Source organism: Lithobates pipiens, unplaced genomic scaffold, assembly GCF_037356315.1.
Source record: "Lithobates pipiens isolate NorthernLeopardFrog02 unplaced genomic scaffold, aLitPip1_a1.2 Scaffold_23, whole genome shotgun sequence".
NCBI classification, from domain to species: Eukaryota; Metazoa; Chordata; class Amphibia; order Anura; family Ranidae; genus Lithobates; species Lithobates pipiens.
Genome location: NW_027507785.1, coordinates 239,109,183 through 239,397,540, shown reverse-complemented (window position 1 = coordinate 239,397,540; position 288,358 = coordinate 239,109,183). Strand labels below are relative to the sequence as shown.

At 43.7% G+C, this 288,358-nt stretch overlaps 1 protein-coding gene across 2 annotated transcripts; it reads left to right on the top strand.

Annotated features, from left to right (window-relative positions):
* Positions 1-59,770: 59,770 nt before the first annotated feature.
* LRRC8C (leucine rich repeat containing 8 VRAC subunit C) lies at positions 59,771-171,704 on the top strand. Of its 2 annotated transcripts, none has more exons than XM_077452947.1 (3): positions 59,771-59,953; positions 156,222-156,363; positions 168,874-171,704. In XM_077452947.1, the coding sequence occupies exons 2-3, from the start codon at positions 156,226-156,228 to the stop codon at positions 171,136-171,138; spliced, it is 2,403 nt and encodes an 800-aa protein (XP_077309073.1). In that variant the 5' UTR covers positions 59,771-59,953; positions 156,222-156,225; the 3' UTR covers positions 171,139-171,704. The 2 variants fall into 2 exon arrangements, with proteins under 2 accessions (XP_077309073.1, XP_077309074.1); XM_077452948.1 differs by lacking the exon at positions 59,771-59,953 and adding an exon at positions 126,426-126,550.
* Positions 171,705-288,358: the final 116,654 nt, after the last annotated feature.

Genomic DNA, 288,358 nt, shown 5'->3' with positions numbered 1-288,358 from the left:
AATGATAGCTCATTTCATTAGAATTAAATGTTTTTTCCTTAAAGTGGGGTACCCCTTAAAAAAAAAAAATTTAAAGTCAGCAGCTACAAATACTGCAGCTGCTGGGTTTTAATAATCGGACACTTACCTGCCCCAGGATCCAGCGATGCAGGGGAACGAAGCCCCCCCCCTCGTTCCCCGCTCTGCTCGCGGCGCCGTCATGCATACTGTGGGCACCCGGCTGTGGCTTCACAGCCGGGCACCCACTGCGCATGCGCGAGCGGCGCAGGGCGCCGTGATACGCCGTACAGTCACCTGGGACACGTGACAGGTCCCAGGTGAATGTGCGGCGCAAGGGGAAGTGATGTCACCAGCCCGGGCAATGAAGAAGGCAGACTACGAGGGACCCCCTAGCAACCGGTATTTAGAGGTGAGTAAAAATTTTTTTTTTTGCCAATTATTATTTTTTATTTTTTTTTATGAATTTTAAGCAGCTTTTCATTTTTTGGTGGCAACACCACTTTAACTCTCCTTTTTGTGGATAAAACGTGTTGATTTAAGTTTATAAGTTGTCCTGATTGCAAGCTTCATTCACACAGGGGACACCATCAACGCCCTTGTCACGCAGAGCAGGATTGGGCTATGAAAGTGACAGCTGGGCCCCAGCATTTCAACTGCGCGTGTGGGCGAGGGAGCTGAGGAAGAAAGTTCTAGGAAATAAAAATGACACCTAGGGTATTAAGATGATTTTATAGTCACACTTTATCCAGTCTTTTACTGGTTAAATAGCTTGGAAATATAAGCCATTGTATAGCACCAGATGGAAGCTATGGTGCACACACTGTTCTCGATGTCAAAGAAGTTGAGAATCTCCCGATTCACATTTCAATTATTGAATCGCGTGAAAAGCAAATTCCTGTTCACTTTAACCACTTCAAGCCCAGACACTTTCACCTCCTTCCAGTCCTGGCCACTTTTCCGTTTTCAGCGCAGACACAGTGTTGCAGGACAATTACTCAGTACCTAAACAAATTTGTTGAGACAAATAGAGCGGTATTTAATCACCTCTGTTTTTTTTTTCCTTTTTTTTCTGCTATATAAACAGAAAAAGACCAAAACTTTTGAAAAAAAAGGTATTCTTTGTTTATGTTATAAAAAATTTGGCAAATAAATAATCTTTCTTCAAAAATGTAGTCCAAAAATAAAAAAATAACCCAAATCAGTGTATATTATTTAGTCTGTTTGAAAGTGTAGTCTACAAACTATGGTATATATTTTAGAAAAATGATCATTGCTAATGTTCTGAGTGACTGCCTATCTCATCATAGAATCATCTATGGGCAGCTTAAAGTGGATCTTAGGTCAGAATTAGGTCCTGTTAGATCACTTCAAGCTGACCCCTTGGCAGGTATAACGATGTAAAACATTAAAAACAAGTGCCTATACTTTTTAAAATTCAGTAATGTACTGTCTCACCCTGCTCTGCACATGTTCAGTTGCTCTCTATTTTTAGGCACTTCAGAATTTGTAGAGCCCAATAAACTGACAGCCTAAAGATTTACTGCTGTTCACGGGTTCTGGTCTTCAGCAAAATGGCAGCCTCCAGCAAGAAGAAACAGGAAGAATGCAGGAGGCAATTTACAGTACACACTAATTTTGGTAACATAATTATTAATCTGGAATGTACAGTGTATCTGCAAAGTATTCACAGCGCTTCATTCGTCCACATTTTGTTATGCTACAGCCTTATTCCAAAATGTGAAAGTGAAAGAAGTTTGTGTGAAATCTTTGCGATTTATTAAAAATAAAAAACAAAAAACAAGGTCCCACAGTTAACAGTGCATGTCAGAGCACAAACCAATCCATGAAGTCCAAGGAATTGTCTGTAGACCCCTGAGATAGGATTTTATCGAGGCACAGATCTTGGGAAGGGTACAGAAAGATTTCTGCAGCATTGAAGGTCCAAACAAGCACATTGGCCTCCATCATCTGCAAATGGAAGAAGTTTGAAACCACCAGGACACATCTTAGAGTGGGCCACCTGGCAAAACTGAGCGATCGGGGGAGACAGGTCATAGTCAGGGAGGTGACCAAGAACCCAATGACAGAGCTCCAGCTTTATTCTGTGTAAAGAGAGGAGAAAGTTTTAGAAGAACAACCATCTCTGCAGCACTCCACCATTTAGGCCTGTATGGTAGAGTGGCCAGATGGAAGCCACTCTTTAGTAAGAGGCACATGATAGCCCGTCATGGTCAAATGAAACAAAGAGGGAGAGACGGGCCATAGTCAAGGAGGTGACCAAGAACCCAATGACAGAGCTCCAGCTTTATTCTGTGTAAAGAGAGGCCCGTCATGGTCTAATGAAACAAAGATTGAACTCTTTGGCTTGAATGACAAGCATCATGTCTGGAGGAAACCAAGCACCACTCATTACCTGACCAATACTATCCCTACAGTTAAAGGGGTTGTAAAGGTTCGTTTTTTATTTTCTACATAGGTTCCTCTAAGCTAGTGCATTGCTGGTTCACTTACCTTTTCCTTCGATTTCCCTTCTAAATGTTTTTTTTCTTTGTCTGAATATCTCACTTCCTGTTTCTCCTCAGTAAACTTCTCACCATCATCCGAGCTGGTGGTTAGTCAGCCAGAACAGCTTACTGAACAGCTTACTGAGGAGGAACAGGAAGTGAGAAATTCAGACAAAGAAAACAAAGAAAAAAAAACATTTATAAGGGAAATCGAAGGAAAAGGTAAGTGAACCAACAATGCACTAGCTTAAAGGAACCTATTTAGAAAATAAAAAACAAACCTTTACAACCCCTTTAAGCATGATGGTGGCAGCATCATGCTGTGGAGATGTTTTTCAGCGGCAGGAACTGGGAAACTAGTCAGGATCGAGCAAAAGATGAATGCGGCAATGTATAGAGTCATTTTTGATGAAAACCTGCTCCAGGGCTCTCTGGACCTCAGACTGGGGTGAAGGTTCATCTTCCAACAGGACAACGACCCTTAGCATGCAGCCAGGATAACAAACGAGTGGTTACTGGACAACTCTGCGAATGTCCTTAAGTGGCCCAGCCAGAGCTCAGACTTGAGAATCTCTGGAGAGATCTGAAAATGGCTGTGCATAGACACTCCCCATCCAACCTGATGGAGCTTGAGAGGTCCTGCAAAGAAGAATGGGAGAAACTGCCCAAAAATAGGTGTGCCAAGCTTGTATCATCATACTCAAAAAGACTTGAGGCTGTAATTGGTGCCAAAGGTGCTTCAACAAAGTATTGAGCAAAGGCTGTAAATACTTATGTACATGTGATTTTTTTTTTTCAATAAATTTGCAAAAATTTCAAATTTCTTTCATGTTGTCATTATAAGTTATTGTTTGTACAATTCTGGGGAAAATAATGAATTTAATCAGTTTTGGAATAAGGCTGTAACTAACAAAATGTGGAAAAAGTGAAGCGCTGTGAATACTTTCCGGATGCCCAGTATGTTACTTTGCTAAAGAACATAATTTTTATCAAGTTGTTAAAGTGTCACTGTGGTGCTTGTGCACATACAAGCAGCCACTAGAGGGGGAAACTACAATCTGAAATGTCCTTATAAAATAATTACCAAGCATGTAAAAATGTGAAAGTCACAACAAAAATCACTTCACATTTACTCACTTCAAATAAATGACATTTTCCCTTTAAGGTACAATACTTATTTCCTGTCAGTGTGACGTTTATTTAATGTGTTTATCTGAAGAAATATGTTCAAGTGTTGTGAGAAAACAGCTGTAGCACAATACATGGATACAGAGAAGGATTGCACGTAAAATCAGATTCAGCTAAGGAAATTACATCACTCTTATGAGTAATAAGGGATTCTTATTCACGGATGAACGTTTTTAATCATTACAGTGACCGCTTATTGGAAAGCAGTTCTATGCTGACATAATCATTGCTTCTGATTATAATCCAATTTTTTTGAAGGGGCTACAAATAAGGACTGTGACCTTTAAAGTAACACTAAATGAATTCCTTATTTCCCAAAAATATTCCATTCACATCCACTATGTAGCGCTACCCCCCAAACGGCAGCTGGATTTGGAGCCCTCTTTGTCCTACACAGCCAGGCAACACGCATTTTTCCACAAACCTCTGTAGACAGTAAACCAGTCCAAGGGCTTTGTTTTTGTCATTTATTAGGGGTAAATATTTTGGATGGGGTTAGGGTGGTACTGTATGGGATGCCCAGAAGTTGGTAAATGTACAATTTTGAGGTCAAACTTGAGTATTGTCCACTTCTAGCAAAAAAAACAAACTCCAAACTCCAAACTGCATTCCCTCCAGAATAACACAGTCGCAACATGAATATCAGGAATTCCACTGTTCCCTGAAAAAATGCCAGCATCCCTGGCTCAGACTGGAGTTCCCAAAGCAAGGGTTGAGTTAACAGAAAATTGTCCTTCTGAGAACAACCTGAATATTGCACTCGCAGCTGTCTCCTTTGTAGGATTAGGGGGTGAAATGTGCAGAGGATACTCACACCGTAACATAGTTACATAGTAGGTGAGGTCGAAAAAAGACACAAGTCCATCAAGTCCAACCTATGTGTGTGATTATATGTCAGTATTACATTGTATATATCCCTGTATATCACAGTCATTCAGGTACTTGTCTTATGCCCTGTACACACGGTCGGAATTTCCGATGGAAAAAGTCAGATCGGATTATGTTGTCGGAAAATCCGATCGTGTGTGGGCTCTACAGTAGCTGACTTTTTCCGTCTGAAAAAGTTTGAGAGCAGGACCTAAAATTTTCCGACAACAAAATCCGATCAGACTTTTTCCGATCGTGTTTAGAGAATTCCAACGCACAAAGTACCCCGCATGCTCAGAAAAAATTGGAGACGAAAGCTATTGGCTACTGGCTTATACGTAGTCCCATCGTACGTGTATAACGTCACCTCGTTCCGAACAATTGGATTTTCCGACAACTTTGTGCCACCGTGTGTATGCAAGACAAGTTTCGGCCAAAATACATCAGAAAAAATCCAACGGATTTTGTGATCAGAATGTACGACCGTGTGTATGGGGCATAATAGTTTTTTGAAACTGTATAGATAGAAATAAAGATGCTAAGGGGGCACCTCATCCAAATACAGATATAGCAGAAATTGGACAAATTGAGCGGACTTTACCAATAACAGAAAAGGACCAACAATACATAATAATAATAAATCTCTTTATTACAAAAAATATTTTACAAAAAATTGCTTTATTAAAAACTTTTGTACATTATAAAAACAGAAAGAAAACCAAAGCTCCTATTGGTGTAGCTACTTGTATGATATCATAATAGAGCTCTGTAATTACTAGGTCAAAGAGGTTCGACGTTTTCGCTTTAGTGCTTCCTCGGCACATTATTCCCTTGAGTAGGCTTGAATTGCTCCCACCTGTTCATTAGGAATACACACTCTTTACAAATGAAACAATGAATCAGCATAGATATCTGTGCAGGGTAAACCTCAAAATAACAAATGTCCAAGGCTCTGGCCATGATCAATGATCCCAAAAATCTCCAAATAAAACTTGTATATTGCTGGTCATGTGGAGGATCTAAAACAGGAAATGACAACTTTGTGAGGGCTGCTTCGCACAAATTGGTGACAAAGCCCATTCGTCATTTATCATCAGCATACAACATTAAAATATGTGTGCAGGATCACACCAGACTTATAAATCCACATATGGGCCAAAGCACCCCAGTTCTAGATTTGGTGAAAACTCTCACTTGCTTGATTTATAATGTGATTTCTTGGGGTTCCATTATGTGAAACCCGTCAAAAATGTCATCACCAGTGAAAAAAGAAAACTTTTACAGCACAACAGAGGAAGAATATAGAAACCTCTAACCATGGAGCAGGATTGGGATTTGAACCAAGAACCTCAGTGCTGCTAGGCAGAAGTGCTAACATGTTAGCCACTGTACTGTCATGTTTGTAGGCTGCTTCTCTGTGGTGTCAAACTGTCCTAAGTCCCAGGGGTGCAAGAAGTTAATCAATGCAGATGTACTGTGGAAGGCCAGAGAGACACGGAACAACCTGTTTCTAGCATATGCCATCTGTTTTGAAGGCTGGTTATGGCTGATTACTGTCAGCATGCTGAGAGATAAACAGCTGTCATTTTGTGGGTTTTGGTTTGGTAAGAGTTTGCAGTTAGTACTGGTGGGGAAATGTTAAGGCTGATTATAGTACTTGCCCATGGAAAACATATGACATGATTTGCAGGGGGGGGTGGAACCCTCCTACACATAAATACTACATTTAGACCTAATTTATGTAAGGACCCAAGTCAGGAGTTATGTTGAACAACATAGGGAGAACAAACAACTTCTCTACATGAAGTGGTATGTTTGGGATTAGAACCAAGAACCTCAGCACTGCTAGGTAGGGATGGGCTGAACGGACCCCTGTTCGCACCAGAACTTTCGAACACAGCTAAATTTGGGACCTGAATAATGAACCCCATTAAATTCAAGGGGACCCGAACGTCAAAAATCAAAAGTGCCCATTTTGGAATCTCAAATGCAAGTAATTGGTCATACAATGGTTATAGGGGTCCGATGTCCTGCCCTGGGGGACATGTATCAATAAAAGAAAAGTTTGTGAAAAACATAATTTTTAACCCCGATTTTACCCCCTTCCTGACCAAAGCACCTTTTGTGATTTGGCACTGCGCCGCTTTAACTGATAATTGTGCAGCCCTGTGATGTTACACCAAAACAAAATTGACGTCCTTTTTTTTCCCACAAATAGAGCTTTCTTTTGATAGTGCTTCTTTTGATCACCTCTGCGGTTTTTATTTTTCTATAAACAAAAAAGAGCGTCAATTTTGACAAAAAAGCAATATTTTTTATTTTTTGTTTTTTTCTATAATAAATATCCCCAGAAATATATAAAAAAACTAATATTTTCCTCAGTTTAGGCTGATATGTATTCTTTTACATGTTTTTGGTATAAAAAAAAAATCGCAATAAGCGTATATTGATTGGTTTGCACAAAAGTTACAGCGGCTACAAACTAAGGGATAGATTTATGGCATATCATTTTTTTTCTTAGTAATGGCGGCAATCTGCGATTTTTATTGGGACTGCGACATTATGGCTGACACATCGGACACTTTTGACACTATTTTGGGACCATTATCATTTATACAGCGATCAATGGTATTAAAAGGCACTGATTACTGTGTAAATGACACTGGCAGGGAAGGTGTTAAACACTAGGGGGCAATCAAGAGGTTAAGTGTGTCCTAGAGAGTGATTCTAACTGTGGGAGGATGGGCTACCACTGACAGGACAGCGATCACTGCTCCCTAGATCCCTGTCATGTCACTAGGCAGAACGGGGAAATTAAGTGTGTCCTAGAGAGTGATTCTAACTGTGGGAGGATGGGCTACCACTGACAGAACAGCGATCACTGCTCCCTAGATCCCTGTCATGTCACTAGGCAGAACGGGGAAATGCTTTGTTTACCTCTCTGCCTCTCCATGACATGATCGCGGAACATGGACGGATATGAGTCCACAGGACCTGCGGGCATGGTCACGCTGTACGCAGCATGCGTGGCCCCACAAATTAAAGGGGACGTATAGGTACTCCCATTTGCCCACCACTGCCATTGTGCCGATGTATATCAGCGCGCAGCGGTCAGCAAGTGGTTACATGAGCAGTGATTTTTCGATTTTTAACATGAAAGCATAAAAATGAAAAATTACTTCCGATATAGTGCCTGGGGGTCCCCTTAGTCTACCTGTAAAGTAACAGATCTGTACCATGTCTAGAATTTGCTGCAGAAATAACTGCATTTATAAAGCCAAAAAAATGAAATTTTCCCTGCAAGCTGCCTTTATTTTGCTCTGCAACAGCTGGGGAGCCAGTGTTTATGATGAGGCCACAATGTAGTGCACTGGGAACAAGATTAGAGATTTTTTAGATACATTCTGGTGTCATGTTGACTTTGGATAGAAATAACGGGTGCGTAAAAATTAGTCTTTGGGTGCCGGTAGCGCCTTCCCACCGTAACCCTATAGAGGTAATCTTGATGAAAGCAAGAATTGGCCTTGCTGTAAAAAATTGCAATGTTATGCACCTCTCAAACAAGTGCAGAAAAATTGGTCTTTGGGTGTCTCGGCGGCTTCCCACCGTAACCCTATAGAGATATTCTTGATGAAAACAAGAATTGACCTTGCTGTAAACAATTGCAATGATATGCACCTGTCAAACAGGTGCAGAAAAATTGGTCTTTTGGTGTCGGTGGCGCCTTCCCACCATAACCCTATAAAGGTACTCTTGATGAAAGCAAGAATTGGTCTTGCTGTAAAAAATTGCAATAATATACACATGTCAAACAGGTGTAGAAAAATTGGTCTTTGGTTGTTAATTGTGCCCATGAAACCAATACCAAAAACATTCTTCCAGATGAAATGATTAAACACCCTCAAAGCTAGGCAGCCTCGAAGTCCTGCAGCGATTCCACATCCCAAAAAGATTTAATCAGTGACATCGGCATCAGGGGCTTCATAGCTGGTAATCCAGGACTGATTAATTTTTATAAAAGTGAAACAGTCTACGAAGTCTGTGGACAGAAGTGTTTTATGATCAATAACGAAACCTCCTACAGCACTGAATGCCCGTTCTGAAAGTACACTGGATGCAGGATAGCCAGACAACTCAGTAGAATACTGTGCAAGTTCTGGCCAGTGGTCTATTCTGATGATCCAGTAAGTCAGTCATCAGCTGGAAAGCTCACCATCTCTGTTTTGGCTCCGAGGTAATCGTCCACCATGTGATGCAGACGCTGCCGATGGGATGCGGAAGCTGACAGCCCTGGGCGGCGAGGACTAAAAAAATTCCAAAATGCCTCACTTGGGCAGACCCCTTCTCCAGTGCTCCTCTTGACCAACAGAAGACTCAAAACAACATTTCCCATGACACTTTAACCTACTGGAGTCAGGAAAAAGGTTCAATAAAATCCTCTTTAACGTGTCCTCAAGAGATTTTATCTTCTGCACTCTCTGTGGGGCCGAGATCAGTTCTGAGACCTTCACTTTATAATGGTGGTCAAGGAGGGTTGCCAACCAGTAATCATCCTTCTCCTTTATGCCACGTATTCTTGGGTCCTTTCGCAGGCCTTGAAGCATGAGGTTGCCAATGCGCCTCAAATTTGTGGAGGCTTGAGAAGCAGACTCCTTGGGGGGTCACTCAGGATGACTGCATCTGGAACTTCCTCCTCCCAGCCATGTATAAATCCCAAGGGTCCTGGGGTTGGAAAGCCATTGCTTACAGATTGAAGCATGTCTTTCTCTTCTTCAAAGTCTAAGAAAGTGCTAGAATCCTCCTCCTCTCTCTCCTCCTGTGTGTTCTGTGACATAGGAATGATGGTGTCTGGATAAAGTGGGCCTTGAGAGGAAAGGAAGTCCTCTTCTTCCTCCTGCTGCTCTGCCTCCAGTGCCCTGTCCATAATGCCATGCAGAGTTTGCTCCAGCAGGAACACAACAGGGATTGTGTCACTGATGCATGTACTGTCACGGCTCACCATCCTTGTGGCCTCCTCAAATGGTGATAATATAGTGCATGCATCCTTAATGATCAGCCATTGGCGTGTGGAAAACAACCTGAGGTGGCCTGAGCCTGTCATTGTGCTGTACTGGCACAGGTACTCATTGATGGCCCTCTGCTGCATGTATAGCTGCTGCAGCATTCCCAAAGTTGAGTTCCACCTGGTGGGCATGTCACAAATCAGCCGATTTATGGGCAGGTAGAATTCCCGCTGAATTTCAGCCAACCCGAACGCTGGACTACCAAATTGAGGACATGTGCCAGGCATGGCACATGTGTCAACTTTCCCTATCTAAGGGAGGTTGAACCATTATCGGACACCACCATTCCTGGCTCACCTACTTGGTACGTAACACAGAAGTTGGAGAGCCAACAGCTTTGACAAACGACAAAGAGGAGAGACAGGTTTTTGCCCCTTTTGTGTGGCTTTTAGGTTCTCTTGCCAACGTGCTGAGCGGTTGGATGTTAAATGCTTTGTTAAGCATGTGGTACCCAAATGGTTGGTGTTTTTTCCATGTTTGATGTGCCTGAGACACAGCAACAGTGTTATCTGCTGCAGATGTGCTGAAAAAGGCCCAGACAGCTGAGCTTTGGGGAGTGGGCCAGGAGATAGCAGCTGCAGAATGTGATGGAATAGAGTGGCTGCTCTTTACTCTTTCTTGATGTCGGTCTCCTTGGGGTTGTGCCGCCTGATCTTCAGTTTCCTCCTCTGCTCTATCTGGCACCCAAGTCGCATCAGTGACCTCATCATTATCATCTCTATTTCCTCCATGTTCATCATTACCACTGGAGACAACTTGGCAATAAGCTGCAGCTTGGGGAACATGAATGCCAATTTGTCTACCAGTGTTTCTCCCTCTCTCTAGGCTCATGTGCCTGTCATCCTCAACCTCAGAACCAACATCTCAATCCAGTAATGGCTGGGCATTGTCAAGAAGCAAGTGGCTGACACTGTGGTCAAAGAACTCAGCTGACTCCTCAATGGCTTATGTTGCGGCTATGGCAGGAATAGATGTGGACAGGGAGGTAGGGTTTATCCACTCTGGAAACTGCAGGGGACTGTACACCTGTCTCTAGTTGTGTGACAGAGAATGAGGAGAATGAGGAAGGTTTAGTAAGCCAGTCCACCACCTCCTGTGCATACTATGGATGGATAGCACGAGCAAACTCACTAAACTATTATTGGGAGGGAGTTTGAGTTCATTTGAGTACTCACACTACACAGACACACTCAAACTATATGGCGTTAAACTGGCAGTAATGCACACAAAACAATATGGCGTTAAACTGGCAGTAACGCACACACAAAACGATATGGCATTAAACTGCCAGTAACGCACAGAGAAATAAATGGCATTAAACTGGCAGTAATGCACACAGAAGTAAATAGCATTAACGCAATCAAAAACGCAATCAAAAAGACGTTTCAACCGTCACTGCACTGACGCTATCTGACACGGTCTCACTACACTACACTGAACCTATCTGAGCTGTCCCTACTCTACACTAATATAATAAAAAGAGAGCAGGTTAACCTTCCCTCACATAAGTACCCACCTCATCCGCTTACCCTTCATTCCTTCCCCTTTGGATTGTTTTCCTGGCTGTGCTTATTATTTCACGTCCCTTTTGAATTTGCCCAGTGTATTGTTACTCAGCTTGTCCTACCCACACACAACGCCAACACCTGTTTCCATGCACTCTCTGCTTTACACCTCATCATCACCCTGGTGATATGCACATTCACCCCTTTTCTTACTGTACTCACACCATTATTCATCACTACATTTTATTTTTCCACAGCCATTGTTCTTACCTACCCAACAGTTTATATATTCATCCATAGCCAGATGCCTGTGTATCCTGCATATGCCCTGTATGGGGTGCTTGCCGTTCGGGTCCCCCATCTCAGCCCCTGGGGGGGAGCGGTGCCCGCACTTGGTGGTGTGGGTGGCCCGGCTCCTAGGCCAGCAGAACATGGACCTCCTGTAAGTATCACCTGACACTCTGACCTTGTGCTCATTGCCCCCATAATATGTGAATGTCCTTGATCAATTTGTAATTCTACCTTTGTCATTTCAAAAACACAATACATGTTTGCTCCTGATGAGTAATAATAAGTTGTGAAAGCGTAGAGCCAACAGATATCGTGTGTTCAACTATGTGTAGCGGATGACATTTTGGACAAAATGTCATATGCATGTAAATTTAGTTTTTGCTTCAGAACAGTAGGGGTTCTGAGGGTTAATTACGTAGGTTGGCCTTGAAATCAGTCTGGCCGGGCTGTGTTGGATCTTCTGCCTGGTCATGTGAGCAGTGAGGTGTACATGACAGGCCAGAACCAGGCCTGGTTGGACGTTTTGAGTATCAACCTTCTCAGAACCAATCAGTGGGAGTGCCGGGCCCGCTGGGAAGAGGTACTTAAGATGTCTGGGTCACGTGTTTAGGGAGAGGAGTTTGTGAGGCGCGTGTGGTCTGTTCTGGTTCCAGGACCGGGGTAGCCCCATGAGGGGTCTCGGTCACGGGGTGTTCAACACCCCACAACATGTTCCTGTTAGAGGCCCCCAATAGACCTGCCTTGTCTGGGGTAGGGATCTGTCTGTTCCTGAGTCTCAGAACCTGCTGGTCCGAGGCGCAGTAACTGAGGGAGGATTCAAGGTGTCCGGGTGTGCTCTCGGCTTGGAGAGGCACCACAGCTCGTGGAAGTGACCGAGGGAGGACTCTTCGGAGGAGGGCCGGCAAGTGGCATCCTGGGAAGTGCCTGGTTACTGAGTTGGGGAGGATATTGACGAATTCGTGTTTTCCAGTACCATTGAGGAGACGGAAAATGTTCCAGGTACTGAAGAAAAGGTTCCTGTTCACCCTTAGAATCCGAGCTGCTGCCATAAGAACCCACATCAATATAAATAAATTTATAATTGGCATCTGCCACTGCCATTAATACCAATGAAAAAAAAATTCTTACAATTAAAATATTGGCTCCCACTAGCTGGAGGCTTGAGGATGCGGATGTGCTTCCCATCTATGGCTCCCAGACAGTTGGGGAAGTTGCAACGCTCCCAGAATAGTTCCACTATCTTCAACCATTCGTTTTTTCTTTGGCTTCTTCATAACCAAATCCATCAGTTCATCCCATATGACTAGGCAGGTTTCATTAACGATGCCACTAACAGTTGACTTCCCAACCTTAAATTCATAGTGCAAACTTCCAAAAGAATATCCTGTAGCTAGGTACCTAAAAGCAAACATAAATAAAATAAATTTTTATGTTTTTCAGTGCACTACTTACAGACAAGGTGGAGTAGCATGCGTGATGTGTATCGAAAATATATGCATCACGTCAAAGAAGCAAGGAGTGGCTCGGGGGCAGCGCCAAGGTTACCCTATATGTTTGCCAGGGATTTAGATTTTCTGCAACCCATTGTGGAGATGAGGGAGTAAGTTTTCATCTATTTCATCTATGTATCTGCTAACCTCTTAACTTTGATTATGCCTAGTTAAGTTCCCCTCTTTAATTTTGAAAAACAGGACAGAAGCTAGTTGGGAGGAACAAGATGTAATGGAGGACCAACCAGAGTCTCAACCGGAGGCCCAAGGCCACACTGAATTTCCAGAAGGCCCAGAGGATTTATCACAAATCCAAAGCTCGGTCAATCATTGGGAAACAAATCCAGATGAACAATCTGCAGTGGCAGAGGCTATCCCTGGGCCCTCCTCTGCTCCTGCAGACATTGTTCTGCCAGCCAAAGTGCCACGGAGGCGAGCAGCTCAAACCCAACCTGACATAATTGAGCGCCTACTTGAAATGTTGAAAACCATGTAAGAAAAGGCGGATACTTTTTTATGTCCGAATACTATACTGGCGCTCAGTTTTGTCCCTCTAATTAAAAAAGTACCACCAGAGCGCTACTTTGAAATGCAAAACACTATTGAAGAAGTGCTGCACTCCTTCTCACAGCCATTTGTGGAAGCTTCATTTAAAGTGCCATATGTGCCACCACCAAGACCTCCCGTTACCCCAGATACGTGTAATACCCTGAACAATAACACCAACCTTACCCCTATAATCCCCCATCCTATGCTTCATGTTTTGAAAAGGCAATCTCCAGATATGAAGTGCCACACAGTAACATTCCCTATCCCATCCCACCCCCAATTCCTTCAATCAGGCCCCCCCCCCCAAATCCTGGTATGTATGTGCCAAGTCAACATGGCGAGGCTAGGCTTGCTCCCAGCACTGCCAGTGATGACCCAGCTTCTGCCAGTCACTACTCCAATGAGCCCCCTTTCCAAAAATCCTATCACAATTTATGATTAATGATGTCTGTCCAAGGTTGAGGACCAAGAGGAAACCTTTTTGGTAAACTAAGTTGAAGAGGCCTACTTTTTTTTTCATTTTTCTATGTTAATTTATGATGGCTACATGAGCAAATGTTTTTTTTATTTTTTTATATATATATATTTTTAATATATCTTGGATAAGTCAAAAAACCTTATTACGCCAACTTTTGTCAGGTTATATATTTAGAATTACACATGTTTGAAGAGTTGTTAAAATGTTAATTACATGCTGCAAAATTCACATGACAAAGGACATCAGTGAAGAAAAGTACCTTAATGTGATCAGTAATCTTTCAGCAGGCTGGATACTAGTTCTGTAGCACGAGTACTGACGCTCCAAGCAAGGGAGATTAATCCAAGCAATTCATCACAACTAAATAAAAAAAAAAAACATTAGATTAGTTACATGTATGAAACACATTTTGCCATACAGTCTTCAAAACAGTAAGATAAGTGGTAGAGAACATTATTATTTCAAAGAAGGCCTGCACCCTTCATCTACATCAAAATGTAGGTTAAATAAGTGACATCAAAAATAAGATCCTACGCCATTTGCAGTTGTGACATAATTTGGACACAGATCTAGCCACTGGCATTTGAATTGAACAATAACAATTGTCTGGTCCCAAACTGCACAACAAAGCGGCGTCGGATCCTGCCCCCCCCCCCCCCCCCCCCCACACACAGCACCTTGTCCCCATCAACTTGGGGACAATGTGTTTGGGGGGGGGAACAACACTTATTTATCAAAATATAAGACTGACATAATCACACACAAAGGTTACACTTGATGGACTTGTGTCTTTTTCAAACATCCCCTACTATGGAAATATGCATGCAAAAAAATGAATGGTTTGGCAGGTAAATGACTCGCCTAGTTATTGACATGCGTGTGCAATTAAAAAATTTCTCATCATGCACACGGAGCTCTTCATACAGGATCATAAACTGGCCTCTCTCCTCCCGATTTACAATTATGGGATAAATCCAGTATCTTCTTCTCCTCCTCCTTCTCCTCTTCTCTACTTCCAGCAAGATTGCTGCTGTTGCACCAACTGTTGGCATTATCATGGGCAGAGCAGCACACATTTTGCTAACAAACAAAAACACACTACAGACTCCTGGACAACCAGGAAGTGTCCACAAAAATCAATCTTTTTATTGGCAGCCTCACAAATGGATAACAAGCGATTGGCCAGATCAAAATTCGCAGCTCTAATTAGACACTTCAGGGGTTACTTCTGAATTGCAGCTAAAGCGCAGAGGGACCACTGAACAACTGATTTTTATCTGCGCAGTGAAACCGCAGCTTCAATTCGCAATGCACAAGTGTGAACCCGGGCTTATAGTTAAAACGTAATCCCCTATACAGCATTGTGGGTTCCACTGTCCAAAATGATCCGCCTTTCCTACATAAAATCTATTCTAGGACAGAGATCAGAATCACACCATACTGTGAACTATAAAAACACAAGTACGTAAGACAAATGTTTTTTTTCCTCAGAACTCCTCATCGTATTTATTACTGGATATGTGTTCAACTTAGATATTGTTTTTTAATACTTTCGTTTTAGCTCTTTGCTCTGATATCTGGGAAGCTGTGTTAAGGCATTCCCAAGGCAAGTTTGTGCAATGCTTTCCCCTGAAATATATTAATCAACCATAATAAGGAACATATGGAGATACTTCTGTAAAACTGTATATCGGAATGAAAAGCCTTCCCTAATGACATCCTGTTCATATAGTTACAAACCATGGCTGGAAAAAGACAGATGTTATGAAGTTGAGAAAAGGGAAAAATGGTCTGGTGTCACCCGAAAAGCATCATCCCATCCCAATATATACAACAAAACACAAAATGTCACCCCGGGACTTTAAATGAGGTGAATGTGATTAGCCAGTCACATGACACAAGTAAATACAGTATCAAATTTTATTAAAAATTGTTATACATACATGAACAACAAAAAATTGCCAAGCCGGGCAGCTGATACATTCAGTGTAAAACAGTATCATTACACATATAGCAGTATAGATGTACATAGCAATATGCACAGGCATAGAAAGTGACCCTACGCATTTTGCAAGACCATGCTCACTTCATGAGGGGTAGATGCGTGTGTATTACATCTGTAAAAAAGTCTGAAAAACCAAACAGGTATCTGCTCAATGATGGTATTGTGACAAATTGTCAAGGCTCCATACTTAACAACTAGGGTTGCCACATCATCCCTTTAATCCAGGACTGTCAGGGCTGGCTTAGCCCTTCCTCCTCTGGGCTGGCTGCTCAGCTGTCAGCTATTTGCCAGCTCTCTTCTCTTTCCCCAGTTACCAGCTGTTCCCGATGATGCTCTTCTGACCTGCCTATTTAAAGCCTTCCTGCTCACTTTTTCATTTGCCTTTGCGTTGGTCACATCACAGGGAACCATCTCCTGCTGTTTGTTTCAAGACTGGCTTGCTGAAATCCCATCCTGCCTGTGGTTGCTCTCCTTGGATCCCTGACTTCCGGCCTGGCTGATTACCCAATCTGGTTAATGAACTTTGGACTGGCTGACTACCTGATCTGGCTACAGGACTCTGGCTATGCTTGACTATGCTTTTTTCTATTTACTTTTTTATTTTTATTAATAAACAAGTGTGATTGGATTGTACTTCTGTCTCAGTCTGTATCATGGTTTCTGACAGTACGCGAAGGCCATGAATTCAGAAGATACAGTCAATCCATTTGTTGGTAATATTTTTTCCAGATTGGATGAGCAAGGTCACCGCATGGATCAGTTTGCCTTGGCGTTACAAATGCTCCTGAATCGCACGGCTCACCTGGAATCCCCCACGGTGGCTGCTCTGGTACAAACTGAGTCACAGGCCGTCCCTGCTGCTGCGCCAGTCTCTGTGCAGGCACCCGCCTTGAGTATTACCTCTATAAGAGGTATGTCTGGTTCTGCTCCACTTCCCCAGTGATTTGGGGGCGATCCAGTTCAATGCAGAGGGTTTTTCAATCAGATTGAGATATACTTCGAAATGCTTCCCACGGACAGAAGCAAAGTAGGTTTTGTGATATCTTTGCTTTCTGAGAGAGCCTTGGCCTGGGCTAACCCTCTATGGGAGACGCAAAAACCTGTTGTCTTGAGTTACCCTCAGTTTGTGGCCTCCTTTAAAAGGGTTTTTGACATTCCCCCACGCTTCACTTCTGCTGCCAAGTGCCTCACGTCCATCAAACATTGATTACAGAGTTATTTGACCGCCTCAAGGGAGCAACGGTTTTCACAAAGCTTGACCTGAGAGGGGCATACAATCTCATGCGCATTAAGGAGGGCGACAAGTGGAAAACTGCGTTTAATACCAGAACAGGCCAATATGAATACCTGGTAATGCCTTTTGGCCTTTGTAACGCCCCGGCAGTTTTCCAGGAATTTATTAACGATGTCCTCCGAGATTTGTTGCAATTGTGTGTGGTAGTTTATCTCGATGATATCCTCATATTTTCCAAGTCCCTGGAGAGTCACCACCCAGATGTCTGACGTGTACTTCAGAAACTAAGAGAGAACAATCTCTATTGTGAACTAGAGAAGTGTGAGTTCTATCATGAACAGGTTACATTCCTGGGTTATGTCATTTGCACTGCTGGTTTTTCGATGGACCCAGAGCAGTCCTACAGTGGCCTCGACCCGTGGGCTTACATCCTCTGCAGCATTTCCTGGGCTTTGCCAACTACTATTGGAAGTTTATTCGTAACTTCTCGTCTCTGGTCAAGCCTCTGACTGATATGACCAGAAAGGACGGTAACCCACAGAGTTGGTCTCCGGAGTCCATTAAGGCCTTTGAGACTCTTAAGGCTGCCTTTGTTTCTGCTCCTGTGTTGGCACAACCTGATCCTACGTTGCCTTTTATCATAGAAGTTGATGCTTCTCAGATGGGAGTTGGCGCCCTTCTGTCTCAACGTCCTAACTCTGAGAGCACTATGCATCCGTGTGGCTACTTTTCCAAGAAATTGTCACCTGTTGAGTGCAATTATGAGATTGGTGACAGAGAGCTGTTGGCGATCATTTTAGCCCTGAAAGAATGGAGACATCTCCTTAAAGGTACCACTGTGCCCGTTCTTATTTTTACTGACCATAAGAATCTTACATTCTTGTCTGAGGCTAAGCGACTCTCTCTCAGAAGGGCGCGATGGGCTCTTTTCTTGTCGAGCTTTAATTACATTGTCTCATTCTTACCCGGTACTAAGAATGTAAGGGCTGATGCCTTGTCCCGACAATTTTCCTCCACTTCCAAGTCGGAGTCGGTTCTGGTTCCTATGATTCCTCTTGATCGCATCTTGGCTACGGTTTGCACCAGTTTTACTTCTCCTTTGGGTGACAAAATTCTTGCTGCTCATGTCCATGCTCCTCCTGATAAACCTTGTGACCGCTGCTTTGTCCCAGAGAGTCTCCATACTGCAGTGCTCCAGACTTACCATTCTCCCAAGGCAGCTGGCCATCCTGGGAAGAATCAAGTCATTTGGGCCATCTCCCAACAATTCTGGTGGCCTAGTCTATGGGCTGATGTTACTGCCTTCGTAGCTGCCTGTCCTGTGTGTGCTCAGAGTAAGACTCCACGACACCTTCCAGTGGGCCTCCTACAACCTATACCCAATGGAGAGAGGCCCTGGACTCACCTATCTATGGATTTCATTGTGGAATTGCCCAACTCCCAAGGCAACACTGTTATCCTTATGGCGGTTGACTGGTTCTCAAAGATGTGTCATTGTATTCCACTTAAGAAGTTGCCCACCTCTAAGAAGCTGGGTTCCACTTTTGCTCGGGAGATCTTTCGCTTACATGGGCTTACCAAGGTGATTGTCTCGGATAGGGGCAGTCAGTTTGTCTTCTGGCGAGCCTTTTGTGCACAGTTGGGAATCCAGCTTGCGTTCTCTTCTGCGTATCACCCGCAGTCTAATGGGGCCGCAGAACGAGCCAATCAGTCCTTGGAGCAATTCCTATGTTGCTATATTTCTGACCATCATAACAACTGGTCTGACCTATTACCTTGGGCAGAGTTTGCTCACAACAGTGCCTTGAATTCTGCCTCCCGATTGTCTCCATTTATGGCGAATTATGGTTTCCAACCTTCCATGTTGCCTGACTCGTTTGTTTCACAGAGTATTCCTGCGTTAGAGGAGCATCTCCGTGGTCTTAGTTCCACTTGGGTACAAGTCCAGGAGGCTTTGCGTCATGCTAATGATAGGTACAGACTCCATGCTGACCGCAGACACCTGCCTGCGCCTTCCTACCAGGTTGGGGACAGGGTCTGGCTGTCATCTCGCAATCTCCGGCTTCCTGTTCCCTCACTGAAGTTTGCACCTCGGTTTATTGGGCCGTTCCGTATCCTTCGCAGGATTAACCCAGTAGCTTACGCGTTGGACCTTCCTCCTAGTATGCACATCTCTAATGTGTTTCATGTCTGCTTATTGAAACCGTTGGTCTGTAACCGATTTACCACCTCGATTGCCACGTCCTCACCCTATTCTGGTTGAGAACCATGAGGAGTATGAGGTACAATCCATTGTTGACTCACGTAGGTTCCGTAGGCGCATACAGTACCTGGTGCATTGGAAGGGGTACGGTCCAGAGGAACGCTCCTGGGTTTCATCCTCTGACGTACATGCCCCTGTTCTCCTCCGCAAGTTCCATAGACAGTTTCCTCTCAAGCCCACTGGCCCTCCGAGGGAGAGGGGTCAGCTGTCAGCTAATTGCCAGCTCTCTTCTCTTTCCACAGTTACCAGCTGTTCCCGAGGATGCTCGTCTGACCTGCCTATTTAAAGCCTTCCTCCCATATAGCAGTATAGATGTACATAGCAATATGCACAGGCATAGAAAGTGACCCTACGCATTTTGCAAGACCATGCTTACTTCATGAGGTGTAGATGCATGTGTATTACATCTGTAAAAAAGTATGAAAAACCAAACAGGTATCTGCTCAATGATGGTATTGTGACAAATTGTCAAGGCTCCATACTTACCAACTAGGGTTGCCACATCATCCCTTTAATCCAGGACTGTCAGGGCTGGCTTAGCCCTTCCTCCTCTGGGCTGGCTGCTCAGCTGTCAGCTAATTGCCAGCTCTCTTCTCTTTCCACCGTTACCAGCTGTTCCCGATGATGCTCGTCTGACCTGCCTATTTAAAGCCTTCCTGCTCGCTTTTTCATTTGCCTTTGCGTTGGTCACATCACAGGGAACCATCTCCTGATGTTTGTTTCAAGACTGGCTTGCTGACATCCCACCTGGCTTCTTATCCTGCTTGTGGTTGCTCTCCTTGGATCCCTGACTTCCGGCCTGGCTGATTACCCGATCTGGTTAATGAACTTTGGACTGGCTGACTACCTTTTTTCTATTTACCTTTTTATTTTTATTGATAAACAAGTGTGATTGGATTGTACTTCTGTCTCAGTCTGTTTCATGGTTTCTGACAAGGACACACATTAATTACACGGGTTCTGTGGCTGATTAAGGTGGTAATTAAACTCACTTGGTGCCTTATCTGCATTAAATCAGCATCAGAACCCGTGTAATTAATATGTGTCCTGGATTAAAGGGATGATGTGGTAACCCTATTACCAATGGCTAGGTCAGACTAATTCCCAGAGGCGGCAGCAATAAGCGTCCAGCTAGGGAGCTGAGGAGGCAAGAAAAACCCAGACTCAACAGAGCGCAACTGGTGGGCAGGCATGGCTAGGATGTAAGTGTGTCTCCCCAAGGTTCTTATCATTCATATTCTCTGAAAAATGGTTCAAGAAATCATAAATTCTGCCAGGGTATGTAAACTTATGAGCACAACTGTATGTGTCTAGGTCAAATTTCATGAATGGGGTTTACAAACACTTTAAAGTAAGCTGGGGCCATATGTACTTTCTTTCTGAAACTACTACTTTCCTGCCTGTCATATAGATTCAATGGCTTCACTGCTTTCACACTGACATTCCTGATCTGCACACTTGTTCCGTGTCACTGTCTTAGCAGAGAGAATCAAGGGAACTAGCATATTCAGAAGAAAGTCAGCAATTACAATCTAATTTTTCTCAAAGCAATTTCCTTAAAGCAGTATTAAACTCTAAGGCCCCTTTCACACTGACGTCCCGTTCAGGCCCGCCTGTCAGTTTTTCAGGTGGACCTGAACGGGTGCTCCATAGAGCTCTATGGAGCGTCCGATGTCAGCGGTGACATGTCCGCTGACATCCGACCCGCTCCGATCCGAAAAAGTGTAACGGAGGAAAAAGCTATTTTTCCATCCGTCTGCGGATCGGATCGGGTGACGACGGGCACTGCGGACCGTCGTCATCCAATCTCCCATAGGGGAGAGCGGCGCTGTGACAGGTCTGTCCCTGCGCAGTGTGCAGAGACGGACCTGTCATCTCCCTGCTTAGCGGGGATCGACGGAGTGATCCCCGCTGAGCAAACGGATATCCACGGGGCAGATCAGAACTGATCCGCCCCGTGTGAAAGGACCCTAAATCAAACATTTACTATATTGCAGCCTGCTAATTCTAATGCCCCATACACACGGTCGGAAATTCAGATGGAAAAAGTCTGATCGGATTATGTTGTCGCAAAATCCAATCGTGTGTGGGCTGGATCTAAAATTTTCAGACTTTCGGACTTTTTCTGATCGTGTGTAGAGAATTCCGACGCACAAAGTGCCACGCATGCTCAGAAAACTTTTTGAGATGAAAGCTATTGTCTGGGGAGCAGACATCCTGTTGGGATCTGCTGGAACTGAGACATCTTTGCTGATACTGTTTCCATTGATTATATCTGTGCTGTGTAATCGCATGGTATCTGATGTTAATCTTCACACAGGTCTATTGTATATGCATTGGGTGTAAATGGAAATGTGGAGCATCATAAGGATCCTCAACAAATGGATCGTTTGTCCCTGATTTGCAAGGCATCTGGTGAGGCGAGGGGTTGTCATTGGCTTGATACCATAACGCTCCTTACGCTCTACCGTCTGGTAAGCGCATCTATTTGTCGGTGGCTGGGCACAGTAGTGATAAGGAAGTGTGGAACCACTGTGGTGCGATTGGCTTTTTCTTCAATATACTAATTTTTTCTCGCTATGGACTTTCATTTATTTATAGTATTGGTTGCTATTTAGTTTTTTATTGGCGCAGCTCTTTTTCTATTTGTTGAAAGCTATTGGCTACTGGCCTCTACGTAGTCCCGTTGTACGTTTTGTACGTCACCTCGTTCCGAATGATTGCTCTAAAAAAAGCTCTACCCCTAAAGAAAAAAAACTGTTTGCTGTAGCTGATTATAAAGTGTGAGCTGGAGTTTGGCTTTAATTTGTTACATAGCTTATTTAAAGCGGTATTAAACCCTTGTTTTTCTTTCAAGTAAAAAAAAATCATGCCTATACTTGCCTGCTATGTACAATGCTTTTGCACAGAGCAGCCCTGATCCTCTTCCTCCTCCGCTGTTGTGGGGACCGGCCATGGTGTAGAGGAGCTCAGAACGAGACCTGGAACGCTGGTGGTATGCAGGACAAGGACAAGGACGGATGATGTCACTGGCAAGCGAAACGTTTCCTGAGCATGCGCACTTCGAGTGACATGGCAGCCACGCTCCTTTATCAAGCTTACCACCTTCTTCTACTCCCCACTGTGCTGAGACAAACTATATGCCTGCTTTTTACCTCCAAAATGTGAGCTGTTCATCTTATGTGGTATTAAACTTGTAATACTTCTCCACCCAGAGGCGCCTCTCCCTTTGTTTATTTACAGTATACTGGGACATAGTTTCTGTTCCCATATGATGGCTGCCCTGAGCGGTGGATCTCTACACCCCCCTTATGGTCTGTGGACTTTTCTTCCATACCTGTTGGACATTTACATATATATCATTGCATTCCTTCCCCACTCCTTCCCCCTGCCCCCTTTTTCATTTATATGCCTCATTACCTATGAGATAAATTGTGTTCAGTTCTTTTTGAGCATATACTTGTCACGTTGATGTGGTTCCAATTTGAAATTAGCTCAGAAGCAGACATTAAATCCCGATTCCAAGCTTTTTTTTTTTTTTATAAATGTCAATCATACAGTGATTATAAAGAGCAGTTTTGGGTACAATACTCACCTTACATCAGGAGAAGTTCCCTGCAGTATCTCTTCTTTGTCACAAGATGTCCTCACTCTTTCGTGTTGAATGACGCCCAGCATTGTTCAAACCAGAAGACTGAAAATACAAGGCATCATGGCCTTATCCCCTGAGCATGGCTCCCAGTACTCACAGTGTATTGATGCATAGAGCATGAATCAGAAGTACCCAAGGAGGACGAAGGCCCAGTGATCCATTTGAATAGAACTTAAAAAGGATTAAAAAAAAAAAAAAGCAAATACTGCCAGCTTAGACCCCTAGTAGTGAGCAAAGGGTCACTGAGGGTAAGGGGGGGGGAGCATGGAGTATAAAGTTAGACTTTATATTAGGTCTTTAAGGCCCTAAAGAGAGGTGGAGGCAGAGTGGTGATATCTCACTCTTCGCCTCATCCAATCAGAGAATTCTTTGCAATCATTGAAAAAATCAGTCAACCTCCTTTGCTCACAATACAGCAAGGCAGCTGCTCGGCACAGTACCCAGAAGCTAGTGGAAAAAACTGGAGAAGTGGTGTCCACTGCAGTGATTTCCAGCTTCTCACGGGATACCGTAGGTACAGTATATACATAAATGCATTGGTCCAAGCCAGTGGCGGAATTACCAGGGTCGCAAAGGTCGCATTTGCGGCTGATCCCTAGCATTCCTCCACCATGGGAGAGGGGCCCAAGAGGGACAGATGCTGCTTGGGTTCGGGCAGGCTCAGGGGCCAGGGTAAACATGTGATGCTGTCTGTAGAAAGCAGGAGGGTAGGTCAGCACACAGCCACACTCCGCCAGGCCAGGCCGATGTCTCCATTGTAGCACCAATTTTTTAAAGTCTACCCATATATACAGAGTGGAGTTGATCTTCAACAATATGGCACCCAAAGCACCAAATATAGGACAAATGCTACTTGTCTTGCAGCATTCCACTAAATCGGGCGCTAGAGATGTGAAACTACACTGAATGGGCGGTTGATATGAAGAGGGGGAGTGGGAGCACTAGGAGGAAAAGACGATGATTGAGCAAAGCCAATGTCTGTCTGACTGAGCCTGCCCTGCCCCCAAGCAATGACCGAGGTGAGGTGAGTGTGACATCTTCAGCCAGGCCACACAGTCTATGGTGGGGTCACAATAGTCACCAGAGACCCCCCTCCACATCATCCCCTTTACAAGTCTACAGAATTCCCCCTTCCCTTACTCTGCAGACCCTTATGTAAAGGGTAATGCTGCAGACCCTGATACTTTATGGACTGTGATATAGAGGGGAACTCTGGAGTCTAATGTAAGGGGGATGTAAATGGGAATGCTGCAGACCGTGATGTGGGTGGGTCAGGGGGGCCATTCATGGTTTCTTGCTTTGGAGTTCTGAAAGTTCTAGTAACACCTGTAGTCCAAGCTGTACCAATGTAAATATGTAAAAAATACCATACCTAGAATTCATCTTTGAGTATGAAAAACTGTAGGGGAAACAAATATTCAAAGGCAGTTTACTAACATTTTGGAAACTATCAGTGGCGGCTGATGTTTTTTTTTCGTGGGGGGCGGTAAACAACCAACCCCCCCAGGGGTCTCGTGGTCGTCTGGTCGTCATCCAGCACTTACACCATCTAGGTTCCGGGTGGGCAGAGCTCCTACGGGCGGTGGGTGTGCATCTCCTCTACCTCATGACGGCTTACGCATGTGTCTCCTCCCTCCTCCTCCTATGCGTCCAATAGGATCGCCTGTCCTTTCAGCTAATTGGGTAACGGGTCTCATGACCCACTTCCTAACTGGTCGGGAGGAGGATCAGTGTAAGAATAGCGAAAATTAATTCGCTATTGTCAAACAACTGGGCGAGCTTGGAGCAGCAGTGCTCTGCTCCCCGATCCCACCCTTTTTTGAAGCTTATTAGAGCCTCTGGCTCTAATCATGTGTTCAACTCCCACCCCCCCATTGGAATTCATGTGTCTGGTGCCCTGCATGTAGATTAGGGGGCTAGACGCATGGATAGGGGGTGGCGCCCATGCGCTCCTAATGGATGGGCCGCCACTGGAAACTACCATCAGTAAGAATGTAGCAGAAAACAAGATCAGTAAGAGAAGAATAGGAAATGTAACAAAAAAGAAAGAAAGTGATGGGTTCTGCTTTATACAGTCTCAACAGCACAACTAACAATAAAGTATGGAATTGATTCAGGCCACATGCCCACCGTCTGGGGCAGATCACCGACCCACCCAACTAGAGACATCAAACAATATCAATCTCCATGTTGTGCAACTGTATCCAGAGTTCCCATATATGTATATATACATTTCTTATGCTTGTCTTCTAGGATACGCGAAGAAAGCTCATTTGCCAGTGTATTATATACTCTCTGCTTGAGCTCTGGAAACAGTATGAGCTGCTGCTTCCAATTTCTAGCTAAATTTAGTTGAACTGTGAAGAAAATGTTAATGTATTTTGTGATTCAAAGGTACAGTACTATGCAAGAGAGCCTGCCAATGATTCTTAGTAATATCTCTGAAATAACGATCTAAGCAGACAGAAAATGCAACAAATGAGCAGACCCAACAAATATGTAACATATCTCCAACTGCATCACATCCACAGAAACAACTACAGAAACAGAACAAATAGGGTTCAAATTAGATATTCGAGAGGTGCATGTATGTGTCTTTCAACTCTATATTTAGTGGTTTGCTTGGAACATGAAGTGATTATGAATTGAGAGACCTTGCCTGAGACAGACCCTGTCTAAGCTAGACAGTGGCAAGATGGTCATACGTGTGTGTGCTTTCAGCTGTGTGACTTCTGTATAGATCATCAAAGTGGTTCACATTAAGCAAAAAAAGGGTATCTTGTTTTTTAAAGGATCCGAAAAGGGTTAGGTACAGTGGTAGGGTCTCTTATATCCAGGTTAAATATAGCCATGGTCTAATCATAGGGCCATTGTTTATTTTTTTTGTGTCTAGTTCTGGATAAATGCATAGGGGTCTATGTCTAAAATATTACTTCCTATGATTGTTAGCTTGGTCTAGTCTCAACTCCAGGCCTCAAGGCACCCCAACAGGTCATGTTTTTAGGATTTACATTACTTTGCAGAGGTGATTTGATCAGTTTCACTGCCTTAGTAATTACCACAGCCATTTCATCTGAGGGAAATCCTGAAAACATGACCTATTGGGGCGCCTTGAGGACTGGTGTTGAGAAACACTGGTCTAGTGGACATAATGCAGTATTTTCTTGATAGGGGTATTTTAGGAAAACACTGCATTATGGCCACTAGATGTAGCTGCTGACCATAGGAAGTAAAAATATTAAACAGATTACAGGCATTTAACCTGAACCTCAAGGATAGAAACACGGCAACTGCTACATGCTTGTTCCTGGACTGTCATTCTAATTATATCTGACTAGGACAAGAATGCAGGACAGAAGTTCAGATTTTTCAGATTTCACTGTCTACACATTTGTCAGAGACTTACAAAGCAGTAATACCAAAATCAGAACGAGGGCCTTGAGCTTTTGCCTTTAAAAAACTCACCAAAGGCAGCTACCATATTTCACTTTCGGGAGAATATCAGTTGGTTGGTTCTATATTCATTATGTAGTGCTACCCCCAAAGGAGCAGATAAAAAATGCTGGTTACCTTTTTAAGTATATTTTACGTGCTTAAAAATTCTTACATGGCCTCCCTGCTTTGTGATGTTTAGGAGAGGGCTGTTGAGTAATATTTAACATACTTAACCCTGTCTAATCTGTGCTCACCATTCTTCCATATCAGCTGTCAACGAGATTGGAACACTGTCTGTCCTAACACAGGGTTAAAAATTTAGAAGGCCCCTCCTGCATTGTATGCTATTGAGGTATAGCTCACTCTATGGGGCACCATGAGAATATCCAGAAATTTGTAGAATCAAGCATAACACCTCCTCTTTAGAAACACCTAAAGAAAGGGTAAGAAGTATTTTTTTTTTTTTTTTTTTAAACGTTTTTTTTAGATTCTGTTTGAATGGGAATACATAACAAACATATAGTAGCTCTTTCTCAAATTTGACTGCAAAAGAGGAAATACCCTTTAAGACTAGAAAATAATGGGGTAGCACTTTTCCTTTTGCATGCATGATCATGTAAAATTCATGAACAGAAGTAACCTACCTGATGGTTACATTAGCTAGGCAGACCTGGTTGCCTAGAGATCTTGTTGCAATATTTTATTTCTTAGTTCCAAAGAAATAAAATAAGTTAGTGGGTAATGCAGCCCATCCAAAATGGAAAGATCAGTTTTGGATGTACTTTTAAATTCCATATTTCTTGTTGTATTGTTTTGATTCTGTAACCTTATAAGAAGGGTTTTCAATTCTGTTAAGCTGTACCTTGACCATATGAAATTGAATTTATCCTTAGAACATGATACAGCAGACAAATATATTGAATTTACCTGCCTAACAATTGAATTTTGTTTCCCATGATTGTTTTTAAGATCTGGCCTGCACTTACAAATTATTGTGGTGTGTTTTATAAAGGTCTACTCTTCCTTTGTTTTTGCTTTGTGGCTCTTTTAAAAATGGTAGTAAATTCTATACATTTTTAAAATTCCCCCCTGCAGATTTGTGACAGATTTACCTGCCCTCCAGCTCTGAGATCTCACCACTCTCGGTGCTTCCGTCTTCTCTCGGTCTTCTTTCCAGGTTCATGTTCTCTAAATGGCCAAGCCGCAATGACGTCACTCCCACCCATGGGCACGGGAGTCACTCTTGCAGTACGACACTCTCTGCATTCATGGCACACAAAGTTTGCTGTAAATGCTGAGTGTACTGCACATGTGCAGTATCGTCATTGGCTAGAGCTGATGTAAATATCTACCAAAATTCCAAGTTTAGTACTTATTCATGGAACCTACTGATAAGACTTAGTTATAGCAGGCAGCACTGATCGAGTGGCAAAAATCCAACAGAGTGGTTGTGCAGAAGTGAATCTGTAAATCCACTTCTGTACAACCATCCTTGGCTGTACATGGATCGAAATTTGGTCAGTCCTTGCTGAATTTCTATCCATGTATGGCAGGCTAATGAAATATTAGGAAAAAAGAGAAATATGCTAGAAGATAAGGTCTCTGCAGTACCGTCAGAACAGAGATGAGCTGCATCACTTAAGCTTATTACACAAGCATTAAGCACCTATCAAGATCACTAGGAAGATAGCATTCTATCCATGGGGATCAATCCTGCTCAAATTTGTGAGATTTATCACTACCATGGCATCCTTTGTTTCACCCGAGCAAGGACCACCATGCTCTCACCAAAATGTTTTTTACCATGGTAAATAAAATACCATATTTATCGGCGTATAACATGATACAGGCGTATAACACGCACCTTCATTTTAAGAGGGAAGTTTAAGATTTTGTCGTAGTTATAATTGAGAATGCAACTCTGTTTTTTTTTCCCTTTCCAGAAAGTTGCTCAGTTTTGAGTTGATTTGTGGAAAAAAATTGGAAGATACTGGGATAGGGAGAGATCTAAAGTAATATAAGGTCTTAGTAATGTTTGCATCTTGAATGCTGCTATTTTTCCGATCCAAGAAAGTTTAGTTTTTTGGATGGACTGGAGGTCTTTGTTAATTTGATCCTAAGAGATTGGGATAATTGACCTGATTTGTAGATTTGGGGTAGGTTAGTTGAATCCCCAAATATGAAATAGAGGGGTTGTCCCAGTTATAGATATGTTTTTGACACAAGTCATCAACTTGATCAGGCGTAATATTCATTGGCAAGGCATAACATTTGTTAGGGTTGATCTTATAATAGGAAACCGATCCAAAGGCTTCTAAAGTATTTCTAACCTCATTTAGAGAAGTATCAGGACTGGGGAGTGTTAAAATTATGTCATCTGCAAATAAACCTAGATTATGTTCTAATTGACCAATTTTAATGCCAGTGATATTGGGGCTATATCTAATGAATGCCTTAAGGGGCTCAATTACTAGTGAGAAAATAATGGGCATCCTTGTCTGGTTCCATTAGACAGTGTGAAGCTTTTAGAAATGTTGCCAGATGTAAATACCCTGGCCGATGGTGTCGGGTAGAGGGACATTATGGCTTTGTGAATGAAGCCAGAAAATCCAAGGGTCTCCGCAATGTATCCCCAGTGAACTCTGTCGAATGCGTTTTCTGCATTCAATCCAATGAGCAGAGAAGGGATTTGATTGTGCTCTATATGATTAATCAAGTTAATCATTCTCTTGGTACTGTCAGGGCCTTGACGTCCTTTAACGAATCCCACTTGAACTGGTTCAATATGATAAGGTGTTATTACTAGCAAGCGATTGGCTAGTACTTAGAAATAGATTTTTGGTCAGAATTTAATAATGAGAGCCTGTAATTAATAGGGAGAGAAAAGGTTGACTGGGAAAAGTAGTGCTATTTGATGTGCCACATCCAAAATTACAAAGTGAGAAAATAACGTTTTTTCGCCTAAGCGGACTTTTAGGCAACATCTATTAAACAATATCAACAAAGTATAATAATAAAAAAATATTTATTCAAATTTAACATGATAAAAATTATTGAGTGAACATGAAGCCATGAATTAGCTAAATACAGTCAAATAATATCACCCTGTACCCATGTAATTAATAGGTGACATTCGATTTTTTTCCCTGTTTTGGAATCGTAATAATGACAGCTTCAAGCATCTCTTTGGGAAATGACTGATTATTTACAGCATAGTTGAATAGTTTAGCTAGGTGGGATGGTAAAGTTTTGCTGAATGTCTTATAGTATTCACTGGACAGACAGTCTGCTCCTGGGGCTTTATTCATTGGTAGGGATTGGATAACCTTATTCATTTCTTCTCCCAAGATTAGCTCGTTTAAAGTTTTCAGAGTAGAAGAGTCTATAGTTGGGAGGTTGATCTTGCTTAGGATTTGGGTAATATGTGAGGGTTGAGGTTGGAGGGTGTCTTTGTCATTTTTTAAATAATCGAATTCTTTCAAATATTCTGCAAATGCATCTATTTCTTGCGGACTGTGTATGACTTTCCCAGAGTTATGATGAGTTAATTTCTATTTTTTTTTTGTTTCTATGGCTTAGTTGGGAAGCTAGATATTTACCCGCTTTGTTTCCTTGTGAGTAAAAATTAAATTTGAGAATATCTTTCGTGGTTGGAGACTAGTAATGCTCAGAGTTCATTCCTTGTGTCATTAATTTGTTGGAGAAGGGAAGATTGTTTTGGGTAAGTTTTGTGTTCTTTTTCTAGTATGGAAATAGTAGCTAGAATGTTACTTATTGCGTAAGTTGTTTTTTTTCCCTAGAATCCATTCAGATCAGTAATCCCCTGGCATATGCCTTATGAGCACACCATAAACTAGAAATGGAAACAGATTCATTATCATTAATTTTGAAAAACTCTTCTAGTCTTTCTTTCATGACCGACGTTAGTCTCTCCTGTGATAGAATGTATGTATTTTTTCTCCAAAGAAAGGAGTTAGAGGTTTGTTGCCCTAGATCAATGATCATTGAAATTGGGGCATGGTTTGACCGTGTTATGTTATGGATACAGGCATCTGTGATTTTTTTGTAGGAGAAGTCTGTTGAGAAGTCTGTCGGTGATGAAAAAAATTGATTCTAGTATATGACTTATGAATGTTAGAATAAAAGGTGTAGTCCTTTTCTGTTGTGTGAAGACATTTCCATGAATCATGAAGGTCTTCGTGCGCGAAGATGTTTTTCAGTCCCTTTATTTTAGAGTGACTTACTTTGGTGGTGTCCATAGTTTGATCAATTGGGGTGTTAAAATCTCCCTGATGAAGTCATTTGACGATACGCGTAGGAACACAATTGGCCAGTAAGGACACCGGAAGTGACGTCCGGAAGCGCGAACGTGACACGCGTTCGTTTAAGTTGTGCTTTTATTATTGTTTTAAATGTGAGTACCTTACCTTCGTTTTATACCCAATAAATTGTGAATACGTACTTCACTATTGGAGTGTTCCCCTTGCTTTCTCTGCATGTTACAACGTGCCCATGGTGAATGAGAGTCCAGGATTACATCACCTACTGAACCTACATTGGACAACAAGCGTCACTTTGGAAATGCTGTTTACCTTACAGCAGTAAGGTAAGGTAATTACTGCACCTAGTGTGAGGATATTATACGCATAGGAGCACTGGTGGAATCCACCCCCTGCTTTTGGAGCACGCAGGATACTGCCTTGTTGATCATCAAATGGACGCATTTTATCACTAAATGGATATGCTCTCCATATAACTATAGTTCACCTTATTTTTGTTTTTGGAATTTTTGCTCAAACACACATTTCACTGCTTATGGACTATTAGTATTTTGTTCAGACACGTGATACACTACACATGGATTATTAGTATTTTGTGTATTCTTTGATCTGTTTTGCACTTTTATAACGACACTCAGTTGTGTTTTTTTTTTTTTTTTTTTTTTTTTTTTTTCATATCATTTATATATTTGGATATATACTTAATATCATCTCACTGTCATCTATAGAGGATTTTTCATATCAAGTTTTTTGTCAAGCGCACAATGTGACCTGGTTTATTGCACTTTAATATTTATGCACATTGTCTGAGCTTATTTAAACATACAGTTTCACATTTTAGTTTATTTCTGTTTTGGTTGTCACTTGAGTACATGTTAATTTAATTAGATCTAAGTAGTCGGAGCGCAACACCATTTCTTAATCACTATCACTTAATCTGGGGAGGGTGTATACCCCTGCCGGTGTTTTGCTGCAACCCCACTAGTTTTAGGACACATTGGTAGGCGCGAGAATACTTTTACTCTCATTTAGAAATGGAAACAGATTCATTATCATTAATTTTGAAAAACTCTTCTAGTCTTTCTTTCATGACCGACGTTAGTCTCTCCTGTGATAGAATGTATGTATTTTTTCTCCAAAGAAAGGAGTTAGAGGTTTGTTGCCCTAGATCAATGATCATTGAAATTGGGGCATGGTTTGACCGTGTTATGTTATGGATACAGGCATCTGTGATTTTTTTGTAGGAGAAGTCTGTTGAGAAGTCTGTCGGTGATGAAAAAAATTGATTCTAGTATATGACTTATGAATGTTAGAATAAAAGGTGTAGTCCTTTTCTGTTGTGTGAAGACATTTCCATGAATCATGAAGGTCTTCGTGCGCGAAGATGTTTTTCAGTCCCTTTATTTTAGAGTGACTTACTTTGGTGGTGTCCATAGTTTGATCCATTGGGGTGTTAAAATCTCCACATATTACAACATTTACCTTTTGAATTTTCCTAATTAATTTAGGGACTTTCTGGAGGAATTGCTGGGGATTTTTGTTGGGAGCATATATATTAGCAATTGTCAGAACTGAGTTTTCAATATTAGTGACCAGTATGACATATCGCCCTTGAGAATCTATTTTGGAGTCTGAGTTGAAAAGAGACAGAGTCTTTAATAATTGTTGGAAATAATATATAAAAGGTGGCACTAAGCATATACAAGTGAATATACAGTGTATATCATGAACCAAAACCATGAACATATATCACTGCAAAATAACACATATATTGCTGAACATATAGCAAGCTAAAAAGTCCATTAGTGATAGTGTTCCCAACACCAAAAAAATGCTTTTAAATAAAGCTTCTAGTTCTTCCAACACAGGTGCTCAATGGAAGGTGCTCACCCCAGGTGTTTGAGCACTTTTTAAGGTAGGTCGAATTGCGCATTTGGAATGAAAAAATTTATTCCCACTGCCAACAGCACTCCACTCCAATGGAACCTCTGGATGAAGCTAGGGCATAAAAATTTACTCCACGGGAGATGAGAGAGAAAGTCTCATAGTATAGTATATTTAATAAAATTTAAAAGCAACAACAAAGTAGTAGGTTACACTCACATGTAAAAGTGCCTGCCTGGTACTAGGGAAAACAACGCGTGTGGATCTAGCTGGTTCCTAACGTAGTAACGTGCATTCCACATCTCACTCGTAGGGGTAAAGCCTGGTGTGGGGTGACAAATCAGGATCCGGAAGTGACGAATCTTCTGCTCTAACGTATGTTTCACCGTAAATTGTGTCTTCAGGAAGTGACCTCATGCCACTTCCAGCTTGCTTATATACGTATGGGATGGTTGCTATTGGCGAGACTCCTCCACAATTTTTTCTTTATGGATTCCAATCCGCACACTCTGTCAACAACATTATAAAATAGCCAACCATTTAGAATTTTCACAAATGTTAACAAACATAATTCCAATTTTAATGGAACAATGATCCTGTCACATATACTGTATATCTGAATAAACTAATTTGAATAAACAAATTTGACATACCACAGAGGGGAATTTCTCTGATCATCGCCATCTTGTGGATGCTAATCTAATAGTATTGGAAATAGCCTCATGTGAATATGAAGGTATATTTGTGGACAAATAAAAAAACAATTATGCAAAATATTATTAAAATTTTTATATTAAAGATTATATTAAACATCTAAGAAGCCATATATGTTAAAAATACCCCTGTAAGTAGTATATAGAAAAAGGGGGAAAACGAGTAATGAATGAGATATTCCTCATATGTAGTGAAGCCAATTACACAGAAAAAAATTAAAACATTAATAATCAGTTAGTAAAACTTTGGTTTGTGAGCATAATTTGTTCCAGAAACATGCTTGTATTCCAAAGCACTTGTATATCAAAGCGAATTTACGCATAAGAAATAATGGAAACTCAAATGATTTGTTCAACAATCATTTATTCATAAGTTCTTCAGTTTATAGTCCAGATAAAAGGATTATAGCACTGTGATAGGTTGTGTAACCATAAAATATCCATCCACAAATGGAAGCCTCCACAAGGGGATTAGAAGCAAAATCCAGCAGGAGCTACAGTGTATAAAAGAGAAGAGCGGCGCCTCTAAGTCCAGCAATATGGTTACATTTAACAAAGGTACAACAGTTAGCAACTCACATGATTGATTTTTAAAAGAGGCACATCTAAGTATGCAGGCATCCGAGGTAAAGCTGTCCACATAGACCATCCTCCTCACCGCTGGCTTTTACCGATGTCGGCCTGCAATCGTGACTGGGAAGACTACCCTGCAGTAGAGCAATCTGAAAGCGAGGCTTGAAGCACTCATTGATTGCAGCATGGAAGGGACAAAGTCGATGGCGGTGCAGAGGATGGTCTATTTGGACAGTTTTACCCTGAATGCCTGCATACTTAGATGTGCCTGTTTTAACCACTTTCAGACCGGACCATTTTGCTGGTAAATGACCAGAGGTCTTTTTACACTTTGGCACTGCGCTGCTTTAACTGGTAATTGCGCGGTCATGCAATGTTGTACCCAAACAAAATTTGCGTCCTTTTCTTCCCACAAATAGAGCTTTCTTTTGATGGTATTTGATTGCCTCTGCGATTTTTATTTTTTGCGATATAAACGTAAAAAGACCGCAAATTTTGAAAAAAAATGATATTTTCTACTTTTTGTTATTAGAAAAATCCAATAAACTCAATTTTAGTCATACATTTAGGCCAAAATGTATTCAGCCACATGTCTTTGGTAAAAAAAAAGTCAATAATTGTATATTTATTGGTTTGCGCAAAAGTTGTCACATCTACAAACTAAGGTACGTTTTCTGGAATTTACGCAGCTTTTAGTTTACGACTGCCTATCTCAATTCTTGAGGTGCTAAAATGGCAGGGCAGTACAAAACCCCCCCAAATGACCCCATTTTGGAAAGTAGACCCCCTAAGGAAATTGATAAGAGGCATGTTGAGCCCATTGAATATTTTATTTTTTTGCCTCAAGCGATTGAATAATGACAAAAAAAAAAATTTTTTTTTTTTTTTACACAAAGTTGTCACTAAATGATATATTGCTCACACATGCTATGGGCGTATGTGAAATGACACCCCAAAATAAATTCTGCTGCTTCTCCTGAGTATGGGGATACCACATATGTGGGACTTTTTGGGAGCCTAGCCGCGTACGGGGCCCCGAAACCAAGCACCGCCTTCAGGCTTTCTAAGGGCGTAAATTTTTGAGTTTACTTCTCACTACCTATTACAGTTTTGAAGGCCATAAAATGCCAAGATGGCACAAAACCCCCACAAATGACCCCATTTTAGAAAGTAGACACCCCAAGCTATTTGCTGAGAGGCATGTTGAGTTCATGGAATATTTTATATTTTGCCACAAGTTGCGGGAAAATTACAAACTTTTTTTTTTTTTTTTTTTTTTTAACAAAGTTGTCACTAAATGATATATTGCTCATGCATGCCATGGGCATATGTGAAATGACACCCCAAAATAAATTCTGCTGCTTCTCCTGAGTACGGGGATACCACATATGTGGGACTTTTTGGGAGCCTAGCCGCGTACGGGGCCCCGAAAACCAAGCACCGCCTTCAGGCTTTCTAAGGGCGTAAATTTTTGAGTTCACTTCTCACTACCTATTACAGTTTTGAAGGCCATAAAATGCCAAGATGGCACAAAACCCCCACAAATGACCCCATTTTAGAAAGTAGACACCCCAAGCTATTTGCTGAGAGGCATGTTGAGTCCATGGAATATTTTATATTTTGCCACAAGTTGCGGGAAAATTACAAACTTTTTTTTTTTTTTTTTTTTTTTCACAAAGTTGTCACTAAATGATATATTGCTCACGCATGCCATGGGCATATGTGAAATGACACCCCAAAATAAATTCTGCTGCTTCTCCTGAGTATGGGGATACCACATATGTGGGACTTTTTGGGAGCCTAGCCGCGTACGGGGCCCCGAAAACCAAGCACCGCCTTCAGGCTTTCTAAGGGCGTTACAGTTTTGAAGGCCATAAAATGCCAAGATGGCACAAACCCCCCCAAATGACCCCATTTTGGAAAGTAGACACCCCTAAATTTAGGGGTACACTAGTGAGACTAGGTAATAAATGGCGGGTGCCCTGAAACTATAAAAAAATAACTAACCAACCAGCGTCACCTGTAACAGTTATATGGTGATCACTGGTGAAAGGGTTAACTAGGGGGCAATTAGGGGGCTTTATGCGGTAGTATATGGGGGTCCCTGGCGCTATAAAAAGCTGCAGCGAACCTAAATACCTACCTGCCTAACTACCGTCACCTGTGACACTAATACAGCGATCAGAAAAACGATCGCTTATTAGGCTGGGTTCACACTGGAGCGATGCGGGAACGCCACGAATGCGCGGCGGGTTCCCGCATCGCATGCCTCCCGGCGGCAGTTCACACTGCCCTATGCGAACTGCTGGGAGTGTCAGTGAAATGTTACTGACACCCCCAGATCAGTTCGCATATCGCAGTGCGATCTGCAAACTCGGATCGCATGGTGTGAACACCCATGCGATCCGATTCTGCTGCGGGCCAAAAAAAGGGTCCCGTGCGAATTTGCGGCGGGTGCGGCGGGTGCGGCGAATGGCTGAACTCGAATCGCACAGAGATCGGATGTGATTTGCACTGCAGTGCGGTGCGAATCACATCCGTTCTCATAAACCGCTGCAATGTGAACCCAGCCTTAGTGACACTGGCGACGGGGGGTGATCACGGGGTTAAACCTTTATTGGGGGGGTTAGGGGGGTACCTTAGAACTAAAGGGGGCTAACCCTAACTGCCCTAACAGTTATTAGTCACAAATGACACCCGCCGGGTGATCAGGGGGTTAAACCTTTATTAGGTAATAAATGGCGGGTGCCCTGAAACTATAAAAAAATAACTAACCAACCAGCGTCACCTGTAACAGTTATATGGTGATCACTGGTGAAAGGGTTAACTAGGGGGCAATCAGGGGGCTTTATGCGGTAGTATATGGGGGTCCCTGGCGCTATAAAAAGCTGCGGCGAACCTAAATACCTACCTGCCTAACTAGCGTCACCTGTGACACTAATACGGCGATCAGAAAAATGATCGCTTATTAGGCTGGGTTCACACTGGAGCGATGCGGAAACGCCGCGAATCCGCGGCGGGTTCCCGCATCGCATGCCTCCCGGCGGCAGTTCACACTGCCCTATGCGAACTGCTGGGAGTGTCAGTGAAATGTTACTGACACCCCCAGATCAGTTCGCATATCGCAGTGCGATCTGCAAACTCGGATCGCATGGTGTGAACACCCATGCGATCCGATTCTGCTGCGGGCCAAAAAAAGGGTCCCGTGCGAATTTGCGGCGGGTGCGGCGGGGGTGGCGGGTGCGGCGGGTGCGGCGAATGGCTGAACTCGAATCGCACAGAGATCGGATGTGATTTGCACTGCAGTGCGGTGCGAATCACATTCGTTCTCATAAACCGCTGCAATGTGAACCCAGCCTTAGTGACACTGGCGACGGGGGGTGATCACGGGGTTAAACCTTTATTGGGGGGGTTAGGGGGGTACATTAGAACTAAAGGGGGCTAACTCTAACTGCCCTAACAGTTATTACAGTCACAAATGACACCAATGCAAAAAAAAAAAAAAAAAAATGACATTGGTGTCACTGTGACTGGGGGGCAGGGGTAATTGGGGGGGTGATCGGGGGGTAAAGGGGGGGTGTGAGTGTGCCTGGCATGTTCTACTGTGTGTGTAGAGTGTTGGTGCAACTTACTGATCCGCTCTCCTCCGTGTCGGAACGAAAAATACCGACACGGAGGAGAGAATACATCACTTCCTCTCCTGTGTTTACATTACAGGAGAGGAAGTGATGTCACCGGGGATTTCTATTCGTCGGGAGCGATCGCGAGGGGGTGGCCATGAATGAATGGCCGTCCCCTCGTCCGGGATCGCTCCCGAACGAATACCGACCGCCGCAGGCACCGGGCGGGGGCCCGATCGGGCCCCCGACCCGCGGGAGGCAAGGGACGTACATGTATGTCCTTATGCCTGCCCGTGCCATTGTACCGACGTACATCGGCGTGCGGCGGTCGGCAACTGGTTAATCATCAACCATGTGAGTTACTAAATGTTGTACCCTCAATAAATGTAACCATATTGCTACACTTAGATGTTCCTCTCTTCTCTTTTGTACTCAGTTGTGACATGATGCTACTTGTATATCAAGACATTACTTGTATATCAAGTCAAAATGTATTTAAGAATTTTGCTTGCTTTGCAAAATGCTCTTAAACCAAGTTACTCTCAGACCAAGGTTTTACTGCATTTCAAATCAATACTGATGTTGAGTCCCATCGGTTGAAGAGATTGCAGTCTTTATATCCACTGAGTCTCCATTTGGGACACTTTTTTGGTCATGTCTGTACCTCTCCAATAGGGGTGGACCTTATTAATACCCCAAAACCTAAGTAGGGAGGGATCCTTGTTGTGCCCCAGCCTGAAATGGTTGGACACACTGTGGTATTTGTACCCTTTCTTTATGTTTTCTATGTGTTCCCCCACCCGTTCGGACATGGTTCTGGTGTTCCTACCCACATATTGAAAATTACATGGACACATTAGCAAATACGTCACATATCTAGTGTAACAGGTGATCAGCTGTCTAATATTATATCATATTCATCCCCCGTCACCACTGAGGAAAAACTGAAGTTTTTCTAGTTTTGTCCCAAGTGATTTTGCATGCCTTACATCTTCTACATTTGTAAAATCCTGTTCTATATAAAAAGGTGTGCAGTCTTTTATGAGGCCAAATTACATTTTTTGCTATCATATTGCGCAACCTTGGGGCCTTCCTATAGATAAACTTAGGTTGGCTGGGAAGAATCTTTTTTTTTTTTTTTTTTTTTTTAAATCTTTATTTAAGGAATGCGGTACATATAATGCAGCGTCATAACACATTAAATCACCAACAGAAAATTCGGTGCCAGCCCAAAGAAACAGTATATCACCAATGACCGTAATTAGTATACATCAAAACCAATAGTCACATGACTAACACTATCTTATGATATTTTGGATGTCGAAGATTCTCATTTCCCCCGCCTTATAAGTTTGGTAGTCAATCCAGGCCTCAAACCAAGCCCCTCCCAACCCCCCCCCCCCCCCCCGAAAAAAAAAAAAGGGGGAGGGGGGGGGGGGGCGGAGGCCCCGCCAGACGGGAAGAATCTTTTTGAGTGTATGATCTTTCTGCAAAATTGCCCAGTGTGTTTTGAATATATTTTCTACTCCTTTATATTGAAGGCGAAAACTTGAGATGTACGCAAGGTTGTACTGGTCCCCCCCCCCCCTCAGGTTCTTTAATTTTGGGTTTTAAAAAAGTGGCACAGTCAATTTGCCTAACTTGTTCTCTCGTATATTCCAGTTGTCATTTGCTGTATCCTTTCTCCACAAATCTGCCTATAAGCATGTTAGTCTGGGCCATATAATCTTCCTCTTTTGCACAATTATGTTTGATTCTGAGAAATTGGCCCTTGGGAATTCCATTTAGGGTGGTGACAACTATGAGTGGAGATGTTCCCATTCCGATCAGTGTCTTTGAAATGGGTACGAGTCCCCAATCCAAATCCTTTCTTATAGATCTCTAAATCCAAAAATTGGACACAAGATGGTGCTGGTAAATTTTATACAATACTTATTACGATTCATATATTGTAGAAACACTTCTAGCTGTTGCATTTCTGCAATGTAATCCCCCCTTTTGAGGATTAAAATACCTCTTTCTAAGCTGATTGATAGAGGTTCCAAAATGGGAACAAAAAAGAAGCTAAAAATGTACTACCCAAAGTTCCGAAAATTCCAGTCATATACCAAATCCCTAAGATACATAAAAATAAAAACAACCTATATATTCTTGACTTGGGGAAAACATCAATGATTTTCTACAACCCATTGAAACAATGGGCAAAGCTTACCTTAAAGACAGTAGGGATCTCATTAATAAAATTAGGGAGATGAAGTTAAGGGAGAACACATTACCGGTTACAGTTGATGTGGAATCTCTTTATACTAACATTGGTCAACAAGATGCCCTTAGTGCCACTCTATGGGCATTACATAATTATTCCAATCTTAAGACCTCCCAAAGAAAATTTCTTGTTGAAGCTATGGATATGGCAATGACCAATAATTACTTTTGGCATGCCGGTGGCTTCTATAATCAGGTGAAAGGGATGGGGCAAGATATGCAGCGAGTGTTGCTAATATTTTTTTAAACAATTGGAAAGAAGAAAGCATCTTCACAAATCAGTGGCTCCAACTAAACATGTACCTACGATACATAGACAATGTATTTATTGTATGGGAGGGATCACAAAAACAACATATGAATCGCAATAAGTATTGTATAAAATTTACCAGCACATGCCATCCATCTTCTATTCAAGTTTTGGATTTAGAGATCTATAAGGAAGAATTTGGATTGGGGACTCATACCCATTTCAAAGACACCGATCGGAACGGGTACATCTCCACTCGTAGTTGTCATCACCTAAAGTGGGTGAGAGCAATTCTCAAGGGCCAATTTCTCAGAATCAATCGTAATTGTGCAAAAGAGGAAGATTATATGGCCAAGACTAACATGCTTATAGGCAGATTTGTGGAGAAAGGATACAGCAAACAACAACTGGAATATACGAGAGAACAAGTCAGGTAAATTGACTGTCCCACTCTTTTAAAACCCAAAATTAAAGAACCTGGGGGGGACCAGTACAATCTTGTGTACACCTCAGGTTTTCACCTTCAATATAAAGAAGTAGAAAATATATTCAAAACACACTGGCTAATTTTGCAGAAAGATCATACACTCAAAAAGATTCTTCCCAGCAAACCTAAGTTTATCTATAGGAGGGCCCCAGGGTTGCACAATATGATAGCAAAAAATTTAATTTGGCCTCCTACAAGACTGCCCACCTTTTTGGATAGAACAGGACTTCACAAATGTAGAAGATGTAAGGCATACAGAACCACTTGGGACAGGGGGATGAATATGAGACAGCTAGGTATGTCACGTATTTGCTAATGTGTCCATGTAATTTTCAATATGTGGGTAGGGCCACCAGAACCATGGCCAAACGGGTGAGAGAACACATAGACAACATAAAAAGGGTACAAATAACATCATTTCAGGCTGGTGCACAACAAGGATCCTTCCCTACTTAAAGTGGATGTAAACCCGAAATTTTTTATTTTTTTTATTTTTTGATGTCATAATGTAGAGTATAAGATTTCCTATCATTGGAGCCCAGTCTTGCCACAAAGAGTTAATCCAGCTCAGAGAAATCCTCTTTTATTGTTCAGTGAGATAAATCTTGACAAACGGAGAAAAACTTTGTCAAATCCTCCCCCTTGCTGTGAGTGACAGGTGATTTACATATCTCGTGGACTAGCCTAAGAGACATGCATTATTTTTTAACCACTTAACAACCGCCCATTGCCGATTAACGGCTTCAGGGCGGTTGTTTAACTCTGAGAGGCCGTTAATTAACGGCCTCCCAGAATTCTGACAGTGGACCCGGCGCATCACGAATCACGGTAAACGGCCGCTCATCGCGGCCGTTTACCACGTGATCGCTCCGTCAAATGACGGAGTGATCACTTGTAAACAAGCCGGCGTCATGTTATGACGCCGGTTCCTCCCTCCCCCTCTCTGTACCGATCGGTACAGCGGAGGGGGAAGAGATCGGTGTCAGCAGCGATGTGGGCTGCATCTGCAGTGCCCACATCGCTGCTCACCGAAAATTAACCCCTCGATTCCCTGCATTACTCTGCAATACCCTGCCATTACTCTGCATTACTCTGCAATACCCTGCCATTACTCTGCATTACTCTGCAATGCCCTGCAACACTCTGCAATGCCCTGCAACACTCCGCAATGCCCTGCAACACTCCACAATGCCCTGCAACACTCTGCAACACCCTGCAACAGCCTGCAACACTCTGCAACACCCTGCAACACTCTGCAACACCTTGCAACACTCTGCAACACCTTGCAACACTCTGCAACACTGCAACACTCCGCAATACCCTGCAATACCCTGCAATACTCTGCAACACTCTGCAATACTCTGCAACACCCTGCAACACTCTGCAACACTCTGCAACACCCTGCAACACGCCGCAACACTCCGCAACACTCTGCAACACTCTGCAACACCCGCCAATACCCTGCAACACTCTGCAATGCTCTGCAACACCCGCCAATACCCTGCAATGCTCTGCAACGCAGTACTCTGCAACGCCATACTCTGAGATACCCAGCCATACTCTGAGATACCCAGCCATAGTCGGTGATACCCTGCAATACCTAGCCATAGACATCCCCCCCCTCCCGCCACCCTCCGCCCTCTGGTGCTTCTACCGAATCGCTAATACGATCAAAGCCAGAATCTTTTTTTTTTTTCAGGTTTCCCAGCTTAGAGGTGAGATGCGGGGTCTTATTGACCCCACATCTCACTGTAAAGAGGACCTGTCATGCCATATTCCTATTACAAGGGATGTTTACATTCCTTGTAATAGGAATAAAAGTGATCAAAAAAATTATTTTTGGGGAAAAAAATGTCAAACTAAAATAAATAAAGTAAAATGAACAATAAAAAAAAATGTTTTTTTTAAAGCGCCCCTTTCCCCATGTGCTCGCATGCAGAAGCGAACGCATACGTAAGTCCCGCCCACATATGAAAACGGTGTTCAAACCACACATGTGAGGTATCGCTGCGAACGTTAGAGCGAGAGCAATAATTCTAGCCCTAGACCTCCTCTGTACCTCAAAACATGTAACCAGTAAAAAAAATTTAAATCGTCGCCTATGGGGATTTTTAAGTAGCGACGTTTGGCGCCATTCCACGAGCGTGTGCAATTTTGAAGAGTGACATATTAGGTATCTATTTACTCAGCGTAACTTCATCTTTCACATTATGAAAAAATTGGGCTAACTTTACTGTGTTTTTTTTTTTTTTTTAACCAAATCGAAAAATTACTGCGCAAATACCGTGCGAGATAAAAAGTTGCAAAGACCACCATTGTATTCTCCAGGGTGTTTGCGAAAAAAACATATATAATGTTTTGGAGTTCTATGTAATTTTCTAGCAAATAAATGATGATTTTTACATGTAGGAGAGAAATGTCAGAATTGTCCTGGGTGCTCCAGAACACCTGATGGCGCTCCATGCATGTTGGGCCTCTGTATGTGGCCACACTGTGTAAAAATCTCACACATGTGGTATCGCCATACTCGGGAGTAATAGCAGAATGTGTTTTGGGGTGTAATTTGTGGTATGCATATGCTGTGTGTGAGAAATAACCTGATAATATGACAATTTTGTGAAAAAAATAAATAAATAAAAAGAATCTTGATTTTGCAAAGGATTGTGGGAAAAAATTACAACTTCAAAAAACTCATCATGCCTCTTACTAAATACCTTGGAATGTCTTCTTTCCAAAAAGGGGTCATTTGGGGGGTATTTGTACTTTTCTGGCATGTTAGGGTCTCAAGAATTGAAATAGGCCGTCAGTACTTCAGGTGTGATCAATTTTCAGATATTGGCACCATAGCTTGTGGACTCTATAACTTTCACAAAGACCAAATAATATCCACCAATTTGTACTTATTTTTACCAAAGATATGTAGTGGTATACATTTTGGCCAAAATTTATGAAGAAAAAATTACCAATCTGCTAAATTTTCTAACAGAAACAAAGAAAAATTCATTTTTTTACAGAATTTTCGGTATTTTTTCTTTTATAGCACAAAAAATAAAAAACCCAGCGGTGATTAAATACCACCAAAAGAAAGCTCTATTTGTGTGAAAAAAAGGACAAAAATTTCATATAGGTCCAGTGTTGCATGACTGAGTAATTGTCATTCAAAATGCGAGAGCACCGAAAGCTGAAAATTGGTCTGGTTATTAAGGGTGTTTAAGTGCCCAGTGGTCAAGTGGTTAATTCCCTCCCAATCCTTTCTTCTGCTGCTCTGCCAGGATTGGATGTTCCACAACTCAGCATAATTGGGCATGCTGAAGTCATGTGGTTACTTCCCTGTCTTTTCACTGGATGTTAGTGATCATAGCAGAAGTTCAATGTAAGAAATACCTACAGAAAATGCATATTGACAAGGGGAGTGTAGAGGTGGGCAGGGAGTCTACTGACGTCACGACTCCACCCACCGAGCTCCAGACAACAGACCCACCCACAGAATCTGCAGTTTTTTGGGTCTCATAACAGACAGAGGGGAGACATTTGACAGGAAAAGATACATGCAGGATGCATGTATATCCTTATAGATAACCCCTATGGCAGTAGTTTAGAAAGGATGACATTGGGTTTACATCCACTTTAAGTTTTAGGGCATTGGAGAGGTACAGATATGACCAAAAAAGTGTCCCTGTCAGGTCACCTAGAGGCCAGGTGACAGATGCACACCGAAGGGATCAGGAGTGCACCGCAAGGTTGTGGGCCCTATGGCTGACTGCTGTGGATTGGAGTCAAGGTGATAAGGAAGGCAGGGCCGCCAGAACACCAAGACGGATCCCACCGGGGTTAGAGAGTAAGATTCCCTGGGGTGCGGAGTCTAAGAGCCAGCAGGTGTTCACCAGAGCCTCTAGTGGTGAGGATGGACTGTGCTGCAACTGGCTCCAGGTCGCGACCCCCAGAGTCCCCCAGCTCACACCCACAGTAGGCAACAGGAGGATAGGGATAGTGAGGGATAAAGCCAAGATCGAGGGCACAAGCAGACAGGGATAGTCAGGGACACGCCAAAAGGTCAGGATCACAGGCAAACAGGGATAGTCAGGGACATGCCAAAATCGGTAACAGAACAACAGAAGAGCACACAGCAGGTAACAGGAAGCCAAACACACAAAGGATGATCAGCAGGGTTGGCCTGCAGTGCACAGGTTAATATAGAGTTCTCTGATAGGAGCTAGGGTGGAGCCAGGCCAGAGGATGGATTACAAAAGCAGTCAGGTGAGAGTCGGCTTGTCTCTAGAGATGAACACATGGAGACAGGTAAGCAGACAAACTCTATTGCATAACCATGACAGTCCCAAATGGAGACTCCGTGGCTATACAGACTCCGATCTCTTCAACCGATGAGACTAAACATCAATATTGATTTGAAATGTTTCCTAACTGATCATTGTTTTAGTTTTTTTCTGTGTAATTGGCTTTACTACATATGGGGAATATTTCATTAATTACTTGTTTTCCCCCTTTTCCTATATAATAGCTACAGGGGGATTTTTACCATATATTGGCTTCTTACATTTTTCTTTTCCAATGCTTTTATTCAGAAAGTAATAACAAGTACAAAATTAACATTTATCATCTTAGTGCAAAGTAGTCGTACAGGTATTAGGTTGATTGTGAGTCGGTTACATCATACATTGCCTTGTATTTTTGTGAGGTTAAATGTATCCCTGTCCCCACTGTAGATTTATTCAGTGAGGATAGATCTCAACCGAATATTACATATGAATGAATCTCGAGATAGAAAACTGAAAGAAGGAGTCCCCTCTAAATGGTGCATGAGTGTGCTTCAACATGTCACTCTAAGAACTGTGAGGGGAGGCCCCTTCTCCCTCTGTCACCTCCATCAGGTGTGACCGACTAGAATAACTTATAAGTGGGTCCAGAGGCCCCGGATAGTCTGTGACCCCTGAAGGCCAGCTCCGATTGATAATAGAGAGAGAAGAAAAGGGTAGGAAGAAAAGTAGAGGATAGTGGGGGGGTGCACCCCGGACCCGGAGAGAAGAACCTCTGAGCCACTCCCATCTCACTATGTGGTCGAGAGGTAATTTTTCCAAGGGTCTCATATTTTATTGAACCTACCTTGTCGTTTAGGATCGCTGAGAGGCGTTCGTTCACCATTATCCATGATAGTTTTGATTTTATCAGATGAAAAGGGATCATTGGGGATTTCCAAAGATTTTGCAATCGCTATTCTTGCTGCAACAAATATGAAAGCAATGAGTCGCTTCATGTGCCTCAATGTCCCCTCCACTGGGCACCCCAACAGTGCCTGCAGGGGTGACTTAGTAAGGTTCGCTTGAGTCAATGAATATATGAAGTTATATGTGCATATCCAAAACCTTTGCACTTTTGGGTATGTCCACCATGTATGAAACAGGGTGCCATCTATATTGCAACCCCTGAAGCACTATGGGGAAGCCCCCGGGACAAAGTTAGCAACCCTCGCTGGGACCATATACCACCACATCAAGACTTTGTAGTTTGCCTCTATCAGCGAGGTGTTAGTAAATGATTTAGATGCAAATTGTGACATTTTGCACCATTGCTCGGCTCCTAACTTGATTTCTATATCTTTCTCCCATTTTTGCATGTAAAACAATTTTAGAAAAATCGAGGTTAAGATACTATAAATCTGCGAGATGTGGCCAGTGTGACTGTGGAGGGTCCTGCAAAAATTTTCCATTGAAGTGGATGTAGTTAGATCCGAGATGCGGTTTACTGTTTCTAGATAATGGGCTATCTGAGTGTAGCAGTAAAATTCAGAATTTGGGAGATGGTACTTTTCCTGGAGGACCTGTTTTGACAGAGCACCTCTATGGTCACACAAGTCTGCAATACGGAGCAGTCCCTTATTGGTCCATCACGAAAATCCTTGGGGGTGAAGACCCGGGTTGAATGAAGGATTATTAAGTAGAGGGGCTAATGGGGCATGTGGGGACTTAAATTTGTATGTAGCTACCAATTTGTCCCATAGATTTAAAGAGAAGGATAGAGTCGGGCACAAGATTGTTGGTCTATCTCTCCCTTTCATCCACATTAAGTGACTTATCTCTCTATTAGAGTACAAGGAGGATTCCATTTTCATCCAAAGTGGTTTGGGCTCTTGTGTGTGGAATCGAATCAATTGGGACAATTGTGCTGCATGATAGTATTTAAGCAGATCTGGTACCCCCATGCCCCCCCCCCCCCCCCTCGGTTTAGGTGTATATAATGTTCATCTATTCACCCTGGGTCTTTTGTTTCCCCATATAAATTCCACCTTTTTTTTTCAGAAACTTCCCCAGATCGGATCGCACAATGGGGAGAGTCCTGAACAAGGGTGGGTAGTTTCGTTTGTATAGTGTAGAGAGGGATGGGGTTAAAAAGATTCCCAAATATGTAAGGGCCTCGTTCTGCCATTTAAATGAGTAAGAGCTTTGTAAGGCTTGAATTATATGTGCTGGTAAGGATATATTAAGTGCTTGGGATTTTGAATGATTCAATTGCAGGCCTATGATTGATGTGAAATGTTTTAATATTATGTTTAGAGTGGATAGAGAGGTGACTGGGGAAGAGAGAAGTAACAGCAAGTCATCCGCGAATAATGCAAATTTATGTTCGCGATCTCCGCATTGAACTCCCTGTACGTCTGGGTGACCTTGTATTTTGATGGCTAGTGGTTCTAGTGCCATAATGAACAATATGGGGGACAGTGGGCATCCCTATATAGTTCCTCTGAGTATATCGATATTTAGTGAGCGATAGCCTTTGACTACTAGATGTGCTGTGGGGTTATATATAATTTTAAGTGTCGTCAAGAATTTCGACCCAAACCCATAACGTTCTAATATAAAGAACAGATAGTCCCAGGATAGGGAATCTAAAGCCTTGTGCAGGTCTAATGAAATCAGTAACACCCCCCTCTGGCCTCCTCCGTCCCAGCCCAAATTCAAGGCGGATATGATATCAATTATCCGTCTGGTCTGATCTGGGGCTTGTCTTTTGGGGACGAACCCTACCTGGTCAGGATGAATGTATTTTGATATGAATGAGTTCATACGGGTAGCTAAGATTTTTGTCATAATTTTGAGGTCTACATTTATCAGTGATACCGGGCGATAGTTGGCGCAGTCCCCATGGTCTTTGTTAGGTTTAGGTAAAATATGGATGAAAGCGCTGTTTTCGTGTAATGGCAAAGGGGAATCTTTTCTTAGGTCATTGTAAAATGAGCACAGGTGTGGGATTAGGATCTCTGAATATTTGCGATAATAGTGACCAGAGAAGCCATCTGGGCCTGGTGCCTTGAATGGGTTTAGATTTTTAATAGCTGCTGCTACTTCTCCTGCAATAAATTGTCTTCTTACATTTTTAATATAATCTTTTTAATATAATCCTTTTAATAATATTTTGCATACTTGTTTTTTATTTGTCCACAAATATACCTTCATATTCACATGAGGCTATTTCCAATACTATAAGATTAGCATCCACAAGATGGCGCTGATCAGAGAAATTTCCCTCTGTGGTATGTCAAATTAGTTTATTCAAATTCGTTTATTCACATATATATGTGACAGGATCATTGTTCCATTAAAATCAGAATTATGTTCGTTAACTTTTGTGTAAATTTTTAAATGGTTGGCTATTTTACAATGGTGTTGACAGAGTGTGCGGATTGGCATCCCTAGAGGAAAAATTTGCGCTATAGATTTGTTCTCTCCTCCATTTCGGAGGAGTCTCACCAATCACAACCATCCCATACGTATATAACCAAGCTGGAACTGGCATGAGGTCAGTTCCTGAAGATGCCATTTATGGCGAAACGTACATTGGAGCTGAGGATTCATCACTTCCCGGTCCTGATTTGTCATCCCACACCAGGTTTTACCCCTACGAGCGGGACGTGGAATGCATGATACTGTGTTAGGAACCAGCCAGATCCGCACATGCTGTTTTCCCTAGTGCCAGGCAGCTACTTTTACATGTGAGTGCAACCTACTACTTTGTCATTGCTTTTAAATTTTATTAAATATACTACACTATGAGACTTTCTCTCTCATCTTCTGTGGAGTTAATTTTTATGCCTTAGCTTCATCCGGAGGGTCCATTGGATCGGCGGGGTGTTGGCAGTTGGAATCAATTTTTTTATTCCAATTTGACCTACCTTAAAAAGTGGTCAAACACCTGTGGTGAGTTGCCACCTTTCCATTTAGCACCTGTGGTGGAAGAACTAAAAGCTTCATTTAAAAGCATTTTTTTGATGTTGGGAACACTATCACTAATGGATTTTTTAGCTTTCTATATATTCAACAATATATGTGTTTTTTTGCAGTGATATATGTTCATGATTTTAGTTCATGATATATACTGTATATTCACTTGTATATGCTTAGCGCCACCTTTTTTATATTTTTTCCAACTTTTTTGTGACTTGTTCACCTTCAAGGGGCAGCTTCATTTGAATATTCCTCATTCATAGGGCGCCAATTCAAGGCATCCAATCACTTTAATAATTGTAATAACTCCTTTTTTCTTCTTGCGGTTGTTAGACGCAAATATATAGGGAAATTTAATATGTGAAAATTTGGGAGGGAGGATTGTCTCTTGCAAAATAAGATTTTTTTTATAAAAAGAATAGTTTTGCCAAGTTTTAAAATGTCATTCCATTTCCATTTCCTTTTAACCACTTCACGTAAATTTCAAATACTTTGACGCTAAATACTGGGGTTATGGCAGCAGCTAGCTGCCACAACCCCAGTATTTTTGGAAACACAGTGAGTTTTTTTTTAACATAAAAGTGGTCTCTGCGGTGGATTCACCACAAGATCACTTTTATCAGTGGCGGGAGAGGTGCCCACTCCCCTCCCGCCACGCTTCGGTCGGACTCACCGGTAGCGGCGGAGACAATAGTGTCCTCTCCCATGAATGTCTCCCATCAACTGAGGGCAAGATGGCCCCTGCTCAGCTCTATGGCATGGGAGGGTGGAAGCGATGCCAAACGCCACTTCTGCCCATAGCTCTTAAAGGAGAAATGTATTTTATTTTTTTTTCTATTTTTTTTTATTATTGCATTTTACCCCAGATCTCATATTTAAGAGGTCCTGTTTTTTTCTATTACAAGGGATGTTTACATTCCTTGTAACAGGAATAAAAGTGACCCAATTTTTTTTTTAAACTGTGTCAAAATAAAAAAACCAAAATTAAAATAAATAAGGAAGAAAAAGTTTTTTAAAGCCCTCCCTTCCCGATGAGCTTGCCCACAGAACCGAGCGCATACGTGAGTAGTGTCCGCATTTGAAAACAGTGTTCAAACCACACGTATGAGGTATCGTTAGCCTGTAACTAAAAACTTGTAACCTGTAGACATTTTTAAACATCGTATATGGAGATTTTTAAGGGTAAAAGTTTGTTGCTATTCCACAAGCAGGCACAATTTTGAAGCTTGACATGTTAAGTATAAATTTACTCTGCGTAACATTATCTTTCACAATATAAAAAAAATTGGGCTAACTTTATTTTATTTTTTAATTTAAAAAAAGTGTATTTTTTCCAAAAAAAGCATGCTTGTAAGACCGCTGCGCAAATACGGTGGGACAGAAAGTATTGCAACGACCACCATTTTATTCTCTAGGGTGTTAGAAAAAAATATATAATATTTGGGGGGTTCTAAGCAATTTTCTAGCAAAAAAAAATATTTTAACTTGTAAACAACAAGTGTAAAAAAGAGGCTCCGGCTGAAGTGGTTAAAAGGCCTTTTGAGTCCTTTTACATTCAGTGATAAGTTCCTAAGTTTAGCCATGTTAAAGATTTCTATCCCATAAGCAGGGCCGTCTTTAAGGCAAGGCAAAAGGGGCAGCTGCCCTGGGCCCTGACATTGTTGAGGGGCCCAAAGCAGCTGCCTCATACTTGCCAACTATCCCAGTTTACATTCCCTTGTCCCTTGAAGTTTTAGTCCTGTGCTGCTACTAATGCTGCCCAGCTCTGCCCTATTGTTGTGTACAGATGACTCACCCGCAGACCTGTGTTTACATGTAAATACTGGCATTCATATGTAAATAGAAGTGACATGCATATGTAAATAGCTGAGGCCAACTGCATTGATATGTAAATAAAGGCAACATTCATAGGTATATCATGCCCCCCTGCAGTGAGGAGAAGATGAGCTGTAACCTATAGCAACCAGTGATCAGTATTAATGTACAGCAATCTCTAGCAGCCAATCAACAAGCAGAAATGTGCTGTAACCTCTAGCAACTAATCAGTGAGCCTTAAGGAGTGCTGTAACCTCTAGCAACCAGTCAGTAAGCAGTAATAATATGCTGTAACCTCTGGCAACCAAATCGCAATCGCTGCCTGATCTGATACAGTAAACAGATTTTAAGTCTAGCTGCTATTTATTGTATGTCTCAGAGAAGGTGGAGAGCGAAATTGCATGGGGGGAGGGGGGCCCTAAGAAAATTTTTGCCCAGGGTCCAATCAATATTAAAGACGGCCCTGCCCATAAGGGTTGTTTAAATCTTATAGGTAGTAGAACCGTTGAAATTGTAAGAGCTACAAGGATGGTGTAACTTCCATGAGAAGAAAAAAACAGCATAGGTCCTTTAACGAGGTAGATAGTAAGATGATTAGACTTCTGGTCTAAGACAAAACAGACCGTATAAAAACATCAAGTTGCCAAGCAACTCTCGTGTGCAACATATTTAGCACCTTAACTTGTGGGGCAGAAATTAGCATGAGGCAAGAGGGCACAAGGTATCCCTGAATACCGAAAACATGAGCTCAATAAAATGACAACATTGAAGGGATGATAAAGGAGGGGATCTGGAAGTGGACCATCCACGTCAAAGTACCAACGTATAACGACTGCGGCTGGCCCGTAGAAGCAAATACAGCAATAAAAGAATGCACATGGCACATTGTAAATGTTTTAGAGTAACTGCATGCCAAGTCAGTTCAAAATTCCTCAGGAAACGTACAGATATAAACAATAAACAGATAAAAAAAAAGCTGTGTGTGGCCAGATAGTGAGCTGCAATATAGCTGGGAATAGTGAGCTGCTGTTATGGGGATTTACTATCTGGACTAGGAAGACTGAGTCCTTTAGGAATAGACCATACAGCCATATATTAGCCTTATTGCTGCCTCCCAGACTTGAGTGCGACGATTCTTATGTGCACCAATGGTACACCTGGACCTCAACGCTAGCTGGCTGAAGCACTAGTATTAAAGACCACCGCTCTATAGCTGCTACACAGAGACCTTTACCTATTGCTTATGTTAAGAGGTACATTGCACCATATCTAGCCATTCTCCTTGGGTGCACGCTAGACTAGTTAATGTATTATTATTCACATTGCAAGTAAAATTTTTAGTATATGCACTGTTAATAAATGACTGTTGATTTATGTTTTGGTTCCAGTCTAGTAGTACAGAAATATAATGTAAGTTACCTTGGCATAGTGATTATACTGTCTAGCAGAGTATGGCTGAATCTACCTTCTGTGTGTTCATTTATGCTCAAACCACCATTTATTGTAACCTGTATCAATACATTGAGTTCATTTACCACTAATTGGTCTTGTGCCTATTTCCTGGTACTAATTCACAGCCGAGTTAAAGTTATCTATACTCATGTTCTTATAAGTGCTTGCAATGCCTTTATTCAAATGGGATGAGGATGTTCTTGGAATCGAGCTGCAGAACAGAGAACCCACATTTCTGAGTGTCTCCTTCAGGGGTAGTGCTACAGGTGTAAGACGTGATCATAGGTTACATCAGCATTTTCCCCCATGTGATCTTATATTCAGATTGATCAAAAGTACTATCAATTTCATGAGAAAAATATTAGTGCACCAATTGATTTAAACATGATTGATCATTTTCCACACAATAATTCAGTTTGATCAAATGTGATGTAAATTGAAGGAAATTGATCGGAAGGGAGATAATGCATTTTTGATGTTTACTGAATAAATAATTTTGATCAAATTTTACAATGATTGAATAATAAAATTGAAGTGTGTGTGGGCTACCATTATAATCCCTGTTTGTCCCACTGCCCATGCTGCCAGTCTTGACATGTCCCCTGCTATGCCCTGTGGTTTCTTCCACCCACTCTTATGTCTCTTTTGTGTCCTGTAGCTAAATAGGGGCTGGTGGATGGAACTACAAAGTGCAACCAACTCTTCCTGCACATGGGCTGACAGGGAAGATGCTGAGAGGGTGGCCAGATTTGATTACACAGGACTCGTGCACATGAGCTTCATGGGCTGTACAACCAGAATTCTGCTGTATTTCCTTGCCAGGAAGCTATAGGTACTGCGCACAGTCACCCACAGAGAGCTATGGCTGTATATGGGTATACATTGGTACTTGCATAAATACGTGCAAGTGTGGATGTACAAATCTGGATGCAGACTACCTGTGTACAGGGTTGTATGTCCATAAGCATACTATAGCTTCCAACTGTCCCTGACTTTGAGGGACTGTCCCTCATTGGGAACAAAGTCCCTCTGTCCCTCTTTCCTTGTCATTTGTTCCTCATTTTGGTCTGGTCTATATAGTTCTATATAAAATACACTACTAATCTATCAAAAAGTGTTTCCCAGTGCTAAACCATTCATTCAATTTCTAAATTGCTGCATTTGTAAATTCCAAAAGCCAATATAAAGGAACAGTAGTGGTTAAAAAAGAACCACTTGTGGGTTTAACCATTTCTTTTTAGTACAATTCTCTCTCTTTAAGGGGGCATGACAGGGAGCATGCCCTATGCCTACATACTTTCGCGCCTGAATCGCGGAGGAACACGCTCCTATGCGCCTCAGTCAGGGCCGTCTTTAATATTGATTGGACCCTGGGCAAAACTTTTCTTGGGGCCCCAGCTAGCAGCTAGACTCAAAATCAGTTTACTGAATCAGATCAGGCAGCTATTGCGATTGGTTGCCAGAGGTTACAGTGTATCATTACCGCTCACTGACTGGTTGCTAGAGGTTACAGCACACATTACAGCTCACTGATTAGTTGCTAGAGGTTACAGCACATGATTTCTGCTTGTTGATTGGTTGCTAGAGATTACTGTGGATAAGACTTCAGGGGGGCATGATATCCCCTATTTACATATGAATGCCGGTAATTTACATGTAAACACAGGGTCTGCAGGTGAGTCCTCCTTACACAACAATAAGGCAGAGCTGGGCAGCATTAGTCGCAGCACTTTACACTGAGATATTGGAACACAGCACCAGGACTAAAACCTCAGGGGATGAGGGAATTTAAACCAAGATAGAAGGCAAGTATGAGGCAGCTGCTTTGGGCCCCACAACAATGACAGGGCCCAGGGCAGCTGCCCTTTTTGCCCTGCCTTAAAAACGGCCCTGGCCTCAGTGCAGTGTAATTTTCAGCCTATTCATACGAATGGGCTGACATTGCACTAGATTGCACCAAAGTAAGGCATACACTACATAAAAAAAAAAAACACAGTACCATGTGATCCCTTGCAGACAAATGCACTGCATTTGTGATCTGCTTTTGAACAAGGTGTAGGAAACGCATGGGCTGGCATGTGAGCACTTTGACCAATTGGAATCGCTGTGATCCCTCCCGGAAGCCCTAGGGAAAGAAAAGGAAGAAGTGTGGGCTTTCAAATCCCCAGACCACAGCATTGACTGTTTTGGCAGTGACAGCTGATCACCCTTGGAGGTAAGTACAGCGGGGACCAGTGGGCGGTTGGGAGGTTGCAGAGTGTTAGTTCACATTTAAATTTTTTGTGAAAAGGTAAACTTAAGCCCCATACACACAGCAGATTTTCTGCTGATTTTTTTTTCAGATTTACCAAAACCATGTAGTGCAAGGGCCTGTCTGATTGCATACACATTGACACTCCTAAGGTTTGAACTCATATTGTATGTTTTTGGTAAATCTGAAGGAAATAATCAGCAGAAAATCTGATAGTGTGTATGGGGCTTTACACTTTAAGGCCCCTTTTACACAGGCTTTGTGATCAGATCTGTCTGCTTTTCAGGAAATTGGAAGCTCTATGCAAGTTTATGGGCAGGCGGATGTAAATGGACTTGTGTTCATTTACTGTATCCCTGCCTACCTACGATCATCCAGGTCTGAAAAAAAAAAACCCCCTGAAAATGACTGCATCTTTTTCTGTTTTTCAGGACCTAAACAAGACATATCAATGGTAGCTTTATGTAGATGGTCATAGATCCAAAATATCCAACGTGGGTCTACCACAATCTGCTGTCAAATCTCAGATGAAATACTGAGTGGGTACGTCATGACACATGCACACCATCAGGGGGCGGTCTGTCTCTTCCTGGGTCTTGCAGCTGGCCCCCTGAAAACACATTGTGGTGCATGAAGAATAACAGGGGGAGGCTGCAGGAACCCTGAAGAGACAGCCGCCCCTCTGATCATATAAGTAAAAAATGGCGATGTGAGACCAGGCATTCACTGACAGATGACAACAGGTCAGCACTGGATTCACTGTGTGAGTATGTATTTTTAGATTAACCCAATGTGATGTCAATGATCTGGTGTGAATGTTATGGGATCTAGTGTGGATGTCAATGATCGGGTGTGGGAATCAATAGATCTAGTGTAAATGACAGTGATCTGGTGTGGATGTCAGTGATCTGCTGTGAATGTTAAGGGATCTGGTGTGAATTTCAGTGATCTGGTGTGGATGTTAGAGGATCTATTATGAATGCCAATGATCTAGTGTGGATGTTATTGGATCTGGTGTGAATGTCAGTGATCTAGTGTGAATGTTAGTGATCTGGTGTGAATGTTAAGGATCTGGTGTGGATGTTAGGGGATCTGGTGTGCATGCCATTAATCTGGTGTGGTTGTCATTGGATCTTGTATGAATGTCAGTGATCTCATGTGGATGGTATTGGCTCTTGTCTGAATGTCAGTGATCTAGTGTGAATGTTAGGGGATCTAGTGTGAATTTTGGTGATCTGGAGTGAATGTCATGCCGCGTACACACGGGCGGACTGTATGGCGTACTTAGTCCGTCGAAACACATTTCAGTGGACAGTCCGCTCGTGTGTGGGCTTCAGCGGACTTTTTCAGCGTGCAGTCTGGCGTACTAAGTATTTCGGATTTTTCTAAATTCTGTCCGTCGCACTTTGGTTTCAGCGGACAATCCGCTCGTCAGTAGGCTAGTTCGACGGACTAAGAATGGCGCATGCCCAGAAAGGATTTACACGGCGGAAGGGTGCTTTGCTGTGTCTTGGACTTCCTATTTCTAGTCCCGTCGTACGTGCTGTACATGTCATCGCGCAAGCTTTCGTCGGACTGTTTGGGTATCCGTGTGTGGTTAAGTCCGTTCAGTGGAAAGTATGACGCGTCGGATTGTATGACGGACTAAGTACGCCATACAGTCCGCTCGTGTGTACGCGGCATTAGTGATCTGTTGTGAATGTTAGCGGATCTAATGTGAATGTCAGTGATCTGATGTGAATGTCATGGATCTGGTGTGGATGTTAGTGTCTCGTTTGAATGCCAGTGATCTGATATGAATGTTAGGGGATCCAACGTAAATATTAGTGATCTGGTGTGGCTACTAGGGGATCTAGTGTGAATGCCAGTGATCTGGTGTGGATGTTATTGGATCGTGTGTGAATGTTAGTGATCTAGTGTGAATGTTAGCGAGTGTGAAAGGCAGTGATCTGTTGTGATTGCCAGTGATTTGGTGTGGATGTTATTGGATATTGTGTGAATGTCAGTGATCTGTTGTCAATGTTAGGGGATCTAGTGTGCATGTCAGTGATTTGGTGTGTATGTTAGGGGATCTGGTGTGACTGTCCGTGATCTGGTGTGAATGTCAGTGATCAGGTGTTAATGCCAGTGATCTGGTGTGGATGTTATTGGATATTGTGTGAATGTCAGTGATCTGTTGTCAATATTAGGGGATCTTGTGTGGATGTTAGGGATCTAGTGTGAATGTTAGGGGATTTAGTGTGAATGGAAATGGATCTGGTGTGGATTTCAGGAGATCTAGTGTGGATGTCAGTTATCTGTTGTCAATGTTAGGGGATCTTGTGTGGATGTTAAGGAATCTAGTGTGAACGTTAGGGGATCTGGTGTTAGTGTCAGTGATCTGGTGTGGATTTTAGAGGATCTAGTGTGGATGTCAGTGATTTAATGTGGATGTAAAGTGATCTGGTGTGAAGGTCAGTGATCTGGTGTGAATGTCAGTGATCTGGTGGGAATATTACTGGATCTAGTATGAATGTTAGAGGATCTAATGTGAATTTCAGTGATCTGGTGTGCATGTTAAGGGATCTAGTGTGAATGTCAGTGATCTGGTGTAGAGGTCGACCGATATATCGGCCGGCCGATATATCGGCCGATATTTGCCGTTTTTTAAATAATCGGCATCGGCCGATTGTGTTGATAAAAAGCCGATTCTACAGCGGGACTTTCAAATGATTTCTGTAAGAAGTCAGTGTGAGTTGCTGAGTCGTCATAGCAACACTTTCCTCCTCTCTGGGCAGACTGCCAAGAAAAGAACTAAATGATACAATGTTTACACTTCTGAATGAATGAAATCATCTCAGTGTAGAAGTTCTCAGTTTAACCATTTAAAGACTAAATCTTTTCTGACACTTGTTGCTTACAAGTAAAAATCCTGTATTTTCTGCCAGAAAATCACTTAGACCCCCCAAAAATTATATATATTTTTTTAGCAGAGATCCTAGGGAATAAAATAGCGGTTGTTGCAATATTTTATGTCACACGGCATTTGCACAGAGGTCTTTCAAATGCATTATTTTGGGAAAAAAATACACCATTTAAAAAATAAAAATAAAATAAAAACAGTAAAGTTAGCCCATTTTTTTTTTTTTTTTTTTTTTTGTCCAAAAGTTTTGACTACCTGTTTTTATTTAATATATAGGTTTTTTTTTTTTTTTAATCTAGATCATACATACAAGTAAACTGATTGGAGGTTTGTTTTGTTTAATAAATGTTTAAAGCGGGAGTCCACCGGGACTCCGCGTTTTTTTTTTTTTTTTTTTTTTAAAGCCAGCAGCTACAAATACTGCAGCTGCTGACTTTTAAAATAGTGACACTTACCTGTCCAGCGCGCCCGCGATGTCGGCACCCGAAGCCGATCTCTAGATCGACACTCGAGTGCTGCCGCCGCCATCTTGGGTATGGGAATCAGGAAATGGAGCCTTTCGGCTTAATTTCCCGGTTCCCTACTGCGCATGCGCGAGCCGCGCTGCGCAATGAGGACGGTCCCCGCTGCCTCTGGGATCTGTGTGTTTCCCAGCAGGCAGCGGGGCACTTGCGGAAGGGGGCGGGCACTTGCGGAAAGGGGCGTAATGTACGCCCCTTTCCGCAGAGAGCTAGCCCGGAAGTGGGTGCAGTTACCTGGATTATCCAGGTAACTGCACCCCCCTCCCCCCTGAAAGGTGCCAATTGTGGCGCCGGAGGGGGGGAGGAATCCGATGAGCGGAAGGTCCATTTTAGGGTGGACCTCCGCTTTAAGTGTAAGAAATTTTCTGTATCACTTATGAAGGCTGCTTTCACACTGGAGCGGGCAGATGTTGATGGTAAAACGCAAGTTTTAGCGGCTCTTTACCATCATTTTAGCGGTGCTATTTGGCTGCTAGTGGGGCACATATAACCCAGCTAGCGGCCAAGGAAGAGGTTAAATGCGCCCATGAAGCACCGCTGCCAAATCGCATTGCATGCGCTTCGGCAGTGGTGCCCATTCATATCAATGGGCAGGAGTGGCGGAGGAGCGGTATACACCACTCCAAACGTGCTGCTTGCAGGACTTTTTTTTTTAAGATCCTGCCAGCGCATCCCCTCAGTGTGAAAGCACTCTGTCTTTCACACAGACTGCGGGGAGCCATTTTGCAGGCACTTTACAGGCGCTATTTTTAGCCCAAAAGCGCCTTAAAAAACGCCCCAGTGGGAAAGGTGTGTTAGATCAAGGGGGATTAAAAATAAATAAATAAAATAAAATCGGCCTAACATATCGGCCCAAAAAAATTGGCATCATATATCGGCTATCGGCCGCCATGATTTCTAAATATCGGCATCGGCATCGGCCAGAGAAAAACCCATATCGGTCGACCTCTAATCTGGTGGAAATATTATTGAGTCTAGTATGAATGTTAGGGGATTTAATGCGAATGTCATGGTATCTGGTATGGATGTCAGGAGATCTAGTGTGAATGTCAGTGATCTGGTGTGAATGTCAACATATCTAGTGTGAATGTCAGTGATCTGGTGTGGATGTGAGGAGATCTAGTGTGCATGTCAGTGGTGTGGATTTTAGGGCATCTGGTGTGAATTTTAGGGTATCTAGTGTGAATGTCAGTGATCTGTTGGGGATGCTATTGGATCTAGTATGAATGTTAGGGGATCTAATGGGAATGTCAGTGATCTGGTGCGGATGTCAGGAGATCTAGTGTGAATGTCAGTGATCTGGTGTGGATTTTAGAGGATCTAGTGTGGATGTCAGTGATTTAATGTAGATGTAAACTGATCTGGTGTGGATGTCAGTGATCTGATGGGGATATTACTGCATCTAGTATGAATGTTAGAGGATCTAATGTGAATGTCAGTGATCTGGTGTGCATCTTAAGGGATCTAGTGTGAATGTCAGTGACCGGGTGGAAATATTATTGGATCTAGTACGAATATTAGGGGATTTAATGTAAATGTCATGGAATTTTGTGTGAATGTCAGGAAATCTAGTTCCAGTGTAAATATCAGTGATCTGGTGGGATGTGTATATATATATATATATATATATATATATATATATATATATATATATATATATATATATATATATATATATATATATATATATATATATATATATATAAAATCGGATCTAGTACGAATTTTAGGGGATCCAATGTGGATGTCGGGAGATCTAGTGTGAATATCAGTGATCTGGTGTGGATTTTAGGGTATCTAATGTGAATATGAGTGATGTGGTGAGGATGTGCAGATCTCGCAGCATGTATAGATGACATTGAGGCAGAAATAGATGAGACTTCCTTTTCCTCATATTGTTATGTATTTTTACCCCCCTCACACTCAGGACACACTGATCCGATGACAGGGGGCAGAGCAGAGCCAGGACCCCCCTCCCCCTCCCCTCCTCTGTATTGGGGGAGGAGTGCGTCACCGCTGGGCAGAGCATCGGCCGCATCGTCCTGGAGGAGAGGAGAGGAGGCTGGAGGCGGCGGAGAGGAGATCGGAGGGGCGGCGGATCAGGCGATGGCACACCGGGCAGACATGAGGATCGGCTGAGATCACACGGATCACCATAGACGAGTCCTCCGGGATCGGGGTGAGTGATGGGAGCCCCGCCCGGGCTGTGCGGGGATGTCCCCTCCTCTATACACTTGTGTGTGGGGGGTCCCCGGATCGGGGGTGACAGTCCTCTCCTCAGACCCCGCAATACAACTTCCACTCACAGCCACAGGTTGTCTCCTTTATGTCACTGCTGTGTACACGGGTCCTTGTCACCCTCACATTGTATGGGGGGGACCACCCAGGTGGGTCATCCGATCAATGACGGCCTGACACTGTCCACAGATTTTCACCATTAAGTGGAACTAAAGTCACTTTACTCCCCTCACCCTCCAATGTCTGAAGTCTGGGAGATTTACCGCCCCCCATCCTCCCCAAGAGATGAGCTTCAGGGGTCATCAGTGGGCTGACACAGGGGACAGAACTCCTCTGCATGACTCTGATCATCAATGTAAATAGCATTCTATTTCTTCCCACTGACCATCAATGTAATGGGCATTCTTCCCACTGTCCCCCAGTATAAGGACTATTCTTCCCACTGTCCCCCAGTATAAGGACTATTCTTCCCACTGTCCCCCAGTATAAGGACTATTCTTCCCACTGTCCCCCAGTATAAGGACTATTCTTCCCACTGTCCTCCAGTATAAGGAGTATTCTTCCCACTGTCCCCCAGTATAAGGAGTATTCTTCCCACTGTCCCCCAGTATAAGGACTATTCTTCCCACTGTCCTCCAGTATAAGGACTATTCTTCCCACTGTCCTTCAGTATAAGGAGTATTCTTCCCACTGTCCTTCAGTATAAGGAGTATTCTTCCCACTGTCCTTCAGTATAAGGAGTATTCTTCCCACTGTCCTCCAGTATAAGGAGTATTCTTCCCACTGTCCCCCAGTATAAGGAGTATTCTTCCCACTGTCCTTCAGTATAAGGAGTATTCTTCCCACTGTCCTCCAGTATAAGGAGTATTCTTCCCACTGTCCCCCAGTATAAGGAGTATTCTTCCCACTGTCCCCCAGTATAAGGAGTATTCTTCCCACTGTCCTTCAGTATAAGGAGTATTCTTCCCACTGTCCCCCAGTATAAGGAGTATTCTTCCCACTGTCCCCCAGTATAAGGAGTATTCTTCCCACTGTCCTCCAGTATAAGGAGTATTCTTCCCACTGTCCCCCAGTATAAGGACTATTCTTCCCACTGTCCCCCAGTATAAGGACTATTCTTCCCACTGTCCCCCAGTATAAGGAGTATTCTTCCCACTGTCCCCCAGTATAAGGAGTATTCTTCCCACTGTCCCCCAGTATAAGGACTATTCTTCCCACTGTCCTCCAGTATAAGGAGTATTCTTCCCACTGTCCCCCAGTATAAGGAGTATTCTTCCCACTGTCCCCCAGTATAAGGAGTATTCTTCCCACTGTCCTTCAGTATAAGGAGTATTCTTCCCACTGTCCCCCAGTATAAGGAGTATTCTTCCCACTGTCCTTCAGTATAAGGACTATTCTTCCCACTGTCCTTCAGTATAAGGAGTATTCTTCCCACTGTCCTCCAGTATAAGGAGTATTCTTCCCACTGACCCCCAGTATAAGGAGTATTCTTCCCACTGTCCTCCAGTATAAGGAGTATTCTTCCCAATGTCCTCCAGTATAAGGAGTATTCTTCCCACTGTCCTCCAGTATAAGGAGTATTCTTCCCACTGTCCCCCAGTATAAGGAGTATTCTTCCCACTGTCCCCCAGTATAAGGACTATTCTTCCCACTGTCCTCCAGTATAAGGACTATTCTTCCCACTGTCCTTCAGTATAAGGAGTATTCTTCCCACTGTCCTTCAGTATAAGGAGTATTCTTCCCACTGTCCTTCAGTATAAGGAGTATTCTTCCCACTGTCCTCCAGTATAAGGAGTATTCTTCCCACTGTCCCCCAGTATAAGGAGTATTCTTCCCACTGTCCTTCAGTATAAGGAGTATTCTTCCCACTGTCCTCCAGTATAAGGAGTATTCTTCCCACTGTCCCCCAGTATAAGGAGTATTCTTCCCACTGTCCCCCAGTATAAGGAGTATTCTTCCCACTGTCCTTCAGTATAAGGAGTATTCTTCCCACTGTCCCCCAGTATAAGGAGTATTCTTCCCACTGTCCCCCAGTATAAGGAGTATTCTTCCCACTGTCCTCCAGTATAAGGAGTATTCTTCCCACTGTCCCCCAGTATAAGGACTATTCTTCCCACTGTCCCCCAGTATAAGGACTATTCTTCCCACTGTCCCCCAGTATAAGGAGTATTCTTCCCACTGTCCCCCAGTATAAGGAGTATTCTTCCCACTGTCCCCCAGTATAAGGACTATTCTTCCCACTGTCCTCCAGTATAAGGAGTATTCTTCCCACTGTCCCCCAGTATAAGGAGTATTCTTCCCACTGTCCCCCAGTATAAGGAGTATTCTTCCCACTGTCCTTCAGTATAAGGAGTATTCTTCCCACTGTCCCCCAGTATAAGGAGTATTCTTCCCACTGTCCTTCAGTATAAGGACTATTCTTCCCACTGTCCTTCAGTATAAGGAGTATTCTTCCCACTGTCCTCCAGTATAAGGAGTATTCTTCCCACTGACCCCCAGTATAAGGAGTATTCTTCCCACTGTCCTCCAGTATAAGGAGTATTCTTCCCAATGTCCTCCAGTATAAGGAGTATTCTTCCCACTGTCCTCCAGTATAAGGACTATTCTTCCCACTGTCTCCCAGTATAAGGAGTATTCTTCCCACTGACCCCCAGTATAAGGAGTATTCTTCCCACTGTCCCCCAGTATAAGGAGTATTCTTCCCACTGTCCCCCAGTATAAGGAGTATTCTTCCCACTGTCCTCCAGTATAAGGAGTATTCTTCCCACTGTCCCCCAGTATAAGGACTATTCTTCCCACTGTCCTCCAGTATAAGGAGTATTCTTCCCACTGTCCCCCAGTATAAGGAGTATTCTTCCCACTGTCCCCCAGTATAAGGAGTATTCTTCCCACTGTCCCCCAGTATAAGGAGTATTCTTCCCACTGTCCCCCAGTATAAGGAGTATTCTTCCCACTGTCCCCCATTATAAGGAGTATTCTTCCCACTGTCCCCCAGCATAAGGAGTATTCTTCCCACTGTCCCCCAGTATAAGGAGTATTCTTCCCACTGTCCTCCAGTATAAGGAGTATTCTTCCCACTGTCCTCCAGTATAAGGAGTATTCTTCCCACTGTCCCCCAGCATAAGGAGTATTCTTCCCACTGTCCTCCAGTATAAGGAGTATTTTTCCAACTGTCCTCCAGTATAAGGAGTATTCTTCCCACTGTCCTCCAGTATAAGGAGTATTCTTCCCACTGTCCCCCAGTATAAGGACTATTCTTCCCACTGTCCCCCAGTATAAGGACTATTCTTCCCACTGTCCTCCAGTATAAGGAGTATTCTTCCCACTGTCCCCCAGTATAAGGAGTATTCCTCCCACTGTCCCCCAGTATAAGGAGTATTCTTCCCGCTGACCCCCAGTATAAGGAGTATTCTTCCCACTGTCCCCCAGTATAAGGAGTATTCTTCCCACTGTCCCCCAGTATAAGGAGTATTCTTCCCACTGTCCCCCAGTATAAGGAGTATTCTTCCCACTGACCCCCAGTATAAGGAGTATTCTTCCCACTGACCCCCAATGTAAGGGGTATTCTTCCCACTGTCCCCCAATGTAAGGAATATTCTTCTCACTGACCACCAATGTAAGGAGTATTCTTCTCACTGACCACCAATGTAAGGAGCATTCTTCTCACTGACCCCCCCCCAATGTAAGGAGTATTCTTCTCACTGACCCCCCAGTATAAGGAGTATTCTTCCCACTGTCCCCCAATGTAAGGAATATTCTTCTCACTGACCACCAATGTAAGGAGTATTCTTCTCACTGACCACCAATGTAAGGAGCATTCTTCTCACTGACCCCCCAATGTAAGTAGTCTTCTCACTGACCCCCAATGTAAGGAGTATTCTTCTCACTGACCCCCAATGTAAGGAGTATTCTTCTCACTGACCCCCAATGTAAGGAATATTCTTCTCAATGACCCCCAATGTAAGGAGTATTATTCTCACTGACCCCCCAATGTAAGGAATATTATTCTCACTGACCAGCAATGTAAGGAGTATTCTTCTCACTGACCACCAATGTAAGGAGTATTCTTCTCACTGACCCCCAATGTAAGGAGTATTCTTCTCACTGACCCCCAATGTAAGGAGTATTCTTCCCACTGACCACCAATGTAAGGAGTATTCTTCTCACTGACCCCCCAATGTAAGGAGTATTCTTCTCACTGACCCCCCAATGTAAGGAGTATTCTCACTGACCCCCCAATGTAAGGAATATTCTTCCCACTGACCCCCCAATGTAAGGAGTATTCTTCCCACTGACCACCAATGTAAGGAGTATTCCTCTCACTGACCCCCAATGTAAGGAGTATTCTTCCCACTGACCACCAATGTAAGGAGTATTCCTCTCACTGACCCCCAATGTAAGGAGTATTCTTCCCACTGACCCCCCAATGTAAGGAATATTCTTCCCACTGACCCCCCAATGTAAGGAGTATTCTTCCCACTGACCACCAATGTAAGGAGTATTCTTCTCACTGACCCCCCAATGTAAGGAGTATCCTTCTCACTGACCCCGAATGTAAGGAGTATTCTTCTCACTGACCCCCAATGTAAGCAGTATTCTTCTCACTGACCCCCAATGTAAGGAGTATTCTTCCCACTGACCACCAATGTAAGGAGTATCCTTCTCACTGACCTCCAATGTAAGGAGCATTCTTCTCACTGATCCCCAATGTAAGGAGTATTCTTCTCACTGCCCCCCCAATGTAAGGAGTATTCTTCTCACTGACCACCAATGTAAGGAGTATTCTTCTCCCCGTCCCCCCCAATGTAAGGAGTATTCTTCTCACTGACCCCCAATGTAAGGAGTATTCTTCTCACTGACCCCCAATGTAAGGAGTATTCTTCTCACTGACCCCCAATGTAAGGAGTATTCTTCTCACTGACCACCAATGTAAGGAGCATTCTTCTCACTGCCCCCCCCCAATGTAAGGAGTAGTCTTCTCACTGACCCCCAATGTAAGGAGTATTCTTCTCACTGACCCCCAATGTAAGGGGTATTCTTCTCACTGACCCCCAATGTAAGGAGTATTCTTCTCACTGACCCCCCAATGTAAGGAGTATTCTCACTGACCCCCCAATGTAAGGAATATTCTTCTCAATGACCCCCATGTAAGGAGTATTATTCTCACTGACCCCCCAATGTAAGGAATATTCTTCTCACTGACCACCAATGTAAGGAGTATTCTTCTCACTGACCCCCAATGTAAGGAATATTCTTCTCACTGACCACCAATGTAAGGAGTATTCTTCTCACTGACCCCCAATGTAAGGAGTATTCTTCTCACTGACCCCCAATGTAAGGAGTATTCTTCTCACTGACCCCCCAATGTAAGGAGTATTCTTCCCACTGACCCCCAATGTAAGGAGTATTCTTCCCACTGACCACCAATGTAAGGAGTATTCTTCTCACTGACCCCCAATGTAAGCAGTATTCTTCTCACTGACCCCCCAATGTAAGGAGTATTCTTCTTACTGACCCCCAATGTAAGGAGTATTCTTCTCACTGACCACCAATGTAAGGAATATTCTTCCCACTGACCCCCCAATGTAAGGAGTATTCTTCTCACTGACCCCCAATGTAAGGAGTATTCTTCTTACTGACCCCCAATGTAAGGAGTATTCTTCTTACTGACCCCCAATGTAAGGAGTATTCTTCTCACTGACCCCCAATGTAAGGAGTATTCTTCTCACTGACCCCCCAATGTAAAGAGTATTCTTCTCACTGACCCCCCAATGTAAGGAGTATTCTCACTGACCCCCCAATGTAAGGAATATTCTTCCCACTGACCCCCCAATGTAAGGAGTATTCTTCTCACTGACCCCCCAATGTAAGGAGTATTCTTCTCACTGACCCCCAATGTAAGGAACATTCTTCTCACTGACCACCAATGTAAGGAGTATTCTTCTTACTGACCCCCAATGTAAGGAGTATTCTTCTCACTGACCACCAATGTAAGGAACATTCTTCTCACTGACCACCAATGTAAGGAGTATTCTTCTCACTGACCCCCAATGTAAGGAGTATTCTTCTCACTGACCCCCCAATGTAAGGAGTATTCTTCTTACTGACCCCCAATGTAAGGAGTATTCTTCTCACTGACCCCCAATGTAAGGAGTATTCTTATCACTGACCCCCCAATGTAAGGAGTATTCTTCCCACTGACCCCCCAATGTAAGGAGTATTCTTCTCACTGACCCCCCAATGTAAGGAGTATTCTTCTCACTGACCCCCAATGTAAGGAGTATTCTTATCACTGACCCCCCAATGTAAGGAGTATTCTTCCCACTGACCCCCCAATGTAAGGAGTATTCTTCTCACTGACCCCCCAATGTAAGGAGTATTCTTCTCACTGACCCCCCAATGTAAGGAGTATTCTCACTGACCCCCCAATGTAAGGAATATTCTTCCCACTGACCCCCCAATGTAAGGAGTATTCTTCTCACTGACCCCCCAATGTAAGGAGTATTCTTCTCACTGACCCCCAATGTAAGGAGTATTCTTCTCACTGACCCCCAATGTAAGGAACATTCTTCTCACTGCCCCCCCCCCCCCCAATGTAAGGAGCATTCTTCCCACTGACCCCCCAATGTAAGGAGTATCCTTCTCACTGACCCACTGAAAATAATGTTGTCATATGGAGCAGTCCTAGTGTCACATACTCCTGATATGTCACATTTCATAGAATGTTTTCTGTATATACAGCTTACTGTTGCTGCTAATGCCTCTTGGGCTGTGGATATATTTATAAGATAATTATTAGCAGGGTTCCCTGAGCCCGTGTATTGGTGGAAGAACTTCCCGTGTATTGGTGGAAGGACTTCCCATGAGGTTTTTGTAGAGAATACACGTCACAAGTATTGTATTGTCTTGGTACCTACCTTTTGCCTATCTGATAATGCTGTGATTGCTAATAAATTGTAGGTGGTATTGTTTAGGACCCATTCACACCCCACAGTGGGTACTATGTGCATTACTCCATTTGATTGGCTGACTTGGAGGGCAAAGGAAAGACCGGTGGTCTAATAGACTCCAGCTCTCTCCATAAAGAGGTCCTTTCACAGCCAAAACTATCACAAATAATGTTGTTCATTCCTTGGGATTGCAATAAAGTTGAATGAGGAAAATTGTGTAAAAAAATACATTAAAAAAAGTTGAAATCACCCCTGTGTGTTTTCCAGCTGCCCCTGAACTCATCCAATGTTATCTTATGTGTACATGTACACAGGTTCCTTTAATGTCATTTTTAGGCAGTTGAGTTTAGAGGCCTTTTTTTGGAAAGCAAAAAAATGAGTTCAGACGCTGAGTTTAGAGGCATTTCAAGCATTCTAAACGCAGCTAAACGGGGGAACTTGCATTTCATTTACAGGCATTTTTGGTTTTTAGCTATTTTGAAAACATATATATATATATATTTTTCAAATGCTTCTAAACGCAAACGTGGGATGTAAACGCGGCAAAACGTACGTTTTAAACATGGATTACTATCTGTCAAGTTAAATCGTTCAGGAGAGGTTGTAAAAACGTCCCGTGTACATTAAGCCTAAGGCCGCGTACACACGGGCGGACTGTCTGGCCAACGAAGTCCGTCAGACAATCCGACAGACAGTCCGTCCTACTTTTGAATGAACGGACTTGACCACACACGATGAACAGACAGTCCGCTGAAAGCGTGCGTGATGACGTGTACAGCACGTACGACGGGACTAGAAATACAACGTCCAATACACTGCAATGCAACCTTCGGCCGTGTAAATCCTTTCTGAGCATGCGCCATACTTAGTCCGTCCAACTTGCCTACTCACGAGCGGACTGTCCGCTGAAACCAAAGTTGGACGGACAATATTACGGAAATTCCGAAAGACTTAGTCCGCCAGACTGTCCGCTGAAAAAGTCCGCTGAAGCCCACACACGAGCGGACTGTCCGCTGAAACACGTTTCAGCGGACCAAGTCCGTCAGACAGTCCGCCCGTGTGTACGCGGCCTTAGTGTCGCCTACAGAGAGTTTGTTGCCATTTCATGAGCATGCAACATTTTTAATCTTGACATGTTTGGTATCTGTTTACTTGGTGCAACATCGTCTTTTATATTTTTATATTGTGTTTGTGTGTACTAAAATGCATTTAGTTGTATTTTTTCCTGAAAAATTGCATTTGAAAAAAAGGCTGTGCAAATATTGTGTGACATAAAGAATTACAATAACCACTATTTTATTCTCCAGGGCCTCTGCTTTCAGAAAGAATATAATATTTGAGGTTCCAAGTAATTTTTTATATATATATGTTTTATATATATATATATATATATATATATATATATATATATATATAGCTGCAGGATTCTGGCCAAAATGAGAATCACGGTTTTTTTACTTAGAATGAAAAGATCACAATTCTGTCACAATCCTCGCATCGTAAAATCTTTGACATTATACAAAAAAAATGGGTGAACTTTACTGGTTATTTTTTTTTTTAATTCATTAAAGTCATTTTTTCAAAAAAATTGCATTTGAAAGACCGCTGCGCAAATACAGTTTGACATAAAATATTGCAACAACCACCATTTTATTCTCTAGGGCAGGGGTGCTCAACCTGTGGCTCTCCAGCTGTTGCAAAACTACAAGCCCCATCATGCCTCTGCCTCTGGGTGTCATGCTTGTGGCTGTCGGAGTCTTGCCATGCCTCATGGGACTTGTAGTTCCGCAACAGCTGGAGAGCCTCAGGTTGAGCACCCCTGCTCTAGGGTGTCTACTAAAAATAAAAAATATATATAATGTTTGGGGGTTCTAAGTAATTTTCTAGCCAAAAAATAAAAGGATTTTAACTTGAAACCAACAAATGTCAGAAAAAGGTTTAGTGTTTAAGTAGTTAAACTTTTTTCACTTACACAAAGTCTTATTTCATTGACATATTGTTGCAATGTTTATACTTAAGTTCAAATGATAAAGAATGTTTTGATTCTTGGCAGACTGCCTAGTTTTAGGCTCGGTTCACACAGGGGCGACTTGTCCAGGGGACTTAGCCGCCTGACAAGTCGCGCTCCGTTCTTTACTATGGAACCGTTCTAATAGGAATGACTCAAGTCGCTCCGACTTAGAAAAAAGGTTCCTGTACTACTTTTGGGACGACTTCAGGCGACTTGCATTGACTTCTATACAGAAGTCGTTTTGCAAGTCGCCGCTGAAGTCGTTTGCAGGTCACGTCTGTGAGTCGCGCTGCAAGTCGTGCCGCCCCTGTGTGAACCGAGCCTTACTCTTCCTTTCTTTTGATGGCTGTGGCTTCAGAGGAGCAGAGAGAATTATTTGCATAGAAAGAATTGTGAAACTCTTTAGTCAAGATCGTGATAACTTGATTCTTGATGATTAATTGTGCAGCTCTAATATATATATATATATATATATATATATATATATATATATATATATATATATATATATATATATATATATATGTTAGGGCTGCAACTAACGATTATTTTCATAATCGATTAGTTGACCGATTATTGTTTCGATTAATCGATTCATCGCTTAATAACCTTAAAAACAAAATGTGGCGTATAATTTAGTTAATATGTAAAGTTTAAAAAAAAGGCAATTTATTCTTAAATATCTCTATATGCAGTCGTAAATATAAATAATCAACTATATGGTTTTGGAGCAAAATATCGAATCCACTCTGAGAATAACAGATAGAAGAGATATACTGTATATATTAGAGGGGATATATACTGTATATACTATTAGAGGAGATATACTGTATATACTATGGTAGATATAATGCATATACTATTAGAGGATATATCCTGTATATACTATTAGAGGAGAGATATACTGTATATACGATTAGAAGAGATATACTGTATATACTATTAGAAGAGACATACTGTATATACTAGTATAGGCTATATACTATTATAAGAGAGATACTGTATATACTATTAGAGGAGAGAGATACTGCATATACAGTTAGCGGGGATATACTGTATATACTATTAGAGGAGATATACTGTAGAAACTATTAGAGGAGATATACTGTATATACCATTAGAGGAGAGATATACTGTATAAAATATTAGAGGAGAGCTATAGTGTATATACTATTGGAGGAGAGATAGTGTATATACTATTAGAGGATATATCGTTTATATACTATTAGAGGAAAGATATACTGTATATACTATTAGAGGAGATATACTGTATATACTATTAGAGGATATATATTATTAGAGGAGAGATATATTATTAAAGGGTCAATCTGGTAAATATCATCAGACTCAGTACCTTTGACCCCATTTTGTTACTGGCCGATTAAACGATTATGAAAATAGTAATTGATTAATTTCATAATTGCTTAGTTGTCGAATAATCGATTAGTTGTTTCAGCCCTAATATATATATATATATATATATATATATATAAAATGTAAATTTTAACATGTATGTGGAAAATGCCAAAATTGCCCTGGGCATTGCGATGCATTACAGTGCGATGGAACATGATGTGCAAAAATGCGAGGTCTTATTTTTTTCAGCGCACACCTATGCTTCCTCCTGGTGTCCATTGAATCCACAAGAAATAAGGCAAATTGCAGCCATGCCCCTAGTGTGGATTTAGGGGAGTCCATAGCTCCGCCTCCTGAGATTCATGCACTCGGGCCTGCTGCAGGCAGAATCCATTACTCCTGTATCTTGTGGTTGTTGCAATTTAAAATATTTAAATAGTTATGGTGTTAGGTGGTTTTTGATACATTATATGTGCTGACATTTTTTTAAGCAAGTCCAATAAAGATTTAATTTCTTCAAAATAGCATACGGCCTGGGGTCACTTTATACATACTTTTTTTTTTTTTTTTTAGGGTAATTCTCCTATTCCCTCCTTACTAATGAATTTTCATGTGTTTAGCTACAGAAACACCACTAGATTGAATGCATGAGATCCAGCTGAACATCTAGATGTGAATTCAGCCATCGCTAAACACTGCGCGGCCCCAGGTGTGCTCAGAAATGTGCTCCATCTGCATCCCAACGCATTGGAAATTGATGTTTCTGTGTGTGATTAGAGTGTTCTCAGTGTTAATGATCTTCACAAGGTTAATGGCATCCTGGGTTCTCCTATTTGGACACAGTCCGCATTAGGTTAAACTTATACGTGTTTGTGAATCGCATATAGCATTAAAAATGCAGGCGCAATTTCCCCATATTTCGGAGGCATTTGTAAAGGGCTCTGTAAAGTTATGAGAACGCCTTGTTCATCAGTTAGGCAGGAAATCCAAGGTTTCCGGAACACCTAACAATCGTCTAAGGTGCGTTTGGGGCACACGATCATTGACTTGAACTGAGGCATTTAGCAAATGTTGCAGGTTTCCAATGCCTGCCCATATTTTTGGTGAGATGCAAAACAACGCAGAGCAGCGTAAGCATAATTCAAATCTTATGTGTGGACTATTTGTTTTCATGTTACAGAGCAGGTAATGGCTTTGGAAAACATGTCAGTAAAATTAAGCAAAAGCTGTTTCTTTACACTCATGTGAATGAGGCCCTAACTCTGTACGGACCTTGCCATGATTGTCGCATGACAAAATGTGTGTGAATAAACATGCCCAGCTCAGTGCCAAAATGGGAGCCTTGAGTTTCTTTGTTGCAAAAAACGCATATAGGGGAGCATATTCAAGTGAATAGGCTGCTCAATGTGCGACATGTGGAAACATATGTAAATCGCACCAAAAAAAAAAACATGAGCTGGAACGCACGTTCTCACTATGCAAAGGGGCATGTGTATCCTTGATGTGTTTTGTGCATTTCTTCCAGATCTGTGGTGTAATCCAGAGTACTTTTTTTTTTTTTGCAGGAGATTCCTATTATGAAGACCAGTCACTGCAGCTCTCTTTGCTCTTGCAGGGTGATGGTCTTGTATCCGCCCACCTCCTAGTTATCTGCAGGCAGCCTGTAGTGGGTGGAGCCTGCTGGGTCACTCCCACAGCTCTGCTCTTTACACATGCAATGTACAGCACAGTGATGAGGTCACTGCTTGCGTTACAAGGTAGAATTTGGGTTTGCAAAGACATTTGGTGCACATAAAATGGATTTATATTATTATTATTATTATACAGTTTTTATATAGCGCCAACAGTTTGCTCAGCGCTTTACAACATGAGGGCAGACATTACAGTTACATTACAATTTGGTACAAGAGGAATCAGAGGGCCCTGCTTGTTAGAGCTTACAATCTAAAAAGGAAGGGGCAATTGATACAAAAGGTAATAGCTGTGGGGGGATGAGCTGATGGAGGAAGTAAAACAGTGTTAGTTAGAAGCAGGGTAGGTTTCTTTGAAGAGAAGGGTTTTCAGGGATCATCTAAAGAGGGATAGATTAGGGGACAGTCGGACAGATTGGGGTAGGGAGTTCCAAAGGATGGGAGAAGCTCTGGAGAAATCCTGGAGGCGAGCATGGGAGGAGGTGACAAGGGAGCTAGAGAGCGGGAGGTCTTGGGATGACTGAAGAGAGCGGCTTGGTTGGTATTTTGGGACTAGGTTAGTGATGTAACTAGGGGAAGAGTTATGGATGGCTTTGTAAATTATTGTTAGTACTTTGAATTTTATTCGTTGGGTGAGTGGAAGCCAGTGCAGGGATTGGCAGAGAGGGGTGGAGGACACTGAATGGCTGGTAAGGTGGATGAGTCTGGCAGTGGCATTCATTATGGACTGGAGGGGGGATAGTCTATGTAAAGGTAATCCAACGAGGAGGGAGTTGTAGTAGTTGAGGTGAGAGATGACCAGGGAGTGAATTAGAAGCTTGGTGGTGTCATTAGTTAAAAAGGGGCGTATTCTGGAAATGTTGCGGAGGCTAAGGCGGCATGATTTGGACAGGGCTGGTATGTGGGCCTGAAAGGACATTTCGGAGTCTAAGGTTACCCCTAGCACCCTGGCATGTGGGGACGGACTGATAGATGTGCCATTGATCTTGACAGAGAAGTCAGGCGAAGGGGCACATGGGGGTGGAAATATTAAGAGCTCGGTTTTAGATAGATTAAGTTTGAGGAAGTGGTGTGACATCCAGGCTGATATGTCTGTTAGTAGATCAGTGATGCGTGACTGATCTGATATCCTTTGTGACTATTGAGAAATATATTTTAATTAGAGTTTTTTAAATCTGGAGTTCAGCTTTAAGCACCCACATTGCCCAGTGTTTAACCTAGTCTAGTTTAGTAAATGCTGCCTGATATAGCAATCTGACGATACATTAGATATTTCACTGTTTTAATGTACTGAACACCTTTATTTAAAAACGTGAGACAAAGCTGTGAGGTTGTCATATATATATATATATACATATATATATATATATACACACACACACACACACACACACACGTACAGGCATACCCCACTTTTAAGTATGCACTGGACTTTATTTACTAAATTTGGAAAGTGCAAAATCAGGGTCACTTCTGCATAGAAACCAATGAGCTTCCACATTGTATTACCAAAGCTTAATTGAACAAGCTGGGGTTAGAAGCTCATTGGTCTCTATGTAGAAGTGAGCCTGATTTTGCACTTTCCAACTTTAGTAAATAAACCCCATTGTGTACTTAAAAGTGGGGTATGCCTGTGTATATATATATATATATATATATATATATATATATATATATATATATATATATATATATATAGTAAGACCTTGGTTTGAGAGAGTTTTGTAAGACAAACAACATTTTTTAATACATTTTGACTTGATATACAAGCGATTTCTTGAGTAGTGTCATGTTGCAACTGAGTATAAAAGAGAAGAGGGGCACCTCTAAGTGTAGCAATATAGTTACATTTAATGATGGTACAACATTTAGCAACATATTGCTACACTTAGTTACATAGTAGGTGAGGTTGAAAGAAGACACAGGTCCATCAAGTCCAACCCATGTGTGCAGTTATATGTCAGTATTACATTGTATATTCCTGTATGTTGTGGTCGTTCAGGTGCTTATCTAATCGTTTTTTTAAACTATCGGTGTTCCTGCTGAGACCACCGCCCGTGGAAGGGAATTCCACATCCTTGCTGCTCTTACAGTAAAGAATCCTCTACGTAGTTTAAGGTTAAACCTTTTTTCTTCTAATTTTAATGAGTGGCCACAAGTTTTGTTAAACTCCCTTCCACAAAAAAGTTTTAGAGGCGCCTCTCTTCTATTTTATACTCTGTAGCTCCTGCTGGATTTTGCTTGTAATTCCTTTGTGGAAGCTGCCGATTGTGGATGGACATTTTATGGTTACACACCCTATCACATTGCTATAATCTTTTTATATGGACTATAAACTGAAGAACTTATGAATAAATGGTTGTGGAACGAATCATCTGTGTTTCCATTATTTCTTATGGGGAAATTCGCTTTGATATAAGAGTGCTTTGGATTACAAACATGTTTCCGGAACAAATTATGCTCGCAATCCAAGGTATTGCTGTATTACATTAATGAGTAGGAAAGGTATTTAGCCATTTTATAAATAACTCCCTATGTAAGTTGAATTCTGTTTGTGATTTACTGCCCTGGTGTCGTATCCACAAGGAATCTCATGAATTGGCTGCTTGTGAAGATCCCGGGGTATGGAATCTTAGAAGGAATGTATAGTTCAGCACTATGACTCTATAGTGAGGATGTAGTACATGATTCATATACACAGGGGACCATATGTGTCTGTGACATTCTTCATAAAGTGGACACCAGAATTGTCAGGAAATGGAGATGTGAAAACTGAGGTCTGTAGGAAGTGCAATCTAATATAGTATATATGGAAACTTCTGAGCACTTTTTTTATTTTAAGCTGACTGTTTATACCACTGTGAGTACAGTACTTCTGTCACCCATGGTTCCTTTAGGCCTTATGCCCACTGGGCATAAAAAATTCTGCACATACAGACATCTGGCGTTTTTTATTTTAACTCTATGTTAGGCTGTGTGTCCATGCACATTTGAGTGTTTGCAGGCATATTTGTCAAGGAGACTTTACAGCAGTGGTGGCTGGTGGACCAACTCCCGGGTTGGTCGGTCGAACACTAGCACTGCACTTACCCGATCTAGGCCATGGACAGCGCTTCCTCTGGGCGGCGGCTTCACCCTGTGTCTCCTCCTCCTCAGCTTTGGTGGCTTCCCCTGCGTCCCCTCTCTGCTCCCCCTCCTTGGTGGCCAATAGAATCACTTCTCCTCTCGGCCAATCAGGTGACGGGTCTCAAGACCCACTTCCTGATTGGCCAGGTTGAGAATCAGGAAGACAATAGCGAATATTTATCCACTATTGTCACACAACTGGGTGGGCTTGGGGCACAGTGCTCTACACCCCAAGCCCACCCTTTTTTGAAGCCAATTAGAGCCTCAGGCTCTAATCACGTGTTTCTAAAAAAAAAAAATTGAAATCCATGTGTCCGGCGCCATGCATGTAGATTAGGGGCTGGGCGCATGGATTGGGAGGGGGCCGCACTCCGTATGGCTGGAGTCTGTTGAATGGTGAGAACAGGGAAGGTGGAGACAAGAGGGTGCTACAGCTGCACAGAGGCACAGGATCTGTAGGAGGAGTTCTGTCCTCCTCTCTGTTGCCAACTGAGAAAATTAGAAAATGTGTGGGGGGTCGGGGGGGGAGACAAGGGAGGTGCCACTGCTGTACAAGAGATGCAAAGGGCCACATAAATTGGACTGGTGGGCCGCATTCAGCCCGCAGGCCTTGTGCTTGACACATGGTATAGTATATTACCTTTTTAATCTTGTGTGCTTTTTAAGGGATAGCACTTTATAACAAAGTGCACTTTACTCTTATCTAAGCTAACTCATCATCCACAGACCTAGATCAGGTAGCCATTGCCTCGGGTGATTGTTTACATCCTGGTTTTACCTGGATGTTACAGCTTGATAGACTTGTAAAAGGGTTGTCGCTCACCGCCTTCCTTCATCTCCAGCCTAGTGACACAGCCCAGAAGATGTCATTGGGGCTGTAATGTATAAGTACGACCTGGAGAGTGAGACCTGTGATCCTGGGTGTAAGATTGAGGTGTACATTGGTGGAAGGGATGGGTGGATTAGTTCAGATCAGGGCAAAGAGGCAAAAAGCATAAGTGCCCTTTGACTTAAAGTGCACTTATCCTTTAACCACTTGCTTACTGGGCACTTAAACCCCCCTCAGTCCCAGACCAATTTTCAGCTTTCAGCGCTGATGCACTTTGAATGACAATTGCCCGGTCATACAACACTGTACCCAAATGAAATTTTTATCATTTTTTTCCCACAAATAGAGCTTTCTTTTGGTGGTATTTAGTTACAGCTCGGAGTTTTATTTTTTGCTAAACAAACAAAAAAAGATGCAAAATAAATAAATAAATAAATCATGTTTTAATAGTTTGTTATAAAATTTTGCAAACAGGTAATTTTTCTCCTTCATTGAAGTGCGCTGATTAGGCGGCACTGATGGGCTGCATTGGTGGGCACTGATGGGCTGCATTGGTGGGCACTGATGGGCTGCATTGGTGGGCACTGATGGGCTGCATTGGTGGGCACTGATGGGCTGCATTGGTGGGCACTGATAGGCATAGTTAAGGCGGCACTAATAGGCACAGATAAGGCGGCACCGATGGGCACAGATAAGGCGGCACTGATGGGCAAAGATGGGCACAGATAAGATGGCACGGATGGGTGGCACGGATGGGCACTGATAGGTACCACTGATAGATGGGACTGATGGGCACTGATAGGTGGCTCTGATAGGTGGCACTGCTGGGCACTGATGGGCGGCACTGCTGGGCACTGATGGGCGGGACTGCTGGGCACTGATGGGCGGCACTGGGGTGCAGCACCTTTGAGGCAGATTGTGGGCACTGTGGGTGGCACTGCTGGGTGGCACTGCTGGGTGGCACTGTGGGTACTGCTGGGTGGCACTGTGGGCACCGCTGGGTGGCACTATGGGCACTGCTGGGTGGCACTGACAGGGGGCACTTACTTTATATTAGGGTGGCACTGCAGGGGGCAGGTGGGCACTGGCAGGGGGCAGGTGGGCGCTTGCATTGCTGGCCGTGATCGGCTTTTTTTTTCTCCTCGCGCTGTCAGCGCGAGGAGGAATACTAGCCGATTACCGGCTCCGTTACATCACCTGATCAGCTGTCATTGGCTGACAGCTGATCACATGATAAGGGGTCGGGATCGACCCCTTGCACGGATCGGTGATCAGGCGAGTCTCATGGACTCGCCGATCACAGAGCGCGCCGATCGCGCCCCTCAGGGGGCGCGCAGGCCGCTCGTACACGGGACTACGTCAATTGACGTAGTCCCGGAAAAGGAGATCCGCGCTGTAGCCGTCATTTGGCTATAGCGCGGATCTCAAGTGGTTAAATTAAAGAAACATTCCAGGTATGGTGTTTTTTTTAATAATTATTTTCTATGCACTATGCTGAACACTGGTGTTCAGTCTACATTTGTCCTCTGAAAGGTGCCAAAGGGGGCACCAGATGTGGGAGGAATCAGATAAGTGGAAGTACCACTTTTGGGTGGAGCTCCGCTTTAAGTTTTTATTTGTCTGCGTAGCTATTGGGATGGCAATTACCAGAACAGGGAGTAAGTAGGAATCCTTTGAACACGGATGTAGAGAAAAGGGAAACCTTTTAAAGGTTCTATGGACCAAGTCACACAAGCGACCCTTGCTGGTGACAACTCACCACTCGCATATCACTATAAGACAGTTTACCGGTTTTCTATGAAACAGTTTCCTACTTGACAGGTCACTGTCCCTTTTGGGAGCATATTTATGGGTCAGAGAGGGAGTGATTCCATAGTGGTGCTTCTAGATGATTCTGCTACTAATGTGCACCTCCAGAAGCTGAATTACCCATGAGGCATTGTCTTATAGATCTTTATCCACTTGACATCTGAACGATTTTACCCCCTTCATGACCAGGCCATTTTTTGCTGTACTAAAACAAAATGTATTTTTTATATATATATATATATATATATATATATATATATATATATATATATATATATATATATATATAATCCCCCCCCCCCCCCCCCCCACACACACACACAAATAGAGCTTTCTTTTGGTGGTGATCACCACTGGGTTTTTTATTTTTTACTATATAAACAGGGAAAAAAATTATATTGTTTTACTTTCGCACCCACCCCCTACCTAGTAGAGCTTGCAGATTCTGGGCAAAATGAGAATCATGATTTTTTTTTTGCTTAGAATAAAAAGATCACGATTCTCTCAAGATTCTCGCAACGTAAAATCTTTCACATTATACAAAAAAAAAATGGGCTAACTTTACTGGTTCATTTTTTTTTTTTTTAATTCATTAAAGTAATTTTTTCCAAAAAAAATTGCATTTGAAAGACCTCTGCACAAATACAGTGTGACATAAATTATTACAACAACCACCATTTTATTCTGTAGGGTCTAAAAAATATATATATAATGTTTGGGGGTTCTAAGAAATTTTCTAGCAAAAAAAATGATTTTAACTTGAAACCAACAAATATCAGAAAGAGGTTTAGTGTTTAAGTGGTTAAACTTTCTTCATTTACACACAAAGTCTATTCCTTGGACAAATTGTTACAGTGTTTATACTTAAATTCAACTGCTAAAGAATGTTGTGATTCCTGGCAGACTGCCGGTTTTTTTTCTTCCTTTCTTTTGATGGCTGTGACTTCAAAAGATCAGAGAGAATTATTTGCATAGAAAGAATCTAAAACATTTTCGCAACGGGGAAAAAAATCGCGATAACGATTTACTACCTAGAAATACAAAATCATGTGTATATATATATACGTGTTACTGTGCAGAGCCCGTACTGTAGCAGTAACGATACAGTGCTCGGTTGGCAAGTGGTTATACAAAAAAATAAAAAAAATAAAAGGTACGGTAATTTAATGTAGTTCTGCCATGAGTCATTAGATAGGATCAGACGTCAATCTTGCGTCTGTGGAGTTTGTTCCTTGAAAGGGCAATGTCATTTGGAAAGCTTAATGAGTAAAATTATTATATTAAAGGATTCATTTGCTGAGGGAACAATGTAGGCAGCATTATTGGCCTCTCCTTACCATACTAACTGCCTGGCTCTTTCAGTTACAGCACTCTAAATAAGTATGCCTGGATTTCTGTCTTCCGTCACTATGCTTGTTTCAAGTCAGTAACTCATTGTTTCTAAGAAGATGAACGCGCCTGCCCGGCATAAGAGAGCTAAGAGAGCTCAGTAATGGAATCCTGTGTAGGTTCAGTAGAATTATTTATAAAGATTCACAAGTTCCAATTCCAATGTGAAAATGTGGCATGTATTGTTTCAGGCTCTAATTTACTTAATTTAGGCTTGGGCTAATTGTCATTGGTGGTAAACCTGGTAAATTCAAAGGGCCACAAGTGCGCTTCATAAACAATAAAAAAATCCTGCTGGCTCCTGGAATAATCCAAGTACCACACAGTAAAGCTGTACAATTAATTGTTAAAAAATCGTGATTGTGAAATCAACCCCCCCTGGCGATCTCTATTGCAGAGTTTGCTGATTCTTTCATATTACAAGTGGAGAGACTTATCTGCTCACTCAGCTGTCAAAAAAAAAAACATCCAGGGCAGTCTGCCAAGTTTTTAACATTGTAACTTTTCCTTCTTAGATCAAAGGCCCCTTTCACATGTGCGGAACCGCTCAGATCATTTTTTTAGGCGGATCTGAACGGGCGCTCCATGCAGGTCTATGGAGCGTCAGATGTCAGCGGAGACATGTCCGCTGACATCCGATGAGATTCGATCCGCTCAGCAAAATTCAGATGGGTGCAAACCCTATTTTTCATCCGTCTGGCAGATTGGATTGGATGATAACGGACAGGTGGTCCGTAATCATCCGATCCCCCCCATAGGGGAGAGCGGAGCTCTGACAGGTCCATCCCTGCACAGAGTGCAGAGGCGGACTTGACATCTGTCGGCTCAGCGGGGATCAACGGAGCAATCCCCGTTGAGCAAGCGGAGGAGTAAAAACGGATCCGTAGTTATGAAAAAAGGGATAAACTTCTGTGTGTGTAAAGAAAAAATCCAGGCAGTCTGCCAAATTTTTAACATGAAACATTGTAAATAACTCTCCCTTCTTAGATCAAAGGGATAAACTTCTGTGTGTAAAGAAAAAACCCAGGCAGTCTTGCAAGTTTTTCACAACCTGTAAATGGAGGAAGTTTAACCACTTAAAGTCTAAATCTTTTTCTGACACTTGTTTCTTAAGTTAAAAATCAATATTTTTTGCTAGAAAATTACTTGGAACCTCCAAACATTATATATATTTTAGCAGAGACCCTAGGGAATAAAATGTCAATTGCTGCAATATTTTATGTCACACTGTATTTGCCCAGCAGTCTTTCAAATGCAATTTTTGGGGAAAAAATACACTTCAATGAATAGCAAAAAAAAAACAAAAACGGTAAAGTTAACCCATTTTTTTTTTTTTTTTGTTTTAATGCGAAAGATGATGTTACGCTGCGAGAAACCTGAGAGAATCGTGATCTATCTTCTAAGTAAAAAATAGTGATTCTCATTTTAGCCAGAATCATGCAGCTCTAGCGCACCGCAATAAAACACTTAATTCCTTAAAGTTGCAAAAATGATCCTGTGTGCTGGAAAATGCATACAATACAACTGTGCATAGTCAAAAAACAACAAGTGAAATAAAGTAATAAAGACTACATAAAAGCCCAATAGAAATTGCGATTCTACCTCCCTCCCGTTCCTTAAAACAGCATTTCCTGTTTGTATATAACAAGTGCAGAAAGTTCTCTGCTCACTTCTGACAGCTGACAAAAAAAAAAAATCCAGGCAGCCTGCCAAGTTTATCTCAACATTGATATAAAGAGAAACATTGTAACAGTTCTTAGATCAAAGGAATAAACCTAGGTCTGTAGATGAGGCCAGTTTAACCACTTAATGACTAAACCTTTTTCTGGCATTTGTTGCTTACAAGTTAAAATCAGTATTTTTTGCTAGAAAAAACCCCCAAAACATTATATATATATATATATATATATATATATATATATTAGCAGAGAACCTAGAGAATAAAATGGCGGTTGTTGCAATATTTTATGTCACATTACTACTACTACTTAGCGGTCTTTCAAACACATTTTTGGGGGAAAAAATACACTTTAATGATGATAGTTAAAAAAATAACTAAACAGTAATGTTAGCCCAATTTTTGGGATAATGTTATATGATGATGTTACACCACAAAAATCGTGATCTTTATTCTAAGCAAAAAAAATTGTGATTCTAATTTTAGCCAGAATCGTCCAGCTCTAGTAAGTAGGTAGGTGTCAGGAACCATTAATCAGACCGAGTCAGAAGTACAGTTAAATCACACTTGTTTAATAATAACAGTAAATGGAACAAACATAGTCAAAACATAGCCAAAGTTTGCTAACCGGAACGGATAGCCCAACAAGCCAGGAATCAGAGTAGTGGAACAGCAAGCAGGATCTGGAGCCAGAAGGAATGTCAGCCTAGCAAGTCTTTAACAGGAGCACAAGAGAAAGTCTCTGTGATGTTGACCAAGGCGAAGGCAGAGATCATCTGGGCAGTGGGTCACTGTGGAGAGATAAGAGCTGGCAATTAGCTGACAGTAGGACATTATATTATATTTACTTGTTTTTATCCATTTCTTCCGTTACTTCCTGATTTCTATGCTTTTAAAAATTATGTAATACATCCCAGAAGTCTTCAGTAGAGGAGGAGGGGCTTTCTCAGCTAAGCATGCTCATGCTCAAGCTAAGGGCTAATGGATTCCAAGAAGTAAATGCTACACGATTCATCTGCCCTTACTCAAGGTGGCCACAGTCAGAAATGCTAGGAAGTGTTTTTAAAAGTGATTTCTTAGCAAAATAGAGCATGAAGACATGAATAGATGGTAGAGGTTGCTTTGAATATAAAAAAATGAATAAATAGTGTTTGTGTTTTGTGGTGTTTAGGTGCAGGGTAGATCCGCTTTAAAAATCTGTTGCCCCCTTAAAGGGGTTGTAAACCCTCAAGGTTTTTCACCTTAAAGCGGTTGTATACCTGCACTGAAATTTTAAAAAACAAAAACAAAAAAACCTGTAAGGCAAAGGCATAATGAGCTAGTATGAAGCGCATACTAGCTCATTATGAAATACTCCCCTTAGGCCCCTTTCACACTGGGGCGGTTTTCAGGTGTTACAGCGCTAAAAATAGCTCTGTAGCGCCTGAAAAAAACGGCCCCTTTCACTCCAGTGTGAAAGCCCGAGCGGTGCGCTGGCAGGATGGTGAAAAAAGTCCTGCTAGCCGCATCTTTGGAGCGGTGAAGGAGCGGTGTATTCACCGCTCCTAAACCGCTCCTACCCATTGAAATCAATGGGACAGCGCGGCAATACCGCCGGCAAAGCGCCGCTGCAGCGGCACTTTGCGGGCGGTTTTAACCCTTTTTCGGCCACTAGCGGGGGTTAAAACCGCCCCGCTAGTGCCCACAGACCGCCGCTAAAACGACGGTAAAGCGCCGCTAAAAATAGCGGCACTTTACCGCCGATGGCCGCACCGCCCCAGTGTGAAAGGGGCCTTAGAACGAGGCGTCGGCATCTGATTCCGATCTACTGACATTTTCCCTCTGCATTTTTTCCAGGTTCGTGGCTCCGGCACTGTGAGTGGTCGGAGCTGCGATTACTTTACTCCTGCGCATGCGTGCGGGAGTCTTCTTCCCGGCAAGGTCCAGCAGCATCTGCCCGACCTTCAACTGGGCCTTCACAGCGCATGCGCCGATGATGTCAGTGGCTGCATGCAAAGTGAATATCTCCTAAACCGTACAGGTTTAGGAGATATTCATTTTACCTATAGGTACCTGTAGGTAAAAATAACAAAAAAGGTATACAACTATAATGCATTCAATGCATTAGGGGGAAAAACCTCCTGTAATGCAGCAGCCACACAGAGCCCCCCCTCTTACTTACCTGAACCCGGTCATTCCAGCAATGGGGACGAGCACACCAGCTCCAGCCGGTGTCTTGGGTCCTGATTGAAAAGATTGATAGCAGCGCAGCCACTGCTTTCAATCAAATCCAATGACACGGGAGCTGGGAGCCATGGGATGGGGCCGAGTCTTGCTGTCTGTGTCAGTAGACGCACAGCAGGACACGGGAGCTGCTCTCCAATGGTGCACTCGAGAAGAGGAGGAGCCAGGAGCGCCGCTGAGAGTGGAGCCAGGAGCTAGAATAGGTGGATCGGGGCCACTCCATGCAAAACCAACTTCACACAGAGGAGGTAATTATGACATGTTTGTTTTTTGTTTTTAACAAGACTTTAGATACCCTTTAAGAGAATTTCAGATTGGCAAACTCACAATGTGTACCATTCAGTTAGATGTGTGGGCTAACTGTTGGCTCCTGGATTGGACGGATTGGTTCTCCAATTCCATGTTAATTTGTCCACCCCTGATTCGTGTAGCTGCAGCAGCCCCCCTAATACTTACCTGAGCCCCATCTTGATCCAGCGATGTCCATGAGAGCCTTGCCTCTCTAGGGACTCGCATTGCTGATTGGCTTTTGGCAGCAGCGGGATCGCTGGCTCACTGCACTTAGAAGCTCCTTTCTGTAGGTATGTATGTTCAAGCACATCCCACCTACCTCTCTCTGTCTTTTCTGAAGATATTTCATGGAACTCTTGTGTGCATAATCATAATGTAGCAAGAAATTGTTTGTATAACCACTTGCCGACCTGGCCGCCGCAGTTTTACTGCGGCAGAATGGCACAGCTAAGCGTGATGATATGTTACGTCGTTTCGCCCTGTGGCCATTAGGGGCGCATGCGAGTGCCCACCGGGCTCCCACGCTCGCTCGTGACACAGCGAGAACCGGGATCTGTGTGTGTAAACACACAGATCCCGGTTCTCTGAGGGGAGAAGAGATGGATCATGTGTTCATACAAAGTATGAACCCCGATCTCTCTCTTCCCCTAGCAAGTCCCATCCCTCCTACAGTTAGAACACAGAGAGGGAACACAGTTTACCCCTTGATCGCCCCCTAGTGTTAACCCCTTCCCTGCCAGTGCCATTTTTACAGTAATCAATTCATTTTTATAGCACTGATCGCAGTATAATTGTCAATGGTCCCAAAAATGTGTCAAAAGTGTCCAATTTCTCCGCCGCAATATCGCAGTCCCGATAAAAATAATCACCGCCATTACTAGTAAAAAAATAAATAATAATAAAAATGCCATAAATCTATCAGCTATTTTTTAAACGCTATAACTTTTGCGCAAACCAATCAATAAACGCTTATTGCAATTTATTTCACCAAAAATATGTAGAAGAATACATATCAGCCTAAAGTGAGGGAAAAAAATGTGGGATATTTATTATAGCAAAAAGTAAAAGATAATGGGGGATTGTTTACGAAAGGCAAATCCACTTTGCACTACAAGTGTGCTTGAAAGTGCAGTCGCTCTATATCTGAGGGGCAGATCTGAAACGAGGGAAGCTCTGCTGATTTTATCATCCAATCATGTGCAAGCTAAAATGCTGTTTTTTTATTTTCCTTGCATGTCCCCATCAGATCTGCAGCGACTTTACTTCTTAGGTCCCTTTCACACATGCGGATGATATGTCCGTATTTCATCCATCCGTTTGCGGATGAAATACGGGCATACATTCATCCCTATGGGATATCGGGTGTCTGCGGATGAGCATCCGCAGACACCCGATATCGTCCGCCTCCGCTACTGTCTGATTCTGCAGACGGAGGAAAATCCTATTTTTCTATCCATCTGCAGAGCGGATCGGATGAACACGGACAGACGGTCCGTGCTCGTCCGATCCCCATAGAGGAGAGCGGAGATCTGACAGGGCGGTCCCTGCACAGTGTGCGGAGACCACCCTGTCCGCCGCCGGCTCAGCGGGGACAACGGAGCGATCCCCGCTGAGCGAGCGGATCATCACGGGGTGGATCATTACTGATCCGCCCCGTGTGAAAGAGGCCTAAGTGCACTTGCAGTGCAAAGTAGATTTTCCTTTAGTAAATAACCCCCATGAGTTTTTTTCAAAATAGTCGCTGTTCTTTTGTTTATAGCGCAAAAAATAAAAACCGCAGAGGTGATCAAATACCACCAAAAGAAAGCTCTATTTGTGGGGAAAAAATTATGCAAATTTAATTTGGGTACAGCATCGCACGACCGCGCAATTGTCGGTTAAAGCGATGCAAAATTGTAAAAAAAGTGCTGTGGTCAGGAAGGGGGTAAAATCTTCCGGGCCTGAAGTGGTTAATGTAACATCTGACTTGCAGAGCCGCCATCACGTCTCATATAAAGACAATTGGGTGATTTGTAGACAGCGGTCACGCAGTATGAAGTCCAGACACACCATACAGAGATTCTTAAGCCAGACTTCTGAAAGCTTTTCTTTGGTTTTCCGTCTATCTGCCCTACGGGGATCCCAGAAAAAACAGCCATGCTGTTCCTCAAAATGAATATTTTGCAGTTGCCATGGAAATGATTATTAGTACCCTTGGACACATTTACCAGCTGAGAACTCGTTTTTGAAGTTTTTAATCAGTATGAACAATTGGTATTAGGAAAGGATCGGAAATAGAATGATTCACAGTAAATAACCACAACTACTGACATTTGGAAGGTTTTTTTTCAGAAGTGGATTTTGAAGTGCCTAACAATCTCAGAGAGGACCAACAATTCAATGTTCTTTCCCAGGGATAGTCTTGGCTAATAACTATGATCTTCTCTATTGAAGAGAACACTCTAGTAAGTTTATTGCTAACAACTCAATGAGAAAGCTTATATAGCGTATAGGAAGACCCTCTCGAAAATTGCATTTCATCAAACTCTTAAACTGAATGGTGAACATCTGAAGGCTGTTATTTACTGAACATTCTGTTTTTAAAGAGCAATTCCGGGGCAACCAGCGAATGGATTAATTCACGGACTTACTCATGCTTTCCAGTAAACGTAGCAGTTATGCTAAAGTCACAAAGTTCACTCAACCTAGAGCAGTTGTAAACCACTGAAGAATAATAAAAAAAAAAACCTGTAAGACAACGGCATAATGTGCTAGTATGCATCACATACTAACACATTATGAAATACTTACCTTAGAATTAAGCCCCTCCAGCGGGCCTTAGATGGCTGATATCTTCCCCCGTTGTTTCACTTGGGTTCATGGGCTCAGGCGCTGTGAATGGCCAGAGCCACAATGACGTCACTCCTGCACATGTGCATGGGAGCCTTCGTTTCTGGCATGGGCTCTGAAGGTCCAGCGATGTACTGATGTCATTGGCTGCATGCACTCTGATTATCTCCTAAACTGTGCAAGTTTAGGAGATATTCACAGGACCTACAGGTAAGGCTTATTATAGGCTTACCTGTAGGTACAAGTGGTACAGCAGAGTTTACAATCTTCCTGGCGGTATTACCGAGTCTGGCTCGGGGTGGAATTTCGGAACCAAAAGCGGTAAACCCGAGCCAGACTCGGGATAGCATCGCAGGATCTAGGAAGAGCTTACTTACCTTGTCCCATTGGATCCTGCAAGGTCTCCCCGCAGTGTGAGCAACTCGTCCTCCACTCGATTCATCACGGAGCCAAGCTCTGTTCCCTGCGATTGTTGCGACACACAGGGACGGAGAACGGCGCCAAATTCAAAAAGTGAACCACACTATACATACAGTATAATGTAGTCTTACAGATTACATTGCTGTATGAAATTATTTCACATCCCTTTTGTCCCTAGGGGTTTGTCCAGTGCCCTGCATGTAGTTTTATAATATAAATACTGTTCTTTCTGTCTGGAAACTGGAGATTGTCCATATCAACCAAAACCGTCCCTTTACATCAAAAGTGGTTTTAGACCAGCTAGAAAACAGCGATAAATAAATTATGTCTACTAGACTCTGGTTTGGACAGATTTAAGTGTGTTATTCCTAAGAATTACAGGCCTACAATATAAAACGCCAAATTTCCATGCAAAATAATTGTACCGCTTTCAGAATCAAAAATCGGAAATAATCATACCGCCAGGGAGGTTAAAGTGGTTGTAGGAGCAGAAGGTTTTGTTTATCTTAATACATTCTATGCATTAAGAAAAAAATGACTTCTGTGTGCAGCAGCCCCCCTAAAGCCTCAGACACACGATAGGACTTTGTACAAACTTTCCCTTGGATTTTTGTACGAAGGGCGTCGGCCGAGTACTTGTATTGCATACACACAGCAGGACTTTTTCAGCCAACTTTCACCAAATCATGTGGTTTTTCTGCTCTTTACCGCCACCTTTGGTCAACTTCTGTATTGTTGTCTGATCTTTTGCATTGGTTCTGAGCATGCCTGTTTGTACTTTGTACAAATGTCCTATGGTTTTCTGTACACACGATCAGACTTTGCTCCACTGGACTTTTGTTGCCAGAAAGTTTGTCCGTTCGCACAGCCAACAAAAGTCACATGAAAACCAAAAAAGTTTGTCCGATGGAGCGTACACACAGTCAGATGTTGCTCCAAAACAGCGAATTTACATGTTTGTTGTCAAAAAGTCTGATCGTGTGTATGGGCTTTTATACTTACCTGAGGTCCCTCTAGATCCAGCGATGCTGCAGTCTTAGCTGCCCGGAACTCCCCTCCATTGGCTTCTGCTATTGTCAATCAAAGTCAGTCAACCAATAAGGAGAGGAAGGGAGCCAGGCCGCAGCTCAACGTCTGTATGGACACAGGAAGCTGCAGCTCGGCTCGGGTGTCCCCATAGCAAACTGCTTGCTGTGGGGGCACGCAACAGGAGGGAGAGGCCAGGAGTGCCGGAGAGGGATCCAAGAAGAGGAGGATCTGGACTGCTCTGTGAAAAACTATTTCACAGAGCAGGTAAGTATAAAATGTTTTTTATTAAAAAAAAAAAAAAAAAATCAAGACTTTAGTATCACTTTAAAGCTGATCTCCAGGCAGATATAAATAACACAGATTAATACAGCTCTATATTTAAAGTGTTAATAAATCAAAAAACAAACAAGTATTATATTACAGCTTACCAATTCCTACATGTGACAGCTGCATTTATTTTATATTTTTTAAGGCTTTTTTATTATTTTTTTTCACCTGGTGATCCCTCCAGCAAGTCTGTTGTTTTTCAGCTTCCTTTCACAGACCAAGCTGTCCAACAAAAGGTACAGTGACAGTACAGTGACAAAAATGTTTGCCTGGAGATGGCCTTTAACTATGGGGGTTCTGTTATTTTATACTCTTAAGGAGTACAAGCAAAATCTGTCAGACCTTTGACAAAATCTGTGACCTCTGACCTCCTAACAAGCTAAAGTGTCAGTAAATAAAGCTAAATGTAGGTATGGGAAAATTGTGACCGGTTCTCTTTGTCTACTTCAGTTCCTGCCTGTAATACCCCTTCATTTATTTTTACCATACAGAGAAAAAAAATGTTGGAAAAAAAACATTTCCTTTACTTTCTGTTAAAGTAAAAAAGTAGAACCCCCCCCAAAATGAACACTGTTGGTAAGTAGGCACCCCAAGATCATCTCATTTTATTGCTACAATGTTTTGGAAATGAAGAAACATGTTGGAAATGAAAGGGTTAACACATAGAATTTGCTAATGGTGCACTAGATACAGTGTGTACAGGTCCTACAAAGAGGGGGTTAATGCGATGGGTTATTATACGGGGGATTGCAAGGATTAAAAAAAAAACTCTTTTCTGCTGCCCTGATGTTTTGCTCTGAAACTAATGAATGACTCATTCATTAGTTCCTCTTTCCTTCCCTTCTTTTGTTGTAAGAGGAAGGGAAGGCTTTTTAGGCATATACACTACACTGTTCGCATTTGTAATCACTGTGATTGGTCTCTATAATCATAATGTATAGAGCGATTTGGATTGGCTCTGTACCACTATGTTTGTGAATTGAGCCTTCCAGTGACGAATCGGTACACAGACATTCATCGTGTTTTAGCCAGTGCTGTTTATAATTGTCTCTGGGTAAAAAAAAAACATTCACTATAATGTACAGTGGTAGGTAAGTGTGGTTAAAGGTTAAAGACTCCTTCCATTAACCAAGTCCCTCACGGCCAGTGTATATATACCGTGCGGCCGGACAGGTGCTCTCTAGTTCTGGGAGGACATCCTCCATCTCGCACTCACCCCGTGCAAGCTGTAATCACTGGGTCTGGTGGACACAGCAGATCACAGTGCTCGGTACTGGGCCACTGTGATTGGCCCAGGTATCATGTGATCACTGTGACCAATCACATGATAACAAGTAAACACAGCTGTCATGAATGGCTTTCATTCATGACAACTTGCTTACTATTGGATCTCTGTGATTGGTCACAGTAATCAGATGTACAGGTCCAATCACAGCGGCCCTGTTCCATGTGATAGCTGTAGCCAATCACAGCAATCACAATAGTAAACAGCCAAAAGCCATTCATGACAGTTAAAATTATTGCTTTTACAGTGATCAGCACGCAATCATAGTAAAAAAACAAAAAACAAAAAAAAAAACTGATTACCATTCCAGAGTACTACACTGCACTACTCTAGTGACAGTATGTAAAAAAATAAAAATAAAAAAAATAATTTATAATAAAATTGAAAAAAATTTTTTTTTTTTACATACTGTCGCTAGTCAGTGTCCATAATCACCATCTCCCACTCACAGTGTCACTAATCACTGCCGCAGCAGTCCCATTGTGCCGGATTACTGCCATACCAGTTATATTATAAGTTACAGCCTCCCTGATCTCCAACACAGCAGTTACAGTGTCCATGATCACCGCTGCACCAGTTACAGTGTCCCTGAACACTGCCACAACAGTCATATTGTTCCTTAACACTGCCACAGCAGTTACAGTGTCCCTGATCACTGCCACACCAGTCATATTGTCCCTAAACACTGCCACCCCAGATACAGTATCCCTGATCACCGCTATGGCAGTCACTGTGTCCCACATCACTGCCACAGCAGTCTCCGTAAGGACTTGTTCCCATGTGCGATGCTCTCTCAAGAGAGAGTGGTAAAACTACAGCTCAACCTAGGGCTGGGGAAAAAAATCTATTTAAATCTTGAATCGAGTTGAGAGGTCAAATAGATTCAAAATTTGAGCAAATAGATTTTTTTTTTCACCAGGACCGGTGCTGACATCGCGCCGGTCCTGAGGTGCTGCAGTTTTTAGGGGAGGCCGCGGCTTCAACCTAAAAACTCCTGCACGCAGCACCTCAGGACCGGTGTGGTGTCAATCAAAAAAAAAAAAACTCGATTCGAATCAAATCAAATTCAAGTTTTTTTTTTTTTTTTAAATCGCAGTTTTTTTTTTTTTTAGAAAATCGCCCAGCTCTAGCTCAACCACAAGGTTTTCCACTATCCTGGTGCTCTACAACAGTCATTCACAACTAGGCTTCCTCCAGAGGTGGCTAAGGGTTCCTTGAGCTGTGGCTAACTGACCTATCATGTGATGGTGCCTGCTTAGTTCCAAGTCCAACACCACTTGACAGAGCCAGAGCCATGTCTGTAAAGGGAGCATTCTTCCCACTGTCCGCCACCAACGGAAGGGGCCAATTCCCAAAGATCACCAATGGACTACTTTTAGCAGGGGTTCCCTGAGACCTGAAAATGATTTCAAGGGTTCTTTTTAGGTAAAAAAGGTTGAGAAAGGCTCATCTAGGGCCTCCAAAGGTGTGATAGGCAGTCAGGAAATTAGATGTGTAATTTACATCTAATTTTTGCTCCTTAAAAGCCCAAAGCTGCTCCTTGGATATTGGGCCCCTCTCTGCATCTAGGATGTGAAAAAGTCATGCAAATGTGGTTACCCAATACCAGAGGGAGACGTAGCAGATTGTGTTTAGGGGTGTAAATGTAAGTATGCCTATGCTGTATATTAGACATGACTTGCTAAACTGACAACTTTTTGAAAAAAAATTTATTAAATTCTTAATTTTCGAAGAAATTCTGACACAAAATGACAACCTCAAAAAAACTCACCATGCCTCTTACTAAAAACTTTGGAGGACTGTCTACTTTGCAAAAGGGTTCTACATTAGGGGTATATGTACTGTCCTGGCATTTTAGGGCCTCTAGAAATGTCGGTATAACAGGATTGATCAATTTTAAATATTTATTTGCAAAGATTTATATAAAGATGCACTGAAATGAAAATTTTGGTGGCGAAACCGAACATTTAGGATGCCATTGGCCAAAACCAAAACCGAAAATGATAGTTTTTAAAAAGTATATATATTTTTATATATAATTGCATTATACTCAACTTTTTAATTAATATCATGAATTTAAATGAATCTGAATTTATTATTGGCTAGTATCGGCACCCTTAGTGAAAGAAAGGCCCAAGAAAAATGCATCCCTTTAAATTCTTTGTATGTCTACATACTGGTGCCTTACATTTTCATTGTGTTGTTAAAAATATTGCTTGCAGCATTTTTTGTCAGTTAAAAAAAACACACCAAAACGCATCAATAACGCACCCGTGTTATATTTTTGATACGGTTTTTGAGTAATATGGCCTATGAAAAACACAGTAAAATCGTGGCAAAATTGCGTGCGTATTCATGGCCAATATCGGCAACTTTTTTCCACCCAATAATTTTAAGCGGCCAACCTTTCGGTGCATCTCTAGTTTTGTAATGGAAGCGAAGAAAAATGTGTAATTTTTTCAACATTTTTAGTATTTGTTTCATTTTATATAGCAAAAAATAAATAAAAAATTGGTGATTAACCACTTCAGTACCAGACACTTTTACCCCAGACCAATTTTCAGATTTCAGTGCTGTCACACTTTGAATGACATTTACTCAGTCATGTAACACTGTACCCAAATACATTTTTTTTTAGACAGATAGAGCTTACTTTTGGTGGTATTTAATCACCACTGTTTTTTTTTTATTTTTTTTCTATATAAGGGAAAAAATATGGAAATGTAGAATAATACATTTTGGCCTAAATTTATGAAGAAAGATTATTTATTTGAAAAATTTTATAACAAAAACAAGACAAACATTTTTTTTTTCAAAATGTCAGCATTTGGAAATTGGGAGCAATTCCCCCATCCACATTAAATCTATGGATAAGTAAAATCAGGTCATTTTTTTCAACCCGCTGTTTGAATGAATAAAAAAGATTAATGTATCGCCAGCTTAAATCATTTGTTCGTCTGAGAATACAGTGTTGAATCGATATCCAGATCTGGGCCGATACTAAGCATTTGCCTGAGTATTGGTACTAGGACAAATTCTCCGATACCTGAAACTGATACTTTCAGGCTCTGTTCTTTCAGCTGACAGCTGAAATGTAAAAAAAAAAAAAAAAATAAAAAATAAAAAAAAAGCTGTCAGCTATCGGTTGTTAAGGACCGCCGCGTCCTTAGCAACTGAAGACTCATTTAGCTGTCAGGTGGAGCTCCCCTGTTGACAGCTGAAGTGTAAACTGAAGTCCCAGCAATTGGAGCTGTTTCTAGTTCCAAAAAAAGCAGCCACACAATGTTTATCAACAACATTGCTCAGCCACTCAGCCGAAAGATGTATCTTTTATATCTTACTGTTTTTTTTTTTCATCTACAGATCAAACAAAGGTATAATCTTTGATCTGCAGATGAAGCCAGTTTAACCAGTTGCCTACTGGGCACTTTCCCCATTTTCCTGCCCAGGCCAATTTTCAGCTTTCAGTGCTCTCACACTTTGAATGACAATTGCACGGTCATGCAACACTATACCCAAATTAAATTTTTGTCATTATTTTCACACAAATAGAGCTTTCTTGGTGGTATTTAATCACTGCTGGGTTTTTTTTATTTTTTACTAACTCGTACTCATTGCAAAAAAAAAAAAGGTATAATAATGCATAGAATTCCAATAAATATGGTAAACAATTCCGCAACGCAGCTATTATAAGAGCACAGGGTAGTCTTTTCACCTTATTGATTGTCGAGATCTATTTAGTTTGAACAATGGCATTGTTTCTATTTTTTCCTCAGGAAGCAGATGTGTTCTGGCTTATGACATTCCTCGACCATTACATTGCACAGATCATCAAACATAGACAAAGGCTCTCTCGATTATTTAAGAGACATTACACACCCGTAATGAGTAGACAAGAAAAGATTTTACACGTTTTCACAAAACAATGGACAGAATCAGATGTCTGTAACTCTCTGTATACTTCTACTGTTAGAAAAATCATGTAAAACACCTCTAAGTCAAGAATAATGGAAAGTACTACAAAACAATTGCCAAAGTTTGGAAAGCCCCGTCCTTAATAATTGCTGATACTAAAAAATAGAGTCAATCAAGCAATGATCCATGCCGACACAGAGGCTATAACTTGAGATAAAATATCCAACTTTGAGACTATATGGAATCCCGGGGCGACTCACTTTTTGCCTTCCAATTTTGATGCTTCTCTACTAAGATCTTGGTAATTATACTTCTCTGCATTCATTATATGTGTTTATCACCATGTACTGCCTCGGGGACCCCTACACCTCTCATTTCATTCTTCCCTATTTATTTTTTCTCCTACCTAAGATTACTTTTTCTTTTATCTTACTTCTCTCTTCTACTTTTTCCCCCTATTCTCTCTCTTCTTTCAATTTACCCTTTATATAGTTCTGGTAGCAGAACTTTTATTTCATAGTTACATAGTTAGGTTGAAAAAAGACACCTGTAGTCCATCTAGTTCAACCATAAAAAATAATAAAAAATAATAATAAATAAATAAAATAATCAGATAAAATAAAAAAATATCATAAAATCCCGTGTACCCAATCCTATACCGACAGTTGATCCAGAGGAAGGTGAACCCCCCCCCCAGAAAAGCATGATCCAATTTTCCACAGCAGAGGAAAAAAATTCCTTCCTGACCCCCCCCGAGAGGCAATCGGATTTTCCCTGGATCAACCTTACCTTTAAAAGTTAGTACACAGGTATATTATGTACATTTCCTTGGTTATCATTGTACCAATTGCACATAGTTCCAATATGTAGTATAAGATTTTAGATTCTATAATAAATTATTTCTTTTTTAAAATTTTATTTAAAAACTATACTCTTGATAATAATTAAAGAGGAAGTAAAGGCTATTTAAAAAAAAAAAATGCAACCTGCAAGGCAAAGGCTTAATGAGCTAGTATGCATAGCATACTAGCTCATTATGAATAACTTACCTGAGAACGAAGCCCCCCGAAGCGGTCCTCCGTCTTCATCTTCGCCGCTGCCATGTATCCTGGAGTGACTTCCGGGTCTCGCTGCTCTGAGGCTGTGATTCGCCGGAGACGCGATGACGTCACTCCCGCGCATGCGTACAGGAGCCGACACGAGCGGCATATCGCAGTGATCTGCGGCCTGCTCAGTGCGCCTGCGCACCGCTGTCTACGACGCATGCGTAGACAGCGGTGCTGTCTTTTTGTAAATATCTCCTAAACCGTATAGGTTTAGGAGATATTTCTTGGACCTACAGATAAGCCTTAATCTAGGCTTACCTGTAGGTCAAAGTGGTTTGTAAGGGTTTACAGCACTGTAAGACCTTTTTCTTTTTTTTAATCTGAGGTCATCTTATATTAACCTGGTCTAAGTTGGTTTTATCCTCTCTTATACAATATATGACATAATCTTATGCCGTGGAAACAGTCCGATGGGAGCCTTTCATCGGATTTTCAGACCGCGTGTATGCCCATCGGTCTTTTTCTGTGCAACGGTCTTTAGATTGAGAGCCTGTTCTTAATTTTTCCCATGGAAAACCTTTCTATCGGATTATTCATTCGTGTGTATGCAATTCCGACACACAAAATTGCGACGCATGCTCGGAAACAATTCGACGCATGCTCGGAAGCATTAAACTTCCCTTTTATAGTGCCGTCGAAGGTGTATGTCGCGTTATTGACCGTCGGAATTTGGTGTGACCGCGTGTAGGCCACACAGTTTAAACGAAATTCCGTCGGAATTACAACGGGAAAACCATCAGAGGTTTTTCCGACAAGAATTCCGATCGTGTGTATGCAGCATTAGAGTAGAATAGTTAGATCCATGCTAAAATAGTTTTAGTTAAACCACTTTTAGTTTATGTTGGAACTACAACTCAATATTATTACCATATATGTGATCTTTTCTTTTGCTGCCACCATATGTACTTATGTATACTAATTGTTAAAATTTACAAATTTGACAAGAATAATGGAAAGTAGAAGAGTGGGCCCCAGAAATGTTTCAGCTAAAAAGAAAATGTATGTTGTATAATACGACGCGCTTTTTGTTGTGGTACTCTACATTATAAGATTCTCCTTTGCTGCACGTTGGCAGCTCATTCCAAATATTTTGGCTGACTTTACCGCTTCAGCCCCGGAAGATTTTACCCCCTTCCTGACCAGAGCACTTTTTGCGATTCGGCACTGCGTCGTTTTAACTGACAATTGTGCGGTCGTGCGACGTGCCTCCCAAACAAAATTGACGTCCTTTTTTTTCCACAAATAGAGCTTTCTTTCGGTGCCATTTGATCACCTCTGTGGTTTTTATTTTTTGCGTTATAAACAAAAAAAAGGGTAAATTTTGGAAAAAAACACAATATTTTTTACTTTTTGCAATAATAAATGATCCCCAAAAATATATATATAAAAAAAATTTTCTCCTCAGTTTAGACAGATATGTATTGTTCTACATATTTTTGTTAAAAAAAAATCGCAATAAGCATACATTGATTGGTTTGCACAAAAGTTATTGCGTCTACAAAATAGGGGATAGTTTTATGGCATTTTTATTAAAAAAAATGTTTTCACTAGTAATAGCGGCGATCTGTGATTTTTATCAGGACTGCGACATTATGGCCGACACATCGGACAATTTTGACACATTTTTGGGACCCTTGGCATTTATACAGTGATCAGTGCAATAAAAAATGCATTGATTACTGTAAAAATGTCACTGACAGGGAAGGGGTTAGCACTAGGGGGCGATAAAGGGGTTAATTGTGTTCCCTGGGAGGTGATTCTAACTGAAGTGGGGAGGGGACAGTGAAGGGGAGATGACAGATCACTGTTCATACTCTGTATGAACAGACAATGTGTCTCTTCTCCCCTCGGAGAACCTGAAGCTATGCGTTTACACACACAAATCCCAGTTCTCCATGTGTCAGCCGCGATTGTGGGTTCCTGGCAGTGATCGTGATCGTCAGGCACTCGCATCGGCCCCGGGGGTGAGCAACGGGCACGTGCTCCTCCGGCGGCGGCAACCCTAGTGGCCACAGGGCGAAGCGACGTAACATACCGTCGCTTCGCCCAGCCATGGCATTCTGCTGCAGTACAACTTTCGGCGGCTGGTCGTCAAGTGGTTAAAGCAGTATTAAACCCAAAAGCAAAACATTTATTATATTGCAACTTACTAATTCTTAGATGTGATGGCAGCATTTTTTTTTAGGCTTGCTTTCCCTTATTTTCACTTGATGATCCAGCCAGTAAGTCTATTGTTTCTCAGCATAAAACCTCTCTTGCAGTTACAGGGATGAGGCAGACCATTTAACACTGGCAGGGGTACTTAAAATGATCACCTTTTGTTCATTTATGTAAAACCTTTATCCCAAAAGGAAAAAAAAAAAACGGTTTGCTGTAACTGATTATAAAGTATTAGCTAGAGTTTGGCTTGAGTTTGTTAGTGTATTTAGTACTTCTAACACCCCCCCCCCCCCCCCCCCAGACTGATCATGCTGTTGTCCAGATCTGCCCCCTGTACTCATTCATCCAAAGTGGTGTCTGTATAATACAGGGGGGTTGTTACTGGCCAGATCACCAGGGGAAAAAAGCCTCAAAAAATAAAGCTAATGCAGTCACCACAACTAAGGATTGGTAAGCTGAAATATTTACAATTTTTGGTATTGGATTTAATACTGCTTTAACCTCTTGCCAACCGCGCTATATCCGAATGACGGCTACAGTGCAGTCATCCAGTTCTGGGAGGCCGTCATATGACTGTCTCCTGTGATTGCGCATGCCCAATTCTGGGCACGGACGGTATGCTCTGTGATCAGTGTCCTCCGGATACTGTGCAGATCACAGATTGAGGTAAAGAGCTAATTAGCTGCTCTTTACCACATGATCAACTGTGTCCAATCACAGCTGATCATGGAGGTAAACAAAAGCTGGGTATTGGCACTCCTAGGAGAGGAGAAGAGAGCCAATAACCGGCTTCTGTAAATGGGATATGTACACTGATATTTAGGGCACTGATTATCAGTGTCCTGATTATCAGTGCAGTCCCAACAGTGCCCTCCAGTGCTGCCAATTAGTGCCAACCATTGGTGCCTAATAGGCGCAGCCCACCAGTGCCTATCAGTGCCACCATATCAGTGCCCATCAGTGCAGTCTCATCAGTACACATCAGTGAAGGAGAAAAATTGCCTGTTTGCAAATTTGGATTCGTTTATTCAACAACAAATATACACAAAAAAAAACCAGTGGTAACTAAATACCACCAAAAGACAGCTCTATTTGTGTGCAAAAAAAGTGAAATTTTGTATGGGTACAGTGTTGCATGACCGCTCAATTGTCATTCAAAGTGTGACGGTGCTGAAAGCTGAAAATTGGCCTGGGCAGGAAGGGGTAAAAGTGCCCAGTAGGCAAGTGGTTAATATACTGCACATTGACACATGAAATACTGCTCATTAACATGTATGCGTTTATGCATTGCAGCTAGTGTGGGGTCCCCCACTGGCACTCTGGGCGCCTCCTCTTCTCTGTGTCCCCCATAGGAATCCACTTCCTGTGGGGCCACAGCTGCGGACTCAATCCTGAGCCAGCCTGTGTGCATCTATTGACACACACAGCGTGATGCAGCCCCCCGCCCCCCCCCCCCCCCCCCCGCTCACAGGATTTGATTGACAGCAGCACTGATTGATCAGCTTTGGTCCCTGCACTAAGATCTTACAGTGCCTAATTGGTGTCCCTAACATGAAATGATTCAAAGTTGACAGTACTGAGACTGTATAGCGTGGTATACTATAAGAATATACCACCTACACAGACATGTATGAAAAGTCATAGGAAATGAATGGGGAAGAAGGACTATTGTTTATTATAATAATCTTTATGTTATGACAGCCATTCTTATCAAATGCGATGTTTTCCATTGAACACATGCAGCTACATTCAAATGGACACAGAGTAAGAAATGGCAATGTTTGTGCTGCTTTGCCCGTGGGCATGAACCCGACCACTGCTCTGAGAATTTATGTTTACATGCCAAGCTTTAATAGCGTGCCATATTTGTAGTGGGACCAATACTGCTTGGTAACCTTGTCCGGGTGCATGACATCATTACTGCATAGCAGCAATTCTCCTAATCTAGTTATAGTGCGAATCTGATAACGTTGTTGGAGATTTCCTGGAGCTCTCATCCTGAGTACAGGGCTGTAATCTTTCAGTTATGCATTTGGAGATAACCAGTCACTAGTGAGGAGTATACACTGTATTCCCAAAAGTATTGGGACGGCTGCCTTTACATGCACATGAACTTTAATGGCATCCCAGTCTTAGTCCATAGGGTTCAATATTGAGCTGGCCCACCCTTTGCAGCTATAACAGCTTCAACTCTTCTGGAATGGCTGTCCACAAGGTTTAGGAGTGTGTTATGGGAATGTTTCACCATTCTTCCGGAAGTGCATTTTTGAGGTTAGGCACTGATGTTGGACGAGAAGACCTGGCTTGCAGTCTTTGCTCTAAATTATCCCAAAGGTTTTCTATCAGGTTGAGGTCAGGACTCCTCTGCAGGCCAGTCAAGTTCCTCCACCCCAAACTCCCTCATCCATGTCTTTATGGTCCTTGTTCACGGACTCTCTCTGGTCTCTTAGGTATGCTTTTTCTGGTGCGTTGTTCTCAGAAAGAGGTTGGTGGTGTGAGTTTGCCCTTTATCCCAAATTATTATAATTGTGCTGGCTTACCTATGAAAATATGTATATTCTCCCCCTTATTTAGTTCTTATTAGCTTGTCTGCGAATTATCATCCAAATATCTGAACCCGGCTTAACTAAAGGTAGAACTTTTTCTATTTTGGATAGAGTGGAGAGGGATCAGAACCCCGGTCAGGTTTTTGTTGTCAGTTGCCCAATGAGAGAGATTTAGGCCTCATACACATGGGCGTACTACAGCATACACCTGTGCAAGGTCCTCTCAAGTGACCCATTAAAACAGATAAGTGGTAGGTTAGCGATCCTGTTAGGCTTGATTCACACTAATTCGTTTTTTGATGCATTTTGTATAAATGCAGGGAAATTTTGTAACATGGGTTCCTGTAGAACATCTTCACATCAATGCATTTTTGTGCCTCTGCGTTATTGGAAAGGGTTTGGGGACTTTTTCATGTAAAATGCAGTGTTTTGCATGTAATAGAAGTCAATGGACCCGCATCCAAAACGCAAGTATCGCATTTTTACTGCAATTTTACCGCGATTTGCGTTTTGCATTTTTTTTATTCATTTTTTTTCATTTTTTTACACTGTATATAGCTGGTTGCTAATCAACCACACTGTAAAAAAAAAAAAAAAAAACGGAAAACGCGGGAAAAACACGGGTCCAAAAACGCGGCAAGCACCGCAAAAAGCACTGCAGAAATGCTGCTCAAAAGCAACATGCATAGATGTGAATCGAGCCTAACAGGTAAGTAAGTTCTCTCCTAAAGTCTTCCTCCAGCAGAGAAAATGAAAAAGAAGCCGTTATGATTGGAATTTGAATTGTTTACTATTAGGCTGGATTCACACCTATACAGTTTTAGTGCTTTTTGCATTTTGCAGATTTGCACTACAGACCATTTCCCATGGTTTCCTATGGAATGTAGTGCAAATCTGTAAAATGCATAAAGCACTAAAATGCATAGATGTAAATCAGGCCTCAACTCCTATCCACCTGTCCTTGCATGCCTTTAAAAACTTCTGAACACCCTGGGATCAGGATTGGCTGTGATTGGCTGTCACAGTGGTCCTGTGATTGGCAGCTGGTTCTGCGGGTATCCGCAGATTAGGGGGGCCGAGGGCTCTTGTTGACAATGCACTTTCTCTGCTGGGAGCGTGCAGTGAGCAAGCTTTTAGGCTCGATTCACACTAGCGTGTTTTTTGATGCATTTTGCATTTTGCAGAAATGCAAGGAAATTTTTTAACATGGGTTCCTATGGAACATGTTCACATCAATGCATTTTTGTGCCTCTGCGTTTTTGGAAAGGGTCGGGGACTTTTTTTCATGCAAAATGCAGCGTTTTGCATGTAATAGAAGTCAATGGACCTGCATCAAAAACGCAAGTACCGCTTTTTTACCGCGTTTTGCGTTTTTTTTTAAAAAAAATTTCACTGTATATATCTGGTTGCTAAGCAATCACAGTGTAAAAAAATTAATAAAAAAAAATAAAAACGCAAAATCGCAGTAAAAATGTGTGTCCAAAAACGTGTCAAGCACCGCAAAAAGCACTGCAAAAATGCTCAAAAGCAACATGCATAGATGTGAATCGAGCCTTAGGCCTGATTCACACCTATACATTTTGTGTGCTTTTTGCATTTTGCAGATTTGCACTATAGTCCATTTACCATGGTTGCCTATGAAACACGTTCTGTAGTGCAAATCTGCAAAATGCAAAAAGCACAAAAAAATGCCTAGGTGTGAATCAGGCCTTAGTGCTAGTTCACACCAAATGCAGTTCCGTGCGCTTTTTTTCTACACAAGTGCTCGTTCACACCAGGTGCAGTTCAGTCTGCTATTTTCTGCACTAAAAATGCATGCACAGTGTTTTCCATCACTACTTCACACCAGTGCAGTCAGTTCCAGTCAGTTTCCTGTGCAGAAAAAAAAGTAGAGCATGCTATATTTTTTCTGCACAGAACTGTACTGGAACATAACACATTTTATCAAAAATGCAACTGTGTTGGAACTGCGTGTGGTGTGAACTGTAAGCAAAAACTGATCTGGAACATATCCGGAGTGCATTTTTGTGGTGTGAACTGGCCATAAAAATGCATGCACAGTGTTTTCCATGTATTCCAATGGCTCTAGTTCACACCAGTGCAGTCAATTCCAGTCAGTTTCTGCACCTGGAATACCTCCCAACTTTTTGAGGTGGGAATGAGGGACACCTATCAGCAAAAGTATGCAGGCATAGGACACACCCCTTGCCATGCCCCCTTAAAGGAGAATTGTACAAAAAACAAGACTGGTTAAACCCACAAGTGCTTTTTTTTTTACCACTACTATTCCTTTACATTGGCTTTTGGAATTTACAAATGCAGAAATTTAGGAATCAGATGAAAGGTTTAGCGCTGGAAAACACTTTTTGATAGGTAAAAAGTGATTTTTTTTATATACAACTATATAGATCAGACCAAGATGAGGGACAAATGAGGAGGGATGAGGGATAGAGGGACATTGCTACAAATCAGGGACAGTCCCTCGAAAACCAGGGACAGTTGGGAGCTATGCTTGAACTGACTGCATTGGTGTGAACTAGAGCCATTCTAATACATGGAAAACACTGCATGCATTTTTAGTGCAGAAAAAAAGCAAACAGAACTGCATCTGGTGTGGTGTGGACTGGCCCTTAGCACAACATTGGCTGCCCAGTGACGTGTTAAAGTGGTTGTAAACCCTCCCCCACAACTTTTTTCCATGTAAATCAGCATAAAAAACCCTAATGAACACTGCTTGTAGATATCTCCTTACTTGCTTAGTATTGTTGTAATCCTTTTTGTTCTGTAGAATGAAGTCACTGAGCATGCCCAGATCTCCCCTGATTTACGGCACACTCTTTATGTGCTTATCTATCTGTTATCAGGACTTCCTACGGCACAACACTGAACTCTGCTAATCACTCAGAGCTTCCTCCTACACACCATGTGATCATGTGACCTCACATACAGTCTAAACTTGGCCATTACTGCAGTCTTATCAGCTGAAGCTGGTAAGTCTGACAAAGGTAAACATTAGACAACGGCACAAGTAAATACTATGAAATAACAAGTAAGCTATGAACAGGGAAGCAGGGTTGCCATAGAAACGTTGGATTGAGAAGGAGGCTTGGTTAACAGTACAGGAAGTGCTCAATGTAAGGGCGGAAATACACTCCACTGTGGACTCAGAAAACAACACTTAAGATGGAGCTGCCTAACCCCCAGAAACAAGTTTTTTAAAGTTTCTTTAACCACTTTCAGACCGGACCAATTTGCTGGTCAAAGACCAGACCACTTTTTGCGATTCGGCACTGCGTCGCTTTAACTGACAATTGCGCGGTCGTGCGACGTGGCTCCCAAACAAAATTGACGTCCTTTTTTTCCCACAAATAGAGCTTTCTTTTGGTGGTATTTGATCACCTCTGCGGTTTTTATTTTTTGCGCTATAAACAAAAATAGAGCGACAATTTTGAAAAAAACGCATTATTTTTTACTTTTTGTTATAATAAATATCCCCCAAAAATATATAAAAAAACATTTTTTTCCCTCAATTTAGGCCGATACGTATTCTTCTACATATTTTTGGTAAAAAAAAATCGCAATAAGCGATTATTGATTGGTTTGCGCAAAAGTTATAGCGTTTACAAAATAGGGATAGTTTTATAGCATTTTTATTAATAATTTTTTATTATTATTTTTTTTACTAGTAATGGCGGCGATCTGCGATTTTTATTGTGACTGCGACATTGTCGGGGACCTATCGGATATTTTTGACACATTTTTGGGACCATTGTCATTTATACAGTAATCACTGCTATATAAATGCAGTGATTCCTGTGTAAATGACACTGGCAGTGAAAGGGTTAACCAGTGGGTGGCAGTGTAGGGGTTAAGTGTTCCTAGGGGTGTGTTACTAACTGTGGGGGGGTTGGGCTTTCATTTAGTGTACACTGATCTCTGCTCCAATCACATGGAGCAGAGATCAGCGTCACTAGTTGCTAGGCAGAATGGAAAAATGTTGTTTATACAGCATTTCCTCCATTCGGCCGCTCCGTGAGACGATCGCGGGGATGCCCGTGGCGATCGAGTCCGCGGGTCCCACGACCGGACTCACGGGGGTCCCGACCAACGCGGGATCGCGCCGCCGCCGGCGCGCTCCCGATGGCAGGGCGGCATCGAATATTGGACGTACCTGTACGCCAATATGCCTGCCCGTGCCATTCTGTCGACGTACATCGTCGTGCGCTGGTCGGGAAGTGGTTAAACAGTAAGTAATATGCGATTTGGGCTGGATTACAGTGGCTATAGTCTGATAATGACTTATTATAATGGACTAAATGAAAAGAAGCATCAGAGTGGGAGAGTTTACTTCCTCTTTAAAGCCCATCCTTTTACATCTGCACATATGTGTTACACAGGCAGCAACAGGTTAAATATAACTCTGCCAGCTTTCTTTTAATTTGCACTTATTTAGCTTTCCTTGCTTTTTCTGAGACAGACATGTGTATGCGCCAGGGTCACAATTCACCTACCTGATATTCCAGCACACTCAGAAGATAGTAAGCAGTGTATTCCCTTGTACACACGGTCGGACATTCCAACAACAAAATCTGTCGGATTTTGTCCAACGGATTTTGTCCGAAACTGGTGTTGCATACACACGGTCGGACAAAGTTGTCGGAAAATCCGATCGTACGTAACGTGATGACGTAACTTCGTTACAACGGGACTACGTTCAGGCTAGTAGCCAATAGCTTTGGTCTAGGAATTTTATCTGAGCATGCGTGGCACTTTGTCTGATCGGAATCCTCTACACACAATCGGACAAAGTCCGATCGGATCATGTTGTTGGAATGTTTTATAGCCCAGCTATAAAACTTTGTCCGTCGGATATTCCGACAGAAACAGTCCGATGGAGCCCACACACAGTCGGATTATAAGACAACACGGTCCAATCGGACATGTGTGTACAAGGGCTATGAGGTAATTGACCAACCAGAATTTGTAGGCCTCTCAGCTCTACTCCCAGTTCCTAGAGCCTTCCTGACACAAAGTAAATATCCAGAGGCTTACACAAGGCTAGTCATGACTGGGACTAGTGTAATGATGACCTTCCTGCTGCTCATACCTAAAACATCAGGTTCATTTTGATTCAGGACCAAGCTAAACTTGGGTGCACCAATAAAAAAAAAAAACAAAAAAAAACAGAAGATGCCTTTATTTTGTCTTGTTTTGCTTAAATTAAATACATTCATATACATAAGTATCTCTGCAATAATCTCATTGCATCAGTGAGGAACAGATATACCCAATGGGACTTTACTGCAATCATTTGGATCCAAACAAGTGTTCTGTCTGCAGTCTGTACATTAGACTTTTATGGCTTTCCAATACATTTAATTCACTTAAGTACGCCTGCCAAATATTTTACAGCATGTCAAGTGTTGTGCTTTATGAGCTAACTTTGGGAATCCAGATAAAAGGAAAATAAAAGTTAGACTTGGCTGCCATCATTGCTAAAAAATCCAAAAGATTTAAAAAAGTTTATAGCAAAAAGAAAACTGCCATTTAAGACAAAGGGGGTTATTTACGAAAGGCAAATCCACTTTGCACTACAAGTGCAAACTACAAGTGCAAAGTGCATTTGAAATTGCACTGAAAGTGCACTTGGAAGTGAAGTCGCTGTAAATCTAAGGGGTAGATCTGAAATGAGGGGAAGCTCTGCTGATTTTATCATCCAATCACATGCAAGCTAAAATGCTGTTTTTTTATTCTTCTTGCATATGTCCCTCGGATCTACAGCGACTGTACCTCCAAGTGCACCTTCAGTGCAATTTCAAGTGCACTTTGCACTTGTAGCGCAAAGTGGATTTTCTGTTAGTAAATAACCCCCAAAGTTTCTAAGTTTCCCCACATTAAAAAAAAAAGAAGATAAAAAGCTCTATACTGTTAAGACAACAAGCAGTGTTTACAACCACTAAGGCTGGATTCACACCTATGCATTTTTAGTGCTTTTTGCATTTTGCAGATTTGTACTACAGTCCTTTTCCCATGGTTTCCTATGGAACACGTTCTGTTGTGCAAATCTGCAAAATGCAAAAAGCACTAAAAATGCATAGGTGTGAATCAGGCCTTATGCAGCCATGACTAAGCCCTGGTTCACACCAGTGCGGCTTTAAAATTTTGCTACTTTAATGCCATTTCAAAGCCTAGGATCAGTGTGATTAGGCCTAATGTACACTGCTGCTTATAATTGGGTGTTCAGAGGCAGTTGGATGCCTTTTTCAGCTTCCCTGAACTCATCCAATGTTATCTTATGTGTACATGTACACAGGTTAGTTTAATGTTATTTTTAGGCAGTTGCGCTTAGAGGCTTTTTTTTTTAAGGCAAACAAATCAGTTTAGACGCCGAATTTTCCGACGTTTCAGACGCCAACGTTTTAGACGTCAAACGCGGCTAACTGTGGTACCCGCATTTAGCCGCGTTTTCGTTAAGCGTTTTTAAAGATGTCCTATTTTTTATATACCCCTAATGAGCCCATGATCCAATCCAATACACCACTAGCATTGCTGTTAGCCAAAGTAGAATTGGAATTTGACCCCGACTTGATCAAACATAGTTGCATGAAATTCAAAATCTGGCTTTTTTAATTTCCTCACACATGCTCATTATGGGATCCATAGTAAAAGCACTGAAATTGCGATAGATACAAGTACACTGCTGCTCTTTCGGCTGCTGCTACTCACTCTGGTCTCACAGAATGGTTGAAATAGTTAAAAAAATACAGTTTTTTGTGCTTTGGGAGGGTCTTATGATGTTATCTTAAATAAACGCTCCTAGACGCAAACGCGTGAAACGCGGCATGCAAACACGGCTAAACAAGCATTTTGAAACGCTGGTTTCAAGCTGTCAAAAAAATCATTCAGAAGAGGTTGCCTCAGCTTCCCGTGTACATTAGGCCTTACACCTCCGATTTTATTGTGGCTTGTGACTTCTTTTAACAGAAGTCTATGCAAGTCACAATGAAATCAATAGCACAGGAAACTTTTTCAAAGTCACTGAGACATGAGTTGTAGTGATTTCAATGGTTTCATTGCCAGCAACGGGGTGCGATTTGGAACTGTCAAATCGCATGACAAATTGCACTGGTGTGAACCAGGGTTAAATGTCATAGCAAGCTTAGTGAAAGTATGCATCCCTTTTAGTATATTTTGGTTGACAACACAATATATGGAAAGGTACCTGTGGCATCATGAATACTGACCTTTTTTCTGATTCATAAATGGAAGCTGCAATCAAAACTTCTGCACATATACTTGGATGTTATACACATGGGACAAGACTGGGGCTAGGTTCACACTTATGCAGTTTTATGAACTTTAACACAAAGACGTTGGTTTACTAGAGCTGGACCATGCACAATCTGGTGCAGCTCTGCATAGAAACCAATTAGCTTCTAGGTTTTATTGTCAAAGTTAAATTGAACAAGCTGAAAGCTGATTGGCTACTATGCACCAGATTCTGAGTGCTCCAGTTTTAGTAAATCTCCCCCAAAGCTAAATTTGGAGCATTTGAAATTGTAACAGAGAGTGACAACAAAAAAAATTGTTCTTCAATCCCCGTACCTTCGTCAGGATCATTAACTGGGTAAGAAATGATCCATTACGCCCTCAGACATCACACAAAATAGGGTGCCGTCTGGACTAGGCATTCATTGTAAGTCAGAAAAGCTGACGCATAAAGAAGTACCCTAATACGTAGAGCAATGCCTCTTCCTTCCAATCACAATACAAAAGGAAGTCAAGTCATAATCGCAGCAACAGTGGGGGGAGGTTCTTACGCCAGGGGGACCACACTTTATCAAATTTGGAAAGCCATCATCTTGTTGTTGTACATGGCTGTATACAAGAGAAGAACATTATTGACTATCAATTTACATTTATCTAGAGTCAGTAAAGTAAGGGATTTCTAGTGAAGGACAATGGCTTTCCTGGCGTAAAAAAGTTAAATACCAAGAAAGGTTCTGGTTGCTCTCCCACCAGCCAAGATGTCTACAAGGCCCAACAAACAGCAACCAATTACCGTATAAATAAAGTGCATGACTCATGCCTAAAGCCCCATACACACTATCAGATTTTCTGCTGATTTTTGTCTTCAGATTTACCAAAACCATGTAGTGCAAGGGCCTGCCTGCATACAAATTGAAATTCCTAAGGTTTGACCTCATATTATATGGTTTTGGTAAATCTGAAGACAAAAATCAGCAGAAAATCTGATAAGGCCCATACACACGATCAGACTTTTTGACAACAAACATGCAAATGAGCTGTTTTGGAGCAACATCTGACCGTGTGTACGCTCCATCGGACAAACTTTTTTGGTTTTCATCTGACTTTTGTTGGCTGTGCGAACGGACAAACTTTCTGCCAACAAAAGTCCGATGGAGCAAAGTCCGATCGTGTGTACAGAAAACCATAGGACTTTTGTACAAAGTACAAACACGCATGCTCAGAACCAATGCAAAAGATCATTCAACAATACAGAAGTTGACCAAAGGTGGCGGTAAAGAGCAGAAAAACCACATGATTTGGTGAAAGTTGGCTGAAAAAGTCCTGCCGTGTGTATGCAATACAAGTTCAGGGCCGACACCCTTTGTTCAAAAATCCAAGGGAAGGTTTGTACAAAGTCCGATCGTGTGTATGAGGCTTTTCTGAGAATCTCCTCACCATGGCTGGAGTAAGGTAATACCAATGAACAATTTTAAACGGTTAAGTCAATCTCTGGCTGAGATCTTTATTGTCGCTTTAAAAGGAAACTTCATTGGTCTGGGAGTCTATTTCATTTTTTTTTTTTTTTTACATTTTTAAACTGGTTTATTTTATTACATGTATAAGATCTCTATTTAACCACATCAATATTGGGCACTTTCGCCACCTTTCCTTCCCAGACCTTTTTTCAGCGCTCTCGCACTTTCAATGACAATTGCGCGGTCATGCTACGCTGTACCCAAATTATGTTTTTATCATTTTTTTCGCACAAATAGAGCTTTATTTTGGTGGTATTTATTCATGACTCCGTTTTTTATTTTTTTGCAGTATAAGCGAAAAAGAGTGGAAATTTGGAAAAAAAAATATTTTCTTCTTTCTATTTTAAAAGAAATCCAATAAAATCAAATTTTGTCATAAATTGAAGCCAAAATGTATTCTGCTACATGTTTTTGGTAAAAAAAAAATTCCGTTAAGTGTATAATATCTGGGTTGTGTGATCACGGACATATGTACAAAAAATGATCATGTACAGATGTGTGCAGATAATCATTGGGACATGTGATTTTTAGTGGGGGAAATGTGTTTTACACTAGGTTGGTGATCAGTGAGTAAAAAACATCTCATACTCACTGATCACCAGCCGGCTGCAGCGATCCACTCTCTTCTCCTCAGCAACATCTTCCTTGTGAGGAATGATGGCTGTGATTGGAGACGGCCATCATGTGATCAGGAGGGCCAATCACAGAGCCCTCCTGCTGATCGGAGATGCGCCGTGTCCGGGTGACACGAGCGCATCGTAATCGCACTGCTGCGTGCGCACAATCCCCCCCTCCTTCTGAAGGACGTTCCTTCAATTTATAATTTTACTGTTGTCTTATTTTTTTATTAAAAAAAGTGTATTTGTTCCGCTGCACAAAGACGGTGTGACAGAAGTATTGCAACGACCACCATTTTATTCTCTAGGGTGTTAGAAAAAATATATATAATCTTTGGGGGTTCTGAGTAATTTTCTAGCAAAAAAAAAAACTGATTTAAACAAGTGTAAAAAAGAAGGTCGGTCCTTAAGTGGTTAAGATAAAAAAAAAAAAAAAAAAACTTCTGACATTAGAACCGCTTTAAAATACACTGTTGAGCATGTGTACCACCCGCTCTACTGCTCTCCCTTAAGCTGCAAAGGCAGCCGACGGGGGTATACACATGCCACGAGTGTGATACATTGCATTGCGGCAATGCAAAAATGATTCATCCTGTGGCGTTTGGAGAGCAATAGTGAATAGGCCGTGCTGCAACCACATGCAATGCAGTGCGTTTTTTTTTTTCGTTTTTGGCGGTTAAAAAAACAACATAACACTTTCACACTGCCTGTCAAATGCCCTCTGAAAAGTAATTCACAATGGATTGTTCTTCAGAGGGCACCACTAGTGCGCCCTAATAGAATGAGTGAGAAAGAAAGAAATCTTCTCATAGGGACGCACAGCAACCTTACATTACTAATACTGTTTTGCTGTCTTTGTCTCCATGGAGAACTGACTTTTTCTAGTAGTAAGACCGCAGCAAGTGAAGGAAAATCCTCCTAAATTAAACACCAGGAGCAATAAAATCAGACAGAGATTCTATCCCATTTCCATTCTATTTAGAACTAAAAAAAGGTTCTGGCTGGAGTTCTATTTTAAATCAAAATGTACCCGCTATGTGATTTATATTTCATAATGAAAACTAAAAGCTTATTGATTTTTTTGTAAAGTTTCATTATATCAGCAGTACTTGTGAACGGTACAAAGGGTTATGAGAAGGATGTTGGCACATCTAGCAGTCATGCAGATGTTGTATATACCAGGAATATGAAAGTGAATGGCAGCCATGACATGTAATTACATGGATATCCCTCAACTCTAGGACCGAGGTCTATAAACATGTCTGCTAACATAAGCTGTTCCAGGGAATAAAGTACAGCAGACAGCTCTGAAACTAGAACAAGTTCTGGAAAAGACATTTATAGATTGCAGATCTTCTTTGTCCCAAGAGTAAAAAATTATGATCTAAAAGCCTTAGGTGGCTGGGAAATCTGAGCAGAAAACTATTTGGCTTGAAAGCTGTAGTTCAGGATCAGCGGATATGCTCTCAATCGGGGGTGTCAACTGCAATTTCATTGTAGGCCACATTAGCATTATAGTTGCCCCAAAGGGTTGATTGTATCTGTAAGGCAATAAAAATTTATTCTGGGCCTATTTTTCTCAGAGAGCAGGAACTCAACCATGCCCCCGCCAAAGCGCATTGAATGGTGGGTGTAGCCAAACTGCACTAACAGTTGGAGGATCTTAAATGGGTGATAAATACCAGGAGTGCATTATGTGCAGAGTTCAGGGTGCACTATGTACCAAGTGTAAGGTTCAGGGGGTGCTCTATGTACCGATTGTAGGGTTCAGGGGGTACAGAGTACAGTTTTAGGTGTGCCCTATGCACAAAGTGCAGAGTTCAGGGGTGCACTATGTACAGAGTGTAGGGTTCAGAGGGTACAGAGTGCAGTTTTTTTAGGGGTGCGCTATGAACAGACTGCAGAGTTCAGGGGTGCACTACGTACCAAGTGTAAGGTTCAGGGGGTACAGATACAGTTTTAGGGGTGCCCTATGCACAAAGTGCAGAGTTCATGGGTATGCTACAAAGAGAATGTAGAGGTCTGGGGTGTGCTGTGTGCAGATTGCAGGATTGAGGAGTGCACTACATACAGAGTGCAGGGTTTAGGGATGTGCTATGCACATTGTGCAGGGTTCAGCTCTCTTTTTCACAGGCTGTTGACATTTAATTTCCACCCCTCCGCTCTTACCTCTACACCACTCCCAATCACCCACCTCTGCACTTATCTCCCTCCACAGCCCTCCTCCAAAAAACAAAGCTTTCTCGCATCTCACTTACCAAGGATGGTTCTAGTACCTCCTGGCAGTGTAGGCAGTTCCATCTCTCTCTCTCTCTCTCTCTCTCTCTCTCTCTCTCGCTCTCTCACTCACTCACTCACTCACACACACACACAGGATGATCATTGGTCGGCATCTGTGCACCCGGGCACAGATGGGGATCACAGTGCAGCTTACTACATGATGCTCCATCCCACACTGCACCTGCATATGCATTTCCCTAGTCCCCTCTGTGAGTGCAGGGCAGGCAGGGATCTGTGAGAGCTGCCTATGGTTGCATTGCATTCACACCTGAGCGTAACGTTTTCAGGCAGAAAATCGCACAAATTTACGGCGATTTTGCAGCGTTTTTTGCTGCGGTTTTTACCACGATTTCGCTGCGTTTTGCCGCGTTTTTGTGCAGGGCAAAAGGTCACCAATGTAAAAAGAACAAAAACGCCCAAATCTGCCCGATTCGAGCAACAAAAAAGAGTCCGGAACGTTTGAGCTTCAAGCGTTTGGCTTCATGCGACATGAATAATAATAAGAATAATGGATTTTTTCCCCTCTAGCGTTTTGTAGCTTCAGGCTTCAAGCTACAAAACGCTCAGGTGTGAATGCAGCCTAAAGGAAAGCTGTCTGAAGGCTTCTGTGTTTACAAGTGACAGTGGTGAGCAGGGAGCAGAGGGTGGGAGTGGGAGGTGGTGGAACTACGTTCCACCACATTCCTGCTGAAAAAAAGCCCTGAGAGCGAGGGTCACATGAAATAACCTGGTGGGCTGGATTTGGCCCGCAGGCCTTGTTATTGACACATATGCTCTAAATACAAGAGACATGGGTATTCTAACTTGAATCTTGATGTGCTTTTGGTATTTCTTCCAGATCTGTGCAGAAGCTTCCTGTTATAAAGACCAGTCACTCCTTGTCCAGGTAGACTAGTCTTGTCTGCCCCCTCCTGTAATTTTTCTGAAGGTAGTCTGTAGTGGGTATGCCATCTGGACCCCTCCCACAGCTCCGCTATTTGCACAGGCTATGTACAGCACAATGATTATATCGCTGCATCTTTTAAGTTAACTGGGTTTCCAAAGGCATTTGCAGCATCCGAAGTGAATTTATATTTTTTGCGGCTATTGAGGTGTATATTTAAATGAAGGTTTTTGTGGCCAAGTTTAGCTTTAAAGTGGTTGTGAAGCAACTGTCCTTAGGTGATACACAAGCATGAAACAAATTCTTAAGATGTACCTGTTTATCTTCTCTTTTCTACATATGTTCAAAGTCCAGAATTGATCAGCTTGTCTCATTGTTCAGAAAAAAGGGGGCAGAAAACTGATAACTGATATTACACTCTGCAGCACTCATTGAGGATCAGCTCTGAGAGCTGATTGGAGGGAATCCCCCCCCCCCCCCCCCACACACACACAGCACACAGGAAAAGAGCTGAGGCTGTTATTCAGCTGAAGATCCCTCCCCTGTCACCTTTTTTATCTTGGTGTCAGGTAAAGCTATGCGATTAATCGTTAAAGAATCTCAATTCAACCCCCACACGATCTTAATCGGGCATTTCTACATTCCATGTAACAAGTGCAGATCAGTTTCCTGGCTCACAGCTGTCAAAAAAAAAAAGCAGCCAGCAATGTTTATCAACAAAGCGCTGAAAGAGAGATAAAAAGAAACATTGTATCTCTCTGTTAATTTACACATCGAAGGGATGCACTTCGGTCTGCAAATGAAGTCAGTTTAACCACTTAAAGAGGAAGTAAACTCTCCCACTCCATTGTCACTTTTCATCTAGACCATTATATGAAATATAAGGCAGGGCAAATGGGGCAAGTGCCCTAGGCCCTGTCACTGTTGGGGGCCCAAAGCAGATGCTGCCCCCTTAGTCCGCACTGGGCATACTTGCCACCTGTCCCGCTGTGCTCTTGTCCCCGGCTGCATTACGGAAAGCAGAGCCACAGTTTGGACAGCTTACACCCATTTCACTTGTTGCTTAAAGTGGTTGTAAACCCATTACAGCCACTTTAACCTACAGGTAAGCCTAGATTAAGGCTTACTTGTAGGTGCAAGAAATATCTCCCAAACCTAAAAGGTTTAGCAGATATTTGCAGAAATAGTGGCACCGATGTCTACAGAGCATGCACCATAGACATCAGGTGCAGGCACACTGAGCGTGGCGTTTGTAGCGGCAATCATGCAGTTAGTGGCGGTACCAGCATGCATGCTCGGGAGTGACGTCATCGCGGCCCCGGCCAGTCACAGTGCTGGAGCCGCGATACCTGGAAGTCATGCCGGGATAGATGGTGGCGTCGAAGGAGGTGAACGAGGGCCGATTTGGGGGCTTCGATCTCAGGTAAGTAATTCATTAATTGCATAGCATACTAGCTCATTATGCCTTTATCTTGCAGGGTGTATTTTTTTTTTTTCAGAGGCTTTACGTCCTCTTTAAGATTTGTGCTATCCACTGTCCGCACATCTCTGCCCCCTGCACCTCCTCCTACCTCACTCATCAGCAGTTTCCCTGCTGCTCTCTAGCAAAACTGAGGACCATCCTTGAGGTGGAGCCTTCAGGCTTCTGCTGTTGAGTGGGTGGGATGAGCTGAGCTCGGAGATCGTGCCCGTCTGGAGAAGCGGGTTGTGCCGAGCGAGTGTGTCTGAAGGTAAAATCACCTAAAAGTTCATTTTGGCTTAGCTTGCAGGCACCTTTTCGCTAAGTCTGCTGTGCTACTGCAGTATACAGTAGCATAGAAGTGCCGGCTGTCAGCTGAAAAATGGGAAGATGGCTTTTTCATGTAGCATTAACTAAAGCATTGTCACTGCCCCCAGGTTTTCACTGTCCCTGGTGTGTGCCTTCCCGCCCCCCCAGGTGTGGGACTCTCCCTACCCCCTCTGGTGTGTGAACTCCCGACCCCCCCCTAGTGTGTGCTCTCCCAACCCCCCCCCCCCCCTGGGGTGTGCCTTCCTACCCTCCCTGGTGTGTGTGCCTTCCTACCCTCCCTGGTGTGTGTGCCTTCATACCCTCCATGGTGTGTGTGCCTTCCTACCCTCCCTGGTGTGTGTGCCTTCCTACCCTCCCTGGTGTGTGTGCCTTCCTACCCTCCCTGGTGTGTGTGCCTTCCTACCCTCCCTGGTGTGTGTGCCTTCCTACCCTCCCTGGTGTGTGTGCCTTCCTACCCTCCCTGGTGTGTGTGCCTTCCTACCCTCCCTGGTGTGTGTGCCTTCCTACCCTCCCTGGTGTGTGTGCCTTCCTACCCTCCCTGGTGTGTGTGCCTTCCTACCCTCCCTGGTGTGTGTGCCTTCCTACCCTCCTTGGTGTGTGTGCCTTCCTACCCTCCTTGGTGTGTGTGCCTTCCTACCCTCCCTGGTGTGTGTGCCTTACTACCCTCCCTGGTGTGTGTGCCTTCCTACCCTCCCTGGTGTGTGTGCCTTCCTACCCTCCCTAGTGTGTGTGCCTTCCTACCCTCCCTGGTGTGTGTGCCTTCCTACCCCCCCCGGGGTGTGCCTTCCTACCCTCCCTGGTGTGTGTGCCTTCCTACCCTCCCTGGTGTGTGTGCCTTCCTACCCTCCCTGGTGTGTGTGCCTTCCTACCCTCCCTGGTGTGTGTGCCTTCCTACCCTCCCTGGTGTGTGTGCCTTCCTACCCTCCCTGGTGTGTGTGCCTTCATACCCTCCGTGGTGTGTGTGCCTTCCTACCCTCCTTGGTGTGTGTGCCTTCCTACCCTCCTTGGTGTGTGTGCCTTCCTACCCTCCCTGGTGTGTGTGCCTTCCTACCCTCCCTGGTGTGTGTGCCTTCCTACCCTCCCTGGTGTGTGTGCCTTCCTACCCTCCCTGGTGTGTGTGCCTTCCTACCCTCCCTGGTGTGTGTGCCTTCCTACCCCCCCCCCGGGGTGTGCCTTCCTACCCTCCGTGGTGTGTGTGCCTTCCTACCCTCCGTGGTGTGTGTGCCTTCCTACCCTCCGTGGTGTGTGTGCCTTCCTACCCTCCGTGGTGTGTGTGCCTTCCTACCCTCCGTGGTGTGTGTGCCTTCCTACCCTCCCTGGTGTGTGGCTACTCACCCCCAGTGTGTGTCCTTCCTACCCTCCCTGGTGTGTGGCTACCCACCCCCAGTGTGTGTCCTTCCTACCCCCCCCCCCGTGTGTGCCTTCCCGCTCCCCCCGGTGTGTACCTTCCCCCCCCCCCCCAGTGTGTGCCCTCCCTACCCCCCCTAAAATATGCACTGTCCCTCTACTAATGACACTGGCTGGGAAGGGGTTAACATCTAGGGCGATCAAGGGGTTAACTGTGAGCCTAGCCAGTGTTTGTATGTTAACTATGTGCTGCTTTTACTAGGGGAAGTAATGGATTCTAGTCCCTGCTTGGCAGGAACATGGAATCAATTCCTTCCCCCCTGTCGAAACTGAGATATGCCTTGTTTACATAGACATATCTCAGTTCTCTGTGTATTGCAAAAGATCGGCGGGTGCCGGAGGACATGGAGTGCCCAGCACCCACAGATCGGCTTCTGATGTGAATTATTACAGCAGAAGCGGCCTGCTAGCGGCACGCGTGCACCCCCTGCAGGCAGCAGTCTGGAATATATATGTGTGTGATACGGTGCACAGCTGTCGCCCCGGTAGCAGTAAAACTGCCATGTGGCAGATGGCAAGCAGTTAAAGTACAAGTTTTACTCTGTATGGGTATCCATACCCATTCCTATCTCTCATGCCCCAACACACACCTCTGCCCTGCTAGGATTGGTGTACTTCTGTCTTGTCCCCAGGCTCCTGCACTGTAGTGTGTAGGCAATGCGGCATTGATGCCCTGCAGAAAAGTAAAGGTGTACACTCTGGTTCAGTGGTGGTGCAGTCAGGGGTGGACTGACAACTCATGGGGCCCCTGGGCATTAGGAGATTATGGGGCCCCCAGGCAATCAGAGATTATGGGGCCACACAGTATACACACACACACAGTATACAATCACACAGTATACACAGACATGTTTCTATTGGCTGAGAAGGTACTGGAGAGGTGGGGCAGTTATAATTTTAGGATTTTTAGACCAAAAGGATGTTGGTAAGGGACATTTCAGAGACAGATGTAAGAAAACACAGATTTTTACATACTGTCCCTGGTTTTACTGAGGCTGGCAACCCTAATGGGGCCCCCTAGTGGCCCTAGGCCCTCGGGCAGTACCCGACTAGCCAAATGGTCAGTCTGCCCCTGGATGCAGTAATAGGGAAGTTGGTCCTCGCTGCATCTGAGGTCTGTGTAGGAGCATAATAATAGGAGCAGCAGGGGGAAACGCATTTTTTTGTTTTTGGTTAAAACATAAAGTGAAGAGCCATGTGAATTAGAGAAACCCTCAGTGACTTTTAGACGGGGCCCTACACATCTCTCCTCTAAGTTGTAAATCATTTAATAGCAAAAGGTTTGACAGCTTCCAAAAAACATCTGTTAATGCCCATCTTACAACTCCCGTAAATGACGACTCCAGCCATGTGTGGGATTGCTCCAAAAGCAGAGTGATGCGTTTCCTACCACAGCTCCTCACCAGGTTATTCTGCATTCCCCTAGGATTCAGAAATGCTATTTTAGACTCAGCACTACACAGTGTTGTGTAATACAGGATACTCTGCTTTACTTTGTATGGAAGTCTGAGTGTTTCCAAGTGTGACCATGTGAAGATAAAAGCTCCTAGATATGTCACACAGTCCGTTAAAAAAACAAGTGTTGAGAGACTACTGTTTGAGAAGCACTGGGGATATCTTCTATCCCCTTATATTACATTATAATAGGCATGATTATTCCTTATATTACCCAAAATGTAAAGCATCGCACACACAATCGGATTTTCGGCAGACAAAGCATCAGACTTTTGTCCGAAGGGCGTGTGCCTGAATTTTGTCTTGCATACTAACGGCACATAATTGTCGGCCAACAAACATGAATGTAGGGACGTACTATGTGGAATTTTAGCTCTTGAGCGCCACCCTTTGGGCACCTTCTGCTAATGTCCTGTTTGGTGAGCATTGATTCTGAGCATGCGTGTTTGTACTTTGGACTTTTGTGTGATGGACTTGTATACACACAATATGAATATCTGACAACAGACCGGTGTCCGCCGAAAATTTAATAGCCTGCTAACCAACATTTGTTGGCCGAACGTAGGCAATTAAACAATTAAACAATTGTCTGATGGGGCGTACTAACGGTCGGAATTTTAGGCAAACGCTCTGTCATCACACAATTCCCTTCCGAAAATCTGATCGTGTGTACGAGGCTTTAGTGTAAAGGTGACATGCAATACAGTCATTTGGATTAGATGACAAATGAAAACCGCAAAATGCCTTTTACTAGATTGCAAAAACACAAAGTAAACTGCTAGTTCCGGTCAGCATGACATCATAGATATGACCACGTTTGTTTTGAAAGGGAAGCAATGAAAAGTACAGGTTTAATGAACTATGTTGTTGGAATATTGTGGATTTCAGGGCAAGAAAAAGTAAAACATCCTATTTCTCTCCAAAAACAAAAAGAGAATAAAGTGTTAGTAAACCCACAACAGTAAAATCAGTCTGTATATGCAGTACGGGAGTTAAAGTGGTTGTAAACCTTGTACTACCACTTCTACCTGCAGGTAAGCCTATAATAAGGTTTACCTGTAAGTACTGTGAATATCTCCTGAACTTGCACCGTTTAGGAGATATTCACTGTATCCGTATGGGCCGACGTCATGGTCACATGCGCACTAAAGAAACGGCCTGATCGTGCTGTTCGGGTCCCACGCGCATTTGCCAGAGTGACGTCATTGCGGCTCCGGCCAATCACAGGGCCGAAGCCCGCAAACCTGGAAATAACCTGGGGAGACATGCTGTCGGTCACAGCAGTGTACGGGGACAGTTGCAACAGCTTCAGTCTAAGGTAAGTATTTCATATGGAGCTAGTATACTCATACAGGGATATACAATGTAATACTGGCATATAATCACACACATAGGTTGGACTTGACTTGATGGACTTGTGTCTTTTTTCAACCTCACCTACTATGTAAATATGTAACTATTATGCCTTTTGTCTTGCTTTTTTTTTTTTTTTTTTTTAGAGTTTAATACCATTTGTATCAACTGCATTATGTAAAAAGACTGTTTGATCCTGTCTTCTCTTATCCCCCCCATTCTTCCACTGTCCCCAAACCATCTTCTGATAGAACAGAGCCTTGGGGGCAACCTGCACATGCTCAATTTGGTGTGTATTGCAAGTTTTCTTGGGAGAGTGCATGTGATCACCACAGGGCCAATCGGCACTGTCCAGACAGAGGATCAGGGGTCCTGCAGCCTTATAGAGAAATCAGGGGAGAATGAAAACTCCTCCTACAAGCTATAACTACAGACTGATAGAAGTCACAAGACTGCTATATACTACTGATGAGAAAAGGTATTTAGCAGTTTGTTTCCTAAAACTATTGCATTTCCATGTTCTATGTACTGTGGGATACCAGATCTAGTGAATGCTGACACTAACTGAGGTGGGGGGAAAACTGACTAACCGCCAGTGACATTAATACTGTGATCAGAGAGAAAATTATACACTGTTACTGTACTAATGACATTGGCTGGGAAGGGGTTAACATCTAGAGTGGTAAAGGGGTTAATATATATTCCTAACCTTGTGTAAAGTGTGCTGCTTTTACTACCAGATCTCTTTGTTTGGGATGGGAAACAGAGAGATCGTTCTCTCTGTACAGAGCTCTGTATTGATTGCTAACACAGAGCTCTGGGCTGTCATTGTACACAGCCAATCAGCAAGTCCCAGCTGTGAATCATTGGCCAGGACTTGCTGACATGCTCCCGCCTTGTACAATCGAGTGCGGCAGGGGCACGCCTACCAGGAGTAGGCAGCAACGTACGGGTACACCGCTTTGCCTGTGTGGGCCACCTGTCCTTAGTACATTGTGGGCGGGCGGGTGGTTGGCAAGTGGATAAACAAAAATTGGAGCCCAGAGTGATGCGCTGTTACTCTCCCAAATCAGACTGGTACCCATGTCTGGAGGGCTTAGAGTGTTGACTTCACCCCCTTATGGGATCCCCTTTCAACCTTCCAACTTACTTAAGCCTCATACACACGATAGGACTTTGTACAAACTTTCCCTTGGATTTTTGTACAAAGGGCGTCGGCCCTGAACTTGTATTGCATACACACAGCAGGACTTTTTCAGCCAACTTTCACCAAATCACGTGGTTTTTCGGCTCTTTACCGCCACCTTTGGTCAACTTCTGTATTGTTGTCTGATCTTTTGCATTGGTTCTGAGCATGCCCGTTTGTACTTTGTACAAAAGTCCTATGGTTTTCTGTACACACAATCAGACTTTGCTCCATCTGACTTTTGTTGCCAGAAAGTTTGTCCGTTCGCACAGCCAACAAAAGTCCAATGAAAACCAAAAAAGTTTGTCCGATGGAGCGTACACACGGTTGGACGTTGCTCCAAAACAGCTAATTTGCATGTTTGTTGTCAAAAAGTCTGATCGTGTGTATGGGCCTTTAGCAGATTCTGAAGAGTTCTTTGCCTGTTTTTAGAAGTACTGTGCTGTTCAGATGCTTCTTTAGGGCAGGATCGCGTGTTTTTGCGTGTCCTCCATGTCTTTGGATGTGATTGGAATGAGAATGTGGATTATGTCCTCCTGGGGACTTTTGTGTATTTGTGTATAGGATAGGTGTTTTTCTTTTGAATGGACACAGATCTGGTTTATACTTTGTAAATAGTGTTGTTCTGGATGTGTTGCTTTACTGTGTAGAGGGCTGTGGTGTGTGGTTGCTGGATACCTGTAGGTGTTGGATTGGGTGTAATAAAATTGTGTATTTTACTTTTGATTCAGTGGCATTTTGATATGTGTTTTTTTTTATATTTACTGGAACCCATCATAAAGAACACATAGGTGTGTCCCTTTTCAAAAAATAAATTAATAAGGGTTTGATCCCTCTATACTGTATGCAATACACTTTAAAGCAGAACAACTTGATGGAAAATAATGATTAAAATAATGTTCTTTAGCAAGGAACATACATTCTACGTTAATAATTATGCTACCAAAATATTGTGTGCTGTAAATTAACTCCAGCATAGCCCTGTTTCTTCTTCCTGGAGGCTGCCACTTTGCTGAAGCCCAAGTCCCCTGAACAGTAGTAAATCAAAAAGTGGAACTAAACCCGTCAATTTAACAGTTTAAAAAAATGCTGGAATGCCCGGATTGCTAACTGTCATGTTTGCTTGTATCCTGAACAAAACTGTCAAACCATCAAATGGCGGGTATTATAATTGATCACACATACAGCACTATGGCAGTTGCAGATCAAGCAGAAGCAGCTGCCTTGGCTGTAAAGGATAGGGGGGCTTAATTAAAGTGGAACTTTAGTCAGAAAATTAAGTCCTGCTGGATCACTTTAGGTTGACCTCTTTTGCAGGTATAGCTATTTTAAACACTTATAAAATAAGTGCTTATAGTGTTTCAAATTCAGTAATACACTGTCTTACCCTGTTCTGCTCAGTTGCTCCCAATTTTAGGCATTTTTCGGCACTGCTGAGTTTGTAGAGGCTGATCTGTTGACAACTTTAAAGCCAAATTTAACCCTTCTGTCCTTTACAGCCAATGAAGCTGCTTTTATTTGATCTGCAGCTACCATGGTGCTGCTCATGTGATCAGTTAGGACAGTGGTCATCAACCCTGTCCTCAGGGCCCACTAACAGGCCAGGTGTGCAAGATAACTGAAATATATTGTAAAGCGCTGCGTAACCTGTTGGTGCTATATAAATTGTGTATAATAATAATAATACATCACAGGTGATATCATTTGCTGCTTGGTGATGGCAGTATTGTAGTCTACATCTCCCAAGGTAATACATAAAACCCTGGCTTGTTAGTGGGCCCTGAGGACAGGGTTTATGACCACTGAGGCGATTCAGTTCGCATTGTGCTCTATACAAGTATTTCATTCATTCATTCACTGAGTTAAGGCTCTTTCACACGGATGATCTTTTCAGGTCCGCCTGTCAGTTTTTTAGGCGGACCTGAACGGATGCTCCATAGAGGTCTATGGAGCATTGGATGTCAGCGGTGACGTGTCCGCTGACATCTGACCTGCTCCCACCCGAAAAAGTGTGACGGAGGAAAAACCTACTTTTCCATCCGTCATCGGATCGGATCAGATGATGATGGACACTGTGGTCCGTCATCATCCGATCTCCCATAGGGGAGAGTGGCGATCTGACAGGTCCGTCCCTGCGCAGTGTGCAGAGACAGACCTGTTTTTTTTTTTTCTGCTCAGCGGGGATCAACGGAGCGATCCCCGCTCAGCAAGCGGATATCCACGAGGCGGATCAGCACTGATCTGCCCTGTGTGAAAGAGCCCTTAGGACACCAGCCATTTGATGGTTTGACAGTTTGCTTGAGGACACAAATGTAACAGTTAGCAATCTTGGCATTCCAGGAATATAACTGTTTTTTTGAAACCCTTAGACCCTTTTCACACTAGAGGCATTTTTCAGGCACTAAAGGGCTAAAAATAGCGCCTTAAAAATGCCTCCACTGCAGCCCCAGTATGAAAGCTGAGTGCTTTCACACTGGAGCTGTGCGCTTACGGGACGTTAAAAAAAGTCCTGCAAGCAGCATCTTTGGGGCGGTGGAGGAGCGGTATATACACCGCTCCTCCACCGCCCCTGCCTGTTGAAATGAATGGGCACCACTGCCGAAAAACACTTCGGCGGCAGCGCTTTTCGGGCACATTCAACCGCTTCTTTGGCCACCAGGGGGGTTAAAAGCGCACAGCTAGCGGCTGAAAAGCGCAGCTAAAACGTCAGTGCTTTACTTCTAACGCGGCCACACTAGCAGTGTGAATGGGGTCTTAGAATTTATTTCTGTTCAGGGGCTCTGGGCTTCAGCAAAATGGCAGCCTCCAGCAAGAAGAAACAGGAGCAATGTTGAAGGCAATTTACAGTACACACTCATTTTGGAGCATAATTATTATTGTGGAATGTATGTTCCTTGCCAAAGAACATTATTTTTTATCAAGTTGTTATGGGTCAAGTTCCGCTTTCAGCTAAACTATTCAGTGCCTAAAAATGTAGAGCAACTGAGCATGTGCAGAGCAGGGTGGGACAGTGTATTACTGGATCTTAACCCCTTCCCATCGACGTAACACATATATGCGGCCTCACGGAAGTGGGCTTTTTTCTGTGGGGCTGCATATATGCGTATCTCACTTTGTGCTAGGCGTCAGGGCTGGACTTACCATTGGGCTTGACTGGGCTCAAGCCCATGGGCCCCACCCAAAAGGGGGCCCCACCGAGATACATAGCCGAGTGTACTTGGCTCAGCTCCGCTCACAGTCACGCCCAGTCCCGCTCTATGATGGACATAACACAGGGACTGGGCGTGACTGTGAGCCAAGCTGAGTACACTCGGCTACTCTCGGCTCCGCTCGGGACTGCAAGAGTACCCGAGAGCCGCCGAGATACACAGGACTCTGTATCTCAGCGGCGCCATTTTTAAATTTCAACACTGCAATGACAAGGCTGCAAATGACACTGGACAAGGCTGCAGATGGATGGGCAAGGCTGCAGATGGACACTGATAAGGCTGCATTGATGGGCATTTAAATGTAACTTCCCTCGTCAAAGTTTTTTTCCTTAAAATTCCCTCCTAAACTTGGGATGCGTGTTATAAGCCGATAAATATGGTAATGTATAGAAGGTAGGGCCCAAAAGTGACTCAAGCCCAGGGGCCCCCACCACCCTAAGTCCTGCCCTGCTGGGGGTGCACCACAGAACACGCTCCCAGCACAGAGACCAGGTTCCCACTCAGAGTCCCGTGCCCCGTACTAACAATTGACCCAGATCTCCTGATTTGGCAGCACCGGATCGCTGTGGTAGCTTCTGGGTGGCTTCCACAGTGATCAGTCATTGTGAAGCCCAGCCCTGTGTTTTTTACTTTCTCTGCAAATGGAGAGAAAAGATACAATGTATCTTTCTCTTTCCTTGCAGAGAGAAAAAAAGTGTTTGTAATTTTTTTTTTTAAATAAATAAATAATAGAAAAAAAATACATAGATCTAGGTCAGTGGCAGGGTTAGTGTTTAGGTCAAGTAAGGGTCAAAGGTTCAGGGTCGATATATTTTGGGCAGGATTTTCAGTGTGTTTTAAGTAGGACAAAAAAATAAAGCAAAATGCGCACTTTTGCTTCTGGGCTGTATATACACATATGTGGTATTGTTGTGATCGTCAGGAGCAGGAGACTTTATTTTGGGCTGTTCTTTGTTAGGTTGTGGTAGTAACAAGAAATGTACAGCTAAATTTTAGAAAATAAATGTTTTTTTTTTTCTTTTACTATTTTGGACCAGTTTTCCTTTGATAATAAAAAACAGGAGATATCCAGAACCATTTACTACCAAATGAAAGCCCAATTTGTCCTGAAATTAATAAGGTATAATCCACAAAGTAGTTGTGATAATATGTACGGTTTTACTAACATGTCAAAATTGCAAAATTGTGCTTAAGCATTTCAATTTGTTTTACCCTTAAGCGTGAAAGGGTTAAAAAGTATATTCACTTATTTTTAATGTTTTGCTTAGCTAAACCTACAAAAGGGGCCAGCCTGAACTCTAGCAGGACTTCATTTTCTGACTAAAGTTCCGCTTTAACCACCTGAAGCCCACGTGGGCTTAAATTGCCCGGGAGGGCGTACATGGACGTCCTCACGTGCTGTCCTTGGGACTCGGCTGATCACAGATCAGAGTAAAGAGCCAATCCCAGCCCTTTACCACATGTTCAGCTTTCAGCCAATGACAGCTGATCATGTGACGTAAACAGAAGCTGACAATCTGCTTTTTTCCCCCTCACGCTGATGGTGTGGGGAGAAAAAAACAAGCCGATTACCGGCTCATGTAAAATGGACACACTCCCACACAGCGACAGCCACAGCTGCTAAGCAGTGTCCACCAGTGCCACCTACCAGTGCCACCTATCAGTGCTGTCGATCAGTGCCACCTATCAGTGCTGTCGATCAGTGCCACCTATCAGTGCTGTCGATCAGTGCCACCTATCAGTGCTGTCGATCAGTGCCACCTATCAGTGCTGTCGATCAGTGCCACCTATCAGTGCTGTCGATAAGTGCCACCTATCAGTGCTGTCGATAAGTGCCACCTATCAGTGCTGTTGATCAGTGCCATTCAGTGACACCTATCAAAGTCCTTCAGTGCTGACCTTTCAGTGCCACCTAACAGCCTCATCAGTGCCACCTCAGTGCCCATCAGTGCCACCTTATCAGTGCAGCCTACCAATGGCCATCAGTACAGCCTCATCAGTGCACATCAATGGAGGAAAAAAAAAATTACCTTTGTGCAAAATTTTATAACAAACGAAAATGAAAAGTTTTTATTTTTTTTCAAACTTTTTGGCCTTTTTTGTTTGTTTAACAAAAAGTAAAAAACCTAGTAGCGATTAAATACCACCAAAAGAAAACTCTATTTGTGTGAAGAAAATTGTAAAAATGTATGGGTACAGTGTAGCATGACCGCACTGAAAGCTGAAAATTGGCCTGGGTAGGAATGGGGTATAAGTGCCCCGTAAGCAAGTGGTTAAATTTGATGTAAACCCTGTGCTCCAAAGCCCCTTGCTTTGTGTACTATGTATCATAAAGCAGTGCATCTCCTCTCCAACTGCTGCATTCTTCTTACTTTGTATGCTAATAAGAGATAGTAAAGAGAAGGGATATGAGATGCCGGTGCTACAATCCTTTTGGCTACACCTTTGTTAGTGTGTGTAGTCAGGGCCGGGGCTACCACTAGGCAAACTAGGCAACTGCCTAGGGTTCACTGCTGCCTAGGGCGCCCGGCCACTTGTGTTCCTACTTTCTTCTCTCTGTAATAAGAAACTAAGTCTCAGCATCAACAGGCAGCTGCGGCTGTGTTTGCACATAGTGTCAGAGGCGCAGCTGTGGCGGAGGACTGTGTCTGTGTCCCGACTCCCGAATGAAAGGAAGCAAGCAAGCATTCATTGATGGGCGCTGGTGAGGCTGAATTTGATGGGCGCTGGTGAGGCTGAATTTGATGGGCGCTGGTGAGGCTGCATTTTTTATGGGCGCTGGGGAGGCTGCATTTGATGGGCGCTGGGGAGGCTGCATTTGATGGGCGCTGGGGAGGCTGCATTTGATGGGTGCTGGGGAGGCTGCATTTGATGGGTGCTGGTGAGGTTGCATTTGATGGGCGCTTCATTAACCACTTCCCGACCAGCGCACGACGATGTACGTCGACAGAATGGCACGGGCAGGCATATTGGCGTACATGTACGTCCAATATTCATTGCCGCCTTGCCATCGGGAGCGCGCCGCCGGCGGCGCGCTCCCGCGCTGGTCGGGACCCCCGTGAGTCCGGTCGCGGGACCCGCGGACTCGATCACCGCGGGCATCCCCGCGATCGTCTCACGGAGCGGCCGAATGGAGGAAATGCTGTATAAACAACATTTTCCCATTCTGCCTAGCAACTAGTGACGCTGATCTCTGCTCCATGTGATTGGAGCAGAGATCAGTGTACACTAAATGAAAGCCCAACCCCCCCACAGTTAGTAACACACCCCTAGGAACACTTAACCCCTACACTGCCACCCACAGGTTAACCCTTTCACTGCCAGTGTCATTTACACAGGAATCACTGCATTTATATAGCAGTGATTACTGTATAAATGACAATGGTCCCAAAAATGTGTCAAAAATGTCCGATGGGTCCCCGACAATGTCGCAGTCACAATAAAAATCGCAGATCGCCGCCATTACTAGTAAAAAAAAAATAATAAAAAATTATTAATAAAAATGCTATAAAACTATCCCTATTTTGTAAACGCTATAACTTTTGCGCAAACCAATCAATAATCGCTTATTGCGATTTTTTTTTACCAAAAATATGTAGAAGAATACATATCGGCCTAAACTGAGGGAAAAAAATGTTTTTTTATATATTTTTGGGGGATATTTATTATAACAAAAAGTAAAAAATAATGCGTTTTTTTCAAAATTGTCGCTCTATTTTTGTTTATAGCGCAAAAAATAAAAACCGCAGGGGTGATCAAATACCACCAAAAGAAAGCTCTATTTGTGGGAAAAAAAGGACGTCAATTTTGTTTGGGAGCCATGTCGCACGACCGCGCAATTGTCAGTTAAAGCGACGCAGTGCCGAATCGCAAAAAGTGGTCTGGTCTTTGACCAGCAAATTGGTCCGGTCTGAAAGTGGTTAAAAAAGTGGGGTATACATGGGCAGGGCAAAGGGGTTGGAGTCAGGGGTGGAGCCGGGGGGGGGGGGGGCATCAAAATGAGGTTTTGCCTAGGGTGTCAAAAATTCTTGCACCAGCCCTGTGCATAGTATACATTATACATACACATACTATAGGCATCTATTTATAAATCCCACAGTAACTTGGACACTTAGGACATATTATTACTGTATTCACACAGTCTAAAAATTTCACTTGAGGAAACGTGACGCTATGTCTGTGTCTGTCCGAAATAGATATTGTACCTTATCATTTTAGTGTTTGTCTTCTCCGGGGACTGAAATGTATTTTCCTCTGCATGAAATGTGGAATGACTCGGTGTTCCTTACGCGATACAAGACCAAGTCTATTCACACTAACAGGAAAAGGCCGCGCAGCATCCTGTTGAGAAGAATACATGTACTGTAGAGGCTGCAGAGCCATGTTTACCTGGTAAATGAAAGTCTGCAGCCGTTTTTTGATTTTTAAGGAGGATTACAGATGCTTGTCTATTTCAGATTCGCAGATGCTTACGGTACTTATTTTTGGCCAGCCTGAACATTTTCCTTTGCATTTTTCAACTGATTCTCTGGAAACCTGTTTTTATAAGTAAAAAAGAAGGGTAGAAATGTGTCTGGGAACGTCCATCCCGAAAGACTGAACGGTACGTAAGAAAGCAGTAGATTATTACAAGAGTATTACAGGCTACTTTAAAAAAGGGATTGGAGATTTGTTGAAATTGTTTAGTAAATCTGTTATTTATTTTAATCTAGGTTTTTCCAGTGAGAAAGCGTCTGACCTGGGACTTTCTCCTAAAGAAGGTGGTGTGACCATCTGTGTCACCTTAAAACCCCTTTTACATTGGGGCGGTGCGGGCGTTAGCGGTTAACCGTTGTTGGCTTTAGTGTTGCTTTACTGCTGCTATAGCGGCGGTTTTGCGCCACTAGCAGGGCGCTTTTAACCCCCCCAGAAAGGGTTAAAAGCTCCCGCTTAGCACTGTTTTCAAATCGCTTTTAAGGTGCTTTGAAAGAGGCACCCGTTCATTTCAATAGGCAGGGGTGATGGAGGAGCGATGTATACAGGGCTCCCGCACCGCCCCACAGATGCTGCTTGCAGGACTTTCACATTGGGCTGCAGAACAGGTGCTATATTTAGTGCAAAAACGCCTGTAAATCACCTTATGCCCAGTACACACAGTCGGATAATCTGAGCATAAACTCCATCTGATTTTTTTCCAACGGATTTTGGCCGAAACTTGTGTTGCATACACACGGTTGGACAAAGTTGTTGGAAAATCTGATTGTTCGGAACGAGGTGACGTTCGTTGCATACGACAGGACTACGTAGAGGCTAGTAGCCAATAGCTTTGGTCTAGTACTTTAATCTGATCATGCTGGCACTTTGTCCGTCTGAATTCTCTACAAACGATCGGAAAAAGTCAGATCGGATTTTGTTGTCGGAAAATTTGAGATCCAGCTCTCAAACTTTTTTCCGTCGGAATTTCGACGGAAAAAGTCCAAAAGCCCACACGCGATCAGATTTTCCCACAACATAATCCGATTGGACATTTTCCGTTGGAATTTCCGACCGTGTGTACAGGGCATTAGTGTGAAAGGGGTCTAAGATTGCAAGCTACACGGATGTATTGCTGTTGCTGAAAATGTGAAATGTGGGGCATATGCACATTACAAACAGAATAGGCCATTTGCTGTCAATATTTCTCCAAAAATTACAAATCTGCTGGTATGCTGCTGACCTACAGAAAGCATATAAGGAAAACATTTATTTGGAAGTGAACTTTTAACGTAAATAACTTATAAATGTATAAAAGGCTTTGTTCTGAAACTGCACTGGGAATATTTAAAGTAGTTGTAAACTTCAGACATGAAATATGAACAAAGCATATCTCTCTATAGTGTATACTTGCCTCAATCCAGAGCACTAAGTGTCATTTCTGTCTGCTGTCTTGTTCCTTTGCTATAAGCATGAGTCACTTGTGACAAATTTTCCTGAAAGCAAGAGAAAAATGGTGACGGGGAGGAGCTCCAGCAGATTGACAGCCTCAGCTCTGTTCCTGTGTGAAGGGGGTGTGTCCCTTCCCGCCAATCAGCTCTCAGAGCTCACTTCACTGATGCAAATTCAGCTCTCTACCCCCTGCTATTCAGAGCTGTGAGATCCTGTGTAAATTCTGCACTTTGAATGGATGTAGAGGAAAGACACTATAGATAAACAGGTACAACTTATGTATCATCTGTGTATCTATATATCATATTATCTGTGAATGACCTGAGGCCAGTCACTTCACTGGGTATATGTAACTGTTTACAACCAATTTAAATATTAAATAAAATATTAAAATATTTGAAATATTGGTAATAAAGGGGTTACAACGGTGGAGAGATTGGCTAACGCAAACCTTCCGCTATGATAGACAAAAAAACACTTTCAAGGTATAGCATCTCAAAGTGTCTACATAGCTGGTCAGGCATCTTATATAGCCCTCCTGGTCCCCCAATGTATTCGGCTGTGCAAATATCGACCAATTTACCTGCTCAGGAACCTGGCTTAACCCCTCCAGTACCTTTTCGTTAGTTACTGAGGCTGACGATCATGGTTGGACCACTTTTGCGGGTGATTGATGTTTGCATAGCAGAAAAGAAGAGGAAGGTGACTAGCCAAGGAGGTCCACAATTGCAGCAAATGTTTGGTTAGTTGTGGTTCTTTAATTTGGTAGTAGAAGAAGCATATACTGTATGCGTTTTTATTTAAAGTAGAACTAAATGCATTCATTTTTGTACCATTGGATAGATTTATCTTCACTTCCTGTTGCATAGCCAAACAGGAAATCAGAACTCACTCCAAAATGAGGGAATTCCCGGTTGTCATCTTCACTGGAAAATTTCCTCTCTATTCCCGTTCTGATGACAACCCAAAATTTGGGACTTTGTTTCACTTTCACTGTCCCCGATAATGGTAAACAGGACAAATACCAAGGGTAAATCTCCCTAACACAGACATCAATATAAACCTAACAGGTGTTCCAATCCCTCTCCACTCTATCCAAAACGATTTTTTTTTGATTTTTGTTATACTTTAACGACTTCCGGACCGCCGCACACCAATATACGTCCTGAGTTTGAAGAGGAATATCGTTGTTATGGCAGCGACTAGCTGCCATAACCCCGGTATCCTCTTCTTCGGCCGTTGGTCTGGTTTCCGATTATAGTGGTCTCTGCGGTGGATTCACAGTGAGATCACTTTTATTGGTGTCGGGAGAGGGCCCCCCTCCCACCGCGCTCCGGTGACCTCTGCTGCTTACCGAAGCCGTCAACAGCAGCGGAGGCGATTGGATGCTGTCCCTTGTGTGACATGGAGATGAGTGAGGGGAAGATGGCCCCCACCTGTCTCCATATCATTGCAGCTTAAAGCTCGTACAGGGCTTTTTTTTATTATTGCACTTTAGTGTAAATATGAGATCTGAGGTCTTTTTGACTCCAGATCTCATATTTAAGAGGTCCTGTCATGCATTTTTCTATTACAAGGGATGTTAAATTCCTTGTAATGGGAATAAAAGTGACACTTTTTTTCTTTTTTAAAGAACAGTGTAAAAATAAAAAGGTAAAATAAATAAGATTTTTTTTTTTCAACGTGCCCCATCCTGCCGAGCTCACGTGTAGAAGCAACACATACGTGAGTAGCGCCCGCATATGAAACCGACACATGTGAGGTATCGCCACGATCAGTAGAGCAAGAGCAATAATTTTAGCCCTAGACCTCCTCTGTAACTCAAAACATGCAATCTGTAGAATTTTTAAAATGTCGCCTATGGAGATTTTTAAGGGTAACAGTTTGTCTCCATTCCACAAGTGGGCGAAATTTTGAAGCGTGACATGTTGGGTATCAATTTACTCTGCGTAACATTATCTTTCACAATATAAAAAAAATTGGGCGAACTTTACTGCTGTCTTTTTTTTTTTTTTTTTTTATTCCAAAAAAAGTGCGCTTGTAAGACCGCTGCGCAAATACAATGTGACAGAATGTTTTGCAATGACTGCCATTTTATTTTCTAGGGTGTTAGAAAAAAAAAGTATAATGTTTGGGGGTTATAAGTCATTTTCTAGCATAAAAAAAACAGTTTTTAACTTGTAAACAACAAATCTCAATAAAGGGCTCGGTCATTCAGTGGTTAAGTAATCTTGAAGTGGGACTGCCCGTTATTTTCAAGCAACTATAATACTGAAGTAAATGGATTTCCATTCCCTTGTAACATGTAAATGTGCTTGTAAAATGGCTGGATACTTTTAAAACAATATTATATCAACAATGAAGTAATGCAGTAGAAACACTGAGCTATGGGTGGAATAGCCTGTGCCAGACAGATGTTTTCCTTAAAGCGAACCTTGCACTATCAAGCACTGTCTTCTTTCTTTCACGGTCACCCCCTTGGGAAAAACTCTGTTGAACTTTTTTTTTTAAAGTCTGTAGGAAAAACAGGTTAGTAATTATACTTACCTTACCCAGGCTTCAGTACTGCAGAGGGTAATGTCACCATCATTTACAACAACATGCTGGGTATTGCTGAGGACGTCCGAGAAGATGCTCCAGAACTGTGCAGTAGAGATTTGGGGTACTCCACAATGCCCACGCTTATGTTGGAAGGGGTAATGTCACCTTTGGCACAAGTTGAATCCGGGATAAGGTGACTATGTAATAATTTTTCCCCTGCAGTTTCCTGCAGTTTTTTTTTGTCAACTGCAATTTTTTTTCTGTTAATGGCAGAAAACCCAGGTGGGCCCCAAGCAAGAGAATCGCAATGAGGTTTATGTATCAATGATGAGGAGGGTTTTGGGACTTTGAGACACATGAAAGGAACCTGATAATGGATCAAAAATTGTATTTATTTAAACAAGTACAAATGGCATTCAATTTGTACATACATCAATGTAAATAATTTATTATTATACACACCCATGACTAATTGCAGTGCATCTATATGTCAGGGTATCCTCATGGCACTATGCAGAATGTGAATATCGTGAGCCAATATTGCTCCATATAAAAGATCATTAAAAAGGAAAAAATTAATTGACATAGAGTAAATTGTATGTTAAAAACATGTATACATCTTGAGGAACTCAACGTATTTCGTGGATATGTTCCACTTCATCAGGAGAGGATGCATAAAGTGTGATCTAATGTTTGACCCCAATAATGGGGGAAAAAAAGGAGGAAAAAGAGCAAGAAGAGCCAAGAGGAAATAGAATACTTACATAAAGTATCAACACGTGGTACTTGACGAAAAGGAACCATCTCGAATGTCTGTCCTAGGAGCTGTGGCGGTGAGGACACGCAGGTAGGCCGGGCATGCGCCTACAACTCACCAAAGGGAGGAGGATGTCCATGTTGACATCACTAATAGTGCACAGCAGTGGCTCCAAAGGTGCCTATAAAATAATATATACGTGTAGATATAGTGTAATACAAGGTAAGTACCATAATTAAGTAGACCCATAATGATTTGTGATTAGGCACATAGGAGCACATGTGGATAAAAGAACATGGGTTAAACCAAAACCACTAAGTGGAGAGCAGAACTCAGAATGGTGATCAGGTGAAGTGTTTGCATGGAGCCCACCATGCGGTATCCCAAGGATAAGAGAGAAATTAATGATATAAACAAATGAAACGTGTAACTGAAAAAAAAACTGTGAAAAAATAAATAAAAGCTCCCAATATGAATACCTGTGTGTTCCCGAAAAGGGAGATCTGGTACACTGTGTATCACCCAAGTTCACATGAAAAGCGTTAATAGACGCTACACCCGGTCCTGTTATACCACACACACACTGTTAAAAAGTTCAGCAATATTGCCATTAAACAAAAATGGCTAGTGTGCATATGGGTGGCTTGGCCTGGCTTAAGAATAAAATAATCTTTAGTTTTTCCTGCACCTAGCTCCCAATATTGTTCTATATTCCAGAACCATCACATTAACCACTTCAATACAGGGCACTTAAACACCTTCCTGCCCAGACCAATTTTGAGCTTTCAGCGCTGTCGCACTTTGAATGACAATTGCGCGGTCATGCTACACTGTACCAAAATGAAATTTTTATCATTTTTTTCCCACAAATAGAGCTTTCTTTTGGTGGTATTTGATCACCTCTACGGTTTTTATTTTTTGCGCTACAAATAAAAAAATACCGAAAATTTTGAAAAAAAAAATGTTTTTTTTTTGTTTCAGTTTCAAAACTTTGTAAATAAGTATGTTTTCTCCTTCACTGATGGGCACTGATGGGGCTACACTGATGGGCACTGATAAGGTGGCACTGATGGGCACCAATGTGGCACCAATGAAGTGACACTGATAGGCGGCACTGATAGGCGGCACTGATGAGCGACACGGATGGGCGACACGGATGGGCGACACGGACAGACACTGATAGGTGGCACAAATTGGCACTGATAGCTGGCACGGATGGGCGGCACGGATGGGCATGGATAGGCGGCACAGGTGGGCATGGATAGGTGGCACAGGTGGGCATAGATAGGCGGCACAGGTGGGCATAGATAGGCGGCACAGGTGGGCATGGATAGGCGGCACAGGTGGGCACTCATAGGCGGCACAGGTGGGCACTCAGGCGGCACAGGTGGGCACTCAGGCGGCACAGGTGGGCACTCATAGGTGGCACAGGTGGGCACTCATAGGCGGCATCGGTGTTATAGTAATGGATGCCAATCAGTGCCAAACAATAATGCATGCCAATCAGTGATGCCCATTGTGGCCACTGATTGGCATCCATTATGGGCACTGATTGGCACCCATTGTGCTGACTGGCACCCTGGTGGTCTAGGGAGGATTAGGGATTTTTATTACCTTTTCCCTGGTGGTCTAGTGGTGTCCCTGGTGGTCCAGTGTGGGCATCCTCGGGGGGGCTGTGCTGATAATCGATCAGCACAGACCCCCCCTGTCAGAGGAGCAGCCGATCGGCTCTCCTCTACTCGCGTCTGACAGACGCGAGTGAGGGAAAGCCGATCACCGGCTCTTCCCATTTACACTGTGATCAGCCGTGATTGGACACGGCTGATCACATGGTAAAGAGTCTCCGTCGGAGACTCTTTACCGAGATCGTAGTTGCCGGGTGTCAGACTGACACCCCGCAACAACGATCGCCGCGATGCGCGCCCCCGGGGCTCATTATCCTAATCACGTCATATGACGTCCGGTTAGGATAATGAAACCACTTTGCCGCCGTCAATTTGTAATAGGGCGGGCGGCAAGTGGTTAACATTATGAACCCTGATTATTATTATTATTATTATTATTATTATTACAGATACTTATATAGTGCCGTCAGTTTACGCAGCAGTTTACATCTATATTGTACATTCATAGTCCCTGCAGTCAAGGAGCTTACAGTCTAAGGTCATTTAGCTATTGAAAATGTAGCCACAGAATTGTGGGCTGTTGCCCTTTGGTCCACATCCAGTGTTGAGTGCAGGTGTCCACCCAACACCACCCAAACTACTGCTATGCTAAAGGCTGGTGGGTTCTGAAATGGAGACAACTTTACTAGGAAAATGACCCCTTAGTCTCTAGGACATGTCTATAATAAGTTCCCACTATATTTCTGCATGTGTCAGAGATCTGCCGATTTGTAAATTCCTCAAACAGTTAACACTGAAAAAATGAGACTGCAGGAAGCCTGCCTTAGTCACTTATGCTGCGTGTATATGCTTCCCTTTCCATTTATGAGTAATATAAATGTTTACTTACTGCTGAAGCTGAATTTATTCAACAAGTAAGCAGGCCACTGTATTTCTCAGACCTCTTTGCGCAAGTTACTGAAGATTTCCCCCCTTTGTTGGGTAAAGAACGTTTTTATATCACAAACCGATTTTCGCTAGACTCAGAGTAACTTGTAATGATATATTACAATATTAACATTATTGTAAGACAACTGAGAGGGGGCTATTTGTTAGAAGAGAAGTATTTTTTTTTTGCTGATTCATACTTACTTAGGTGGATGCAGCATCGGTCTGATGCTGCATTTGTCCCCTGCCGCTTCTAACACTGAGAACCGAGGGATCAAACACCGCAGATCGCTTGTTTCTCAGAGCTCCCCGAGCAGAGAGCTGGTGACTGTTAGTCATCAGCTCTCTGCTCTGCCCCTCCCTCACTCACTTACTGGAGTGCTGGGCTGTGAAGTAGGTAGGAGCTGCTTGGTGCCGGTCCAGGCATGTGGGCGGATCCCGACTTCATTGCCGCAATCTTGCCTGAGCCTGGCCGGCTCTGTGACGTCATCCTTTAGCAGGCTGCGGCCCGCTGTCTGCTGAAAATGGGTCACAGGAGTGCAGAATGGACTGCACTCCTGTGATCCACAGGAGAAGTACAACCAAACAAGCTTTGACTGTACTTCTCCTTTAAAGCATGAAAACAGAGAATAAAACAAGTGAAATAAATTTGGAGTTATACCCCTGTGGCCCATTATAAACTACTAGTTTACAGTAATAATGCTTTAAATACAGAGCAATGGATCCAACTTATATACAGCTGTATGGCAAAGCTCTGAAATGACAGGTGCTCTTTAAATGTAAGGACTCATTCTTGCTGGTACTTAGAATCTTTAATATTTGCAAATAAAATTAAGGTTTCCTATTAGCTGTCAGGTTAGTAAAACAGCGATATCAGAACCAATTCAATCATACAGTTTGTAGTGTACATAGATGTGCAAAACATCTATAGATAGATAGATTTTTACTCCTAAAGCATTGAAATTAAAATTAAATTTGATAAAAAATCCAAAAAATCTAATTAAAATCCAAAATAATTTGATTTTTTTTTTTTAAATCATCGATTTTTATCCACCCTGGCCTTGGTGATTGGTCCAGTGATTCAAGTGGTAACAGTAAGGGAGTTTTAAAGGGGTTGTAAAGAGAATATTTTTTTTTTAAATAACAAACATGTTATACTTACCTTCACTGTGCAGCTCGTTTTTCACAGAGTGGCCCCGAACCTGCTCTTCTGGGGTCCCTCGGTGGCTGTCTCTGCTTCCCCCCGCAAGTTCTTCTCACGTTCATGCGAGCTCGCTCGCATGGTGAGAAGCACTTACGAGTACGCTTCCGTGATACAGCCGCTATAGCCGCTCACTGTATCACTCGGCCTCGCCCCTGACACGCCGCATCATTGGATGTGATTGACAGCAGCACGAGCCAATAACTGCGCTGCTTTCAATCCATCCACTCCAGTCAATCAACGGCCAGGCTGAGCGGTGAAGAAGATGTCGGGGGCGAGCGCGGGACTTTCGAGGGGTCAGGTAAGTAAAATGGGGGGCGGCACTGTCAGATGTTTTTTCACCTTAATGCATGTATTAAGGTGAAAAAACTTTTACCTTTACAACCCCTTTAAGCTTCTTTACTTGCTCCTAGCAAATGAATGGAGTAGCGGGGTAGTGAAGGAAATGTGATTTTGTACTGCTTTGGAGGTCGCTCATTCGGCATGGGCATTTTTCAGGGAACACTTTGCATTTTCTCAATGAATGCAAAGATTTTGCTGATTAGACAAGGTAGGGAAATTGTGCTGTGATGTCATGATATCTACCTCTTCCAATCCGAGAATGCTTTGCATTCATTGAGACAATGTAAAGTGTTCTCTGAATGGCGCTCATGACGAGGATTTTCTTTGTAAAAGTAACAATGATGGCAAAACTTATACATACATAATTGTTACATACAAATGATAAGGGCTTATGCGAGTTTTTTTAGAAACGGTCATTTTTTTCAAATATTAGATTGTTTCCAAACATATCCTTTCTATCTAATGTCTATGGCGAGACTGCGGCTATTGAGGAACCAACTTCATCACTCAAATGAAAGTGGTTCTAAAGGCACAAAGTTTTTGCATAGAATGCAGTAAGGTAAAAAAAAAAAAAACCTCTGTATGCAGCCCCTCCTAAATAAATACCTGAGCCTGATCTCAATCCAGGGATGTGCACGAGAGCTGAGGCTCCCTCGGGTCTCTTGTTCCTCATTGGTTCAGATACAGTAGTAGAAGCCATTGTTTCCCACTGCTGTCAATCAGTGCCAGTTGCGGGGGATACACAGAGCAACGCTACGGGGGCACTCGGCGGGGGGGTGGGTGGGCAAGAGTGCCAGCAGCGGACCCGAGGAGAGGAGGATTGGGGCTGTTAGCTGGTAAGCATGACATGTTTGTTATTTTAAAACAAAAAACTCTGAGCCTTTAGTATGACTTTAAACTTAAAGGGGTTGTAAACCCTTGAGGTTTTTCACCTTAATGCATTATGCATTAAGGTGAAAGACCTTCTGTAGTGCAGCAGGCCCCCAGAGTCTCCCTTTCACTTACCTGAACCCGATCTTTCCAGCGACGAGAACAAGCACAGCAGCTCCAGCCGCTGTCTCGGGTCCTCATTGCATAGATTGATAGCAGCAGCAGCCTTTGGCTCCCCCTGCTGTCATTCAAATCCAGTGACACGGGGGGGCGGGGCCAAGTCCTGCTGTCTGTGTCAATGGATGCAGCAGCAGGACTCAGGAGCACGCCCACACAGGTGCCCCCTTGGAATGCGGGTCTCTGAAAGGGGTATTTGATGCGGGGACCCTAGAATAGGAGGATTGGGACCACTCTGTGCAAAACCCTTGCACAGAGGAGGTAAGTATACCATGTTTGTTATTTAACCGTTTGCCGACCAGTGCACGACGCTATATGTCGGCACAATGGCACGGCTGTGCAAATAAGCGTACAGGTACGTCCTCTTTAAGATGGGGCATTGTGGGTGCCCACAGAACCCGCGGACTCGATGTCCGCCGGTGTGTCCCGCGATCGTGTCATGGAGTGGCAGAACAGGGAAGATGCCTATGGAATTTCCCTGTTCTGCCTTGTCACATGACACAGATCTACTCCCTGTCATCAGGAGCAGTGATCGCTGTCATGTCCTAGGTAGCCCATCCCCCCCACAGTTAGAATCACTCCCTAGGACACACTTAACCCCTTGATCGCCTCCTAGGGGTTAACCGCTTCCCTGCCAAGAGCGTCTGATGTGTCCACCATAATGTTGCAGTCATGATAAAAATTGCAGATCGCCACCATTACTAATAAAAATAAAAATAATAATAATAAAAATGCCATAAATCTATCCCCTATTTTGTAGACGCTATAACTTTTGCGCAAACCAATTAATATATGCTTATTGCGTTTTTTTTTTTTTTTTTTTTTTTTTTTACCAAAAATATGTAGAGTACATATCGACCTAAACTGAGGAAAAAAATATTTTTTTAATATATTTTTTGGGGATATTTCTTACAGCAAAAAGTAAAAAATATTGCTTTTTTTCAAAATCGCCGCTCTTTTTTTGTTTATAACGCAAAAAAATAAAAACTGCAGAGGTGATCAAATACCACCAAAAGAAAGCTCTATTTGTGGGGAAAAAAGGACATCAATTTTGTTTGGGTACAGCGTTGCACGACCAAAAAATTGTCAGTTAAATGACGCAGTGCCGAATTACAAAAAGTGCTCTGGTCAGGAAGGTGATAAATTCTTCCGTGGGCTGAAGTGGTTAAAAAATAAATAAATAAATAAAATAAACCTTTACAACCCCTTTAATAAAATGATTTTACATATAATTCTACTACCCGTTAGTGTTCTTGGCTTAGCCTTCAGCCATTTTCTTTTGACTGATTTCATGTGTCTTTACGCTTTGTTATATATATTTTGAAAAACAAGTCTGTTAATATGATGTCAGTGGTTCTGTCCAATTACATTTGGAATAAATTGCCAAAGATGAATCAGTTGGACATGGTTAGCATGACGACCAGCTGTTAGAATCAACACCACCCAGCAACCTGTTTTATAACAAATATCTCAAGGGCATTCCAGCGAGCATTGTGCTGAGAATGATATGAAGAAGCAACATCCATTTATTGTACATAGGGTGTGGAAGAAATGCCTTTTCAGCATCACGGTCACAGACATTATAGGCATGAATCCCCCGAATGTGGCACAGCTTGTTCTAAAATGGTGATGTGAGCTTGGTGTGCTCACATGACATTGCATCACGGGGGTGGGTCCTAAGGGCTTGTCTTTTGTTTTATAAAAGCAAATCTGCTTGGTTGGCTATTGTTACAGCAGATTTGCACTTTCTTATAAAATAAAATAAAAACACTGTACCACACACTCGTGTATTGCAGTTCTTGTAAAGCAGAGCTCATAAGAAGTAGCACAAGACGTCAATCAGTTTATGAGCCAACGGTGAGCATGCTGATAGTATGAGAAAGCAGAGTGACAGACAGATGAGGGCTGTGCTGCTTCTCCTTCACTGTCTAGTTGCAGGCTGGAGGCTGGTCTCGGACAGCCTGGGTTCAGAGGAAGTGGGTTGAATGACAATGGCTGTAATGGCTGAGAACATCTAGTGGCAGAAAAGTACTGTGGGGGAGAAAATTGGAATGAAGGTGAGTATTACAACACAGGTTTATTTTTTTTATTTTTTTTTCATTGTTTTTTCTGAGTCCTGTCTCAGTATTTTCTGGTGATTTTGTCCTGATGTAAAAACTAAATAAAATGCAGTTTTAATTAGAGGTCGACCGATATGGGTTTTTCTCTGGCCGATGCCGATATTTAGAAATCGTGGTGGCCGATATATGATGCCGATTTTTTTGGGCTGATATGTTAGGCCAATTTTTTATTATTTTTTTTCCTTTTTTTTTTTTTTTTCCCCCCCTTCATCTCATAAAATCTAAGTTAGACACCTTTCACACTGGAGCGTTTTTCAGGCGCTCTTGGGCTAAAAATAGTGCCTGTAAATTGCCTTCAAAACGGCTCCCCTGTAGTCTCGGTGTGAAAGCCTGAGTGCGGAGTGCTTTCACAATGAGGAGATGCGCTGGCAGGACGTTAAAAAAAAAATCCTGCAAGCAGCATCTTTGGAGCGGTGTAAACCACTCCTCCACCACTCCTGCCCATTGAAATGAATATGCACCACTGCCGAAGCACATGAAACCCCTTCCTCGACCACTAGCTAGGTTATAAGTGCCCCGCTAGCAGCCGAATAGCGCCGCTAAAATGGCGGTAAAGCGCCGCTAAATCTAGCAGCGTTTTACAATCAACGCCTGCCCGCTCCAGTGTGAAAGCAGCCTTCAGTATGAAGTGATACAGAAAATTTATTCCATTTAAACATTTATTAAACAAAACAAACCTCCAATCGGTTCACTTGTATGTATAATTTAGATTAAAAAAAAACAACTATATATTAAATACACAAAAACAGGTACTCAAAAAACAGGTACACAAAAACAGGTACTCGAAAAATACACCGATTTATTTATTTATTTTTATTTTTTATCAGTGTATTTTTTCCCAAAAAATTGCGTTTGAAAGACCTCTACGCAAATACCGCGTCACATAAAATATTGCAACAACCGCTATTTTATTCCCTAGGGTCTCTGCTAAATAAATATATATAATTTTTAGGGGTTCTAAGTGATTTTCTAGCTGAAAATACAGGATTTTTACTTGTGAGCAACAAGTGTCAGAAAAGATTTAGTCTTTTTATCAGCACAATCGGCCGATGCCGATTAATTAAAAAATGCTAAATATCGGCCGGCCGATAAATCGGTCGACCTCTAGTTTTAATACACTGTGCATCCGCAAAGCTAAGGTTTGTTAGTTCGAGTCCTGTTCTGTAAAAATAGCAAGGCTTTTGTGCAGTTTCAGTTCCAGCTGCCACCTTTCCCATAAGCCTTGTATTCTTGCTGGTACATGGATGCCCCCAGGACTTAAGGAGCGGTGCTGTATTCGTAGAACTGTGAACCTCCCCAACAAGCTTTAAGATGGTAAGGTTCAAGGAGTATGCTCTGTGCAGGAACAACCAGGGCTGGTGGGATACCAAGCTTGCTGTGATCTGAACAGATGGCAGATAGTAGCGTAGTTCATTATCCAGCAAAAGAGGCCAAGACAGGCAGCAAACAGAAGAGTATCTGTATCCAGTGAGGGTCAGGGCAGGTGGCAAGCAGAAGAGAATTCATATCCAAGCAAGGGTGGGGGCAAGGGCCAATTAGAAGAATAATCAGCACCCAGGCAAGAGTCAGTAAAAGAAGCTATCCAGAGTCAAAGCAAGGCACAAGGTACAGGAACCAGGTAGCAAATGCTATCACAAGCCTTGGGTTTGTAATGGTCAAAAAGGGTGCCAATGTACTGATGGCCAATCAGGGCAGAGGAGATAGAACAGGCCAAGCAACAAGAAAACCTCCCGCTGTACATGAAAGTAAAAGCAGGGGTATAGCCAACGGTGTAGGGTCATTGCCTGGCAAACATCTATGATCAGGTCCAGAAGGAAGAATGGTTGAGTGGCTCCTGCAAACTGAAGGCAGGAGTCTGGCATTCTTAATACAAGTTAGATATTATCTAGTTAGGGTTTAGATCTACTTTAACATGCAGAATGTTCAGTGATATGGGTCTTCTGCCATCCAAGCCTACAATACATCAAAGGAAGACAATGGACACCCAGATAATGTTCAGTTGATATATTTTGCTAGTCGGAAGCCTGTCAACTATAAATCATCTGCATGCTCATTTTTGTAATGTGAGCCTTTGCCGAACATCTCTTCTGTAATTGAGAAATGTGAAAAGGATCCATGTAGAAATTGTAGTTACTGTATGTGAAATATAATCTAAATATCAGGAAGTATATTTTCTATAGCATCCTATGTCAATTATGAGCATCATTATAGTTCATTTGTGCAAGAGTTGTAAGCCTGTTGGAGCCTGTGCTTAGTATTCAGACTTCCTTATCTGCAATGTGCAGTGGTGAACATGCATTATCTAACTGAAAACAATGGTAAGGCTTTTTATACTTCATTATATAATTGCCAGCCATTCGAGATACTTCTAGCAGTCATATTGTGCTACATTAATTATTGCTTTTATTGCCAAATGCTTTTCGTTAAAGTGCATCTGTAAGAAGAAAAAGAAAAAAAAATCACATCACCAATGAACGTCACCTTGATTAAAGAGTTCCTTTTTCTTAATAAGAGTCAAAGAAATATCGCTCCAGAGTGCTCTTATGTTACTCTAGGCAAAGGTCCCCTCTCTCGCTTCCAGGACTACTGTAGATTATTAGAGACCGCACAGAGTTTTTTGATTCCACTCAGACTGACTCTGAAAGGCATGGTCACATATCCTCCATCCTCTAGCGCTGATGCCTCATCTATTACTCACTGCTGTGGATACTTCTGGGTAATGACCAAAGTTACAGCCACATAGAATTACTTTTTAAAAATCAAGCAGGAGAGCTTGTCCCCACTCGAGCACCGAGTTGAACTACAAAGTGCAGCTGAACTCCCCTCAGTCTGCTATAGTCACTAACAGTGGTCCTGCTGCAGTCTGCTACTATAGTGTGTCAGCCTTTCTACTAGGGTTCGGTACCAGCCAGTACTTTTATAGTTGGCTACTTCTTATGCTCTACAGGCATTTACCTACCTCCACATCTGTGAGTACCTGCTGATTGACCTGGGGGTAGCTGTCAGATGAACTCAAACTCCCATGAGGGGGTTTCTGGCAGAACACTAGCTATCCCTTAGACCAGTGGTGTCCAAACTATGTCCCGATGTGGCCATTTGCTTGCCTTTATCCAGCCAACAATGGGGCATTGTGTACTCCCAGTTGGCCACAGTATGGCCCCTTAATGCCTGAAGGACAGTAAACTGGCCCTTTGCTTCAAAAGTTTGGAGACCTTCTGCCTTGGATTCTACCCTCAGCAAATCCAGTCGCTTCCAGGAAAGGCCACACCTACTCTTGTGACAGCAAGTCAACACCCACACATGTGACACTGAAGTACTAAAGTGATATAGACAGATTATACATAGAATTTTTTTTTTTTAAACTTCAACATTTATCAATAAGCTTATTTACATTAAACAAATCTCTTTCACATGTATACTTAAAATACAAATAATACATTTCCTCTCTTAATCTGTTATTTGTATTTGAAACATACACGTGCATCTGTTGCCTCCTCTCCGTTCACATAAAGCCATCATGCAACCTTCTCAAACATCAACCTTACCCTTCCCTCCCTTGTGTCCTAAGCAGACAAAACTGAAGGCAGGCCATCATTAGCCGTTGGAGCAAAAGGAACACTGGTGGATGCAAACTATAAGTCACTATTGTGGATACAAGCCACAGGATCGGTGGCACGAGTAATACAAGAGATGTGGAACTTATTCTCCAAATGTATACAGCATCATCATATTACACATCAATTTACTAAGTACATAGAACCCTTCACATCTGTCATTCACCAAATTAGGTCCCAATCTAATGTCCCTTTCACACTTGCACAGATGCTAGGGTCAGCTTTGGAGGAAATCTTGCCAGTGTGATTTTTGGTTGTTGGAGGGGCCAGCTTGGGAGGAAGCCAAATAACCAGTATAATTTTTGGTTGGAAGGAAGACAAGTAACTTGCCAGTATGATTTTTGGTTGTTGGAGGGGCCAGCTTGGAATAAAGCCAAATAACTTACCAGTATGTTTTTTGGTTGTCAGAGGGGCCAGCTTGTAGGGAAGTCAAATAACTTAAAGGTTATTATTTTTGGTTGTTGGAGGGGCCAGCTTTGGAGGAAGCCAAGTAAATTATCAGTATGATTTTTGGTTGTTGAAAGGGCCAGCTGGGAAGGAAGCCAAGTAACTTTACCAGTATGATTTTTGGTTGTCAGAAGGACTAGCTTGGGAGGAAGCCAAGTAAGTTGTCAGTATGATTTTTGGCTGTCGGGGGGGGGGGGGGGGGGCAGCTTGGAAGGGAACCTAAGTAACTTACTAGTATGATTTTTGGTTGTTGGAGTGGCCAGCTTGGAATAAAGCTGAGTAACTTCACCAATATGAATTTTGCTTGTTGTAGTGGCTAGCTTGAGAGGAAGCCAAGTAGCTTATCAGTATGATTTTTGGTTGTTGGAGAGCCAGCTTGGGAGGAAGCCAAGTAATTTACCAGTATGATTTTTGGTTGTGGAGGAAAGCCAATATAAACGCAAGCAGAAATTTCAAATAAAAAGGGAAAGAAACAGAGAGTTTACTGGGCCCAGAGAGCAATAGTGTGATTAAATAGTTTCTGCCATATCGCTGTAACTTTGTCATGGAAGAGATCTCACCTTGGCAGGGAACATCTGCATCAAGGTAAATTTCTTACCAAGGACACCTGATTTCCGCTGTGGCATTATTTAAAGCAAAGCTCCAGGCTCCTTCAGAAAAAAATTTAAAGGCAGCAGCTACAAATACTGTAGCTGCTGACTTTTAATATTAGGACACTTACCTGTCCACGAATCCAGCGGTGTCTTCACCCGAGCCTATTTATCAATTGGCTCTTGGTGCTGTTGCCACCATCTTGGCTAAGGGAATCCAGCAGTATAGCCATATGGCTTCACAGCCGGGTCCCTAATGAGCATGCACAAAGTACACTGCTCTTTGTGAATGGCCTGGCTGTGGGGGAAGGAGGAGGGGGGCAGAACTTCCAGCTGAGTTTGCCTTGGAAGTGTGAGCAGATACCTGTGCAAACCAGGTACTCGCTCCCTCCTGAAAGGTGCCAAACGTGGCAGCGGAGGAGGCAGGCAAGCCGAGCTTTCCCTTTTTGGTGGAGCTATGTTTTAATGAGAAAATTTCACAGGCTTTAATGATATACTGTATTTCATATGGAAATAAGTTTTGCTCAGGTATATAATAAATACAAATACGTTTAATATGTATTTTATGTGAATTTTCTGAAAATCTTTCCTTTAGAACAATTTTTTCTTCAAGTTTTCTTTTGTAACTAAAATACTTTTTTAGCACCTTCACATTGTAGTTACATTTTTATATGGCTGCTTTGTGCCTGTTCAAGGTGAATGTGATCAGGAGACGTGGAGGAAGTAAATTGTTGTGTAAGTGTGTAACTTTGCAGAATTAATGTTCCACGAAACGGAAGGTATTTATTATTCTGATGATCTAACATCACTGGAATTTAACAATATATTAGCATCATAAGGTATTAACTTCCACCTCTATTGTTTTGTTGTGCAATCGTACTGATTAAATTGTCTAAACGTTCAGTAGCGTTCCTTATTTGTAAACGCATCTTTATTGTCAAGAAGTTCACTTCTAGTGGCTGTAAAACATAGTTTATACATATATGTTATGTTTGCTTTTAACGCGTATCTAAACCCCAAATCAAAACTTGTATATTTTACAGATTACTAGTTCTTAGATGTAGTGGCTGCATCAGTTTTCTTTATTCTGGCCTTTTCCATTTATTATCACTTGGGGATCCTATGAATTACACAATTCCTGTCCCTGGGTGGCTACACTCACTTCTCCACTGTATCTGTGAAGGGAGCCATTGTCGTCACCTAGGCTTCAAACATGGCTGCTTTTGTTCATCTCCATTACATGGGGATTTATGTGATTGGTATTTTACTATAAATTATTATCGCCTGATTTTCCTGCGAATAATACAGTTCCTTTCCCTGGGTGGCTACAAACACTCCTCCACTGTATCTATCAAGGGAGCCATTGTTGACACCTAACCTATACTTTAGACATGTCTGCTTTTGCTCATCTTCATTACATGGGGGGTTTATGGGATTCATAGTTTACAGAAGCATTTTTGTCATTCTCAGCAACTTGCTGACACAGGGGAGCTGTACCTATGCAACCACGTCACCAAGAAAAGAATAAAAAGTATGTTTACACTGAGATTTTATACCAATAGTATGCAGCATACATATAAGCATAGGGAAGGCAACATTATAAACCTTGATCATTTTAACCTTTCCTACTTTTTCAGTTACTGGTGGAGGGTGAGGGGACACTGTAGGAGATTTAAAATCTCTCAATCCAACACTCCAGGAAGTGTTGATTTTGGATCAGAATTGCATCGCTGATATCTTTGATTAAAAGTTTAAAATTGCTGCAGTAGCCAGGGGCTATGTAAGTGCACCCAGGACAAGTTCCTAGTAGGTGCAACCATGTCTGCTCAACCTTCACACACCAACTTCTTAATCAAAACTTTAATCCTTTTTAGCTGTGTTAGGAGAATACCTGTAGTGAGTGGAGACCAGCGTCTGATAATGTCAGGCTAAGCAGAGTTCTCAGTTCTTTAAGAGGTTGAATTGTCTGAACCGCTAGACCCGTGATTGGTGTTTGGGTCAGGAGAAGAGTTTTGTAGTTGGGGTCACACGCCAAGGTTGATGCAGGAGAAGAGTTTCATAGTCGGGGTCACAAGCCAAGGTTAATGCAGGAGAAGAGTTTCATAGGCAGGGTCACAAGCAAAGGTCAATACTGGAGAAGAGTTTCGTAGTCGGGTCACAAGCCAAGGTCTATGCAGTAGAAGAGCTTTGTAGTCAGAGTCACAAGCAGTGGTGGCTGGTGGGTTCTTCTTTTGGTGGGGCGGCAAACAAACAACACCCCCCCGGCATCTAAGCTCTGACAGCACACCCCCCCCCCCACCAGCAATGCAGCTCAGCACTGACTGCACAAACCCCCCTTCCCCCCGCGGGCGGTCCGGCACTTACACTCTCATGTAGCGGGGCTGTGGTATCCTGTCCTCCTCTCCTGGAGTGTGGGCAGTGGTGGCTCTGGTGTACACTGCTCCAGCTTCTTCAGCGGTGTGTCTCTTCTTCCGCCAGAGCACTAGACATCCAATAGATTTGACAACTTGGGAAACAGGTTTCTTGACCTGCTTCCTGATTGGCAGGGAGGAACTTTAGTGTGAAAATAGCGAAAATTCATTCGCTACCGGCACACAACTGGGTGGGCTCAGAGTGCAATGCTCTGCGCTCTGAGACCACCCTTATATGAAGCCTATTAGAGTCTCTAGCTCTAATCATGTGCTTAAAAAAAAAAACACCCTCTCCTCATTGGAATCCATAGCCCGGTGCCCTAATATGTAGATCAGAGGGCCGGACGGACGCATGAATAGAAGAGGCGGTGCCTGTGCGCCCTCTGGACAGGCCACCACTGGTTACAAGCCAAGGTTGATTCCAAGTAGCAGTAGAGGTAGCTTGAGGCAGTGGGCGGGATAATATATGAAGCACAATAATCTGGTAAACAGGAAGTGCAGAGACATGGCTTAAATCAGGAAGTTCATGAGAGGAGCAAAAAGTTCAAGTTTCAGCAGAAATCAGGGCACCATAATTTTTTTTTTGCTTGTTGTATGTCTCTGAGATCTTATGGAGAATTCCTGATTTGGCACCTCTTGCGTCTTACTGCGGCAGAGAGACTCGTTTGTTTTATTTTGCTTTATATAAAATACATTCCAAATTCAACAAAGAGCAAGCTTATGTAATGGCTGTAACGAGAGAGCAGCCCTCATTGTTGCAGTTCCTCATAAATATAAGAAGCTATTTGTTCATGTTACCCACCAACATCCACCCAGACTTGAAATATCCATAAATTACTTAGAGCTTTCCATGTAACATTGGTATTGCAGTTACAGATTTATAGGAAAAAGTATATGTAAGCCTGTCCATGGAGACTACTAGCCTGCAAAATATGATAACATAATTACCAACTAAATGATTTTATTTTGTCTGTTAATACAAATACATTCATCTGGAACTCTTGATAGGGCTTCTGTATTCATTTTCTAAGAACCTTAGCCCTTCCTAAATCGATAACAGATGGGATTTTATTTGCCTGACATATAATGTAATCAACAGAAAGCTAAGGGAGGCCGGATGCATTTATTTCTAAACATCAATCATACGGTGCTGAATATATTTATTAATTCCTTTCTATAATTTATATTATTCTTATCGACCAAGAGATTTTTTTACATCAAAGTAATAGGATAAAACTATTGTACATTAATATACATTGTAAATGCTTTTGTAGTCTCTCGAAAGAAGACCTCCATGCAAAACTAACTGGTGTATAAGATAGGGCAGTGGGGTAAGTAGAACTTACCTGTGTACCCCTAATTCAGTCAACCGTTCATTGAACGCTCCCATCCTAAGAACCTTTAGGCTCCCTTGAAACCTTAATTGTTTTAGGATTTAAAAAGTTTCCCCATATATATGTGCATACAAAACAGCGCACAGCTTGAGAACCTACAGAAGGAAGTTAGGTGGATTGTGGCCACAGACTTCAATCCTATTTAAAAAGATCTATCATTACACGTTGTTGTTTAACCACTTGACCATTTTTTGCGATATGGCAGTATGTTAATTTAATTGACAATTGCACAGTCATACACCACTGTACACAAAAAAAAAGTATGTCATATTTTTTTACCCACAAATAGAGCTTTCTTTTGATGGTAATTGATCACCTCTGCATTTTTTATTTTTTTATGCTATAAACAAGAAACGGCTGACATTTTTGGGAAAAAAACAAAACCAATATTTTACTTTCTGCTATAAAACATGTCCAAGGAAAAAAAATGAAGAAATCGAATTTCTTCAAAAATTTAGGCCAATATGTTGTATTCTGCTACGTATTTTTGGTAAAAAAAAAAAAACCTACTAAGTATATTGATAGGTTTTCGCAAAAGTTATAGCATCTAAAAACTATGAGATTTTTATTTATTTTTGTCACTAGCAATGGCAGCAAACAGTGACTTATAGTGGGACTGCAATATTGCGGCGTACATTCTGACACGAACTGACACTTTTTAGGGACCAGTGACACTAATATTTTGTTCAGTGCTAAACAATATGCACTGTCACTGTACTAATAACACTGGCTGGGAAAGGGTTAACATCAGGGGCATCCAAAGGGTTAACTGTGTGCCTAGCCAGTGTTTTACTATAATGTGTATGGTACTTTTACTAGGAGAAGAGATGGAATTTATTCCCTGCTTCGCAAGGACACAAACGCCATCCCTTCCCTCCTGTCAGAATGGCGATCTGCCTTGTTTACATAGGCAGATAGCAGTACTGTCTCTTTGCCTGACGATCGGCGGATGCCAGAGGATATCGAGTACCCTGCACCTGCCGTTTGGCTTCCGCTGTGTGTAATCACAGTGGAAGCGAGCCGCTGGGGGCATGCATGCGGGCCCCCTACCTGGGAGTTTTTAGATCACGTGTATATACAGTTGCAATAAAAAGAACGTAAACCCTTTTGGAATGATATGGATTTCTGCACAAATTGGTCATAAAATGTGATCTGATCTTCATCTAAGTCACAACAATAGACAATCACAGTCTGCTTAAACTTATAACACACAAAAAATAGGAATATCAGGACCTTTCCATAGACAATTTTTTTCACCAGATTCCAGTTTCTCAAAGCAAATAAAACATAATCATTCTGCAAGATTGCTTAAAAATACTTGTTTTTAATAAATAACATTGTATACACTCACATTTGAGCAGAGATAAAACTGCATTGAACGATCGGTTTAAGTATTGGATAGGAATTAGGACAGCTCTCCTCCTCACTACACATCCAGGCTAATGAGACGCCGGAAAGTGTAGTCACCGACTCCTCCCGACGCGATGCGTCACAGGTCACTTTCTCAAGGGACATGAAGCCATGTGACAAATGTTACAGTATAAGAGCTACGATTTGTGTATCGGTTACCACGGTTACGCATGAGTCATTGGATCAATGTGCTGTCATTCTCACTCATAGTCCTCTTCATTGTGTGAGCATTTATACATAGTATTACACAATCCAGAGAGACAATATTACATACTCCATATAACACTAAACGTAATCTAACCTAAAATTTATATGTGTTTTAGAATAATTAAAATAATTATGACCCTTTTTGTTATGACCCCTTTTTTTAAATAAAAAAAAAAAACATACTGTATCTAAAAAGACTATTTGGCTCCATCTAGTGGCATATATTAAAAACCTATATCAAAAATCAGAAATAAAGCAGTTCAGATCAAAATTAAAATTTAACCCCAGTGGCGAGAAAGTATTGAGCTCAAAAATCCATCTTCATTTGCTTTTACTTAGGTCTCTAACTCTATTGCTTCCCTCCAGCGGGGCTTGTATTTATCAATTGCCCAAAACTTGAGGTCCATAGGATTATTATTATTAGACGATGCAAAATGTTTAGAGACATTGTGTTTCAGAAAACCGTTCCTAATGTTCTGTATGTGTTCTTGTATTCTTTTCCACATTGGTCGCTTAGTTCTTCCTACATATTGCAATGAACAGGGACATTGCAACATGTACACTACCCCTTCTGTTCTGCACGATATGAACTCTTTTATTTGGTATTCTTTCTTTGTGGTATTAGAGATTAATTTATCACATTTTTGGCCATTTAAATTGTTGTTTCTATACGCATAATACCTTTTACAAGGAAAAAAACCTTTTCCCTGAAAAAACGTAAATTCATGTAATTTTTTTGGTGGATCTGGAACATTTTTTTCTATTAGATCTCTTAATGTGGGTGCCCTTCTGTATACACATTTTTGTTTTTTCAGGTAAAATAGTCCGTAATTGTCTATCCGCCCTGAGGGGTGGCCAATATTTTTTTAGAATTTGTTCTATTTGTTTATGTTGAATATTATAATTTAGGATCATAGGTACTCCTTGATACTTAGTTTCCTTTCTTTATCCTTAATTAAAACATCTCTTGATAATCCAGATACTTCTTCAATCTTCTAGTTTATGAATTCTTCATTATAGCCGTTATGGATAAACTTCTTAAATATCTTCTGTGCTTGTTCTAAAAAGTCACTCTGACTACTACAATTTCCCCTTAAACATATCGTTTGCCCCTTGGGGATGTTTATAAGCCACGGATCATAGTGGGAACTGTCCACTGTTATGTAACTATTTCTCTGTAATGGTTTGAAGTATGTGTTTTTGTGGTTATTGCATCTTCTTCTAATTTAATTTCCAGATCCAAAAAATGAATGGTCTTCTCATGAAATTCATATGTTAAAATATTTTTACGATTATCATTTAATCTCTGAAAAAATTTAATCAAACTCTCCTGGTCACCATTCCATATTATTATACAATCGTCAATAAATCTTTTATACATTACCAGTTGTATGGGAGTGTCAGAATAAATGGCTTCTTCTTCCCATTTTGACATAAAAATATTAGCACGGTGCATATTTTGCTCCCATACCAATCCCATTTAGTTATCTGTAGTGGCCAGTATTGTACCAAAAATAGTTACCGTATGCTGTAAACCAAATGCTAAACATCTCAGAAAAAAACTTTTTTGTTTGATATCAAGACACTAAATTTATCTATAGCCCATCTGGATGCTTGAATAGCCTCTTCACGATTTATAATCGCATCAGCTGTGGCTATTAAATATTTCTGTTGTGGACTTATCTCAATCGTATTCAATATCTGGATTGAATGTTTTGTGACCCTTTAAATAAGAGCATGTTTGTGGTAACAAGGGTTGTAAAAACCCATCAACATATTCCCCTAATTTTGCATTAATAGATTGTATTCCATTTATTATCGGTCTCCCTGGGGGGTTTATTTGATTCTTGTGTAATTTTGGAATTATATAGATAATCGGGACTCTACAGGTTTCCGGTATAAGATATTTCTCCTTTCTTTGTGAGAATGTTTTTCCTGCTTCCTCTTTCTATCAATTCCTGTAATTCGCTTTTATACTGTCTTGTGGGGTTTCCCCTTAATTTAATATAGTCTCGCTGTCGCTCAACTGACCTATAAGCTCAGTATTGTAGGACTCTGCCGAGAGTATCATAAATAATAGCACCCCCTTTGTCTGCCGGTCTTATAACCATATTTTTGTTATCCTCTAATTCCTTTATCCCTTTTCTAATATCTTAAGGATCCTTCATTCTTTTTTCAATTTTTCCAGATATTGTAACACCATTTTATTAAATACCTCTATATGCTCATTATAATGGACAGGTGGGTTGAATAATGATTTATTTATTAATTGGCTATGTGTGATACCACTGGTTATGTCCCATCTTCCTCCACTTACGATTGGTGGTTTGTTGAGCATATACTACTAAATATTTAGTTTCCAAGTATATCTTTGGATATCTACATATGTTTCAAATTTATTAAAATTACATTTCGGGGCATACTTTAATCCTTTGTCCAGTGCCAATGTTTCTGTTTTAGTCAACTCTATTCCACTTAGATTATATATACCTTCCCCTACTGCTCTCTTTTTTCTTTTTGATCTTGTATCCTCCTCGGCATCCCCACTTTGGTTTGGACTTCTTGGGTTCCCTGTTCTATCGTGCCATGGAGGGGTTCTCTCGTGCCTGCGGTGATCTAAAAAAGAACATTGTTGTTCATCCTCTCCTTTTATCTCTTAATACATCATATCTGTTTTGGGCATAGATGGGACATCTAGATTCATATTGGTATTGGTCATGATACACATAACCCCCCTGTTGATATTGTGGATATTCTCTCAATTCTCTCCTCTCCTTGTTATAATAATTATGGTTACCTTGATTACCATACTGATTATTTGGTTGATTCCTTGGTTTCTGATTATTTCTATTCCCATTATTTTTCCAAAACCATCTTTTAGGTGATTTGGCTTAGAATTGTTTTTTTTTAATCTGCCACTGGGGGTTGGGGGTTCTAGGTACATTGTACTCTTCCCTATGTTGTTGTCTTGGGGGTCCATTGTAATCTTCTCTATGTTGCTGTCTTGAGGGCTCAGGAGTTCTATATGTTTGATCCCTGATTGGGGTCATAATTCGAACTTCTGTTTCAGGGGTTGTAGTTGTTGAGACTAAATTGCCTTCTTTCGGATTCAATTGTCATTTAAAGGCTTGATCCAGTTTGTAATCATTTACATCTCTTAAGTACTTTATTTTTTTTCCTTTGTTTAATTTCAATGTAGTTATGCTGTAAACCAAATGTTAAACGTTAGCGTAACGAATGATGCAGTCTTTATAGCCTTCCAATATAATTTTTACAATCTGCATTCTGTTTGTTGATATTCGCAGTCTTTCTTTGCTTCCTTTTGATTAAAAATAATAATACTTCTGTCCCTTTTTCATTAAAAAATTTGAACCATTCATCCACTGATTCTTTATCTAATAAACCATAATTTATGGGAACATCTCACCTCCTTGGTACAATATTTTCCTTAATATATTGTTCATGAGTGGTTAAATTCCACCAAGCTAACCCTTTTCTCCATTAAATGACAGAATTTTCTAAAATTCATGTCTAGATCACCTGTGTCCATATTAACATCCGTGAAAAAAACATGCGATTTTCCAAATTTAAATATCTCCATATCTGCAGCGCAAGAGTTAACCACTTCAGCCCCGGAGAATTTGACCCCCTTCCTGCCCAGAGCACTTTTTGCGTCGCTTTAACTGACAGTTGCGTGGTGGTGCAACGTTGTACCCAAACAAAATTGACGTCCTTTTTTCCCACAAATAAAGCTTTCTTTTGGTGGTATTTGATTGCCTCTGTGTTTTTTTGCGCTATAAACAAAAAAGAGCGTAAATTTTGAAAAATATGCAATATTTTTTACTTTTTGCTATAATACATTTCCCCCAAAAATATATAAAAAAAACAATTTTTTTCCTCAGTTTAGGCTGATATGTATTCTCTACATATTTTTGGTAAAAAAAAATCGCAGTAAGCGTATATTGATTGGTTTGAGCAAAATTCATAGCGACATTGTGGCGGACACATCGGACATTTGTGACACTATTTTGGGACCATTGTCATTTATACAGCGATCGATGCTATAAAAATGCATTGATTACTGTGTAAATGACGCTGGCAGCGAAGGGGTTAACCACTAGGGGGCAGTGAAGGGATTAAATGTGTCCTAGGGAGTGATTCTAAATGTTAGGGGGCTGGGCTTTAACATACAGGACAGTGATCACTGCTCTCGATGACAGAGAGCAGTGATCTCGTTTCTGTCACTAGGCAGAACGGGGGAAATGATTTGTTTACAAAAGCATCTCCCTGTTCTTTGCCTCTGTGACAAGATCGCGGGCACTAGGCGGACATAGAGTCCCCAGGAACCACAGTCATGGCCACAGAGACTGTGGCAGGCACGCGCCCACAACACCGCTTCTTAAAGGGGACGTACCTGTATGCCCTTTTGCCTACCAGCGCCATTCTGCGTGTGCTGGTCGGCAAACGGTTAAAACAGATTTGAATAAAATTGTGAAATTAATTACTAAAGAGCTGATAAGAGTAACAAACAACCTACGACTAATTATATTCATGAAAAACAGCTGCAACTATTTAAAATGTGTTCTGGAACCACATATATAATTGGATAATACAGATAATAATAGTGCACTAAATTTCAAATATAAACGAAATAATAAACTCCAGTGTATATGTGAGAGACCGTGATCTTTAAAAATGATATATATGCAAAAAGTCCACATGCACAATGATATAAATCAATAAAAACTCTTGATTGCTGAAGAAACGTGAATAAACTCAATCCATGCTCTGTGACAGTCTCTGCAGAAATAAGTGCTGATAGATAATCACTACCACCTCCATGGGCAATGCCTGCTCACCTCAATCAAAGACCCCCTTGGGTCTATTGGCACTTTTAATAATAATCCACAAATGGGTCAACTTGATGGTACACAGGTTTTCAGCTAGTGCTACAGAGGGGATTTGCATCTCCCAGACAGAAGGGGCCGCTGCAGAGACTTGTATTGCCATTCACAAGAACCCCAAAAAATCACACAGCCTGTGGTTATGTGTTTCTATCAGGGCTGCCTTTACACAGCCCATCTGATGGGTGACACTGCGCGCCGCTGGGTGAGCTGTCAAGTTTATGAATGAGCATTCAGCGCACAAGGCACCAACCTCACATCGCTGATTGATCGCTCATTCATAAATAGTAGAAGATCACACAGCTAGAGCTGGGCGATTTTCACCAATGAAAAAAAATCTTCAAATAAAAAAAAAAAAAAGAAACTCGAATTACGATTCCTGAGGAGCTGCGGGCAGGAGTTTTTAGGAAAGGCCGCGGCTTCGCCTCGCGGACTAGGCCGAAGCTGCGGCCTCGCCTAAAAACTCCTGCCCGCAGCTCCTCAGAACCAGCGCGGTGTCAGTGCTGGTCCTGGTGAAAAAAAAATAATAATCTAGAAAAATCAATTTGCTGAAATTTTTAATCGATTTGACTTCTCAACTCGATTCAAGATTTAAATCGATTTTTTTACCCAGCCCTATACACAGCATTGCAGCACTGTGTGATCTGTCAGCCAGGCTGTGTATGTGTAAAAGCAGCCCTGATGGACAAATAGAGAGCCGCAGCTCGGAATTATCTCTCTCTAATTTAAATGAATGAATAAATCTGCGCTGTTCCATTCCTAAAAATAAAAGATCATTTAGTGCTGCGGCTCTGTGTAATGAATCTGCAGCTACTTGTACACACAGGACAGGGAAGGCAACGCCATCTTAGCCTATGTTTACCTCTGCAGTTGTCATTGTGCTGCATTTGTATTTCCCTATGACACCAGCCATTTGAGGGCTTCAAAGTTTCACTCCTGTGATGGTGGGGGTGAACAGTAAGACCTAGGCATCTCTTAGCAACATCCTAGGAGTTTTCCAATCAGACTTCATGAGGTACATGAATGGCCTACATCTATAGCAAGTGCATTATTCAGTGTTGGTTTAAAGCAGAGTTCTGCTTAAAAAATAAAATAAATTAAAAATCAGCAGCTACAAATACTGCATCTGCTGACTTTTAATAATCGGACACTTACCTGTCCCAGGGTCCAGCGATGCGGGGGAACGCTCGTCTCCCCCTCCTCTCTGCGACGCCGGGATAGTCACTGTGGGCGCCCAGCTGTGGCTTTACAGCCCATCACGCACTGAAAATGCGCGAGCCGCACGGCGCACCGTGACTGGCCGGGCAATCATCTGGGACCAATGACGTGTCCCAAATGATTGCTGAGAGGGAGGGGGGAGAGGTGATCTCCCTTTCGGTGACGCGGTCTGCCGGTAGGAAGTGGGAGCTGAGACGTGCAAGGAAAATAAAAAACAGCATTTTAGCTTGCACATGATTGCATGATAAAATCAGCAGAGCTTCCCCTCATTTCAGATCTACCCTTCAGATTTACAGTGATTGCACTTTCAAGTGCACTTGTAGTGCAAAGTGGATTTGCCTTTTCGTAAATAACCCCCATTGTATTCTCCCGTCTGAGGAGCTGTTCCCACCGGGAAAAGACAGTGATTATTGTTAACTCTTGCAGGCTGGTTGTACCTAAGTTGATCAATTCGAACCATGTATGGCCGGCCTTACATTACACTTGTCCCTCCCCCAGTCTGTGACTGAATAGTGAAGGATAAGAAGCACACTCGTTTCTCTGCCACTCTATTCTTTCCTCTGATCAGTATGCTCCTTTTTATCACAGGAGCACTGAGGCTCAGCTGTTTGGCTCCTTGTGCTGCTTCTTCCTTTCTTAGTCTGAGCTCTGCTCTACAGGGGACCTCCAGAGGCTTAAATAAAGTCTAATGGAGGCGCTTACATTATTTGCATTCAAAACATGGGTTTAATGATTTATTTTGTATCTGCCTGGAGTTCACCTTTTAAAGCGGTTGTAAAGCTTTGTTTTTTTGTTTTTTATATTAAAATAACAAACATGCCTATACGTACCTGCTCTGTGCAATGGTTTTGCACAGAGCAGCTCTGATCCAGGCCCCTCCTCCTTATAGGGTGCCCCCAGGGAAAGCCGCTTTCCCCGGAGGCACCCGTGCATGCTCACTCCTGAGTCCCGCTGCAGCATCCATTGAGACGGACAGCGGGACTTGGCCTGTCCTCCTGCACCTGTGTCACCAGATTTAATTGACAGCAGCTCCCAATCACTCCCACTGCTATCAATCTGTCCAGTGAGGTGAGAGACGGCGGCAGGAGCGTTTGTGCACATAACTTGAACGGATGGGCTCAGGTAAGGAAAGGTGTGGGGGGTCATAGAATGCGTTAAGGTGAAAAACCTTAAGGCTTTAGATCCACTTTAAGTCCACTAAATGTGAAGGAATAAACGCTGTGTACTATGATTCTTCATAGAGCAAGCTGAATTCCATTTCCCTTTAATATCCATTTCCAAGCCAGAATTGCACTTAACAGTGAAATTGAACAATAAAAGCAAAGTATTAGATTTCATCAGCTTGATAATAATCAGCTGTAGTTTCAGAACTTTGTCATTTCTTTTGTTTCTTGCCATAAAATATGCATCAAGGTTTGAAAACGGTAATTGCACTTTTAGGATCTGGAAGTTCTAACGTCAGGGCATGTAGATCTAATCTTTGTACTCCGGTATGTTTAGACTGTGAATTTATGATTGCCAGTAAATGTATGGCTTGTAGAGTAGATATAATCTTATCATGCATGCTTGCCAGTGAATACGGCTGATTTCTATCATCTGTATTTGTGTTTTTTAGGAAAATGATTCCAGTTACTGAATTCCGTCAGTTCTCGGAACAACAACCAGCATTCCGTGTATTAAAACCCTGGTGGGACGTCTTCACCGAATATCTCTCAATGGCCATGCTGATGATTGGCGTATTTGGTTGTACACTGCAGGTACTCTATATTTGTCTATCTATTTTCTAAAGCCAGTTAGGGGAAAATTAGATTACGTCCAACCAAATGTGATACTTCAGTTTGATAAATCTTACAATTTGTAGGGCCACTTCTCATCTCTCTGTACTGCATTCCCTCACATGGTATTGTGTGTCTTCAACTGCATTAAGGCCATCTATTCATTTTGAATGGGTTTCCAACTAACGACAGTGGAATGAAAATTGGACCTCCACGTTACTTTTTTTTTTTTTTACTTTTTATTGACAAAATTTACAACAAGAAAGACATGGTGGTACAATGACCAATGTGCTCAACATGAGCACAATGAAAATACAGTTCAGTACACAATTACGTATCATATTTACAACAGTATATACAGAGACCAGTGATACATTTTATACATAAACGAATAACATCCAGTCATTTAGCAACCAAGTGTTGATGGGTCAGACATCAGCCAATTCTCTATCATGTATGGATGTATGAGCACATTCAGATCTTTCAACCAATTATAGACCCTAAGCTCTTCAGGTAGTAATGATAGTGAGAGTGGATGAGCACCAAGGGTCCCACACCTTATTGTATTTGGTGGGGAAACCTCTATGTTCAAAGATCATTTTTTCAAATGGGAGGATCTGGTTCACCATCTGGATCCACTGATCCAAGGTAGATGGAGGAGCATATTGATTCCATTTAACCGCTATGGCCTTGCGGGCTAAGAAGAGCGTTTATCTCAACAGAATCCTAGTGAATTTTGGCCACTGTTCTTCAATGCATGTTACTTTTTAACATGGCACACCACAGCCTATTGTATGCCAATGGCCCCCGCTGTTGTCTCAGCCAATGAGGAAGGAGAGTCCCTGGAGAGAGGAGGCTCTCGCACACATTGCTGGATCACAATAGGGCTCAGATAATTATTAGGGGGGCTGCTTCAGACAGGTTTTTTTTACCTTCCTGTTTAAAACAAATTTTTATCTCAGTTTAGGCCAATATATATTCTTCTACATATTTTTGGTAAAAAAAAATCGCAATAAGCGTATATTGATTGCTTTGTGCAAAATTTATAGCGTCTACAAAATAGGGGATCGTTTTATGGCCTTTTTCTTTTTAACTAGTAATGGTGGTGTTCTGCGATTTTTATCGGGACTGCGACATTATAGTGGACAGATCGGACACTTTTGACACTATTTTGGGACCATTGTCATTTATACAACGATCAGGGCTATATAAATGTATTGATTACTGTGTAAATGACAATGTCAGTAAAAGGGTTAGCCACTAGCGGGCAGTGAAGGGGTTAAGTGTGTCCTAGGGAGTGATTCTAACTGTGGGAGGTCCTATCCTGTCACTAGGCAGAACGGGGAAATGCTTTTGTTTACAAAAGCATCTCCCCGTTCTACCTCTCTGTGACATGATTGCGGGCACGGTGGCACGCACGTGTCTGTTGCATCGCTTCTTAAAGGGGACGTACCTGTACGCCCTTTTGCCCTCCAGCGCCATTCTGCTGACGTAAATCAGCATGCGCTGGTCGGCAAGCGGTTAAAGAGGAACCTATTTATTATATAAGTTAATTAATTTTTTTTTCGGAGCCTGTAAAGCATTGCACCAGGGATCAGCAGATCGCTGGTGCCATACAGGTGTCCAGCAGATCTACCAGTGTATCTGTGTACCCGTACATCCCGTACGGATAAGCAGATACAATCTGACAGGAAGAGAGAATGAATCCCACAGCTCCATGGTAGTTCATAGAAAACTACAAGCCGACAGCCGCAAAGGCTGCCGAACTTAGTTGTTTTCCTTTCACAAAACGCTGTAAATGAATGATGCGGACACTTTTTTTTTCAGTGTTTAAATTATGATTTTGTTTATTAACCTTCTTAGCGCTATTCCCGAGTGTGGCTGGGGGTGAATTTTCCATACCAAGAGCGGTAACCCCGGGCCACACTCGGGGCTGCATCGCAGTATCCAAGGAAAAAGGTTACTTACCTTATCCCCAGGATCCTATGTGTGCAGCGGCTGTGCCTTCTGCTCAATGCTCTGTATGCCGGGCTCCGTTCCCCGCGAACATCGTGACGCACAGGGCCTGAGCCCCGGCGGGAAATTCAAAAAGTGCAAAAAACAGAACACACACACACAACACTGTAATCTTACAGATTACATTACTGTATCAAATTATTTCACATCCCCCTTGTCCTTAGTGCTTTGTCCAGTGCCCTGCATGCAGTTTTATATTTATATATACAGTTTTTTTCTGCCTGGAAACTGGAGAATGTCCAGAGCAACCAAAAAATATCCCTTTAAGTCAAAAGCAGTTTTAGACCAGCTAGAAAACAATGATAGTAAATTAGAACACTTGCAGAATTGAGCGATAGTGATTTGTGGGGAAATTCGTCATCAGACACTAAAAGTGACAACAGCGTCAATTCTGCGACTGAGCACATTTCAGTATTTTTGAGTTGATTACATTATTGAATAAATTGTATTATTATTATAATATTATTGGCAATTATTTATAGTTATTTATTATATTATAATTTATGATTTTGCGTTTCAAACTTTATCATACCCGGGATGTCTACTAGACTCTTGTTTGGACAGATTTAAGTTATTTAGAGTTGTTCCTTAGGCCGCGTACACACGGGCGGACTGTCTGGCCAACTAAGTCCGTCAGACAATCCGACAGACAGTCCGTCCTACTTTTGAATGAATGGACTTGACCACACACGATGAACAGACAGTCCGCTGAAAGCTTGCGCGATGACGTGTACAGCACGTACGACGGGACTAGAAATACGACGTCCAATACACTGCAATGCAACCTTCGGCCGTGTAAAATTCTTTCTGAGCATGCGCCATACTTAGTCCGTCCAACTAGCCTACTCACGAGCGGACTGTCCGCTGAAACCAAAGTTGGACGGACTGTATTACGGAAATTCCGAAAGACTTAGTCCGCCAGACTGTCCGCTGAAAAAGTCAGCTGAAGCCCACACACGAGCGGACTGTCCGCTGAAACACGTTTCAGCGGACCAAGTCCGTCAGACAGTCCGCCCGTGTGTACGTGGCCTAAGAATTATAGGCTTACAATATAAAATGCCAAATTTCCATGCAAAACAATGTACCGCTTTCAGCACCAAAAATCTGACATAATCATACCGCCAGGAAGGTTAAGGTAAAAAAGCTGTCCAAACCTGCCCTATGTGAAAAAGTAATTGCCTCCTAAACCTAATAACTGGTTGTGCCACCCTTGACAGCAACAACTACAGTTAAGCATTTGCAATAATTGGCAATGAGTCAGTGACATTGCTATGGAGGAATTTTGACCCACTCTTCTTTGCAGAATTGTTTTTATTTAGCCACATTTGAGGGTTTTTGAGCATGAACGGCCTGTTTAAGGTCATGCCGCAGGATCTCAATCGGATTTAAGTCCAGACTTTGACTAGGCCGCTCCAACATTCAGAGGTGGACTTGCTGGTGTGTTTTGGATCATTGTCCTGCTGCATAACCCAAGTGGGCTTGAGCTTGAGGTCATAAGCTGATGGCCAGACATTCTCCTTCAGGATTTTCTGGAAGAGTGCAGAATTCATGGTTCCATCAATTATGGCAAGTCATACAGGTCCTGAAGCTGCAAAGCAGCCCCAGACCATCACACTATAACCACCATGTTTTACTGTTGGTATGATGTTCTTTTGCTGTGATATGCTGGGAAATGCTGTGATAGTTTTACGCCAGATGTATCGGGACGCACACCTTCTAAAAATGCTACTTTTGTCTCATCAGTCCACAGAATATTTTACCAAAAGTCTTGGGGATAATCAAGATGTTTTTTGGTAAATGTGAGATGAGCCTTTGTGTTCACCTTGGAACTCTTCCATGGATGCCATTTTTGTCCAGTCTCTTTCTTATTGTTCAATCATTAACACTGACCTTAACTGAGGCAAGTGAGTCCTGCAGTTCTTTAGATGTTTTCCTGGGTTCTTTGATGACTTCCTGGGTGAGCCGGCATTGCTCTCTTAGACCCCGTACACACTGTCGGAAATTCTGACGGAAAAGGTCAGATCGGATTATATTGTCAGAAAATCTGATCGTGTGTGGGCTCTATCGGACTTTTTCTGTCGGTAATTCCGACTGAAAAAATTTGAGAGCAGGATCTCAAATTTTCCGACAACAAAATCCGATCAGACTTTTACCGATCGTTAGTAGAGCATTCCGATTGGACAAAGTACCACGCATTCTCAGATCAAAGTATGAGAGCAAAGCTATTGGCTACTAGCCTGAACATAGTCCCGTCGTAACGAACGAACGTCATCACGTTCCGAATGATCGGATTTCCCGACAACTTTGTCTGACCGTGTGTATGCAACACCAGTTTCGGACAAAATCCATCCAAAAAATCCAACGGATTTTGTGGTTGGAATTTTTGACCTTGTGTACGGGGTCATAGAGTTATTTTGGTAGACCAGCCATTCTTGGGAAGGTTCACCACTGTTCTGAGTTTTCTCCATTTGTGGATAATGGCTCTCACTGTGGTTCGCTGGAGTCCCAAAAGTTTAGAAATGGCTTTGTAACCCTTATCAAACATGTCAATTACTTTGTTTCTTATCTGTTCTTGAATTTCTTTAGATTATGGCATGATGTGTTGCTTTTTGAGATCTTTTAGCATGTTTCACTTTATCAGACAGCTTCTATTTAAGTTATTTTTCTTGATTCAACAGGTCTGGCAGTAATCAGGGTGTGGCAAGTGAAATTTAACTCAGCTTTCCAAAAAATGTGTTTAATCACAGTTCATTCATAATTTAGTAAGGAGGGGGAGGGGGCAATTACTGCAAAGAAAAGTGGGCCAAAATTCCTCCACAGCGATATCAAAGACTCATTGCCAATTATTGCAAACGCTTGATTGCAGTTGTTGCTGTCAAGGGTGGCACAACCAGTTATTAGGTTTAGGAGGCAATTACTTTTGGACAGGCAGGTTTGGACAGCTTTTTTCTCTTAATAAATGATATAATTTAAAAACTGCATTTTGTACTTACCCTGGTTATATTTGTGTAATATTACAATTTATTTGATGATCTGAATCATTTAAGTGTGAAAAATATGCAAAAAAACTCAGAAAGGGGTAAATACTAGAGGCCGACCGATATGGGTTTTTCTCTGGCCGATGCAGATATTTAGAAATAATGGCGGCCGATGGCCAATATATGATGCCAATATGTTACGCCAATTTTTTTTTTTTATCCCCCTTTATCTCATAAAACCTTTCACCTTTCCCACTGGGGCATTTTTTAGGTCGCTTTTGGGCTAAAAATAGCGCCTGTAAAGTGCCTGCAAAACGGCTCCCCTGCAGTCTGTGTGGAAGCCCGAGTGCTTTCACACTGAGGCGATGCGCTGGCAGGATGTTAAAAAAAAGTCCTGCAAGCAGCACGTTTGGAGTGGTGTATACCGCTCCTCCACCACTCCTGCCCATTGATATTAATGGGCACCACTGCCGAAGCGCATGCAATGCGATTTGGCAGCAGTGCTTCACGGGCGCATTTAACCTCTTCTTCGGCCACTAGCTGGATTATATTCTTTTTCCCAAAAAAATTGCATTTGAAAGACCTCTGCGCAAATGCCGTGTGACATAAAATATTGCAACAACCGCTATTTTATTCCCTAGGGTCTCTGCTAAAAAAATATATAAATTTTTTGGGGGTCTAAGTGATTTTCTGGCAGAAAATACAGCACTTTTACTTGTAAGCAACAAGTGTCAGAAAAGATTGTCTTTAAATGGTTAAACTGAGAACTCTACAAACTGAGTTGAGTTCATTCATTCAAGTGTAAACATTGTATCTTTTTGCTCTTTTCTTGGCAGTCTGCCCAGAGAGGAAACAAGTGGCTTCTATGAAGACTCAGGCAACTTGCATTGACTTCTATTACAGAAGTCATTTCCAAGTCGCGCTGTAGTTCTAAATCAGCACAATCAACCGATGCCGCTTAATTAAAAAACTGCAAATATCGGCCGATATATCAGTCGACCTCTAGTAAATACTTTTTCACAGTGCTGTATATCAGACAAAGATCCTATTAATTCATTGATGAAAAAGTTGAACGATGTATAGCTAGCTATGTATAGCTAGCTACAAGACCTGTTCTTTATGCTTAAGTGTAACTTAATTCCAAAACGAAAAATAGAATATATTACAGCTTGCCAATCCTTAGGCTGCATTCACACCTGAGCGTTTTGTAGCTTGAAGCCTGAAGCTACAAAACGCTAGAGTGGAAAAAATCCATTGCTCTCTATGGAGATGGTCCACATCTCCACTCCATGTCATCTGAAGCCCTACGCCTGAAGCTCAAACAAGTTTTTCTTCTTTTTACATTGGGGACCTTTTGCCCTGCACAAAATCGTGGCAAAACACCCGTAAAAAATGCTGTAAATTTGCACGATTTTCTGCCTGAAAACGCTAAGTTCAGTTGTGAATGCAGCCTTAGATGTGACCTGGTGATCCTGCCAGTAACACACTTTTGTCCTAGAGTGACAATGCTCAGTCACTGTATTGGATCTATTGAGCAGCAGCTTTATCTCCCTAGGCTGCTCACCTAATTTGGACTACAATGACTTCCCCCTCGCCTTCATGCCCATTTCATACAGTAGGTGTTTTGTTGTTTACAGAAAACAGTTGGGAAAGCTGATAATTGTTTGAGATTTCAGTTGAGTGCAGAGGAGGTTACAAAGACACATTTTTGGCAATCACTGAAAAAAGAAAACATGCTTACCACCAATGGTAAGCTGTAATATAATACACTTTTGTTCTTGGGTTTAGATATCATTTAATGTAAAATTGCAGCCAAAGCCTTTTTTTTTTCTATTTTTTTATTTTGAATATATTGGGGAAGGGTTAAAAACAATGTCAGATTTTTATTGCGGTTTGTGCTCCTTCTGAGTAGACCAGCTTTGACTGTTTTCTTGGTGACCATGTTAGAAGGAAAACGTGACCATTGTCAAGAAGGAACATATTTTTTTAGCTAAAATATGTGCATTTATTCATTTTTTTAAAATTAATCTAGGCTTTAAAGTAGTCCCCTGTAACATAATTTTACGAGGTTTAGATCTTGCCAATGGATCTCTTCAATTTTTACCATACTTTAGTAGGGTGACAACGTTGTTCATTCTGCAGTGAAATCAGAGCGGCATTGTCACCCTGTGAATGGGGTCATTTTTGATGGACAGGTAGCATTTGATGGACTTTTAGTAAGCGACAAACAATTAAAGCCCAATTCCAGATAACACTTTTTAAGCAGTTACATCAACAAATGTTATTCCTTTTGGAAGCTGACCTTTGTAAACACCCCTAACAGTGAGCTTTTAGAAACTTTTACAAGTATCAATCTCTTTGGCATTAATTCATTTCACGTTTAGCAGCTTCAAGCATTTTTTCTGTCTAAACTCTGCTGCTCCTGGACGCACTGACAGTGGGTTTTTTCTTTGCCTCTAATGCCCCGTACACACGATCAGATGGGAAATGTTGGACGTGAGCTTGTTGGCTGAAAGTCCGACTGCGTGTATGCTCCATCGAACATTTGTTGTCGGGCTTTCCGCCAACAAATGTTGGCTAGCAGGTTCTCATATTTTCCGCCAACAAAACATTGTTGTCGGAATTTCCGATCGTTTGTACACAAGTCCGACGCACAAAAGTTCACGCATGCTCGGAATCAAGCAGAAGGAGCCACACTGGCTATTGAACTTCCTTTTAGGCTTCATGCACACTAGACGTTTTTACAGATGCTCCTAGGGGCGTCAGGCATTTTGTTTCCTGCCTCTAAACTCTCCGGTATGTTAGGCTTTGTGTCCATGCACGCACATGCTTTTTGCAGGATTTGGAGGCAGGAGCTTTTAGGCTTCCTGTACACTAGCGGGTCCTAAACTTAAGTTTAGGAGCTTTTGGCGTTTTTTTGCCAAAGCTCCTAAACTCAACTCCATAAAAGCCTATGTGTCAATGTACACACATGCTTTTAGAAGAGTTTAGGAGCTGCTGCAGTTAGGTGAGGTTCAACTTTTCTCCCCTGAATGCAGAAGAATTGCATTCAGGATAGGAATGTTTTGACCATCAGCCGCAGGAAAATGCAAAAACTGATGGCCATTGTATATGAAGCCACTTTTACAAGAGTCAGACATTTTTTTCTGCAAAAGTTAGAGGTTAGATGAGCACCAGTCTCCCCCAAAAAAATTTAAGTTAGAAGCTGCAAATACTGTACTTGCTATCATTTAATATAAGGACACTCACCTATCCAGGGATCCAGCAACATCGGCACCCGAGCCGATTCTTCAATTGAAATTCAATGTATTAATCCCATACAGTTACCAAAATACAATATTTTTTACAATAAAGTTCCTTTAAAAAATTCTAAAAAAAATACCATTGCAGAAATATCTAGAATAATGGCAAAAAATGAGTTTGTTAATTTAGCACTAGGAACCATCTAATTTCAATGATTTTAGTGTTTCCATTAAAAGGCAGCCAAGCGAGCAGGTAGGTCAAGACAATTCCTTTGTGGTTTCCTGTGATGAAGACATTTGATAATGTAATTAGTTTGTTTCTACTTCTTTCCTTTGCACCCTTAAGCCTCGTACACACGATAAGAATATCAGACGAAAATCATCTCTTTTTTTTTGCATGCTAGTCTTATATCAAAAACCAGTAGGTTGCTACTAAAGTTACGAAAATTCTCATACGACAGAACACAACTTCAGAAGTGATGTATTGTAATGTATTTAATTTCTGAGCATGCGTTGTTTTCGTCACACGATTTACTTTGTACAAATACCACAAATACCACACTAATTACACAAAAATCGTTCGTTCTGTTATCGCGCGAGAACATTTTGTGCTTGTCCCTTCGGATATTTTCACATGAACTGTCATGATTGGCTCTTGAAAGCTGTGTATGAATGATCAGATTATTGGACAATCGCTCTGAAAATGGTATTTTTCATCCAATTTTCTCATTGTGTGTACTAGGCATTCGCATAGCCACAGAAAGCCACACCAGTCTAATCTAATGACTGGGAGAGGATCTAGCCATGCTTCCCTAGAAGGATATAAAGAGCACTTTAATCCATCAGGAACAGTTCCTTAAAGTGGTTGTAAACTCTCCCCCACAACTTTGTCCCATGTAAATCAGCATAAAAAACCCTAATGAACACTGCTTGTAGATATCTCCTTACTTGCTTAGTATTGTTGTAATCCTTTTTGTTCTTTAAAATGACTTCACTGAGCATGCCCAGATCTCCCCTGATTTACGGCACACTCTCTATGTGCTTATCTATCTGTTATCAGGACTTCCTATGGCACAACACTGAAATCCCAGGAGGCTGCATAATCACTCAGCTTCCTCCTACACCCCATGTGACCATGTGACATCACATGCAGTGTAAACCTGGCCATCGAACAGCATTACTGCAGTCTTATCAGCTGTAGCTGATAAGACTGACAGAGGCAAACACTAGATAATCGGCATAAGTAAATACTATGAAATAAAACAAGTCAGCTATGAACAGGGAAGCCGGGTTGCCATAGAAATGTTGGATTGAGAAGGAGGCTTGGTTAACAGTACAGGAAGTGCTCAATGTAAGGGCAGAAATACACTCCACTGTGGACTCAGAAAACAATATTTAAGATGGCGCTGCCTAACCACTGGAAACAAGTTTTTTAAAGTTTCTTTAAACAGTAAGTAATATTCATTTTTGGCTGGATTACAGTGGCTATAGTTTGATAATTACTTATTATAATGGACTAAATGAAAATAAGCATCAGAGTGGGAGAGTTTACTTCCTCTTGAATGCTAATGTAACTGGAAAATTATGTCTCTGGGGCACATAAATGTAGCACAATGTTGTCTTTTAACCTCCCTGGCAGTATGATTATATCAGATTTTTGATGCTCAAAGAGGTACAATTGTTTTGCATGGAAATTTGGCTTTTATCGTAGGCCTATAATTCTTAAGAATAACACACTTAAATCTGTCCAAAGAACAGTCTAGTAGACAGCCCGGGTATGATAAAGTTTGAAACACAGAATCATAAATTATAATATAATAAATAACTATAAATAATTATAACAAATAATAATATAATAAGAATAAAAAATATTCAATAATGTAATCAAAGCAAAAACACTGACATTTTCTCAGTTGCAGAATTGTCGCTGTCATTACTTTCAGTGTTTGATGAAAAATTTCCCCACAAATCACGATTGCTCAATTCTGGAAGTGATTCTAATTCACTATCGCTGTTTTCTAGCTGGTCTAAAACCGCTTTTGATGTAAAGGGACACTTTTTGGTTGCCATGGACAATCTCCAGTTTCCAGGCAGAAAGAATAGTATATATATAATATAAAACTGCATGGAGGGCACTGGACACAGCACTAGGCAAAAAAAGGGATGTGAAATAATGTGATACAGTAATGTAATCTGTAAGATTACAGTGTACCATGTCTATACTGTTTAACTTTTTGAATTTGGCGCCATGCTCCGTCCCTGTGCATCGCAACGCTCGCAGGGAACAGAGCTTGGCACTGTAATAGATCGAGCGGAGACACCGCTCGCACACACAGTGGGGAGACATTGCAGGATCCTGGGGACAAGGTAGGTAACTTTGCCTGGATCCTGTGATGCGATCCCGAGTGTAGCGCGGGGTTACCGCTTTTGGTACTGAAAATTCACCCCGAACCACACTCGGGAATACCACCAGGGAGGTTAAAGGAGAACTCCTGTTTTGTTAACAAGTCCTGACCTCAACCCGATAGAAAACCTTTGAGATGAATTAGAGCGGAGACTGCGAGACAGGCCTTCTCATCCACATCAGTGCCTGACCTCACATGGAAGAATGGTCAAACATTCTCATAGACACACTCCTAAACCTTGTGGACAGCCTTCCCAGAAGAGTGGAAGCTGTTATAGCAGTAAAGGATGGGCCAACTCATTAGCGAACCCTACGGACTAAGAGACTGGGATGCCGTTAAAGTTTATTTACGTGTAAAGGCAGGTGTCCCAATACTTTTAGTATAGTGTATGTGTCTGTGTACAAAAGGCAAATCATTTAACAGTGGATGATGAAAGAAAACAAAATAAGGTACATCCTTTAAGGTAAACTTATAGTAGAGCTTCTAAGATTACAGTAGGATGATCAGAGTGGTCTTATCCCAAAGTAAATGTAGATTCACACCATACGTCTCAAACTCTCTAAGGACAGTTTCACATGCATAACCTTTTCATAAGTTATAATCTGATTTATTAACAACTTCCACCAGGATGCGCTTGGGCGGTGATTGGTTCACCGTTCTAATAACAATGGCCTTGCTAGCCATGAACAAGTTTTCCCATAGGAATAGATAGATGGCTTTTCATTTCTTCCCTACCATAACCAAACTAAGACTGGGTACAAGTACAACATTTTTTTTCCCAGAAGATTGAATAGAAAAAAAAAACGAGAGATGCCACAAGCAATGTTGATGTGAGGATCTCTCCCACTGAGACATTGTATTCTGACAGGAGGACTTCTCCCCCCAGAAGAAAACACTGTGCTCTGTGCTTGCAATGCTTTTGGCTGCAAGCGCTAATCGAGTTCTGCTTTTTCAGCATGCCCATTTGATAATAGCCGGCCGTTGGCTTCTGTTGAACACAGAGCGGTACACATGGTTCCTGCTGAACCTGCTGATTTTCAGCACGTGTGTATCGGGCTTTATTTTCTTAAAGTGATATTAAAAGTCTTGTGTTTTTTTAAATAACAAACATGTTATACATAAAAGCACCATTTTCAGACAATATGTATATAGACCTATGGGCAAAAGTTCACTTGATGCAAGTCATACAAGGGAGACAGTAATTGTATATTTATTATATAGAGGATGTGTTTCTTCTGTATAAGTAAATGTTCAGGAAACAAAAAGCAGAGATGTTGCCAAAGCAGCTAAAGACTTCTAACTCATGGTAAAAATGACAGCGGGAATCTTATTGGTTACTCTGGGAAGAGGATTAAAAATTTGTTTTCTACTAGTTACAGCAAAAACGTAAGTAATAATTAAGATGATTGGTTCTCAATGCAATTACCAACTGCATATTTATGTTTATATTCTCCTTTGTACATCTAGTTTGCAAGTTACTATATTTAGACCACTGAGCCATATGATTGGGCCTATTTGACCTTGTAAAAAGCAGTGATGGTGTGCAAATTGTAGTTCCCACAGCAACCAGTCAGAAATAATCCCTTATCAATTTTAAGTAGACAATACAATGAAAGGATAGCTGGCTCACTGCTATAACCATTCTACTTTGCACACTAAACTTTACCTAAATGAACAGTCTTTTGGCCTTAGGGAAAAGTATAGCAATACATATAGCAAACACAGAAAGCAAAAGGATAAATATAAGGATAAAGAAAATACAACCATGATATAAATCTTTGGACTGGTATATGTCAACGTTGTGTCATTCTTAAATAAATATTGTACCTCTTTTGTACCATTCACTTTCAGGTCATGCAGGACAAGATCATCTGTCTGCCAAAAAGAGTACATACAGTTCACAACACCTCTGTCTATAACTCATCAGGTCCTGTCCTCAATGTGCCTCTTCCAGCTCCCAAGCCATTAACGTCTTCTGGGACTGTGGAAATGAAAGGGTTAAAAACAGATCTGGATCTTCAGCAGTATAGTTTCATTAATCAAATTTGTTACGAGCGTGCTCTTCACTGGTATGCTAAATATTTTCCATATCTAGTGCTTATTCACACCTTAATTTTCATGGTTTGTAGCAACTTCTGGTTCAAATTTCCTGGATCAAGTTCAAAAATCGAGCACTTTATTTCCATACTTGGAAAGTGTTTTGACTCCCCCTGGACAACACAAGCGTTATCTGAAGTGTCTGGTGAGGATCCAGAGGAGAAGGATAATCGAAAGAACAATATGAGTAAGTCCATGGGTAACCCTACTGCTGTGGAGAGCCCCCTTGTTAAGACTCAGTCACTCAAATCCATACCAGAAAAAATTGTGGTTGATAAAGCAGCTGCTGGGGCCCTGGACAAAAAGGAAGGAGAACAAGCCAAGGCCTTGTTTGAAAAAGTAAAAAAGTTCCGGCTCCATGTTCAGGAAGGAGATTTGCTCTATGCTATGTATGTTCGTCAGAACGTCCTAAAGGTTCTTAAATTCCTCATTATTATCTGCTATAACAGTGCACTTGTTTCAAAAGTACAATTCACGGTGGACTGTAATGTTGACATACAAGATATGACTGGCTATAACAACTTTTCCTGTAACCACACAATGGCACATCTGTTCTCCAAACTATCCTTTTGTTACTTGTGCTTTGTTGGTGTGTATGGATTAACTTGCCTTTATACACTTTACTGGTTGTTCCACCGATCCTTAAAGGAATACTCTTTTGAATATGTGCGTCAGGAGACTTGCATTGATGACATACCAGATGTCAAAAATGACTTTGCCTTTTTGTTTCATATGATTGACCAGTATGACCCACTGTACTCAAAAAGATTTGCTGTTTTCCTTTCAGAAGTGAGTGAAAACAAACTAAAGCAGTTAAACTTAAATAATGAATGGACAGCAGATAAGTTGAGGCAAAGGTTACAAACAAATGCCTCCAACCGTTTGGAGCTACAACTGTTTATGCTTTCTGGTCTTCCCGACACTGTGTTTGAAGTTACGGAGCTACAATCTTTAAAGCTGGAAATTATTCATAATGTCGTCATACCAGCGACAATTGCTCAGCTCGATAATCTCCAAGAATTGACTTTGTATCAGTGCTCCATCAAAATTCACACAGCAGCCCTTGCATTTCTAAAAGAAAACCTAAAGATACTAAGAGTGAAGTTTGACGATGTTCAACAACTTCCACCTTGGATGTACAGCCTTAGGAATCTTGAAGAACTCTATCTCATTGGCTCTTTAAGCCCCGATTTGTCAAAAAACATCAACCTTGAGTCTTTTCGTGAGCTTAAGAGTCTAAAAATATTATACATCAAAAGTAATTTATCTAAAATTCCTCAAGGAGCTGTTGATGTTTCTGGACATCTTCAGAAGTTGTGCATGCATAATGATGGCACCAAGCTGGTAATGCTGAACAATTTGAAGAAGATGGTAAACGTGACCGCGCTGGAACTTGTGCACTGTGATTTAGAGCGCATACCTCATGCCATTTTCAGTCTGTTATCACTCCAGGAACTGGATCTGAAGGAAAATAATCTCAAGTCCATTGAAGAAATTCTCAGTTTCCAACACTTGCGCAAACTAACCACCTTAAAGCTTTGGCACAACAGTATTACTTACATCCCAGAACATATTAAAAAACTTACCAGTTTGGAACAGCTATGCTTCAACAACAACAAAATTGAAGTGCTTCCTTCTCACTTGTTCTTGTGTCACAAACTCCGACGTTTAGATTTGAGTTATAATGACATCAGGTTCATTCCCCCTGAGATTGGGGTTCTCCAAAGCTTGCAGTTTTTTTCAATATCTTGCAACAAAGTAGAAAGTGTTCCAGATGAACTATACTTTTGCAAGAAACTGAAAACTTTAAAGATTGGAAAAAATAACTTGTGCTCACTTTCACCAAAAATTGGAAACTTAGTGTTCCTAACTCATCTGGACATTAAAGGTAATCAATTTGAGTCTTTACCGCCAGAACTTGGAGACTGTAGATCCTTGAAAAAACATGGATTTATTGTAGAAGACTCTTTGTTTGAGACACTTCCATCTGATGTTAGAGAACAAATGAAATCAGAGTAACACTTGGTAGTTTGTCAGCAACTGTCAGCACTACTATATTGATTTATACTTTATGGCCTTGGAAACAAAATCACAAACTACTAGGGGTGTTCTTGCTACACCTTATTAATGGACTTCAAACTGCCTTATGATTTTATTTTCCTAACTTGGTCCTTTCATAGTGGGCATTACTCCTGTATAAAATATGTTCTTTTTATTTAACACTCCATTATGCATATTGACCTTAAACATATGGCATTTAAAAAAAATATTGCAGGGCAATATACATTTTATGGACATGCAAGACTTTTGAATTTTTAAGTGCTCAGGTACTGTATGAGGTTCTGAGAAACATTTAATGTTTTTTTTTTTACCATATTCTGTTGTACAGTTATTTGTGTTTTTGTTACCATTATAGGGACCAATACTTCACTGATACATTACTTATTAATTATATTTGTTTTCTGTGAAGTAAATGAATGCCAAAAATGTAAAAAAAATATGTAATGGTATTTTGTGCCTTAAAGTGACTATCAAAATGCATACTCTAAATACATGGCTAAAGTTTTGCATTATGGCCAGACATATTAATTAGTGCTTGTCTTTCATTGTTTACACAGCTTACTGTCCCTGTCTATTATTTGGCTCCTATCATGCTAGCCTTCCCAGGAAGGGCAAACTGTTGAAAGATTTTTATCATTTCTACATTAATGGCTCTAAAATCCCCTGTGATCTTCATTAAAGACTTATTTAACAAATACCTTCCATATTTACATTACAATTGCTTTATTTATTGGATTTTTTAACCACTTAAACTCTGAAATATTTACCACCCTTCATGACCAGGCCATTTTTTGTGATGCGGCACTGCGTTACTTTAACTGACAATTGCGCGGTCGTGCGAGGCTGTACCCAAATACATTTTATGACCTATTTTTCCTACAAATAGAGCTTTCTTTTGCTGATATTAGATCACCTCTGTGTTTTTTATTTTTTTGTACTATAAACAAAGACCAACAATTTTGTAAAAAAAAAAATAAAAAAATATATTTTTACTTTGCTATAAAACATATCCAAAAAAATTAAAAAAAATCTAATTTCTTTAGCAATTTAGGTCAATATGTATTCTGCTACATATTTTTGGTTAAAAAATCCCAATAAGTGTACATTGATTGGTTTGCACAAACGGTATAGCGTCTACAAACTATGCAATATATTTTTGGATTTCTTTTTTTTACTAGTAATAGCAACGTTCAGCGACTTATAGCAGGACAGCGATATAGCAGCAAACAAATTGGCCACCTAACTGATACCTTTAATTATACTAATGACACTGGCAGGGAAGGGGCTAACGACATCTCGCCTGCTGGACCTGCCGATTGGATCCCGCTGTGTCTAATCACACCGGGAACGGGTCGCCAGTGGCACGTGTTTGCTCCCCAGACCCGGGGGGGGGGCAGAATCATGTACCTGAAATTTCACCTAAACACATTGGAATTGATTTACTAAAGGCAAAAAGGTTGTGCACTTTGCAAGTGCAGTTGCACTCTTCAAGCAACTGCCATTGCAAAGTGCACAGTCTATTTGCCTTTAGTACATCAACCCCATTCTGTAGCTACTGATGAGCAGTTAGGAAGTATTTGGCCCATTCTTGCATGCAAGTTTTTTTTTTCCTTTCATGTATTTTTTCTGGACTGTCTTGTTTGAAAACTGAGATCACAATGTCAAAGGCACCTAAAAACCAATGATCTTGCAGATTTTATTACCAAAGCTTAACTGAACAAGCTGGGGTTAGAAGCTCATTGGTTTGTATGCAGAAGTGAGCCTGATTTTGCACTTTCCAGCTTTAGTAAATAAACCCCATTGCATACTTAAAAGTGGGGTATGCCTGTACAACATAAACAGAGGAGGGCAGCCTCCTATTTAAACAGTCACAGAAATCCTGAGTGCAACATACGTAATTTGAGGTAACCCCCATAAGTGCAGGAAAAAACAGGACAAAAATGCATTAACTCTGCATTAAGATCATCGTGGGCATCTGTTAGCAATCAAAAAGGGCCAAGAGCCCTTGTAAGAGAAGGAAAACAGAGAAAAATAAGAAAGAGGGGAAGAATAAGGGAAAGTGGGGTAGGGGTTAGAGAGAGAAGGAAAAGGGGACCTGGGATTACCCAGGAAACCAGTCAGAGCCGATCCATACTAGCCAGAGGGAGTTAGGGGAGGGCATATGCCAGCCATGGCTCCCAAACTTTAAGGAACTTGGTATGCATGTCTTTGATACTGGACATTTGTTCATTGACCTTCATGGATGTCAAGCGGTTTTTCACTTCCTGAAAGGGGACTGTGTTTTTTTTTCATGCTTGAGTGATCATCCTTTTGACCACTATAAACAGATAGGTTGCCAATTTCTGTTGACTAGCAAATAAACCCGGGATAGGGCAATGTAATAGTGTAAATTTGGCCTCTTTACGGACATTCAAATGGAACAGACTAATTGTTAGTTTTCAACCATAGTGATGAGAAAATTCTAAGGAGCAGGATGGAAATTATTTTTTTGTATGAACAAATTTGTAACAGTGCCTCTTTTTAAGTTCAGGAAATTACATTTATTCCAAAATCAGATGTTAAAAACAAATGAAATCTTGAAGTACTTTCGAACAACATTCATCCAGTCATCCAATGTACAAAGAATTTTCGAGAATCTAATAGAGTATAGCCAGCTTGACTTATAGAATATAGAATTTTTTTTTTTCTGTTGATTTTCTCCTGTGTTTCTATGATTGTCATGTTGCATAATTCAACTTTTTTACTTTTAGATCACAGATAGATATGCTGACATTCTGCTATGGAAATTCCTGACACTGTATGGAACTCATTCAATGTTGTTTTCCCAAACACATATCGCTGTCTACCTTTCCAAAGATTTAAACATTCTTTTATACTTTTTTTTTATCCTAATTGTAAAGTGTAGGAGGCATGCTTGATATTCCTAGACCCTGGGTTATAGGCTGGTACCTTGAGGTGAGTGGACAATGCCAGAGCTTTTGAGGACATGGCCCTGGGTGTCCTCCTATAACCCTACTCCTCCTCCTTGTGAGTCTTCCGTATTTTGCTAGTGTCCTAAGGCTGTGGACTCTTTCTTCTTTACGGAGAAATCATGAGAGAAAATTTTTTTAAAAAGTTGGCTATTGTAAATGTACCCCATCCATATTATCTATTTACTACAAAAGAACACATTTTTGGACTTTACTGGTACCAAAAGAGGGACACCCACAAGAAAATAATAAAAAAAGTATATTTTATTACAAATGTTAAAAGTTATGGTTAAAATAAATACATATTCATGCCAATAATCACTAATATATGATGTAGGCCATATCAACTATCATTTCATATTTAGCTTTGCTGTAAAATCCAAGAGGTTGACTTGTTTCACATCTCTAAGCTTCTTCACAACCTTTTTTTTTGTCTTGGCAGCAAAAAGAAATGGCCTAGCCAAAGAAAGCACAAAAATCAATATATGACAATGTCATAACCATTTCGTATCATCTGTGTCAACCTAGACTTCACTTAAAATATATTGCAAAGATATGATGGTGAGGTATCGAGTGTTAACAGTAGGCTTGCATGGTTGACAGAGCAACACCTAGAAAGCTACAATGATGATATTTGGTGTTCTTTTTGTAGTTTACGGAGAAATCACTCTTAGTTATCAACTCTTCACTGTGTTCTAATACAACACTAGTGGCAGTGCAACCACGGTAAAACTTTGGGAGCCACACTCAGATCCCACGTTGTGGGGATAGTCTGTATTGTTTCTTTGTGCTCTGGATCCTGTTTTGGTTCCCATCTTGAAACTTTAGGCAATAGATATAGTTAGCAATAGAGAGCTATACAGGGCTGTGGGCCATCCCTATGGAACCCAGATCCTGAAGACCCATTTAAGGTATGCCCACAGTGATGGGCAAAGTCTGGACCTATAAGTATGTAGGGTTCATCAACATGAACAGTTAAGGCAGGGTCATTCTGTTTATTGGAACGTTACTGGAGCCCCATAGCAAGTATCAGACATGATATCTGTTACTTTCTTTACACGTACATAAAACATGCAGTGCTGTGTGATACTGAACTTCATAAATGCATTAATAGTGCCATAAACAATGAAAATCAATATTGCTAAAAAATGTAACTATGAATATAAAAACAAGTTTTGTTTTGTAACAAGCAAGCTCACAGTGAAAAAATGTAGTCTTATTCCTTAATATCAAGTATCCAAAAAAAAAAGATTTTTTTCTCCCAATTCACATCAATCCACAAAGACAAAAGTGCAAATTAGAGTATTGTACGTATTCATGTCCAAAAGGTGACTCTAGTGACGATAATCCTGATCAGAAGAGGGTGACTTTACACATGTGCCGCCCCCCCCCCCCCCCCCATGTGAATATGCTAACCTCCAACAGTGTGACCGCACACTTAAGTTTGGTCCACATAAGCAGTTAAACCACTCCTGGTGAAACTGGCTCAGCAGGACCTCACAGGAGAATCCAGAGAAGTTGTCCTCAATTTAAAACAAGAAAGAGGCTGGATAGTGCATTATAACTAGTTTAAAATGTATTTAGAATACATAACATCAGGGTACTCACATATTTTAGGTGCTTCCAACGCTCCAAACTATAAAAGCATTAAGCATAGGATTCCTCTCCAAACTACTTCCCGTTGTGAGGGCTTTTCCATCCTCGCAACAAAGAGAACCTCAACACTCTACACAGGCATTCAAGTGGTAGTTACCTCTCTGTGTGGATTTGTACTTACAGGTAAACTTACAATCAAGCTTACCTGTGGGTACATGAAGATCTCTTAAACGTGCACCATTTAGGAAATAAGAGCAAGAGCCAAGGATGTTACCCGCACATGGGCAGTGACACACTGCATTTAGGACCACACAGCATCTTGTGGAATGCAAAGCGCCGTGTCACAGTTATGGCTCCCATGCGCACGTGTGGGGGTGATGTCATTGTGACCTGGCCATTCAAACAGCTGGAGCCTGTGAACCGAGAAGGATGAGCGGGTGAAGATGGAATCCCTGACAGCGGTGACAGCGTGACACTGGAGGACTCAATTTCAGAGGTAAACTTGTAATAATGTGCTGGTACGCATTGTACGTTATGGCATAAGCCTGAAGGGGGCCCTTACTACGGCTTTAACTTCTAAGCCAAAATTCAGCCCTATTGGGGCAAGATTTGGAAAACAAAATCCCCAAAGCCTTTTCCCAATGAGTTTGGGGGGGAGGGGGGGCGTCTAATACAGTTTGCCTTTCCCTAAGTCACATATGTCCCAAACCTGTGGGTTAAATCACCGCTTTCTTCTCTTAACCCTTGTACACACGGTCGGAGATTCTGACAATCAAATCTGAGTAATTCCGACGGATTAATTCCGGAAGAGGTCCAGAAGTGATGTTGCATACACACGGTCGGACTAAGTTGTCAGAAAATCCGATTGTACATAACGTGACGATGGGACTACATTCAGGCTAGTAGCGAATAGCTTTGGTCTAGGAATTTGATCTGAGCATGCGTGGCACTTTGTCCGTCGGAGTAGGCTACACATGATCGGAGTATGTCTGATCTGAGCATTTTGTCGGAAAATTTTACCGGCAAGTTGGAAAAGTTGGTCCGTCGGATATTCCGACAGAAACAGTCCAATGCAGACCACACACAGTCGGAATATCCGACAAAACAGTCCGATAGGACACATTCCGTTGGAATCTCCGACCGTGTGTACAAGGGCTTAAACCAACCAAAATCTGCTCAAGGACCGTCAGATTTGCAGGACATCCTTGTCCATCTCTTGATCCAGGTAGTAGTTACTGTAGTACATCTGTAGGACAGGTTCAAAGGATTCTATCCAAACTTGTTCATGCTTTAAGTCACCTGAAGTTACCACAATGCAATGGGCACCCCCAAGCAAGTACATTAATTGAGGGAGGAGTGGGCTGTTTAACTGGTTCCCGACCATGATATAGCCAAAAGATGGCTACAGCACTGCTCTCCAGTTATGGGAGGATGTCCTTTGGACACAAGTGATCGCAGTAAAGGGCCAATGACAGCCGCCATTTACCATGTGATTAGCTGTGTCCAATTACAGCTGGGCACAAGTAAATAAACTTACCGGTTATTGGCCTTCCTTTCCACACACGCGGTCTCTGTGCAAAGAAAGAAGGGCCTATAACCAGCAAATTAATAGGCTGATGATCAGTGCATGCTCATTAGTGCTCGTCAGTGCAGGTTATCCGTGCAGCCTCATCAGTGCCCATCAGTGTAGCCTCATCAGTGCAGCCTCATCATCACAAATCAGTGAAGAAGAAAAATTACTTATTAGCAACATTTTATAACAGAAACATAGAAAATCTTTCTTTCAAATTTTTCTGTTGCGTTTTAATTTGTTTAACAAAAAAATAAAAACCGTGGCAATTAAATACCACCAAAAGAATGCATTGTTTCAAAAATCTGATAAAAATTTCATTTGGGTACAGTTTTACATGACCACACAGTTGTCATTCAAGTGTGACAGTGCTGAAAATTGGCCTGAGCAACGAAGGGGGTGAAAGTGCCCGGGATTTGAAGTTGTTAAAACTGACCTTTCACCAGTAGAATGTTGTTAGTTCTTAGAAATACAAAAAAATTATTATCAGAGCATTCTCTTTCCATCATTGAGGCTACTCATTTAGTTGGAAAGTCATCAAAGTGATAGTAAAGGCTTTTTTTTCTATCTATACCTACAGGTAAGCCTATAATAAAGCTTACCTGTAGGTACAGTAAATATTTCCTAAACGTGCACCAGTGATGTCACGGCACATGTGCACTGCGCTATCATTAGATGGTGTGAGAGGAGAGAGAGACCAGGGGCAGCCGAGGCTCCTGTGCTGGATAGAGAGGGGGCTCAGGTGAGCATTATAGAGGGGGAAGGGGCTGTAGGGGGAGCAGCACACAGAAGGTTTTCTATAACCTCTTGTCAGGTCACCTGAGACCAGGTGACAGATACACTCCGTAGGAGTCGGAAGTGCACCGCTAGGTAGTGGACCTTAGAACTGACTGCTGCGGGTTTGTACCCAAGGAGATTCAGGACACAGGTCTACAGGATCACTAACAGATCCCAATGGGAGCTGGAGCATAGATTCCCTAGGGCGCGGAGTCTAAGAGCCAGCGGGTGTTTGCCAGAGCCTCCAATGGTGAGGATGGACTTCGCTGCAGTCTGGCTCCAGGTCGCGGCCCCTAGTGTCTCACAGCTCACGCTCACAGTAGACTACAGGAGAAGGAAGCAGCAGGCTGGAACGACAAGGATAGTAAGGGAATACGGCAGAGGTCAGGGCAACTAGCAGACAGGAACAACAGAGTACACGCCAAAGGTTCAGGATCACAGGCAGACAGGGATGGTCAGGGACATGCAAAAGGTCAAGGTCGCAAGCAGAAAGGAATCGTTGAGAACACGCCAAGGTTGGTAACAGAGTCAAACATAGAGCACACGTCAAGCAGGAATCAGGAAGCTGAATACACAATGGTTGATCAGCCCTGTTGGCTTGCAGTGCACAGGTTAATATAGGGTTCCCTGATAGGGCCTGGGGTGGTGCCATGTTTAGAGGAGAGGTTATAAAAACCACCAGGTGGATGTGGCTGGCCTCTTAGTCAGAACATGAGGGGAGGTAAGCAAACAGAGGAAGATCACTGCATAACCATGACACCTCTTTAAAGGATAAGTTCACCTTTGGGAACAGGTTACATGTTCCATCCATTTTTAGGGTGGAGCATTTAGCATATTCCCACTTCTGCAGCCGCCCCCCGTTGCTTTCTCTCCCTGTGACAGCAGTACGGAGAGAAGCTCCCTGTACTAGCTGTCATTTTTTGAAAACAGTGCAGCTGTGTGGGGCTCTGCCCACACAGCTGCGTCATTCGTACATAGAGCTCTATATATCAATGAACTATAAGCCCCGACTTCCTTTGCGGCTGTTGAGCACTGTGGTAGTTCATTGAGTCTTCCTATCGGTGTGAAACTGCCTGACAGTATGATGTACAGGGCAGACAGCTCATAGTCTGCAGGAGACCTACAAGGCATCTGCTGATCGCTGGTACAATGCTTTCCGGACTGCTTAAAAGGAAAACATAGTAAATACATTATTTTACCTGCAAAAAAATCTGCATTTCATTTTTTTTTTTAAAGGTGAACTTAGCCCCATAAGCAAAAAAGGAGCATTAAAGGATAAGTTCACCTTTTAAAAAAAAAATGAAATGCAGATTCTTGACCATTCTCGAATTCAACAGACCAGGCCAATTTCTTCCATTGCTCCGTGGTCCATTTCTGATTCTAACATGACAATTATAAGCACTTTTGGTTGTGGACACGGGTAAACATGGGCACACGGCCCCATATGCAACAAAGGAGCATTAAAGGATGTGTGCCCATGTTTACCCGTGTCCACAGCCAAATGTGCTTATAATTGTCATGTTAGAATCAGAAATGGACCACGGAGCAATGGAAGAAATTGGCCTGGTCTGTTGAATTCAAGAATGGTTTGAGGAACAAGTTTGAGGTGTTGACTTGGCTTCCAAATTCTCCAGATCCCAATTTAAATCAATTATCTGTAGGATGTGCTAGAAAAAACAAGTCTGATCCAAGGAAGCACACCTCACAACTTACAACGCTTGTTACTAACGACTTGACATATCTTCAGAGGTCTAGTGGAGTCCAATACTTGATGGGTTATGGTGGGTGGTCATAATATTATGGCTGATTGGTGTAGATACATTATTGCTTTTTAGCAATGTTTTCTGATTACCTCCCTTAGGCTGGGTTCACACTATTGCGATTTGGATGAGGGTTTCCCCGCATCCGAATTGCATAACAGGAGAATGTGACTGGCTCTCAATGGAGCTGGTTTACAAATCTCCGGGATGGCCGCAGAGCACACAGCAGAAGAGTCCTGTGCATCTTTGGCTCTGTTTCAAATCTGTGTTTACCGCTCCTCCACCGTTGCTCCCCATTGAAATCAATGGGGCAGCGCTGTAATACCGCCGGAAAAACACCGCTATTGCGGCATATTGCTGGCGGTTGTAACCATTTCTCGGCTGCTAGCGGGGGCTAAAAGCGCCCTGCTAGCGGCCGAAATGCGCCGCAAATCCAGCAGTAAAATGCTGCTAAAAATAGCGGCGTTTTACCGCCGACGCTATGGGCGGTGTGGTGTGAAAGGGGTCTTAGTGTAAAAATAGCGAATGTTCATTCTCTATTGTCACACAACTGGGTAGGAATTGCGCCCCGACCCCACCCTTTTTCAAAGCCTATTAGAGCCTCTGGCTCTAATCACATGCTTCCAAAAAACACTCTTCCCCCACATTGGAATCCATAGTCCGGCAGCTTGTATGAAGATCAGGGGGCCGGATGCATGGATGGGGGGGCATCGCCCGTGTGCCCCTAATGGACGGGTCGCCACTGGTTTAGATGGGACCATATGGAAATTTAATTAAAAAGAGAAAGTCTGAATCCAAACAACTGCTTCTCTTTGGGAAATTCAGAATGCTGTTAAATCTCATGGGTGCTCCCTGTATCAAATTTTTATTTGTAAATTAGAAAAATGTTATAAAGCATTTAAAAAAAAATCTATTTAAAAAAGTGTAATGTAAAATTGGCTCGAAACCATTTTGACTTCCCTTTTTTGAAGTATTTCTGTATGGGTGCGGTTCACAAGCCTTTTGGAAGCATCTGATATTATACACATTTGTTCTGTTAATAGATATGTAGATTAAAGTTTCCACTGACATGGGGACCCGCCTGACCAAGCTTGATGAAATTGTTTGTGAGACATTTTACCAGAGCCAAGAGAAGTTACAGCACTGTGTGACTTATTGTGGTCAGTGTGCACTTGGTAAAGGTGGTATTTAACCACAGGTCCTGAGTCAGTGAAACTACTGCAGCCCGACACATAAAGCACAGGATACAAGAAACTTAAAAATAAAAAAATAAAAATTGTATGCATTTTTTTTCATTCCAGAGACAGTATAACAATTAAAGCTGTGGTAATAAAAGACTAAATTAATCAAAAAGCTCTGTAACCAAATCAGTGTTTAGCACAGGTAGGTTTTTTCAATGTTTTATTCCATTACATATCCCAAAAATAAGAAATATTTCCCAAAATAAGATAATTATTCCTAATTTCAGGAGAGTTGGAGAAGAAAGATAAGAGTTAAGTATCAGTGGCAGAACTACCAGGGTCGCAAATGTTACACTTGCGACTGGTCCCTGGAGTTCTACCACCATGGGGGCCCCCCAAGTAGCAGAATACATATTGGCCTAAATTAATGAAGACATTCGATTTTTTTTTTTTTTCATTTGATGTGTTTTAACCACTTTCAGACCGGACCATTTTGCTGGTAAATGACCAGAGGTCTTTTTACACTTTGGCACTGCGCTGCTTTAACTGGTAATTGCGCGGTCATGCAATGTTGTACCCAAACAAAATTTGCGTCCTTTTCTTCCCACAAATAGAGCTTTCTTTTGATGGTATTTGATTGCCTCTGCGATTTTTATTTTTTGCGATATAAACGTAAAAAGACCGCAAATTTTGAAAAAAAATGATATTTTCTAATTTTTGTTATTAGAAAAATCCAATAAACTCAATTTTAGTCATACATTTAGGCCAAAATGTATTCAGCCACATGTCTTTGGTAAAAAAAAAGTCAATAATTGTATATTTATTGGTTTGCGCAAAAGTTGTCACATCTACAATCTAAGGTACGTTTTCTGGAATTTACACAGCTTTTAGTTTACGACTGCCTATCTCATTTCTTGAGGTGCTAAATTGGCAGGGCAGTACAAAACCCCCCCAAATGACCCCATTTTGGAAAGTAGACCCCCTAAGGAAATTGATAAGAGGCATGTTGAGCCCATTGAATATTTTATTTTTTTGCCTCAAGCGATTGAATAATGACAAAAAAAAAATTTTTTTTTTTTTTTTACACAAAGTTGTCACTAAATGATATATTGCTCACACATGCTATGGGCATATGTGAAATGACACCCCAAAATAAATTCTGCTGCTTCTCCTGAGTACGGGGATACCACATATGTGGGACTTTTTGGGAGCCTAGCCGCGTACGGGGCCCCGAAAACCAAGCACCGCCTTCAGGCTTTCTAAGGGCGTAAATTTTTGAGTTCACTTCTCACTACCTATTACAGTTTTGAAGGCCATAAAATGCCAAGATGGCACAAAACCCCCACAAATGACCCCATTTTAGAAAGTAGACACCCCAAGCTATTTGCTGAGAGGCATGTTGAGTTCATGGAATATTTTATATTTTGCCACAAGTTGCGGGAAAATTACAAACTTTTTTTTTTTTTTTTTTTTTTTCACAAAGTTGTCACTAAATGATATATTGCTCATGCATGCCATGGGCATATGTGAAATGACACCCCAAAATAAATTCTGCTGCTTCTCCTGAGTACGGGGATACCACATATGTGGGACTTTTTGGGAGCCTAGCCGCGTACGGGGCCCCGAAAACCAAGCACCGCCTTCAGGCTTTCTAAGGGCATAAATTTTTGAGTTCACTTCTCACTACCTATTACAGTTTTGAAGGCCATAAAATGCCAAGATGGCACAAAACCCCCACAAATGACCCAATTTTAGAAAGTAGACACCCCAAGCTATTTGCTGAGAGGCATGTTGAGTCCATGGAATATTTTATATTTTGCCACAAGTTGAGGGAAAATTACAAACTTTTTTTTTTTTTTTTCACAAAGTTGTCACTAAATGATATATTGCTCACGCATGCCATGGGCATATGTGAAATGACACCCCAAAATAAATTCTGCTGCTTCTCCTGAGTACGGGGATACCACATATGTGGGACTTTTTGGGAGCCTAGCCGCGTACGGGGCCCCGAAAACCAAGCACCGCCTTCAGGCTTTCTAAGGGCGTTACAGTTTTGAAGGCCATAAAATGCCAAGATGGCACAAACCCCCCCCAAATGACCCCATTTTGGAAAGTAGACACCCCTAAATTTAGGGGTACACTAGTGAGACTAGGTAATAAATGGCGGGTGCCCTGAAACTATAAAAAAATAACTAACCAACCAGCGTCACCTGTAACAGTTATATGGTGATCACTGGTGAAAGGGTTAACTAGGGGGCAATCAGGGGGCTTTATGCGGTAGTATATGGGGGTCCCTGGCGCTATAAAAAGCTGCGGCGAACCTAAATACCTACCTGCCTAACTAGCGTCACCTGTGACACTAATACAGCGATCAGAAAAACGATCGCTTATTAGGCTGGGTTCACACTGGAGCGATGCGGGAACGCCACGAATGCGCGGCGGGTTCCCGCATCGCATGCCTCCCGGCGGCAGTTCACACTGCCCTATGCGAACTGCTGGGAGTGTCAGTGAAATGTTAATGACACCCCCAGATCAGTTCGCATATCGCAGTGCGATCTGCAAACTTGGATCGCATGGTGTGAACACCCATGCGATCCGATTCTGCTGCGGACCAAAAAAAGGGTCCCGTGCGAGTTTGCGGCGGGTGCGGCGGGTGCGACACGAATTCAGCCATACTATCTGTATAGCTGAACTCGAATCGCACAGAGATCGGATGTGATTTGCACTGCAGTGCGGTGCGAATCACATCCGTTCTCATAAACCGCTGCAATGTGAACCCAGCCTTAGTGACACTGGCGACGGGGGGTGATCACGGGGTTAAACCTTTATTGGGGGGGTTAGGGGGGTACCTTAGAACTAAAGGGGGCTAACCCTAACTGCCCTAACAGTTATTAGTCACAAATGACACCCGCCGGGTGATCAGGGGGTTAAACCTTTATTAGGTAATAAATGGCGGGTGCCCTGAAACTATAAAAAAATAACTAACCAACCAGCGTCACCTGTAACAGTTATATGGTGATCACTGGTGAAAGGGTTAACTAGGGGGCAATCAGGGGGCTTTATGCGGTAGTATATGGGGGTCCCTGGCGCTATAAAAAGCTGCGGCGAACCTAAATACCTACCTGCCTAACTAGCGTCACCTGTGACACTAATACGGCGATCAGAAAAATGATCGCTTATTAGGCTGGGTTCACACTGGAGCGATGCGGAAACGCCGCGAATCCGCGGCGGGTTCCCGCATCGCATGCCTCCCGGCGGCAGTTCACACTGCCCTATGCGGACTGCTGGGAGTGTCAGTGAAATGTTACTGACACCCCCAGATCAGTTCGCATATCGCAGTGCGATCTGCAAACTCGGATCGCATGGTGTGAACACCCATGCGATCCGATTCTGCTGCGGGCCAAAAAAAGGGTCCCGTGCGAATTTGCGGCGGGTGCGGCGGGTGCGGCGGGTGCGGCGGGTGTGGCGGGTGCGGCGAATGGCTGAACTCGAATCGCACAGAGATCGGATGTGATTTGCACTGCAGTGCGGTGCGAATCACATTCGTTCTCATAAACCGCTGCAATGTGAACCCAGCCTTAGTGACACTGGCGACGGGGGGTGATCACGGGGTTAAACCTTTATTGGGGGGTTAGGGGGGTACATTAGAACTAAAGGGGGCTAACCCTAACTGCCCTAACAGTTATTACAGTCACAAATGACACCAATGAAAAAAAAAAAAAAAAAAAAAAATGACATTGGTGTCACTGTGACTGGGGGGCAGGGGTAATTGGGGGGGTGATCGGGGGGTAAAGGGGGGGTGTGAGTGTGCCTGGCATGTTCTACTGTGTGTGTAGAGTGTTGGTGCAACTCACCGATCCGCTCTCCTCCGTGTCGGAACGAAAAATACCGACACGGAGGAGAGAATACATCACTTCCTCTCCTGTGTTTACATTACAGGAGAGGAAGTGATGTCACGGGGGATTCCTATTCGTCGGGAGCGATCGCGTGGGGGTGGCCATGAATGAATGGCTGCCCCCTCGTCCCGGATCGCTCCCGGACGAAAACCGACCGCCGCAGGCACCGGGCGGGGGCCCGATCGGGCCCCCGACCCGCGGGAGGCAAGGGACGTACATGTACGCCAATATGCCTGCCCGTGCCATGCTGTCGACGTACATCGTCGTGCGGCGGTCGGCAACTGGTTAAATCAAAACGTAAAAAATATATTTTTTTCAAAATGTTGGTCTTTTTGTTTATAGCGCAAAAAATAAAAAACGCAGAGGTGATCAAATACCACCAAAAGAAATCTCTATTTGTGGGAAAAAAAAGGACTTAGATTTTATTTGGGTCCAGCTTTGCATGGCCGTGCAATTGTCAATTAAAGTAACACAGCGCTGTATCGCACAAAATGGCCTGGTCACGAAGGGGGTAAATCTTCTGGAGGACAAGTGGTTAATGAGTGCTATCACCTCTGCAAGGCACGCGTCTGAGCTGGCAACATGTCCTGTAAAGAAGTCTATCTGGTCTTACAAAAGGATAAGGTGGTCTTTGATGGCTAGAGCCATCTTTCTTCTTAGGGTGCCATTGGCATTTCACCTTAGTCAGGACATTCTCCCTTTCTGGCTCCAGTTCATAAAAAAGAAATTTCTCTTTGCGGTCCAGATATAGAATTTTCTGTGCGGGTTTACCTTTCAGAAATTGCTTTAATTACAAACACTGACTCTCTATTTGTCATCTTTGATGGTCCCTATAAGGCCTCATAGACACGGTAGTATTAAAATCCCCCTATGTATGCTGGATCTTTCTGCCAGAAGCTTGTAAGCAGATTGAGTTTAATGCTTCCCCAGCCGGGAAGGTTGGAGTTAACTTGCTTCCCAGGTCTCTCTTGGCGGGCTTTTTTGAGTCCGACCCACTCATACCGTGCTTTATAAAAAGGTACAGGGGTCAAATCCAGGGGGTGTGCATAATGTGAGACATGATGCCTTTGCTGGAATCCGTTCAGTTAACCACTGAGTCTGGAGCACCTATGGATAAAGAGCCTTCTACAATGTATGGGACTGGTGAGATCTGCAAATCACCCAAATATACCAACTCTGGAGATCTTCCATAATGGACTCTACCCTATGCCGGTATGCTGGGGCAGCTACACGGCTTTAGTTAGGGATTGGGGACATGAAGAAAATACTGTTACTGTTCTTATCTGGAATGACCAAGTTTTTCAGTAAAACTTTAGAAATTTTGCCTTTGCCTTGTGTGAAGTTACCAAAGAGGTGTACGCAAGTAACTGGCACACACATGGAGTTTTCAGCCTGGGTCAGAAAGCACATTGGGGTATAAAAACAGTACTGCAGAAGTAATGTGGTGTGGTGTACAAGCAAGTGATTACCAAAGGTTTAGTAAAGGTGTTATAAGTTTGTATAGTGGTGTGAAAAAGTGTTTGCCCCCTTCCTCATTTCCTGTTCCTTTGCATGTTTGTCACACTTAAGTGTTTCAGAACATCAAACCAATTTAAACAATAGTCAAGGACAACACAAGTAAACACAAAATGCAATTTGTAAATGAAGGTGTTTATTGTTAAAGGTGAAAAAAAAATCCAAACCATCATGGCCCTGTGTGAAAAAGTGATTGCCCCCTAAACCTAATAACTGGTTGGGCCACCCTTAGCAGCAACAACTGCAACCAAGCGTTTGCGATAACGTGCAATGAGGCTTTTACAGCGTCCTGGAGGAATTTTGGCCCACTCATCTTTGCAGAATTGTCCTAATTCAGTTACATTAGAGGGTTTTCGAGCATGAACGGCCTTTTTAAGGTCATACCACAACATCTCAATAGAATTCAGGTCAGGACTTTGGCTAGGCCACTCCAAAGTCTTCATTTTGTTTTTCTTCAGCCATTCGGTGGTGGACTTGCTGGTGTGTTTAGGATCATTGTCCTGCTGCAGAACCCAAGTTCGTTTCAACTTGAGTACACGAACAGATGGTCGGACATTCTCCTTCAGGATCTCTTGGTAGACAGCAGAATTCATAGTTCCTTTTATCACGGCAAGTCTTCCAGGTCCTGAAGCAGCAAAACAGCCCCAGACCATCACACTACCACCACCATATTTTACGGTTGGTATAATGTTCTTTTTATGAAATGCAGTGTTCCTTCTACACCAGATGTACTTGGACACACACCTTCCAAAGAGTTCCACTTTTGTCTCATCGGTCCACAAAATGTTGTCCCAAAAGTCTTGGGGATCATCAAGATGTGTTGTGGAGAAATTGAGACGAGCTTTGATGTTCTTTTTGCTCGGCAGTGGTTTTCTCCTTGGAACTCTGCCATGCAGGCCATTTTTGCCCAGTCTTTTCCTGATGGTGGAGGCATGAACGCTGACCTTAACTGAGGCAAGTGAGGCCTGCAGTTCCTTGGACGTTGTTGTGGGGTCTTTTGTGACCTCTTGGATGAGTCGTCGCTGCGCTCTTGGGGTAATTTTGGGCGGCCGGCCACTCCTGGGAAGGTTCACCACTGTTCCATGTCTTCGCCATTTGTGGATAATGGCTCTCACTGTGGTTCGCTGGATTCCCAAAGCTTTGGAAATGGCTTTATAACCCTTTCCAGACTGATAGATCTCAATTACTTTCTTTCTCAATTGTTCCTGAATTTCTTTGGGTCTCGGCATGATGTTTAGCTTTTAAGGATCTTCTGGTGGACCTTACTTTTGTCAAGCAGCTCCTATTTAAGTGATGCCTTGATTGTGAACAGGTGTGGCAATAATCAGGCCTGGGTGTGGCTAGAGAAATTGAACTCAGGTGTGGACAACCACAGTTATAGTATGTTTTAACAAGGGGGGCAATCACTTTTTCACACAGGGCCATGATGGTTTGGATTTTTTTTCACCTTTAATAATAAACACCTTCATTTACAAATTGCATTTTGTGTTTACTTGTGTTGTCCTTGACTATTGTTTAAATTGGTTTGATGTTCCGAAACACTTAAGTGTGACAAACATGCAAAGGAACAGGAAATGAGGAAGGGGGCAAACACTTTTTCACACCACTGTATATGTGGCAGGTGGGACAACCTCTTGCAGGAGGAGTTGTTGTCGCCACTCTCTCAGTGAGCGGGTGTCTCTCACAGCTACAGGAGCAGATCAGAACTGCAGAGGTCCTCAGCCTGTGCACAGGTATGGAAGAGCCGAGTTAAGTGAGTGCATGCATGAAGCCCATGTTAGGAGCACGGCAGGGCCCCATTTTGCTGCTGGGAGTGAGGCAGCAGAGCCAGAGATACACTGGACAGGTAGAGAAGACGACGACTCAGTGTGTCCCTCCTAAGTGTAACAGTGACCATGGTAGTGTACTATATATTAACATCAAGAAAGTTAACGAGAGTTCAGTCATCTGTTCGAGTAAAGGTGTCCCATGTGTACTGCAGTGAAGCTGTTCAAGGTGCCTAGCGTAGCCCAGAAGAACCCACCACAGGGTAGGCCTCCTATGTGACCCACTCTTGGCACCCAACTGGGAGGGGAATATGGAGGACATGTCACCTGCCTACCCTTACAAGCCGGTGACAGTATCCAGCTTAAAAGTGCTTGCTTTTCTGTGTAATTACTCATCTTTACATATGGCATTTAAAAGCGTATGTGCGTAAACCACTCTGATGCCTGCTTTGGGAAAAAGGTCCTTCAAGCAGCTCTTTGAGCGGTGGCTACCCCCAGTTCTATTATTTGGTGTGTGTGTCTGTGATGCCATGTACACACGTTCGGACTATCGGGTGGACTTAGTCCAGCGGACAATCCGCCGGACTTTGCAGCGGAGGTCCGCTGGACTTTCCGAACGAGCGGACTTGCCCACACATGACCGGAATTTTCCGGCGGACAATCTGCCGGACTATGACGGGGGTCCGCCGGACTTTTGAAATGAACAAACTTACGCATGCACGGAGTAAAGTCCGTTCATTTTGAACGTGACTCCAGGTAGATGGGACTAGTGAAGGAAGTCAATGTCGCCGCCTCCATCGGCGAGATTGACACCTTGCGAGCCCTGTCGCCTGGTATGGATTTAAAGGGGAACCCCAACGCCGAAAAAAACAACGTGGTGGTCCCCCCAAAGTCCATACCAGACCCTTATCTGAGCACGCAGTCAGGAAAGGGGGTGGGGACGAACAAGCGCCCCCCTCCTGAGCCACACCAGGCCACGTGCCCTCAACATGGGGGTACTTTAGGGAAGGGGGGGCCCTGCGGCCACCCCACCCCAAAGCACCTTCTCCCCATGTTGATGAGGACAAAAGCCTCTTCCCGACAACCCTGGCCGTTGGTTGTCGGGGTCTGCAGGCGGGGGGCTTATTGGAATCCGGGAGCCCCCACGCTATGTGAATGAGTATGTGAATGGGGTACAATGTACCCCTACCCATTCACCTGGGGGTAAAAAGTGGTAATAAAAAAACACAACACAGGTTTTTACAGGAATTTATTAGACAGCTCTGAGGGTCTTCTTCCGTCTTCGGGGGTCTTCTCGTCGGGCTCCTCTGCTATTTTCTGCACTTTAACTGCTCTTTTACTAGCGGAGGAGCCTGGCTTTCTTCTTTGTCGTCGCCGCCGTCCAGAGGTCTTCTTCCGACTTCAGGGGTCTTGTCCCACTCTTCACTTCTTCTGCCGGGCCTCCGCCAACTTCTTGCAGCTTTTTTACTAGTGTTGGACCTTGTCGCCTTCTTCTTCCTTCCAATGTTGACACAACACTCTCTCTGGCCATAATGGCAGGGACGCGTTGTGCGGCAACTTATATAGGTATACGGGACGGGGTCACCGGGTGATGTCACATGGTGAGCCCGCCCCTTATGATATCACAGTCCCGGAGGATGCCCCCCATGTTGAGGGCACGTGGCCTGGTACGGCTCAGGGGGGTTGGGCGCTTGCTCGTCCTCACCCCCTTTCCGGACCAGCCAGGCTGCATGCTCGGATAAGGGTCTGGTATGGACTTTGGGGGGACCCCCACGCCGTTTTTTTAGGGGTTCCCCTTTAAATCCATACCAGGCGACGGGGCTTGCGAGGTGTCAATCTCGTCGATGGAGGTGGCGACATTGACTTCCTTCTGACTTCCTTCTGGAGTCACGTTTAAAATGAATGGACTTTACTCCGTGTGTGGGCAAGTCCGTTCATTTCAAAAGTCCGGCGGACTAGCACACAGACGAGTGGATTGTGTGCCGGACTGCCGAGTCCGGTGGACAATTTTGAGTCAAGACTTCTTTCTAAGTCCACCGGACTTTTGGGAAAAAAAAGTACGCCGGAGCCCACACCGGCGGATTGTCCGATGGACTCTGGTCCACTGGATAATCCAATCGTGTGTATGCGGCATTAGTGTTTTGTTACCATTACCCACCCCTCAGTGGGACTGTTTTAAATGTCTCTGAATAAATTATGTCTATGTCCCTTCATCAATGAGAAATAAAATGCGATTTTGTACTTACCATAAAATCTGTTTCTTGTGGTTCATCAACCGCTTGTCTACTGAATCAATGTTTTTAACTTTTCACACACGTTAAATCTTTTTTTTGCTGGAAATAACCTTAAGGGTGGGTTCACATATGAGAGTGGAGTGGTTCACAGCAGGAGTCTGGTGCGTTCTTGTTCACTGTTTCAGATGCGATTACAGCCCAAAGGTTTGGCTGAATTTGGACCTGAAATTAGCCAAAAGACGCACATGGCTCCTGTGCAAATCGCACCGGAGCCACTGTGGAGATACAATATCTCACAAAAGTGAATACACCCCTCACATTTTTGTAAATATTTTATTATATCTTTGCATGTGACAACACTGAAGAAATTACACTTTGCTACAATGTAAATTAGTGAGTGTACAGCTTGTATACCAGTGTAAATTTGCTGTCCCCTCAAAATAACTCAACACACAGCCATTAATGTCTAAATTGCTGGCAACAAAAGTGAGTACACCCTAAGTGAAAATGTCCAAATTGGGCCCAAAGTGTCAATATTTTGTGTGGCCACCATTATTTTCCAACACTGCCTTAACCCTCTTGGACATGGAGTTCACCAGAACTTCACAGTTTGCCACTGGAGTCCTCTTCCACTCCTCTATGATGACATCACGGAGCTCTTGGATGTTGGAGACCTTGCGCTCCTCCACCTTCCGTTTGAGGATACCCCACAGATGCACAATAGGGTTTAGATCTGGAGACATGCTTGGCCAGTCCAGCACCTTTACCCTCAGCTTCTTTAGCAAGTCAGTGGTCTTCTTGGAGGTGTGTATTATGTTGGAATACTACCCTGCGGCCCAGTCTCTGAAGGGAGAGGATCATGCTCTGCTTTAGTATGTCACAGTACATGTTGGCATTCATGGTCCCCTCAATGAACTGTAGCTCCCCAGTGCCAGCAGCATTCATGCAGCCCCAGACCATGGCACTCCCACCACCATGCTTGACTGTAGGCAAGACACACTTGTCTTTGTACTCCTCACTTAGCTGCTGCCATACACGCTTGACACCATCTTAACCAAATAAGTTTATCTTGGTCTCATCAGACCACAGGACATGGTTCCAGTAATCCATGTCCTTAGTCTGCTTGTCTTCAGCAAACTGTGGGCTTTCTTCTGCATCATCTTTAGAAGAGGCTTCCTTCTGGGACAACAGCCAGGCAGACCAATTTGATGCAGTGTGCGACGTATGGTCTGAGCACTGACAGGCTAACCACCACCCCTTCAACATCTGCAGCAATGCTGGCAGCACTCATACATCTATTTCCCAAAGACAACCTCTGGATATGACGCTGAGAACGTGCACGCAACTTCTTTGGTCGACCATGGTGAGGCCGTGCTGCAGCTCAGTTTTCAGAGTCTTGGCAATCAGCTTATAGCCTAGGCCATCTTTATGTAGAGCAGCAATTCATTTTTTCAGATCCTCCGAGAATTGTTTGCCATGAGGTGCGATGTTGAACTTCCAGTGAGCAGTATAAGAGAGTGAGAGCGACAACACTAAATTTAACCCACCTGCTCCCCATTCACACCTGAGACCTGGTAACACTAACGAGTCGCATGACACCGGAGAGGAAAAATGGCTAATTGTGCCCAATTTGGACATTTTCACTAAGGAGTGTACTCACTTTTGTTGCCAACGGTTTAGACATTAATGGCTGTGAGTTATTTTGAGGGGACAGCATATTTACACTGTTATATGAGCTGTAAACTCACTACAAACTGCAAATCTTGTTGTTGGAAAATTTGAGAACCTGCTCTCAAACATTTGTTGGCAGAAATTCTGACAACAAATGTTCTATGGAGCATACACGCGGTCAGACTTTCCAATAACAAGCTCACATCGAACATTTGTTGTCAGAAAATCCTATCGTGTGTATGGCCTATATTAGATTTTCTGCAGATTTTTGTCTTCAGATTTACCAAAACCATGTAGTGCAAGGGCCTGTCTGATTGCATACAAATTGAAACTCTTAAGGTTTTATATTATATAGTTTTGGTAAATCTGAACACAAAAATCTGCAGAAAATCTAACAGTATGTATGGGGCTTAAGAGAGCCCGAAAACCAACATGGGTGATATGATCATTTTTACCTTAAAGAGTAATTCCACTTTTGTTGAGAAAAAAAAAATATTCCCCTCTGTGTGATCAATGTACATTGCAGGGATTTTAACATACTTTGTTTCAGATTTGCAGTGCGTGTTCCTGTGTGCTCCCCAGCAGTGCAATTTTAAGCCCATTCCTTTGAAATCACACCAGATTGCACAAAAAGTAGTACATGCACTACTTTTGAAAAACTTGTGGCACCATGCGGTCTTGTGTCCACAAACACACTGCGTTTGCTATCTGCATTAACAATGTATTGGCACCCACAGCAGATCTTAACCCTGGTTCACATTGGTGCGATTTGACATGCCAAATTGGTGGCAATTGCCGGAAATAGCACCGTCCTAATCGGTGCGACGCTGCATTTGCGACTGCGCACTGATTTCAAAAAGTAGTTTTTGTACTACTTTTTGTGATTTCGGGGTGAGATTTCCATTGACATCAGTGTAGAAACCCAAACACATGCCTCTGAAATTGCAGCTGAAATCTGGACTGATATGAGGGAGTGAAATCGTGCAAGTTCAACTGAACTCAAACAGCTTAATTCCCGCAGCTCAGTGTGAACCTGGGTTTAAAGGCAGTGGGGGAGATTTACTAAAACTGGTGCACAGAGAACCTGGTGCAACTGTGTATAGTAACCAAATAACTTCCAACTTCAACATATTCAATTAAGCTTTGGCAATAAGCCCTCGTTCACACTGAGCATGGCTTTGAAATCGTGCAAATTAATCTAAACTTGCACGATTTCAAAGCCGCATTTCAGTCCGGGGGGGGCGACTTGAAAGATATCTGTGCGGGTTCATGCACATATGTCTATTAAAATCACCCCTGAAGTCACCAAAAGTAGTACAGGAACTATTTTTGGAAATCAGTGCGGCACCACAAAGTCCTGTGAAATCGCATGTTAAGTCGTGCTGATGTGAACGGGGGGCTAAAACCTAGAAGATGATTGGTTACTATGCACAGTTGCACCCGATTTTGTTTGCACTCATAATAAATATCCCCCAGTGTGTTTTGAATGCAGTACAGGAAAGATTGAATCTTTCTTGTACTGCATTCTGGTGTAAACCAGCCTTTATACCACGTACACACGACCAGACTTTCCGTCAGAATAAACTCTTGCGGTCTTTCCGACGGAGTTCCGACCGAACGGACTTACCTACACACGATCACACCAAAGTCCGTTCGTTTCGAAAGCGATGATGTAGGACGGGACTAGACTAGACGGGACGGGACTAGAAAGTCTGTCGGAACTCCGCCAAAAGTCCACCGGGAAGACAGTCGGACCTAGTCTGCCGAAAAGACCGGTCGTGTGTACGCGGCATTAGACTTTTTGAAGAAAAAAAGTCCGCTGAAGCCCACACATGATCGTAATATCTGATGAAATTATTCCATCTGCCCTTTTCTGCCGAAAAGTCCTGTCATGTGTATGTGCCATTAGTCAGCTTCCGCCCAGATCAAATTTTTCTCAGGTGTCCACCTTATAGGTTCTGTAGGTCCAGACAGGCCTAGATAGGCACCCCTTGTGTGTCCACCTACGCATCTCCTTAGGAGGGAGTCCGGACTGATTGGAAAATACCCTTTTTTTGGGAGCAACACTACCTGCGTCCAATCAGTCTCAGACCTTTCACTGGTAAATCAGTCTCACCTTTCATTGTATGCATTTTTACACAGTGACCAGATGTCTGGCACAAAAGTAACAAAATAATAATATTCTATATTGGTGGTCACCAAATTGAGGCCCTTTGCTTACTTTATCTGGCCGTTCGGGCATTATTCTCCCCCACTGTCAGCAACAGTGGAGCATATTTTCTTCCACTGACACCAACAATGGGCCACTAGTCCTCTCACTGACACCAACTATGGTGCACTATTCCTCCCATTGATACCAATGATGGGGCACTATTTCTCCCATTGATGTCAACAATGGGGCACTATTACTCCCAATGACACCAATAGTATTGCACTATTCCTTCCATTGATACCAATGATGGGGCACTATTACTCCTCCTAATACAAATCATGGGGAATTGTTTAATTCCACTGATGCCAAGACATTTACTTCTCTCATTGGCCACAGTCCGGCCCCCCTAAAGTTTGAAGGACAGTAAATTGGCCCTTTGTTTAGAAAGTCTGGAGACCAGTGTTCTATATAAATTCAATATGCAGAAAAAAGAGGGATGTTGCCTTAAAACAGGGATGTTTCCACTGACATTTTTTTTTTTAACAACCTAGCACCTATTCTTCAGCTGGATTGTGTTGGGGATAGGGATATTTTTTTAGCAGCCTTCCAAATGCAAATTCTCCAATTACAGTTCCGAAATATGATAACAGCGCACATTTCTAATATGGATGGATTGTACTCCCAGAGGTATTTTAGTTATGGTTTCATACTTTGATATATAAATATAAATAGAAGAAAAGATAATAGGGAGATTTATTGCGACATTGTACACTTTCCTTTTCTTTTGTCCCTAAGCAGACAGAACACGGACTGTCTTCTTCCACCCTTCCTCTCTAGAATCCCTGAGAGACTGGAGAATAATGTGGAGGACAAGGCCATGGTGAAGAACAATTTCCTGTGTGTATAACACAGGACGAGAGAGGACACCGAGTTACAGGTCACTCAAAGTATCATCCTGATGGAGCTTTTTTTCATACCATTTTTTATGAGCAATTTTAAAGAGAACTGATCACCAATGGACAGCTGTTGAAATCCAAATTCCTCGTCTTCTCTTGAATTTTTAACACCGCTGCCTTACCTCTTATGGATTACTAATTATTATTTTATTTTTTCTAATGTTCTTGTATTTTCTTCATGTCAAAAAGCAAAATCGTCATCCACAGTATTGCTGTCTGAAGTGGAGTGAGCAAAGTTTACTGTCCCACTTTATGCTCTAAAGCAGGGGGCTTTAGCAGACTACGACCAGTGAAGGACTTATCTGGCTACCATTTGTTATTATATAGGGACTTATGTTTTTAGATGTTTGTACATAATAGTGTGTTGACTTCTGCCCCTCCCCGCCTAGGTGATTACGTCACTAGGCGCTTCACAAGGGTTCCTGGGATAGCAGCATAATGTATCCTAGGAGCCCTTGCGAATCGCCTATTACCGAAATCTCACGTTTTTTTGTAGGTTATTTTTTTGGGGACCCTGATGTGAGGAGGGGGGGTTGCCCTGGGGACCCTGATGTGAGGGGGGGGAGTCTCTCTGCTCCATGATCAGCGCTGGACTCCCCCTTTGCGTGATTACTGCGGGAGCAAGCCACTGGCGGCGTGCATGGGCATCACTACCCGGAAGAGCCGGATCCCGGATATATACAATGCGAGGAGGTGCTCTCTTTTTCGCTCATTCTCTTTCTTTTTCGCTCGCTCCTTATTTTTATTTTTTTGCTCGCTCTCTTTTTCGCTCACTCTTTCACACTGTCTTTCGTTTGCTCTTTCGCTCACGCTTTCTTTCTCACGCTCTATTTTCTTTCTCTTGTTTGGTATCTATCGCTGTCTTCTTACTTTTTGTCTTTCTTCCTTTTTTTTTTTTTTTTTTACTTTCTACTCAATCTCTGTATTGCTTCTGATTTTTCTATGTACACCCTGTTCATTTTATTATTTTTTGTTTTCTTTTAGGTATAATTGGACAACTAGGATTTAACCTAAGAAAAATGTTATTATAACAATAATGTATATTTCTTATATGGCAATAAAAATTTATGTCATTAAACGGTGTATTTTACAACATTTATTTAGCATTTGCTTTTTAATAAATATTTAATTTATTTAAATATGATTTATTTTAAGGGGAGGGGACGTTTTTTACGATACCCACTGTAAATATGCTTTGGCATTTTAGCCTTGGGTGAGCGCCATTGCATCTGCGATTTAGTAAAACAGAATTGGATAATCTGTGTCCCCCTTATTCCCGCATTATCTACTTTGAAGTCATTGGCAGCTATGACCAGTGTCCTAGCAACCAATGATGTTTGCCAATGCTCGGTCCATCCCACTGTCCCCCTATCCAGCCCACTGTCCTTCTGTCCATCCCACTGTCCCCCTATCCAGCCCTCTGTCCATCCCACTGTCCCCCTGTCCATCCCACTGTCCCCCTGTCCATCCCACTGTCCCTCTGTCCATCCCACTGTTCATCCCACTGTCCATCCCTCTGTCCATCCCTCTGTCCATCCCTCTGTCCATCTCACTGTCCCCCTGTCCATCTCACTGTCCCTCTGTCCATCCCACTGTCCCTCTGTCCATCCCACAGTCCCCCAGTCCATCCCACTGTCCCTCTGTCCATCCCACTGTCCCCCTATCCATCCCACTGTCCCTCTGTCCATTCCACAGTCCCCCTGTCCATCCCACTGTCCCCCTGTCCACCCCACTGTTCTGCTGTGCCTCCCACTGTCCCCCTGTCCATCCCACTGCCCCTCTGACTACTCTGCAGTCCCCTGACCACCCCGCAGCCCCCCGACAGGTCCTCTTAATACTCCTATATACATGTATAGAGCCACGACAGTGGAATATTAGGCTATAATGTGACCCCCAAGACTTCCCCCTCTCCTTTAGGGCTTCCTTACATAGGTGTGGAGAGAGCGAGGCACAGTGTGACTGTCAGATTCTGTGCTTCTGTGCTGTGTAGATAGTCAAATAATGCCTTCTATCGGATAATGCATCCGACGTTCCGCGCATTCGCAGTACGTAACAGCACTCTAGCTGGTCTCCTGATCAGCTGTAGTTACGTCATCACTGCGCTTGCGCAGTGCGTCGGATGCATTTTTCGATGGGAGGCATTATTTGGCAGAACATCGGCCCTAAATATGTATCCTCTTCCCTGCCAGTGTAATTAGTACAGTAATCACTGTTCTAGTGTTACTGCTCCCCAAGTGTCAGTCTGATTGTATGCCTGTGATATTGCAATATGGCAGGAGGACAATAAGTCACTAATTGCTGCCATTACTAGTATAAATAATAAAGAAAAATAAATAAAAGGATGTATACATCATTGTTTGTAGACGGTAATAATATTACAAAATACAATCAATATACACTAATTTTTTTGGATGTGAATAAAAAGCATTACAAAATGTGTCCTTGATTCTTATCTTTAATTAAATTTTTCTTTTATTGTCTTAGTTTGATATGTGAAAAGAAAAATAAATATATATTTTTTTAGGATATAAGTAAAAAAAGGAGGTGGTGATCAAATATATAACAGATAAATAAGATTTTTTTTAAATATATACTAAGTTCATTAATATATGGATGTTTTTTGGGTAGCAATATCATACATACACCTCTATATCTCTATTTCTCTCTCTCTCTCTCTCTCTCTCTCTCTCTCTCTCTCTCTCTCTCTCTCTCTCTCTCTCTCTCTCTCTCTCTATATATATATATATATATATATATATTTATTTAACTGCTTCAGATCTGCAATATAGCTGAATGACGGCTACAGCGCAAATCTGCTTTGCTGGGAGGCCGTCAATAGACGTCCTCCCCTTTGCAGGCTCGCTACAGCCCCCTGATCACTGATCCAAGTAAGGGGCTGATCCTGGCCCCTTACCCACATGATTAGCTGTCAGCCAATGACAGTAGATCATGTGATCTAAACACATCAGCTGACAGCGTGAGGAGAAAAAAAGCCGATCACTGGCTTCTGTTTGAAGAGACATCGGTCCCAAAGAGGAAGAGCCTCATATGTGCCCACCAGTACCGCCTGCCAGTGCCACGAATCAGTGCTCACAGTATGAAAGTGCCAGCAATCGGTTCCACCTATCAGTGCCCACAAGTGCAACCTATCAATGCCCACCAGTGGTGCCAATCAGTATCTCATCAGTGCCACCTAGCAGTGCTGCCTATCAGTGTCACCTACCAGTGTCTATCAGTGCCCATCACTGCCACCCATCAGTGCCCATCACTGCCACCCATCAGTTCCAGCTATCAGTGCCACCTATTAGTTCCCTTCAGTGAAACCTATCAATGCCCTTCAGTGCCACCTCTCAGTGCCCACCAATGCCACCTATCAGTGCCCACCAGTGCTGCCTATTATTGCCCACCAATGTCACCTTATCAGTGCCTATCAATGCAGCCTATCGCTGCCCATCAATGTAGCCTCATCAGTGTACATCAATGAAGGAGAAAAATTACCTGTTTGCAAAATGTATTAACAAAATATAAAAAGGTTTTGTATTTTTCTTTAAATTTTTTTTTTTTTTTTTTTTTTAACAAAAAATAAAAAACCCAGAGGCGATCAAATACCACCAAAATAAAGCTCTATTTGTGGGGAGAAAATTATGAAAATTTAATTTGGGTACAGTGTTGAATGACCGCGCAATTGTCATTCAAAGAGTGACAGGGATAAAAGCTGAAAATTGGCCTGGGCAGGAGGGGATTTTAGGTGCGCATATTTGCCAATAGTCCCGAATACCCTGGGACATTCCCGAATTTTGGAGCCTTGTCCCGATTTTAATGTGTCCCGTTATTTGTCCCAAATTTTTCCGCTTGTCCCGGGCTTCGGAAATTTTGGGCAATTAAGTGTTAATATTTCGCCTCTTAGAACAGCCTTGTATCCTCCCTCTACCCCAGAGTGTCCCCCCCTTACCTCATTTTGTCCTCCTTGTCTTCTATTGGACAAGGAGGACGCATGCTCTTTCTCATTTCATTGATTTGCCAATACTGCAAGCGGGGGCGTGGCTAGTTAAGTGACTACGCTGGCCCGCCCAGACGAGATCGCAGTACACGTGGATCCACGTGTCACTGCTGTGCCTGCGCCAGAGCCAGAGCTCGGAGGAGGTTTGCCTCTTTGTTGACACTGTCTCCTCAGCCTGAGAGGGACTGAGGAGGACGACTTCAGAACCGCAAGTCCCGGGTAGCCAGAGACTGAGGCCAGACCACGGACACTCGGCTGCGCCGGCGCCACGTGGAGGGGGGCGAGGGAGCGAGCGAGCGACTACTGGGCACCAGCGGTAAGTGCTCCCAGCTTCTGTGGAAAAAAAAATTGCGGTGTGCTCTCTTAGGGGATAATTTTTTATTTATAGGAAGCAAAAATGAGCAGGGCCTTGAATGTGTGTGGGGCTTTTTTTTTTTTTGAGAGAGAATGGAAGTGGCAGTGGGGTGACCCCCCCCCCCCCCCCTTATGGGGACAAATAGCTGATGGTTGCCCTGTTAGATTTTTCTCTATTTTAAAAAAAAGGCCACCCACTGCTGCTTCCTATTACTGTCCCCACCCCCTAATTAAATTTTTTTGAATACACAAAAATCTTGGGTGTGGGGGGTGGTAATAGGAATCGGCACTGGGTGACCTTTATGGGGTTGGATGGCTGAAGGTAGACTTTTTAAAAAATAATATATATTTTTTTCTATTTTGGGTGTGTGTGATAGGAAATGACAGTGAGCATGGCCTTGATGGGGGGTGTAGATGGGAAGTGGCGGTGGGTGACCCTGTTAATTTTTTATTTTTTAAATACACAAAAATCTAACAGGGCCACCATCAGCTATTTGTCCACATAAGGGGGTCACCCACTACCACTTCCTATCAACCCCCCCCCCAAACAAAAATAAAAAAAACTCATCAAGACCATGCTCATTGTCGCTTCCTATCACACTCGCCCCCCAAAATGGGGATGGTGGGTAGAAAAGGAGGGGGTCCTCCTTCAGCCACCTGTCCCATAAAGGCCACCCACTGCTGCTTCCTATTACCGCCCCCCACCTTTCCCTCTCCATCCCTCATTCATCTCAGACTCTAACCACACCCCTTTGAGCCATGCCCATTTAAGCCACACCTACTATTTCACTCACTCACACACACACACACCATGCCCATTTTTTTCACCGCGGCTGTTTTCTCTTTCTACTATGACACACCTACACATGCATGCCCCGCCCCCTAACTATAATACGACTCTGCCTACAATCAAAAAAGTGTTTTTTTTGCAATGTTGGCAACTATGGGTGCGCAGTAAGCAAGTGGCTAAATATGTTAATGATGTTAATTGTACATCTGCCTGTCAATAACATTTCTTGGGGTTGCTTTCGGGGCTATTCCCTGCCTTATCCGACTTCTATTACTTTCCTCTCCTGTCCTCTGATTGACAGGTTGCTATAGCAATGGGGCGGGAACTTCTGCCAACGCCTACATTTCTATAGCAACCTGTCAGGAAGAAGGATGGCCGCCCTGAGGCATTACTGAACATGTGCAAGATCTGCAGGTGCATATTGGGTAGTCAGCTCCACAGAAAGCCAGGAAATAAACACAGGAAAGCTTCAGATGCCCACAATTAAAATGTAACCTCCCTGCTTCTGAAATCTGTAAGTAAAAAACTATTTTTAAAGAAGGTAAAAGCATAAAAAATATGTTTGGGGGACCGGAACTCCGCTTTAAGGTATTTTTACATTCAGCTTTGCTGCTTACATATTGGGGGTGGCTTTTTCAGACAGCTGATTAGTTAATAGTAAGTCTGAGCTCAGGCATGTCCACATGCCCCACGTGCAGAGCCCACCAGGAAGCCGGCACTGCGCTGCGCTAATCACAGGCAGTGAGACATATCCCCGATGCACGGTTGCAGAGATCGGGCAATATCTCACTGCCTATGATTAGCACAGCGCTGGACTGACTTCCTGGCGGGCTCTGCACGTGGACCATGCGAACACGCCTGAGCTCATCCTTAATAATAGCTCCACATATTTGGATATTGGGATACCTACACACATATTATATACATTATATACAGTATCTCACAAAAGTGAGTACACCCCTCACATTTTTAAAATAATAATAAAGTAGTGAGTGTACAGCTTGTATTAGGCCCCTTCCACACGGGGCGGATTCGTTTAGCAGAGTTCGCCAGCTCAGCAGGAGATTGCGCTGTTGATCTCCGCTGAGCCGGCAGATGACAGGTCCGTCTCTGCTCACTGAGCGGGGAGGAACCTGTCAGAGCCCCGCTGATTCCTATGAGGAGATCGGATGAAAACGAATAGTTTTCCGTTTTCATCGGATCTCATCTCATCCGCCAAAATGAATGGCAGAGGTATCGCCATACGTCTGTTTTGATTGGATTGTAGGCGTCTGTCAGCGGACACACCTCCGCTGACATCTGCCTGCACGTAGGAGTCAATGGATGGCCCGCTCAGATATGCCTGAAAAAAAACAGACAGGCGGAGCCGAGTGGGCTTGTCGTGTGATAACAAAAATGAGTACACCCCTAAGTGAAAATGTCCAAATTGGGCCCAAAGTAACATTGTTACATACAGGGGCGGATCCAGAGTCTAATCTCGGGAGGGGCACTGCTATAAAATATGTTTTTTGGGGGGCAATTTATATGGGAAATGGCTGGTATTGGCGCTTCAATCATTACGGCACCATGGTTGTTATGGTGTCAGGATGATTGAAGCGCATTATTTCTATTAATACATTGTAATATAAAATTAAATGGTTCAACTCACCATATTGCAGAATCAGTGGGAGCCCTGAGGATGTCACTTGCCATGTCGCCTGCCACCAAATGTGGATTGTCACTTGTCACCAAATGCGGATTGTTACTTGCCACGTCACCTGCCACACATTGCGGATTGTCACTTGCCACGTAGCCTGCCACACATTGCGGATTGTGACTTGCCCAGCACCTGCCACACATTGCAGATTGTCACTTGCCACGTCGCCTGCCACCAGATGCGGATTGCCACGTAGCCTGCCACACATTGCGGATTGCCACTTGCCACGTCACCTGCCACACATTGCGGATTGTCACTTGCCACGTTGCCTGACCCACATTGCGGATTGCCACTTGCCACGTCACCTGCCACACATTGGGGATTGTCACTTGCCACGTCACCTGCCACACATTGCGGATTGTCACTTGCCACGTTGCCTGCCACACATTGCGGATTGCCACTTGCCACGTCACCTGCCACACATTGCGGATTGTCACTTGCCACGTTGCCTGCCACACATTGCGGATTGCCACTTGCCACGTAGCCTGCCACACATTGCGGATTGTCACTTGCCACGTCACCTGCCACACATTGCGGATTGCCACGTCACCTGCCACACATTGCGGATTGTCACTTGCCACGTCACCTGCCACACATTGCGGATTGTCACTTGCCACGTCACCTGCCACACATTGCGGATTGCCACTTGCCACGTAGTCTGCCACACATTGTGGATTGCCACTTGCCACGTAGTCTGCCACACATTGCGGATTGCCACTTGCCACGTAGTCTGCCACACATTGTGGATTGCCACTTGCCACGTAGTCTGCCACACATTGCGGATTGCCACTTGCCACGTAGCCTGCCACACACTGCGGATTGTCACCTACTGGTGGTCTTTTGTTGGGTCCCAGAGTGAAGATAGGCAGCAGAGAGATGATGCAATCTCTCTGCTGCACACAGCTTCCTACACAGTGAGGGTGGAACTGGAGGGATGCAGGGCAGTGAGAGATGATGTCATCTCCCTGCTCCCCTGCCTGCTGGCTTCCTGATTGGCCAGCAGCCCTCCTAAGCCGCCCAGCTGCCCCCCCCCCCTCACCCGTCCACTCAGCGCGGGTACCCGCGGAACCGACCGCGATTGGACCCGCGGAACCGGCCGCGGGTACCCTCGGAACCGGCCGCGATTGGACCCGCGGAACCGGCCCGCGGAACCGGCCGCGATTGGACCCGCGGAACCGGCCCGCGGGTACCCGCGGAACCGGCCGCGATTGGACCCGCGGAACCGGCCGCGGGTACCCGCGGAACCGGCCGCGATTGGACCCACGGAACCGGCCCGCGGGTACCCGCGGAACCGGCCGCGATTGGACCCGCGGAACCGGCCGTGCTGTCATTAGCTGGCGGTATTCTCGGAGGGGGCAATTGACCCGTTGCCCCCCCCCTGGATCCGCCCCTGGTTACATAGTAGGTGAAGTCCATCAAGTCCAACCTATGTGTTTGATTATCTGTCAGTATTACATTGTATATCCCTGTATGTTGTGGTCGTTCAGGTGCTTATCTAATAGTTTCTTTAAATTATCAATGCTCCCCGCTGAGATCACCGCCTGTGGAAGGGAATTCCACATCCTTGCCGCTCTTACAGTAAAGAACCTTCTACGTAGTTTAAGGTTAAACCTCTTTTCTTCTAATTTTAATGAGTGGCCACGAGTCTTGTTAAACTCCCTTCTGCAAAAAAAGTTTTATCCCTATTGAAACTGGGGGGAGACGAGAGAGCGCGATCCGCAGAGACTGAACTGTGCAAGTGTGTGGGAGGATTTGAGCATGGAGAAGAACTGGGAAAACTGTATGTGTGGAGGGGCAGAGAGGAGGGCTGGGAAAGTGGGGGGGGGGTTTGTGCAGAGAGGAGGGCTGGCAAAGTGGGGGGGATTTGTGCAGAGAGGAGGGCTGGGAAAGTGGGGGGGTTTTGTGCAGAGGAGGGCTGGGAAAGTGGGGGGGATTTGTGCAGAGAGGAGGGCTGGGAAAGTGGGGGGGATTTGTGCAGAGAGGAGGGCTGGGAAAGTGGGGGGGATTTGTGCAGAGAGGAGGGCTGGGAAAGTGGGGGGGATTTGTGCAGAGAGGAGGGCTGGGAAAGTGGGGGGGGGATTTGTGCAGAGAGGAGGGCTGGGAAAGTGGGGGGGGGGTTTGTGCAGAGAGGAGGGCTGGGAAAGTGGGGGGGATTTGTGCAGAGAGGAGGGCTGGGAAAGTGGGGGGGGGATTTGTGCAGAGAGGAGGGCTGGGAAAGTGGGGGGGATTTGTGCAGAGAGGAGGGCTGGGAAAGTGGAGGGGATTTGTGCAGAGAGGAGGGCTGGGAAAGTGGGGGTGATTTTACAGAGAGAAGGGCTGGGAAAGTGGGGGGAATTGTGCGTAGAGGAGGGCTGGGAAAGTGAGGTGATTTTACAGAGAGAAGGGCTGGGAAAGTGGGGGGGGGGATTTGTGCGAAGAGGAGGGCAGGGAAAGTGGGGGTGATTTTACAGAGAGAAGGGCTGGGAAAGTGGGGGGGGATTTGTGCGAAGAGGAGGGCTGGGAAAGTGGGGGTGATTTTACAGAGAGAAGGGCTGGGAAAGTGGGGGGATTTGTGCGGAGAGGAGGGCTGGGAAAGTGGGGGTGATTTTACAGAGAGAAGGGCTGGGAAAGGGGGGGGTTGTGCGGAGAGGAGGGCTGGGAAAGTGGGGGGGGGGAAGTTGTGCGGAGAAGAGGGCTGGGAAAGTGGGGGGATTTGTTCGGAGAGGAGAGTGGGGGAGATTTGTACAGAGCGGGAGCTGGGAAAGTGGAGGGGTGGAAATTTGTCCAGAGAGAAGAACTGGGAAGGAGGGAGCTTTGTACAGAGGTAAGAGCTGCAGAGGGCAGAAGGCAGGTTGTGCAGAGGTGAGAGCTGTAGGGGAAGCTGGAGGTGCAGAGGTGAAACATGAGAGATGACAAAGGTGAGAGCTATGGATTAGGGTGAGCTTTAGATGGGGGTGCAGAAGGGGAGCAGAGATAATATGGATGGGAGTGCAGAGTGGAGCTGTGGACATGGGAAAGAGGGGAGCTGTGGATGGGGGACACAGAGGTAAGCAAAGAGAAAAGCAGAAGTGTGTATTTGATGGTTACTTTTGGGTGATACTTGAGGGGGAAGACCAGGGAAATTTGCTAGGGGGCAGTAAGCATAGAGTTAACGACTAATGCCACGTACACATGACCGGACTTTTTGACAGCAAAGGTCCGACAGAACGAGTCTGTCGGACAAGTCGATCGTGTGTGGGCTCCATCGGACCTTTGCTTGCCAAAAATCCAGTGGGCTTTAGAAATAGAACATGTTTTAAATTTTCCCGCCGGGCCGAGCTAGTCCGACGGACAAAAACCGACGCTAGGGCAGCTATTGGCTACTGGCTATGAACTTCCTTATTCTAGTCCGGTCGTACGTCAACACGTTCGAAACCGTCGGACTTTGGTGTGATTGTGTGTGGCCAAGTCCGTTCATTCGGAAAGTCCGTCGGAACTCCGCCGAAAGTCAGTCAGGAAGACCGTCGGACCTAGTCCGTCGAAAAGTCCGGTCGTGTATACGCGCCATTAGAGTAAGTAATGTATGATACTTCTCTGAATGTATGTACTATCCTGTTGGCTGTTTTTTTTTTCTGTGCCATGTGTGATATGCTGCTGCTCACAACTGCACAATACACACTCCTGAGTCCTGTACTTTGTGTGTTAAACATTCCTGAACAATGCGGCGTGTGTGATACAGTTCTAAGCCTTTACTTATTACAAGTATTTGGCACTGCTGTACTTCTCTACTCTAAGGAAGGTGTGCCTGGAGGTGGGGTTTAGCTGTGGTTGGGGGTGGGGTTTGAACGTGGTTGGGGATTTGGGCAGGGAGGGTGAGTTCCTGCACCTATTTCCTGAGAAAAAAAGCTCTGCTGCTAATGATACAGTTTTCATTCCTAAAATCTTGTATATAGTCCCTTATCATGCCCTCCAATAGTTTACATACTATTGATGTTATGCTAACTGGTCTGTAATTCCCAGGGATGTATTTTGGGCCCTTTTTAAATATTGGTGCTACATTGGCTTTTCTCCAATCAGCTAGTACCATTCCAGTCAGTAGACTGTCAGTAAAAATTAGGAACAATGGTCTGGCAATTACTTGACTGAGTTCCCTAAATACCCACGGGTGCAAGTCATCTGGTCCCGGTGATTTATTAATGTTAAGTTTCTCAAGTCTCATTTTAATTCTATCCTCTGTTAACCATGGAGGTACTTCCTGTGATTTGTCATGAGGATAAACACTGCAGTTTTGGTTACTGAAGCCCCCCGATTCCCTCGTGAAGACTGAGGAGAAGAAGAAATTCAATACCTTCGCCATCTCCCCATCCTTTGTAACCAGATGTCCTTCCTCATTCTTTATGGGGCCAATATGGTCTGTCCTCCCTTTTTTATTGTTTACATACTTAAAGAATTTCTTGGAATTTTATTTACTCTCCTCTGCTATGTGTCTTTCATGTTCTAACTTAGCCGTCCTTATTGCACCCTTACATTTCTTGTGGCATTCTTTATAAAGTTTGAATACTGATGATGATCCCTCAGCCCTGTATTTTTTTGAAGGCCTTCTCCTTTGCTTTTATATGCATTTTTACATTGGAGTTAAGCCATCCAGGACTTTTTTTTGCTCTTTTAAATGTATTACCCAATTGGATGCATTGGCTAATGCCCTTATTTAATATGCTCTTAAAGCAAACCCATCTCTTCTCCGTGTTCTTTGTTCCTAAGATTGTATCCCAATTTATGCCTTTTAGCATGGTTCGTAGAGAATTTGTCTCTTTTGAAATTCAGTGTCTTTGTATTCCCCTTATGTTTCCTATTTGTGTGATTTATACTGAAGCCAATTGACCTGTGATCGCTGTTACCTAAATTGCCCCGTATTTCCACATCTGTGATCAGCTCTGTATTGCTGGTAGTCAGTAGATCCAGTAACGCTTTATTTCTAGTTGGTGCATCTACCATCTGACCCATAAAATTGTCCTCTAAGACATTTAGGAACTGGCGAGCCTTAGACGAATGCACAGTTCCCTCCGCCCAGTCTCTGTTTTGGATAATTAAAATCCCCCATTATGATAACACTTCCCATCCTTGCTGCTAATCCAGATTGTGATAGGAGATCTGTCTCTCCTTCCTCCCTCAGGTTAGGGGGCCTATAGCATACTCCCAGTATTATTTTCCCCTTGGCTTCATCCCTTTGGAGCTCTACCCATAAGGATTCCACCTCTTCCCTAGCTCTCTTAGTGATGTCATCTCTCACATTCACTTGTACATTATTCTTGATATATAGACATACCCCTCCCCCCTTTTTTTTTCTTAAGGAAGTTTATTGAAAATTATTGTGAAAATTACAAATAACACATGTAGTAAGCTTGTACAAAGTACTAAAACATGGAGCAGTACTACAAGAAAATATTGATCAATTAACAACAGTTTAGCTTAAATCCATATATAGCATATAGAATAAGGCAAAAAGGGAAAAAGAAGGGAAAAAACAACATATCAAAACCATTGTAGTCCGGTTAAGCGAATACTCGAATAAGTTAGCACGTGCCTAAATTAATGGACTACAAAGGTAGATAGCCTAGACGCCCCGAGGGGGGATAACCTATATTTCAAAGTTAACTGTGGGATTCTGCAATTATCACCTGGAATACAAGAGACAGAAGCTTATGTAGCATATCCTGTTTCAGGCAAAAGCTCAGGTCAGGTGTGTGTGTGGATACATTGGCATAATGGGATGTATCTATAGGTGGTCAACTGCAGCTATGTCCAGTCTCCAGGCAAGCCATCCACCCCAAAGGGGAGCACACTGTGGATGGGAAGGTACTCTCAGTTAAATAGAGCTGTTCATTCGGAGATTGTACATAGTTGAAGAAATAGGTCAAACCAAATCACAATCTAATGGACGCATCCGAGTTTTGTTTTGTTGACGTAAATAAAAAGTTTTCCCCCATATGAGCATGCTGAAGGATATGACCCTTTGATTCAAGTAGAGAAAAAACGTTAGGGAGAGTGGGGAAGGGGGCTAAGCCTTCTAGAGGAGAGGATGGGGTAAGGGTATGAGCAGGGAGCAACAAGGCGGGGTAAAGGGAAGACGGAACCTGAGCAGTAATTTCAAGTCATCTATCTTAGCCTTGCATCAAGGCGGCCGTACGGTGATAGTGGAAGTTTGGTTCATGGAAGCTTTAAAATGTATCCAACAGGCCCAAGTGTTGGTGAATGTAGAATGTCTGTCATGTTCTTGGTGAACCAGTCTTTCCATTTCTTCCGTTCTGTTAATTTGTCTATACCATTTATCAATAGTCTGAGGCATTGTGGATATCCAGTGTCTGCCCTCCCCCTTTTTTACCCTCTCTATCCTTGCAATAAAGGGTATACCCTTGAATGTTTGCCAGCTAATCATGAGAGCTGTTGAACCAAGTCTCCTGAAATTCCCACAAAATCCAAATCCTCCTCGTACAACAGTATCTCTAGTTCACCCATCTTGTCCGCCAGGCTCCAGGCATTGGTGAACATGCCACGTAGTTTAGACCAGTCGCATAATATCCTCTTATTGTGTTTTCCCGAGATTGCAACAAGGACTTGCTACTATACTTACCTTGGGTTTATGTGCTTTGGTCAACCTACCACTAATGCTCCCAATACTACCCTTTGGAATATGTTCCGCACTGACTATCTCTACCTCTGGACCACCCTATCACCTAATTTAAAAACCCCTCTTACTTTTTGGCCATCTTCATTCCCAGTTGATTTGCACCCTCCTCATTTAGGTGCAGTCCGTCCCTTCTGTAGTACTGGTTATCGACTGAGAAGTCGGCCCAGTCTTCCAGGAACCCAAACCCCTCCTTACTACACCAGCTCTTCAGCCACTTGTTTACTTCTCTGATCTCCCTCTGCCCTAGGGGTTTAGCTCGATGTACTGGTAGTATTCCTGAGAATACTACCTTGGAGGTCCTTCTCCATCTTCCTCTGACTTTGTCATTGGTGCCAACGTGCACCGTGACAGCTGGGTCTTATTATGTGTGGCCACCATTATTTTCCAGCACTTCCTTAACCCGCTTGGTCTTGAAGTTCACCAGAGATTCACAGGTTGCCACCGGGGTCCTCTTCCACTTCTCAATGATGACATGATGGAGCTGGTGGATGTTAGAGTCCTTGCGCGCCTCCATCTTTCATTTTGAGGTTACACAACAGATGCTCAATAGGGTTTAGTCTGGAGACATGCTTGGCCAGTCCATCACCTTTACCCTCAGCTTCTTTAGCAATGTAGTGGTCGTCTTGGAGGTGTGTTTGGGGTCGTTACCATGTTGGAATACTGTCCTACGGCCCAGTCTCCAAAGGGAGGGGATCATGCTCTGCTTCAGATTGTCACAGTACATATTGGCATTCATGGTTCCCTCAATGAACTGTAGCTCCCCAGTGCCGGCAGCACTCCTGCAGCCCCAGACCATGACACTCCCACCACCATGCTTTACTGTAGACAAGACGCTTGTCATTGTACTCCTCGCCTGGTTGCTGCCACACACGCTTGACACCATCTGAACCAAATAAGTTCATCTTGGTATCAACAGACGACAGGACATGGTTCCAGTAATCCATGTCCTTAGTCTGTTTGTCTTCAGCAAACTGCGGGGTTTCTTGTGCATCATCTTTAGAAGAAGCTTCCTTCTGGGATGATAGCCATGCAGACCAATTTGATTCAGTGTGCGGCGTATGGTCTGAACACTGACAGGCTAACCCCCACCCCTTCAACATCTGCAGCAATGCTGGCAGCACTCATACATCTAGTTCCCAAAGACAACCTCTGGATGTGACGCTGAGCACGTGCACTCAATTTCTTTGGTTGACCTTGGAGAGGCCTTTTCTGAGTGGAACCTGTCCTGTTAAACCGCTGTATGGTCTTGGACACCGTGCTGCAGCTCAGTTTCAGGGTCTTGGCAATCTTCTTCTAGCCCAGGCCATCTTTGTGTAGAGCAACAATACATTTTTTCAGATCCTCAGAGAATTCTTTGCCATGAGGTGCCATGTTGAACTTCCAGTGACCAGTATGAGAGAAAAAGAACGATAACGCCAAATTTAACACACCTTCTCCCCATTCACACCTGAGACCTTGTAACACTAACGAGTCACATGACATCGGGGACTGAAAATGGCTAGTTGGGCCCAATTTGGACATTTCCACTTAGGGGGTGTACTCACTTTTGTTGCCAGCGGTTTAGGTTAATGGCTGTGTTATTTTTTAAGGGGCAGCAAATTTTACACTGTTAAGCACCAAATTTAAAGTGTTTGTTAAGTCTATTTTATTCACTGCCAGACCCTCTATTAGAGGCTGGCATACCACACTATGCAAGTCCTTTGTAAAAACGAGTGTTCTAAATACCTCTTTAGAGCTGTCTTCAGGCCGGTCACATGACTCGCGGCCGCTTTACAGCTCTGAGATATTGCTTCTGTGGGAGGGGCCGTGATCCCTCTCTGACGTCAGCTGGGGAGATCACGTGACCGTAGCAATGTATCAGAACTGTAAAGTGGCTGCGAGTCATGTGATCGGCCTGAAGAGAGCTCTAAAGAGGTATTTAGAATGCTCGTTTTTAAAAATTACTTGCATAGTGTGATATGTGAGCCTCTAATAGAGGAGTTGGCAGTGACCAATGTAGGGTTTTTATTTTTAATAGTAGCGGCGGGGCGGAGACAGAGACACAGAGAAGGCACTGGCAGGCAGGAAGGAGGAGGTGAGTGGGAGAGAGGAGAGCAGAGAGGACAGCTATGTATGACGGAGGAACGTACTCTGACCACGGTGGTCACGGCCGAGCTGTGTTTCGGCAGCAGTACTAGGGACGCCCCATCTTTTTCTAGAACTATACTGAGTCAACCTGGATGCATCTCTGCCATTCAGGGGAAACCTTTTATTTTTTTTAGCAGTGAATACAAGGCTTTGTCTGATTGGCTAAGGTAGAAAGGACGGCTGATGCCACGATTTCCACCTTTGCTATTCAGAAGAAGCAAATGCTATGACATTATAGTACAGCACACACAGGGGTCACATAGTTATGTAAAGGAAACAGTTTGCTTGGGCCAAGCAAACTAAGGTGGACTTCTAGATTAAGGCCCCTTTCATGTTGATGTTGTGCAGTTTGACCATATAATGGGTGTAGCGCAGTGCACCTGCGGGTTTGGTGTGGGTTAGCTGTGCTCAGAACCGACCCGACCAATGGTCCCAGGAGGCACTTTAAGAGGGGCGGCAAATTGATGCCCAAATTCTGCCAGTTTGGTGTGCAGGGGTGCCGGAGGTGCCCCCTCCTTATTGGCCGACTGTGCGGGTTAGGGGCAGCCTGAGAAGAAAAGGGGACTTCCGAATATGAGAAGCTCCACGTCTCCCCCTATCCAGGCCTCTTCGCAGCCACCCATTCAGCTCGCGAATGGCTGGGGGCGGAGACAAGCAGTCAGCAAACTCATGAGACCTGAGGTGGGAGGGGCTGGAGGAGACCCATCTCCTCATCTTGGCATAGGTGTCACTGCTGCCACAGACACCACTCTACTCCAGAGACACTGGGATACTTGCACTGCTTGCATAAAAGTACAATTGAGGATGTATTAATGAATACAGAGCTCTGTCTGTTATATCTGGCTGGAATTTAGCTTTAACCACTTGCCTCTGGAAGATTTAACCCCCTTCAAGACCAGGCCATTTTTTTACAATACAGCACTGCGTTAAACTGCCAATTGCGTGGTCATGCGACACTGTATCCAAATAGGTATTTGATCACCTCCTTTTTTTTTTTTTTAGTTGTGCTATAAACAAAAAAAGACCAAATATTTTGAAACAAAAAAACAATATTTTTTAATTTCTGCTATCTAATAAAAAATGTAAAAAAAATCTAATTTCTTTATCAATTTAGGCCAATATGTATTCTGTAACATATTTTTGGTAAAAAAATTCCAATAAGCGTATATTGATTGGTTTGGCAAATGTTATCACGTCTACAAACTATGGGATATTTCTATATATTTTATTAGTAATGGCAGGGTCAGCGAAACAAAAACAGATTGCAGCTTAGTAGAGAGCTTCTCACACATACATATCAGCCAATATGTATAAGTATAGGCCGTATGCCTGGATTAAGGTTTTCTCCTTATTGGACTATGTATAATAAACAAAAACAGAACAAAACATAAACATCCAAACCCTTTAAACAGATTAGCTGGTTTTAGTAGTTATGTTTGTCTCAACTCACTTGTGGATGTGGTATTCAATGTGTTTAAACTGGTGTCCCCAGTGTACATATATTTGCACGTATTGGTTTTTGGGGTAGTATCACCGGTGCTAGAGGGGAGTGGTGGCAGTGGTTGCAGTAGGTTTTTAATGGGTAGGTTCAGGCCATTTCCAGACCATTTGCAGCACTTAATCCCCTCCTTTAATGGGTAGGTGGCTTCCTTAGTAGTCATTGTGGGGGGGGGGGGGGGGGGGTAGATATTAGGCCCAGAGTTCGAGATTATTTGCCTGTTGGGCTATTTTGTGAAAAATTTAGTCATATGCTTGGTGTATTTATCAGTGATGAGAAAGTGTTGCCAGCAGGACCATATTTTCCTGAATTTGGAAGGGGTATCATTCGCTTGATGGATAAGTTCTTCCATGGCTGAGGTTTTTTGTACATATCTGTTATGATTGGGGGGGGGGGGGGGGGGGGTCCAGAGAGCGCCATTTGGCGGATAGGCACATGTTTGCTGCTTTTACCATGTGGTGGATGGCTAGTGATTCTATATATATGCCCTTTGGCATTGTAGAATGGTGCAATTTAAATTGGGCTGGCGAGTAGTCTAGAGTAAGTGGGGTGATTTGGTTTGTGAGTCTGTATAATTCTTTCCAGAACGGTTGTAAGAGAGGGCAGGACCACCAAATGTGAAGGAGCGATCCCAACTCCTTAGCACAGTACCAGCACTGGTGGGGGGGTTTGGCAATATTTTATGAAGTCTGAGTGGGATCTTGTACCATCTGGAGAATATTTTAAATGCATTTTCTTGTGCAAAGACATTGACCGTCCCCTTACGGATGTGTGTGTAGATATCTTCCCAGTCTGTCTGAGAGGTCAGTGGATAGATCCTGTTCCCATTTGCAGCTAGTTAGATTGGTTTTGGGGTTTTTATCCACGAATCCGAGGTCAGACTTCTTTGGGGCTCTGTTTTTGGGCACATTGATGCAAAAGGCGTGGTCTGTCGAGACCAGTCTGGTCAGGGATGAGATCTTTTGAGAAAGTATCGTAGTTGCAACAATTGGTTGAGCATTTGGGAGGACAATACCGATGAATTTGCAAGAAAGGTTGTTGATATACCTGAGGGGAAGTCTGGATTTTAAAGAAGTGGTGTCATAGGGCCTAGAGTGGACAAAATGTTGTATTTGCGGCAGGCTTCCTGGAATGATGTCAATGTGGGATTTATCAGTGGGTGGTTCCTGCAGTTTAATGGGATATGTTTGGGAGTTAGCCAGGGAAGTTGGCGTAGTGGGATTTGGGACATATTTTGTTCTAATTGGACCCATGCCTTGACGTTAGACTGTATGTTCTGAGGCGATTACTTTGCTAGTTGGCATGCCCTGGGTATTGTTAGTCTCTGGAAGCTTAATCTGGGGAGAGTAGTGCCCCATATAAAGTCTATGCAGGCTCTTTGGTACATAGAGAAAAAGGAGGTAGTTTTATAGGTATGGTCTGTAGTAGATATAATATTCTGGGAAGGACGTTCATTTTTATAATCGTGGCTCTACCAAACCAGAAAAAAGAGCCCAGTGGACCATGATTTCAGGTAACATTGTATGTTCTGTATTAGTGGTAGATAGTTTCTGTTGTATAGATCTTAAAGTACAGAAGGTAGTTGTATACCAAGATAGGTAATTGTGTCTTTTTTCCACTTAAATGAAAAATGAACCTGACAATGTTTGTGTTTCCCTGGGTAGTGTTATGTTTAGTGCTTTGGATTTTGAAAAGTTGATTTGCAGATTAAATAGGAGTTTAACCACTTAAGCCCCAGACCAATTGTCAGCCTAAGGACCAGAGGTCTTTTTACAATTTTTCGCACTGCACTGCTTTAACTGGTAATTGCGTGGTCATGCAATGTTGTACCCAAACTAAATTTGCATCCTTTTCTTCCCACAAATAGAGATTTCTTTTGATGGTATTTAATTGCCTCTGCGATTTTTATTTTTTATTTTTTACGATATAATAGGAAAAAGACAGAAAATTAAAAAAAAAAAAGATATTTTCTACTTTTTGTTATAAGAGAAATCGAATAAACTCAATTTTAGTCATACATTTAGGCCGAAATTTATTCAGCCACATGTCTTTAGTAAAAAAAATGTCAATAAGCGTATATTTGTTGGTTTGCGCAAAAGTTATAGTGTCTACAAACTAGAGTACATTTTCTGGAATTTACACAGCTTTTAATTTATGACTGCCTATCTCATTTCTTGAGGTGTTTAGATGGCAGGGCAGTACAAAACGCCCCCAAATGACCCCATTTTGGAAAGTAGACACCCCAAGGAAATTGTTGAGGGGCATGTTGAGCCCATTGAATATTTTTATTTTATTTTTTTGTCCCAAGTGATTGAATAATGACAAAAAAAAAAAAGTTTACAAAAAGTTGTCACTAAATTATATATTGCTCACACATGCTATGGGCATAAGTGGAATTACACCCCAAAATAAATTCTGCTGCTTCTCCTGAGTACGGGGATACCACATATGTGGGACTTTTTGGGAGTCTAGCCGCGTACGGCACCCCGAAAACCAATCACTGCCTTCAGGATTTCTAAGGGTGCAAATTTTTGATGTCACTCCTCACTACCTATCACAGTTTCGAAGGCCATAAAATGCCAAAATAACACAACCCCCCCCCAAATGACCCCATTTTGGAAAGTAGACACCCCAAGCTATTTACTGAGAGGCATGTTGAGTCCATGGAATATTTTATATTTTGCCACAAGTTGCGGGAATATTACAAACTTTTTTTTTTTTTTTTTGCACAAAGTTGTCACTAAATGACATATTGCTCACACATGCTATGGGCATAAGTGAAATTGCACCCCAAAATACATTCTGCTGCTTCTCCTGAGTATGGGGATACCACATGTGTGGGACTTTTTGGGAGCCTAGCCACGTACGGGACCCCGAAAATCAAGCACCGCTTTCAGGATTTAAATATAAAACGCTACCAAAAAAAACTGTTAGCGATCGCAGGGATCAGGCCTGACTCTGCGATCGCTGCAGTTATGTGTTTAGTGTTTTGTAAGTGACAGTGATCGATCGATACTGCACTTTCAGTGGGCTGGGCGGAGGGGCAAAACGCAGGTGCTAGCAGTTATCTGGGCTGATCCCGCCAACAATGCGTTTTTTGGAGCCCTAAACTGCTGGGGACGCTAGTATAGATCTGATCAGATCAAATATTGATCTGTTCGGATACTATACCACTACGGGAGGTGTATGCTTTGCGCGTGGGTGTTAGCGGTACTGGCACTAACCTAGAGCTGCCTGGGGCGACGCAGACCCTGACCCTAAAACCTAATTGATATCACCCGCCGGGTGATCAGGGGGTTAAACCTTTTTTGGGTAATAAATGGTGGGTGCCCTGATGCTATAAAAAGCAAACTAACTAACCAGAGTCACCCGTAACACTTATATGGTGATCACTGGTGAAAGGGTTAACTAGGGGCAATCAGGGGGTTAAAACCTTTATTAGGTAGTATATGGGGGTTCCTGATGCTATATAAAAACCTGACGGGGAACCTAAATAACTAACTAGCTAACCAGCGTCACCAGTGACACTTATACGGTGATCGCTGGTGAAAGGGTGAACTCTAGGGGCAATCAGGGGGTTAAAATCTTTATTAGGTAGTATATGGGGTACCTAACGCTATAAAAACCTGGCGGTGAACATAAAAAATAACTAGCTACCTAGCGGCACCAGTGACACTAATGCAGCGATCAGAAAAACGATCGCTTAGTGACACTGGCAAAAGGGGGTGAAAGGGTTAACTCTAGGGGCAATCAGGGGGTTAAACCTTTATTAGGGGGTTGTAGGGGGCTACCCTGGACCTAACACTAACTGCCCTGACACTTTTTACTGTCACAACTGACACTAAATGCAGTGATCAGTAAATAAATGATCACTGCAATCAGTGACACTGTGATTGGGGGGGAGGGGGGGGGGGCTGGGGGGCGATCAGGGGGGTGATTTGTGTGCCTATGTGTACCTACATGTCAGTGTAGTGATTGGTGCACTTACTATGTGTTCTCCTCGCAGTCCGGTCAAAAAGACCGCCCTGAGGAGAGTGACATCACTTCCTCCCTGCCTGTGTTTACACTACACAGGCAGGGGAAGCTTCTCATTCGCCAGGAGAGATCAAGAGGGGATGGCCAGAAACCAACGGCCATCCCCTCATCCCGGATCACTCCTGAAGCGAAACGGACCGCCACAGCCAGCAGGAGGGGGTCCGATCGGACCCCCCACCCGCTGGAAGGCAAGCTCATACCAGTACGTGCTTGTGCCTGAAGGTGCCATTGTGCCGACGTAGATTTCCATGCGGCGGTCCTTAAGTGGTTAAGTGGTTAAAGTCTGCTAGGTCATTAAGCAAGTTGGGAATTGTAACTAGTGGTTCAGAGAGGAAGAGCAGGACATTGTCTGCAAATGTCCCCACTTTATAAGACGTTTGGTTAGTTGTGTTATAGATCATAGGATAATAATGATTCGTTTGCTTAGGGATGGAGTCTTTGCAGAAATGCGTTTCTTGCAGAAATATAATATCGGCCTTATTTCTTTGCATTGTGAGAAGGAGTTGGGATTGCTTTTTGGGGATGTTGAGGCCCCATGCATTGAGCAAGTTAATTTTGAGAAGAGTTTTGTGGTTGGTGTAGAGGTCATGGTGCGGTTATAATGTACTTGCCTGGACTGAGAGTTAGTGATGGACGAACTTCCGACGGGACGTTTCGCGAACGCGAAACGCGAACGGACACAAACGTTCGCGAAAACGACCGTTCGCCGCGGGCTCCATTGACTTCAATGGGAGGCGAATTTCGCAAACCTTTAGGTCGAATTTGCGGCCACGGGGTAATTATTAGGGGGTAGCACGTAGTCCCACCACCTGGACAATAGCATAATACATGTATGAGGTGAATTTGGGATCGATAACTACAAGCATTTTTTTTTTATTTGGGAAATTGTTCTGACAATTCAGGACTATGGAGCTAATGAAGGCAATGGAGGAGAGGGAAGGTCAGGGACCAGGGTAGGCAAACAAGAGGGTGCAGGAGATACAGAGCACTGACAGCAGCACCGTAATACAGAGCACTGACATCAGCACCGTGACATACAGCGCTGACAGCAGCTCCGTGACATACAGCGCTGACAGCAGCTCCGTGACATACAGCGCTGACAGCAGCTCCGTGACATACAGCGCTGACAGCAGCTCCGTGACATACAGCGCTGACAGCAGCTCCGTGACATACAGCGCTGACAGCAGCACCGTGACATACAGCGCTGACAGCAGCTCCGTGACATACAGCGCTGACAGCAGCTCCGTGACATACAGCGCTGACAGCAGCTCCGTGACATACAGCACTGACAGCAGCTCCGTGACATACAGCGCTGACAGCAGCTCCGTGACATACAGCGCTGACAGCAGCACCGTGACATACAGCGCTGACAGCAGCTCCGTGACATACAGCGCTGACAGCAGCTCCGTGACATACAGCGCTGACAGCAGCTCCGTGACATACAGCGCTGACAGCAGCACCGTGACATACAGCGCTGACAGCAGCTCCGTGACATACAGCGCTGACAGCAGCTCCGTGACATACAGCGCTGACAGCAGCTCCGTGACATACAGCACTGACAGCAGCTCCGTGACATACAGCGCTGACAGCAGCTCCGTGACATACAGCGCTGACAGCAGCACCGTGACATACAGCGCTGACAGCAGCTCCGTGACATACAGCGCTGACAGCAGCTCCGTGACATACAGCGCTGACAGCAGCTCCGTGACATACAGCGCTGACAGCAGCTCCGTGACATACAGCGCTGACAGCAGCTCCGTGACATACAGCGCTGACAGCAGCACCGTGACATACAGCGCTGACAGCAGCTCCGTGACATACAGCGCTGACAGCAGCTCCGTGACATACAGCGCTGACAGCAGCTCCGTGACATACAGCACTGACAGCAGCTCCGTGACATACAGCGCTGACAGCAGCTCCGTGACATACAGCGCTGACAGCAGCACCGTGACATACAGCGCTGACAGCAGCTCCGTGACATACAGCGCTGACAGCAGCTCCGTGACATACAGCGCTGACAGCAGCTCCGTGACATACAGCGCTGACAGCAGCTCCGTGACATACAGCGCTGACAGCAGCTCCGTGACATACAGCGCTGACAGCAGCTCCGTGACATACAGCGCTGACAGCAGCTCCGTGACATACAGCGCTGACAGCAGCTCCGTGACATACAGCGCTGACAGCAGCTCCGTGACATACAGCGCTGACAGCAGCTCCGTGACATACAGCGCTGACAGCAGCTCCGTGACATACAGCGCTGACAGCAGCTCCGTGACATACAGCGCTGACAGCAGCACCGTAAGCAGCCCCAGGAGGAAGTCAGCACAGCACAGGGATGGTGTGATCCCCTCATAATAAGAACCCCCAGGAGGAAGTCAGCACAGCACAGGGATGGTGGGAGCCCCTCATAATAAGAACACCCAGGAGGAAGTCAGCACAGCACAGGGATGGTGGGAACCCCTCATAATAAGCAGCCCCAGTAGAAATATGACACCGCTCAACCTCTTCAAAGAGGAGGGTAGGGGCATATAGTACGGTGTGCTTTTTTGGGTCAGGGAAGTGAGCCAAATGAATTAAGAAGGTCTGTGTGCTTGATTCCAAAAATTGTTTATAGACATATACATGGTCTACTGATCACATGTGTTGAATTCCTCCGAGATCCATGCCTCATTCATTTTTAGAAATGTGAGGTAGTTAACACTGTGGTGAGCTAGGCGAGTACGCTTATCGGTCACAATCCCCCCTGCTGCGCTGAACGTCCTTTCGGACAGGACACTGGATGAGGGGCAAGCCAACAGTTCGATTGCAAATTGGGCAAGCTCTGGCCAGAGGTCAAGCCTGCCCACCCAGTAGTCTAGGGGTTCATCACTCCTCAGAGCGTCCACATCGGCCGTTAACCCAATGTAGTCGGACACCTGACGGTCTAGGCGTTCCCTGATGCTGGATCCGGATGACACCTGTCGATGGGTCGGCTGAAAGAATGACCTCATATCCGAAGTCACCAACACATCTTCAAACCGGCCTCTTCTTGCAGGCGCTGTTGGATTGGTACCCGCAAATCCTTCTCTGGGAGTGGGAATTGCTCCTCTGCCAGCGCACGCAAAAGCAGAATGCAGCATTTCTCGAAGCAAGGCCTGGAAGTGCTGCATTCTGACAGCCCTCTGCGACGGCGGTAACATTTCCGCCATTTTGTGTTTGTACCGGGGGTCTAAGTACGTTGCCACCCAGTACTGGTCCTTGACCCTCATGCTTTTTATACGGGGGTCCCTATTAAAACACTGGAGCATGAAGGCCCCCATTTGCACTAAAGTGGAAGCGGTGTGGTGGCCTGGCTCCTGCTCATCATCCAGGATAATGTCGTCCTCTTCATTCTCCTCTCCCCATCCTCGCACAACAGGGATCCCAGAAAGGTTTAAAGCATGCTCTTCTTGCTCCTGCTCATCCGCCCCGGCACCATCCTCCTCTGACTCCTCATCAGACTCCTGTTGTTGACTTGTCTCAGATAGAGTAGCCCCCCCTGGGAATTCATCCAGCATTGCGACTTCCTCATCTTCCCGCTCCTGCTCCTCCACAGCCTGATCAATGACACGACGCAATGCACGCTCCAGAAAGAAGGCATAAGGTACCATGTCACTGATGGCGCCATGGCTGCGACTGACCAGTTTGGTGATCTCCTCAAATGGCCGCAGAAGTCTGCATGTGTCGCGCATGAGCAGCCACTGGCGCGGTGAAAAAAAACCCAGCTCCCCAGAACCGTTTCTTTCGCAGAGTTCATACAGGTAGACGTTAACTGCACGTTTCTGCTGGAGCAGCCTATCAAGCATATAGAAGGTTGAGTTCCATCGCGTCGGGCAATCGCAAATAAGACGTCTGACCGGCAGATGGTGTCGCCGCTGAATGTCAGCAAGGCGAGCCATGGCCGTGTAAGATCTTCTGAAATGGGCCGAGATTTTCCTTGCCTGCCGCAAGATGTCCTGGACCCCAGGGTATTTGACAAGGAATCGCTGCACGACCAAGTTTAAGACGTGTGCCATGCACGGCACGTGCGTGATTTTGCCCTGTTTCAATGCGCTAAGCAGATTGGCACCGTTGTCACACACCACTTTACCAACTGTCAAATTGAGCGGTGTTAGCCACTCATCTGCCTGTGAACGCAAAGCTGAAAGGAGTGCCGGGCCAGTGTGGCTCTTTGCTTCCAGGCACAACAGACGCAGCACGGCATGGCAACGTCTCACCTGGCATGTGGAATAGGTTCTGGGGAGCTTGGGCGGTGCAGTGGAAGAGACGCTAGCAGCGGAAAAGGAGGAGGCAGCTGAGGAGGAGAGGGAGGAGGATGGAGTAGGAGGAGGAGAAGAAGAGTCAGGCCTGCATGCAATCCGTGGCGGTAAAACCAAATCTACACGGGTGCCACGGGTTACATGCTTGACGGCCGTCAGAAGGTTCACCCAGTGGGCAGTAAAACTGATATACCTTCCCTGCCCGTGTTTGCTAGACCACGTGTCTGTGGTCAGATGTATCTTGGCACCGACACTGTGTGCCAGAGATACATTCACTTGCCGCTGAACATGGCCATATAGCTCTGGGATGCCCTTCTCTGAGAAATACTTCCTTCCTGGGACCTTCCATTGTGGTGTTCCAATGGCCACAAATTTGCGAAAGGCCTCCGAGTCCACCAGTTTATATGGCAGTAGTTGGCGGGCTATGAGTTCTGACAAGCCAGCCGCCAACCGTTGGGCAAGAGGGTTATCCGGCGTCATCATTTTTTTACGCTCAAACATTAGGCCCACGGAAGCCTGCCTTTTTGCAGAAAAATGTGAGCTTGGCGTGATGGAAGGTGGAGTGGAGGACAATTGTGAGGAGAGAGGAGAAGGAGAAGTAGAAGACGAGGCTGGACGGTGAGAGCCTGCAGTGTGGCTTTGTGTGTTCCGTTGCTCCCACTGGGCTCGGTGATGGCTGCTCATGTGCCTTCTTAAGGCGGTCGTCCCTAGGTGAGTATTGGGCTTACCGCGACTAACGCGTTGACTGCAAAGATTGCAGATGGCAACGCTATTGTCAGCAGCGGACACGTTAAAAAAAGCCCACACTGCGGAGCCATGTGCCGGTGTCCTGGGAGCGCCAGATGTGACCGTACATGGTCGATGACTCGCTCCTGATACATTTGCAGTCTGCTTTGTCCCTGCTGTGCAATGTAAGTCATTGCTGCTTCTCCTCCCTATCTGCTGGTCCATATCTCCCTCTGAACTCCCCTCCTCTTCCTCTCTTGTGGGCACCCACGTGACATCACTAGACACGTCATCATCAACGTCACCTTCCCCACCGCTATAAGTAGAGTAGGCAGCAACACCGGGGACCAACCTCCTCCTTGGGCTGATCTGGGTACTGGCGTCAGACTGCTGAGTAGCGCTTGTTGCTACCTCCTCTTCCTGATCCAATACCAAGAGTGGCTGCGCATCAGAAATGTCCTCTTGATATGGATCGGAAAATAATTCCAGTGACTCAAGCGGAAGGTATGTGGTGGTGGTGGTGGTGGTCGTGTTGTTGGTGGTAGTGTCTTTGGGGGTGCACATAGCAGAGAGTGAAGAAGAGGGTGCAGATCGAGAGGATGAGGAGGGTGCAGAAGAGTAAGGCTGAGCGAGCCACTCAACCAAGTCTGGTGCATCCTTTAAAGTAATTGAACGCACCTTCTGCAACTTCCCACTTTGGCTCAAGCCTGTTGCTCCTGCCCTACCCCTACCACCCCTGCGGAAGGGCCTGCCTCTTCCTCTGCATGTCATTTTTTAAATGACCCTGTGACAAAACTCTTAGTCCCTATACCGCTGAAGGACTGCTGCAGTATAGGTGAGCGGTCAGCAGTGGTGCACGTCAACCCTATCTATTGTGGACCTATAGCGGTCCTTACAGAACAGCAGACTGTACCGCACTCAAGCCTATGTACCGTAGCACCCTATACCAAGTTACCAGTCCTTATAAGAACTTTTGTGGACCAAGCAGGTTGTGTATTAGTGTTTAGCAGACTGTACGTCAGTCCCTATACCGCTGAAGGACTGCTGCAGTATAGGGCAGCGGTCAGCAGTGGTGCACGTCAACCCTATCTATTGTGGACCGATAGCGGTCCTTACAGAACAGCAGACTGTACCGCACTCAAGCCTATGTACCGTAGCACCCTATACCAAGTTACCAGTCCTTATAAGAACTTTTGTGGACCAAGCAGGTTGTGTATTAGTGTTTAGCAGACTGTACGTCAGTCCCTATACCGCTGAAGGACTGCTGCAGTATAGGGCAGCGGTCAGCAGTGGTGCACGTCAACCCTATCTATTGTGGACCGATAGCGGTCCTTACAGAACAGCAGACTGTACCGCACTCAAGCCTATGTACCGTAGCACCCTATACCAAGTTACCAGTCCTTATAAGAACTTTTGTGGAACAAGCAGGTTGTGTGTTAGTGATTAGCAGACTGTACGTCAGTCCCTATACCAATGAAGGACTGCTGCAGTATAGGGCAGCGGTCAGCAGTAGTGCACGGCAACCCTATGTATTGTGGACCGATAGCGGTCCTTACAGAACAGCAGACTGTACCGCACTCAAGCCTATGTACCGTAGCACCCTATACCAAGTTACCAGTCCTTATAAGAACTTTTGTGGACCAAGCAGGTTGTGTATTAGTGTTTAGCAGACTGTACGTCAGTCCCTATACCGCTGAAGGACTGCTGCAGTATAGGGCAGCGGTCAGCAGTGGTGCACGTCAACCCTATGTATTGTGGACCGATAGCGGTCCTTACAGAACAGCAGACTGTAACGCACTCAGGCCTATGTACCGTAGCACCCTATACCAAGTTACCAGTCCTTATAAGAACTTTTGTGGACCAAGCAGGTTGTGTGTTAGTGATTAGCAGACTGTACGTCAGTCCCTATACCAATGAAGGACTGCTGCAGTATAGGGCAGCGGTCAGCAGTAGTGCACGGCAACCCTATGTATTGTGGACCGATAGCGGTCCTTACAGAACAGCAGACTGTAACGCACTCAGGCCTATGTACCGTAGCACCCTATACCAAGTTACCAGTCCTTATAAGAACTTTTGTGGACCAAGCAGGTTGTGTGTTAGTGATTAGCAGACTGTACGTCAGTCCCTATACCAATGAAGGACTGCTGCAGTATAGGGCAGCGGTCAGCAGTAGTGCACGGCAACCCTATGTATTGTGGACCGATAGCGGTCCTTACAGAACAGCAGACTGTACCGCACTCAAGCCTATGTACCGTAGCACCCTATACCAAGTTACCAGTCCTTATAAGAACTTTTGTGGACCAAGCAGGTTGTGTATTAGTGTTTAGCAGACTGTACGTCAGTCCCTATACCGCTGAAGGACTGCTGCAGTATAGGGCAGCGGTCAGCAGTGGTGCACGTCAACCCTATGTATTGTGGACCGATAGCGGTCCTTACAGAACAGCAGACTGTAACGCACTCAGGCCTATGTACCGTAGCACCCTATACCAAGTTACCAGTCCTTATAAGAACTTTTGTGGACCAAGCAGGTTGTGTGTTAGTGATTAGCAGACTGTACGTCAGTCCCTATACCAATGAAGGACTGCTGCAGTATAGGGCAGCGGTCAGCAGTAGTGCACGGCAACCCTATGTATTGTGGACCGATAGCGGTCCTTACAGAACAGCAGACTGTAACGCACTCAGGCCTATGTACCGTAGCACCCTATACCAAGTTACCAGTCCTTATAAAAACTTTTGTGGACCAAGCAGGTTGTGTGTTAGTGTTTAGCAGACTGTGCGTCAGTCCCTATACCGCTGAAGGACTGCTGCAGTATAGGGCAGCGGTCAGCAGTGGTGCACGTCAACCCTATCTATTGTGGACCGATAGCGGTCCTTACAGAACAGCAGACTGTACCGCACTCAAGCCTATGTACCGTAGCACCCTATACCAAGTTACCAGTCCTTATAAGAACTTTTGTGGACCAAGCAGGTTGTGTATTAGTGTTTAGCAGACTGTACGTCAGTCCCTATACCGCTGAAGGACTGCTGCAGTATAGGGCAGCGGTCAGCAGTGGTGCACGTCAACCCTATGTATTGTGGACCGATAGCGGTCCTTACAGAACAGCAGACTGTAACGCACTCAGGCCTATGTACCGTAGCACCCTATACCAAGTTACCAGTCCTTATAAGAACTTTTGTGGACCAAGCAGGTTGTGTGTTAGTGATTAGCAGACTGTACGTCAGTCCCTATACCAATGAAGGACTGCTGCAGTATAGGGCAGCGGTCAGCAGTAGTGCACGGCAACCCTATGTATTGTGGACCGATAGCGGTCCTTACAGAACAGCAGACTGTACTGCACTCAGGCCTATGTACCGTAGCACCCTATACCAAGTTACCAGTCCTTATAAAAACTTTTGTGGACCAAGCAGGTTGTGTGTTAGTGTTTAGCAGACTGTGCGTCAGTCCCTATACCGCTGAAGGACTGCTGCAGTATAGGGCAGCGGTCAGCAGTAGTGCACGGCAACCCTATGTATTGTGGACCGATAGCGGTCCTTACAGAACAGCAGACTGTAACGCACTCAGGCCTATGTACCGTAGCACCCTATACCAAGTTACCAGTCCTTATAAGAACTTTTGTGGACCAAGCAGGTTGTGTGTTAGTGATTAGCAGACTGTACGTCAGTCCCTATACCAATGAAGGACTGCTGCAGTATAGGGCAGCGGTCAGCAGTAGTGCACGGCAACCCTATGTATTGTGGACCGATAGCGGTCCTTACAGAACAGCAGACTGTACCGCACCCAAGCCTATGTACCGTAGCACCCTAGACAGACCAAGTTACCAGTCCTGATAAAGAGCTTTGTGGAACAAGTGAGTTGTGAATGATTAGCAGACTGCAGCAGAAGGGCAGCAGTCAAGTATAATATTCTTTCTATATTTGGAAGAAAGAATATTATACGTGTACAAGCCTATTACCGTACCACTGATACCAGTCCTGAAAAGAACCTTTGTGGAACTAATAGTAACAGCAAGTCTTTAAAATTATCCTCACTGCCTGACACACTGCTTCCTGCCTGTCCCTATACAAATTGGCAAAAAAGAGTAGGCTGGAACGATTAGCTGGAACAGCTCTTTTGTGGACCTGATAGTAACAGCTAATGATGATGATGATGATGATGATGAAGAAAGACTAATCTGGCTGAGCTGTCCCTAAAATAGCAGCATACAGCGCTCTGTCCCTTTATCTAAACTGACAAAAGAAACTCAGGCTGCTGACCTAACACCTATACCAGTCCTGAAAAGAACTTTTGTGTACCAAATAGCTAGCGTTTTCTCTGTCCCTACTCCACACAGGATCCTTTCCCTACAGTGACAGAAGAAAGAATGTAAAATGGCCACCGGATCGGGTGTATTTATAGGTTAGGGGGAATGTCCAAGTGTCCATGAGCTGTCATGTCTCAATTGGTTGTCCTGTAACACATGATAAACGTGTCACGAAAGGTTAAAGTTCTTGTATACATTAAACACGTAAGTCCGCCGGGGCGAACGACGGAAAAAGGCGTTCGAACCCGCGGACGGCGAAAGTCGGAAATTCGCCGCGAAACGACCGCCGGGCGAACCGTTCGGCCATCACTACTGAGAGTTAGAAAATCTAGATTTCAGTTAGTGTTGCAAGGTAAGGTAAGCCTTTTGGGGAAGGGAGGGAGGAAGTGAGGGAGGAAAAAGAAAAGGGGGAAAAAAAGGGGGGGGGGTAGGGATCAGTTAAGGGGGGATTGGAAGAAAAATATCCAGCGATAGATGAGTGTCTGCTCACTTGTCCGAGAAAGGTGTTTGCCCTGTGGTCATTAGTGTTGGAAACGTTCAGTGGTATTGATAGGCTCTTTGTATCAATTGTTTGTGTTATAGAGGGCAACCACTGTGTGGGAGGTGTAGTTCTTAAGAGTGGAGTTAATAAAGTATTCTTGCGATCAAGAAGCCACTGGAAGTTCGTAAGAGTATATTTGAGGGGGTTATGCGTGTGGATGTGTTAAAAGCATGTTTGTTCTAAGCGGAGTCAATTAGGTTCAGGGACCTCTAGGGCGGGGAGGTTCAGTATGTCAGTGTGGTAAGTGGGTAGGCTGAACCTGTTAGGATGATAGAAAGTGGTAAAGATATATTTCCCTAGTCCGTCTTTCAGAACAGCCACCGTAGAGAGACCCTGGCTCCTCCCCTCTTAGGAAACACTGCCTTCAGTTTCACAATTTAAGTCTCCTCCCGCCATCCCCTCAGTTATGGTGTTTCCTCAGGTGGGGAGACACAGCTAAGGAACCTTAGCTAAACAGTCGGGGAGGCTGAGGCTATGTTACCTAGAGTGGAGGAGACAGTGGTCTCTCTGGCTCCGCTCGGCAGTCCGACCGGCTAGGGAGCCGAATATTCGTACAGACTGCTTCCGTGCACTCCAAGCTTCGCTTGGGGAAGCAAGAAGCTTGGGGAGGTCTACCTGTTCATTTTGCCCAGCGATGGCGCTGCAGCAGGATGTCCCAGGTCCCCCTGTATTGTGCAGTCAGCATGGAGCTGGGAGGCCGGACCGAATAACGGGCGATGTCATTTCCGGCGGGGGCGGACATCTTCGCTGGATCTGCATCTTCCGGTTCCGGACGCGGCCTGTGAAGGAAGGCAGAGCTTTCGACAGGTGCGGCCTCTCTCTAAGCTGTACAGACAGCTATCGGAGGCACGTTGAGACCACACATCCTCAGCAGGAGAATGTCCGAAGCAGAGCTCCTGGGGACAATAGCACCAGCCACTCAAAGGTAAGGGGAACCCTGGGGAGGTGTTCCCTTACTTGTTATCCAGTAGCTCCTTGGTGTTTTTCCCCTTTTTGGTCGGGGGCAAGGGGAGTGTATCTGGGACCCTGGTGGTGGTTGGTCCTGGGGGGGCACTCCCGGTGGTCCTCTAAGTAGCGCTGGTGTACTATAGCTTATGCTGCCCTCTCTTTATTTCTGTGTGTTTAAGAAATCCACAAGCAAGTCCCCCCATGGTTCTAAGAAGAAATCGTGTAGAGCCTCTATGGGGGATTCCTGGGCCAAATCACTCTGTAGGGAGGGTGTATTGAGGGGCTAGTAAGGGAGCAGAGCAGGGTGCAGACCTGACGGCATCTGTGAAGGAGCTCTCTAGCACTTTCCAGTCCTTCAAAATGCTTTTTTCTAGTTTCCAGTGGCCTCAGCCCCAGAGCACTCCTCAACCAGTGCATCGGAGTGTACCAGCTAGCCCAACTGATGTTCCCCCTGCTAGTGGGAAGAATCCAGGGGGCTCCAGAGAGGAAATTGAGGAAGAGGTTGACAGTGCTGCTTCAGATTTCCAGGGGGAGTCAGATGGAGAGGGGTTGGATGGAGAATCCAAAAGAACCTCACGGTACAAACTTTCCCTTGAAGAAGTGGAGGAGCTCTTAGGAGCTATTCATACCACTTTAGGCATACAAGAGGACAGGAAGGCATTGTCACTCCACGATCAGATGTACAAGGGCCTGGGGGAACAGAAAAAGTGGGTGTTCCCGGTTCAGCCTGGGACTCATCGCAGGGAAATCTTAAGCCTGCCATGGCAGCCACAGTGGTGGCTCGCAATATGGAGTATTGGCTTACCCAGATTAAAGCACACATTGAAGCAGGAACGGCAAAGGAGACTATTTTATCCTCCTTTCCCATGCTGCTTAAGGGGGTGGCATACATTGCGGATGCTTCGGCTGAATCTGTGCGAATGTCTATCTGCAAGATCTAGGGGCCTGACCAACTCAGCAAGGAGGGCCTTATGGCTAAAGACATGGCAGGGGGACAGTGCGTCCATAAAGCTCTGTGGGATTTCTCTCACAGGGGACTTAATATTTTGGCCAGGTCTTGAGGCCGTGTTAGATCGCACGGCAGATAAGAAAAAGGCCTTTCCCATTAAAAGGAAGTATGGGGAGCAGTCTAAAAGAAAGGCTCATCCTTAGAAGAAATTTGAAGCCTTTAAAACTGATCGGCAGAAGAAAAGTTGGGGGCAGAAGGGCAAAGGGCATGGGGGGGGGCGATTTTTCGCCCTCCTGAACAGCCCAAAAAGTCCCAATGACAGGGTCACGGTGGGAGGAAGGTTGGGGGCCTTCCTCCCACAGCGGGAGATGATCACCTCCAATCATTTTGTGTTGGGGATCATCAGAAGAGGTTACCGATTGGAGTTTTCAGAGCCCCCCCCTCTAAGACTCCTTGTTACTGAGCTGCCAAGGTGTGCAGAAAAATACTCTGCTCTTCTTTTCTCTCTACAGAAGTTAGAGGAACAGGAGGTGGTGGTACGGGTCCCAGCAGGAGAGACAGGCAGAGGCTTCTATTCCCACATTTTTGTGGTTCGCAAGCCTTCGGGAAAGTTCAGGCTCATCCTGAACCTGAAGCCTCTGAATTTCTCAGTCGCCTACAGGAGGTTTCGGATGGATTCAGTTTACTTGGTGAAGGCTTTTTCCACCGAACTGTTTCATGGCATCGATAGATTTAAAAGATGCATATCTGCATATTCCCATCGCAGAGAACCACCAGCGTTTTCTCAGATTGGCAGTAAAAACCTCGGTAGGGGTGCTACATCTCTAGTTCAAAGCACTTCTCTTTGGGCTATCCTCTTACCTCCATAACCAAAGTTATGGTGGAGGTACTGGCGTTCCTGTGGCTCAGGGGAATCTCTGTGATCGCATATCTTGACGATCTTTTCCTGTTTGCACCTTCTCCGGTGCAGTTGATTCAGGATCTGCAGGTAGCAAGGGACATTTTACAGAGCCTGGGGTGGCTTTTGAACCTGGAGAAGTCCAACTTAGCCCAGAAGGTGACCCTTTGGGATGGAACTATGTGTTGAACTCAACAGAGCAAAAGGTCTTCCTTCCCTTGGAGAAAATCCAAAAGGTAGACAAAGCATTGTTGTTTCTCCAGGGCAGTCATCAGGTCTCAGTGAGAAAGGTCATGTCGGCCTTGGGATTTCTGACATCAACTCTCCCAGCAGTTCAGTGGGGGGGGGTTACATTTCTGTCCTCTGCAACTATTCATCTTGAGGGTCTGGGACCACAGCCAGGGGTCTTTGGACTCTCTGGTTTCGGTTCCAACTTGGGTCAAGAGGTACCTTTGGTGGTGGAGAAAGGGGGCACATCTGTCACAAGGTCTGGAGTGGGTTTTACCAGGGACCAGGGTTGTTACAACCGATGCGAGCGGCTCAGGCTGGGTAGTGCACCTAGACTCGTGGTTGGTACAAGGTACCTGGGAGAGGAGGGAGACAAAGTGGTCCTCAAATTGGAGGGAGCTGAGAACAGTAGCTCTGGCACTCAGGCTTTTCAGGGGGAACTTCAGGGACAGCATGTGCGAGTCCGGTCGGAGAATTCCTCTGTGGTGGCTTATGTCAACAGGCAGGGGGGCACCAGGAGCGGAACCTTATGGGCCCTAGCGGAAGCCATCCTCAGATGGGCCGAGGCAAATGTCCTATGTCTTTCAGTGATACATTTGAAGGGGGAGCAAAATCAGGTAGCGGATTTCCTCAGCAGGAGAACGTTGAGAGAAGGCAACTGAGTTTTGAAGCAAGAGGTTTTCGAAATGGTCACCCAAAGGTGGGGGGATTCCTTCGGTGGACCTTTTTGTCTCAATGGAAAACACAAAAGTGGATCTCTTCTTTTCCATAAACAGGGGGGACGGGGCATTAGGAGTGGATGCATTAGCACAGAGCTGGAGATTCTCCAAGTGCTATGCTTTTCCCCCCTCCTGTTCTAATTCCTGCAGTGTTAAGGAAGTTTCAGACGGAGAACATTACTCTCATTCTAATCGCACCACACTGGCCCAGGAGGCCGTGGTTCTCCATTCTGAAGGGTCTGTCTATGGAACCCCCCTGGATGCTCCCAGTCCAGGAGGATCTTCTTTCTCAAGGTCCAATCTGCTGTCCTCAGGTGGAGCGGTGGAACCTTGCAGCTTGGCTACTGAATAGGAATTTCTGAGGGGCAAAAGGTTCTCGGATCGCTTAGTAGCCACTCTCCTAAGTTGCAGGAAAAAGGAAACGCAGGCTATCTACTTGAAGGTATGGAAGCGGTTCAATAGCTGGTGCTGAGAGCTCCTTTGATGTGTGCAGCTCTGTAGCCGTTTTGGAATTTCTGCAGGCAGGGGCTGATAAAGGCCTAGCCCTTGGTACCTTGAAAGGTCAGGTATCTGCTTTAACCACTACAGATCCGCGCTATTGCCAAATGACGGCATCAGCGCGGACCTACATTTCCGGGACTACGTCTATTGACGTCGTCCCGGATACGAGCGGCCTGCGCGCCCCCTGAGGGGCGCGCGCGCGGCGCGCTCTGTGATCGGCGAGTCCGTGAGACTCGCCTGATCACCGATCCGTGCAAGGGGTCGATCCCGACCCCTTATCACGTGATCAGCTGTCAGCCAATGACAGCTGATCATGTGATAGAACGGAGCCGGTAATCGGCTATTATTCCTCCTCGCGCTGACAGCGCGAGGAGAGAAAAAAAAGCCGATCACGGCCAGCAATACAGCTGACCACCTGCCCCCTGCCAGTGCCCACCTGCCCACCGCCGTGCCATCCTGAATAAAAGTAAGTGCCCCCCATCAGTGCCCCCCATCAGTGCCCATAGTGCCCACAGTGCCACCTACAGTGCCACCCACAATGCCACCCACAGTGCCATCCAGCAATGCCACCAACAGTGCCACCCACAGTGCCCACAATCTGCCTCAAAGGTGCTGCGACCCAGTGCCGCCCATCAGTGCCCAGCAGTGCCGCCCATCAGTGCCCAGCAGTGCCACCTATCAGAGCCACCTATCAGTGCCACCTATCAGTGCCCATCAGTCCCATCTATCAGTGGTACCTATCAGTGCCCATCCGTGCCACCCATCCGTGCCACTTATCCGTGCCACCCATCCATGCCATCTTATCTGTGCCCATCTTTGCCCATCAGTGCCGCCTTATCTGTGCCCATCGGTGCTGCCTTATCTGTGCCTATTAGTGCCGCCTTAACTATGCCTATCAGTGCCCACCAGTGCAGCCCATCAGTGCCCACCAATGCAGCCCATCAGTGCCCACCAATGCAGCCCATCAGTGCCCACCAATGCAGCCATCAGTGCCGCCTAATCAGCGCACTTCAATGAAGGAGAAAAATGACCCGTTTGCAAAATTTTATAACAAACTATTAAAACATGTTTTTTTTTTTTTTTCATCTTTTTTTGTTTGTTTAGCAAAAAATAAAACTCCGAGCTGTAACTAAATACCACCAAAAGAAAGCTCTATTTGTGGGAAAAAAATGATAAAAATTTCATTTGGGTACAGTGTTGTATGCCCGCGCAATTGTCATTCAAAGTGCATCAGCGCTGAAAGCTGAAAATTGGTCTGGGACTGAGGGGGGTTTAAGTGCCCAGTAAGCAAGTGGTTAAGCATGTTTCTGGAAAAACATCTAGCAACAGACCCATGGATAGTGAGGTTTTTTAGAGCCTTAAGTAGGCAGAGACCTGTCAGAAATTCCCCTTTCCCAGTGTGGGATCTTTCATTAGTATTACAGGTTCTCACGGGGGAACCTTTTGAGCCATTGGAATCTTGCACGTTAAGATTGATCACTCTCAAAACTGTGTTTTTTGGTGGCAATCACTACGGCAAGGAGAGTGAGTGAACTCGAAGCCCTTTCTGTTAGGGCACCTTTTTTTTTTTTTTTTTCAGGTTTTTCCGGACCGTTTGATTTTTAGAACGGATCCGGCCTTTTTACCAAAGGTAGCTTCTAGTTTTCATAGAGACCAGGAGATTGTGTTGCCTACTTTCTGTTCAAATCCTATGAGGGAACAGGAACACATTTTTCATAGATTGGACGTTAGAAGATGTGTCCTTCATTATTTAGATTGTACAAGTCAGTTCAGGAAGTCTGATTCACTTTTTGTGTTATTTTCAGGGGCCAGGAAGGGTTCCAGAGCCTCTAGACTCACAATAGCCGGATGGTTAAGGTTGACCATTGGGCAGGCTTGCGTGATAGGGGGGTTAGAACCCCCAGTTGGGATCAGGGCACACTCAACCAGGGCAGTGGCGACTTCTCAGGCAGTGGGCTGGTGCTTCTCCAGAACAGATTTGTAGAGCTGCGACGTGGTCCAGTTTTTCTACTTTCGTGAAGCACTACAGATTGGATCTTCTGTCAGCCAAGGACCAAGCATTTGGTCGTAAGATGCTGCAGGCGGTAGTCCCACCCTAAGGTAAGGGGCTCGCTTTTCCTCTCTATGGTGGCTGTCCTGAAAGAAGGACTAGGGAAAAACTGAGATACTTACCGGTAATATCCTTTTCCAGGAGTCTTTCAGGACAGCACCGGTACCCACCCAGGGTTCTATAAGGCATTCAAGATAAAACCATGCATTTACTAATCTGATATCACATATAAACATTATCTGGTTAACCATAACTGTAGTAACGTTCCTGATGGAGCAGGTGGAAGATGGGGATCACACAGTCAGAGCGCCTATTGGTAGCTTTAGGTTAAAGAAATAATTTGTTTCCCTTTCATAAATAATTATCAATTTTGTGGTGATCTGGATGAAAGGGTCTCTGGTATAAGCCCTTCTATAAGAGTGTCGAGATGAGGTGAGCTTAAGTTATGTATCTTATCAGAGGGACAGTGGGGGAGTAAGTGGGGGTAAAGGATTAAGAATTGCTAAGTGTCATCAAGCTTGTTTGTTCAGCAAGGAGCCGCCCAAATCAGGTCTGGTATAACACATCTTTAGGTTTTTGGATTATAGATTGCAGCCGCGAGTGCAGTCCTGTAGGGCAAGGCTCCCCACTAATTTATATATTCCTTATGTGTATTGCAGTCAGGGCCGCTGATAGGCCAGTACAACCAGCCCTGTTGTACCGGGCCCGGCCAGCAGGGGGGGCCCCCGAGCAGCTTTTAACTTCTAGCTAAAAAAAAAAAAAATAACTATATTAACCCGCACCCACTTGATTACCAAGGTATATAAGGAATATATATTAATTTCCTGGGCCCCATCAAGTTACCAGAGGGGCCCAGGAGGTGAGAGCAGAAGAGGGACTTTTTTTCCATTTTCGGGTGCAGGGATACAATATCGTGCAGCATGCTGCTCTCAGTATACCTGCACAAACTAAAGTTCTTCCTGCTCACTGTATGCCTCTCCTGCGGATGGATATTACTGTTATATGGCTCCCTTCATTCAGTAAGTGCTGCAGCTTGAGGGACTTATCACTGAGGTGGCTGAGACAGACAGAGCAGCAGGAGTAATCTCGTAATGGCAGTGGTGCACAGGCAAGCAGTCCCCTGCACATACACACACACTGATAGGTCACACTATTGTAGAATGTGCAGTCCCCAGACTCTGTGTGCTCATGGTCATTATCATTATGATGATCAGAGCACAGCAGGTGCTGTATGGCTCTGTCAGTGTAACATGGCTGTTGGGTGCTGACTTTCCTGATATATGGCTGTACTGTGTGTTACAGACTATAACTCAGCACAGCCATAACAAAGTCAGCACCACACAGTCATGTTACACTGACAAAGCCATAGAGAACCTGCTGTGCTCTGATCATCATAATGATAATGACCATGAGCACATAGTGAGATGCTACTTTTACACATGTGATGGGGGGGAAGGGACAGTAAAAACACACAGCCAAGCTGCATTTTTACCACCCTAAACCACTCTCCTTTGATAACCTTTCACCCAAGCTTTGCAATTAGGTCCTTTTTCATGCAGACCTGATTGAATGCTCCATGTAGGTTTACAGGTATGAACTGACTTGTGTGCATTTAGATCCACCTGTGTCCATTCAGGTGGGAAAAAAAAATTTGCAAAAGAATATAATTTTCTATTTTTCCAGACCTAAATGTGACACATCAGAGGTAGCCTGATGTAAATGGACACAAGTCGGTGGTGTATGAAGACACAAACTGAAAGGGCACAGATGTCAAAACACTGACATCTCTCCCATTCAGATGCAGTTATGATTGGTGGGGTGCTGTAAATGTTTCATGTTCCAGCTCCTGCCTCCAGACACCCCCCCCCCCCACCCTGACAGCATGGAGGCAGGGGCTGAACGGGGGGTGGGGTTGTGGGTGGAGCCAGGGTGGGTTGTGGGCGGGGTCAATGGGGGCCCCGTCAGGTAGGCTGTATGGGGCCCCATGATTTCTAACAGCGGCCCTGATTGCAGTCATAGGTGTATGGGGTGTATAGGACTTTGATAGTTGACAATATAGGATGTTGGTTCATTGCGATAGAATGAAATGCTACCAGGACAATCAGGTGTGTTGTCATAGCTATGATAATTAAATCCGAGCCTCTTCTAATTTTGTGTGTACCTTGGGTTAACAGCCTCGTCCAGGACCTTGAAAGCTATGATATGCATGTCAAGTCAGTAGATGGCGCTAGAGGCCTGAAATATACAATTGCACATTTAAGCATTTGGTTGACTTGGAAGGAGATGTTGGGGAGGTTTCCTGACGAGGCTGTTGTAATCCCCCCTGTAATTTTGCTTTACTAGCAACAAGATAACCCTCCAGAAAGGGTGATTGTGAGAACATTACTAACTGTGATTCCCGGGTCAGGCCCCCGTAACCATATTGTATGAAGTGACATAGAGCACAAAGACTTTTCTATTAACCTTAATCAGGAGGCCTCACAGGATTGCGTGTACTGAATTTACGTGGATTTATCTTGGAGTAGAGCGATTTATTGTCATGTTCTAGTTTCATTGTAAGTAGTAGAAACCAATGCGGGATAAAGCTTACCATTTATGGTGTGTAAGTTTGAAATTAACTTCTACTTGAGGGGATGCACGGTCAATCCGATCTCTTGCTCCTGAATTGGAGTGTAAGGAATCCTGTAAACCCTCCTGATAATCAAGGACCTAAAGACATCTGAGGAACAAATTAGCAAACAAGCAGGTTAACATTAGAGGTCGACCGATATTTGGCGTTTCTTAATTAATCGGCATCGATTAGAACTTCAGCGTGGTTTGCAAATGACTTCTGTAATAGAAGTCAATGCAAGTTGCCTGAAGTCTTCTGTGGAGCAACTGTTTCTCCTCTCTGGGCAGCCTGAGAAAAGAAGCAAGAGATGCAATGTTTATACTTATCAATGAACTGAACTTCATGTGTAGGAGTTCTCAGTTTAACCATTTAAAGACTAAATCTTTTCTGACACTTGTTGCTTACAAGTAAAAATCCAATATTTTCTGCTAGAAAATCAATTAGAACCCCCCAAAAATTATATATATATTTTCATTGGTAGAGAATTGATAGGGAATAAAATAGAGGTTGCAATATTTTATGTCATGCGGTATTTGTGCAGCGGTCTTTCAAACGCAATTTTTTGGGAAAAAATACACTAATGAATTTTAAAAAAATAAAACTAAAGTTAGCCCATTTTTATTTGTCCAAAAGTTTTGATTACCTATTTATGTGTATTTAATATTTAAGATATAGGTTTTTTTAATCTAAATTATACATACAAGTGAATTGATTGGAGGTTTGTTTTGTTTAATAAATGTTTAAATGTAAGAAATTTTTTGTATCACTTATTACTTAAAGTGGTTGTAAACCCTTACAAACCACTTTGACCTACAGGTAAGCCTAGATTAAGGCTTACCTGTAGGTCCAAGAAATATCTCCCAAATCTATAAGGTTTAGGAGATATTTTCCTGAAGACGGGCACCGCTATCTACGGCGCATGCGCCGTAGACAGCAGCGCACTGAGCGGGGCATCGTCGATGACGAAGATGCCGCGCAATGCCGCGCGTCTCGGCTCCTGTGCGCATGCGCGGGAGTGACGTCATCGCTGCTCTGGCGAATCACAGCGCCGGAGCAGCGAGACCCACGGAGACCCACCAAGAAGATGGAAGCTCGGAACTACAGGGGACAGCGGTGACTTCGCTGGCTCCTGTGTCAGGTAAGTGACACATAATGGACTACTATGCGATGCATAGTAGTCCATTATGCTTTGCCTTTGCAGGGAAAGAAAGAGGAAGTAAACTCATCAGGGTTTACTTCCTCTTTAAGGCTGCTCACACACTGGAGTGGGCAGGCGTTGACGGTAAAACCCTGCTAGTTTTAGCGGCACTTTACTGTCATTTTAGCAGCGATATTCGGCTGCTAGCGGGGCGCTTATAACCCAGCTAGCAGATGAGGAAGGGGTTAAATGCGCCCATGAAGCGCCACTGCCGAATCGCTTTGCAGGTGCTTCGGCAGTGGTGCCCATTCATTTCAATGGGCAGGAGTGGTGGAAGAGCAGTGTACGCCGCTCCAAAGATGCTGCTTGCAGGAATTTTTTTTAACATCCTGCCAGCGCATCGCCTCAGTGTAAAAGCACTCGGGCTTTCACACTGAGACTGTAGGGGAGCCATTTTGCAGGCGTTATATTTAGCCCAAAAGCACCTGAAAAATGCCCCAATGTGAAAGGGGTCTAACTGTTAGATCTTATGAGATGAAGGAAAAAAAAAAGAAAAGAAAATCGGCTTAACAAATCGGCCCAAAAAAATCAGCATCCTATATTGGCCATCGGAGAAAAACCCATATCGGTCGACCTCTAGTTAACAGTGCCTATGACAATAAAAGAAGCTCATAAGGGGAATCTGATGATCCTGAGACTGTGTATGGGGGCAGTATGGGATGGCCATCAGGGTGTCTCAGGGTAAGTTCGTAACGTTCCTCACACAGATATGTCTGATGGTATACAAGTTCGGAGGTGTTAAAGAAAATTAGCATATCATTTCTTTTCGCTTAAAAGCGCAAAAAGCTCTCTTATATATGCCAGGAAAGCGTGCCCTTCTTTCTCTCCAGGTGACACAAATAGTTGTTGGTATCAGCTTGAGCTCAGTATCATCCTGAGCAAAATAGCCAGGTGGATTTTATTTATACTAAACAGATCGATAACAAAAGAGGCTGCTGACTTCAGAATCCGCCAATCAGACACTTGCATTTATTCAAAAGAACCAATGACGGGGGGCGTGGCCGGATGTGAACCAGGGAGGACGCACGGTGACTGAGCTCCATGCATCCTTCTTTCATCCTGATCCATCCTCTCTGCTGACGGACCCGGGGACGCTGTTAGCCTCCCTCCTGCACTGTGGACCATCCTCGGAACCGGCTGGGCTGTTTATTTCGGTGCCCGGCGGTGTATCTGGTTCTCCGGTCGGCTGCGGCCTAGCTGCCTGGTGGAGACCAGCCGCCATCTTTGAGGCCTGTGAAGCCTCCGGGACGCCCGCGGTGGAGTGCCGAACTCGCGGAGCACATCTGTGAGCATGCCGTACGGGAGTGGAGCTTTGCGGACGTGTGCTGGGAGCTGTGACCAGACCCCTCACCGAAATTGTCGCGGCCGCGTTCGGATCGTACCGCGGCGGCCGGCCGCGTGGCGGCAGGGGCGGCGGCTCGCCTGGAGTGTGTGGAGGCCGAAACCCAGGAGGAGAGGTGAGCCTTGGAGTTGGGGTTCGCTGCAGGGTGCCCCAGGACTGAGACTAAGGGAGTGAGGTGGTGGCCTGTGACAGTTATTGGCAGTGTTGTTGCTCTCTCACACTGGTTTTTGGCTGGACTCTCTTACAGGGACATATCCTGTTCTGTATGCAAACTGCTGGACTGTCTGCTGCTGCTGAATCCTCATGCTGAACTTATACCACGCAAAGTATTGCGCTGCACTATACATTATTCTAGCTGTTTGTTCGCTCTGTGGCTGCTCTACTCTTAAAGGGGCGCACCTTACTGCCTGCATACAATCCTGCATACTCTCAGTCTGTCTGCCTGCTCCTTCATGCCCTCCAAAGGCAAGTCTGCTGCTAAGAAGGCACCGCCGCAGCCTGCACAGAGCCCTAGTGATTTTTTGAACCAATTTAAGGCGCTGATGGCAGATATGGAACAGGCGGCACCGCAGGCGGCCGCTCCGCCCGTGCCTGCTACCCCTCAAGCCAATGATACCACTGTTATTCTTGCGGCAATCGAGCAAAGCAGAACATCATTGCTGGTCCGCATAGACCATTTGGCGGAAGAGTGCAATCTCATAAGAGCTGATTTGGACAAATTTAGGGGCCAACTTTCTGAAACCGAATCCCGAGTCTCGGCGACGGAGGACGCCACTAGTCGCCATGATGAAGCCATTCATGCTTTGCAGTGCACTGTTCAGAATTTGGTGGCGAAAGCTGACGACGCAGAAAATCGCATGCGGAGGAACAACGTTAGGGTTCTGGGCCTCCCAGAGGGGGCTGAGGGGGAGCGCCCTGCTGAGTTTGCGGAGAGCTTTTTTAAATCACTTCTTCATTTGACCGAGGTCTCCCCAACCTACGTGGTGGAAAGGGCTCACAGGGTACCCACTGGCCGAGGGCCGCTGGGGGCTCAGCCCAGGCCATTCCTGGTGCGATTCCTCAATTTTAGGGACCGGGACTGTATTCTGCGCGAGGCACGCAAACACCAGACCCTGCCTTTTGAGAACACAGTGGTGCATCTGTATCCTGATTTCTCGGCTGACTTGCAGAGACGGCGCAAGACCTTTACGGACATCAGAAGACGGCTGCGAGAGAAAGATTTGAAATACTCCATGCTCTATCCTAGTCGGCTGCGGGTGCAACATGGGGGTTCGGTGAAGTTTTTCGATACTCCTGCTGAAGCAGATGCCTGGCTCCAGTCGCTGAGATAGGCGAGGCCGGTCATGGTCTATTTACTACACGGCGGGATTGGTTCTTCTCTTTATTTTTCTTTTTTTCTTTTTTGCCTTTTGCTATGGCCCCCTTCCAGAGTTTGGCCGGACTGCTCCTTGGAGGTTGAGTTACCCGTGTGCTACCATAGAATTTCCCTGCCATGGAAGTTTGCTCCCTCGGGCTTGGGGGTGGGGGGGGGGAATTTGAAGGTGGCTGCCCTCTCCTCACAAGTACATCTCTATGAACACATAGTTGAGTACAGTGCCCCTTCTTCTTCAGTATCTGTTGGCTATCCTCTTGGACACATCAAATCCTGGGAACTGAAGGGGGCATATGTGGTCCGGATGTGGCAGCAAAGGCGGGAGGGTCCTGAAGCAGAGTTGGGAGCTCCGGGACACCGGACACCGTGTTTATGACAGTTTATTTTGGTGACACTTTCACACCCCCTTTTTATTGTTTTTTAGGGGGGTGTCAACTTTTTTCTTTGTGTCTTTAGGTCCTTTTTGGCCTCATGATGGTTATGCCCTCAAGGACTGTTTTAGGACATGGTTTGGGGACAAGCTGCGTGTACCTGTTTTTTTTGGTTTGCTACACAGCAGCAGGGAGTTTATGGGGGTCAGGGGGTGGGGTTTTTAGTAAATGCAGCCCTCCAAGTCAGTTTTTTTATTTTTCATGTGCTTGGTTACCCGTATGTCACACATGGTCAACTGTATTTCCTTCTGTTCATTGTGTATTGTGTCTTTTGCTGGACGAGTTTAATGGGGGATGATGGCGGGACAAATGTTTAATGTGGTCTCCTGGAATGTCCGAGGACTGAATGACAAATTCCGTAGAGCTTTAATGTTTCAATTCTTAAAACCGTTTAGTCCTCATGTGGTGTTCCTGTAGGAGACGCATCTGGACGGGAGCAGGGTGCTGGCCTTACGTAGAGCCTGGGTACAACGGGCGATACATGCAACGTACTCTACTTACTCCAGGGGAGTGTCAATCTTAATTAGTAAGGCGGTACCCTGCACCATACATTGTGTGATCTCGGACCCTGGGGGAAGGTATCTGATTGTTGTTGCTGATATTGGCACATACAAGGTGGTCTTAGTTAATGTTTATATTCCACCCCCTTTCCAGGTTCAGATTTTGTATGATATTTTGGGTAGATTGGCGCCCTACATGCACCTCCCTCTCCTTATTGCTGGGGATTTCAATGCCATACTCTCTGCCGCCTTGGACTCCTCAAATGCGTCTAGAGTGGCATCGGCTGACCTTTCTGCCTGGGCGGCTACGGCTTCCCTGACAGAATTGTGGCGGTGGAAGAACCCTACTACCAGAGGTTACTCGCATCTTTCCAAAACGCATAGATCCTCATCGAGGATTGATTTGGCGTTCGCAAATGCATCAATGTTGCAGCTGGTGGGCGGAGCTACATATTTAGCGGGTGGTTTGTCTGATCATACGCCCCTGTCAATACATATTGGTCTCACCTCAGGTTCTAGGGGGGGGGCTGGAGGCTCAACCCTGGCTGGCTGGAGGTAGAGGAGGTGTCCACTCAGGTTGCGCCACACTTTGGTCAGTATTGGGAGGATAATGTGGGATCTGCCGCCCCAACCGTGGTGTGGGATGCATTTAAGGCTTGCATGCGCGGTCACTATATCTCGGCTATTAAACAGGCACGTAGGTCCTATAATCAGAAAGAGCAGGAATTGCAGGACAGGGAGAGGGTGTGTGCTTTGGCACATGCTAATGGCCATTCGGATGTCACGTATAGTGAACTTCTGGAGGCGAGGCGTGTTTTGGCACTCCACTATACCGAGTTGGCTCACACGTCTAGGACAAAGCTGGCTGAATCCCTTTTTGAGCGGGGGGGCAAAAATGGCAAGTTGCTTGCTATGTTGGTAGTGGACCAGAGAGTTCAGACTAACATACCTTGCATTAAAAACGATCGGGGGGGACATTCTCACAGATCCTGTGGCTATCTTGGACACTTTTGTGGAATTCTACAGAACCCTGTATGCTCCTCTCCCGGCTTACAGTTCACTTGAGCTGGACGGGTTGTTGGCGTCCCTGGGTGTCCCGGTGCTGTCTGAAGGGGACAGGGACATGTTGGACGCTGATATAACTGAGGAGGACATTGAGAGGGCCATTAGGTCCTTCCCTTCGCATAAGTCTCCGGGTCCCGATGGTTTCTGTGTTGAATGGTACAGGGCACATTTAGAGGACTTGGTACCCCGGCTAAAGGGTCTCTTTCACTACTGTATTGAACACAAGTGTCTTCCTGACTACCTATTAGAGGCGCAGGTTATTCTACTGCCAAAGCCGGGTAAGGATCCCCTGTCATGTTCATCTTACAGGCCAATAGCATTGCTGAATCAAGATTTGAAAATCTTAACAAAAATTTTGGCTACCAGACTCTCCCAAGTCATCACTACCTTGGTGGACATAGATCAGACGGGATTTATTCCGCAGAAGTCTACGGATACCAATTTGCACAGGCTGTTTACTCATCTGCAGGTTGAACATGACAGGACGGGCGAGAGAGTAGTGGTCTCCCTCGACATGGCTAAGGCCTTCGATTCTGTAGACTGGCGATATATGCTAGCAGTTCTGCGGCACATGGGTTTTGGGGAGGTTTTTGTCACTTGGATTTCTCTACTTTATAGCAACCCTCGGGCGGTTATCAAAATAGGTACCTTGATCTCCTCTCAGTTTGAAGTGGGCAGGGGCACACGTCAAGGGTGCCCACTGTCTCCATCCTTATTTGTGTTAGCAATAGAGCCCTTGGCTATAGCTTTGCGGAGGTCCCCTGAGGTTGGAGCTTTGGAGGTAGGGGGTATCAAGGAATGCTTAGCGTTATATGCGGATGACATGCTTCTATTTCTGCAGGACGCAGGGCCTTCCTTGGAGGCTGTGTTTAGGGTGCTTGACACCTTCGCCACATACTCCGGGCTTCGGGTCAATTGGGAGAAGTCAAACGTTATGGCTATTGACGGGGGGGCTCATGCTTTGGCGACCACTAAGGTCCCCATTGCATGGGTGCAGGAGTTCAGGTATTTGGGTGTGAGGGTGTCCCCAAGAGTGGGTGACTATATGTCTCTCAATCTTCTTCCATTGCTGGCTAAGGTGAAGGTACAACTGGATGCATGGAAACATTTGCCGCTGTCCCTGATTGGTAGGGTTAACCTACTGAAAATGAAAGTTTTACCAGTGTTTTTGTACTATTTGCGAAACACACCAGTTTGGATCCCCTGCTCCTTTTTCAGAAGGGTGAACAGTCTGTTCAGTTCGTTTTTGTGGGCCGCTGCGCATCCCAGGATAAGTCTCCGTGTTTTACAGGAGCCCTGGGGTCAAGGTGGCTTGGCTTTACCGGATCTGTTTAAGTATTTTATAGCTGGACAGATGGTGGTCGCCAGGAGATGGTTAACGAGGGATGATGGGGACTCCGCCACGGTACTAGAGGCAGCCCTTATGGGCTCGTATGAGAGCTTATCCTACCTGGTGTATAGGGGTCTGGGGGCCTCTCCTTCCCTGACGGTCTCCATGCGAGTAACGGTGCGAGCTTGGGACAGGGCGCAGGTCTTGATGAAGAACAGGGGGGGTGCTGGTCGCCAGACGCCCCTCCCTGGTTTAACCCCAGGCTGCCGCATTTTGGTGCGATTCCTGACCCGGTGATATGGGCCAGGGTTGGCATCAAACAACTCGTGCACATAGTGGGGGGGACCAGGCTATACACTTTTGATCAACTGAAAACGAAATACAATTTACCGAACTGGTATTTTTTTTCGCTACCTCCAGTTGAGACACGCCTTCCTCACCCAGTTTGGTTCGGATGCTTTGGAGTTGGGTGTGTCTCCTCTGGAGAGGGTGCTGCGGACGGGGGACCTTTTGAAGCCCTTATCCGCGGTATACAAAGAGCTGTTCGTTGATAGACCCAGTGTGGTACAAAAATGTAGGGACACATGGAGCGCTTTGGTGGCAGACTTTGGGGGGGAGGACTGGGACGACATGTGGGCCTATCCTTTCCAGACTCTGGTGTCGGCCAGAGATAGACTTATTCAATATAAAATTCTATACAGGGTACACTACACTCCTGCAAGGCTAGCTGGAATGTATGGTACGGGTGCGGCGGGGTGCTGGAGGTGTACGGAGGACCGGGCTGGCTTTGATCATATATTTTGGCAGTGCCCACTGATTGGGGACTTTTGGAGGGGTGTGACGGATACCATCCAAGCAGTCCTCTTGGTGCCGATTCCTCTTACGGTCGCGGTTTGTTTGCTGGGGCTGGTGGAGGAGTTGGCTCCTAGAAGGGCACAAAGAACTATGATATCTCTGTCTTTGTTCTATGCGCGTAAAGCCATCCTGTTATATTGGAAAAAACCTGAACCACCTACTGTGTCCTATTGGAAAAGCCTGATTTACAAAGCACTTCCACTTTACAAGGCCACGTACCTTAGTAGGGGATGCTCCAAAAAATGTGAGAAGGTGTGGCAGGGCTGGCTAGACGCCAAAGATACTTTGAATTAGTTTGCTGAGTGGGGAGAGGACTCCTGGATAGCCAATAGGAGCACGGGGCAGATTGATGCTATGTGCTCTGTGGGTTTTTCTGTTGTGCATTCGGAGTCAGGGTGCATCATTACTTTTTGGGGAGCCAGTTTTTCTCTGTGGAATACGGTTGATGACTATGACTATGAATGTTTTTAGTGATTTGTATTTGACTGGGGGGCTGCACAGGGGGGGGGGGGGGTTGGGTCACATGTTTGTATGTGTTGTTTGTGTTGAAAAACTGTTAATAAAAACAAATTTACAAAAAAAAAAAGAACCAATGACACACATGCATATATTCAAACAGAAATTCAGTAGTGACGCATGCAGACGGTGGTGTGCAAAACCATGTGGCAAGCACATGGCTTTGAACACAACCGTGTGCACTGCTACTAGAGATGCGAGCCATACCAAACTATGGCGCAGTGGGCCATAATTTTGTATAGTTATACTATGGTTCCCAAATACACCGATCTGCTTACTTAGGAGTTTAAATGCGGTCATCATGGAGTGGCCAGTTCCTTGGTGAGGCATAAACAAACAACTTTAAAAGAGAAAACAGATCCGCGATGTCCAAGGGAAGATTTCCGCATCCAATGGTCTTCCACCAACGTCTGTATGTGTGAATACCCTCACATGAATGTATTGCAGCAAAACTGACACGGGGGGCATCTGACAACATACATTAATAAAATTTTCCACAACAGCTCCTCCTCTTTGTCATATACTCCCATGTGTCCCTCGATGAAACTTGATCTTCTTCTAACACCTGGAAATGTATCAGTCCTTACAGTCCATATGAGTCCATAAAAAAAAAGGAAGACATGGCTTGACATGTAGACTCTGTTCTTCAGGAGGAATGACTTATAGGGAGGACACGACACGGTGAGCTGTAGTAGTCACCGGTCGGTCTGGGATCCTCTGTGTCTTGCACGTGGGTTGGGCTTCTTGGGCATCTCATTGAGGAAGATGCGCTCATCTGCTCAGGCTCTGGTCACGCGTCCAATCAGGCAACAGGAGCACCTCATCACAACATATAGCAGGAATAGAAACAAAAACAACATGAGTAAATATACCCCTACTTCCTTCAACTATGATCCGCTGCAAAAATAAAGATTAAATGCCCAAAGATTCCCAGACCCTTAAGAGGATTCCAACCTTCACTAGCTATAGCTCTGACTTTGCCTCTCAGGGATCCAAGCCCCATCCATATGGACCTGAACTTTGTCACTAGTATCCCCCATCCAGGTATAACAATCTTTACTTATGAATTCACAGAAACCCCCCTTGGACTGTGGGAACTTCCTTGTAGCTTCAACAGTTACACGAAAACATCCCATCCTCAATGGATGAGAAATTGTTCAATCTTTTCATAAGCTCAAGCCCCACACCACCGTGTACAAGCAATTCCCTTCCAGGTGTCCCTGCCATTCTTACCTTCTGTCGTGCCATCAGATCCTCATAATCGGCAGCGACATAAGATGCTTAGACAAGATTCACCAGCACACATGAACCTCTTGCATTAGGGGGATTACCTTTTATAAGCTGTAGATCCACATTAATACCAAACTAAAGTTGAAACACACTTGTGGGCTACCTAGTTATCCCGATACCAAAACTGGCAAGAACCAGAGCTATTGTTAAAATTATAATTCATTTTTCCTTCTAGCAATGCATTCATAAATTCTATTGACAAGTGTCTGTTTGCATTTTACTAATTTGTCAACACTCCTCACACCAATATGAATATCCTATATATCATGTACCGCTGTCGTCACAGTGGAGGCTCAGAGTAGACCCAACCATGTGTCCTGTTCATTTTCTTAGCTAGTTGGAAAATACACTTTTTAAAAACATAAATAAACAAAGATACTCCTCATCCTTTTTGTGTAGTTGCGCAGCTTCTTGCAGTGGCTGGTGTGGACCCAGTTATCTCTTTCTTTACAACGGCCCAGTCACTTGGTTAGAACGTAAACTGGTTATTGTGTCGGTGTCCAGGAGAGACTTGTGAACCCTGTGGTGACCCTTTTGGAGTTCATGTTACAGTGATTGCACCTACCCCATCAGCTGAGAATGTAGGTGACAGCTAATGAGGAAAGTACAAACTCTGGTTTTGGTTGACCTCCAAACAAACCTCATATAGCAATAAGCCAGACATGTGGGAACTTACCGTAATGACTGTGGTCACTGCATCTTACCATCTGGGGTGTTGCACACCTTAACAGGAAGAGGGAGGGGGAGGGGAAGCCTTAAATATTTTGTCTATCAAGACATTAGAAAAATCTATGGCTAACATCAGCAAATAAAAAACTTTTGTCCAGGAGTAGGTGGAATAAACCCCCATATTGCAAATGGGGGGGGGGGTGGAATCCCCCTTGACTCACATATCCCCTGGGAAGCCAAACCACAAGTTTTTAGACTGGAATACCACACAACAGCGCAACAAAAAACAAAACTGAAACTCCTGCAAAAATACGGCTGAAGGAGGTCAATCAAAGCCTTTCCCTTCCACTGCAGGCCACAAACAATCAAAAACAAAAACACACACCGTTTTAAAAGTACAAAAACTGAAAAGATTGAATTCACTTAAAAGGAAACGGTGCTTTAAACTGCACCTCTATAAACCAAAATAGCAATGCCACCCAAACACAGCAGACACAAAATGGCAGCCGGGACAAACGAAAATCAAGACATGGCCCATGGTGACTAAAAGAATGGAAAAAGGCAGACGAAAGCCAGGCCACAACAAAATGGCACCATTAAAACATGAAATTTCGTTGTTAATCCCGCCAAAAATCTAGATTTCTTCAGTAGAAACATAAACTTCTCCAAAACAACTGGAATAAAGACCTAAATTATTCTACTGGAAATGGAATTCAGTACAAAAACAGATTTATATTTCGCTCGATGCTAAAATCAGCAGGAACAAAAAGGCAGTTGCAGCAATCGAAAATCGGTCAATGGCAACATGGTGGATGAAATCCGGACTACAGAAAAATGGCCGACATTAACAAATGAAAACCAACACAAACCAGGATTTCTCCCTACAAAAACTGACCATACAATTGAGACACCAATATTAACACTTATCCCTACACAAACACTTTTTAGGCTATGTCAATTAGGGCCTATACTAAAATATAGGCATATTAAACTAAACTAAATTGGGTGGCACAGTGGTGTAGCGGTTGGCACTTCTGCCCGGCAGCAAAAAGGGCCGCTGGTTTGAATCCCAACCACAACACTACCTGCCTGGTCTCTGCATGCTCTCCCTGTGCCTGTGTGGGTCTCCTCCAAGCTTCTGGTTTCTTCCCACACTCCAAGACACGCTGATAGGGCAACTGGCCTCTTTCCAAAATTGGCCCTAGTATATGAATGCAAGCCGGGGACCCAGGACTGCTGGCTCCCGAAGGGCAGGGACTGACTTGAGCGCGCGGAGCCCTGTGCAAACTGATGACGCTATATGGGCACCTTAAATATGAGCATCTTAATGAGACACAATGCACAGGGACAACTGCAGACACACACCCACACTCACTCAAGGCGAACTGGATGGACTGGTGTCTCCACTCAACCCCACCAACCATGTAACCATGTAATATATCCAAAAACACCAAAGTTACATAAAACATGAAATACAACGTCTTAACCATACACCCAAACACCCTTAACCATACATTGTCCCAAATACAACACAATATTTGTCTCTGAGAGTTAGAAAGTCAACAGAACTCCCTCCCATGCTTTTACCTAGAAGCCTGAGACCTCCCACAGGGTGTAAACAGCTCCTATCGTGATGTCCCAACAATACATGGCTGCTTGGATATGCGACAGGCTTTTCAACTTAAAACCAAACCCTTTAAAAAGTATTTTTACACTTATGGGGACATGTGTCTTGGTCCCATACAGGGGTAAAAATCTCAGCTCATCCATTTCTCATATACATCATAAACATATCACACAACATACAGTTACACAGCCTGCTCAGTCACACACAACATTCACTTTAGGTTTGTATTAATTGGGGCCTAAAGAGGATCTAAATATAGGTGCTTCCCCAATTAATAGACCTACTTACAAAGACAAAAATATAACCTACAATAAAAGTCCTGTCATTATACAGAGAGTGACAAAAAAACATAAGGTTCTTTGCCTGGCAGATCTTACTTCATACAGCGGACAGAGAATCAAGATCCTGAACAAAGAACAGCAAAAATGTTAAAAAAAAAAAACTTGAAGTATGGTTGTCTTACCATAGGCCTGCCTTGACTGGTTCTGGAGGTCTCTTCCCCGTCGAGGTCCACTGATTTGGGAAGATCTGTTAGCTCCTACCTGGCTCGCCATTAATGTTAAAGAAAATTAAAACTTCTCCCTATAAGCATATAATTTCTTTGCGCTTAAAAGCACAAAAATCTCCCAGTTGTTGGTATCAGCTTGAGCTCAGTATCATTCTGAGCAGAATAGCCAGGTGGCTTTTATTTATACTAAACGGATCGATAACAAAAGAGGCTGCTGACTTCAGAATCCGCCAATCAGACACTTGTATTCATTCAAAATAACCAATGACACACATGCATATATTAAAAACAGAAATGCAGTAGTGACGCGTGCAGACGGTGGTGGGCAAAACCATGTGGCAAGCACATGGCTTTGAACACAATCATGTGCACATTCCCACTGCTACCAGAGATGCGAACCATACCAAACTGTGGCCCAGTGGGCCATAATTTTGTATAGTTATACTATGGTTCCCAAATACACTGATCTGCTTACTTAGGAGTTTAAATGCGGTTGCCATGGAGTGGCCAGTTCCTTGGTGAGGCATAAACAAACAACCTTAAATGAGCAAACGTCTTCCACCAACGACTGTATGTGTGAATACCCTCACATGAGTGTATTGCAGAAAAACTGACACTGGGGGGCATCTGACAACATACATTAATAAAATTTTCCACAACAGCGGGAAACCTAACCTAATATAGCAAGAAACCGGAGTACTTATCTGATTAGTAAACATGAAGTCTATCGCCAGTTTAGTTGTCACAGCGTGCCCTTTGAAATTGTGGGGATTTCCTAGGACTCTGAGAGTGTTTCGTAGTGGTCAAAGCAGGGATGGAGCTAGTATCAGAGCGTGAGCAATGTCTCTTGAATCGTGTTTGTTGCACTTCCATCGGTTCACCCCTGGATGATGGATGGTTTTGTGTCAGGTGTACGAAATTCTGTGAACCAGTTGGGAACTTCGACTTGTATGTTGAGCCTCGCACAGAAAGCTTAGAGATCTTCTGGGACCCTTAGTAGAGCTGTACAGTCTTGGTAGATGGCTGAGAGGCAGAACGGAAACTTGCACTGGTAATGGATCCCTCTGGCCCGTAGGATCGCCAAAAGCGTATGGAGGTCCCTGTGGTGTTGGTGGGTGATGGCAGACAGATCTTGAGAAATGTGGATTTCATTACCTTCATGGAAAAGTTGGATTCTGTTGTGGGCTTTCCGGAGGATTTCCTCTTTAATCTTGAAGTCTGATAAACAACATATTATGTCACGAGGGGGGGGGTATGCATCTCTGCCTTTTGGCTTGAGGGCCCTGTGGATGCGTTCCATCTCTATAGGGGTAGTAGTGATCTGTCCAGATGGTTGTTGAATAGGTTGGACGCTGTGGACAGTAGCTGTTCAGGCTCAACTGATTCAGGGAGGCCCCTCACCCTCAGGTTATGTCTCCTTCCCCCGGTTATCCAGGTCTTCCTTGTGGCGTTGTAAATCATGCAGCTGCGGGGTAGGGTGTGTGTGTGTGTGTGTCCACTTTGTGGTGGATCCGGGGGATGGTCGTGTTTTGCTGAGCCATCGTGCGCTCTACCTACTGCACTCTCCCTGCCAGCGCCTGGATGTCATAGTATAGGTTTGTGATGGCCACTGACAGCGTGTCCTTGATATCCACTGCTATACTGCGGAGGTCATTTAAGCTGAGCTATTTACTGTTGTGGATGCTGCAGTCGCTCAGCGGGGAGAGAAGGCTGGCTTGTAAAAGTCGAGCTGGCTGCCATCTGGTTCATAGGGGACGGAGAGGTCTGTGTTGTCGCTGCCATGTTGGTTGCCTGTGTCCTGAATATTTTGGGGATATTTTGGCTTATACGCCCACTCATGTCTCGGGGAGTGCGGGAACGGGTAGCGGAGGTCCCCATGGTAGATGGCAGGGATGTTTAGCAAAAAAACCTCAGATGGAGCTGGATTGTGGCTGTTGTCGGCTGGAGCTCAGGATCCAAGCAGCCATCTTCTTCCTCGGCAAACCATGCCCCCTTCTTTTGATGGTATTTGATCACCTCTGGGGTTTTTATTTCTTGCTAAACAAACTAAAAAAGACAAAAAAAATAGAAAAAAAATATAGTTTTTCTTAGTTTCTGTCATAAAATTTTGTTTTCTCTTTCACTGATGGGCACTGATGAGGCAGCACTGATGAGGAGGCACAGATTAGTAGAATTCATGGGCACTGATGGGCGGCACTGATGGGCGGCACCGATATGCGGCACTGATGGGCACCGATAGGCGGCACTGATGGGCACCGATAGGCGACACTGATGGGCACTGATGGGTGGCACTGATGGGTGGCACTGATAGGTGGCACTGATGGGCACGATAGGCAGCACTGATGGGCACGATAGGCGGCACTGATGGGCACCGATAAGCGGCACTGATGGGAACCGATAGGCGGCACTGATGGGCACCGATAGGCGGCACTGATGGGCACCGATAGGCGGCACTGATATTCGGCACTGATGGACGGCACTGATGGGTGGCACTGATAGGCAGCACTGATGGGCACCGATAGGCGGCACTGATATGTAGCAATGATGGGCACTGATAGGTGGCACTGACAGGTGGCACTGATGGACACTGGCACTGACAGATGGCACTGATAGACACTAATAGATGGCACTGATGGGCAGAACTGATGAGATACTGACAGGTATTACTGCTGGGCACTGTGGTGGGCACTGATTGGCACTGAGAGACTTTATTGGGGGTACTGACTAGCTGTTGGGCACTGATTGGCAGCTGATGGGCATATCTGATGTTGGCTGTGCTGATAATCAATGTGCTGATTATCAACACAGACCCCCCTCTGACAGGGAGAGCCGCCAATCGGCTCTCCCTGTCAGCGCAAACCGAGGAATGCCATTTACCGGCACTTCCTGATTCAAGCAATGATCAGCTGTGATTGGTCACAGCTGATCACGTGGTAAGAAGCCTCTGTCAGAGGCTCCCTACCACAATCGGAGATGCAGTGTGTCAGAGTGATGTGCAGCACCAGTGATCGCTGCAATGCGCACCGGCATGTTATCCTGCTGGACATAATATGACGCCCAGTCAGGATAACAGAACCGCCGCCCGGTCGTCAATCTGCTATAGGCCAGGTAGGAAGTGGTTAAACATCTAGGGGTGATCAAAGGGTTAACTGTGTGCCTAGCTGGTGTTTCTTACTGTGTGGGAGATGCTTGTACTAGGGGAAGGCATTGATCTGAGTCCCTGCTTTGCACAGACACAGGATCCATGCCTTCTGTACTGACAAAACAGTGATCTGCCTTGTTTACATGGGCAGATCCCCATTCTCCCTCTGTACCAAAGAATCGGTGTGTGCCGGTGAACATCGAGTCCGTTGTACCCACTGATCAGCTCCCGCTGTGTATAATCGGTGCTCAGTGTTTGGGGTCATTGTCCTTCTGGAAGATGAACCTCTTTCCTAGCCTCAAATCACACAGAGTGGCACAGGTTTTGCTCAAGCATATCCCTGTATTTAGCACTAGAGGTCGACCGATATGGGTTTTTCTCTGGCCGATGCCGATGCCGATATTTAGAAATCATGGCGGCCGATAGCCGATATATGATGCCGATTTTTTTTGGGCTGATATGTTAGGCCGATTTTATTTTATTTATTTATTTTTTTCCTTTTTTATTTTTTAATCCCCCTTGATCTAACACACCTTTCCCACTGGGGCGTTTTTCAGGCGCTTTTGGGCTAAAAATAGCGCCTGTAAAATGGCTCCCCTGCAGTCTGTGTGAAAGACAGAGTGCTTTCACACTGAGGCAATGCGCTGGCAAGATCTTAAAAAAAAAGTCCTGCAAGCAGCACGTTTGGAGTGGTGTATACCGCTCCTCCACCACTCCTGCCCATTGATATGAATGGGCACCACTGCCGAAGCGCATGCAATGCGATTTGGCAGCAGTGCTTCATGGGCGCATTTAACCTCTTCCTTGGCCGCTAGCTGGGTTATATGTGCCCCACTAGCCAAATAGCACCGCTAAAATGATGGTAAAGAGCCGCTAAAACTTGCGTTTTACCATCAACGCCTGCCCGCTCCAGTGTGAAAGCGGCCTTCATACGTGATACAGAAAATTTCTTACATTTAAACATTTATTAAACAAAACAAAACCCCCAATCAGTTTACTTGTATGTATGATTTAGATAAAAAAAAAAAACCTATATATTAAATAAAAACGGGTAGTCAAAACTTTTGGACGAAAAAAAAAAATGGGCTAACTTTACTGTTTTTATTTTATTTTTATTTTTTAAATAGTGTATTTTTTTCCTAAAAAAATGCATTTGAAAGACCTCTGTGCAAATGCCGTGTGACATAAAATATTGCAACAACCGCTATTTTATTCCCTAGGATCTCTGCTAAAAAAATATATATCATTTTTGGGGGGTCTAAGTGATTTTCTGGCAGAAAATACAAGATTTTTACTTGTAAGCAACAAGTGTCAGAAAAGATTTAGTCTTTAAATGGTTAAACTGAGAACTTCTACACACAGAGATGACTTCATTCATTCAGTGTAAACATTGTATCATTTAGTTCTTTTCTTGGCAGGCTGCCCAGAGAGGAGGAAAGTGTTGCTATGACGACTCAGGCAACTTACACTGACTGAAATGACTTCTGTAATAGAAAAGTCCCGCTGTAGTTCTAAATCGGCTTTTTATCAGCTCAAATCGGCCGATGCCGATTATTTAAAAAACGGCAAATATCGGCCTATATATCGGCCGGCCGATATATCGGTCGACCTCTATTTAGCACCATCCATCTTTCCCTCAACTCTGACCAGTTTCCCAGTCCTAACTGCTGAAAAACATCCCCACAGGGATGGTGTTCTTTGGGTGATGTGTGTGGTTTGCGCCAGACATAGCGTTTTCTTTGATTTCCAAAAAGTAAAATTTTAGTCTACTCAGACCAGAGCACCTTCCTCCATACATTTTGGGAGTTTCCCACATGCCTTTTCGCAAACTCAAAATGTGCCATTTTGTTTTTTGCTGAAAGTAATGGCTTTCTTTTGGCCACTCTGCCATAAAGCCCAACTCTATGGCGTGTACGGCTTATTGTCGCCCTATGTACAGGTACTCTGGTCTCTGCTGTGGAACTCTGCAGCTCCTCCAGGGTTACTTGAGGTCTCTGTGCTGCCTCTCTGATTAATGCCCTCGTTGCCCAGTCCGTGAGTTTTGGTGTGCAGCCGTCTCTTGGCAGGTTTGCAGTTGTGCCATGTTCTTTCCATTTGCTTATGATAGATGATTTGATGGTGCTCCTAGGGATCATCAAAGATTTGGATTTTTTTTTATAACCTATCCTTGACTTGTACTTCTCAACAACATTGTCCCTTACTTGTTTGGAGAGTTCCTTGGTCTTCGTGGCAGTGTTTGGTTAGTGGTGCCTCTTGATTAGGTGTTGCAGCCTCTGGGGCCTTTCAAAAAGGTGTGTATATGTAATGACAGATCATGTGACACTTAGATTGCACACTGGTGGACATCATTTCACTAATTATGGGACTTATGAAGATAATTGGTTGCACCAGAGCTTTTTATGGGCTTCATAACAAAGGGGATGAATACATAGGCACATGCCAATTGTTTTATGTATATATTTTTCTAATTTTACTTCACCAACTTAGACTATTGTGTTTTGATCCATCACATATAATTCAGATTAAAAAAACATTGAACTAAAGGCTGTAATTTAACAAAATAAGTAAAAAGCCAAGGGGGTGAATACTTTTGCAAGGCACTGTGTATCTGCATATATATATGTGTGTGTGTGTGTGTGTGTGTGTGTGTGTGTGTATAGTATCTCACAAAAGTAAGTACACCCCTCCCATTTTTGTAAATATTTTTATATCTTTTCATGTGACAACACTGAAGAAATTACACCTTGCTACAATGTAAAGTAGTGAGTGTACAGCTTGCATAACAGTGGAAATTTTCTGTCTCCTTAAAATAATGCATCACACAGCCATTAATGTCTAAACCGCTGGCAACAAAAGTGCGTACACCCCTAAGAAAAATGTTCAAATTGGGCCCAAAGTGTCAATATTTTGTGTGGCCACCATTATTTTCCAGCGCTACCTCAACGCTCTTGGGCATGGAGTTCACCAGAGCTTCACAGGTTGCCACTGGAGTTTTCTTCCACTCTTCTATGACGACATCACAGAGCTGGTGGACGTTAGGAAAGGAAAGGTTCCACCCGCTGATGATACTGTCTGACATTTGGTGTGCAGTACTGATGTCTGTCAGCAGGTGTCTCCTGGCAGTTCGGAACTGTCAGGGGAGCTTTCCCCTGCTGCTGGTGTTATGTGATCTTTGGGCTGCAGTACTGGCGTCCACCAGCGGGTGGTTCCTTGCAGTGTGGACAGGACCTCAACCTGAGAGCTCTGTACCTGTATCTGATCCTGATCCTGTCTATATACCTGAACCTTGTCCATCCTGTTACCCTTACCTTTGCCTCCCAGCCTGATCCATCCATCCTTTCCTTATCCTGTTTTTCCCTGTCCCCATCTGCTGACCTCCTATTGATGACCCTGGCCTGACTGCGTTTATGATTCTGGCATTTCCCTATTATTGTATATACTTGTCTGACTGTTGTTATTTATGGGTCTCTGGTATTGGTTGTTGTGCACTGTGTGATATTGGAGGTGGTTGTATTGTGTTATATATAATTTCACTTACGTTTTGTTCCTCTGTTGCTGTCCACACAGTTCTGGTCACACCTGATACATAACACCTTGCGCTCCTCCACCTTCTGTTTGAGGATGCCCCACAGATGCTCAATAGGATTTAGGTCTGGAGACATGCTTGGTCAGTCCATCACCTTTACCCCCAGCTTCTTTAGCAAGGCAATGATCGTCTCAGAGGTGTGTTTGGAGTCGTTATCATGTTGGAATACTGCCCTGTGGCCCAGTCTCCAAGGGGATGGGGTCATGCTCTGCTTCAGTATGTCACAGTACAATATTGGCATTCATGGTTCCCTTAATGAACTGTAGCTCCCCAGTGCTGGCAGCACTCAACCATGATACTCTCAACACCATGCTTGACTGTAGGCAAGATACACTTGTCATTATACTCACCTGGTTGCCGCCCCACACGCTTGACACCATCTGAACCAAATCATTTATCTTGGTCTCTTCAGACCACAGGACATTGTTTCAGTAATCCATGTCCTTAGTCTGCTTGTCTTCAGCAAACTGTTTAAAGGCTTTCTTGTGCATCATCTTAAGAAGAAGTATGGTCTGGGCACTGAAAGGCTGAGCTACCACCCCTTCAACTTCTGCAGCAATGCAGATCAATTTGATGCAGTGTGCGGCGTATGGTCTGAGCACTGACAGACTGAGCCACCACCCCTTCAACTTCTGCAGCAATGCTGGCAGCACTCATACATCTATTTCCCAAAGACAACCTCTGAATATGACGCTGAGCACGCTGCACTCAACTCCTTTGGTCGACCATGACAAGGCCTGTTCTGAGTGGAACCTGCCCTGTTAAACCACTGTATGGCCTTGGCCACCATGATGCAGCTCAGTTTCAGGGTCTTGGAAATCTTCTTATAGCCCAGGCCATCTTTATGTAGAGCAACAATTTTTTTTTTTTTTTTCAGATCCTCAGGGAGTTCTTTGCCTTGAGGGGCCATGTTGAACTTCCAGTGACCAGTATGTGAGAGTGAGAGCAATAACACCAAATTTAACACACCTGCTCTCCATTTACACCTCAGACCTTGTAACACTAACAAGTCACATGACGCGGGGAGGGAAAATGGCTAATTGGGCCCTATTTGGATATTTTCACTTAGGGGTGTACTCACTTTTGTTTCCAGCAATTTAGACATTAATGGCTGTGTGTTGAGATAGTTTGAGGGGACAACACATTTACACTGTTATACAAGCTGTACACTCACTACTTTACATTGTAGCAAAGTGCCATTTCTTCATTGTATTCACATGAAAAGATACACACATATAATATATATAATTTTTTTTATTTTGTTACATATTTGAACCAGTTTAGTAATGATAAACTGATTTTGCTTCCCCCCCCCCCCCTTTTAATTGTTATTGTTTCCCTTTTCTTGTTATCCGCTACATACATCGTACAGACCTGACAACGAGGGGCTTTTACACACATTCCCAGTTGCTACAGCCACCAGGATTCTGTGGTGTAAAACTGACAACCAGGCTCCTGCTTGTCAGATGGAATAATACGGGCAGCTGTACTGCCGCCCGAATTGCTTCCCCACGCCTGTGGTAGCGCCCATGTGATAGTAAAAAAAATGTAAATAGTAAAAAAAATAGTACAATAGTTTGTATGCACACAAATTCAAGGTTTGACATATTGGCTATCTTTTTACTCGGTGCAAACTCATCTTTTATATTTTACCAAAAATGCTGTCATTTTATTGTGCTTGTGTTCCCGGAAATTAACCGTAGTGTATTTTTACCTGAAATGTTGTGTTTCATATTGCTTTTGCAGTAATATCGTATGACAAAAAACTGGAGCTGCTACTGTTTTATGCTCTAGGGTGTCTGCTTTCAGACATTATATAATGTTTAAAAAAAGAGAGGCAGAAATGCTCTGTTAGCAAAAGGGTTAAACAACAGTGAAGCAGCTACACCCACCTTTTTATGGCTACACCCATATTTTGCCAGTGTACACATAGCATGCCACATTCTTCCCTTTTTAAGAATTGTCCCTCTTTGTCAAGTTCAAATGTTGGAAGGTATGCATGCTGTCCATATCGCCCTATTCCCTAACAACCCCCCCACCTCTTCCCCATATACTTGACCCTTCAGCATAGCCAGCATGCTTTCTGTTCCTGGCATACTCCTCCCAGAGAGTCCATTACATGTTTGCTCTGCAGATATTAATTATCCAGCCAGGATTGGGTGAGCTGCGGTCTGGAGCAGTGATGAGTACCCGCATTTTTTGTAGAATGCACTGATCTGAGAAAAAGCTGTGATCAGATTGGAGGTGGCCGAGGTGTGCATAGCTCTGCACCTTTTCAGACCTCTCCTTTGGCCCATTCCTGTGCCGATGTCACTCTCTGTGATGAGTTCTGTACAATTCCATAACGTGTGTGCTCATGTGAGCTGTCATTACTGATCCAGAGTTGTCGTCCTCCTCCTGAACCTTACTCCTCTCTCATCACTCCCCTATAATGAGCGGGCAGACAGGCCTGATCTTCTGTCCTAAATGCTTCTTACAGGTGATAAGGATGACATCACTTTTCTAAATATATCAGTGGTGGCTTCCATATGTTTTTTAATAACTGATATGGACACAGAAAGCAATAAAAATCTGACGGGTGTCCTAATTCCTCCCCACACAAAACTAAGAAAAAGTTTGGACATTGTTGATGGGAAAAACGAGCAACCTGTGGTAGAAGGAAAGAAAGTTGCAAAATCTCTGGCCTACTTTAGTTCACCTTTCCCGGAATCTGATGAAGCCGACTGTCTACTGTGATTAAAGCTGAACTATGCCCCTCCTGTTTGTGTAGGCCAGGGGTAGGCTACCTGGGGCCCTCCAGCTGTTGTGGAACTACATTTCCCATGAGGCATTGCAAGGCTGACAGTTACAACTACTGCCAGAGGCATGATGGGACTTGTAGATTTGAAACAGCTGAAGGGCCCTAGGTTGCCTACCCCTTGTATAGGCCATTTACATACCTCTCAGAGATGGCACATATCCTGTCCTGCCTTAATGCAAGTATATTGCTAAGATCATTCCTGTGCATGCATTTGTGCTATCCTCAGTCAGAGGAGCACTGAGCTCAGAGCTACTGTGACCAGGAAGAGGGAGTACACATGTGTAGGGATTTGTAAGTAGTAGGGATGAGCCGAACACCCCCCGGTTCGGTTCGCACCAGAACTTTTGAACGGACCCCAAATTCGAACGAACTTTAGAACCCCATTGAAGTCTATGGGACTCGAACGTTCGAAATGAAAAGTGCTAATTTTAATGGCTTATATGCAAGATACTGTCCTAAAAAGGGTTTGGGGACCTGGCTCCTGCCCCAGGGGACATGGGTCAATGCCTAAAATGTTTTTAAAAATGGCCGTTTTGGCGGGAGCACTGATTTTAATGACGATTAAAGTGGAAAAAAAAGTGAAATATTCCTTTAAATATGGTGCCTGGGGGGTGTCTGTAGTATGCCTGTGAAGTGCCACGTGTTTCCCGTGTTTAGAACAGTCCCTGCACAAAATGACATTAAACGGAAATAACACAGGTGGTGCAAACAAGACAGGGACTGTGTAGGTTTGTTGTGTTAAGTTGAATCTGTTTGTAATTTTCAACTGGTACATTTTTAAAGTGTAGCTCCAGTCAAAAAAACTATTTTTAAGCTTTTTGGAAAACATAGGGAAGGGTTATCACCCCTGTATAATTTGTTTTGTCGTCCATCTTTTTTCATCTCACTTGCTGTTGTCTCCTTCCGTTTGCAAGTAGGAGATGTTTGTAAATTGGATGTTTGAAAGTAGGGGCCTGCCCTATATGCTCTGCAGAAATGGCGGAACAAGGTGTTGGTTTTGCCACAACATTGTAAGCCCTCAAAGTGACTCTTGGTGGGCGCTGGAGCGCCCTGCTGTGAACGATTATATCAAGAATTGTAATTACATGCCATTGTTGAACAGTGGTAGAAAAATTGACCTTTGGTGGTTGTGGTGCTGGTGCCACAACACTATAAGTCCTCACCGTTACTCTGGGTGGGCACAGGAAGGGGCCCTCCTGTGAAATATTATATCAAGAATTGTAATTACATGTCCCTGTTAAACAGGGGCAGAAAAATTTGGCCTTAGGCACTGCTGCTGGTGCCACCACACTGCAACCTCTCCCATATACTCTAGTTTTATTGCAGGAATTAGCCCTGCTGCAAAGCATTGCATCAAAAATTGTACTTAAACGCCCCTGTTAAACAGGGGCAGAAAAATTGGGCCTTAGGCACTGGTGCTGGTGCCACCACACTGCAACCTCTGCCATATACTCTAGTTTTATTGCAGGAATTAGCCCTGCTGCAAAGCATTGCATCAAAAATTGTACTTAAACGCCCCTGTTAAACAGGGGCAGAAAAATTGGGCTAATGGCATCAACCAGAACCAGAAATGTTCTTCCAACATATCAGCGGAGGAGGAAGAGGATAGACAATCAACATAACAGGACAGTCACTCAGCATCAGCATAGGCAGTTTTGAAGGGATGTGATATTTCAAAAAAAATTATTCTGTTACATCAGCTTCAGGTGCTTGGTAGCTGTGGGTGATCCAAGACTGATTCATCTTGATGAAGGTCAGTCGATCAACTGATTCGGTGGACAGGCGCGCCCTGTGATCGGTAACAAAGCCACCAGCAGCACTGAAGGTGCTTTCCGAAAGAACGCTGGATGCAGGACAGGCCAGTAGCTCAATTGCATACTGTGCAAGCTCTGGCCAGTGATCCATCCTCAAGAACCAGTAAACCAGAGGATTTTCGGTGGGAAAGGTGTCCAAGTCTGACCTTGCCCCTAGGTATTCCTGCACCATGTAAATCAGACGCTGGCGATGGGTGCTGGAACCGATCATACCTTGGGGCTGCGGACTAAAAAATTGTCTGAAAGCATCAGTCAGACGGCCACCTTCTCCACCGCTCCTTCTGACCGATGCCTCAGCAACACGTTGTCCAGGACCAGGAGTTTGTAACCTCCCAGTCTCTGGGAACGCGTTGCACAGACCTTTCTGCAAGGCCTCCCGGAGATGTCTCATCCTCTGCTCCCTCTGCGATGGCAAGATAAGGTCGGCAACCTTACCCTTGTACCGTGGATCAAGGAGAGTGGTCAGCCAGTAATGGTCCCTCTCCTTGATCCGAAGAATACGAGGATCCTTCCGCAGGCTTTGCAGGATCAGGGAGGCCATGCAGCGTAGGTTAGCTGAGGCATTCGGTCCGGAGTCCTCTGGGTCACTAAGGACAACATGATCCGCAGCTACCTCCTCCCAGCCATGTACAAGTCCACGTGTTTCTTGGGACTGTAAATCATCCCTACAAGACTGCTGCTGCTGCTGATGCTGAGTGCCAGCCTCCACCTCCATGCTGACACAATCATCCTCCTCCTCCTCTTCCTCCTCCTCATCCTCTTCCTGTGTGATGGGTGGCACAGCAGGAACACTGTCTGGATAAAGGGGGCCTTGAGAGGCAAGGAAGTCCTCCTCTTCCTGCCTCTGTTCTGCCTCAAGTGCCCTGTCCATTATTCCATGCAGCGTATGCTCCAAGAGGTGGACAAGAGGTACAGTGTCACTGATGCATGCACTGTCACTGCTCACCATCCTTGTGGCCTCCTCAAACGGTGACAGGACAGTGCATGCATCCCTGATCATGCCCCACTGGCGTGGTGAGAAAAAACCAAGCTCCCCTAACCCTGTCCTGGTGCCGTAGTCGCACAGGTACTCATTGATGGCCCTCTGCTGCGTGTGCAGCCGCTGTAGCATGGCCAATGTTGAGTTCCATCTGGTGGGCATGTCACATATAAGGCGGTTCTTGGGCAGGTTCAACTCCTTTTGGAGCTCAGCCAGCCGAGCACAGGCATTAAATGATCGGCGGAAATGCACACAGACTTTCCTGGCCTGCTTCAGGACATCCTGTAAGCCGGGGTACCTGCCCAAGAACCGCTGCACCACCAGGTTAAGGATGTGAGCTACACAGGGCACATGGGTCAGTTGTCCCTGTTGGAGGGCGGAGAGGAGGTTGGTGCCATTGTCGCAAACCACCATTCCTGGCTTAAGCTGGCGTGGCGTCAACCACCTCTCGGCCTGCCCCTGCAGAGCTGACAAAACATCCACCCCAGTGTGGCTCCTGTCCCCCAAACAAACCAGCGCAAGCACGGCATGGCATCGTTTTGCCTGCGTACTTGCGTAGCCCCTGGAACGCCTATGGAGCACCGCTGGTTCTGAGGACAGAGCACTGGAAGAGGCCATGGAGGAAGAAGAAGAGGAGGGGGTGGAGGAGAGAGGTGTGTCACAACCAATAGTAGCATTTTGGAGGCGTGGTGGCGGAACAACCTCCAACACTACTGCACCTTGTCCTGCATCCTTCCCAGCTGCCAGAAGAGTGACCCAATGGGCCGTGAAAGACAGGTAACGTCCCTGTCCATGCCTGCTGGACCATGAGTCAGCGGTAATATGCACTTTACCGCTGACCGCCCTGTCCAGCGAGGCAAGGACATTGCCTTCCACATGCCGGTAGAGAGCCGGAATCGCCTTCCATGAGAAAAAGTGGTGTTTGGGGACCTGCCACTGAGGAACCGCACATTGTACAAACTCACGGAAGGGGGCCGAGTCTACCAACTGAAAAGGCAGCAGTTGAAGTGCTAGCAATTTAGCCAAGCTAGCATTCAACCGCTGGGCATGTGGATGGCTGGGAGTGAACTTCTTTCGCTGGTCCAGCAGCTGGGGCAGGGACATTTGCCTGCTATAATCGGACGTGGGTGTACCGCTAGCAGAGTTCCCGGAAGCACTTGGCTGTGACACACCTAATTCTACACCTTCATTCCTCTCAGAGCAGGTTTCAGAGAGGACTGAAGGTCTAGTGGGGTTGGAGATGCCAGCTGATGAGGAGCAAGGAGAGGTCCGCTTTGTTCTTTGGTGTGGGTCTTTGAGGTACGCTTGCCAACGAGCTGCATGGCAGGTCAACATATGTCTGGTCAAGCATGTGGTGCCCAAGCGGCTGATGTTTTGGCCACGTGAGATACGCTTGAGACATATGTTGCAAATAGCAGCGGTGCGATCTGATGCACTCGTCTCAAAAAAGGCCCACACCAAAGAACTTTTAGAATAACGCGCAGAGGCAGCGCTCTGCACAGGCGGAGCTCTGCGGTGTGATTCAGTCGGTGTGCTGCCCCTAAGCTGGCCCCCGGAGGGCATCCTGCCTCGTTGGACAGGTGCCTCCTCCTCCTCCTCTCTCCTTCCAGGCACCCACGTGGAGTCAGTGCCCTCATTATCCCCTCCCTCTTCATCGCTGTAGCAAACCTGGCAGTATGCTGCAGCTTGTGGAACATGACTGCCAGATTGCTGTCCTTCTTGAGCATCCCCTCTCTCTGCGCTCACGCTACTGCCTTCCTCTAGCTGAGTGTCATCATCAGAGCCCACAAAACACTGGGCATCCTCCTGGAGCATGTACCGAACACTGTGCTCAAAGAGTTCAGGAGACTCCTCAGGAGGACATGGTGGGTCTAGGGAAGGAGTCACTGATGATGACATTGAGAGGAGGGAAGACGATGCGTTGGCAGCTGCTTTGCTAGTACCCTGAGCCTGGGTGAAAGAGGATGAGGAGGATGAAGAGGGCTTGGTCATCCACTCTACCAAGTCGTTGGCATGTTGCGGCTCAACATGTCCAGCTGCCGAAAAGAAGAACAAGCGTGTCCCATGGCCACGTGCTGATGACAATGCACCGCGTCCACGACCAGCACTGTTGTCTCTAGACACAGAGCCTGCTTGCCCTCTTTTATCGGCTCGCACCTGTCTGCCTCTCCTTGCTGGCCTTCCAGACATGGTAATGGCCTGAAGGGAGTTGGGTAAAAAAGCAGTTGGGTAGTGTATATTGTGCTAGAGGCACACAACACCCACTAACTCCTGCAGATGCCTTTATTATAGAACACCAGAGATAAAGGGGTATATACAGATGTATACTGTGCTGTGCTGGAGGCACACACAACTTCCAATAACTCCTGCAGATGGCAAGTGGTCTCAAATAGAGAAGAGCTATGTAGGTGGATATAGTGGTATGTACTGGGTACAGAGCACGCAGACAGCACGCACTAGCTCCTAACACTACTGACTGCAAGCTCTATTATAAAAGATAGATCACTAGCTATATAGGTGAGGTGAATATAGCGGTGTATACTGCGGTCAGGGCACGCAGACAACAACCACTACACAACAGCAAGATCAAAAATCGTCCGAAAACGATCGGTGTGTACTGTGTTGAAGGTACACAGAACACCCACTAACTCCTGCAGATGCCTTTATTATAGAACACTAGAGATAAAGGGGTATATACAGATGTATACTGTGCTGGAGGCACACACAACTTCCAATAACTCCTGCAGATGGCAAGTGGGCTCAAATAGAGAAGAGCTATGTAGATGGATGTAGCGGTGTGTACTGGGTACAGAGCACGCAGACAGCACACACAAGCTCCTAACACTACTGACTGCAAGCTCTATTATAAAAGATAGATCACTAGCTATATAGGTGAGGTGAAAATAGCGGTGTATACTGCGGTCAGGGCAAGCAGACAACAACCACTACAGAAGAGCAAGATCGAAAATCGGCCGATAACGATCGGTGTGTACTGTGTTGAAGGTACACAGAACACCCACTAACTGCTTCAGATGCCAACACACTACACTAGGCCGCCGCGCTGGCGGCCTTATATAGTGTGGGGCGTGTACTACACAGCCTGAGCTATGATTGGCCACAGGTATCCTGCCTGTGGCCAATCATGGCTCTCCTCGCTGCTGGCGCTGTGATTGGCCAAGCATGCGGGGTCACAGTGCATGCTTGGCCAATCATGAGCCAGCAATGCACTGCGATGATGCAGTGCATTGTGGGCCGTGAGCGCCCCGCGAATTTGGCGCGAACACGAAGCTCATCCCTATTGACAATATAGGATGTTGGTCCATTGCGATAGAATGAAATGCTACCAGGGCGATCAGGTGTGTTGTCATAGCTATGATAATTAAATCCGAGCCTCTTCTAATTTTATGTGTGTACCTTGGGTTAACAGCCTCGTCCAGGACCTTGAGAGCTATGATATGCATGTCAAGTCAGTAGATGGCGCTAGAGGCCTGAAATATACAATTGCACATTTAAGCATTTGGTTGACTTGGAAGGAGATGTTGGGGAGGTTTCCTGACGAGGCTGTTGTAATCCCCCCTGTAATTTTGCTTTACTAGCAACAAGATAACCCTCCAGAAAGGGTGATTGTGAGAACATTACTAACTGTGATTCCCGGGTCAGGCTCCCGTAACCATATTGTATGAAGTGACATAGAGCACAAAGACTTTTCTATTAACCTTAATCAGGAGGCCTCACAGGATTGCGTGTACTGAATTTACGTGGAAGGTACACAGAACACCCACTGCTTCAGATGCCAACACACTACACAAGGCCGCCGCGCTGGCGGCCTTATATAGTGTGGGGCGTGCACTACACAGCCTGAGCTATGATTGGCCACAGGCATCCTGCCTGTGGCCAATCATGGCTCTCCTCGCTGCCGGCACTGCGATTGGCCAAGCATGCGGGGTCACAGTGCATGCTTGGCCAATCATGAGCCAGCAATGCACTGCGCCATCGCAGTGCATTGTGGGCCGTGAGCGCCACACGAATTTGGCGGGAACGGACCAAAATGTTCGGACTTCGCCGAACGGACGAACAGCCGATGTTCGAGTCGAACGTATGTTCGACTCGAACACGAAGCTCATCCCTAGTAAGTAGTAACGCCAGGGATCACCCTAGCAACGTTCTAGCAACAAAGCACACAATATTAGCACAACTGTTTATCAATTTTCAGTAAAAATACACTACTACGAAGTTAAAAGTAAGTTCTCGCTAAAGGTGAACCTTCTCACACAGCTATATACCCTTCTAGAAAACTTTACATAAAAATAGGGATTTTTAGTTCACATGCATTGCAATGCATGTTTAAGCTGGCCAACTGCGTCAAAGTAATCCCTCTCTGGCCAGGCCCTACACTACACTGTACTAATCTACACTACACTACATTACACTCATTTACTCTACCCTAATCTGCTCCACCCTGCCCTTATGCTCTCCACCCTGCCGTAATTCACTCCACCCTGCCCTGTAACCCAGCCCTAATTCACTCCACCCTGCCCTCTAACCCCTCCGTAGTCTGCTCCACCCTGCCGTAGTCTGCTCCACCCTGCCGTAGTCTGCCCCACCCTGCCGTAGTCTGCCCCACCCTGCCATAGTCTGCCCCACCCTGTCCTATAACCTAGCCCAAATCCACCCTGCCTTAATCCCCTCCACCCTGCCCTATAACCCTGCCCTAATCCACCCTGCCTTAATCCCCTCCACCCTGCCCTATAACCCAGCCCAAATCCACCTTTCCTGAATCCGCTCCATCCTGCCCTATCACCCAGCCCAAATCCACCCTGCCTTAATTCTAATAAATATCAATTTTTATAGATATAAGCAAATTCATTTTTTTGTGTTTTTTTTTTAGTTTTTTGTTTTCTTTTTGTTTTGTTTTATAATGTACACTAAACTATTATTGGCTCCTCCCTGCCTTAATCCACATACACATTTTTTAATAGATGTAAGCAAATATACAGTTGTTTTTTTTTTTTTTTTTAATAGTGCATCACTAAATGGTGGGCTGATTACAGACCGAATCACTGTCACATCCGGACCTCCACGGTTCCACCTTTTAGGAGCCAGTGGTTTATTGCCGCTGTCATCACTTCATGGCAGGCTTGGGGACAATCCTAGACAGAGGTTGGGAGACAAAGCAACTTTCTAGAAAAGAGGCTGGGACTGCTGGAGTTACAATTTTAAGTGTCCCAGCAAGTGATTGGTTGTTAGGATGAAGGGTGGCTCTAGCAACCAATCACCTGCTAGGACACTTGAAAAGTTAACTCCATCGGTGCCTGCCCATGCCCTCCATCCAAAGCTGCGGTGTCTTCTGCTATATAGAGCTGAGTGGGGCTGCGCTGTGAATGGGGGTATAGAGCTGAGATGGGCTGCACTGTGAATGAGGGGGAGTCATCTGTAATGTGAATGGGCGGGACAGAACTGTGGTGGGGGGCAAAGCTGAAGAGGGCTTCCCTGTGAATGGGAGAAGCAGAGCTGAGGGAGCCTGTAATGGGATATTAGGGTAGCGGAGCTTAGAGGGGCTGCACTGTAAAGGAGGCAGAGCTGAGGAGCTGAAATGTGACTGAGTGGAGCAAAGCTTAGGGGGTCTGCAATGTAAATAATAAGAGCAGAGCTGAGGGGGCTGCAATGTGATAGGGGGCAGAACTGAGGGGGGCTGCAGTGTAAATGGAGGAAGGAGAGCTGAGGGGGGCTACGCGTCAATGAGGGGCTGAAGAGCTAAGGGGGGCTGCAATGTAAATAGGGGGCAGAGCTTAGGGGCTGTAATGTGAATGGGAGCAGAGGACATTGCTATAGGGGGGATGTGAAGGTGGGAGCAGAGGACACTACTGGAGGGATTTATGTAAAGGGGGACAGGGGACACTACTATTGGTGGGGAAGTGATGTGATGGGCACAGGGGACACCATTGTCAAGGGAAAATTCTGGTGTAAAAATGAGATTGTGATTTCAAAAGAGGGGACTGCGATGTGAATAATCTTAGTCATCGCACAACAGGCAATTTTTTTTGAACCTCAGCTAGAAGAACATTTTATGAATTGTACCGCCGTGAATTGTAATTGCATACCCCTGGTGTACACTATAATATAGTCCGGTCAACCTGCCCTAATCTGCTCCACCCTGCCCTAATACACTCTGTTGTAACAAATATAAATTTTTATAAAGATAAGTAAATATTAATTTTTATAAAAATAAGCAGATATAATTTTTTTTGCCATGCTCCATTCACCTAGTGCTCCTCTGGGACACGCTCCATACACCTAGTGCTCCTCTGGGACACGCTCCATCCGCCTAGTGCCCCTCCGGGCCACGCTCCATCCTCCTAGTGCCTCTACAGGCCTGGCTCCATCCGCCTAGATCCTCTATGGGCCTCTACATAGAGGAACTGGTGCCTCTACATGCCTGGCTGCATCCGGCTAGTTCCCAGCTGGGCCTGGGTCCATCTGCCTCGTGCCTCTACGGGCCTAGCTCCATTTGACTAGTTCCAAGCCGGCCTTGGCTCCCTCCACCTAGTATGCCGCCGGCCAAAGCTCCATCCACCTAATGCCTCTACGGGTCGTGCTCCATCCACCTAGTGCCCAGCCGGGCCTGCCTCCATTCTAGTTCCCCGCCGGGCCTTGCTCCACCTGCCTAGTTCCCCGCCGGGCCTTGTTCCATCTGCCTAGTGCCTCTACGTGCCTGGCTTCATCCGCCTAGTGCCTCTACGTGCCTGGCTCCATCCGCCTAGTGCCTCTACGGCCTGGCTCCATCTGCCTAGTGCCTCTACAGGCCTGGCTCCATCCGCCTAAAATGGGGTCAAAATTGTGATGGGTAGGAATGAAATGAGATGTGCCGTTTATGCTCCTAGAACGCCTGAAGGTACTACTTCAACGTTCGGCCTATGTATGTGGCTAGGCTGTGTAAAAGTCCTACACATGTGGTATCGCCATACTCGGGAGGAGTAGCAAAATGTGTTTTGGGGTGTCATTTTTGCTATATACATGCTATGTGTTAGAAATATCTTATAAATTGACAACTTTGTGTAAAAAAAAAAATGCGTTTTCATTTTTTCCCACATTTTCCAAAAACTTCTAGAAAAAAATTAACCGTTCAAAAGACTCACTATGCCTCACAGTTTATACGTTGGGGTGTTTTCTTTCCAAAATGTTGTCATTTTATGGGCAATTCCATTGTCCTGGTACTCCAGTGCCTTCAAAAGTGTAATAGGTGGTTGTGAAATGAGATGTCATTTTTGCTTGTAGAACGCCTGAAGATGCCCCTTCAATGTTAGTGCTCTGTATGTAGCCATGCTGTGTAAAAGTCTCACACATGTGGCATCGCCATACTCGGAAAGAGTAGCAGAATGTATTTTGGGGTGTAATTTGTTGTATGCATATGCTGTGTGTGAGAAATAACCTGATAATATGACAATTTTGTAAAAAATAATGATAATAAAAAAAATCTTAATTTTGCAAAGAATTGTGGGAAAAAATTACAATTTAAAAAATCTCACCATGCTACTTACTTAATACCTTGGAATGTCTACTTTCTAAAAAGGGTTCATTTGGGGGGTATTTGTACTTTCCTGACTTGTTAGTGTCTCAAGAAATGAGATACACCTGATGTACTGAAGGCTTGATCAGATGTGATCAATTTTCAGTGATTGGCACCATAGTTTGTAGACTCTATAACTTTCACAAAGACCAAATAATATACACTAATGTGGGTTATTTTTACCAAAGATATGTAGCAGTATAAATTTTGGACAAAATTTATGAAGAAAAATTACTAATTAGCAAAATTTTATTACGGAAAAACAAAGAAAAAGGCATTTTTTCACAAAATTTACGTTTTTTTTTATTTATAGCACAAAAAATAAAAAACCCACTAGTGATTAAATACCACTAAAAGAAAGCTCTATTTGTGTGGAAAAAAGGACGCAAGTTTCATATGGGTACAGTGTTGCATGACTAAGTAATTGTCATTCAAACTGTGAGAGCGCTGAAAGCTGAAAATTGGTCTGGTCAGGAAGGGGGTGTAAGTGCACTGTATTGAGGTGGTTAACTAAGTTTTTGCAAATAAAAATCCCTTTATGCGTATTTGTCGTCAGTCTCTGACGTTACTGGGCCATCTACCATGGGAAACCCCTAGACTTAAATTGAGGAGAAGAAGGTAACGGTAAGCCCAATCAAACCAGCAGCTCGTTCGGGGGTTAGTGCTACACACAGAATGGTATTTCTGCCAGCAAAAGTCAGATGTGAGCTTTTGGTCAGAAAATGCGACTGTGTGTATGCTCCATCAGACTTTTGCTGGCAGAATTCCAGCCAGGAAAAGATTGAGAGCGGGTTCTCTATTTTTCAGTCGGAAAAAGTTCAGATCGTAAATTCCGATCGTCTGTACAAATTCCAACGTGCAAAATTCCTAGGCATGCTTGGAAACAATTTGACGCATGCTTGGAAGTATTGAACTTAATTTTCTCGGCTCGTCGTAGTGTTGTACGTCACCGCATTCATTCTCGTAGTGTTGTACGTCACACGGTCGAAAGTTCAGAGGACTTTTGTGTGACTGTGTATGCAAGCCAAGCTTGAATGAATAAATGAGCGGAATTCCATCGGAAAAACCATGCAAATCTTCTCCAATGGAAAATCCACTTGTATGTATGGGGCATTACACTCAGAACCCCTATTCAAAGGGATTATGTGAATAAAAAATGTAACAACAAATAAAACAAACATTATAGTGAAATCAAAAATGTTCATAAACAGATGAGTAAAAGTCCACTAAAGGTGTCCATCCAAATCCACGGTATTGCAGTGTCCTCGTGCACAACAAATGCAAAGCATCAGTGCTCCACCACCATGTTCTAAGCAAACTAAATGGCCGCTTACCAGAAGTTTAGATCCACAAGCGATCATATGCAAATATCAAGTGTACTAATAGAATGGATACCAGTTTATATTTTTGATCTCATTATAATCTTTGTCTGATTTGTTTTTCAATTTTTTATCACATAATGCCTTTTAATTGTGGTTAGTCACTTCACAATGTTAAATTCAATACTTTATACATTTATGACATACTTTTTTTTTTAAAGATCACTGTTTTCTTGTGTAAAATTTTAAAATGCAATAAAAACAGACTAAACATAAAGTCAGAAGGTTTTTTACCTTAATGCATTTTCTGCATTAGTGTTAAAAACCTTCTGCATGCAGCTCTCCCCCTTACACTTACCTGAGCCTGAACTTGATCCAGTGCTATGCACGAGAGCAGAGGCTCTCTCTTCATTGGCTTAGAGACAGCAGCGGGAGCCATTGTTTCTTGGCTGCGGTCAATCCCAGCCAGTGAGAAGGAAGCAGGGGGCAGGGTCGTATGGACACATAGAGCCAGCTTAGGAGCGGGCCCACACGAGTGCAATCGTAGGAAGTGTATTGCTGTGGGGGTACTCCGCAGAGAGGACCAACCAGGAGAGTTGGAAGGGGGACCTAAGAAGAGGAGGATCTGGGTTGCTCTGTGCAAAACCATTGCACAGAGCAGGTAAGTATGACTTGCTTGTTATTTCAAAGATAAAAAAATTGGTTTAGAATCGCTTTAACGGGTTCCCGACCGGCGCGCGCCGATATATGTCGGCAGAATGGCAAGGGCAGGCATATTGGCTTACAAGTACGTCCAATCTTTAATGCCGCTCTGCCATCGTGAGCGCGCCGCCGGCGATGCGCTTGTGTGCCGGTCGGGACCCCCGTGAGTCCGGTCGCGAGTCCCAAGGACTCGATCGCCACAGGCATACCCGCAATTGTCTCACGGGGCGGCTGAACGGAGAAATGCCATTGTAAACAGCATTTCCCCGTTCTGCCTAGCAACTAGTGACGCTGATCTCTGCTCCATGTGATTGGAGCAGAGATCAGTGTTCGCTAAATGAAAGCCCAGCCCCCAACAGTTAGTAACACACCCTTAGGAACACTTAACCCCTACACTGCCACCCACCGGTTAACCCCTTCACTGCCAGTGTCATTTACACAGGAATCGCTGCATTTATATAGCAGTGATTGCTGTATAAATGACAATGGTCCCAAAAATGTGTCAAAAATGTCCGATGTGTCCACCATAGTGTCGCAGTCGCAATAAAAATCGCTGATCGCCGCCATTACTAGTAAAAAAAAAATTATTAATAAAAATGGCATAAAACTATCCCCTATTTTGTAAACGCTATAACTTTTGCGCAAACCAATCAATAATCGCTTATTGTGATTTTTTTTTTTTACCAAAAATATGTAGAAGAATATGTATCGGCCTAAACTGTGGGAAAAAAATGTTTTTTTTAAAAATATTTTTGGGGAATATTTATTATAACAAAAAGTAAAAAATGATGCGTTTTTTTTCAAAATATTCATTTATAGCGCAAAAAATAAAAACCCCAGGGGTGATCAAATACCACCAAAAAAAAGCTCTATTTGTGGGAAAAAAAGGATGCAATTTTGTTTGGGAGTCACGTCGCATGACTGCGCAATTGTCCATTAAAGCGGCACAGTGCCGAATCGCCAAAAGTGGTCTGGTCTTTGACCAGCAAAATGGTCCAGGGCTGAAGTGGTTAATGGTCAGATTCATGCATAAGTCCAATGATGACTAGTTGAATTGAAATGAAAGCTTCTTAATCTTCTATTCACAGAGAACAGAGCCATCTATAATACATCATACTGCACATTTTTATGAAAAATACACTTAAATGAATTTTAGTGCACAAAATAATACCCAATATTGCAGATAAAATATAAAAGATAATTTTGTGTCAGGTAATTCATTACCAAACGCCAAGATTTAAAATTGCACACTCCTGTGAAAAGGCAACAAACTAAGGTACCTGAAATTGTCCATAGGCCACACACAAAAGCCTTTATAGGTTATCTGATTAGAGTTAAATGTGAGCTCTGGCTCTAGAATTATTGCAATCACTATGAGGTTCACAGCAATACCATACATGTGTGGTGCAATTATTATTATTTTTTTATTACATTTTTTTTTTTTTACACTTTTTTAAATTGTATTTTTTTCATTCAACTTTATTGCTATTACAAGGGGAGGACAAAACCCCCTGTGATAGCTTTGGGCAGTGACAGCCAGGTACACTTCATGGAGAATTCAGGGGTCTGTTGGATCCTTGATCCCTCCTCTGCCCTGCAAGACAGCTGATTAGATAAAGGCCTGCTTTTTACTGCACATAAACACACTATAATACACTTTTTTTTGCTAAATATAAACTATAATGATGCATCAGGTAAATATATACCATACAATGAGAAATTAAAAATTCTGAATGCATGTGAAATAGTGACCTATAATTACCCATGGCCAACGATTTAAAAACCTTTACAGGTTATACATTTAGAGTAAAAGACAGTGGCGGTGCGTCTATAAAGGGAGCAGGAGCGCTGCCCCCCCCTCTCCTGTCACTCTCTAATCACCATAGATAGATAGATTCATGCAATGCATGAATCTATCTATGGTTGCTGCTGACACCCCCTATTCAGGTGCCCGGCCCCTTTTCGGTCACCGGGCACCTGAATTACAGCAGTGGAGGTGTTTTTTTGAATCACCTGATTAGAGCTGTAAGCTCTAATAGGCGCCCAAAAAAGTGAGAAGTGGGCGCAACGCTGTGCGTTCCTTGTCACTCAGCTTAATGTTAGCAAAGCCGAGGGAATTCGCTTTGCTAACATTGACCCGCCTCTCAGCCAATCAGATGGCCGGGTCTGTTACTGGTCGCCTGATTGGCTGAAACGTCAGGCGCGTGATTGGATGCCTATCGGGCATCCAATCATAGGAGAGGACTGAAGGAGAGGAGGACGGGAGAAGACACATGGAGAGGAGAAGACGCATGGAAGACAACGCTCGCCGTCTCCCGCTGCCCTGCCGAGACTGAGTAAGTGCCCAGCAGATGGCGAGTGGGCAGGGGCGAAGGGGGATCACATTGGCAGCTTTGGATGGCACAGTGGCAGCATTGGATGTCACAGTGGTAGCCTTGGGAGCATTGGATGGCACAGTGGGAACATTTGATGGCACAGTGGCATTATTGGGAGCATTTGATGGCACAGTGACAGCATTGGATGGCACAGTGGGAGCATTTTATGGCACAGTGGCAGCATTGCGAGCAATTGATGGCACAGTGGCAACATTGGATGGCACACAGTGGCAGCGTTTGATGTGCACAGTGGCTGTGTTTGATGGCACAGTGGCACCATTTGGTTACAGTGGCTGCAACTGAGCGGCACAGTGGCTGCGTTTGATGGCACAGTGGCACCGTTTGATGGACACAGTTACAGTGGCTGCATTTGATGGGCACAGTGGCTGCGTTTGATGGCACAGTGGCGGTATTTGATGGCACAGTGGCGGTATTTGATGGCACAGTGAGGCTGCAATTGATGGTTTTTTTTTTTTTGAATTTTTTTATTTGTTTGCGCCCCCCCCCCCCCAAAAATTTTGAGCACCATCCGCCACTGGTAAAAGGTGAGCTCTGGCATTTAAAGTTATTGTTCACAGCAGTACCTCATTGAGTGATGCAATCACTGTCTACATATGTGTGCAAGCAGGGCCGGATTAACATAGGGGGCCCCATGAGAGGCTTCTGTGATATTAAAGCGGTAGTAAACTTTTCTAACATTACTACTTTTTAGAGGCCCGGGGTAGGTTATGCCATAATGTACAAGTATGCCCAGCATATTAGCACATCACATTAGCAAACTATGGTGCTTTAAATTCTCCATAGGCAACGCTTATCAGTTTAGAGTTACACAGGAGGTCTGGTGCTAGAATTATTGCTCTCACACTGATGTTTGCGACAAATACCTCACATGTGTGGAACAATCACCCTTTACATATGCATTCGCATTTGCATGTAAGCACAGTGGGATGGGAGTGCTTTAATTATTTTTTTTAATTATTATTATTTATTTTATATAAACTTTTTTTAAATATATATATATATATATATATATATATATATATTTTTTTTTTTTTACACTTTGCGTTAGAGAAAGGCAGCATAGGGAGGGAGGGGGGACCCCCTTCCACCACCCATAGAATTAATTGAGTGGCTATTTAGCCACTTGAATCACTTCTGCCATAAACAGAATCGCTGGCTGAAAAAAAAACATACTAGAACCAGGCCTGTAGGTGCAGACATCATCCCGGGATGACTACTTCAACCCGAGGACTTCCATAGATCTCCTACAGGCAGGAAGTAGTTACATTGTAATGTCCTAAAATATACAGTTACATTTATCACTACCAAAAAAAACCTGCAGAATAAATTCTCCTGTTCCTGACGATCGCAGCGATACCACATATGTGGGTGTGATTTGTTTTTTGTGCCCATAATAGAGCCAAGAAACAATAGTATGTATTGTAAGAACACATATATGGAGCACCCAGGTTTAAAGCCCATTTCCTGGATGCCTCATATATGTGTTATGTGGTCATGAAGGGGTTAATATGGTACAATTGACATACCTGTTGGGTCACGTGGTGGCATTTCACCATTGTTGCGCCTTGGACGTCGCGGCATCTTGATGGTACTAGATGGTATTGCAGGTGAATGAAGGTTTACCTAAAAATAAATAGTATTAATACTAATAATAATATAGAGCACTATAATAATAAGAGAAATGTAGAATTAATGTAGTTTATGGAGGTAATCGCTGGAGTCTGGCTTCAGAGATGCGTCTCAGTGGAGATCCTCTTCAGTCTGCCTGTCAGTTGTGCAGAGATCAAAGGCCAACCAATCACAGCGCTGGCCTTCTCACAGTAGCTGCCCCGATCCTTTGCCTGAAATATACTGGCTCATACAACACAGTAACCAAATGAAATTGAGCTTATTCCATTGTTATTAAACAAATAAAGCTTTATTATGGTATTTAATAAACACTACGTTTGATAATTTCATAATATAACGGAACTGTGACAGTTGCTCTGGTATCAGGCAGTGATAAGGACAGACTGGGGATCCTCTGTGGGGACTGTAGGGGAACCAGGAAGTGGGTTATGAATGGAGTTGGGTTGAATGTTGATCCAGTCAGTACATATATCTGTGTTTTGTGTGTGTAGTATTGTGTATGGGGGGACCCGGGTCACTTCTGTCTGCAGGCAGGCTTGGCTTTCATATTGTGTGGTGGCTGAGCCCTTCCATGTCTGAGAGAGTGTCACTGGTAACCATAGCAACGGTGTATACACTTCATCCCTGTGTTTACTACATAACATAACCCTGTGTGTGTATAGAGCCCCCTAAAACATACATACCTACCTGCATACTATGTGTATAGGGCACCCACATCTACCTTCCTGTATACTGTATATATGAAACCTACTCCTGTGTACCTACCTGTAACCTGTGTGTGTAGAGCCTACTCCTGTATACCTACCTATATCCTGTGTGTATAGAGCCTACTCCTGTATACCTACCTATATACGGTTTATAATTAGAGCCTACTCATATATACTTAACTGTATACTGTGCATTTTGAGCCTACACATATATACTGTACCTACCTGTATACTCTATAACTGATTATTGCGAAGTCATTGCAAAGCTGTACCCAAATAAAAGTAATGTCCTTTTTTCCCCACAAATAGAGCTTTCTTTTGGTGGTATTTGATCAGCTTTGATCATAGATTTTTTTTTTTGCACTATAAACAAAACAATTCTGACAATTTAAAAAAAATATATATATATTTTTTGCTTTCTGCTATAAAACATAGCCAATAAAAAAAAATTTAAAAAATCTAATTTCTTCATTAATGTGGGCCAATATGTATTTTGCTACATATGTTTGTTAAAAAAAAAAAATCCCAGTAAGTGTATATTGATTGGTTTGCACAAAAGTTATAACATCTACAAACTATAGGACATTTTTATTTATTTGTTACTAGTAATGGTGGTGATCAGTGATGTATAGTGGATTTTGATCTTGCGCCAGACATTCTGATACTTTTTGGGGACCAGTGACACTAATATTGTGATCAGTGCTAAAAATATGCACCGTCACTGTACTAATGACACTGGCTGGGAAGGGGTTAACATCAGCAGTGATCGAAGGGTTAATTGTGTGCCTCACCAGTGTTTATGTGAACTGTGTGAGGTGCTTTTACTGAGGGAAGAGAGGGAATGTAGCAGGGACACAAACGCCATCCCTCCCCCCTGTCAAAATGGCAATCTGGCTTGTTTACTACCCGACGATCGACTGGCGGACATCTAGTACCTTGCACCAGGGGTCAAGTCCTGGGGAAAAAAGTGTGGGAACTCCCACCCAAGATCCACTCCCCCACCAAAAAAAAAAAAAAAAAGATACGCTCATATGCATATATATATTTCACATAAAATACAGTGACTGCGAATGCGACATAGTACAGGAGATGACTAGACTGCGAATGTGACTACAGGAGATGATCAGACTGCGAATGCGACTACAGGAGATGACCAGACTGCGAATGCGACTACAGGAGATGACCAGACTGCGAATGCGACTACAGGAGATGACCAGACTGCGAATGCGACTACAGGAGATGACCAGACTGTGAATGCGACATACTACAGGAGATGACCAGACTGCGAATGCGACTACAGGAGATGACCAGACTGCGAATGCGACTACAGGAGATGACCAGACTGCGAATGCGACTACAGGAGATGACCAGACTGCGAATGCGACTACAGGAGATGACCAGACTGCGAATGCGACTACAGGAGATGACCAGACTGTGAATGCGACATACTACAGGAGATGACCAGACTGCGAATGCGACTACAGGAGATGACCAGACTGCGAATGCGACATACTACAGGAGATGATCAGACTGCAAATGCGACTACAGGAGATGACCAGACTGCGAATGCGACTACAGGAGATGACCAGACTGTGAATGCGACATACTACAGGAGATGACCAGACTGCGAATGCGACTACAGGAGATGACCAGACTGTGAATGCGACATACTACAGGAGATGATCAGACTGCGAATGCGACATAGTACGGAAGATGACTAAGTAGCTAGTTTTAAAATTTAAACCTGTCCTCAGCCCCTTTATGGCACCTCCTTTACATTCCTGTCCTCACCCCCTTTGTAGAACCCCCCCTTCACATTCCTACCCTGCCTCCCTTTTATATCACCTCTCCTCATTCCTTTCAGTTTCTGATACTTTCCCCCTCCCTCCTTCATAACAGTCCCCTCTTCCCTGTCTTACCTTACACAGGACACAGCAGATGACATCGGAAGTGCAGCAAAGGGATGGACAGAGGGCGGGACCTGCCCCAGTTAACTGATTGGTTGATAGAATGCAGAGCAGTTCTATTAACCAATCAGTTAACTGAGCCAGCCCCTGCCCTCCGTGCATCACTGTGCTGCTCTTCCGATGTCAGCTCTGTGAAGACAACGCAGCTAGCAGACTGTGCTAGAGCCTCGGGCGGCTCTGGTCCTGCAAAGGGAACGGCGTTCCTGCTGTGAAAAAAGTGCGGGGACGCCGTTCCCGCAGGACTCGAGCCCTGCCTTGCACCCACCGATTGGCTTCCGCTGTGTATAATGAAGCGAGGTGTTGTATTTATACATGATCCAGCACACAGCTGCCACCCTGTAGCAATAAAGCTGGTATAGGGTAGTCCGGAAACAGTTAAAAGAGAAGTCCAGCCTGGGCTCATTCGGTACGGTGCTGCATCTGCCTAGGTAAGTATGAATATGGGATAAAAAAATTCCATACTTCTCTTTTAATATTCAAAGTAAACTCACTCATCCATACGTGTCTCCATGCTTTGTTTTGTTGAGAAATCATTTTGAAAAACATCCCCAGAATTTATAGAAATTACCTTCTTTTGCTGTTGATTCATGTAGCATTTACTTCCTGGAACCCATCTGCCCTTAGTTCAGGCATGCAGGTAGAAGTGTGTGCTTAGCTGAGAAAGCCTCTCCTTCCCTCCTCCAGATGAAAGAAGAAAATACCCATGAAGTCTCCTGGGAAGTATGACATCATTTTAGCCTAGTATAAAAAATTATAAAAAATATCATATATATGTGAAATATAATTCATACAAAAGATCGTGCAAAAAAAAAAAAAACGTCCGCACGTCGCTCCTCCCTACGCCGTTTCGTTAGAGATAACATCTTTCAGTGGCACTGGTAGACTTTATCTCTAACGAAACGACGTTGGGACGCTGAACCTGGAAGCGACGGGCAGCGTTACATGAGCCGGCCGGCAGAATTCTTTTTACTATTTGATGCGAGTTTCTTATGACATATGTAAGTGTGATTCTTTATTTTTATTAAAAATCCTGGCAATATTATACTACGGCGATTCCCCTTTTTTTTTATCTATGTGATTGGCAATGAGCGGTGTGGCCGTAGGAATATACCAACATTGGAACAGAGTGGAAATCACAAGCAAAAAAGATGTTCATTTGGAGTTGGACTATTACTTTGAATTTAAGTTCCAATTATAGTAGTGTATATATTCATTTTTGTACTATTTATTTAATTTTATATATTAAATTTATTTTTTGCACGATCTATTGTATGAATTATATTACACATCAATTGATCTTTTTTATAATTTTTTATGTTATTATATATTCAGTGATATTGAATTGGATTATTATAGCGCAGCTTTTTTCGAAAAATTGGTATTAATATTGTGGGTATCTCACATTTAGGTTGCAGCTTCACTTTCACAAACATTTTTACAGTTTGTCAATTATTTTAACTTTAGATAGCGCTGTATTACATTTTTTTATTAATCATTTTAGCCTAGGCCAGAAGCCAGGAAGCAACTGAAGAAATGTAAAAAAAAAGATTAAAATAAGTAAATATGATATATCTTCTTATCTATTTACTCATACTAGCAGCATAAACATTTAAAATAGTTAATGTGATTGAGATAGTTTAGTTGCACATTAACGACTTGCTTACTAGGCACCTAAACCCCCCTCCTGCCCAGACCAATTTTCAGCTTTTAGCGCTGTCCCTCTTTGAACGACAATTACGCAGTTATGCAACACTGTACCCAAATTCAATTATCATTTTTTTCCAACAAATAGAGCTTTTTTTGGTGGTATTTGATCACCTCTTTTTTTTTTTTTTCTTTGTTAAATTTTTAACAAAAAAGACCAAATGTAAAAAAAAAATACAAAACTATTTAATATTTTGTTAATGCATTTTTGAAACAGGTAATTTTTCTCCTTCATTGATGTACGCAGATGGGGCTACACTAGGGTTGCCACCTGTCTAGGATTTACCCGGACATTTTGGGTTTTGACTCATGCGTCTGGGTTTCAGACTGCCTGAAACCCGGACACATTATTCAGACTGGACTATGGCTTCCCAGCAGGGTTGCTGGCTACAGTTGTCTAAGCTGGGAGTGTCTGTTACACTCTCTTTCATGCTGCCCGAAGCCAGCACTAACAATCCCCCCAAACACACACAGGCGGGAGAGGAGCTCGATCTGCACCTCTTCCTCCTGCCTCTACCCCTCTGTGCCTGCCCACACTCCAGTCCCCAGCGCTGTGCCTCAGAAAAGGAAAGTGGGGGCTGGTTTTTGAAGTCCAGCAGCCTCAGATACATCTGGATGAGAGGTGCTGACTGCCAAGGGGTGAGTGAGCTCACCATCCATTAGGGTTGTCCCGATATTCGTATTGGTATCGGGACTGATCCCGAGGATTTGTGCGAGTACTTGTACTTGCGCAAATGCTCCCGATGCCAGATCCGATACCTGGGAGAGATGACTAAAGTGACCTGGTGCAAGCGGAAGTCAATGGCTAGGAACAACGGAAGTGACACTGTGTCGACGTCGGTGGTTGGACATCCCGATGCCCATCTTAGTACACCCTACACTTGGCTGCAGCAAGCCAGCAGCAGACATCTTATCACACCCAGCCCATATAGTTCGAGCTGGGTGTAAAAAGATGGCAGTTGCTGCTTTTAATTCGGCCGAGTGCAAGGAGTACCAAGATGGGCGTCACGGGCAACCTTTCCTCATGGTATGACAGTGCCTGACCTGCCCATCAGTGCCCATAAATGCCACCTATCAGTGCCCAATGCACATAAGTTCAGCCTATCAGTGCCAGCCACCTGTCAATGCCATCTATCAGTGCCAGCCACCTGTCAGCGCCATCTATCAGTGCCCGCCATCTATCACTGCTGCATATCTGTGCCACCTAATCTATATTGTACTTTGAAAACTGTCACATAACATTCAAAAAAAGTATCGGTAATCGGAATCTGCGAGTACTTGGAAAAAAAGTATCGGTACATGTACTCGGTCTTAAAAACGTGGTATCGGGACAACCCTACCATCCTTCCCTATTGCATCAGAGTGTTCCCTATTACATCAGAGTCCTCTCCATACATCAGAGTTCTCAGTGTCCCCCCTTAATACGGGGCTCCCAGAGGATCCCTTATGTTAGAGTCCCCGGAGTTCTCCAGTGTGAGGGAACTCAGCGGGTTTAGATGTATAAGGGGAACTCTGTGGACTCTGATGTAAAAGGGGAACTCTGTGGACTCTGATGTAAAAGGGGAACTCTGTGGACTCTGATGTAAAGGGGGAACTCTATGGGTTTAGATGTCAAAGGGGAACTCTGGGTTTAGATGTAAAAGGGGAACTCTGTGGACTCTGAAGTAAAGGGGGGACGATTATTATTACTTCATATGATTAGAAATTTTATTTATTATCAAAATATATGTATAAAAAAAAATTGCTGTGCAACACATAAAGTGTCCAGTTTTGACTTGAAGAAAAGGTGGCAACCTTACGCTGTCGCCGTGAGGAGAAAAAAAAAAAACGATTATCTATTCTCTGTTTACATCACGTAAACACGTAATCGACCCCTTACTCCGATCAGTGATCACCCGAGCCTCACCCCCCTGCAGGGGCACAGCCAGCTTGCAAAGGGAAGGACTTCTATTGATGCCCTCCCAGCAAAACAGATCCGCGCTGTAGTCATCATTCGGCTATAGAGCAGATCTGAAGGAATTAAGACCCCTTTCACGCTGAGGCGGTTTTCAGGCATTTTAGCAATAGAAATAGCCTCTAATTAGCACTTGAAAACTGCCTCCCAATCATTTCAGTGTGTCTGTTCACACTGGGGCGGTGCGTTTGGGGGATGTTAGGAAAAGTCCTGCAAGCAGCATCTTTGGGGCAGTGTGGGAGCGATGTATACATTGAAATGAATGGGCAGCGCTTCCAAAGCACCTGAAAAGCGATTCGAAAGCGCAGAAACATGGATGGTTTTTAACCCCTTCTTTGGGGTTAAAAGTGCCCCGCTAGCGGCCGAAATGTGCCACTAAAACAAGTGGCGCTTTAGCGCTAACATGGATGCAGCCCCAGTGTGAAAGGGGTCTAATGTATTTATCTTTGATTGATTGACAACACCTGCTCACCACCATCCCATATAAGAGAGTGGAGAGTCTGGCCATCTTATATGAGAACACAGCGCACCTGGCACTATGATATGGCAATAACAGAACACAACGCGGTGTACTGCAGCTTTTATTGTATGTACACTTTGGACTGTAAATCTAGCCTTTTTTTCCTTTCTGTTTTTAGTTTGAATATTAGTTCAAAACTTTGTTGTGTTTTTTTATTGCTCACTTTGTCACATTTATGACTAATGCCCTGTACACACGGTCGGACATTCCGACGCCAAAATCCATTGGACGGATTTTGGCCCAAACTTGTCTTGCATACACACGGTCGCATAAAGTTGTCGGAAAATCAGACTGTTCAGAACGCGGTGACGTATAACAAGTACGACGGGATTATAAAGAGGGCAGTAGCCAATAGCTTTTGTCTCGTAAATTATTCTGAGCATGCGTGGCACTTTGTCCGTTGGAATTGTCTACACACGATTGGAATTTAAACAATCGGATTTTGTTGTTGGAAAATTTTAGATCCTGCTCTTAAACTTTGTGTCGGAAATTCCAACCGAAAAAGTTAGATGGAGCCCACACATGATCAGATTTTCCGACAACAAGATCCAATTGCACATTTTCCATCGGAAAGTCCGGCCGTGTGTACAGGGCATTATTCTGTCTCAGTTCCAGCTACCACAGCACCATTATGCTATCATCGCCATGCCAATTCATGTTTTTTTTAACTCTTTATTTATTCCAGATATGCCAGGAAATAGACATAAAACTGGTCACACGTTAGACTGACTACAGATTGTTTCACAATTGAAAACAAGATCCACAATCATGAGAGATCTTCCCCTGAAACAAGGTGGTAGAGAATTGACTTTCCAGGTCATTTCAGCAAATAGAGAGGAAGCCCCAGCAAATACAGACATGATTATGAATTGTGTCATAACACTTGACCACCATTAGGAGACGCTAATGACATGACATGACATTACATTCCTTATTTTAGATGTCATTATATTACATTGTTGTGTTTCTGTGCTTCTTTATGCAATGCAGGCAGATCATGGTTGGTGCAAGGTGCTGGCATGGAGCTGTACATAGCTTCCTGAAAGCATCTTTATAAATATAAGCATTAACAGGGAAAGGGGAATTGGGGAGAAAAATAAAAAATATGAATAAAAGAACCTTCACATAAAAGACCTCAAAAGAAAAATTGTGGGTTCAGTTGGACTTTTTAGGCATAAAAGAAGTTGTGAACACAACCAATATATTCAAGAGGAATTATTTCTATTTATTATTAAGACAAAAGTAGAAACAAAAAATAAAATAAATAAAAAAAAATTTCTTTTTACAAAAAAAGAATTATTTCCTCCTTATAACTACACATTTGAGACCTAATTGACATCCTATCAAAGGTAGTAAAATCCACTTAAAATTTCCAAAGGGGAAAAAACGGCGTCGAGGCCGGTCGGACGCATCGTAGGAGACGCTGGTCGGGTAGCTGAACGTCACTTCCGCCTAGTGCGGAGTGACGTCACTACCGGGACGGACACACATAAAAGGACACACATGGCTGGTGTCCATGAATAGCGGCCATTTTTTACAAAATAAATACGATAGGGGTGAACGGGCTGAATAGTCTGCCTGCTTGATTCCCCCTCTGCCTTCCCCCTTTACCCAGTGGGAATTCGGTTCGCTTCACTGCACTTAAAGGTAATTGGTCTGCATAATTGTATGTATCTTTCTTTACTTTTATTGGATGTACTTCCTAATCCCCTCCAAACTATCACGGTGGGTTTCTCCTAGAGCACTGGTAATATAATATTCTATTTTTAGTTTCTACTGTATAATATTCTCTGCTGGCTCTTTTTCTAATTCTCCTTGGTGTTGCTCAAACAATTGGTGTTTCCCCTGACTAATGGGTTCCAATTTATCTCACTCTGAGGCCGCGTACACACGCGGGGACTGTTCGCCCAACTTTGTCCGCTGAACAGTGTTTCGGCAAACAGTCCGCTCGTGTGTGGGCTTTCAGCGGACAGTTTCAGCGAACAGTCCGCTGAACAAGGTTTTTCGGAAATTCCGAAAAACTGTCCGCTGAAACTTTGTTTCAGCGAACAGTCCCCTCGTGTGTAGGCTTGTTCGTCAAACTAAGTTCCGCGCATGCTCAGAAAGGATTTACACGCCGAAAGTTATAATGCAGTGTATAGGACGTCGTATTTTTCGTCCCGTCGTACGTGCCGTTCACGTCATCGCGCACGGTTTCAGCAAACTGTTCGTCCGTCGTGTGTGGCCATGTCCGTCCATGCTAATTTTGAGCGGACTGTTTGCCGAAACTGTTTGACGGACAAAGTTGGGCGAACAGTCCCCGCGTGTGTACGCGGCCTGAGGGACACTTTTTATGTTTGGACATTCTTTATACCAAATTCTAAAACACCCCCTTTTTCATTATGCTTTTTTATACAGCTCAGGGGATACTCAGAGTACCCATCATCCTTTAACTTCTGGCTACCCACATTTTAAGAACACCCACTAAAAATTAAATGTTCGAAGCCCCACGGGCTCAACACATTTTTGAAGTGATTTCACCAACTTTAAATTCATATCTGCATTTATTGCTCAACGTCTACTCCTCCACCCCCCCTTTTTCCTTTTTGGAGAAATGGGTGTTTGAAAATCGTGCCAACTTCCCTACTCTCCTCCGGGAACGGTGGTCTCCCTATTTGGGACACACTTTATGAAGGAATGTAAGTATTTATGGCTTGATATAAGATATGAAATAAGAATGTTGTATCCGCCCCCACACTGTGGCCCCCCCCCCCCCCTTATTTTTTTTTTTTCCCAATCTTATGGAACACCTTAGCATCTTGATAGGTGGTATAATGAAAAATGTTATGTGTATCTGGATACATGTAGTTTATATTTATGTTTGTATATGTTTTTAGTATTTTATATATATATATATGTTTTCTTTTTATTTATTTATTCTTTCTCCTTACAATATAGAACACTGTTATCGGCTCCTGAAGAAGCGTCATCTCCAGACGCGAAACATGTAGAGCACCAGAATATATGTAACTGTCGACTGTATGGTTGATATCCTTGATTCTATATTTATATAGATATGCACTTTGTTTTTTCCCCTTTGGAAATTTTAAGTGGATTTTACTACCTTTGATAGGATGTCAATTAGGTCTCAAATGTGTAGTTATAAGGAGGAAATAATTCTTTTTTGTAAAAAGAAATTTTTTTTAATTTATTTTATTTTTTGTTTCTACTTTTGTCTTAATAATAAATAGAAATAATTCCTCTTGAATATATTGGTTGTGTTCACAACTTCTTTTATGCCTAAAAAGTCCAACTGAACCCACAATTTTTCTTTTGAGGTCTTTTATGTGAAGGTTCTTTTATTCATATTTTTTATTTTTCTCCCCAATTCCCCTTTCCCTGTTAATGCTTACATTTATAAAGTGATAACCAGGATGTGGCATTCTGTTTAAACTTTTCAGTGTATCCACAGACACCACCCTATGACAGATACACATTTTTTCATTTAAATATTCCTGAAAGCATCACCACATCCTCCCTCAGTGCTCTTCCTAACAACCCTCAGCCCTGATGTAAGCAGTGTGTTGGCTCTTGAATGAGTTATGCAAAAATGCCTTGGTGCACGGATGGCAATCTGGAGGAGTGGGTCTTCCTAGGGAGGCTTTAGGGAGGAAGGAAAGTCCACTTTTTTAACTTGTCCCTATAATAAGGCTTACCTGTAGGTACAGTGAATATCTTCTAAACTTGCATTGTTTAGGAGAAATTCACATGGGATGCAGCCAGTGATATCACCGGTGCATGCGCTCTGAAGGGATGGCAAACCCTACCCAGAGCATCTATACAACCCACAAACCTAGACGGGTGAGGATGGAAGCACAGAGGAGCTGGGACAGCACTGCACTAGAGGACTCCATGTGCGGGTAAGTCTGTCATAATGTGCTAGTATGCAGAGCCTACTAATACATAATGACTTAAACCTGTAGGTGGCCCTTTTTTATATATATTTGTGGTGGTTTACTATCACTTTAATTAGCTGAGGTTTTTCTTTAATTTGTTAGTCAGGTCCATCTAAATCTGCTAGTACATCTAACACTACCCTTTTCCCAGATTGACAATGCTGTTGTCCAAACGTGGAGATGCCCCGTAAGCTGTACAAAAGTTCTTTGTACATTCAATCAAAAAACGCAAAAAAAATAGAACAAAAACCTTTTTTCAAATTGGTGTGACACCGCAAAGTAGGAGCCGCACCAATTTGAACCATTGCCGTCAGTAGGCAGAGACATTTCATGCGATTTTGAACCGCATGACAAGAAGCACCGGTGTGAACAGGGGGCTTAATGATTTGTATTTCTGCCAGTCCTGAGAATTGCACAGTTCTGCACAACACAGCCAGGCTTGAAGTATAGTAGATCTGATTTTTCTCTGCTGCCTGGATACTGAAAAGATATGCTGTAGTCTGATGAGCTTGTTTCTCTGTTACTTTGCTCTCTCCTCCCAAAACTGACTGGCTAACTATGCTGCTTCTCCCTCCCTGATCTGAGTTCTGCTGTACAGGGACTATAAGTGGCTGATACCAGATTGAATAGAGGTGTTCGCCAAAACTAGTCTGCTGCTGACTGTACTCACTGAGAAGGCTTGAAAATAAATATGCTTGATGTTATGGAGTTGCCGGCTGCTTCTTTTTTTAGATTCATTTATGTAGTTTAAAGTAGCTAAAGGCAAAAACCTTTCATTTGTGACAGAGTAAGGGAGGGTTATAATCCCTGTTGTATTTTATTATTTTTTTGCCATTTGTGCCCTATTGGGAAGCTTTTCCTTCACTTCATACCGCATAGCCAAGACAGGAAGTGAAAGGAAATCCCTCCAAAATGAGGGAACCCCTGGTTGTCACCAGGGCCACCAGAACTAGTGTCCTCATTGGAAAATGTCCCCTCTATTACTGCTTTAACTGCTTCCTGACCAGCCAACACAGTTATACAAGGGCAGGTTGGCTCCCCTGCATGAGCCGTCGTAGCTACACGTCGGCTCGCGGGGTCAGGATAACTGCCAATGCTTGTGGCCGACAGTCGCGATGACCGCACCCACGAGCGATCATGAGCAGGAGACACAGAACAGGGACGAGTGTGTGCAAACACACACTTCCCTGTTCTGTTCTGACAGGAGTGACAGATTGTGTGTTCCTATTAGGTAGAAACCACGATCACTCACTTCCTCTAGTCAGTCCCCTCCCCCTTCAGTTAGAATCACCTCCCAGGGAACACAGTTAACCCCTTGATTGCCCCCTAGTGTTAACCTCTTCATTGCCAGTGACATTTTTACAGTAATCAATGCATTTTTATAGCACTGATCGTTGTATTAATGCCAATGGTCCCAAAAATATGTCAAAATTGTCCGATGTGTCCACCATAATGTTGCACTCATGATAAAAATTGCAGATCGCCGCCATTACTTTTTTTTTTTTTTCCCAAAGATTTTTATTGTTTTCCGAAAAAACAACATACAAGGAAAAAATGACATCCTAGAACTGATTAACAGAACAGTGAGTAAGCCGATAGTTCAGGCGAGCAGACAATATGAAGTATCTCACTGGAAACATAGATATCCACAATATAAGTTTATCTGCTCAAGGTACCAGACATATTGACAAAGATCATTAAGTACATGAGGAGGAAAGAAAAAGGTACAACTCCCTTATCAATGATTATGGAATAGGGTTCAACAATGAGCTTAATGTGAGAGTATCAATGCGAGGTAGACAAAAGCAGAAAAAAGGAAAGAGGTAAATTAGGGAAGGGGTGGAAGTAGATAGATAGATAGATAGATAGATAAGTAGAGAGGGGGTTTACGTCTTGTGAAGATAAGTTTATATAAGGCTTGCGGAGGGGGGGGAAGGAAGGGGAGGAGAGAAAGAGAGAATAGGGGGGGAAGAGAGTTACAGGGAGGAGTAGGGGTGAGGGTGGATTCTTCAGCTAAGTGAGTAGGCATGTTAGGCTGTTAGGTGGGGCTATAAGTAGGTACTCCGCCACTCGCCGTCTGTAGGTCCTGCTTAATGGGAAACGCTCTTCCGGAGGGTCATGTGCTAGAAATGACGTTACAATAGATGTTAGGAAACCGGTCCATATAGAAAGGGTCTAGAGAATACTAGGTCATGTGAGTTCCTACTAAATTATGGTGAGTTAGGTAGAAGGTTGTGTCAAACGGTGGAAGTCATCAGTGGTTCTGAAGTGTTGCCAAGGGGCCCATTTCGAGGCATATTTGGTCGGTGTGTCATTATTAATGTGAATGAGTTCCTCCAGTTGTGCTATTTTATCTACTCTCCGGATCCATTCTTTGGTGGAGGGAACAGTAGAAGACTTCCAATGGATTGGGATGCATTGCCTGGCTGCACTGATTAAATGGAGTGTGAGAGACTTACGGTAAGATGTTTGAAGGGAAGCTTCATGGTGCAAGAGATATAGAGCTGGTTGAAAGGGCAGTGTTGTACCTGTAATTTTGTTAATTAGCAGATGTGTGGTTTTCCAAAAAGGTTGGATGGCCGAGCAGAGCCACCATAGGTGTAAGAGAGTGCCACGTTGAGTTTGGCATCTCCAACACATATCAGAAACTTGAGCATCCCAGGAGTGGATCAGAGCAGGGGTTCTATACCAACGGCATTGAAGTTTGAACCCATTCTCCTGAGTGGACACATTTAGAGTGCCTTTATGAATACGGAGAAAAATGTTTTCCCAATCTTCACTAGAAATGGAGAGATCAAGGTCTTTCTCCCAGGCCTTGCAAGCCAAAGAGTCCCCGGGGATGTATCTTTGGTATAGAAGGGAGTGAGTTAAGGATATGAGGTGTGTCAGAGGCGTGGTGGAAGAACAGAGTTTTTCAAAGGGGGTCAGAGGTCTAGTACAGTCGGTTTGTTTGTTACTACAATGAAGGTAATGTCGAATCTGTTGGAAGGTCCACATGGGAATAGGAGGCATTTTCATGACAGCGGCCAATTGCTGAACTGTTAGTAAACGTCCATTTTTGTAGAAAGATGATATCTGTAGTGGTATTTGTGTCCAGTGTTTAAGGAGAAAGGATCCGTGCATACCCGGGGGAAAGTCCGGGTTCATCTTGAGAGGGGTCAGTGGACCGGGTGTGGATGAGATGTCATCCTTAGTACAGGCAGTAAGGAAGCAGAGTAAGGTCGGGGCAATGAGTGGATGGGATTTGATTGCGGGGGAGACGTGTCTGCGTTGGATCCAGGGTAGGGAGCGGAGGGGAGAATCTACGAAGGATGCTTCTAAGTCGACCCAGTCTTTGTACGGTGAATGAATGTTCCAGTCAATTATCCTCGTCAGGTGGGTAGCTTTGTAATAACTGGAAATATCTGGGAGGCCTATACCACCTTTACTCTTGGGTAAGGAGAGTTGGAGATAACTAATTCTTGGTCTATGCATGCCCCAGAGAAATTTTGAGCAGGTCTGCCTGTATGATTTGAAGAAGGCTAAGGGGAGTTTTATTGGAATTGCCTGTAAGAGGTACAACATGCGAGGGAGAATATTCATTTTTAAAATGGAAGCTCTGCCAAACCAGGAGAAAATGGGCTTATCCCATTGTTTTAGGTCCCTTATGATCTTGTGTAAAGTAGGTATATAGTTTTTGCTGTAGAGATCGTTCAGGTTTTTTGTAATCTGTACGCCCAGGTAAGTGATAGCATCATCAGTCCAATTGAAGGGGAAGTTACGTTTACATTGGTCTGTCGTGGTACTGGGAAGGGATATGTTGAGGGCGTAGGATTT

Coding starts and splice junctions, on each gene's coding strand:
- LRRC8C (XM_077452947.1), top strand. CDS start 156,226: ATGATTCCAGTTACTGAATTCCGTCAGTTCTCGGAACAACAACCAGCA. Junction 156,364..168,873: donor TATTTGGTTGTACACTGCAG/GTACTCTATATT, acceptor ATTCACTTTCAG/GTCATGCAGGACAAGATCAT.